This window comes from Anabrus simplex, chromosome 9 (assembly GCF_040414725.1).
Source record: "Anabrus simplex isolate iqAnaSimp1 chromosome 9, ASM4041472v1, whole genome shotgun sequence".
In the NCBI taxonomy this organism is placed as follows: domain Eukaryota; kingdom Metazoa; phylum Arthropoda; class Insecta; order Orthoptera; family Tettigoniidae; genus Anabrus; species Anabrus simplex.
The window spans coordinates 105,706,007-105,994,364 of record NC_090273.1 but is presented as its reverse complement, the minus strand read 5'-3'; the positions used below and the strand labels follow the sequence as shown (position 1 = coordinate 105,994,364).

The window sequence follows — 288,358 nt, the reverse complement described above, 5'->3', positions numbered from 1 at the left end:
AACCATCTACATATACAAAGATGAACTTATTGACATTTCCCTTTGACTGGGGGAAGGGTCCTACATAATCAATATACAGGCGTTCCATGGGGCGCGACGCTTGATGAGAAGACAACAGGCCTACCTTGGTGGACATGGTTGGTTTACTAAGCAAACAGGATTTACAAGCCTTAACTAGTTCACGGATTTCACCGTCCATACCTTTCCAGATGAACCTTTCACGAATCTTTTCACGAGTTTTAAAGATTCCAAGATGCCCCCCTAATGGGTTCTCATGATAGTACTTGAAGATCATAGGTACAAGAACAGCTGGAACGACAACTTTCATCATCTTATCATGCCTCGATGGGCAACATAAAACACCATTCCTCAGTACATAAGGGACGACATGTACCCCAGAAGAAAGGGTTTCCATTATCGGAGCCAGCGTCGGATCTTCACGTTGGTATTTCTCGATATCCCTAAAGAGCATGGGAGCATCTGTTAAGATGGCATTAACATCAAATAGTATGGACTCGGGAGGTGATGAACTGTCGACCGGTTCATGGGTCTCAACGTCGTTGGAAAACATACGGCTGAGTCCATCAGCAACAACATTTTCGGTACCTCTGATATGCCTGACATCGAATTGGAAGGCAGAAATACGGATGGCCCAACGGGCTATACGACCAGTACGACGCGGCCTACCTAAGACCCAGCTTAAGGCTTGATTATTTGTCTCCAGGTTGAATTTGACATGTTCCAGATAGAGACGGAACTTTTCTAAGGCAAATAAGACTGCCAAACCTTCGAGCTCATAGATGGAATACTTGGCTTCTTGAGCCGATAGAGTCCTAGATGCATAGGCGATGGGTCGCCTCCCTAGTTCAGTCTCTTGAAGAAGGACTGCAGCTACCGCCGACGACGACGCGTCGGTTTGGACGATGAATTTCTTTGAGAAATCAGGCATAGCAAGGACAGGGGCATTACAGAGAGCTAATTTAAGGTCTTCAAAAGCGGCTTGTTGAGAAGGTCCCCACTCAAATTTGATGCCTTTCCTACGAAGAAGGTTCAAGGGCGCCGCTCTATTAGCGAAGTTAGGAATAAACTTCCTGAAGAAATTCACCATTCCAATGAACCTGGCGATACCTTTGATGTCCTTAGGAGGTTTAAAATCACGGATGGTCTGTGTTCTAGAATGATCGACTGCAACACCATCAGGTGAGACAATATGCCCTAGGAATGACATGGAGGGCTTAGCAAAGGCAACCTTGGACAACTTAACAGTTAACCCAGCCTTACGAAGGCGATTGAGAACTTCTCGCAGATGATTTAGATGTTCTTCAAAGGTCTCCGAAAATACGACGACATCATCCAGGTAGTGATACAAGTACTCAAATTTGATGTCGGAGAAGACCCTATCTAGCAGTCTAGTGAGTACAGCTGCTCCCGTGGGGAGCCCGAAAGGCACGCGGTTGTATTCGTACAAATTCCAATCCGTGGCAAACGCTGTAAGGTGTTTAGACTCTTCCGCTAGGGGAATTTGATTATAGGCCTGATTCAGGTCCAAGATAGTAAAGAACTTGGCCTTACGAAACCATGAAAAACAAGAATGAAGGTCAGGAAGGGGCACAGATTGCAACACCACCTTCCGATTGAGAGCCCTATAATCAATGGCAGGCCTGAAGCCACCTTGGGCCTTCGGGACTAGAAAAATAGGCGAAGAATACGCCGACTTAGAGGGCCTAAAAATACCATCCTTCAACATATGATCGATGATTTCTTTCAGGGCCTTCATTTTAGGTGGAGATAGCCTATATGGGGGAAAACGGACAGGAATCGAATCCGTGACCTCAATTTTGTATTCAATAAGGTCAGTAACACCAAGAGTATCAGGGAACCTCTGGAAACGACTGACACAGCTTACGAATACTATCAGCCTGCTCCTGAGGTAGATGTCTAAGGTCTAACAACATCTCATCCTGGGTAGGCGAAATAGATGAACATGATGCAGAATTACATTTCAATAATGGAATTTTACAATTAGACGCAAATTTGAAAGTGCACGACCTACTCTGAAGATCGAGCACAAGACCAGTGTGAGAAATGAAGTCAGCTCCCAATATAATGGGGCAAGACAAGTGCTTGGCCACAAACAATTTAATTTTCCATTTAAATTTAAAAATGCGGATTTTGACATTTACAGAACCTAGAATTTCTAATGGAGGTGAATTAGCCGAAAGCCGAAATAATAGAACAAACACTGCCTGAATCTAATAGAGCTGTTATAGGCTCATTATTTAACTCAATTTTGAGAAAAGGCACCGGTGCTGGGGTATCCGTCGCAATCCTCAGACATTCTTTGGGGCATTCAACAGATGAATTTGAGGACTGAATTTTCCCTGAATTTACGACCTGTTTACCAGGGGCTGAGCCTCGGGAAGAGGGACTAATCGACTCAGCCGAAGCCACTAGTCATTTTTTATTATTGGCATTGGTGGAATTTGCACCAGAAGTTGAGCAGGAGGGGGTGCTATTCGAATTTGGGCAATTCTTGGCGATATGTGAGAAAGCCCCACATTTAAAACAGCCTGGTGATGAGCCAGCTCCATTATTTGCCCTACTAGATTTGATCAATGGACACTTATTGCGAAGATGGTCAGGTGACCCGCAAGCATAGCATTTACGAGGTGTGACAGGTCGGCGAGGTGGAGGCCGAGGATTACCAAAAGAAGGAGGAGGTTCTTTCGCGACACGCAAGGAATCGGCGTACCTAACTCCTTCCGCTGAGACAGCCAATGCTTCAAGTTCAGAGAAAGTTTGCGGGCACGCCGCGAAACACAAATATGACCTATAGGATGGTGAGATACCTTCCACAATAGCTTGTACGATCTGATCCTCCGGGAAGTGAAGAGCAAACACCCTAGTATAGAACTTAATATCTTGGATGAAATCTGCCAAGTTTTCATCCAACCGTTGTACACGATAATAGTACTTCTGAATAAGGGAGGACCTTGCCCTAGCCGGGATGAATTTAGCTAACAAGTGGGCGTGGAAGTCCTCAATAGATGATTGCTCGGCAATGGCTCTTACTATTTTGTCTAAGAGAATACCAATTGCATAGGGATAGATGATTTGCAAAATCTGACATGGAGAAAGAGAAAAAACAAGGGCATGATCCTGGAACTCAACTAAAAACCTTAAGAATGAAATAACTTCACTGGTAGTGTTAACAGAAAATTTAGAGATACCTCTAAGCAACATTGCTAATGGGTGAGGCAAGCTGCTGAACCCAGGTGACATAGTAGGTAAAGGTTTAAGTGGCAAGGATGTCAATTCAGAACGTACATTATTCAACGAGGTTCGGCGTTCAGACTCGTTGTCCAATGGGGCAGAGGTTGTTTGAGCTGCAACGGTTTTCCTATTGACGTCTCCCTTAGGAGGCTCTTCCTCGCTACCTACATTCACCGTGACGGGTTGATCAGTTTTGGGAGGAACTTCCCCAGTTAACAATTGGATAACTTTACTGGACAATTCAGAAAGATTTTCGAGAACCATACTAGCTTCCTTCCTCTGAACGTCATTCAACTTCACAGACAACAGATCGTTAACTCTATTTGAAAAATGAAATAGCCTGGCTTGCACACGCTTAATTTGATTAGGAGAAGGATCATTTTCTTCAAAAAAACTAACTACAGGTGCTAGCTCAGTAGTATTGTCAGTGAGCGTGGAAAGAGAGTCGTCAATTTCTTTCTCTCCCAAAGTGGGGATGGAAATGGGCAAATCAAGGGACTCTCTAAGCTTATTTGTGTCTACCGCAACCGTGCCTCCAGATTGCACATTTCTAATAGTTAACTCATAGATCAACTCCTCCTTGCGCGAATAGTTAAGATGGAGAACATCGCGAGGGCCGGGCATGAGGACAGAACAATTTTGAAAAAGGAAAAATCAAAAAATTCCAGCAACTGAGAAAATTGTTAGAGTTCGGATCAAAGCAATGTTTAGCCGTCAAAAGGGGCTAAATTGAGACCCATTCAACCACGCTCTGCTACCACTTGTTCCGAGGTATCTGTGGAACAGCAGAGGTGAAAGAAGGTGCGGGGGTGAACAGGTCTCAGGCTACGAAATTAAAATTAATTTAAAATTTAACAAGGTTATATTTTCTTATCAAAATCAGGAAATAACAAGCATGGCAGGTACAGAGTAGCAAGGCAACAAAAGTACAATTACAGTATTTACCGGATTTGGGCTTCGAGCCCCGAACTCACAATTCTTGGGCAATTAGCCCAACTTTACTCCAAAGTAAGTTTTAACAGAGGGGCAGAAAACCCCATTCATGCCCAGGAGCACTTGCTCCAAATTACACAGAAAAGCCTCCTCGAGGCATACAACACTCAATTTTCAAGAAAGAGCCACTCGCTCTCAAACTTTAAGCCTATCAAAGGCCACACCAAACTCCACCTTCAAGTTGTCCTCTAAGGACATAAACACAGGGGTAAAATACCCAACCTACTGAGGCCTATTAAGTGAGAAAAGGTTAGTTACATGGCCTCTAAAATACCAATTTGAGAGGAGGCGATCTGCACTCCTAATACATTTTGTTTAAAACCTAATCTGGCTCTAGGCCGCTAATGCAAGGGCTAATCCCATACTAAAGAGGTGACTTTAGAAAGAAACAATTTACATTACGTTAAGAAAGAATCGGTTGTGAAAAATAAGTTCACCTCAAAACAATATGAGTGGGAGCTCGAGAGGGTTAAACACTCTCTATCCCAATATGTAGCTTTAAAAGAGAATAGATGCTAAGAGTCTTTACATTTTAGGGAAAAGTTACATGGTGGAAACGCTTCGGACCCGCCCCGAGAGTTAAACTGCTGAGCTAGCAAGAAAAGAAGTTATTAAACGGCCATTACCTTGTTGTTGAACTGCTGCCCGAAGAAAGAGGCGCTTCCCGCCCCCTGCTACGTACTTTACACTTTGAAAGTTGGTACTGAAGTGGCGCAGAGACCCGAAAATCAGCAGTTTATATACTCTCGTGGAAAGTTCGAGGCGTTTCAGAAATGAGAACACCCGCCCACAAAAACTTTATTGGCTAGGGTTAAGCAAGGTATTCAAGTTGGAGAAGATACACCTGATTGGTCAGAAATTAATTAAAGAAATTCGGGATTGGCTAAATTCAAAACCAGGGGAAAGAAATGGTTATACAGCCAACTTAAACAATAACAGAAAGAAATTTAACAAGGAACAAACTTTTGAAATAAAAATTTCTCCAAAAAAACAGTTCTTTCACTTCGCACTAGGGTGCACCATTGTAGTTCTTCAGTAGAGTCCTCTAGAAGAGAAAGTTCACACTTCTTACTACAGGTAAAACAAAAATACATCGAAAACGACCCAGTTCAGAAACTCCAAAATTTCCAAGCAGTGGCATCATCTGAGAAACTTGAAAATTAACACCTTAGATAAAGTTCAGACTTCCTCCAGTAGGGGAGTTTCAACTGGCGCAAAGTTTGAATTAGTGGCACGGAGGTGTACCGCCCGGTACAATTATTATTATTATTATTATTATTATTATTATTATTATTATTATTATTATTATTATTATTATTATTATTATTATTATTATTATTATTATTATTATAATAAGAAGACATGGTATCTATATAGGCTTAGTGTTGACCTAATGATGATAAAATGAATGGCGAAGACATTATTGTTGCGTGCTGGAAAGATGGGTGAATATGTGTGTGTACTTCTTATGTTAAATTCGTAAGTAATTAATGATATGCGTCACTAGAAGTTGAGCTAGAATATTCTTCTAGTACCTGTAGTATTGTTTTACAACTTCATTAAATTATTTCGTTGACTTGTAGACAAATTAATTGTAGATAAGTGTTTCATCATTCAGGATTTAGGTTATAAGTTGCTTTCAAGGAATATACGACATCAAAGAAGGGGTCCTTCGCCGCCGCGGCTCAGTCACGGCCAGTTAGATTCCTTCCTTGCATGATGACGGAGGTAGAAGTTCAGAGAGATTCGGTAGAGCACTCACTTTCGTGTCAGAATAGGAGTGCAAACGTACTTGAATGTGCCAGTATTGAGACACAGGATATCACGCAAGTACCTAATGGGAGAAGTGAGGAAATAATAATGGAGGAACAGCGTAAAGAGGAGGAACAACTTAAGATCGCTAGGGCATTGGTGAAAAGCATTCTAGCTATTCCGCTTAAGAACCATAAGTTGGAAATCCAGAATGGATTGCGAAAATTGGAGGAAGCTCTTGATGCTGGAGCAGCATGCAGGACATCCTGGAAGAGAGCTAGGGAAAATCTAAAATGGGAACAAACAACCGTAGAGATAAATGAATTGCCTACGACACCGTTAGTGACGAACGGGGAGGAGAAAGGTAAGGAGAAATGGGTCGAAGTTTCCTATAAGGAAAAAAAACAAGAAGAAGGAAATGAAGGAGGATAAGGATATCCAACCTTTAACAGATAAGGTAGATTCTGGCAGAATGGAGGTCATTGATAGTGGAGAAAAAACAAGATCCATTTAAAATCAAGGGATCGTTCTGATGCTGTCCTTATCAAACCAACAAACGGCAAGACTTTTGCAGATGTTTTGAAGGGTATTCGGAGTAAAATAAAACCGAAAGACAGCGGTGGGAGTATTCGATCTATTCGTAAAACTCAGACCGGGGCGATTCTTCTCGCTTTTAATAAAGACACACAAAACGAGAACAGGGACAATTTTTATTAATCCTTAAGGGATGTCCTTGGAACGGATGGCGATGTGAAGACTTTAACTCCCCGCACTACCTTGGAAATTCGGGACATGGACAGTATCACCACTGCTTTAGATGTTGAGGAAGCTGTAAGACAGGATCTTCAGAATTTCGAAGGAGAACTGAAAGTCTCAATTAATAATCCGAACAGCAGAGGGCAAAAACTTGCTCTCGTTGAGATAGAAGATAAGGAGGCCCAGAAACTTTTAGATATGGGTAAAATTAAAATAGGATGGTTGGATTGTAGAATTCGAAAAAGGATCGTGGTATCACGCTGCTTTCGATGTCTTTCGTATGGACACCATGCACGAAACTGCAAAGGTGCAGACAGAAGCAAAATTTGTTTTAAGTGCGGAGAAGCCGGGCATAGGGCGGTAGGTTGCAAAGCAAATCCGAGATGCATAATTTGCACAGACATTAACGTCGACGAAGCTAATCGAAATCATGTACTTGGCTCAAAAGCCTGCACATCGTTTCGTGAAGCTCTCGAAAAGGCTAAAACTAGCAGTAAATGATGAAGGTTATTCAGGCAAATATGCACAGGAGTAGAACTGCCAATGATCTTTTGACGCAGATGACCTTTGAGATAGGAGTAGACGTATTTCTTCTCAGTGAACCTTATCAAGACAGAGATCACCCAGGATGGTTCGTGGATAATTGTGCGACAGCTGCATTTTGGATACCAGATTTGGGTAGATGCCCAGTATCACACCAAGGATGCGGAGACGGTTTTGTTTGAGTCCGCATTGGTAGATATACTTTAGTGAGCTGTTACTTTACGCCAAATGAGTCAGTATTTGAATTTCAGGCTAAGCTGGACGGCCTAGAGAACGTATTACAAGGTTTTGACAACGGTTTAATCGTGGCTGGTGAATTCAATGCCCAAGCACTAGAATGGGGTATGCCACAGTATGACTTTAGAGGGCGCCGAACTATGGAGATGGCCGCTAGGCTGGGTTTGATGGTCACTAATATTGGAAATGTGCCAACTTTTCGACGACCGGGCTGTAGAGGAACCATACCGGACGTGACTTTTGTATCTGAGGACATCGTGTCGAATATCAATGACTGGCGGGTGATTGAAGAATACACGGGAAGTGATCACCAGTACATTACTTTTTGTATTCTTCCTGAAACTTCACATATTAATATTACATCGTATGAACCAACGCGGTGGAATATAGAAAAAATGGACAAAGAAAAATTTCTTGCTATCCTAAGAAATGAAATGGATAGTATAACAGAACAAATATGTTGTTATAAAAGAAAAGAAGCCGCTGAGCAATGTGTTGAGCTCACTATGGAGCTTATTCGGAGAGCATGAGATCTTTACATGACTCGTAAAAAATCACAAAACAAGAAGCGTTCAGCGTACTGGTGGACCAAAGATATTGCTGATCAGAGATGACGTTGTCTGCAACTTAGATGGAAGGCACAGAGAGCACGAGTCAGCCAAGAAGACACCTCACTCACAGCTGAATATAAGTCGGCGAAGAAAGAATTGAGAAATGCTATCAAAACGAGTAAAGTCGATAAATGCTGGAAAATGGCTAAAGAAGTGGATGACGATCCATGGGGTTTAGGTTACAAGATCGTTATGAAGAAACTTGGAAGTTTCTCGAAACCGATCATGGACTCAAATGCAATGAAGGATATTGTGGATACATTATTCCCAGATCATCCTGAGAGGTCTGCTGCTGCTGATGATGATGATGACTTCATAGATGATGTGCCACTTTTTACACGAAAAGAATTGACGAGATCGATTAGGTCCCTTAGAAATAAAAAGGCCCCAGGACCATATAATATTCCAGCAGAGATATTAAAGCTGATAGCAGATTTCTGTCAACAACTACTGCTGAAAATGTACAATAGCTGCCTGCTATCGGGGGGTGTTCAGTGTTCGCTGGAAAACAGCTCGGCTAGTTTTAATAAGCAAAGGAAAATCTGGGGGCTGTAGGCCTTTATGTATGCTGGATACTGCTGGTAAAGGATTAGAGAAACTTTTGCAGCCAAGAATACTTTCAGCAGTTAAACTAGCTGGGACCTCTCTGATCGTCAACATGGTTTTCGAGGAGGGCATTCGACAATCGATGCAGTATGGGAAGTGTTGAATACAGCTAAAAGGGCACAAATGGGTAATCATCACTCTCGTAAAGTGACACTCCTTGTGACCCTTGATGTTAAGAACGCTTTCAACTCGATCAGTTAGAATGACATATTGGAAGCGCTTCAAAATACTTTCAAACTACCGGAGTATCTCATGCGTGTAATGAGAAATTATTTGAAAGATCGTACTCTAGTATATTACACAGAAGATGGGCAGAGAGTGAAACGGCTCACAGCAGGTGCTGCACAAGTGTCCATCGTTGGCCCAAATCTGTGTAACTAGTGTATGATGGATTGTTGAGGTTAGAGATGCCGGAAGACACAATGCTAGTGGGCTATGCTGATGATATAGCTATTTGATAATTGCTCGAAATTTGGAGTTGGCTCAATTTAAGCTAAATCAAGTAATGCGACGGGTGAAAGATTGGATGGCGAATCACAGATTACAGCTTGCAGATCATAAAGCAAAGATTGTTCTCTTGACAAGAAAAAGGATCACGACCGTCATTCCAATGTATATTGGACAAACAGAAATCGAAACATCTAGAAGTATAAAGTATCTCGGAGTGACACTTGATACCAAACTTACTTTTTGGGATCATATAAAACGGGTGACAGATAAGGCGGTGAAAACAACGATTGCGCTGAGTAGATGAATGAGCAACGTTAAAGGTCCGAAGTCTAGCAAACAACGACTTCTGATGTCGATAGTTCACTCGACACTTTTATATGGTGCCGAAGTCTGGGCTGAATCTCAGAAGTTTGAAAAATACCGGCGAAGGATAGCTGCGGTACAGCGGAGATCAGTGTTGTATACAAGGAACTTGGTATACAGTGACACAACATAATGTTTATTGTTTCAATGATTTGATACAATATATATAAGAAATAAAACTGAATTCTTCTTGAAACTTGTTTGAATGCACGCAGTTAATGTTGAAATTAAATCTTAAATTGAATGTCTGTTTCATATGTACAATTATACAATACGAGAGTTCTATATACACTTAGTTCTATCTTGAGGAGATAGCCTGTTTCACTAATAAATTGTCCTGATAGTCGAAAACTATCTTCTGTGAAATTACAAGCGTAACTTGTAGAGAGAGGCAGAATGCTGGTACTCGGTTTATACTTGCAAGGAACTTGCATTAATTTATTCAAATAGCAGAATGCTAAGGTGGACGTCGGAGCACTGGTGAGGACTAAAGGGAGTAGCAGAATGCTATACTCGGGGCTCGACGTGGCTACGGGGATCAGGATAATGAGGCAATGTTCAGAGGTGAGACCTCACGGCCAGCAATTTGTCCACCTGTTCAAAACATGTTTTTAAGAGAAATGCCTCCGTGTCTGACTTGCGGTGTGGTCTGGTCGTCGAACATTGGGGTAGTCCTGGAGAGGCTCGGAACGAAGCTCCTTATATATCGCTGGCTGACGTCATCGGTGAGCGTGCCAGGCGCAGTAAAGACACCTCGTAGCTGCTAGAAACTTCGGCGCTGCGGCGGGTTGCGGAGCTTGTAGGCGCAGAGCTTGCGATGCGGAGGACACACACAACAATCAGCTTTGCGTATTACAAGTGCATATCGCACAGTATCCGAACCTGCGGTCCTTACGATAGCAGCGGTAGCACCGATTGATTTACTTGCCTTAGAGAGACAGGAAGTCTGGCGAACTAAAGGAGAGCTCGGAAAGAAGCGCGCTAAGGAGCTAGCTTATAGGCAAAGAATTGAGCGGTGGCAGCAAAGATGGGAGGAAGATCCTCGAGGAAAATGGACTAAGCGGCTGATACCACGCCTAGCTGATTGGGTTGCCCGAGCTCATGGCGAGGTTAACTTTTACATTACGCAACTATTGACGGGTCACGGATACTTCCAGAAATTTCTACATAGAGTAGGTAGAGCGAGCGACTCGGCGTGTATTTATTGCAATGATATAGAAGATGTATTTCACACATTTTTCGTATGCTGTCATTGGTCAACTCAGAGAAGATGCTTATATACTGAGCAAGGAGAGTTGACGCCGGAAACTATTGTGCAGGCGATGCTACGAAACCAAGAATCTTGGTATCAGATAGCAGTATATGTAGAAGGCATCCTGCGCCAGAAAAAGAGAGATATAAATGCTCATGAACGGCAGTAAGGAGAAATAAGGAAAAAGAAACCTAAGAAATTAGCACGACACCGCCCTGAAGTAATGCGAGAACGGATCCGGGGCGGAGATATAAGTCGTGGGAAAAGGGTGGGTGGGTTTTAGTGAGTAGGAATCTCACACGCCTGTGGAGTGCGGACCCTCACAAGTGTCTAATGAAAGATTTCCCACACTTCCCTCGTAATATATATATTATAAGACATGGTATCTATATAGGCTTAGTGTTGACCTAATGATGATAAAATGAATGGCGAAGACATTATAAACACCCAGTTCCCAAGCCAGGGGAATTAAGAGTATGAGGGGATTGATTCTGGAAACTGAACCGGGGCCATCGGACCAAATGCAAACGTTCTATCCATTTAGCCACAAAGCCGGACTTTCATTTGCTAAACTTCTGGCTACCATCTCCACTGATCAGTAGTTGAGCATTGGCAGTAGCAGAGGCCGGTGCAGTAGCCTGTAAAGCAGCCTTGACAACACATTAGGCTTCTCCGTTGGCTACTGGCTGCAGCTCTAAATGCTGAAGGCTTGACGTTCACTAAACCAACCATCGAAAAGATGTAACCTAAGTCTAGTGGTAGCCCATGTCTTAATCCCAGCATACGCCACAGGTCCACCTCCGTAATGTAACGGTCAGTGGTAATAGCTGCTGTCCTCAGAGAAGTAGCGGTGATTGGGATATGGCAGGGAGCAAAAAATGGACAGACAACAAAAAAGTAACCGGGTTTGTGGGATATAGCAGGCTGGGGGTGGAGGGATGGGGTATAAACATCAAAACTGGGGGGGGGGGAAGCTACAAAATGGTACGTTCTTTAATACCATCTGAGCAAATTTCGGCAGAGAAGTAAGGAAGGGTTGACAGTTTACCAACTTAAGTGGGGTAATAATAGTTTTTGAGATTTTGATTCAATACTATACAATCAGATTTTCACCAAAGGAACAATATCATACATGTATTACAATTAAATAGAAGTACGGCAAGGTTATACAATTAAAATCATTTAGTATTTTCTACACATTAAGAAAATGCCAGACTGACGAATGCATGCAACAATCGAATGAATCATACCTCAGTGTCCATGACCTTGGAAAAAAATGTATACCCCTGCTACCCTTCCTCACAGCACAAGAAAAGTCTGCACTACTTGCTTTGGCACTATACAAATCCGTTAACCGCAATGAACAACATTTTGTGCATATTTCCGTTAAAATTTTTGTAATTAAAGAAAATAAAGGAAAAAATTATCCAATAAAACAAAACGGGTTGTAAAAATTGCTTTTTTTTTATAATCACTGTAATTCCTACATTTTGCTGGCTGAAATGGAATAAAAATGTAATGTTTTCTTCACAAAGTGTGTGGGGGGTGGGGTGGGGTGCAGTCGCTACTGCCTCAGAGGCCTGGGTTCAATTGCAAGTATTGCTAGAAATTAAAGAAAGACAGGATAGCTGTTACGGTATGTAGTTAAAAATGGTACACACAGCTTACCTCCATTGAGAATGTGCCTGAAGAGAGCTGCACCATCTCAGGACGAAGACACAAATTTATTTCTATAACTAGGCAAGATAGAAGATAAAGAAAACTACACTCTAAGTCCTGTAAACCTTAAACCATCAGATGCCAGAAAAGAACTTCCTAAGACAACTAATGGGAAGCTAGACGGGCAGCAGATAATGAAATGCAATGTGGTCAGCTTTACAATATTCTCACCCGTATTGTTTTTCATGACCAGGTCCGTTGCCTTTCAAATCAGATAGGCCGTCTAGCCTTCAGTACAGAAATAGAATTCTTGGACTGGCTGAGAGTCAAACCCAAGGCATCTGGGTAAGAGGCAGACATGTTATCCCTACAACATGAGGCTGGCAAAATTGATTAAAAACCAGTAAAATAATTACATGTATTATGGGAGCCCATCATCTACAAGAAGAGAACTGAGTATTAAAATATAATAGCTCAACAGTTGTCTATATAAACTGGGTTGTGTTGTTTTGTTGTTTGAGTTATCAGTACATAAACCAGTTTGAAGCAGATCTCCATGCCACCCTTTCCTGTGCTAACCTTTTCATTTCTACGTAACTACAACATCCTGCATCTGCTCTAATCTGATTTTCATATTCATAGTTTGGTCTACACCTACCATTCTTACTGCCTGCACTTCCCTTTAAAACCAACTGAACAAGTTCTGGGTGTCTTAAGAAGCATGCTATCATTCTATCTCTTTTTCTCATCAAATTAAGCCAAATCAATCTCCTCTCACCAATTCAATTCAGTATCTCTTCATTCGTGATTTGATCTACCCATTTCAGATTCAGCATTCATCTGTAACACCAAATTTCAAAAGCTTCTTTTTTTTCTGAGCTAGTTATTGTCTATCTTTCACTTCCATCCAATGCCATGCTCAGACGAAAGTCTTCAAAAACATTTTTCTAATTCCTTTCTTTTCTTAAGAAAGCCCTTCCTTGCTTGTGCTAGTCTGTATTTTATATCCTCTTTACTTCTGTTATCGTTAGTTATATTACTATCCAATTAACAACATTCATCTACTTCCTTTAAGATTTAATTTCCTAATCTAATATTTCATGCATCACGTGGCTTTGTCTGACTGCACTCCATTAGTTTTGATTTGGACTCATTTATTTTCATCTTTTACTCCTTCCCCAGGACTCTGTCCATACCATTCAGCAATTTCGCCAGATTTTCTGTAGACTCATATAAAATAACAATATAATTTGCAAATCTTGAAGTTTTGATTTCCTCTTCATGCATTGTGATTCCCTTTCCAAATTCCTCTTTGATTTTCTATACTGCCTGTTCTATATAAACACTGAGGGGGAGAGAGACAAACTGCAGCCTTGCCTCACTCCTTTCTGGATTGCTGCTTCTTTTTAAAAGCCTTTGATTCTTATTGTACAGATTGTAATTTAACTTTAAATGTTTCCCCAACCACAACACAAAGGAAATTTCTTCCTGCGATTAAAACACCTGTCCAGAATTTCTAGCCAAATCTTCCAGCATGGTAATGCAACAATAACTTCTTGGAGGCTGCGACTAAAAGTAGCAGATAACTTATGGTGAACTGTAATACTATTTCTGGTTAGAGGGTGGTTGTAGATGGAAAGCCACATACGCTACGACTCCTCGCTTATGGGGATATCTGTGCATAAACCATGACATCATCTGCATGCGTATAGTCTTCCAGATCGTAGCACAAAATACAGTATGCTCCCTACATTTTCAGTCAAAACGAACAGCTATCAGTATAATGGAGCTTCGATATAAGTAGAATGCTTTTGATCGATTGATAAAATCAGGCTGAAAGAAGGGAACAATTTTGAATTACCCATGAATGCGTGAATGCGTGAATATGCATGAGAATAGGGTGTTTTTTTTTTTTTTTTTTTTTTTTTTTTTGCTATTTGCTTTACGTCGCACCGACACAGATAGGTCTTATGGCGACGATGGGAGAGGAGAGGCCTAGGAACGGGAAGGAAGCGGCCGTGGCCTTAATTATGGCACAGCCCCTGCATTTGCCAGGTGTGAAAATGGGAAACCTCGGAAAAGCATATTCAGGGCTGCCGACAGTGGGGTTCGAACCCATTATCTCCCGGATGCGATCTCACAGATGTGCGCCCCTAATCGCCCGGCCACCTCGCCCAGTGAGAATAGGATGTTCACATGCTACTATGCTCTTGGGAACCCACTGCCACTGGATGCACACAACGTCAAAGAACGCGGAGTAGAATTCATTTTTACAGGTCAGTAAGTTTTGTGTGATTATATTGTTACAAGTAGTCTATAAGCCCACTGCCTAATCTACCATCATTTTCTAGTTATAAGTTATAAACTTCTTATTTTTTCTGTATTGTCCACCTTAATAGGCTTGTTAAATAGTCGAAAAGTCCCACCTTTACAATACAAGTTCAAAAATGTTTATTTTAAGCATTACAAATACTGTATATGTTTTGTTCTTTTTTAGAACACCATCAGCTTGAACTCAATCATTGGTAATATTAAAAACAAGGTACCATTGTTGACGAAAATATACAAAGTTAAGATATTCTAAAATTAAACTTATGGTGATAAATTGAATGATTTAAAATACATTCCCATCATGTTAAAATAGCATCTTAAAAATTGAAGATGTTTATTCGTAGGAGAAAATTATGTAAGGTGTGGTGTGAAGAATATGATGTGATACAGTGCACGTCTGACACAATTAGCGACAGAATCACGAGGTCACTTATCATCACAAGATAACATACTTTCAATCCACCAACTGTCTACTTTAACTCTGCAGACAACAGCAACACTATGAAGGATGTTCCCACAAGACTTAACAGCCCCACATGTATACCACAATAAGTGTTAATGTGATCATTTCAAGACCATACAAACTCTAAATGTGAACCATTACAGTTCAGTTTGACTCAACATGTGATACTGCTGCTGCTGTGATACTTCTTCTATGTAAGAAAGTCACCTGTTTCCCGACTCTTCTAAATGTAACTGTCTTTTCTTTATTATATTACTTTATTAATTAATTCCAACGAGCCAAAGGCTCATATACAGGAATTGTACAATACAAATTGTTTAGCGTCTAAAATTAATATGATACATATACATTCGCTGCAAATAAATATATAAATTTGTTATAATGAACGTTACTCTAAATATTTCCTTACCGGGCGAGTTGGCCGTGCGCGTAGAGGCGCGCGGCTGTGAGCTTGCATCCGGGAGATAGTAGGTTCGAATCCCACTATCGGCAGCCCTGAAGATGGTTTTCCGTGGTTTCCCATTTTCACACCAGGCAAATGCTGGGGCTGTCCCTTAATTAAGGCCACGGCCGCTTCCTTCCAACTCCTAGGCCTTTCCTATCCCATCGTCGCCATAAGACCTATCTGTGTCGGTGCGACGTAAAGCCCCTAGCAAAAAATATATTTCCTTTACGTTACCATTACACAAAGTCTTATCAAGAAAGTCATCTACTTACTTAGGTACTGACTCCATAGCACTTTCTTTAATTTAATTTTGAAAGATGACAGTTTGGAAACCGATTTTAAATCTCTTGGAAGATGATTATATGATTGAATGGCTGAGAATTTAAAGCTACAGTTGCCATACTTATATGAGTGTATTTGAAAGAGAGCTATGTCACCTGTTTGTCGTGTGTTATAATTATGATTGTCTGAATTCAGAGTGTAGTTACTATCGTGCAGGACACTGTTTAGTTTAATTTTGTGAATTAATATTGATGATCTAAAAGCAGTGCACATAGATAAGGGCATAAGTTTACTATTAGCATATAGAACTCGAGTGGGTGTGTCAAAAGGAAGATTATAGATATTTTTGATTGCTCTATTTTGTATTAGCATAAGTTCATTAAGGACTGTCTTTCTGCAACGAGACCAAATTACGTTTAGGTATTGTAAGTGACTGTGGATGAGTGAGTAATATATTGCAAGTAGAACTTTCCTACGGACAATATATCTTAATCTTCTCAAAAACCAGATACTGGAGCTATCTTTTTTTGCAATGTAATCAACATGCTCAACCCATCTTAAATGTTTATCTATTATTAGACCCAGATATTTAAGTGACTGACCTCACCTATTTCCGTGTTGTTAATATATATCTTTGAATCATATTTTTTATACTCGGCTTAGTTATAATCATATATTTTTTTTGCTAGGGGCTTTACGTCGCACCGACACAGATAGGTCTTATGGCGACGATGGGATAGGAAAGGCCTAGGAGTTGGAAGAAGCGGCCGTGGCCTTAATTAAGGTACAACCCCAGCATTTGCCTGGTGTGAAAATGGGAAACCACGGAAAACCATCTTCAGGGCTGCCGATAGTGGGATTCGAACCTACTATCTCCCGGATGCAAGCTCACAGCCGCGCGCCTCTACGCGCACAGCCAACTCGCCCGGTAATCATATATTTAGTTTTATTGACGTTCATAGTTAATTTATTGATACCGTGTCCTTTTCAAGGCCTCCGATGCGGTACTCTTCATTCTCGATTGATGCGCCGGCTGCTTCTGTAAACAAATGACATTACATAATACCATAGAGTTAGTATATAATACACTAGAGGTAGCATTGGCGCTGCAGTCGCGTGCGAAGTTGAACGAGCGCGCTGTTTGGCAAAAGCTGGATTGTTTGGCACTGTCACTAATGGAGCTTCCCAATAAATTGAAGTTTATACTTCTTTGAAGGAAAATATCAGTCTCCTGTGCAGCTTATGGCTGCATAGAGAGGTTCATAAAGGGCCATAGCATATCATTTCACAGGTATTTTTCCTTGAAATTCATTTTCGTACGTATAAAATAATACTTTGCATGACACTCATTGTCATGTGAATTGGCCTACTTGGGCTGACTTCACGACTGATTCCCCTGTCGGCGTGAATGAGATTCTTTGGATCTTACCTTGAAGACTGAAATTAATGTTTTACGAAATATAAGGGATGAAATTTTCCTTTCACTGTATGGCCATGTGCATGATACCGAGCGAGTGGCTGCAGGCTTTAGGTCACGTAGCTGTCAGTTTACATTCAGGACATCGTGGGTTTGAACTCCACTGTCGGAAGCTCTGAAGATAGTTTCCAATTCTCACACCAGGTAAATGCTGGAGCTGTACCTTAATTAAGGCCACAGTCGTTTTCTTCCCATTCCTAGTCCTTTCCTGTCCTGTAGTCATCGTAAGACCTATGTGTGTCGGTACGACGTAAAGCAAATTAGTACAAAAAAGAAAATAAGGAAAGATATGCATGATAGCCTGGAATTGTGGTCCGTTTTTCACTTTTTGTGTGTATTTATAGTAGGCCTATTAAAAGCTATTGAATATATTTTCTGTATCATACAGTTTGTTGCTTTCCCTTCATACAATGCGTGTAGGAGTCACCGTTCATAGCTTACCACATTTTACAATGTAGAGACTAGATGTGCCACACCGTGTGAACATCTGAGTCCTTTACTTTCGTCAATATTTGTTATTCCTTTAAATACCATACAGGACTGTATACAAGCATAATGTATAATAGACTGAACGAGTTTGCGGTGCGGTTAGGGCCTCGCAGCTGTAAGCTTGCTTCCGGGAAATAGTGGGTTCAAACCCCACTGTCGGCAGCCCCGAAGATGATTTTTCGTGTTTTCCCATTTTCACACCAGGCAAATGCTGGGGCTGTACCTTAATTAAGCCCACGGGCGCTTCCTTCCCTTTCCCAACCCAGCATCGCCGTAAGGCCTATATGTGTCGGTGCGATGTAAATCAAATTGTAAAAAATATTGTAACTACTTTTTCAATTCTCTTCAATCATATGTTTTACCACTCTCCCTTTCCATTAACGGAAATCATTTTACAAGTTAAAATCTAGCAAATCATACATTTCAGGAAAAGCGAAATAAAAACTCCATAATAGGCTGAAACCACAACCGAATGTCATATTTCCACTTGTAATGATGTTTAGAAAACATCGACAATAATAATAATAATAATAATAATAATAATAATAATAATAATAATAATAGTAGTAATAATAATAAAAAAGTGGCTTTATGTCCCACTACGTACTTGCACGGTTTTTGGAGACGCTGAGGTGTCAGAATTTTTCCCCACGGGAGTTCTTTCATGTGCTAAAAGAGGCTGACTTATTTGAGCACCATCAAGTATCACCGGACTGAGCCAGGCTCGAACCTGCCAACTTGGGCTCAGAAAGCTAGGGTCTAAACCGGCGATGATAATATTTTGTCTACTTTACCCCAAAATCTCGCCAACGTTTTTAGGCCTAAAATCTCGCTCATCCGCTTCGTACGAGAGAGGACTTTTTCGGTCGTTGGGCAGAATTATACCAAATTCATGGTAATTTACACAAAAAATAGCGAAATATACGAGCCCTCCTTCTAAACGTATGTTGTTAGAAGACTTAATATGAACAGTAAATTGATTTTTGTTACTTAACTGCACCTGAACACCGTCCCCTTTTATTACGCATTTAATCCTGTATTCATGCTATTTTGGCTTTCTTTTTTACTGGAGAGAAGCATCACAAGTATACTGTAGTATCTGAGAATATTTACATGTAAGAATTTTAAAACTTATGTATATCCACACAGTTTTAAAAGGCCCCGATTTAACATTGATGAGTACGGCGGAATGAGCTTTTTGCCAAACAGCTGCGATTTCAACATGCTCCGCTCGCTACACTGATTCTCTCGTAGACGGTGGCGCCAATGCTACCTCTAGTGAATCATTTACTAACTCTATGCATAATACTTACCGCTCATGTAGACTCTTATCTTCTCAGGGATGGTTACGTCCTTCAGCTTTCCTCGGGGTTGACAGGCCACACACAATCGGGGTTGAGGAAGTGAAAGACGAGGGGTCACTAAACTACTAAAATGACGGTACCCAGTGACTGAATTAAATTTGAATAATAAAATAGTTTATTGAACAAAGTCGGAAAAATGTGTAGAATAAAATGAAGTTAAATCAAATTAAAATTAATAAGGTTACTGGAACATTATTGCAATACAACATCTCCTCAACGAAATATTAAGACATCTGCCTAAATGAATTCGACTGAAGGTCAATAAATTTTAATAATACTCATCACCATCGAACTGGTGCCTCTTATGTACGAGATACAACCACAACAGACTACAGGTCCATTAATAAGGCACATGAAATGCATTTAAATGATATCTCAAATAGCTGGACTTGCCTGACATTAAAATAATTAATTAATTAAATGATTTCATAATGTGGATGTCCTAGACTTGATGACACTAAGTTCAATTAAGTTGATAACTGCCCAACTGTAAAAGACACTGACTGACAGAGCAAATGCAACACCAAGGAGGAGTGGTTCGAAAGGGATGAAAGTTGGGGAAAAACAGAGACGGCACGGACGAATAATTGATGTTTATTTCAAACCGATATGCAGGTTACACAATGCGCACGGCATCGACTCAGTAGGATGTAGGACCACCGCGAGCGGCGATGCACGCAGAAACACGTCGAGGTACAGAGTCAATAAGAGTGCGGATGGTGTCCTGAGGGATGGTTCTCCATTCTCTGTCAACCATTTGCCACAGTTGGTCGTCCGTACGAGGCTGGGGCAGAGTTTGCAAACGGCGTCCAATGAGATCCCACACGTGTTCGATTGGTGAGAGATCCGGAGAGTACGCTGGCCACGGAAGCATCTGTACACCTCGTAGAGCCTGTTGGGAGATGCGAGCAGTGTGTGGGCGGGCATTATCCTGCTGAAACAGAGCATTGGGCAGCCCCTGAAGGTACGGGAGTGCCACCGGCCGCAGCACATGCTGCACGTAGCGGTGGGCATTTAACGTGCCTTGAATACGCACTAGAGGTGACGTGGAATCATACGCAATAGCGCCCCAAACCATGATGCCGCGTTGTCTAGCGGTAGGGCGCTCCACAGTTACTGCCGGATTTGACCTTTCTCCACGCCGACGCCACACTCGTCTGCGGTGACTATCACTGACAGAACAGAAGCGTGACTCATCGGAGAACACGACGTTCCGCCATTCCCTCATCCAAGTCGCTCTAGCCCGGCACCATGCCAGGCGTGCACGTCTATGCTGTGGAGTCAATGGTAGTCTTCTGAGCGGACGCCGGGAGTGCAGGCCTCCTTCAACCAATCGACGGGAAATTGTTCTGGTCGATATTGGAACAGCCAGGGTGTCTTGCACATGCTGAAGAATGGCGGTTGACGTGGCGTGCGGGGCTGCCACCGCTTGGCGGCGGATGCGCCGATCCTCGCGTGCTGACGTCACTCGGGCTGCGCCTGGACCCCTCGCACGTGCCACATGTCCCTGCGCCAACCATCTTCGCCACAGGCGCTGCACCGTGGACACATCCCTATGGGTATCGGCTGCGATTTGACGAAGCGACCAACCTGCCCTTCTCAGCCCGATCACCATACCCCTCGTAAAGTCGTCTGTCTGCTGGAAATGCCTCCGTTGACGGCGGCCTGGCATTCTTAGCTATACACGTGTCCTGTGGCACACGACAACACGTTCTACAATGACTGTCGGCTGAGAAATCACGGTACGAAGTGGGCCATTCGCCAACGCCGTGTCCCATTTATCGTTCGCTACGTGCGCAGCACAGCGGCGCATTTCACATCATGAGCATACCTCAGTGACGTCAGTCTATCCTGCAATTGGCATAAAGTTCTGACTACTCCTTCTTGGTGTTGCATTTGCTCTGTCAGTCAGTGTATAATTGTGTACAATAGCCCTGGTTAATAAAGGATAATCCATGAACACGGTGTCTCACCACCATTCTGTTTCTTAGCCACAAACTTAACAAACATTGGCTGAACCAAGAAAAGTTATCAAATCAATCGTTGATGACGAACAGTTACTCATTTAGTTAATTTACACATTACCAGCTGTGATAGCCTGGGCACTTTACAAATGAAATAGAACAAGTTAGGCCAAGTGCCTTACTTTTACCTTGTTAAATGAATTCGACCCTTTTACAAATTAATTTATTTTACCTTGCCGCTGTCTGTATTTTCACAGAGAATTATTAAAATTATATGGCATCACCATCGATGGAGGCAGATTCCATCTTGTCTACGTCTTTTACGGCACTTATGACTCAGCTATTATCAAGGGTCGAACCATTTACCTACTTTAACCTTTGTAGTGGGGTTCAAAGTTTTGTGATTTACGATGTCCTAGAGCATAAATGTTTACTTTGACATTGGCTATGAACGATCTGTGCTCTTGCTAACCTAACACACTGAAATTTATATACAAAATGTACATGATAATGGAGTAATCACAGTGCACCAAAAGCAAACAAATAAATTCAAAAATAACCTAACTACTCCTATCTTATTTACATCAATTAAATCATGAACAATCTTTCACGTCCCTTCAGTCACTACATAAAAATATTAAAACACGGTGCTCAAAAATATATCCGCGCAAAGCAAAAAGAAACCGTATAAGGATAATCTCAATATTGAACATGATCACTGCCTATCAGAATTTAAATAAAATACGCACAGATCCAGATACAAAGAAAATATAATCAAACAGATTTAAAGCAACAATAGGGTGAATTTGATGGCAATCTCGTGATATCAGACGTAAATGTCTGGGCATGACCTCTCACAACTTTCAAGGATTCTAACTAGGAATATTACATGTCAATTATGATTGACTTTCAAAATTTCACACAGTGCTTGGTCAGTCCGTTCCATGTTTCAACTCGGTCTTTGATTTGCATATTTCCGAGTGTTCTATTCATCCCTGGAAAAATTATAAATATGTAAGCCTTCTACTTGCAAATGTCACATATATCGTCGAAGATTTAACTATCCTAGTTAAATTGTTTACCTCTCAATTCACATTCATCTCATTATTCATAAAGTGACACTTATTTGCCAATATAGCCTCGCTCATTTGAATACGGGCCAATCATTAATAATACATTGTGTCGTACGCATTCATTTATTACAACACCATAATACAACATGGTCCTCAAGCTTCATATTTTCCATTTTTCAATTGTTATCATCAGGGGTATTATCATCTCATTGTTCATCTATTTCATCTTATTCCACATTCACATGCCATGGATTATCAGATTTGACCTGCAATGATCTCCCTATCTTTATTTATTGACTGTAACAACAAGATTTGCCTGTCAAATACCCATTTAGCGAAAATGTGAATCCACGTACACAAAAAAATAAGTATTTATTTACGAAATAACACAATACCGCAAATAAAGGTAAGATGTCCAACGAAAACGATCATCTAAAAATGTGATAGTGCAAAATGAATAATAAAATTGGATGCGCTATAATTACAGTTGGTTAAAAATCCAAAACAACTCGGCAGCGTCCACAAAATCAAAATATCACCAAAACACCACATTATTATGTTAAAAATCAGAACTTGTACTGGACATAAAATATCTACAGAGCTTTTTAGATTCACGTCCTGGTCTCACATCTAACTCTAACTACAAATAACATCGAAGAATATAATTACACCATCCGGTACGTAAAATTTATAATTATTAAGCCTACATAAATCGCTACCCTAAATTTGACCACTGATTTTTCATAGCCCTCAAAGAAATTGTTACATGATTATAATATGCTCACATTACCTTTGTGCTGGAAGGCGGGTTGGATCCTCACAGTCCCCGCTACATGATTTTATTCCATCTTCTTCATCTTGCGGAGGTTAATCAACACTTTATGCACACGAATTGGATCCATTCTCATGCTTGCGTTGCACACGTAAGATTATTTCACACGCCTTTTAACAATCATATGAAGAAAAACATAAATTACACTGTAATAGCTCTCGATGAGTTGACGTGCACTGGAAGAAAAACGTCTACCTGGCGATCTGCTGCTGGTCGTCTCTGTTCAGCACCCTCCTTCTACCGCTTGTTTACACAAGGGATTTTAGCAGCCATCGACCTCTCTCTGACAAATGAAAGTGGATACCAGTCCTTGTACCGTTAAGCTCCAGTAGTAAACGAAGTCTGACCCTGCAATTAGCCTCCTAATGTTTGCTCCCAAATGTCTCAGATGAAATAACCATTTTATAGACTGCTCATGTTTAATTGTAATGTTCCCATGTAAGATATGGAGAAATGTTTATGAAAATACCGCCCTCCAAAACAATACTTCTCCACTAGAATCGTAACGTGCAAGCTAATTGTGAGCTAAGAAAAGTTGTATAATTACATATTAAGCAAACTCCTATTGTCCGTCTCTGTTGTCCGCCAGCCTCATTACATTAAATGTTCATTTATGAAAAGTTCGTAAAACAACTACCACTGTCATTTTTGCTAGGATAATTGTCTGACTGATTCCTAAGTCTGATATTATTTTAGAGTTCTCCCTAAGTGTTCTTTGCTTGCCTAAGCCTCTACTCACACAAATGTTAAGTCGTTTCTTGGCGCTGCACTCACTGTAGAATCACCTGTCTGCACTGAAATTTCAAGTAGGACTGAGATATCACCACACTGCGGCTACTGCTTTTGTAAATTCTCACACCCCCACTTCAAAATAGTCCGATTGGAGGGGATGCGGCGTAGTAATACGGTACCTTGGATCGTTTTTCCACTTGTCCGTAGGTTACAATGTTCGGAAATGCACTCTAAATACTCCAAAATTTGGTTTGCTTTGAGTGTTGCATTGCGTTATCAGGAATGATCGTAGCTTAATTTTTAAATTGAAAAGCGTCATAGGGCCTATTTACACTGGGAACATGGCGCCTTGCCGCCATGACACTCCGCTCTCTGGGCGCAACCACTCTTCCAAAAAATGTTGAAAACCTATATTAGCGTGAAATATCTGTTAAATATTATTTGCAAGTCAGGACACTGTATTCCACTATTACTTTCGACACCAAATCACGGAAAACTGGATACAGATTCCCGCTAGGACATGACACTTAAATTTCGTTAATTGTGATTGGTTGACATTTTGCCGCTCCTCGTGGCTTGGGTGGAACCACATTCTGCCGAGGGGTGACAAGTATGTTCTTTTTTTTTTTTTTTGTCGCACACTAGGGATGGGCACATTCCATATTGCCGATTTCCCGTGAGAAACCAGATAGACGGTCTGCATTCTGCGGTGTAATAAAACTTTATTAGAGGGAGGCTTTTAGTTAGCTATTTCCTGTTCGTGACTTAAAGCATATTTGACGGATGTACTTCCAGCCAACACGGCTCCTGGGTGTCGCCTTGTGAGACTGCTAGCTTTTCCCTGCCTTTGCAGTGTTCACATATGCGAATTTCAATAATTTAACTATCATTTCCATTAGGCTCATTCGATTATGGGTGCAATACTGAGCGACTTGTTTATTGCGATGATATCTTCTTGCATATTATTGATCACCGAGTCCACTTTGTCACCAGTGTAGAATACATTTGTGTCATCTGCATAAAGCATAGCTTGTTATTCTCCGCCCAGTCTGCCAATTGATCGAAAGAGGTTTGCAGATCCTCTTTCGATGTTGAGGCCATCACAATGTCATCTGCATAGATATATATTTTAACTTTCTCTGAGTGTATTGCTTCTATTACGTCCGCTGTTGCCACTGTATATAAAAGGGGGACTAAGTGGGTCACCTTGTAACACCCCTACCGTTTGCGTTATGGTTCTTGATCGGGAGATTCCATCGTCTATCACTATATAGTTTTTGCTTAGTATGCTTCTTATAATGCAGCATATGGGATTATCTTGGCCAAGTAAATTTTCTAGTTTAGTTAAGATAATGTCTCTACTGATGGTGTCAAAGGCTTTTGAGAAGTCAACGAAGATCGCGTGTAGTTTCCCTTTCGGTTTTGATAACGCATCTTCAATGTCCCTTTGAAGACACTGAACAGCTTGCGTAGTGCTTCTTCCTCTCCGGAAACCAAATTGCTCTTCAGGTATGTAAGTATCAACTAGGTCCGTGAGTCTTCTAGTAAGTAGACGTGTGAATATCTTAAATAGCGAGCATTCAAGTGCTATTCCTCTGTAATAGTTGGGGTTCGTTGAATCACCCTTTCCTTTATACAGCATTTTTATAGTTGATTTTCTCCAGTTATTTGGGATTACTCCCTGGCTGAGGCATCTATTAAATAAGGTTGTGATTTTATCCCAGAAGTCATATCCCAATTCTTAGACGTTTTCATTGAAAATTTCATCTGTTCCACATGCTTTCCTATCCTTAGAGCTTATAATTGCAGCCTTTACCTCTTCTACCGAGAATAAGTAGCTTTCTTCGAGAACTGTATGTGTTTTCTCAGAATGACTGTGGGACATGTGTTTCTTGATTGTAATATTGATGTTACCGAGCTCGATAGCTGCAGTTGCTTAAGTGCGGCCAGTATCCAGTATTTGGGAGGTAGTAGGTTCGAACCCCACTATCGGCAGCCCTGAAGATGGTTTTCTGTGGTTTTCCATTTTCACACCAGGCAAATGCTGGGGCTGTACCTTAATTAAGGCTACGGCCGCTTCCTTCCCACTATTAGCTCCTTCCTGTCCCATCGTCGCCATAAGACCTATCTGTGTCGGTGCGACGCAAAGCAACTAGCAAAAACAATAACAAAACAAAAAATATTGATGTTAGGTGTTCCTCCCAGATAGTCATGGGGATATGCCTAGGGAAGGATGGGTTTATCTGGTTGAAGACTGCGTAAGGGTTTCGTTCAGCGTCTTCAATCAATTTCCTCTCTTCTTTATCTAGGAAATTTCTTTTGGCTTTATTAACCAGCTCTTTATATGTTCTTGCTTCTGCGATGTAGATCTGTCGGTTTTTATCTGTAGGGACGATTTTCATGTTATGAAGAGCATTTAAGGCTACTTTCCGAGCGGCATAACAGTCTTTATTGAACCTCGGTTTGGATTTTCTCCCTGTTAATCGTATAGGAACTGTGGACATGTTTATAACTTGTTCCAATGTCTGTGTTGCTACGTTTATGTCATCCGCATTAAGTGATTTTGATAAGGCCTTAATGTGATCTCCGTCTATTAATGTTTTATTCAATTTCCTTGATGATCTTTTAATTGCTGGAATGGACTGCCTTTGGAGTCCATTTAGAGAAAATGATGTTACAATTGGAAGGTGTTTCCTAGCAATGACATTTAATGTTCGTTGTGAAATTGGGGTTGCATTATTCATATTCGAGAAGACTAAGTCAATGGAGCTAGATCCGTTGAAGCTTATGTATGTTTTCATGTGGTTATTACTTACTAAGGTGAGGCCATCACTCTCCAGATAATCAATGACCAATGTTGACTTTTGGTTTGGGTTGTCATGCAAACAGGTGGAGACAAATTTTCTTACCACATTAAGGACAGAGTCAGCGCAGCATTTAGAAGCGCAAATAGCATAAAACATCTGAGGAAATTATCACTAAAAACAGCAGTAAAATTGTTCAACGACAAGGTTTCACTTGTTATCCCCTACGGAATAGAAAACATCTGGCCATACCTAACTAAAGCTCAACTGTCAAGCATAGAAGAAGTTAAAGCATCATTTCTGAAGAAAGCTTTATGTCTCTCCAAGTACACTCCATCTCGCTTGGTTTACGTTTTGGCAAGGGAAATATTCTACTTAGAGGAAATAAGGCTAACATTTCTACTTCCAGCCACACCCGCATACAAATCTACCATGATGGAACTTGCATCAAAGAGAGAAGAAATCTGGGAAGAGTTCTATGCCACCGACGCCGTGATCATACAAGATTGGAAACAACCAAACTATGACCTTAGACATGTGACGACTCGGTTTGCAGTACATAGTTTTCACCACCTATTATGCCAGAAAGTAGGTTTCCATTCTCCAGGACAAGAATGTGTGTGCAACTGCTGTGGTGGACTATGTGACAGATATCATGCGATGTTTTGCAAGCAAAGTACCGAATCACTGACGTCGTTCTGTGCTAGAGTCAACTAACCATATACTGACTGTACCACTTACGCACATTGTGCGAATTTTCCTCTTATTAATTTGACTCAATATGGCGGTAAACAGTGATTTAGTTTTTTCTCCGAGTGGTGAAATGTTCGGTAATAATGTATGAAGCGCAATGGATCTATTCACGGAAGTAATGCTAGTCTTAATAGTCTTAATGCTTCTTATGAGTGCATATTTAAGAATACGTTTGGTAGCGAAGTGTCGGATCCGGTATAGGGTAGACGATCTCGTTTCCGATAACCTCACTTTGGACTCCTCACATTTGAGGTTTAGAATAAGAGATATGGAACTTGAATTCTCATCCAAAGATGAAATAATTAAAATGTTATCAACGGATCTAGAATATGCTCTGTTGGAACCGAAGAACTTTAAACACAATAATGTTGAAATGCCGAGACAATACGAAAATGATTTTAAAGAGGTTAAGTCGAAGAATGTTAGGCCTAACCGGCAACAAGTTGCATTTAAAGATTCTGTAAATAATAATTTAGTGACACAGTTTCCAAGTGTTAGAATCTAATGATCATTAGGCAAACATAGAACATGACTCAGCTGCAGTGTCGAAAAGACAAAAAAGTCCCGTCGGCGATCGGTACATAAACAAGCCCGTACAGTAATAGTGGGGGACTCGATGATAAGAAATGTTGGACCCGAAGTTGAAGAGAGAATTGCGTACTGCTATCCAGGCATACGAGTGGGTCAACTTACAGAACATGTAAGCAGTGACAGTATTAAAGAAAATCCTCAAGCCCTGATAGTTCATATTGCACAAATGACCTTAATAATTTCTCAACACCTAATGACATAATGGCCGAAACTGAGAGGCTAATTATTGCGATAAAAAAGGAGGTTTCCAGCGGCGAAACTTTGTCTCAGTGGCGTTTTATATCGGCATGACGTTGATTATCGCTATATAGATGATGTAAACTCCACTCTTTCTTTTCTTTCTTTCTTGAGGAGATTGTTTGGGATTGAAGTGTCCTTTTCCCAGTCGCAAGTCATACTTAGTGTTTCACCCACTGATATTATTCAATTTGCTATGCACACGCATCACTATTAAAGTTTATTTGCACACGAATAACCAAGTGTGAATGTTAAATATTAGAAAACATTGCAGGGCTATCAATATGAGATAAGATGCCAACTAAGCACTTAAGGCCTTGTAGGAGTGTCATTTCCATGAACGTAGTGACAAACAAATGAATGTAGTATAATTACAACCGTGTGTGAGTAGAATCAAGAAATTGGTTAATAAGAGTGATTATATGTGGTGATGGTTCAAACAACAGTACTGAAACACGTGTAGGCAAAGGTACGTGGAGACTTATTAATTTCTGAATGAGTAAGCGTTGGTGGTAGTCATATTGGGGACACTGAAAAAATAGGTGATCACTATCGCCATTTATGTGACCACAAGTACAAGATGAATGATTAGAAATATGAATCCTATATTTGTAGGCCGAGATTAAGGAGTGATTAAAACGTAATCGTATGATATTGATAATGCGCCGGCGCGTGTACGTACCTTTGAAAAACCATGGTTGTACTGGGATGTTGGGCTGTAATTGATAAAAATATTTTCCTTTCTTACCTGCAGAAAGTCGCCATAATGTTTGCCAAGCCAGATTAGCGTCTATCTTAATGCTAGAAAAGAGATCAGAAAGCGGAATTTTGATTTGTAGTAGGTTTGAGGTATCATGACTTGCCTCCTTTGCTGCAGAATCGGCTGCAGATCAACTTAATATAGACGCCTGACTTCTCAAGTTGATAAAGCAAGTATTTAACCTCGTATAAATACATATTGTGGGATTGTAAAAAGGACTGTAAAGCCTGGAGAACACTTTGGGAATCTGTAAAGATATTTATCTTTTGGAAACCAAGACGTTGAACATATAATAGCGCTTGATAAATCGCATATAGTTCTGTTGTAAATATAGTTATAATATTTGGTAAAGGATATTTAAAACTTATGTGTGCTCGAGGGTCAAAGAAAGCTGCTCCTACTCCATTAGGGGATTTTGCCCCATCAGGAAATATATTATAGTCTTGTGGGTTTAATGATCCTTTAGATTTTTTGTGAATGAGGTTATTAGATTCTGTTCCGCGAAAAGATTAGGCAGTGGAAGGAAGAAGGTATAATTATTGACGGTTTGAACGTGAGAATATCATAATTGTATGAATACATAATGAAGCGAGGTGTTCGTAGGATCGAGTCTTGAATAACCTGCATGTAAACATATGCCATGTATATCGCTGGGTATCGTCTATTTGTTGGGGGACGCTGCTGGTAATATTCAAACAATAATTTCAGTTTAGGAATTATCATGGAATTCGATCGAGCTAAATGCTTGAGAATATTTTTTTTTGCTAGTTTTAACCTACGAATGTGAAGAGGTGGTTCTTTGGCTTCGACTAACAGAGCATTAGTGGGTGTAGTTTTGAGTGCACCAGTACTTATGCGTAAGGCGGAATATTGTATTCTATCTAATTTTAAGAGAGTTTGTTTAGGTGCTAAGTCAATTATATGTGCACTGTAATCCAATGTAGATCGAATTGTAGCTCGATATGACTGTAAAGCTGAGGAAGGGTCTGCTCCCCAATTACGCCTAGTTACTGTTTTCAGGATGTTAAGATAACCTTCAGACTTTCGATAAAACCGCTGAAGCTGAAAATTCCAATTTAGATTTTGATCCAGACAAATACCTAAATACAGGTGTTGGGGGACAAAGGGGATACTATAGCCATCAAAAGCGATAGGACTTTTATCAAATACGCGCTTGGTAGTGAAAACCATTGCTGCACACTTAGGAAGTGAAAGGTGGAGGCCATGGGAAGTTAGCCACTGAAAAACAAGACCCATGACTTGCGATATTGTGTTCCTACAGTTGTCAAAGTTAGTATGGGCAAAATAAATTACATAATCATCGGCAAAAGCTAATATACGTGCGTAAGGGGTTACAATAGTTTCTAGTTCTTTCATATATAAAGCGAATAATATTCCACTCAATATGGACCCCTGTGGTAAGCTATGTGATGTTTGACGACTGTCGATTTGGTATTGAGCAGACTTTCGTGTTATTGTACGGTTGTGAACAATTGGTGCAAAATAGATATAAAATTAAAGGGAAATCCACGACTAGATAATTTTGCCCATAAAACATGCAGTAAGACTGAATCGTAAGCACCTTTGATGTCCAAGAAAATAGCGATAGTGATTTGCTTCCTCCATCTAGCTAATAAAATATCAAGGATCAATATTATGATAGGATCTTGTGTACTGCGTCCTCGCATAAAAGCAAATTGATACTTAGGAAATATGTTATAATACTCCAACGTCCACGCAAATCTTCGAAGTAAAATTTTGCAAAATGTTTTGCGGATGCATGAACCTAAAACGATTCCTCGAAAATTTTCTGGCTCGTTTGGACGTTTACAGGGTTTTAATATTGGAGTTATAAAAAGTATTCCATTGCGTTGGCACTTGAACGGAATTGAGGATATCATTATAATACTGCATTAATAAAACCTGAGCTTGAGGGGGGAGTAATTTAAGCTTGTTATACATAATGGCATCTGGTCCCGGTTGTAAGCTGTGGTGGGATAGAGAACTGGAACTGGATGTTGTGTGTTGCAAGAAGTTAGAGTTTGGAAATCTGAAGGATTTTATTTTGTTTGTAATATTTTGAGAAATGAAGAAATAAGAACTCTGGACTTTGCTGGAATATTTGTTTATGTAGCTGAAGTATGTGTGTAATAATTTTTCTTTCAGGCAATAGGCAAGAAATGTTGAACTGTATGTACATTGACAGGTGCAAGAAGTATTTCGATTCAAAAATTTAGTAAAATGTAATTTAAGAAAACCTCAAGATTGGATTGTTAACATTGCAAGAGTGTTAAAGTGATCTGTATACCATGATGTAATTTGGTAACATTTAAAAAATGTAAAGTGCTTTAATTTGGAACAGCCTATATCGCACGCGCGGTTAGGGATGTTGAAATAAGTGATGTAATTTATCTAGCGTTTGTAGACAGGAAATGACCATATATGGTCATGCGAATGTATTGGTAAACGAGAATCTAGTGGAAATTGTTTCTTATTGCTTGATTGTAATCGGGCCATATCCGGTCTTCTTGACGGCTTTGGAAAAATGATGCGTGTTATTTCTGTGCTATTTTCTTGTTATTAACTTATCTATGTTTTATGATGTCGTTTGATTTAATTTAATTCCTTTGCGTTTCGGTATTTTCTTGCTTAATGTAATTTTCAAAGTTTAATATTCAACGTGTCTGAGTTTGCCCTAGATTCTCGCTTTCGTAATTTAAAGTCCTTCTCCTGTCTTTTAATCAACTATCTTTTCATTTGTGTTTTGGTATCGTAGTTATTCCATTTGTTAAATGTGTAAAGTATCTGCTGTTCTGTTATGTAACTTTGTCTCTTGTAATTTTTTATTTTCTATTTTAATAGAATTGAGCTAGAGGGTGTTTCATGTAAGTCTTTTCTCCCCATAACATCATACGTTCCATAGACCTCGTAGGGCTTCCAGCAGCTTCCACATCCTGTCTTAGTTGTCATTTTAGGACTGTAAGTGTTCCCTGTATTTGCTTTAATTTTGCGTATTTAAAAGATACTCGTCACGCTTCTATGTTCCGATAAGAAATACTCCGCCACTGCGTTATTTACAATTTCCTTAGTCATGTTATTAAGTATTATATTATTATTACTATCATTATTATTATTATTATTATTATGTGTAACCGTATTTGTCCTGTGTCCCGAAGCGGTTACATTTGTTAGCATCATTGTAAGCCTTAGCTCCTTACATAACCATGCTCTGCTAACAATAATAATAATGATAGTAATAATAACATAATACTTAATAACATGACTAAGGAAATTTATATAACGCAGTGGCGGAGTACTTCTTATCGGAACATAGAAGCGTGACGAGTATCTTTTAAATACGCAAAATTAAAGCAAATACAGGGAACACTTACAGGCCTAAAATGACAACTAAGACAGGATGTGGAAGCTGCTGGAAGCCCTACGAGGTCTATGGAACGTATGACGTTATGGGGGAGAAAAGACGTACATGAAACACCCTCTAGCTCAATTCTATTCAAATAGCAAATAAAAAATTACAAGAGACAAAGTTACATAACAGAACAGCAGATACTTTACACATTTAACAAACGGAATAACTACGAAACCAAAACACAAATGAAAAGATAGTTGATTAAAAGACAGGAGAAAGACTTTAAATTACGAAAGCGAGAATCTAGGGCAAACTCAGACACGTTGAATATTAAACTTTGAAAATTATATTAAGCAAGAAAATACCGAAACGCAAAGGAATTAAATTAAATCAAACGACATCAGAAAACATAGATAAGTTAATAACAAGAAAATAGCACAGAAATAACACTTACCTCGGAAAGGCAGGAGTTCCCGAGGGTATCCCTCGAGCGCAAACGCTCGCTAGGGCGGTCGGATGGAAAATGAGGCCGAGCACACGCATCATTTTTCCAAAGCCGGCAAGAAGACCGGATATGGCCCGATTACAATCAACCAATAAGAAACAATTTCCACTAGATTCTCGTTTACCAATACATTCGCATGACAATATATGGTCATTTCTTTCTACAAACACTAGATAAATTACATCACTTATTTCAACATCCCTAACCGCGCGTGCGGTATAGGCTGTTCCAAATTAAAGCACCTTTACATTTTTTAAATGTTACCAAATTACATCATGATATACAAATCACTTTAACACTCTTGCAATGTTAACAATTCAATCTTGAGGTTTTCTTAAATTACATTTTACTAGTTACATAATTTTTGAATCGAAATACTTCTTGCACCCCTCAATGTACGTACAGTTCAACATTTCTTGCCTATTGCCTGAAAGAAAAATTATTACACGCATACTTCAGCTACATAAACAAATATTCCAGCAAAGTCCAGAGTTCTTATTTCTTCATTTCTCAAAATATTACAAACAAAATAAAATCCTTCAGATATGTTAAATTTAAAAAAAACTTTTACATTTCCAATCTCTAACTTCTTGCAACACACAACATCCAGTTCCAGTTCTCTATCCCACCACAGCTTACGCCGGTGATTAACTATTTACATAGGATATTACTGCTTGAAGTTCATTATAGGTTATTGGTTGTAGCAATGTAGGAAATTGACGAGGGTATAAATGGGGGTATTGCCGAGGCCGGGGTGATCGACTGTAGAAATTCTTCTAATACCGTACGAGGAAAAGAATTTTGGGTTTGATATTGGAACGTTCGTGTAATCATACGAATGGCGTTCCATAATTGTGCAGAAGGTAGGTGAGGGGTTAAAGAGGAGAGAAATGCTTGCCATGCCTTACGTTTCTTGGAATGAAAAATTAGTTTCGTTTTCGCGATATGCTTACGTAATTGCAGATAATTATATTGAGTCATGGACTTACGATATAATTTGAATAACAGTTTGCGCCGAGATATAAGATCGTGACAGTCTTTATCCCACCATTTGATTGCGGTAACTGGGGGAGTTCTAAATGTCTTAATGGGTCTGCAAGGGTGAAAAGTATTTAAATAATGGGTCAAAAAGGCAAATAAGGACGGAAAATTTATGTTGTTACCACGTTCACGTTGCAGGACTTGATTAACGTATTCACGATAAGCCTGGGGACTAAACGTTTTATATGAGCGGACGTTACTTACTGTTTGCAATGCTAATGATGTCGGGCCACATTTACTAAGACCATACGTGATGATGATAGGAAAATGATCGCTAGTGTGAGTATCTGCCAAAGTATGCCATGTGGTAACTGGAACCATGTTCGTACGGCAAAGTGTTAGATCGATCGCGCTAGGTGGGGAACCGGAAGGTGAAAGACGAGTCGGAGAGCCGTCGTTTAGAATGAAAAAATCATGTCTATTGGACATTAATAATAAATTTAACCCTTTTGCTATATCTGTTGCACTTCCCCATTCGGTATGATGACAATTGAAGTCTCCTACAACGAAGATGTGTGGAAATTGTTCAAATTGAGCAAAAAATTGCGCCCATTGTCCTTGGGTGATATATATTTGCGGAGGACAATATAGATTTAGAAAACAAATATTATTATAAATAAGTTCTACTGCATAAGTGTGCGATATCAGATATTGAATAGATAACGTAGTATAACTCAAACAATTTTGAATGCACGTGGCTACCCCGTCATAACCGTTACCATCGTGTCTTATGATCTGATAGCAAATAATCGAAAATGAGAGTGAGGTTTAAACCATGTTTCTTGTAAAAACATAAGATTAGCCTGAGTTTCTTGTATTAGTAATTGTAATTCATGCCGCTTGGAAATGACACTTCTACTGTTCCATTGTAATAGTCTGATCATGAACTGATAGTCATGATATGATCCCTTAATTTATAAATTACATTACCAAGTTGGGGTTCATGACCCAAGAGTTGTATTAACATGACCAGGATGCGTTGTATTTCTTGGTGAATGTATTCCTTCGTTGGAGTATAATTTTGGGCCTGAGAGGCTGAAATATTACTCTGCCCTTGGTGTTGGGGCATAGGTTGAGTGTGCAACACTGATTCAGCTTCCGCTGATGTACTCGGTAGCGGAGTTAGCCACTCTGAAGGTACATTTTCGTTCCGGAGAATGGCTAAATAACCCTGTTTGTCATAACTTGGCTCAGGTGCTGAGAGCTGAGATTGCAAAACAACCTGAGTCAACTTACGCTTCCGTGGATTTTCAATCGGAGGTGACCTATTTTCTTGTGATAATGGGGGAAACTGGTTCGGTTGTTGGGCTGGGTAATTAACTGGACGTGCTACCCGAGCTTTTGCCTCAGGAAATGAAAGGTATTCCGTACTCATGAGTTTTTTAAATTTCAACTTGGTATTTATGCACGGGACAGTCCAGTGATCCCGTGAGATGGTCTTTTTTGCAATAGGCACATTGAATGAATTGTTCAGTACACTCGTTAGTTGCGTGTAACTGTGAACATTTACCACAACAGGAATTTTTTGCTTGACATTGATTTACGGTGTGGCCATATCGTTGACACTTTCTGCAACGAATAGGTGAAAAAATGAAAGGTTCTACATCCATATCTATTTTGTACAGAGCCACCTGTTGAGGAAGCGTTTGTGAACGAAAAATAATCTTAATAGAGCCGGTAGGAAGATAAGCTGTTACACCGTCCTCTGAACGGACTTAACCGGTACTACAGTATCTAGATGGTTGAGGATTTCCTCATGTAAAAATCCTTATCAACACCACGTATTATTCCCACTCGTAATACCTGTGATGAGGGAATATACGCCTTGATTTTTAATGTTTCTAATATAGGGTTACGCAAAAACGCATTAGCTTGCATGGCGGTATGAAAGGTTACTTGGATCCTATTTCTGCCCTTGCGTTGAATTGATTTGACGTTTAAGTCCTGTTCAACGGCGACCGAGGGCCATGGGGTGTAATCTACCGACATTCTTATCTACAGTGGATTCTACGAAAACTATATATGGACCATGGTGGAATTTATTATAATACTCAGGTGCAGTAAGTAACCACTTGCTGTACTGTTGATTGTTGATCGGGCTGGCCTTCAGTAGAACGAAGTTGAGTTCCTATATCTGGACTTCATTGATCACTACTGATTGAATTGTGTAGCGGAGGTTGCTCTGAATCAGAAGTTTTATCAGAGATGCAATCCTCCTCCATTTGAACTTCAATTTCACGCTCTACTAATATCTTATCACCTGTCACTGTCAATGGCCCTCCACTTTAGGCAGCCATGGCCTACCGTCCCCTCTCTACACACACACAAAAAGAAAACTAGACACCAACACCGTACCCTAATAGTTCTTCTTCTTGGTTAGTTGTTGGACATCGTCGCAAGACGCTACGTCCAGTCACTGGTTTGCGGGTATGCTAATAGTTGGCTTTAGAAAAGATGCTCTTCACCTTAATAGAAAAGGAACCTCTAAGTTTGGTAAACTCAATAGAATATCTAGTAGAATGCTCTCGGGAAACTAATTAAGAAAATGAGGGCAGATGCTAATCCTAATGGCAAAACTTAAGTGATACAGAAAATGATTTAGGAAGTATAACTTATATCAGGAATATAATACAAAATGTAGATAGGGAATCATTTCACAGAGGTCAGATACACAATACTAAGAAAGCACCCAAGACATCAATAAAAAAGGTTAGTTGAAAACTTTAGAGGATACTATCAAAATGTAAATAGACTTCGAAGCAAACTAACTGAACTTGAAATTTCTTCATGTTTAGCTAACTATGACTTCATAGTATTAACCGGAACAAACTTAAATGATGAAATTAGTGATGTGGAACTCGGACTCGAAACGTATTCAATTTTCAGATGTGATAAGTCTTCTTTAACGATTATGAAGGCTTCCCATGGGGGATAATGTTCTGTATTAGCAAGAGGTTTAAACCTACTCTGATACCGTGCATTAACACAGTTGAACAGTTGTTTGTGTCCCTGACTTTTAACACCACAAAATTATTCATTGGTGCTGTATACATTCCACCAAAGTCTCCTGTCCAAAACTATTTCGAACATTGCAGTGCTGTTGAAAAAATTATGTCTAATCTCGACAACCATTTATTGCTCATTGTTGGTGACTACAATCTACCACAACTTAATTGGATAGTAAATGAAGAAACATCTTCTGGCCTTATGTCAGTAGGTAACCACACTATGCAGTCCAGTTTAGTTATAGACACTTTTTCTTATCTCTGTTTAAATCAATTTAATGCTATCCCAAATTTTCTGAATCACTTTCTTGATTTGGTTTTCAGTCACTCCAGTTCCATTGAAGTAAAATCTAGTAATGAAAGCATTGTCCCCCTCGATAGACACCACCCAGAATTAGAGATTTTTTTTACCTATAAATGAGCTATACAATGTTTTGCCTGCTGATAGTTTTTATTTTGACTTTTTAAATGGTGACTATAATGGACTAAATTATACAGTATATTATATTTTTGTCCTAGAAGCTGATGTTCTCAAATCTCATCTTTGTAGCCAAATGTAATTAATTGTACTGCACCATTATGAGCCTTGGCTCAGGTGCCTCTTTTGCAATAAATAAATAAATAAATAAATAAATAAATAAATAAATAAATAAATAAATAAATAAATAAATAAATAAATAAATAAATAAATAAATAAATAAATAAATAAATAAATAAATAAATAAATAAATAAATAAATAAATATCTAGGTATTCTGCCTTATGGCAGGTCTTGTCATGGGATGAACCTCTTCCACTGTTGCCTGTCCTGCGCCAAGTTTTTCATGTCCGAATATTTATTTCCTTGGATATTGTCCAACATTTGATATTTTTTCCTTCCTCTTCCTCGTTTGCCTTTCACCATTCCTTCTATTCCTTCTTTCAGTAAACAGTCCCTCCTCAAACAATGTCCGATCCAGTTCATTTTTCTCCTTCTAATGGTTTGTAACATACTTCGTTCTTCTCCAACTCTTCGTAATACCTCCTCATTCCTTACCCGGTCTTCCCATTTCACTCGTTCTATTCTCCTCCATACCCACATCTCTAGTGCCTCCAATCTTCTCTCATCTTTCTTTCTCAATGTCCAAGTCTCTGCGCCATACAGCGCTATGCTCCAAATGTAACACTTAGCAAGTCTTTTCCTCAAATCTTTGTTTAGTGGTCCACAAAATAATTTTGATTTTTTCCTAAAGCCTTCTTTTGCTATGGCAATTCTTTTCTTAATTTCTGTTGTGCAATACATATCATCTCTGATCATACTTCCCGAATACTTGAAGTTACTGACTTGCTCTATTTCTTCTCCTCCTATACTAATATGACAACTTCTACCTTTTCCTCCAATTATCATACTTTTGGTCTTCTTATTAATTCTCATTCCATATTCTTCTAGTTTCATGTTGAGTTTATCTAACATTTGTATCATTTCACGTTCGCTTTCTCCCATCACAACCATATCATCTGCAAATCTTATACATTCTACTCTCCTACCTCCAACACAAACTCCACTATTTCCATTAAAACTTTCATTGATTATTTCTTCGAGATAGATGTTGAACAGTGTCGGTGATAAAGAGCAGCCCTGTCTTACACCTCTTCCTAATTCAATTTCTTCACTCAACTCATCTCCTATTCTCACTCTTGCTCTCTGGTTTATATACAAATTCTTTATTAGCCTTCTATCCCTCCAATCAACTCCATGTTTCTTTAGGATTGTCATCAATTTGTCCCATCTGACACAGTCAAAAGCCTTCTCAAGGTCAATAAATACAGCATAAACCTTCCTGTTTTTCTCTATGTACCTCTCTCCTATCACCCTCAGAAGTCCAATGGCGTCTCTTGTTCCAACTCCTCTCCTGAAACCAAACTGTTCTTCACCTATAAAGTTATTCAGCTTTCCATATATCCTTCTGTTGAGCGTCCGCAGTAAGACTTTGGCTGCATGTGAAATCAGACTCAGTGTTCTATGTTCTTCAAATTTTTTGCTGTTCTTTTTCTTTTCCATAGGAATTAAGATGATTTCACTGAAGTCCCTTGGCCATTTTCCTGTCATGTATATTTGATTACATAATCCAATCAACTCCTTTCTCCCTTCATTATTTAACGCTTTTAACAGTTCAACAGGAATCTCATCTATTCCCATTGCTTTTCTATTTTTCATCTCGTTCAGTGATGCTTCGATCTCTCCTCTCAGTATGGTTTCCCCTTTATCATCCTCTTTAACCATATCTTCCTCCTCTAATTCAAGTTCTTCTTCATTTGGTCGATTGTCCCGATCATATAGCCATTCTATGTATTCTTCCCATCTGTTCATTATTTCTTGGGGTTCATATATCATTGTGCCATCTGTAGCCTCTATTTCCGTATTGCTGTTGTTCCTTCTCTTTTCTCTGAATACTATATTTGTTGCTTCTTTGTACATCAAGTCATATTTCCCTTCTTTCACCAGTTGCTCTATCTCATCACACTTTTCTGTCAACCATTTCTTCTTTGCCTTTTCTGTTTCTCTTCTTAATTCATTATTTAACTTCCTGTAGTTACGCTTTCCTTCTTCTGTATTTACTGTTTTCCATTTCCTGCGTTCCTCCATTTTACTTATCATTTCTGATGTTATCCATTCCTTCTTTGCCCTTTTCCTCTCCTTGACTCCAAGCGTTTTCTTAGCTGCTTCTTTTATCCCATTTTTAAAAGTTTCCCATCTCCTTTCTACATTTTCTGTTTCATTTCCTAATGTATTATTGTTACAATACTCATCCTCTAGTTCTCTACACTTGTCTTTATCTTTCAGTTTCTCAATATTAATTTCTTCTCTCTTCTTTCCTTTCCATACTATTTTCAATTTAATCATTACCTCTGCTACAACTAATATATGGTCAGAATAAATGTCTGCTCCTGGGTAACATTTAGCATTCTTTAGGCAGTTTCTGTACCGTTGTTGTATCATTATATAATCAATTTGATATTTCTTGTCATCTAATCGAGATATCCAAGTATACCTTCTCCTTTTGTGGTTGTCAAACAAAGTGTTCCCAACCACCATGCAATTTTCATTACAGAATTCAATCAACCTTTCTCCCCTCTCATTTCTGTCTCCCAATCCAAATTTACCAATGGTCTTACCATCTGATCCTTCACCAACAACGGCATTCCAATCACTCATTACAACAATACATGCATTCTTTTCCTCTTTCTCAATGAGTTGATCTATCTTCTCATAACACTCTTCTACCTCTTCATCAGAATGATTACAGGTCGGCATATAAACTTGAATGATCACTAAGTCTTTTCTTTTCCCGTTCAGTCTTATCATCATAATCCTTCCATTGATATATTCAACCTTCATAACTTTGTTCTTCAGTCGTTTTTCAATCAGTATTCCCACTCCATGCAATCCATTTTTATCTTCACCCGAATAGAACATTCGGAAGTCACCGCTTTCTAGTTCTCCACATCCACCCCATCTCACTTCACACATTCCAAGTAAATCCAAATTATTTCTCTTCATCTCATATTTAGCGTTTTCTAATTTTCCTTCCTGTAAAAGAGTTAGAACATTCCGTGTCCCTATCCGCAATAATTCTTCTTTCTTCTTCTCCTTCCTTCCATATTTTAAAAACCTCGTTGTACACAACTCCCGTAGATCCGAATGAGGGGAATCTTTACCTCCGGAATCTTTTACAAAGAGGTCCATCTCATGAACGTCTTGGAAGATACTGCCAGTGGTGGTTTCCCGTTGCCTTCCACTGTCCTCCACATCTTGTTGGCTCACTGACCCAGATTCCCGCTGGGGTTGATACCCAACCTTCCGCTGGGTTGCTCAGCTTAACAGGGGCACCACGTGTAGGTAGAATTGTGGAGAATTGGGGTGAGAGAGGCTAAGAGAAATCTAATAAATAAATAAATAAATAAATAAATAAATAAATAAATAAATAAATAAATAAATAAATAAATAAATAAATAAATAAATAAATAAATAATCTGTCACTGTTCAGCTGGAAGGTGATGTTTCAAAATGTATCAATTGATAAAGCAGTAGAAACCTTCTATTCAGTACTACATTATGGCATGGAACTTTACATCCCTATACGGAATTTTAAGACTCCCAAATTCCCAAAGTTGTTTAATCATAAATTGAAGTCACTGATTATTGAAAAGAAGAAAGCACACAAGCGATACAAAATATCAGGTCACAATAGTGATTATCAGCATTTCTCGAAATTAAGAAATGAATGCAAGTCTGAATCTAAATCTTGCTATACAATGTATGTCTCCAGCTGTGAACGAAGTATTACTTCCAATCCATAGAAATTCTGGCAATATCTAAGTTCTAAAAGGTCATGAAATAATATTTCTTCAACAATGTATCTTAATGAAGTTACATCAGATACTGGAGAAAATACTGTCAATCTTTTTGCTAACCACTTTTCATCTGTTTATTCTTCTTATCAGAATAGCAGTAGTATGTCATATGATTATCCTTTCCCTGTCAATCTATCAGTTATAAACATTAGTAAGGCTTAAATTTACAACAAACTGATATCTCTGGAATTAAAGAAAACTGTAGGACCTGGTGTTGTTTCAACTTACCTGCTCAAGTACTGCTCATTTATTTTATGTGAAGCACTCTTTTATCCGTTCAACTTATCATTAAACCAAGGCATTTTTCCAGTGGAATGGAAGAAAGGATTAGTTAGTCCAGTTTTAAAAATGGTGATAAAACTGACATAAAACAATATAGACCAGTTATAATTTCTTCTCATATTTCCAAAAATTTTGACTCAATAATTCTTGACATAATCACACCTCTCTTTAGAAACATCATCATTGATGAGCAACATGGATTCTTTTCAGGACGGTCAACCTGCAGCAATCTTCTTTTATTCTATCAGTTCCTCTTGGATGCAATAGAGAACCACTCCCAAATGGACTGCATTTATACAGATTTCTCAAAAGCTTTTGACACTGCCGACCACGATATATTGCTGCAAAAACTAACGGGCTAGGATATCGTGGCTCCTTTTCTCCTTTCCTCACCAGGGGTGGATAACACGACCGGGCAGTAGTTATGCATAAACCCATCCATGCATTTATTCTCCGAATCGAATGCTCTCTCCTCAGTTGGTGGCTATCCGTGACTGGGAGAGAAGGGTTCATTCATTTATTCATGCATGCATGACAATTCAATTCAGTCATGAAATCATGCATTATCAACTCATTCTGGCAATTATATACCCATATGTATAGTGTCTGTGAATATGGAGGAGAACTCTGTACAAACTTATAATAAATAAATAAATAAATAAATAAATAAATAAATAAATAAATTGTGTATAACTCACCTGATCCCCTAATTGTTTTGAGCAGTGTATATTCACTTACTTTGGATCCCTTTGCCATGGTCATCGGTAGACGAGTTACCACACGAAATGTACAAAGCTAGCGTAATCTCTTCTCTACATTCTGGAACAAACTGTGATCTCGGTGTCGTCAGTCTGGATATTGCTTTGCATGAAGCACAGCTGCTTGACGTACATTGCAATGACACTCTCTGAATAGGAGCAGCATATTCAGAAGTTCACCATACGTATAGCATGGCCGTTCTTTTACTATGTATTTTACTAGATGCAATGTTTATACGGTAGATTTGTTTGTGCCCTGAGCAATGCATTGTGCTCTCACGCGGCATTTCAAGAAACTGAGTTCGCTGTTAGTAAGCAGCCCCTGCAACATTCGGCAACTTGCGTATAGCCGATTCATTCATCAAAATCGAAAGCCCCTATAGTGGACCAGGTAGACTACCGATTGTACTGCGGAGTATGTATCTGAAGTACAAGGCACAAGAAAATAATGGACGACATTAAAACGTCAATCCATGGAGACACTTGACGATGTTACGAGCGGGCTGCGCTCAAGACCTCCACCTCTTAGGATAGCCAGGAATCTAGAACAAAAAGAAAGGAAAAGAATAAATGTCAGTCTGATTCAGGTCTGGAAGTAAGCCTAAGTACGTCTCTCCAGTGCCCCACGAGAATATTACAACCTACCATGTCCTTCCGGATAAACAGAGGATGTTTACCTACTGGACAATCACCAACAGTATTCGAAATCGCGAATAGAAATTCACCGACCTACTGCACAAGTGGCGAAAACTTTCGCCTGCAGAATGGGGTTATGGAGCTCGCAGAAACTGTTCAGCACATTGTGGAACAGCGTCAGCTCACAGCAAGTCTGGGAAACTCCAGAGAGGTTTTGCCAACGGTATCGAGTGTATATATGAATAGTTTAATCTGTGCTTTGTAAATAATGTAAATAGTTCCTTGATAGTACAGCATAATTTTGATGTGTTATTTTAGGATGTAGATAGAATAATGAAATATTACAATAATACCGCAAATAAAATTATTCAGAAGACTAGGACTTTACCATGAAAAGGGCGCCACGCATTTAAACAGTCTTGATTGTCATCCAGCACTACAAGTAGTCTATCCTATGTCACTGCCTTAAACACAGGATGATGTGAGCGCCTAGCCTATGATGCTTCTCTCTTTTCTTTGCTAGTTTTTAAAGTCGTACTAACAAAGCAAAGGTTTTCGGCGACGAAAGGATGGGGGAGTGAGAGGATTGGTATGGTAGCATCCGTGGCCTTAATCAAGGTACAACCCCGGCATTTGCCTGGTGTGAAGATGGGAAACCACGGAGAATCATCTTCAGGGCTGCCACGGTGGAATTCAACCCCACCTTCACGAAAACTACAATCAGCGTGCAGTCGTCCGTCAGTCTTTCATTTCGTGAAATAATTAGTGAAATATATGCAGATGTAAAAATAAATCTAATCAAAAGTAAAATCTTGTAATTTATTCTTTGTTTACAGCAGTCTAAAGTACCTACAAATCGTAATCAGTACCTGTTTAAAAATTAGCAATCGTTTGTGCCTTCATCTACAGGTTCTTTCCGAACTATGTGGTGTTTGTTGGTATCGCGTTCTTTTTTAATCATCAGGTGGTTCGTCCGGCTCCATGGCTGATTAACATGCTGGCCTTTGGTCCAAGGAGTCCCCGGTTCGATTCCCGACCGAGTCGGCTATTTTGACCTTAATTGGCTAATCCATCTGGCTCGGAAGACTGGGATTGTGTGTGGATGCCATTTTCAACATGAAATACCATTCTAGGTAGAGAGAGGCCCATCCTCACATGTGCGCAGGTCGCCCATGAGTGTAAATTCGAAAGATCTGCACCAGGGCTCTCCGGAGGACATACACCATTATTATTCATCAAACAGTTGCGACTTGCCCGCACAAGCTAAAAGGACAGCTCTAAAATTATGTCCATTCATAGTTGTGTTGTGATTATTGGGATTTGATTATTTGGACTCGGAAGACGGCGATGAATTGTGTACGTAAAGTATTTATTCATTTGTTTGTTTTGGTTTCTCCTCGGTATGTGAATTTTGGAATTGTTTGATTTGTTTGAAGTTAATATGATTTTAAGATTATTTGATTGTCATGGTAATTCTGGTGCATACTGCACCACACGCGCCACATCGGCGTGGGATATTTCCGGTTTCGTAAAGTTGCATCAGTTTAGAAATTTCTCAAGGCTTCCTAAATGTTCTTTGTCAGCACTATATTTTTCTGCGCTCCTATTGGAGAAAATAAAAGTAAATGTGATTGGTAGGTGAAGGAAAACATCATACGCTCATTGGCCGTGGTAAGATTTCATAATTTCCGGAGAGAAGCGTTGTCGCTGGAACCTTGCTCTGCGAGGGCGTCTTTTCTGTTTGACCACTGAAGGGAACGGTCACCTTCCAAGCTACGGGTCTTCTTGGCCCCGCCATCCGGTAAGCACTTGATTATTTTTTAACTTTTCAGGTATTCAGTTTCAGATGTAGTGTTTCATTTAATTTATCTTGCCGGAGCGTACCCGTGTTTCCTTCTGCTTCCAAATGTTATCATTATGACTTAGCCGTTTCGGTAAGTCACCTCACTTTGTTAAGAGATAGTTCCCGTTTGTTGTTTTGTAAATTAAATGTTATACGCCTTTCGAAATAATCTTTATAAGTAATATTTTCCTCGGGACTGTCTCGTTCATTCTGCTTTATCGTGGAATATTCATCTTTGGGTCGGGTACCCTTTCTCAGAAGTGTTTTTGAGGGGGCGACCCACTGAAGATGCTCTGCTCCATGATTAGACGTAAATGTTTTTCTCCTTAGATGTACATCTTCACTTTAGTATGACGTTACCTTCTTTTTACTTATTTCTAACTGTTTTGGGTTTTTAAAGGTAACGCCACGACAGTGGAACGTCATGTGTGATGTTCCGGTGTAAAAGAAATTTAATAACTAAATGCTACCCTCATGGTAAACTGTAAATTGTAATGGTTGTTGAAATAATGCCGTCAAAATTTTAATGGTATATTTGCTATTGCTTTATATATGAAATTGCATCTAAATGGTTAAGTAAAGTTTAGGATTACATTGACTTCGCTTCTTCAGTATTACCAATACCTTCCACCGCCTGGATATGGTTCTCAGCCGCTTCCCGGTTATCCTTTCGTAACAGTCATGTTGGTTAACCTGTTTGTTTTATTTTCTGTGATTTATGTGCTTGCAAATTTAGTTTCGTACATGTTGACATGCCTAGTGTAGAGTGCTTTTGGTGAATGCACAACGGTAGCAAACATTTTCTCTTCATTAAACCTATTAATTGTAACCTTACCCTTTGGAGAGGTTACAGTATGTTAGCAGAGCTTTGGGTTGCTGGAGAAGCAAAGTTGACGATAATTCGGTGATTATAACCTAAAATTTAATTCAAGTATTATCTCGTAGTGTTTCCTTTTTTATCAACATGTCTCGTGCTATCCCAGGCCCGTTCCATTTGAGGAAGGAGGAATTAGCTTACGAACTTCGTATTCGTAAGTTGAATTCGACAGGAAAGGTTAAGGATGACACGAGCTTGTTGAAACAATCGCTAAATGAACCTGTTTTCGTCCCAGGGTTATCAACAGATGAAGTGTGCGCATCTTTGTCGATTGTTAGAGATAAAATTGTAGAATATAAAGCCATTATTATGTCATTTTGTTCTTCTAAACCGTCTGATGCACAGTTAACACGTGCGAAAGGCCAAGTGCAGCATTACGTGGACAGGATTCGCGACCTGTTGGCGCATAATTTATCTGAAGATGAGCGATGCGAGTGCGAATCGTTGTTATTGCAGTTTTGTGATATTTTTGATAAAATTGTTGAATTGCGGGAAGGTAATTCTTTGCCTAGCTCAAGTTCAATAGTTAATGTGCCCGTTCAATCTGAAACGTGTGACAGTGACACTGTATCTGTATCTACTGCTTCACAAGTTAGTACAGTGGTCACTTGTAATGATATTCCCGTGCAATCTTCTCCTGCGGTATTTACCAGTGCTTCTCTGCCCGTGAATAATTATAGTGGTGCTTCTTGTACGCAAGTTGCTATGTCAACCGTTCCTATGGGAACTGTTAATTCTACTGTGTCTTTATCTCGTCCTCCGGTGGCGACCCAAGTTGTTTCTTTTCCTATTGTACGAAGATATCCCTATGTCCAAGTGTCACCTGTAGTAAATTCTTCAGGGGTGTCACAAACGTGTGAAAATGTTTCGCAAATGCGAATATCTGTGCCGGTTTCGATGCAATCTAACCACAGTCCTAACCTCACTTTTAGTACACCTACCATATCCCAGGAGAGTTCAAATCAAGATTTCTTTACTACTGTGATGCCTTCTTGTAACCAATCCAGTGCTGTTCAGGTACCTACTACTCCTGCTGCTTCTCAAATTTTTTCAAACTTGCCTCACCCAGTAACTTCTATATTTAAGGGTGTATCTAAGTTCACCGCTAATTCGATTGACGAAGTCATAGTGTTTCTACGTTTTTGGTTGAATTTAAAGATCAGGGGATGGTTTATTCCTTAAGTCGTGACAATTTCTTCCAAGTATTATATCCACATGTATCTGGAGCTCTTTCTGAGCATGTCATAAGAGCCATTTCAGAAAAGTGGACAGTTGACCAATTTCATGCACGTGTGCTTGAGTTTTTTATTCCTTCCCGTGCTTTGTCTTCTTTGGTGCAAAAGCATTATTTTCGTGTACAGCATTTGAATGAAACATTGTCTGAATACATCCAGGACATTAAGTTCAATGCTCGGATATTTATGCTAAACTATTCTGAGTCTCAAATGGTTGCTAGCATTATTGAGGGTCTTGCACCAAATTACCGGTCGTATCTTGCTCTGTCACCACGACCCGCTACGTTCGCTCAGTTGTAAGCTATTACTGTTTCTGCTGAAGTCATTAGGTATGCCGACCAGTTACGAGTCGCGTTAGCTCCTCCTCTTGTGAGCATGTCTTCTGAGGTCACTAGTACCGTTTCTACTTCTTCCAAGCCACGTAATTCACGTGCATGTTATAGTTGTGGTTCTACGGATCACTTCCAGCGGAATTGTCCTAAGATTGGGCCCTTAGGCAATTCAAAAGCTGTCATGGGTGGTCAACTTCAAAATTTCCAAAGGAATTGTCCTAAGTTTGAGCCCTTAGGCAATTCAAAACCGAATGAGAATAGAGTTTCTCCCTCCACTAGTTCTTGCAGATATTGTGGGTCAAATAGACACTTTTCTAGGCAGTGTCCTCGCAATTCTTCCGGTTCTGGGCGTTCTGGTAATAGCAATTCCAGATGACTAGCCGCCGATTCTTGTGCCAAAACTTATAGTGTATCTTCATGTTTCGTCTGTTATGGCTGTTAATTAGATGATGATTTACCCGACCCTATAGTCGATTATAAGCCTCAGTCTGACCCTAGTGTCAATTTTCCAAAATCTTGAGGTATTTCTGCTATTCCTCCATGTAAATTACCTTACATATGTCTAGAAGTGAACAATGAACCTGTTTGTGCTCTAGCTGATTCTGGAAGTAGCCTCACCTTGATGAGTGAAAATTTGTAAAATTCTGTGAAATCTGTTTGTAAGTTCCCTGCTTTAACACCTGTGTCTTTAACCTGCCATACGGCTAATTCTAATTCCTTGAATTTGATTGGAAGTCTGAATCTCAAAATTAGAATACGTAATTTCACATGGAAAATGCCCGTGCTAGTGGTGAAAGATTTATCTTGTCCTTTCATTCTCGGTGCAAATTTTATTGCCAAAACTGGTATGGTTTTGGATCTTCAATACAATGAATTCCAGTTTAAGTTTTCCATGAGGATCTTTAAATTGTGTAACCGTTCTCCTATCCTTCATTATCATGTCAGTGCTGTGTCTGAGGACACAAGTGAAGCAAAAGCTTTTGACTTTAATCATTTGCCTGATGACCAGGCCAACCAGCTTAGGAATCTTTGTGATAAATTTCCTGATGTGTTCACAGACAAGTTAGGTGTGACCAATGTTTTGGAATATAAAATTGAAGTAACTGACAATGTACCTGTTCGTTCTCCTCCGTACCGGTTGTCGTCTCCTAAGATGAAAGCCCTTAAGGCTATCATCGACCAAATGCTTGCTGATGGTGTAATACGTCCTTCTAAATCTGCGTACTCTTCTCCCATATTCCTAGTCCCTAAACCACAGGGTGGTTTTCGGCCTGTAATAGACTATCGAATGTTGAATAAGCGAGTTGTGCTTCAATCTGTTCCGCTTCCTGACTTACACTCTTGTTTCTCTTGGTTTGCTAATGCCAAAATTTTTACCACTTTTGATCTGAATCAGGCGTACTATCAGATACCTCTTGCTGAGGAATCCAAGCATCTCACAGCTTTTGCTACTGACTGGAACCTCTATCAATTTGAGCGCGTGCCGTTCGTGCTGGCAACGGGAGCCGCTGTTTTGACTCGGCTGCTGGATAACGTGTTGTCAGACATTAAATTCAAATTTGTTTATAATTATCTTGATGATTTGGTAATTTTAGCGAAACTTTTGAAGAACACCTTGCTCATATCAATGAAGTCCTTGAAAGACTCCGTAAAGCAGGACTAACCCTTAAGGCTAGCAAAGTTACTTTCGCACAGCCTCAGATGTCCTTCCTAGGCCATATCGTGTCCGAGAACGGCGTTTCGGTTGACCAATCTCGTACTGCAGCTATCCAAAATTTTCCTACTCCTAAAGATGTCAAAGCTGTCGCTAGGTTCGTTGGTATGGTCAATTTATTCCGTAAAATTATCCCCAATTTCGCTGAAAGAGCAGCCCCATTAAATGCCTTGAGGAGAAATTATGCTAAATTTGAGTGGGGTGATGCCCAACTTGAAGCTTTCTATGATCTGAAATCTGCTTTATGTAATGCTCCTGTGCTGGCGAGCCAGATTTTCTAAACGTTTCATTCTCCAAACCGATGCCTCATCTACAGGTATATCTGGTGTTCTCCTTCAGGAATTTGAAGATGGACGTCGTCCTGTCTCTTATGCTTCCCGTAGTCTAAATCCTGCTGAACGCAACTATTCTATATATGAATTGGAAGCCTTAGCTGTTGTTTTCTCCTTGGAGAAATTTAGAATGTATCTTGAACACCTACCTTTTGATCTTGAAACAGACAATCAGGCATTGAGTTGGGTGATGGCCAAGCCAAGAAGAACTGGTCGTCTTGCGCGTTGGGCAGTACGCATCTCAGCTTTTCAATTTGAAGCTCGTCACATTCGTGGAACTCAAAATGTTATCGCTGACACTCTTAGTAGAATGTTCTACCCTGGCAGTTCTGATCTTCAATTAGAGTCTGCTGATCCCTCTCCTGAACAAGTTTCGGCCTTTGTTAATGTGGTTTTGACCAATTTCCCTGTCCTTTTCAAAGATATTTCTAAACATCAGGAAGACGATCCTGAATTGAAGGGTATTATTGACAGGATTAAATCTGGTGAACATGTCAAACCGTATGTCCTCAAAAATGGTGTTCTGTGTTGTCCTGCTCGTGGGCGCAGAGACCCAAAAATTGTTGTACCTTCTAATTTAGTCCCTGCTCTTTTCAAATATTTCCATGAATCCCCTGTTGGCGGACACCTTGGTGTATTTAAAACCAGAGAGAAAATTCGTAAGCATTTCATTTGGAAATCTATGGATGGTGAAATTCGCACAATGGTCAAATCTTGCAAAACCTGTAACATCAGTAAACCCGCTCCTAATACCCGCCTTGGTCTGTTGTCATCTGAGCAAGCTTCTCGCGCAATGGAGAGACTATTTATCGACTACATTGGACCATTCCCGCGTTCACGGACCGGCCATCGTTTCATACTTGTGTGTGTTGATGCGTTCTCGCGTTTTACATGGCTGTTTCCTACTCGCATGGCTAATGCTAGTACTACTATTTCTTGCTTAAAACAGATCTTTGCTTCATTTGGACCCTGTCAATTTTTGGTGAGTGATAATGCTAGAGCTTTTACACCTGTGCAATTCCGTAATTTCTGTTTTGACCTATCTATTTCTCATTTGACTACCACACCTTATTATCCCAGGCCTAATTATGCTGAAAGAGTTAATCGGAACCTAAGATCTGCTCTTATTGCATACCATTCTTCTGACCACTCCAAGTGGGATTCTTCACTTAATTGGCTGTCATTTGCTTTCAATACTGCTGTTCATGAAAGTCACAAGCAAACTCCTGCTTCATTGATGCTAGCGTTCACCCCTAATTCTCCACTTTCTAATCTGTGGTCCATTAACGATCTCCTGCCTGATGTCGCTAATCCAGAAACGATCCGTGCTGCTTGGCATCGTGCGCGTAAAAATTTGAAGGTTTATTACGCTAAAGTTCAACGTAACTATAATCACGGGCGAAGACCGCACAATCTGTCCGTGGGTGACCAGGTCTATGTAAAGACTCATCCCATTAGTAGTGCTGCGGACCATGTAATTAGCAAGTTATCCCCCAGATTTCGAGGTCCCTGCACAATTTTGAAATTTTTAACCCCTGTGTCATTATTAGTCAGTGATCCTGGAAGAAAGAGGATCAGCCATGTGCATTTATCTCAGAAAAAAATTCCCTAGTTATGAGATAATACTTTAGAAACGATTTTGTTTTGGGGTAGTGATAAGGAATTAGTTGTAAGCAAATTTTTAATTAATTGGTGTGCACCATTTTTCGGGCTCTATATTTAATAATTTAGTTATGTCTCCTTAGTTGTAATGGGAAGGGTCAGTTATGATCATGTTAGATATATTTAGTATATATTGTGGGGTAGAATGAAGATCTTCGTAACTAGGAATTTTTGTCAAAATTGTGAAATCAGGGTAAACTCCGGAAGAGTTTTTTGAGTTTCTTTTAACCATTTCCTAAAATTTTCTCTTAAGGTATCCATAGTGCTTGCCTGAATGGGGGGCTAAGATAGTCCCAAACCTGTGGGGAACCTCCTAAATGAAGGTCGAGGAGACACCGGTTAGGTGCCTCCAAGCTCTCGTCCACCAGGGTGGCTTTAGCTTTATATTCCCTGTCTGCTGCGGATAAATTTCTGTTGCAGTGGCCGGAGGGGGATACTATCCCCATTTCTGCTGTAGTGCCTAGTGGAGAGGTGCATGGGCTCTGCCGTTCTGCACTGCAACCCAGTGCCCAGATTTACAGGTGACAATTACTGTTCCTGCCTGACAACTTGACGTCCCTAGTCCAAAGGGGTACCGTCTGCATGGTGGTGACCATCATCCCATGCCAAGATTCTGGATAGTTACCAGACATACACTGACGTGGCCATTAGTGGCACGTGATATCACCTTTGCTTGGACATGTCAATTTACAGCGCTGCAACCAGATATGCCAATGACGCCAGTCGTACTAGGCTGTGCGCAGTCACCCAGTTTGAACTGTAATGTGGAGGCTGAAGACAGTGGCCGCGTCGTCAGTCACATGAACAGCAAGAACTCGTGGTGCTACAGTGTAAATAAAACAGAAAAACCAAGAACTCACTCCAAAAGAGGTCTCTTATTTTGTGCCAAAATTTTTTTCAGGGAACGTTTGAGTTTTTTTAAAGAAAATAATTTCAGTGTGGTGTTTTACGAACATAAGAACAGTAAAAAGAATGTTTTTAAAAATCTCTTTAGTGTATATGTTATGTGCTTTCTGTTTCAATGAACATTGTTATATGTCCTTTGTTTTCAGTGACATTTTTCCTTTGTTTTTCAGTGTTTTTTTGGTGTTTTGTTATTTTCTAAACTATGCAGAAACTGGACTGCTAATATTGTGAATAAAATTTTTATTTTTGGAGCTGTGCTCCAAATTAAAGGGGGGAGAATGTTGTGATTATTGGGATTTGATTATTTGGACTCGGAAGACGGCGATGAATTGTGTATGTAAAGTATTTATTCAATTGTTTGTTTTGGTTTCTCCTCAGTATGTGAATTTTGGAATTGTTTGATTTGTTTGAAGTTAATATGATTTTAAGATTATTTGATTGTCATGGTAATTCTGGTGCATACTGTACCACACGCGCCACATCGGCGTGGGATATTTCCGGTTTCGTAAAGTTGCATCAGTTTAGAAATTTCTCAAGGCTTCCTAAATGTTCTTTGTCAGCACTATTTTTTTCTGCGCTCCTATTGGAGAAAATAAAAGTAAATGTGATTGGTAGGTGCGTTGCCTACGCTATAATACAAGGCCTTGAAATGCACTCGTGGAAACGGGTTGCTTCCTAGTTCACCATTCAGCCGCTAGGATCGCGGTCTTGCCCCCTTGTATTCGCATGGCCGTATATGTCAATAAGTAAAGTATATCCTAAATGAAAAGAACTGAATGTTTTTGCAAGTAATGACAGTACTTTATTTATAGAGCGGTGCTGCATTGGCTTGGATGTGTCATTGAAGTTTCAAAACTTTCCTTCTTTTTTTTTTTTTTTTTTGCTAGTTGCTTTACGTCGCACCGACACAGATAGATCTTATGGCGACGATGGGACAGGAAAGGGCTAGGAGTGGGAAGGAAGCGGCCGTGGTCTTGATTAAGGTACAGCCCCAGCATTTGCCTGGTGTGAAAATGGGAAACCACGGTAAACCATTTTCAGGGCTGCTGACAGTGGGGTTCGAACCTACTATCTCCTGAATACTGGATACTGGCCGCACTTAAGCGACTGCAGCTATCGAGCTCGGTAAACTTTCCTTCTGAGGGGCTTCTTATCAAGTTTCAAAAACTTTATCTTTTCTACTTGTGTGGCTCAAAGCAATGTTGTCTAACAGAGGTCTCAGAAATGTTCATAGTAGAAAAAGAGGTGGTTTGTCGCCTTTACACTTTCCACACTTAATTTCGCTGTTGAACATGTCTTTCGAAAAAATAAACGTACACCTTTTAGTAACTCTCTTCGGGACAAGTACTGCGTAGCGGAAGTGACAAATTCCGTCGTTCACTGCAGAAGTGCCACAGACGATGATTTTCCGTATCTCAGGGCTCCTCGATCTTGAAAACGAATAAGACACAATGTTGGACTTTGAGTAGGTGGAGAACAGATATGTTCTAAACAGCCTTTACAGTCTGTTTTTTCTTTTGCCACACGAACCATAATGTCATTGTATTCCGCTTGGCGTCTTAGGTAGCTGAAGAAGAGCACGATGTCATAGCTCGTTAGGTTCCTCGTCAATGCATAATGCAAATGTATACTTATGAGGTATTTTACGCAAGCCACAGTGAGCTGGGTAGTCAAGATCTATGCCTGATACATTTCTCTCATGATTCTTTTTTACTTTCTCTGAATGCATTTTAAGTTTCTTAATATATGACAGGAAATCATTAATTAACCAACTGAGGAGTTCATCTTCAGTACTAAAAAATGCTTTTTTTTTGCTAGTGACTTTACATCGCACCGACACAGATAGATATTATGGCGACAATGGGATAGGAAAGGCCTAGGAGTTGGAAGGAAGCGGCCATGGCCTTAATTAAGGTACAGCCCCAGCATTTGCCTGGTGTCAAAATGGGAAACCACGGAAAACCATCTTCAGGGCTGCCGACAGTGGGATTCGAACCCACTATCTCCCGGATGCAAGCTCACAGCCGCGCGCCCCTAACCGTATGACAAACTCGCCCGGTTAAAAGATGCTCGTTTGTTCTCGTTCCTGAATATGTCCCATGTGAGGTGTTGCATACGTTATGCACATTAAACAATTTAATAAAATGCTCCATAAAACAAATGGCTTAATTTAAACTGTATTCTATGCTCTCGGGACAAAACCACCTCAATACTTTTCAAACCAGAGATTGTTTCAGGGGAAAATACAATATTTTTAGCTCTTGCTACATTCATTTTCGTGAAATTTGTTGGGAAAATTATTTCCCTCGTTGGTTTCCTAATTTAAGATTTCTGAGTTTGAAGATGCCTCTCAAATGATTGCCGGTCACGGTAGCATAGTTTTAAAATGTCCAGTGACAAATTTTGGGATCGCCCGATTCTTATGACGTAACTCGGATCAAAACCTAGGAACAGAGGCCTACTTCGATCAGCTTGAAGTTGTATCTCATGCGTAATACTTCCTCTGTATAATGTTTCGAACATTGAACATTCATTGGAAACTTGTAAAAGGAAATTCCACTACCTTTAATTTCTCGTGAATAAACCATGCCTGGAACTGCGAATGCATAACATCAGACAAATGCATAATACATTCACAACCAACTCACTTAATGAACACGTTTAAAGGCGCGAGCCTGGTAGACAGGGGGCAAGATAGCGATCCTAGCGGCCCGGCATTGAACTTCAGTGTAACCACTTCCATAGCGTTTTACGGGCTCTATTTTCAGGCCTTGTATTATAACGTAGGCAACGGGTAGGTGAAGGAAAACATCATACGCTCATTGGCCGTGGTAAGATTTCATAATTTCCGGAGAGAAGCTTTGTCGCTGGAGCCTTGCTCTGCGAGGGCGTCTTTTCTGTTTGACCACTGAAGGGAACGGTCACCTTCCAAGCTACGGGTCTTCTTGGCCCCGCCATCCGGTAAGCACTTGATTATTTTTTAACTTTTCAGGTATTCAGTTTCAGATGTAGTGTTTCATTTAATTTATCTTGCCGGAGCGTACCCGTGTTTCCTTCTGCTTCCAAATGTTATCATTATGACTTAGCCGTTTCGGTAAGTCACCTCACTTTGTTAAGAGATAGTTCCCGTTTGTTGTTTTGTAAATTAAATGTTATACGCCTTTCGAAATAATCTTTATAAGTAATATTTTCCTCGGGACTGTCTCGTTCATTCTGCTTTATCGTGGAATATTCATCTTTGGGTCGGGTACCCTTTCTCAGAAGTGTTTTTGAGGGGGCGACCCACTGAAGATGCTCTGCTCCATGATTAGACGTAAATGTTTTTCTCCTTAGATGTACATCTTCACTTTAGTATGACGTTACCTTCTTTTTACTTATTTCTAACTGTTTTGGGTTTTTAAAGGTAACGCCACGACAGTGGAACGTCATGTGTGATGTTCCGGTGTAAAAGAAATTTAATAACTAAATGCTACCCTCATGGTAAACTGTAAATTGTAATGGTTGTTGAAATAATGCCGTCAAAATTTTAATGGTATATTTGCTATTGCTTTATATATGAAATTGCATCTAAATGGTTAAGTAAAGTTTAGGATTACATTGACTTCGCTTCTTCAGTATTACCAATACCTTCCACCGTCTGGATATGGTTCTCAGCCGCTTCCCGGTTATCCTTTCGTAACAGTCATGTTGGTTAACCTGTTTGTTTTATTTTCTGTGATTTATGTGCTTGCAAATTTAGTTTCGTACATGTTGACATGCCTAGTGTAGAGTGCTTTTGGTGAATGCACAACGGTAGCAAACATTTTCTCTTCATTAAACCTATTAATTGTAACCTTACCCTTTGGAGAGGTTACAGTATGTTAGCAGAGCTTTGGGTTGCTGGAGAAGCAAAGTTGACGATAATTCGGTGATTATAACCTAAAATTTAATTCAAGTATTATCTCGTAGTGTTTCCTTTTTTATCAACATGTCTCGTGCTATCCCAGGCCCGTTCCATTTGAGGAAGGAGGAATTAGCTTACGAACTTCGTATTCGTAAGTTGAATTCGACAGGAAAGGTTAAGGATGACACGAGCTTGTTGAAACAATCGCTAAATGAACCTGTTTTCGTCCCAGGGTTATCAACAGATGAAGTGTGCGCATCTTTGTCGATTGTTAGAGATAAAATTGTAGAATATAAAGCCATTATTATGTCATTTTGTTCTTCTAAACCGTCTGATGCACAGTTAACACGTGCGAAAGGCCAAGTGCAGCATTACGTGGACAGGATTCGCGACCTGTTGGCGCATAATTTATCTGAAGATGAGCGATGCGAGTGCGAATCGTTGTTATTGCAGTTTTGTGATATTTTTGATAAAATTGTTGAATTGCGGGAAGGTAATTCTTTGCCTAGCTCAAGTTCAATAGTTAATGTGCCCGTTCAATCTGAAACGTGTGACAGTGACACTGTATCTGTATCTACTGCTTCACAAGTTAGTACAGTGGTCACTTGTAATGATATTCCCGTGCAATCTTCTCCTGCGGTATTTACCAGTGCTTCTCTGCCCGTGAATAATTATAGTGGTGCTTCTTGTACGCAAGTTGCTATGTCAACCGTTCCTATGGGAACTGTTAATTCTACTGTGTCTTTATCTCGTCCTCCGGTGGCGACCCAAGTTGTTTCTTTTCCTATTGTACGAAGATATCCCTATGTCCAAGTGTCACCTGTAGTAAATTCTTCAGGGGTGTCACAAACGTGTGAAAATGTTTCGCAAATGCGAATATCTGTGCCGGTTTCGATGCAATCTAACCACAGTCCTAACCTCACTTTTAGTACACCTACCATATCCCAGGAGAGTTCAAATCAAGATTTCTTTACTACTGTGATGCCTTCTTGTAACCAATCCAGTGCTGTTCAGGTACCTACTACTCCTGCTGCTTCTCAAATTTTTTCAAACTTGCCTCACCCAGTAACTTCTATATTTAAGGGTGTATCTAAGTTCACCGCTAATTCGATTGACGAAGTCATAGTGTTTCTACGTTTTTGGTTGAATTTAAAGATCAGGGGATGGTTTATTCCTTAAGTCGTGACAATTTCTTCCAAGTATTATATCCACATGTATCTGGAGCTCTTTCTGAGCATGTCATAAGAGCCATTTCAGAAAAGTGGACAGTTGACCAATTTCATGCACATGTGCTTGAGTTTTTTATTCCTTCCCGTGCTTTGTCTTCTTTGGTGCAAAAGCATTATTTTCGTGTACAGCATTTGAATGAAACATTGTCTGAATACATCCAGGACATTAAGTTCAATGCTCGGATATTTATGCTAAACTATTCTGAGTCTCAAATGGTTGCTAGCATTATTGAGGGTCTTGCACCAAATTACCGGTCGTATCTTGCTCTGTCACCACGACCCGCTACGTTCGCTCAGTTGTAAGCTATTACTGTTTCTGCTGAAGTCATTAGGTATGCCGACCAGTTACGAGTCGCGTTAGCTCCTCCTCTTGTGAGCATGTCTTCTGAGGTCACTAGTACCGTTTCTACTTCTTCCAAGCCACGTAATTCACGTGCATGTTATAGTTGTGGTTCTACGGATCACTTCCAGCGGAATTGTCCTAAGATTGGGCCCTTAGGCAATTCAAAAGCTGTCATGGGTGGTCAACTTCAAAATTTCCAAAGGAATTGTCCTAAGTTTGAGCCCTTAGGCAATTCAAAACCGAATGAGAATAGAGTTTCTCCCTCCACTAGTTCTTGCAGATATTGTGGGTCAAATAGACACTTTTCTAGGCAGTGTCCTCGCAATTCTTCCGGTTCTGGGCGTTCTGGTAATAGCAATTCCAGATGACTAGCCGCCGATTCTTGTGCCAAAACTTATAGTGTATCTTCATGTTTCGTCTGTTATGGCTGTTAATTAGATGATGATTTACCCGATCCTATAGTCGATTATAAGCCTCAGTCTGACCCTAGTGTCAATTTTCCAAAATCTTGAGGTATTTCTGCTATTCCTCCATGTAAATTACCTTACATATGTCTAGAAGTGAACAATGAACCTGTTTGTGCTCTAGCTGATTCTGGAAGTAGCCTCACCTTGATGAGTGAAAATTTGTAAAATTCTGTGAAATCTGTTTGTAAGTTCCCTGCTTTAACACCTGTGTCTTTAACCTGCCATACGGCTAATTCTAATTCCTTGAATTTGATTGGAAGTCTGAATCTCAAAATTAGAATACGTAATTTCACATGGAAAATGCCCGTGCTAGTGGTGAAAGATTTATCTTGTCCTTTCATTCTCGGTGCAAATTTTATTGCCAAAACTGGTATGGTTTTGGATCTTCAATACAATGAATTCCAGTTTAAGTTTTCCATGAGGATCTTTAAATTGTGTAACCGTTCTCCTATCCTTCATTATCATGTCAGTGCTGTGTCTGAGGACACAAGTGAAGCAAAAGCTTTTGACTTTAATCATTTGCCTGATGACCAGGCCAACCAGCTTAGGAATCTTTGTGATAAATTTCCTGATGTGTTCACAGACAAGTTAGGTGTGACCAATGTTTTGGAATATAAAATTGAAGTAACTGACAATGTACCTGTTCGTTCTCCTCCGTACCGGTTGTCGTCTCCTAAGATGAAAGCCCTTAAGGCTATCATCGACCAAATGCTTGCTGATGGTGTAATACGTCCTTCTAAATCTGCGTACTCTTCTCCCATATTCCTAGTCCCTAAACCACAGGGTGGTTTTCGGCCTGTAATAGACTATCGAATGTTGAATAAGCGAGTTGTGCTTCAATCTGTTCCGCTTCCTGACTTACACTCTTGTTTCTCTTGGTTTGCTAATGCCAAAATTTTTACCACTTTTGATCTGAATCAGGCGTACTATCAGATACCTCTTGCTGAGGAATCCAAGCATCTCACAGCTTTTGCTACTGACTGGAACCTCTATCAATTTGAGCGCGTGCCGTTCGTGCTGGCAACGGGAGCCGCTGTTTTGACTCGGCTGCTGGATAACGTGTTGTCAGACATTAAATTCAAATTTGTTTATAATTATCTTGATGATTTGGTAATTTTAGCGAAACTTTTGAAGAACACCTTGCTCATATCAATGAAGTCCTTGAAAGACTCCGTAAAGCAGGACTAACCCTTAAGGCTAGCAAAGTTACTTTCGCACAGCCTCAGATGTCCTTCCTAGGCCATATCGTGTCCGAGAACGGCGTTTCGGTTGACCAATCTCGTACTGCAGCTATCCAAAATTTTCCTACTCCTAAAGATGTCAAAGCTGTCGCTAGGTTCGTTGGTATGGTCAATTTATTCCGTAAAATTATCCCCAATTTCGCTGAAAGAGCAGCCCCATTAAATGCCTTGAGGAGAAAATATGCTTAATTTGAGTGGGGTGATGCCCAACTTGAAGCTTTCTATGATCTGAAATCTGCTTTATGTAATGCTCCTGTGCTGGCGAGCCAGATTTTCTAAACGTTTCATTCTCCAAACCGATGCCTCATCTACAGGTATATCTGGTGTTCTCCTTCAGGAATTTGAAGATGGACGTCGTCCTGTCTCTTATGCTTCCCGTAGTCTAAATCCTGCTGAACGCAACTATTCTATATATGAATTGGAAGCCTTAGCTGTTGTTTTCTCCTTGGAGAAATTTAGAATGTATCTTGAACACCTACCTTTTGATCTTGAAACAGACAATCAGGCATTGAGTTGGGTGCTGGCCAAGCCAAGAAGAACTGGTCGTCTTGCGCGTTGGGCAGTACGCATCTCAGCTTTTCAATTTGAAGCTCGTCACATTCGTGGAACTCAAAATGTTATCGCTGACACTCTTAGTAGAATGTTCTACCCTGGCAGTTCTGATCTTCAATTAGAGTCTGCTGATCCCTCTCCTGAACAAGTTTCGGCCTTTGTTAATGTGGTTTTGACCAATTTCCCTGTCCTTTTCAAAGATATTTCTAAACATCAGGAAGACGATCCTGAATTGAAGGGTATTATTGACAGGATTAAATCTGGTGAACATGTCAAACCGTATGTCCTCAAAAATGGTGTTCTGTGTTGTCCTGCTCGTGGGCGCAGAGACCCAAAAATTGTTGTACCTTCTAATTTAGTCCCTGCTCTTTTCAAATATTTCCATGAATCCCCTGTTGGCGGACACCTTGGTGTATTTAAAACCAGAGAGAAAATTCGTAAGCATTTCATTTGGAAATCTATGGATGGTGAAATTCGCACAATGGTCAAATCTTGCAAAACCTGTAACATCAGTAAACCCGCTCCTAATACCCGCCTTGGTCTGTTGTCATCTGAGCAAGCTTCTCGCGCAATGGAGAGACTATTTATCGACTACATTGGACCATTCCCGCGTTCACGGACCGGCCATCGTTTCATACTTGTGTGTGTTGATGCGTTCTCGCGTTTTACATGGCTGTTTCCTACTCGCATGGCTAATGCTAGTACTACTATTTCTTGCTTAAAACAGATCTTTGCTTCATTTGGACCCTGTCAATTTTTGGTGAGTGATAATGCTAGAGCTTTTACACCTGTGCAATTCCGTAATTTCTGTTTTGACCTATCTATTTCTCATTTGACTACCACACCTTATTATCCCAGGCCTAATTATGCTGAAAGAGTTAATCGGAACCTAAGATCTGCTCTTATTGCATACCATTCTTCTGACCACTCCAAGTGGGATTCTTCACTTAATTGGCTGTCATTTGCTTTCAATACTGCTGTTCATGAAAGTCACAAGCAAACTCCTGCTTCATTGATGCTAGCGTTCACCCCTAATTCTCCACTTTCTAATCTGTGGTCCATTAACGATCTCCTGCCTGATGTCGCTAATCCAGAAACGATCCGTGCTGCTTGGCATCGTGCGCGTAAAAATTTGAAGGTTTATTACGCTAAAGTTCAACGTAACTATAATCACGGGCGAAGACCGCACAATCTGTCCGTGGGTGACCAGGTCTATGTAAAGACTCATCCCATTAGTAGTGCTGCGGACCATGTAATTAGCAAGTTATCCCCCAGATTTCGAGGTCCCTGCACAATTTTGAAATTTTTAACCCCTGTGTCATTATTAGTCAGTGATCCTGGAAGAAAGAGGATCAGCCATGTGCATTTATCTCAGAAAAAAATTCCCTAGTTATGAGATAATACTTTAGAAACGATTTTGTTTTGGGGTAGTGATAAGGAATTAGTTGTAAGCAAATTTTTAATTAATTGGTGTGCACCATTTTTCGGGCTCTATATTTAATAATTTAGTTATGTCTCCTTAGTTGTAATGGGAAGGGTCAGTTATGATCATGTTAGATATATTTAGTATATATTGTGGGGTAGAATGAAGATCTTCGTAACTAGGAATTTTTGTCAAAATTGTGAAATCAGGGTAAACTCCGGAAGAGTTTTTTGAGTTTCTTTTAACCATTTCCTAAAATTTTCTCTTAAGGTATCCATAGTGCTTGCCTGAATGGGGGGCTAAGATAGTCCCAAACCTGTGGGGAACCTCCTAAATGAAGGTCGAGGAGACACCGGTTAGGTGCCTCCAAGCTCTCGTCCACCAGGGTGGCTTTAGCTTTATATTCCCTGTCTGCTGCGGATAAATTTCTGTTGCAGTGGCCGGAGGGGGATACTATCCCCATTTCTGCTGTAGTGCCTAGTGGAGAGGTGCATGGGCTCTGCCGTTCTGCACTGCAACCCAGTGCCCAGATTTACAGGTGACAATTACTGTTCCTGCCTGACAACTTGACGTCCCTAGTCCAAAGGGGTACCGTCTGCATGGTGGTGACCATCATCCCATGCCAAGATTCTGGATAGTTACCAGACATACACTGACGTGGCCATTAGTGGCACGTGATATCACCTTTGCTTGGACATGTCAATTTACAGCGCTGCAACCAGATATGCCAATGACGCCAGTCGTACTAGGCTGTGCGCAGTCACCCAGTTTGAACTGTAATGTGGAGGCTGAAGACAGTGGCCGCGTCGTCAGTCACATGAACAGCAAGAACTCGTGGTGCTACAGTGTAAATAAAACAGAAAAACCAAGAACTCACTCCAAAAGAGGTCTCTTATTTTGGGCCAAAATTTTTTTTCAGGGAACGTTTGAGTTTTTTTAAAGAAAATAATTTCAGTGTGGTGTTTTACGAACATAAGAACAGTAAAAAGAATGTTTTTAAAAATCTCTTTAGTGTATATGTTATGTGCTTTCTGTTTCAATGAACATTGTTATATGTCCTTTGTTTTCAGTGACATTTTTCCTTTGTTTTTCAGTGTTTTTTTGGTGTTTTGTTATTTTCTAAACTATGCAGAAACTGGACTGCTAATATTGTGAATAAAATTTTTATTTTTGGAGCTGTGCTCCAAATTAAAGGGGGGAGAATGTTGTGATTATTGGGATTTGATTATTTGGACTCGGAAGACGGCGATGAATTGTGTATGTAAAGTATTTATTCAATTGTTTGTTTTGGTTTCTCCTCAGTATGTGAATTTTGGAATTGTTTGATTTGTTTGAAGTTAATATGATTTTAAGATTATTTGATTGTCATGGTAATTCTGGTGCATACTGTACCACACGCGCCACATCGGCGTGGGATATTTCCGGTTTCGTAAAGTTGCATCAGTTTAGAAATTTCTCAAGGCTTCCTAAATGTTCTTTGTCAGCACTATTTTTTTCTGCGCTCCTATTGGAGAAAATAAAAGTAAATGTGATTGGTAGGTGCGTTGCCTACGCTATAATACAAGGCCTTGAAAGGCACTCGTGGAAACGGGTTGCTTCCTAGTTCACCATTCAGCCGCTAGGATCGCGGTCTTGCCCCCTTGTATTCGCATGGCCGTATATGTCAATAAGTAAAGTATATCCTAAATGAAAAGAACTGAATGTTTTTGCAAGTAATGACAGTACTTTATTTATAGAGCGGTGCTGCATTGGCTTGGATGTGTCATTGAAGTTTCAAAACTTTCCTTCTTTTTTTTTTTTTTTTTTTTTGCTAGTTGCTTTACGTCGCACCGACACAGATAGATCTTATGGCGACGATGGGACAGGAAAGGGCTAGGAGTGGGAAGGAAGCGGCCGTGGTCTTGATTAAGGTACAGCCCCAGCATTTGCCTGGTGTGAAAATGGGAAACCACGGTAAACCATTTTCAGGGCTGCTGACAGTGGGGTTCGAACCTACTATCTCCTGAATACTGGATACTGGCCGCACTTAAGCGACTGCAGCTATCGAGCTCGGTAAACTTTCCTTCTGAGGGGCTTCTTATCAAGTTTCAAAAACTTTATCTTTTCTACTTGTGTGGCTCAAAGCAATGTTGTCTAACAGAGGTCTCAGAAATGTTCATAGTAGAAAAAGAGGTGGTTTGTCGCCTTTACACTTTCCACACTTAATTTCGCTGTTGAACATGTCTTTCGAAAAAATAAACGTACACCTTTTAGTAACTCTCTTCGGGACAAGTACTGCGTAGCGGAAGTGACAAATTCCGTCGTTCACTGCAGAAGTGCCACAGACGATGATTTTCCGTATCTCAGGGCTCCTCGATCTTGAAAACGAATAAGACACAATGTTGGACTTTGAGTAGGTGGAGAACAGATATGTTCTAAACAGCCTTTACAGTCTGTTTTTTCTTTTGCCACACGAACCATAATGTCATTGTATTCCGCTTGGCGTCTTAGGTAGCTGAAGAAGAGCACGATGTCATAGCTCGTTAGGTTCCTCGTCAATGCATAATGCAAATGTATACTTATGAGGTATTTTACGCAAGCCACAGTGAGCTGGGTAGTCAAGATCTATGCCTGATACATTTCTCTCATGATTCTTTTTTACTTTCTCTGAATGCATTTTAAGTTTCTTAATATATGACAGGAAATCATTAATTAACCAACTGAGGAGTTCATCTTCAGTACTAAAAAATGCTTTTTTTTTGCTAGTGACTTTACATCGCACCGACACAGATAGATATTATGGCGACAATGGGATAGGAAAGGCCTAGGAGTTGGAAGGAAGCGGCCATGGCCTTAATTAAGGTACAGCCCCAGCATTTGCCTGGTGTCAAAATTGGAAACCACGGAAAACCATCTTCAGGGCTGCCGACAGTGGGATTCGAACCCACTATCTCCCGGATGCAAGCTCACAGCCGCGCGCCCCTAACCGTATGACAAACTCGCCCGGTTAAAAGATGCTCGTTTGTTCTCGTTCCTGAATATGTCCCATGTGAGGTGTTGCATACGTTATGCACATTAAACAATTTAATAAAATGCTCCATAAAACAAATGGCTTAATTTAAACTGTATTCTATGCTCTCGGGACAAAACCACCTCAATACTTTTCAAACCAGAGATTGTTTCAGGGGAAAATACAATATTTTTAGCTCTTGCTACATTCATTTTCGTGAAATTTGTTGGGAAAATTATTTCCCTCGTTGGTTTCCTAATTTAAGATTTCTGAGTTTGAAGATGCCTCTCAAATGATTGCCGGTCACGGTAGCATAGTTTTAAAATGTCCAGTGACAAATTTTGGGATCGCCCGATTCTTATGACGTAACTCGGATCAAAACCTAGGAACAGAGGCCTACTTCGATCAGCTTGAAGTTGTATCTCATGCGTAATACTTCCTCTGTATAATGTTTCGAACATTGAACATTCATTGGAAACTTGTAAAAGGAAATTCCACTACCTTTAATTTCTCGTGAATAAACCATGCCTGGAACTGCGAATGCATAACATCAGACAAATGCATAATACATTCACAACCAACTCACTTAATGAACACGTTTAAAGGCGCGAGCCTGGTAGACAGGGGGCAAGATAGCGATCCTAGCGGCCCGGCATTGAACTTCAGTGTAACCACTTCCATAGCGTTTTACGGGCTCTATTTTCAGGCCTTGTATTATAACGTAGGCAACGGGTAGGTGAAGGAAAACATCATACGCTCATTGGCCGTGGTAAGATTTCATAATTTCCGGAGAGAAGCTTTGTCGCTGGAGCCTTGCTCTGCGAGGGCGTCTTTTCTGTTTGACCACTGAAGGGAACGGTCACCTTCCAAGCTACGGGTCTTCTTGGCCCCGCCATCCGGTAAGCACTTGATTATTTTTTAACTTTTCAGGTATTCAGTTTCAGATGTAGTGTTTCATTTAATTTATCTTGCCGGAGCGTACCCGTGTTTCCTTCTGCTTCCAAATGTTATCATTATGACTTAGCCGTTTCGGTAAGTCACCTCACTTTGTTAAGAGATAGTTCCCGTTTGTTGTTTTGTAAATTAAATGTTATACGCCTTTCGAAATAATCTTTATAAGTAATATTTTCTTCGGGACTGTCTCGTTCATTCTGCTTTATCGTGGAATATTCATCTTTGGGTCGGGTACCCTTTCTCAGAAGTGTTTTTGAGGGGGCGACCCACTGAAGATGCTCTGCTCCATGATTAGACGTAAATGTTTTCTCCTTAGATGTACATCTTCACTTTAGTATGACGTTACCTTCTTTTTACTTATTTCTAACTGTTTTGGGTTTTTAAAGGTAACGCCACGACAGTGGAACGTCATGTGTGATGTTCCGGTGTAAAAGAAATTTAATAACTAAATGCTACCCTCATGGTAAACTGTAAATTGTAATGGTTGTTGAAATAATGCCGTCAAAATATTAATGGTATATTTCCTATTGCTTTATATATGAAATTGCATCTAAATTGTTAAGTAAAGTTTAGGATTACATTGACTTCGCTTCTTCAGTATTACCAATACCTTCCACCGCCTGGATATGGTTCCCAGCCGCTTCCCGGTTATCCTTTCGTAACAGTCATGTTGGTTAACCTGTTTGTTTTATTTTCTGTGATTTATGTGCTTGCAAATTTAGTTTCGTACATGTTGACATGCCTAGTGTAGAGTACTTTTGGTGAATGCACAACGGTAGCAAACATTTTCTCTTCATTAAACCTATTAATTGTAACCTTACCCTTTGGAGAGTTTACAGTTGGGTAGATGATAAAAAACAAGAGGTAATCTAAATTCTAGCCAAGGCCTTGACCCTCATGAAAACTACAAGATATCAGTGTTCAATCATCCGTCAGCCTTTATGTACTATGAAATATTTGGCGTATTAACATTAAACCTCGCGCATTTTCAATGTCGGTATCATGAGCCAAGCCAAACAGCAGATTCTGTCACCTTTCCACATCATTGGGAGTGAGCGGTTCTTACGTAGTTGACCACATGTCGTTGGCTGGCCAAGTCTACTGAAAAGGCTAATGTACATTTCATTACCCATAGCGGGTGTTATGTTTTCTATTTCTTAAATATGTAAAACCGTCCGCCTCTGTGGTGTAGTGGTTAGCGTGATTAGCTGCCACCCCCGGCGGTCCGGGTTCGATTCCCGGCTCTGCCACGTAATTTGAAAAGTGGTACGAGGGCTGGAACGGGGTCCACTCAGCCTCGGGAGGTCAAATGAGTAGAGGTGGGTTCGATTCCCAACTCAGCCAACCTGGAAGTGGTTTTCCGTGGTTTCCCACTTCTCTTCCAGGCAAATGCCGGGATGGTACCTAACTTAAGGCCACGGCCGCTTCCTTCCTTGTCTATCCCTTCGAATCTTCCCATCCTCCCGCAAGGCCCCTGTTCAGCATAGCAGGTGAGGCAGCCTGGGAGAGGTACTGGTCATCCTCCCCAGTTGTATCCCCCGACCCAGAGTCTAAAGCTCCAGGACATTGCCACTGAGGCGGAAAAATGGGATCCCTCACTGAGTCCGAGGGGAAAACCAACCCTGGAGGGTAAACAGATAAAGAAAGACATATGTAAAACCACGTTAATAATGAAACATAATAACTGTACACATTCTATGAGAATAAAGCTCGATAGAAATTAATAAATAGAATCTCAGTACCTTATTCAGTACGTTGGCGATTTGATCAGCGTTCTCAGCTACTGTTTATGAGGGCAGGCATCCTGACTTCGAGTTCATTAGCAGTGCGGTGGTCCATTATTTTTCCTTTCCCTTCTATGCCAATCGTTTAGGAGAAGACACATAAAATATACGTTTAATGTAAACACTCTATTACGAGTACCCGGTGTTAGTAGAGAAAACGTGTTTACTCGCAATGCTTCAACCACTGACTCCGTAAATAAATTTATTCTGCTCACTTCACCTCCTACTCCTCTTGTTAGCAAGGTCACGTACACAATAGAAAGGGAAACCTGTTTTGAATTGCCTGACCTTGAGACTCCGAGGCTAGTAGGATGGTGACTAAGAAAACTATGTATTTATGTACTGTGTGTATGTACACAACGCTTTTATTGAAAATTGAAACTGTGATAAAAGAATGTTCAATATATATTGGTTCAATACATATTGGTCACTTTCTAAGGGTTAAAAATCTCCAGTCTCTATGAACCTAACAAGTCGATGATATAAGATTTTTTCTTATCATAATACCCATGCCAACCTTGAAGAGACTAGCTTTCAGACTGTTACTGTCTGATACGAAAGTTTTTGTCAAGTGTAGACCTACGCCGTGCAAACGTCTCGCAAACCACGACCAGGACAAGTTGATGTTCGGGTGATTACTGTGTTTTTTTGGTCTAGACAGGAACATGTGGTTTGAATACTAGATTAATAACTGTAGAGCGGGACAGATCGAGAACTGACGCGTTGTGCGTGTATCCCGTGTCCTGAAGGTTTAAGCGATCAGAGTGATAGTTCCATTAAAACTATGGCCGTATCATCACTGCGGGTCCAAACTCACCCAGTCTTCGTCGGTGTGTATCGATGGTGAGTTAGATTGAATTTAACCTTGTATTTTTTTATGTGCATTAACGTTACTTTAGTGGGTGATTTATATTACACATTAAGTTCCATGTGAGCCTCCATGGCTCCGACGGCAGGACGTCGACCTCTCACCGCTGGATACCGTGGTTCAAATCCCGGTCACTCCATGTGAGATTTGTGCTGGACAAAGCGGAGGCGGCGCAGGTTTTTCTCCGGGTACTCCGGTTTTCACTGTCATCTTTCATTCCAGCAACACTCTCCATTCTCATTTCATAGCATATATCAGTCATTAATAATTTCCGACAAAAGAGTAGCGTTACAAAAATGTTGGAAAGTTTGGGCTGGGAAGACTTGGGAGAAAGGAGACGAGCTGCTCGACTAAGTGGTATGTTCCGAGCTGTCAGTGGAGAGATGGCATGGGAGGACATCAGTAGAAGAATAACTTTAAGTGGTGTCTTTAAAAGTAGGAAAGATCACAATATGAAGATAAAGTTGGAATTCAAGAGGACAAATTTGGGGCAAATATTCGTTTATAGGAAGGGGAGTTAGGGATTGGAATAACTTAACAAGGGAGATGTTCAATAAATTTCCAATTTCTTTGCAATCATTTAAGAAAAGGCTAAGGAAACAACAGATAGGGAATCTGCCACCTGGGTGACTGCCCTAAATGCAGACCAGTATTGATTGATTGATTGATTGATTGATTGATTGATTGATTGATTGATTGATTGATTGATTGATTGAAAAATCACTTTGGGAGTGGCGACCCCATCGTACTCTTAGCCTATATAATTATTCATTCATAAACATCCCTGACCCGGTCATGACTGGAAAACAGGTTGTAGGTTTTCATTCATAAGTCCCATGTAGTAGAGCGTGTGCATACCTGCCAACCCTTCCGATTTACCCGGAAACTTTCCGGTTTTTAACTCGTCTTCCGATTTTCCGATTAATTTTTACTTCTTCCGATTTTTGACTATTATAACGTCTAGTACGGCCAATACTCTTTCCCTAGGATAAAGGATAAATTCTTACGTGCTTGTGTAATTTACGAATCTTCGTTTTCAAGCGTATTTATTTGATACTGTATTTCGTGAGTGTTTCGTCCGCCATCTTCTTGAATCTTGTTTCCCGCTCACCACAACAGCGCGTGCGCTTGATACAGCAGCTGGGGATTCGGAGCGGCGATCGTCCTTGAAGCAAGAGGCTCGCGCGCGGTAACGACTCCGTTTATCGGGACGAAAGAATGTTATTTTGTTGTTCGCGCGCTGTTACCATCGTTTCTGTGCGTAGTTTCGTCGGAGTTGTAGGCCACGTGTTTTTTCTTGCATTTCTATGCTCCCCCCCCCCCCTATCAAAGTCGTATGTTAATAATGTACGGGACATATTGAATTGTTTTGTATGTGGTAGTTTCGCGTATTTAAGTGCATAATTTTAATGAGTTGAATGTTGTGTCGGTGACAGTTTCTGGCATTTTCTTTTTTTCGTTATTCGTTATGGCCAAAAAATATGACAAACGTTATCTCCAAGCGTTCAGCGATACCTATACATTTCCGTTCATTTTTACCGTATGATAAAGTAATCTACCGTATTTTCTCGCGTAATTAACGCCCTTGCATAATTTACGCATCCCAATATTTTGGGGCCCAATGTGAAGACAAAGAAATGTTCACGTATTTGACGCACCCACAACTTCGAACATCCATCACTCAGCTCCAGATGCGTTTCGAAATAAAGATGTCAACTATTCAAGTAGCAGGCTTCCTATTGCGAAAGCGGGCATTCCAAACACAGCGCAACGTGCTGTTATTAGCAGTCAGGAAATGCCACTGCACTAGTTTTACGAGTGTTTCGGATACGGGACACTCTGTGATCTCAAAATTGTTTGTCAGTCCACAGCATTGGAGTAATACTGCATCAGACAAACTCGCGGTGATCAATTACGCCGAAACATATAGAGCAGCGGGCAGCAAGTATTCAGTGTCCAAATGAAACGTGCGCTACCGCTGTAACAGAAGTGCACTTCAAGCGGCCAACGAGTCTCGCAAAGCATTTCGCGGACCAAAAAGCGGCAAGTTTCCGCAAGTAGAGGATTATGTGCTTAAATATATGATTTTGTTGCGCAATGTTGGATAAGCCGTTTCTCACGAAATGCTGTACTTTAAAGAATGATAGATAGTCGCGCCACATGGAATCAGTGTCTCGGATTTCAAAGTTAGCCGAGGCTTGATTAATTTTACGAAGAGAAATGACGAATGATTTCAACCATTTTCATCGCTTTGTGATTGAGAAGCGTAGAGTGAATGAATATTTGATCTCCCTTATAGGAACCGGAGGTCAGACGCCAATCAGTTTCCATATGCCACAAAGTCGAACAGTCGATAAGAAAGGAACATGCAGTGTTATCGGACGCGCTACTGGAAGCAAAAAAAACAGCAACGATGTACCGGTACTGCAATGCTTTCTGTAACAGCTGATGGCAGAAAGCTTGCACCTTACATTGTTCTAAAACGAAAAACAATGCCTATAGCAAAATTTCCGCGATTGATCCACGTTCGTATTCAAGAAAAAGGGTGGATGGACACGTCACTCGTACAAGATTGGATACGAACGGTTGGGGGTAAAGTAGCAGAGTCCCTCCTTCGATGCCCGGCCCTTCTCGTATTGGACATTTTCTTTTTTTTTGCCGTTATGGTATGACATTCAGGTCGTATTGTCAGCTCGTAATGAGAAGAATATTTTCTTGTGTCGGTACTTCAAACTCACGTGTCTAACTTAGCTGATGTGCCCTATTTGACTTTTCAGAAAAAATCTCGCGCAGGAATTTTACGCCAAATGACGATAATCGCAAATGAGTTGAACCAATTGTGTGTATATTATATTTGTGTAACTTATCTTTTAAATGAAAATGAATTGTAAATAATTTGTAAATATCTGAATTCCTTGAATAATTTACGCATCCGAAGTTTTTGCCTGTATTTTTCGTCAAAAAAGTGCGTTAATTACGCGAGAAAACACGGTATTTTATGCATTTTGTTGTGTGTGTCGGTGTGACATAAATTCGTATGTGTCATAAATGAGAGTGATTAGGTACATTTTCTTATAACCATTTTTATGTTTTTTTAAGTTCTAGATTTTAAATTCAATGGTCAATTCGCATTGTAACTGTAGATATATCTTTTATCCTGACCTTTATTCTCGTAGACTGTGGTGGAATATATGTGATGAAATCCAAGAATTTAGAAAATCTTCCTATTTTTGGTTGCTAAAAGTTGGCAGGTATGCGTGTGCATTTTTATATAACAGGGTAGTATAACAGGGTTACCAAATACCCAGGGGCGTAACCAAGGGGGAGTTACTGCGGGTTAGACCCCCACCCCCCCGGAAATTTTACAGAAGGAAAATAAACTGAAACATTCAGAGACATAATTGTAGAACCAACAGATCTGTTGAATCTATTCTCTAAGAAGCCTCGAAAATTGGATTTTAGATTGTAAGCTGAACACACCATTCGCTGTAAAACTGTTGACCTTGATCGTATTGTTCTTGATATGTATTTTAATGCAAGATTTTGTAGTGCACTGCATTCTAAAAATCTACATAAATCACTTGTATCAGTGTCATATTGACAAGTCTTGCATGCGCGCACCTCACACGATCAAGCACCTTCATTGAATTCTATCGGCTGATCGTGGCTACGCTACCGATTACCTGAAATCAAGTCCGGCTCCATGGTTAAATGGTTAGCGTGCCTGCCTTTGGTCACAAGAGTCCCGGGTTCGATTCCAGGCAGGGTCGGGAATTTTAACCATAATTGGTTAATTTCGCTGGCACAGGGGCTGGGTGTATGTGTCGTCTTGATCATCATTTCATCCTTATCTTGACGCGCAGGTCGCCTACGGGAGTCAAATCAAAAGACCTGCATCTGGCGAGCCGAACTTGTCCTCGGAAACTCCCGGCACTAAAAGCCATACTCCATTTAATTTAACCTGAAATCAAAATACGGGACACGTGCAGTCGAGGAAATCAATGGAACTCGTATTCTACAAGTTGTTTTCATCTTCTTATATTGACATTGTAGTGCAATTTATTAATAATTGTCTCAACATTCATATTTTATTTATTTCTTCTTCTTAATCTGTTTACCCTCCAGGGTTGGCTTTTCCCTCGGACTCAGCGAGGGATCCCACCTCTACCGCCTCAAGGGCAGTATCCTGGAGCGTGAGACATTGGGTCGGGGGATACAACTGAGGAGGATGACCAGTGCCTCGCCCAGGCGTCCTCACCTGCTATGCTGAACAGGGGCCTTGGTGGAGGATGGGAAGAATGGAAGGGATAGACAAGGAAGAGGAGAGAAGCGGCCGTGGCCTTAAGTTAGGTACCATGCCGGCCTTTGCCTGGAGGAGAAGTGGGAAAGCATGGAAAACCACTTCCAGGATGGCTGAGATGGGAATCGTACCCACCTCTACTCAGTTGACCTCCCGAAGCTGAGTGGACTCCATTCCAGCCCTGGTACCACTTTTCAAATTTCGTGGCAGAGCCGGGAATCGAACCCGGACCTCCCGGAGTGGCAGTTAATCACACTAACCACTACACCACAGAGGCGGACTTTGATTTATTTACCTGTATTTATTTAATTATTTATTTATTTATTTATTTATTTATTTATTTATTTATTTATTTATTTATTTATTTATTTATTTATTTATTTATTTATTTCCCTAATGACAGGGTTGCCGGCCCCACGGTGTAGGGGTAGCGTGCTTGCCTCTTACCCGGAGGCCCCGGGTTCAATTCCCGGCGAGGTCAGGGAATTTTTAGCTGGATCTGAGGGCTGGTTCGTGGTCTACACAGCCTACGCAATTACAATTGAGGAGCTATCTGACAGTGAGATAGCGTCCCCGGTCTAGAAAGCCAAGAATAACGGCTGAGAAGATTCGTCGTGCCAACCACAAGCCAGGCCTTCGGGCTGAGCATCCGGTCACTTGGTAGGCCATGGCTGTTCGGCGCTGTTGCACTGTGGCTATTTTTTGTTTAAATTGTAGGGTTGCCACTAGGACAAAGTATACTTCACTCTTCAGCACAACTTACCATCACTGCTTAACAGGTTATAAAAAATACTATCTAATAAATCATATTAGCATGGAGTATGAAAATCTTTCACATACAATACAAAACGGAACTAACAAAGAAGCAAAATATACGCAACACACGATACTATTGACTGTATAAATGGTTTCTCAAAATTCATATTGAACCGCGGATAGCAGTTATCGCTGTTCGTCAACAGATGTTTTTCTATGCCTAGTAAAATCCAAAATCGGGATAAGAATTTAGGAATCGTCCCCCGGGCTCCCACCATCATACCTGTGAATGATATATTTTGCAGCCTGTATTTTTCTTTATAGTACGAGACTTTAGGGTCATAAATAAGTTACTCTTCTTCTTTAAATCCACATATTCCGCCTGACCAGAATGCGATTCAAATAGTACAGTTGGGTCAATGACCATTCCGTTCTTGCTTTCAGATTTAAAGCTTATGATACGGTATCTATTTGCCTGATGCTTCCATTTTGCCGCCAGTACAGACACTTCCTCGGAGACCATAAATAGCCTCGTTCTTTGAGGGCACCGGCCATCATATGTTGAATCTTGTGGTGTCAACTATAGTGACTACACCCCTCTTCAAGGGGGCGCCGTCAGCAGGGGTATCCAGCCGTAAAATAGGGCCAGGACCTCATATGCGACACACATCACACCTGTGACCCCACCGGGGTGTCGGAAACGGAAAAGAAGACGTAAATACCTGTATAAAGTGTGATCATTTCTCTTTCTGTGGAGGAACATCAGTTGACACCTTCTTGTAAGGATCGTGCGGACCACCCATTTTTAATGAAGTTGCGCCTCTAACAAAGAAAACGTGGTAGAAAAAGTGGGCGACAGCAAGGTTTGTAATCTGGTCTGCTCTAAAGGGGCCAATAGACGTGCAACATTATTGCGCAAAATGGATTGTACAATATATTGTTAGCTGCCCAAAGGCATATAATATTTTTGCACAACAATCGGGTTTGTGCAATGAATAGAATCGTGTGGAGATAATATTGCTGGTTGTGCAACATATTGTGCAAAAGCGGTCATACACGCACAATATGCGTGGCAATGTCCGACTCGGTGGCTGAATGGTCAGCGTACTGGCCTTCGGTTCAGAGGGTCCCGGGGATCGATTCCCGGCCGGGTCGGGGATTTTAACCTTAATTGGTTAATTCCAACGGCTCGGGAGCTGGGTGTGTGTGGCGTATTTAGAAATCATCCTAGGTAGGGCCCTCGTCTTCACAGACATGCAGGTCGCCTAATAGGCCATCTACTAGAAAAAGACCTGCACCAGGCCTCTCCGGAGGCCATACGCCCATTATTACTATTATTATCATTGCGTGGTAATATATAGTCAGTCTATACCGGTATTTTGTTTGGTGAACACTCTTTTCTGTATAACGAAGTCGCCTCACATCCTTCCGGAAGTTTGTACGCAGAGCTCTGATTTTTAAAAAAATAACTTCTTGCTTGTCGGCGTTCGGGTATTTTTTGCGATATTTCTCAATAAGCACCTCGTTCTGTTCACCTTTTTCAACGCGATTACTGTAATCTTTGCTCTTAACGTACTATAGAGCCGGAAGGCTTCAATAAACTCCAAAATAAACTTTTTCACCACCTGTTTATCTGCCATCACGATACGTTCTGCCCCACTTGTTGATACCAACTGGCGGGAGGACACGATATTGCACAATATTGCCAACACACGGTACAGTATTTTGCGATTTGCGCAATATATTTCAAGCTTTTTTGATTTCGTACAATATATTGCACAACCCTTCAATATTAAATACACACTATCAATTATATTGCACAAACCCCGATACTGCGCAACAATATTGCACATCTATGAGCCCCTTAATACAACGCTGCTACACAAGCATGCAAACATGGTAATAGTGGAAACAGTAAAATTACTTCGATAATTACAGTATGTGGGGATTCACGCATTACAATCTTCTCCTTCTTCCCGCAAGCCCACCTTAAAGAAAGGTAACGATCTACTGTAAATTAAAGTATCCGCCTTCTCGGCGTGCAAGATACAACAGATTGAAGTTTTTTTAAAATCTGCTTTACGTCACACTGACGCAGCCAGATTTTACGGCGACAATGGAATAGGAAAGGGCTAGGAGTGGAAAGGAAGCATCAGTGGCCTTAATTAAGGTACAGCCCCAGCATTGACCTGGTGTGAAAATGGGAATCCACGGAAAACTATCTTCAGGGCTGCCGACAGTGGGGTTCAAACCCACTATCTCCCGAATGCAAGCTCACAGTTGCGCACCACTAACCACACAGCCAACTCGCTCGGTGAGGTAAGAAATATATGACAAGTGTTTTGAAGAAAACAAATGTTAACCAGCTCCTCTATAATGTTACTTACGATAAGATAATTTCACATACATTATTTTACACACGACTTTCATATTATTTTAAGTCATACGATTTATACGAAATGACACCTCTATTTACTTCATGCTAGCATTTACGCGCGTAGATTTATTTTCAGTTTGATATGAATTTCAACCAGTAGTAGCTCGTGCCACTGCCTTCGTGATATAGGCCTACAGGCCATACTGTAGCTCTGATGACGTCACGCTTTGGGTTAAGGCTCTATACTTTGGGTGGGACTTGGAGGCGATGCGCATCCGTTCCATTTGAATAACACACTCGTTTAAATTACATAAGAATCTGTTAACACCTTATAAAACCAAAAGCTATTAATAAATATTTGTTAGTTCAATTCAATTCAATTCAGTCAATACTGATCTACATTTAGGACAGTCACCCAGATGGCAGATTCCCTATCTGTTCTTATCCTAGCCATTTCTTAAATGATTCCAAAGAAATTGGAAATTTATTGGACATCTCCATTGGTAAGTTATTCCAATTCCTAACTCTCGTTCCTACAAATGAATATTTGCAAGAATTTGTCCTCTTGAATTCCAGCTTTATCTTCATGTTGTGATCTTTCCTACTTTTAAAGACAACACTCAAACTTATTCTTCTACTAATGTCATTCCACGCCAGCTCCCCACTGACAACTCGGAACATACTACTTAGTCGAACAGCTCGTCCCCTTTCTAAGTCTTCCCAGCCCAAACTTTGCAATATTTTTGTAACGCTACTTTTTTGTCGGAAATCACGTAGAAAAATTCGAGCTGTTTTTCTTTGGACTTTTTCCAGTTCTTGAATCAAGTAATCCTGGTGAGAGCCCCATACACTGGAACCATGCTCTAGTTGGGGTCTTACCAGAGACTTACATGCCCTCTCCTTTACATCTTTATTACAACCCCTAACGCCCTCATAAACATATGCAGAGATCTGTGCCCTTTATTTACAATCCCATTTACGCGATTACCCCAATGAGGATCTTTCCTTATAATAACACCTAGGTATTTATAATGATACCCAAAAGAACTTTCACTCCATCAACGCAGTAATTAAAAGTGAGAGGACTTTTCCTATTTGTGAAACTCACAACCTGATTTGTAACCCCGTTTATCATCATACAATTGCCTACTGTCCATCTCACAACATTACCGAGGTCATTTTGCAGTTGCTCACAATCTTGTAACTTATTTATTACTTCGTACAGAATAACATCATCTGCAAAAAGCTTTATCCCTGATTCCACTTCTTTACTCATATCATTTATATACACTGACTGACAGAGCAAATGCAACACCAAGAAGGAGTGGTCAGAACTTTATGCCAATTGCAGGGTAGACTGACGTCACTGAGGTATGCTCATGATGTGAAATGCGCCGCTGTGCTGCGCACGTAGCGAACGATAAATGGGACACGGCGTTGGCGAATGGCCCACTTCGTACCGTGATTTCTCAGCCGACAGTCATTGTAGAACGTGTTGTCGTGTGCCACAGGACACGTGTATAGCTAAGAATGCCAGGCCGCCGTCAACGGAGGCATTTCCAGCAGACAGACGACTTTACGAGGGGTATGGTGATCGGGCTGAGAAGGGCAGGTTGGTCGCTTCGTCAAATCGCAGCCGATACCCATAGGGATGTGTCCACGGTGCAGCGCCTGTGGCGAAGATGGTTGGCGCAGGGACATGTGGCACGTGCGAAGGGTTCAGGCGCAGCCCGAGTGACGTCAGCACGCGAGGATCGGCGCATCCGCCGCCAAGCGGTGGCAGCCCCGCACGCCACGTCAACCGCCATTCTTCAGCATGTGCAAGACACCCTGGCTGTTCCAATATCGACCAGAACAATTTCCCGTCGATTGGTTGAAGGAGGCCTGCACTCCCTGCGTCCGCTCAGAAGACTACCATTGACTCCACAGCATAGACGTGCACGCCTGGCATGGTGCCGGGCTAGAGCGACTTGGATGAGGGAATGGCGGAACGTCGTGTTCTCCGATGAGTCACGCTTCTGTTCTGTCAGTGATAGTCACCGCAGACAAGTGTGGCGTCGGCGTGGAGAAAGGTCAAATCCGGCAGTAACTGTGGAGCGCCCTACCGCTAGACAACGCGGCATCATGGTTTGGGGCGCTATTGCGTATGATTCCACGTCACCTCTAGTGCGTATTCAAGGCACATTAAATGCCCACCGCTACGTGCAGCATGTGCTGTGGCCGGTGGCGCTCCCGTACCTTCAGGGGCTGCCCAATGCTCTGTTTCAGCAGGATAATGCCCGCCCACACACTGCTCGCATCTCCCAACAGGCTCTACGAGGTGTACAGATGCTTCCTTGGCCAGCGTACTCTCCGGATCTCTCACCAATCGAACACGTGTGGGATCTCATTGGACGCCGTTTGCAAACTCTGCCCCAGCCTCGTACGGACGACCAACTGTGGCAAATGGTTGACAGAGAATGGAGAACCATCCCTCAGGACACCATCCGCACTCTTATTGACTCTGTACCTCGACGTGTTTCTGCGTGCATCGCCGCTCGCGGCGGTCCTACATCCTACTGAGTCGATGCCGTGCGCATTGTGTAACCTGCATATCGGTTTGAAATAAACATCAATTATTCTTCCGTGCCGACTCTGTTTTTCCCCAACTTTCATCCCTTTCGAACCACTCCTCCTTGGTGTTGCATTTGCTCTGTCAGTCAGTGTATATAAGAAAAGATGAAGTATCAATAATACTTGCCTTGAGGAATTCTCCTCTTAATTATTACAAAGTCAGATAAAGCTTCGCCTACTCTCATTCTCTGAGATCTGTTTTCAAATATAGCCACCCATTCAGTCACTATTTGTCTAGTCCAATTGCACTCATTTTTGCCAGTAGTCTCTCACGATCTACCCTATCAAATGCCTTAGATACCGTAGGTCAATAGCGATACAATTCATTTGACCTGAATCCAAAAGATCTGCTATATCTTGCTGGAATCCTACAAAGTTGAGCCTCAGTGGAATAGCTTTTCCTAAACCTGAACTCCCTTCTATCGAACCAGTTATTAATTTCGCAAACATGACTAATATAATCAGTAAGAATGCTTTCCCAAAGCTTAAATGCAAGGCATGTCAAACTAACTGGCCTATAATTTTCAGCTTTATGTCTATCATCCTTTCCTTTATACACAGGGGCTGTTATAGCAACTCTCCATTCATTTGGTATAGCTCCTTCATGCAAATAATCACCAAATAAGTACCAGTACTACAGATATGGTACTATATACCAACCCATTGTCCTTAGTACATCACCCGCAATCTTATCAATTCCACCTGCTTTTCTACTTTTCTACTTTTGTATTTTATTGTAAATGTCATTGTTATCATGGGTAAATTTTAATATTTCTTTAGTATTAATTACGTCTCCTATCTGGACATTATCCTTGTAACCAACAATCTTTACATACTGCTGACTGAATACTTCTGCCTTTTGAAGATCCTCACATACACACTCCCCTTGTTCATCAATGATTCCTGCAATGTCCTTGGAACCTGTTTCTGCCTTAAAGTACCTATGCATACCCTTTCATTTTTCACTAAAATTTGTATAACTGCCAATTATGCTTGCCATCATGTTAGCTGCCTTCTTTGCTAGATTCCATTTCCTAGTAAGTTCCTTCAATTTCTGCTTACTTCCACAGCCATTTCAAACTATTTCTTTCCAACCTGCACCTCCTTCTTAGTCTCATTTACTTCTCTGTTATAATATATTGGATCTTTACCATTCCTTACCACCTTTAAAGGTACAAACCTTTTTTTACATTCCTCAACAATTGCTTTAAACCCATCCCAGAGTCTGTTTACATTTTTATTTATCGTTTTCCACCGATCATAGTTACTTTTTAAAAACTCCCTCATGCCCGTTTTATCAGCCTTATGGTACTGCCTAATATTCTAACTTTTAAGACCTTCCTTTCTATCGCATTTATTTTTAACTACGACAAAAGTAGCTTCGTGATCATTAATACCATCTATTACTTCGGTTTCTCTATAGAGCTCATCTGGTTTCACCAGCGCCACGTCCAGAATATTCTTACTTCTAGTTGGTTCATCACTTTCTGAAACAGCTGTCTTTCCCATACTAATTTGCAATTTGTTGGTCAAGCTTTCTGTCATTTGCATTGCCTTCCCAATTGACATTTGGTAAATTGAGATCACCCGCTACCTTCACGTTCCTTTCCATGTCGTTTCCCACATAGCTCATCATCTTATCAAATAATTCCGTCGCTACCTTTTCCCAGTCTGTACATTCCAAAGACATCAAGTTGCCTATTTTCTTTAGAGATAAGCCTTGCACCGATAATTTCATGTTTATCATCTTTAACTTTTGTGTAGCTTACAAATTCTTCTTTCACCACTCCTACCATTCCTATCTTATCTCTACGATACACACTCCAGTTCCGTGAGATAGTTTCTGCATCCATTATATCATTTCTCAGCCATGATTCAACTCCTGTTGCAATATCTGGTAAGTATATATATCATTAAATTACTTTAATTCTAGTCCTTTCTTTACATTACTTCTACAGTTCAACACTAACATTTTTATGTCATCCCTACTTGACTTCCAGATCCCTGCACACTATCACTGCTCCCTAGACCACCCCGTTTCCCTGAATATACCTGAATCCAGCTGTAACACAGGGCCAAAGTCCACATGTGCGACACAGGTCACAACCATGACCCCACCAGAGTGTGGGAAATGCAGCAGAATAATAATAATAATAATAATAATAATAATAATAATAATAATAATAATAATAATAATAATAATAATAATAATATAATCAGAGAAGAAGAGGACGAGTAGTGCACAATTAACAAGAAGCAGCTCCCATTTCAATTCGGTTCAATAATCCATCACAGCATACTAAATATTCTCTGCAGTATCCATCACTAGGAAAATCTACTATAATGACTAATTTGAATCAAGATATAATTATATCATCCACTTGCACAGCAACCTCACTGTAATCTTCTTATTATCTGCAAGAACTTTAATTCTAGATATCCTTTTAATGAGCTGGTGAGGACTGCCAGTTATACACTTCTCTTTAATCTCCTGGAATTATGTGACACAATCATGTTTGTGCGGATACCATTCTTGTAGAATGTTCGCAGCAGCTTGCTTAATTTTAGACAAACTCAGGCTGTTTGAATAATGATACTAACAGTGGTTACTGTTGATGATTTATTTTACTGACAAGGGACAGCTCTGATATCAGATTTGTATGCGTGTGTATACAAGGTGTTCCCAAACTAAGAGGAAGTAATTAGGGGATGGGTAGTGCACCCCAAAAAACACAAGAAGTTCCTACCGTCGATCATTTACGATCATTTCTCTAGGACAGTGATGACCATCTGGGCCGCTCTTACCAACCAGAGTGTGCACTAGTGAGGAATAGAAAGAGCGGATGAGTGAGAAAGGTATTGGAATTCAGTCAGCGTAACATTTAACCAATAGATTTTGTCATGGATTTATTATTTATTTTTTCGTTTTATGACTTTCTAAATACTTATATCTACTTATATCTAAGCGGACACATCATAATACAATTCACTACATAGTCTCACTGATATATTACTAAAAATAAACATATGATAGTAGGTAATAGTACTTCATGAAATGAAAATACCTGTAATAATAATAATAAGGAGAAATATAACAATAATAATTCAAAACGAATGAAAATATGGAGTTACATACAATATTTATTACCTCCTCGGACACTTATGAAAACAAATTCTCTTTCAGCTTTTCCACCTCAACAGCACGGTCAGAATCCCCATAACTCGCATAATCTTTTGCATGATAGGTACAATAATGTCTCTGAATATCAGACTAAACATTTTACCACCGAGCTCGATAGCTGCAGTCGCTTAAGTGCGGCCAGTATCCAGTATTCGGGAGATAGTAGGTTCGAACCCCACTGTCGGCAGCCCTGAAAATGGTTTTCCGTGGTTTCCCATTTTCACACCAGGCAAATGCTGGGACTGTACCTTAATTAAGGCCACGGCCATTTCCTTCCCACTCCTAGCCCTCTCCTGTCCCATCGTCTAGCAACTAGCAAAAAAAAAAAATTACCTTTTCATCATGCTCCGTAAATACAATAGATGTATATATCTCCACCATGATGTGGACATGAAGAACGTCTCTTCAAATGCGTAATGTTTTCCGCCATAATTCCAATAACTATAGCAAAAAAAAAAGTCGTATGGCTTTTAGTGCCGGGATATCCCAGGACGGGTTTGGTTCGCCAAGTGCAGGTCTTTCTATTTGACAACCGTAGGCGACCTGCGCGTCGTGATGATGATGAAATGATGATGAAGACAACACATACACCCAGCCCCCGTGTCATTGGAATTAACCAATTAAGGTTAAAATCCCCGACCCGGCCGGGAATCGAACCCGGGACCCTCTGAACCGAAGGCCAGTACGCTGACCGTTCAGCCAACGAGTCGGACATAACTATAGCAGAATGATCAAAACAAATTAACGTCTTAGTTTTAGAGTACACTATTGTATACGAAACTCCCCGCCTTAGATTATCAACCACCTGACGGACGCTGTTGACCTTGCTGCGGAAGCAAGTGTTCTCTTCTCGCATAGGCTACTGCACAAACGATGAGCGCTCGTTCACGTTCAATCTTCGAGAAAGCCTAATAAGTTCCTGTTGTTCGAAAATACAAATTGTAGCACGCAGAGGCGTATATATAATATTGGCACGTGCCTAGGGACGTCAAATTTTGGCTACTAGACTACTAATAATTTTTTGTTGATTCCTACTATAATATTTTTGTGTGCTTTGACAAATTATATTCAGAAATTATTTGCTTAATTCTTCGCTATTTATTCTTAGAACAACTCCTGTGTGGTATTACAGTCAAGAACACACACATTTAATACCTATCATTCTCAACTTGTTCTCAACACTTCAACACTTTTTCTTGAGATATCGCTACTGGCTAGCTGTATGTGTGTTGCCCTTACCTTGTTAGTCGTAATCTCTGAAGAGGAATGGCTTGCCTCGCATCTACAAACTGTATTTATATTTTCTTGCAAAGTTGGAAGATCTTGGCTGTGACAAAAATATTGTTCTTTCATAAATCATAACTTCTGCATTGTTTGACTGGTGGTCAAAAATGGAAACTTCTATGATTGGTGAGTTTGTCATTAAATTATCAGATTCTGAATAACCTGGTTATATGTAATTTAAAATATTACTTGTAACATATTCTGTAGCTATTTCAAATACAGTATTTGACTATTGTTCTTTTTATCTGGACACACGCACACACACACATGCTAAAAGTGTGCGTAGGGGCGCAGATACAGTGGGTAAAATAAGTCATACACTGTATGTGCGGCTTGCCACATATCTTTAGTAAGAGCACGAGTAGTTCCTATCCCTAGTTCATGAATTATATTTCTTAATGAAGCATTTGTAACATGGAGCTTACAAGGTCTGATGTATTTTCGGCGTCAATTTTTGACCATTCCTTCTTCAGATGATCGACGAAGTCTTCTTTTGACGAGCATGTACGTTTCTTTACTCTCCGTTCCAACAATGCCACAGATTTTGATATGGGATTGATGTCTGGGGACTGTTGAAGCGTTGGAATTTGCTCGGGAACATTATACAGCAGCCATTCTTTTGTTATACGAGCCGTATGCCTGGGATCGTTGTCTTGTTGGAAAACAAACGAGTCGTCAAGATTTAATTTCGCTGCATTGGCAAGCAAATTAACACGAAGTATATTCACATATGCTGAGGCAGTCATATTGTCCTCAAAAAAAAAAAGACCAGTTCTCCCACACCAGCGTGGTTCATGCATCCTCACACCATGACATGACCTCCGCCATGCTTGACATTTGATATAATTTTCTTAGGATCACATTCTTGATTTTGTTTACGCCCATCAGATCCAAAAAGGCTGAACTTGCTCTCATCCGAGAATATAACCTTCTTCCAGTATCCCATGGGTTTGTTAAGATACGCGTGAGCACACTCCAGTCTTTTCACCCTATTGGGCTGGTTAATGACTGGTTCTTTTCTGGTCACTCTGCCTTTTAAGCCAGCTTCGTAAATGTATTTCCTTATGGTTTCAGATGTTACCTCGTTACCTGTTGCTGTTGTGACGTCTTCAGCAAGCATTCGGGCGCTCACGCACGAGTTCTTGCGCGCTTGTACTACATATTGCGACTCTCGGTCCGTTAGAGCTCTAGGACGTCCAGACATTTGCATATTCGTCGTAGATCTTGTTCGTTTGTATTTATTCACAACATACTGGACAGCAACATGCAAGATGTTCAGTTTTTAGCAACGTTTCGGTAACGAAGTCCCTCTAGTCATAAGGAAACTCTTTTTTTCCTACACAACAGTCTTTAAAAAAAATTTAATTGACCTTTGTTGGTACAACATTTGGTCATCCTCCATGTACAAGGAACACTCACAGCAATACAAAAATATAAATTGTCAGTGCAAAGTACATAATAAGAATGAAAACCAAATTGCCACAGTCTTCAAGTAGAGAACACTACACTGAATCTCACTTCCGGGAGAAGAGGGGGAGAACAAACAAAACACAACACAAAACACTACAAAACACAAAACACTGGCAACGATGCGAAGAGCACAAAGTCAAATTCTTATTTCCGCGGTTCTCAAAAAGTCTATCACAGCACTGAGAAGTGAATTGTTTTCACCGTGCAACACCAATGCAGCGCTGGTCGGGAACGGCACTTGTAGATCAGATAGTTCAGATAAAAAGCAGCTTCGAGAAGCTTCATAAAGGCCACACTTTAACAAAATGTGGTTCAGATCTCCATCCGCCGCATACTGACATCGACAGCGCGGTGAAGCCAAAACTCCTATGCGATGGAGATGTGAAAGGAATGGTCCATTATTGAGCCGCATTAGGATTACATAAACCGTTAGACTTCGTGACCGATGAAACTTATAATACCATGGCTTAGGAGGGATTATGGGTTGTATGAGAGCATAAGCTCTACCTTTATGCAGTTGAGATGTTTCCCATTCCTTAGACCATTTATGACGAATTTGTTGTCGAATAGTGGGAATAAAATCCATCCATGGGAGTTGCAGCGCTGTAAATAGCCCTTCCGATGCAGCACGTTTGGCTAGTACGTCAGATTTTTCATTGCCGAAAATTCCACTATGTCCTTTGACCCAAAGAAATGCTATAGGACAACCTGAAGAGTAGATGCTAAAAGCTCGCTCTGCGATGCCATACAAGTAAACATGCGTTTGGAGATTCCACGTGAGATTTTGTAATTTCTTCATAACACTTTGGGAGTCCGTAATGATGAGAGCGGAATCGAATCGCTTGTTTTGACAAAAACGAAGTGCAGCACATATAGCTAAAATTTTCGCTGTATAAATAGAGGTTTCGGACGGCAGTTTGAAGCTACCAAATTCTTCCGTTTGTTGGCAGCAATATGCATATCCCACCGAGTCTGCGAATTTGGAACCATCCGTGAAGAAATAAGTAATATTGGGCCACATGGAGCGAATCAGAGGTGGTGGTGATTATTGTTTTAAGAGGAAGTACAACTAGGCAACCATCCTCTATATAACACTAAGCAGAGAGAAAAAATGGAAGGGGTCCGACACTTCGAAAAATGAAGGTATCGGCCAAAGGAAGACAAGGGCCACGAAGGGCTTGAAAATGAAAAACTCCCTAGGCCTCCATACGTAATACCGCTGGGGTCTGAAAAGAACAAGAGTTGACCAAGGGAGTTCGGATAGGATAGATGAATGTGAGGAGCCTGGCACAAGTAAGTGGAAGCAACGCCAGCACTCAGCTGAGGGCCCCATGGTCGCCAACCTACCCTCCAAAGTTCAAAGCCCGTGAGGAACATTTTAGTCGCCCCCTTAGGACAGGCAGGGGATACCGTGGGTGTTATTCTACCACCCCCACCCACAGGGGGAGAGCGAATCAGAGTCGGAATGTAGTTCTGTGTATGAGCTTCTGTGGTGAGATATCTAGGTACATACAGTAGTATATCGGCAGTCGATGTGAAGAACGCAGAAATCTAGCTTCGAACCCGGGCATGGTTCGTGTTTTGAGAGTTAGTGCGAAAATCGTTTTCAGTTCGATGTAACAGCGTAACAGAAGCTGTGGCTTGTATTGTGAGCATCGTCCATGTCTTTCCTCGATAACGGTCAATCGTTGAAGTGCAATAAGAATGGGATGCTGTGAAATAGCAGAACGTTATACAGAATTTTCTTGCCTATCATTTATCGACGCATTTGCAAAGATAATTCTCCCGCTTCCATTAAGAGAGCATTTGTTGGTGTGGATCTCATAACACCCAAACAGATGCGGATCGCCCGAAATTGTATGGTGTCGAGTTTCTTCGTGACGTATGCAGGAGCATTCCCATACAAAAAGAACCCACCCATAATCAATCATAGAGCGTATCACAGAACGATACAGAGTCAAAAGTATAAGAGGATCAGCTCCCCACCAAGTACGCGTCACAAAGCGGAGAATATTAATCACTCGTTCAATATTTTTGGAAGAATATGAGCAATATAGCAACTCCAAATTAGTCGACTATCAAAGTGCATACCCAATAGGCGTAATGATGATTTCACTGGAAATGTGAATGGTCCTAAATGGATATCACCAAGGTGGGGTAAAGTCCTCTTCCCGGTAAAAGTCACCACAGTAGATTTCAATGGAGACAATTCAAGACCATTATTATGCAACCATTTTGCCAAATCGCAGGCCACATAATGTAAACGAAGAGATGTAACCTCGAAGCTAGAGGAAGTAGTGTAAATGCACACATCGTCAACGTATTGTAAAACGTGAATCGATGGGCTGAACAGATGCTCAAGATCAGCAGAATAAATTGTATACAAAAGCGTGCTGAGCACAGCACCCTGTGGGAGACCTTTACACACGCGACGAGGGCCATGTAAACGACTGTGTCCATCTCGTACGTAGACATATCGTTCTTGTAACAATGCCTGAAGACCATATATAAAAGCTGGAGGGAAATGGAATGTTTGGAGCTTACTGAAGAGAACCGGTATACTGACTTAATCATAAGCTGAGCTGATATCTAGTGAGAGAGCCGTAAGATATCCATTAATCGCAAATGCGTATTCTATTGCAGAAGTGAACATACTGAGATGGTCCAGTGTTCCTCTCCCACGGCGGAATCCATACTGCGACTGAGGAAGCAGCTGCTGGTGTTCTAACTACCACTCAAGTCGTGTTTTCATCATCCTTTCCAGAGTCTTTACCACACACTAGGAAAGAGCAATTGCTCTATGAGAAGAAGGGTCCCTAGGGTCCTTTCCATGCTTCAGAATAGGGATGACAATTTGAGTAATCCAGTCCAAAGGTAATTCTTCCCGTGTCCATATGTTGTTAAAAATGTCTAGTAATAGAACACGCACTGTGCGAGGGAGATGGGATAACATCGAGTACTGGATACAGGGGCAGTGTTGTTGTTATGTTTTAACGACAGCTGGAGTTCCATGTTAGTAAATGGCCGTAACAGAAAATGATTGCGATCCCAGATGGGTGAAAATCGCCAACCGGGCAATTGCGGTACAGTCGGTAGAGCAATATGACTATGAAAAACCTCGACGCAATCAGACGGAAACGAAGAACGTGGGGAGCTACTCCCCACCCCTTTTAAGGATCTGACTTTATTCCAGATTGTAGTAAGCGGGGTTTCTCTGCTAATTTCTTCACAGTATCTTCGCCAACTGGATCGCTTTTTCTGTTTTAAAAATCTTTTACCTGTGTGTTGATAATTAGAATAATTTTCCCAGGAAGAAAGACGTCGATATTGTTTAAAAGCAAGTTTTCTTCTTGCAATCATTCGGGAACATTCTGTGTCCCACCACGGCGTAGGGGTATGTTTCGGGAAACAGAAAGGCTGTTTCACTGGGATACTAACCGAAGCTGGAGCATTTATGATGTATATTAAACAGTCGTATTTTAAGTGGGTCGGTAGGGAGAGTTGCAGTACGAAGTTCGGAGTCTATGTTCTCGCTGAAGGCAATCCAATTTGCTCGTTTGGTGTTCCATTTTGTGGTGGGGTAGAAGGTTGTAGGTAAGGCGTAGCTATTTTGTAAATGAATTCCGATAGGAAGATGATCAGATCCCAGGGAGTATCGTCGTGCTTCCCAGGTCACAACAGTCTTCAACTCACCCGATCGACGTCCAATTCCTGTACACCATTAGTTCCAGGAACTAAAACTCACTGTCATAATGGATACACGATTAATGATTTGTTTTTCAGCCGTTAGTCGGCGACGTTTTATACCATACATGACTACGATCTAATTGTTTTAAACCTTTTTTGTGTGCCGCTAAACAATACTTTGTTATAAATCAAGGGATATAGTGAGTACACCCACTGTACGTCACAATTAATTACGTCAAACAGTAGTGCATTTGTAGTGTTAGTATAAATCGCTTACCGATAATTCCCGTTTGTGTATCGTTTGAAACCTTATATGTATGACTAGTTATTATATGTGTGAATAGTTATTTTACCCACTGTATGTTAAATCCGCCACTGACAGCACATATTATTGATCTTTGTGCTGTTAATTTTGAGAAGATCTTGGTTGTTTCTACAACATTAGTCCTGGCTCTGTGCTGGACGTACGAGTACCCTCGACCCCATGCTCGAAATATTCCTTTAACACGAAAAAACGCAATTTTTTGGCCAAATAGATACTTTCGAAGAAAGCGTTTATGAACATTTGTACAGGAAACTTAATTATAAATCCTGAATGTATCTGTATGTTCTTTTTGTTTGCTAGAATAACACTGCACCCGTTATTTTGGTTTTCATCGCACAAAGCATTTGCAAAGTCGTTGAATTTTTTTTCGAAAAACTGTTAGAGGAAAAGCATGCACATGAAAGATGTTGTGAATTGTGAACACAGCAAACTCCCGATTATCCGGTTTGCGGATTATCCTTAAATAAGTCAGCGATTAAAGAAAGTAAGGAAGGAAGCCTGAAGTACTATATGTTGTTATTATTAGAACGAACGATTTCGTTTCGAATGCACTATTGTGTATGTGACTTATGTTTTTTATGCCGGAAAACGCTACAGGCACCATTCCCACCGTCGGTCGTCCCTGAAATATTTTCCGTTGTTTTCCATTCTATCTTCAGATGAATGCCGTAACTCTAACCTAGTAACATGTCCGCGGCCGATTTCCAGTCTGTCTATATCTTTGTCAAACCATTTCCCTGACGTGGGTATAGTGATCAAAGTGTATTTGGTAGACGGAGAGAGCGAAAACGAGGCGATGCAGAAACCCGTTATCACGCACAGTGAGGCACTGAAATGCGTTGATCTGTTACTAGAGTGCGCAGGACAAAATTCGTTCGACTATACCGATATTTTGACTCTCCAGAAAATTAGGACTGTCGTCGGAAAAATGTGAATGAACAACAGAAACAAAACAGAATCGGACTATTATGTCCCGAAAATGAACTGAAAGAAAGTCATACGAAATGCCGTGTTTTTAAATGTAATTTTGTAAATAATTGTTCAGTTACCGGCCCGTTACCCTAAGTAATACAGTGGGCTTTCAAATGTGATATATAGGATGTTTTGTAAATACAGTAAATGCACAGTTTCCAGTAAGAACGCGTGTATTTTGGATTATCCATGTTTTTCGTTTATCCATGCAGTCTCGGGTCCCCATTAACCCGGTTAAACGAGAGTTTGCTATACATCCGGTAGGCTCAATTCTTTGATAGTATAATTATGAAAAGGTACTTAGCAGAAAGAAACGTGAGTGTAATTATGAAGGATGTCTGAATATTATTGAGAGAGACACAGTCGATTGGAAGAAGTGCGGGAGTAAGTCTGAGAAACTATAAAACGAAGATTTCTCCAGCATGATTGTTTGGGAATTTTTTACTTTTTCTTGTAAATATTTGGAATGTATCTTCAAACACCATATTTATTAACATTAAACTGTTCGATATATGTACCAACACACATATTTACAAGAAAAAGTAAAACAATTCCCAAACAATGATCTTGTGTGATGAAACAGTGGAGGGAACAGTGATAACCCTGACCAATACAATGTTACTGACAGGGATATATTTTCAAGTGATGTTGAAATTTGAAATGTTTGTGACTGCTGTGGATCAGAATAACGATGGGCACTTAAAATGAATGAAAGTTTGTAAAAATCTTAATTATCTAGAAATTACTTCTTCTTGAAATCATTCACAGTGAAAGAAGAATGGGCGTTGAATAGCTGTAATTTTATTTTATTTTAATCGTATGGTGATTATAACTACAAATTTATAAGTCCAGGTCCAAGTGTTTTAGCCACTCTACAGCACTTTTTTAAAGATGAAACAGGTCGCTGGGGCTTCCGGAGTAGGCATGAAGAGGGCAGCGCAGGATGACATGGTCTTCTCCTCTTCACTGCATTCACACATAGGAGAATCCATCCAATCCCACTTATGGCGTAAGAAATTGCAGCGTCCATGCCCAGTTCTCAGTCTGTTGAGGCGACACCATAGTTTTCTTGGGAGATCGAATCCCTTCATTTTCTGGGTTGGATTTAGGTCATGAGCATTTGTTCCAGATGTTGAAATTGACCACTCATCCCGCCAGCTCTCGTTTAGATTAAATTATCCCTCAAGAGCTGGCCGGCCAGTACACTTGCTGGTCTCCTGGATCGAAGTCGTCGTGGCGATGGGTAACAAAATTCCTGGTGGACTGGTAATGAGGGAGATGACAAGATCTTCTTTGCTTCTCTCAGCACGGCTTCCTTTCTCCTCGGGGGGGGGGGGGGATATGACTAAGTACGGGTAACCAGTGGCGGGGTGTTGACTTTACAGTACCAGTTATGCAGCGCATGGTATCATTCAGCTTAGTATCCACTTTATGCACATGTGCACTTTCCAGCCATACCGGGGCACAGTATTCCGCTGCAGAGTAGACAAGACTAATACCCGTTATTCGTAAGCAGTCAGCCGAGGCTCCCCAGGAACTGCCACAAAGCTTGTGGAGGATGTTATTCCTTGTAGCGATTTTGTGAGAGAGCTTGGTGAGATGTTCTTTGTAGCTCACTGGACACTGGATAGCTGTGATTAATGAATAGCCTAAATGTACGAAAGTATATTTGAAAGTAATGCAAGAATTATGTTGTTGATGTTTGAGTCATCACTCCATAGACTGGTTTGATGCAGCCTTCCATGTCACCCTATCCTGTGCTACCCTTTGCATTGCTACGTAACTACTTCATCATACTTCTCTAATCTGCTAATCATATATAGGGTATATCATAATTAATAGTGCAAATTGCAACAGCTGTAAGTACACAATACTAGAAGCAAAAATGTCTTAGTAAATAAGGGTCCACAAACGAGCCTTTTGCGAGATAATTTATAATTTGTTGTTACCAGCCACCGCTGACTAGATTGTGTGTAAACATCATCCTAGGTAAGAAAAGGTACCAATACGACATTAAGACATATCATCAGATACTTTGGTAGACGTGCAGTTGTCTCATATTGAAAAAAATATTTCCTTTCCTTTAATATAAAATCTATTTTCTTTAATTGTATCTCAGAAAGAACATTACGATTCCAACTCAGTAGTTGATGCTGCCGTTATCACCTGATATATTACCCCCTTCACTTGCAACGTATATGCCACTTAAAGGACAGGTTCCTGCAGGCAAGTAATTTCAGCCCTCACACCATGAACTGAATTGATAGTTCTAGGTCTGTTGATATTGGTATCAAATATGCACAAATGATTACCCTTTAAACTGATTTGAATCATATGTACTGTACCGGTTACGACCTGTACATGAGTATTTTTTTATAAATGACATTTAATTATCACGCGTAATGTTCTGAGCACGCCTGGTTTGTTTACCGTCAGCGGGGCAAGCAAGCGAGTGAAGGACAGCTGTGAGCTGTGACGTAGCCACAGGGGCTAGCTAGACCGCCCGCCCGTCACACCACGTGTTCCCAGCCTGGACTCGTATATTCTAGATTCCACGTCACATCTTCCAGAATGTTCGACGGGGAAAATTTTGTAACTCCCGTAATAATTACGCTAGCGGCTTGAGCGATATGTCATATTGTTTGGGATCACCTGAACGTCGCAATGCTCGAGTTTCAAGTAAATCGATCGAGGGATTCAGGAGATATTCAGTCAAGCCGTATTGTGACGTAGACGTCCCGGATCGAATAAAAGGAGGGCCCACTGTAGCCTGTTCACTCAGTTACAGCTGAGTAGTCAGCGTGGACACTCTCGCTGCTACTATCGTCGTGTAGTGACAGTCCCGACGAGGAACTCTGTAATTTTCTAAGTATTCATAAAGTGAACTTGTATTTTTTCGAGTGTGGGAGAACGAATTCTTCCAAGTATTCTCATGTGGACTTGCAATATTTCGAGTGTTAAAGAACATTTTCTAAGTCTTCATAATCGAACTTACAATATTTACGGGTGTTCGAGACTGGAATTTTTCCAATTATTCATGAAATGGACTTGTATTATTTACGTGTGTTAAATTCATAATTGGACTTATATTATTTACGTGTGTTAAAGAACGAATTCTTCATAAATTGAACCTGCAATATTTGCGAGTGTTAAGAGACTCATTCCTCTAATAAACAGTGATTTACAAACTTTGCTAGTGATGATCTCTGAATGTGCTTGTGATTTTGCCGGTGATGAACTCTAACTTCATTCAACGTCTTTAAAACATAAATTTAGGATTTCACCTGTGTTTATTCAAAGACTTGGATACCTTGCCAGTGATAGACTATAAATTTATTCATGTGGATGGACTTGTGTTTTCGTACATGTTCACTCAAAGACTTGTACATTCGCCAGTGCTGATTCAAACTTTATAAATTTCGCCAGTGATGAACTTTAAATCTATTCAGATTTTCATGTGGATTGACTTATGTTTTTCGTCCGTGTTCATTCAAAGACTTGTACCTTCGCCAGTGATGAACTTTAAATTTGGTCATAGTTTCATGAGAAGGGACTTGTGTTTTTTTTGCCAGTATTTATTCAGAGACAAAGACTTTTGCTACTGGTGAACTCTGAAATTATTTTCCTCGTATACAGAGACATATCATTTTACGAGTGTTAAATTTTGAAAGTCTTGACGAATAATAACCAGTGACTTCGCTAATAGGTTAATCACCCAAGGTTTTATAAACTCAGATTTATCAGTACTGCGAGTGACCTTGGAGACATCAACCCTCTCAGTCACATTGGACTGAGGTAGCAAATGGTTATCTGCAACATCACAGGATCATCGAGGTTCAACCTGGGCCTCGAAAGTTCGAGGCATCTCTACCTTCTACCAACCCAGACAGTCCAGCCGCTTCTGTACGGAGTCCCTGGAATCTTCTGGAACGTGTTCCAACCTGCTCGGCTTGGTGAACTGGAAAATCCGAGCCATATTATAGGACTAGGTGGAAGACAACTTATATCTACCTGGAGGTGATGTGCAATTTCATGTCTTATATGAATAAACTCATGTTCAGTCAGAGTCAAAGTTTTCTTGTAGATAGGACCCTACCTCCTGTACCGAGCCCTAGCTACTAGTCACCCAGTTTTAGCCCTGAGAACTATATTCTTGCTTACTTTAAAATATAATCTGAGAGTCGGGCTCTTTTACCGGTAGAGTACAAAGGCACATCTGACTATGCATGTCGTTGAATTCACATATATTTTTACAATCACTTGCAAAACCTACGTCATTCTATGTTTGATTGCATACCTTGTTGTCTCTCTACCCTCCAAACAGCTTCTGGCCACTGTATCAGTGGCTGTGGTCAGTTAGAATGATCGACTCACAATCGCAAGTTTGCGAGTTCAATCCTGATTGAGGTATTCATTTTTGAAAGATTGTCAAAAAATTCCGCACACTATATCATCGTTGTTGGCACGATAAAGATCTTTACTGTGTACTCAGTGTCACCCGACCAAATTAAATTAACTCAGTTCACTTTGCAAGATAGCAACACCATTGGATGTCGAAATTTGTAGACAGACCACTTAAACTTCACCAATTCAGACGACCATTAACTTGGTACCTGAGGCCGTACGGGTGAAAGCCTGGACGGCGAATCACAGATTACAACTGGCAGATCATATAACAGAGATAGTTCTCTTGACAAGAAAAAGGATCACGATCGTTATTCCAATGTATACCGGTATTGGACAAACAGAAATCCAAACATCTACAAAAATAAAGTACCTTGGAGTGACACTTGATGCCATACTTACATTTTGGAATCATTTCAAACAGGTAACAGATAAGGTGGTGAAACAATTGCGCTGAGTAGATTAATGAGCAACGTTAAAGGTTCGAAGTCTAGCAAACGACGACTTCTGATGTCGACAGTTCACTCGACACTTCTAAATGGTGCTGAAGTCTGGGCTGAATCTCTGAAGTTTGAAAAATACCAGCGAAGGATAGCTGCGGTACAGCGGAGATCAGCTTTGCGTATTACAAGCGCATATCGCACAGTATCCGAACCCGTGGTTCTTACGGTAGCAGTGGTAGCACCGATTGATTTACTTGCCTTAGAGACAGGAAATCTGGCGAACTAAAGGGGAGCCCGGAAAGAAGCGTGCTAAGGAGCTAGCTTACGGGAGGCCTAAGATTCACCGCCATCTAGCACCATGCCTGACGTCACGCACAGCCACTGCCTTCGTGATATACAGGCCGTTCTGTAGCTCTGATGACGTCATGCTTTGGGTGGGACTTGGAGGCGATACGCGTCCACTCCGCTTGAATAACACACTCGTTTAAATGACTTAAGAAACTGTTAACGCCTTATAAGACCAAAAACTATTGATATTTGTTAGTTCTGATATACAGGGTCTTTTTTATGGCTTGCTCCGTGTGTCAGGGGAACACGCACGGAAGGCGATAGCCGGGCGACTCATTTGTCGAAAGATATATTGCTCTGAGTGGTGCTGCGGAGCCAGCTAAAAAAAAAAAGACCCTGTACAATGCATATCCTTTCCCGTAACGTTCTATTTCTCGCGTATATCCGTTAGTTTCCTTGAGTACAGGCTAACACTTTGAGACATATTCTTGCGATTTCTATCCATTTTCTAGTCAACTGGAACATTTACATCATACATACTGATAGAAAACAAGCAACCAATTACCAATACAATATACTACAAATGTGCATTATTTCTGTACCACCAATTCAGTACCTACAAGAAAGATTACAAGAAGCTAAAATCCAACAATAACAAAACATTTACTGTCACTGTCATAAAAGTCATTTATTGTTAAAATTACAGCAAATAACGCCCATACAATTATTTTCATATTCATTTTTCATGGAATAACCCTGTTCCATAGCCTATGTTATGAAATTTGATAGGAAAAATCTCAGCAGTGTTATTTCACAATACATTTCTACCTAAAATGGTAAAATGCATAAATTGGACTTGAATTTTCAGATACACAGAATTCAAATAAGCCATAAGTCTGATTATTTAAAAATGCATTTAATGTTATCCATAATAATAAGTTTGGGTGGCGTTTATAAAAGTAGGAAAGATCACAATATGAAGATAAAGTTGGAATTCAAGAGGACAAACTGGGGCAAATATTCATTTATAAAAAGGGGAGTTAGAGATTGGAATAACTTACCGGTACCAAGGGAGATGTTCAATAAATTTCCAATTTCTTTGAAATCATTTAGGAAAAGGCTAGGAAAACAACAGATAGGGAATCTGCCACCTGAGCGACTGCCCTAAATGCAGATTAGTATTGATTGATTGATTGTTTTCGACATAATAAGAAATTTTAACTCACCATCCGGACAAGACACGCGTAGGCCTATATCCCTCAGGATGCAGTCTTCAAGAAATTGGTTGATACACACAACTCTGTGGTGATTAAATATTAATTTCTCCGTAGGAATAGCCTTCTTCCATAACCTAACTCTTTCTTCATCAGAAGGAAACACAAATACTGGAATGCACTCTCCTCGTTTATAATATTGATTTTGCAGCCAGGCACACACCAACTCTTAGCATGGTGATTTATCTCACTGATAACCTTAATTTAATTCAATGTGTATGTACACATCTTGTTTGAGAATAAAACACTGAATGCACTAACTTAATTCATTATACACTATGGATATAACATTACACAAATAAACTACAAAATTAAAACACTGCAGAACGTTATTCTTAATCTACAGCCTCACATTAATACACGCTCACACTAAGTTTGCTTCACCAGTTGAGGACTTTTCACTTAATAATGCAGTCGACAACGGCTCAGTCTGATATAGATATGAGAAAACATGCGGCCAACGTTAACAATTTCATTAAACAGCGAAGAATTCACTTGTAATTCAACTAACTCACGTGCTAAACTTCCCCCCTAAAGATCAGCTGAGTGCTTTCCCGCGCTTGCTACAGTACGACCTTTACTTCACGAAGGCAGTGGCACAGCCAAACATAACCGACTCCGACTTTGCTTACCTACTGGTATAGGCAACGAATGGAACGATGGCAGCAAAGATGGGAGGAAGATCCTCGAGGAAAATGGACTAAACGGCTGATACCATGTTTAGCTGATTGGGTCGCACGAGCTCATGGTGAGGTTAACTTTCATCTTGACGGGTCACAGATACTTCCAGATATTTCTACACAGAGTAGGTAGAGCAAGTGATCCGGCGTGTATTTATTGCAATGATGTTGACGATGAACTTCACACTTTTTTTTTTTTTTGTATGTTAACATTGGTCAACACAGAGATGTTTAGAAACTGAGCAAGGAGAATTGACGCCAGAAACTATTGTACAGGTGATGCTACGAAACCAAGAATCTTGGGATCAGGTAGCAGTACGGTATATGTAGAAGGCATACTGCGTCAGGAAAAGAGGAATTTGAATGCTCGCGAACGGCAGTAACGGAGAAATAAAGGAAGAAGAAACTTGAGAAATTACATGTACGACACCGCCCTGAAGTAATGCGAGAGCAGTTCCGAGGCGGAGATATACGTCGTGCGAAAAGGGTGAGTAGGAATCTCACACATTTGTGGAGTGCGGACCCTCACAAGATTAGTGTCTCATAAAGATTTCCTACACTCCCACGTAAAAAATTATTATTACCGGTATTATTATTATTATTATTATTATTATTATTATCTTTGGTCACTTCATTTAGCTATGGTGTCTTGATTTTTCTGTTCCATTAAGTACAGGCCCCGATTTCAAGTAGTTAGCGCCCTGGGCAAACAATATTTAGCCCCCCCCCCCTGCTCGTTTTCTTGTTCCTCTAAAAATAATTGTTTACAAATTAAATATTACAGTTTACAAGATTATGCGTTTTAAAACAGCACATTATGCAAATACAGTTCATTCTCATAATTAAACTTATCAAGCCAAATAAAGGTAACAGCCAAACAAGAATCAGTTTTATTTTTATTTAAAAACCCATTGGTTCAGCTTGATAGTTTGTATGTAAGTAAATAATTTTAGAAATAAGACACATTTTCTTCATAAAATGTAAATATATAGATTAAATTCAGGTTTTAAAGTTAGAATAGTTTAAAGTGTTTTATATAGGCTAATAAAATAATTGGAACAATTTGTGGAATGTAAAATTAATTTGAGTGTAATGAATTTAAGATGTAATTCACGCAGGCCATATTTACTCGATCCGCCGGCCGCCGCCCCTCAAAAACTGGCGCCCTGGGCAAATGCCCAGAGCGCCCATTTGTAAATCGGGGCCTGATTAAGTAGGTAGGTATAGGTAGGTCGTTGGTTGGTCGGTATTGTTGGATTCATCCTTGAAATATGACCATTGGTGATTAAATATCTCTTCCTGGCCACGTCTGTGATCATTTCACTGTACCTGTACAACTCGTGGTTTGGTATTGAGGGAAAGGCACGTCTTATTGTAAGTGTTCTTGGTTACCTACTAGATATGCTAACTCTACTTTGTTCATCCAGTTTATTAGTGCTGCTCCTTCTCCAAGATACTCAAACTTGTTGACATTATCAATTTTGCCCATTTCCAGTTGTAGTTCACTGGGGACATCACTGATGTTGGTGAGGTATTTTGTTTTATCTAGTGACACTTGTAATCCCACCTTGGGGGCCAATGACCTAGCTGTTAGGCCCATTTAAACAACAAACATCATCATCATCATCAATCCCACCTTGGCAGCCTGGTGCCTAAGTATATTGAGCTGCTTCACTGCTATTTCATTTTAGCTTGCCAGAAGTGCAACATTATCTGCAAACACCAGACAATCCACTCTTAGACCCTCTCGTTTGTGTCCCAAGTAAACCCCACTGGGGACTTTGGGTTTATCTAGCTTCTTCTGCCACTCTCTGATGACCTTCTTCAAAACACAAGAGAGATCATACCCCTATGTAACTCCTGTCCATATCTCAATGCTTACTGAGGGTATTCCTCTGACCTCTACTGATGATGATGATGATGATGATGGTGGTGGTGGTGATTATTACCATTATTATTATTATTATTATTATTATTATTATTATTATTATTATTATTATTATACATTGGCCATACACAACACTGTGCATAATACTAAAATGAACTTGTAAATTAGGTTGTTAAATCATAGTATTGTTCTGTTTTCAAATAGTTTCAAACTTTTTATATTGCATTAGTAAAGCTATGAAAACCTGAATCAATCTCCTCAGGACCAAAAGCATTTATTGTATACTTCACAGGTTCAGCACTCGACCAAGCTACAGGCACACACCTGGCAGAGAACCCTTGTCCTCTTTGACAATAGGGCAACTATTAGAACAAGCATCTAAACTTTGGGATAATCGTGAAGCTATAGTATCACTATACCAAGGACATCGTCTTAGTTTTAAAGATGTGAATGACCAGGTAAGTTAAATGCTGGTACTCTCATTATCACAGTTAGTGTGCTTGCCTAAAAGAATGCAAATTACATGAACAATAAGAAAAAAATTGAACATGATATATTTTGAGTTTATGCTATTTGAAAGATGCAAACTGCAAGTTTCCATGAATATTTCATTGTTGCCTCTGTGGAAACCGCTATGTGAAACATTTCAGCTTAGAACTTTGGTCAGAAAGATTCTGTCGTCTAAGGTTCAATATTGTGCGAGTAATTCCAAAAAGTTCTCGCTCTTAATAATATATATGCTGCGGGTCAGTATTTCTCCCACAACATTTTCACATAGCGGTTTTCATAGGTGCAACAATGATTTGCCTCTTTCACATGACATAAATCCAAAAGATATGTGTGGACCTTGAAAGTATCAATCTACATCTGCGACTTTTATGTTATGTAATTGTAAATAATCTGAAATCTATTCTTGTACTTCTGCAACTCTTACGTTATGTAAATGAAAATACTCTGTAATCTATTCTTGTACCGGTACCTTTGCAACTTTCATGTTATGTAAATGTAAATACAGTCAGAAATAATTCTCTGTAATCCTCATATTGATGATGTATATATTTTATATATTGTATGTGTTTATATGCTCAACCATTTACTAATAATCTTATATACACAAACTATATTTTGATGTGTAAGTGCCCGCCAGTATGTAATGTCTTGTACAATTCCTATGTATGAGCCTGCAGGCTCGTTGGAATTAATTGAAATTAATGAATGAATGAATGAATGAATGAATGAATGAATGAATGAATGAATGAATGAATGAATGAATGAATGAAAATATAAAGGGGAGAAAAATCACATGTGGAAAGATTACATTCTTAGTGTTGTGATTGTAGGGAATAGTAACAGATTGTTTATCAGACTGTCCATTCATATTGTATTTTACAGATTTCATTACAATAGCACAAAGTCATTCTGTTGTGATATATTAAAAATATTTTGGAGTACGGTATTTGAAATACATGTGAAGAATATAGTTTTCTCTTAAATCTATATATAAAATAAGAGTTTTGTCTGTACATTAGTCAGAATTTGAAAATAATGGTATTTCTGTATCGGTCATGTTCACAGTAACAAGGAAATGCACTTTATACTTTTCAGTAATTTCTTTCTGTCTGTCTGTCTGTCTGTCTGTCTGTATGTACACGCATCACGAGAAAACGGCTGAAGAGAATTTAATGAAAATCGGTATGTAAAGTCAGGGAATAAGCCACTACAATCTAGGCTAGAAATCATTTTATTCACGCTGAGTGAAATGATAGTTTAGGGGAAGGCCTGAAATTTAATTCTCAAATATTTATATTATTAGTGGTCCTATCGATAAATACTACATAACTATATATAGAATTAAATTTCCAATCATTTATGACTTATACATTTTTACCATGCTGACTATGATAACACAGATGTTCATGAATTTGTATTTTTGTTGCTAAGCCCTAATCAGCACCGAGCCACGAGAAAATGGGTTAACAGAATTTAATTAAAATTGGTATATAGAGTCAGGGAATAAGAAGCTACAGTCTAATCTATAAACAATTTTATTCACCCTGGATGAAATTGTAGTTTAGGGCAAGGAACCTAAAATTTAATTTTTAAATTCTGGTACTTACTGGATGTTATTGGTCGTATCGAAAAGTACTACATAACAAACGTTATAGAGAATACAATATCCAATCATTTTTGTTTTATTTAGTTTTACTGTACCGACTATGATAAGAATGGTATTTCAGAGTCGGAAGAAAACTTAATGTGAAGGCCTACAATATCGAAAGCGCATAACATTGATGAACAATAACATTATATTGACCGTTGTTTGTTGTGATGTTCTTTGTGTCTTATGCTGCCACTCAACTCCAATAGATGGGATTACTGCTGCATACCAAGTATAACAGCCTGACTGAATATTGGCGGGAAATAGTTGGGGAGTTGGAAATCTTTCTTCTTTAGCATGCCATTCCTCTGGTTCATACATTTCCTGATACTACTGGTATGAAACACACTGGTTCATCATAGTATTCCAGCTATTCAATCCCTACTCTGACACACTGTTTTGAATAAGCAGTGTGCACACTTAAGTCAGAGGCTCACTTAGTAGTATTATATAGTAGTAGTATGACGTGGTCTAGAATTACAACTTAGGGCTATTCCAAATTATAGCACCACAATTCACTAAATAACTGAAAATTCAACCCTGAAAAGAGCCGTTTCTTAAGATAAGCTTCTTCCTCTTCACTTTTATTAAATTCTACATTCATTTTATTCCAAATTAGCAGTGAAGAGGGGGTTTCTCCCCTGGCTTGGAGGAAAAATTTGTCTCCAAGTCAAATAGTTATTTCCGCCACCAGTGTAGTGAATTGAGATTTTCCGACTCCTAGGAAACCGATTAGTAAAAGGGCATAGTTTTCACCCTGGGACTCTCCACTATTCAACCCACCCCCCTCCGAAAAAAGACTAAGAGTGTTCACGGATCATGGCTGTCTGTGGCTTGGTCATTCCAGCTCTGGAACTTTGGACTGTTAGATTGGCAACATAGTAGGCTACTGTTGGTTAAAAGTGAGAAAATGTGTCGTTTTTTTTCATTTGATCGAGTATTTCATATGAAAGCATTGCTTTTAATCGTGCCATTTTATGTAATTCCTACTAAGTTCATTTCAGTTGGGAAAACTACTAAGACAGTCTTTCTGAGGATGTGAAAAAGGCAGGTGGAGAGTGAGTGAGTGCCATTATAATGAAAACTTTCCAACCTGATTGTGACTGATGGTAGGCAAGCGGCCCTACCATTACAATGAATTCCCTAACCCAGTCTTCATGTGAGAAAAGACGTTTGGTGACTTCCACGTCATGTTTCTAGGGTAATGTTAAGAGCTATGCAATTTAATACAATCTTGCTCACAACGTGTACACTACCTAACCTAGAATTCTGTATACAATGTACATCAGCTGTTGTTGTTTGAGTCATCAGTCCATAGACTGGTTTGATGCAGCGCTCCATGCCACCCTATCCTGTGCTAACCTTTTCATTTCTACGTAACTATTGCATCCTACATCTGCTCTAATCTGCTTGTCATATTCATACCTTGGTCTACCCCTACTGTTCTTACCACCTACACTTCCTTCAAAAACCAACTGGACAAGTCCTGGGTGTCTTAAGATGTGTCCTATCATTCTATCTCTTATTCTCGTCAAATTTAGCCAAATCGATCTCGTCTCACCAATTCGATTCAGTATCTCTTAATTCGTGATTCGATCTATCCATCTCACCTTCAGCATTCTTCTGTAATACCACATGTAACATCAGCTAGTAGAACATATTTCAAGAATTACATTTTTCACCCATTGTTGATTCAGCATGGTATGTATTTCTAGGAATAATCCTATGACATTTAGGCCAGCTGGTTTACATTCATACAGTATTTTCAAACATTGCAGACCAAAATCTATACTGTAAGAAAAGAAATAGGTTCCATAGTATATTACTCAAATATCAGCCATTGAGCATTTCCTAATAGTGAATTTCTTTCTTGTTCTCATTTTAGGAAATTTATTTCATTTCAAACCCCTTGTTTGATGTTTGATTTTCCCTACATTGATTATATGTATGTAAAGTTCAGTGACTCTATGCAAGAGATTGGCCCTGTTCATCTTCAGATTCTCACCCCCAGGCTAAAATTTGGTAGGCTGTCTCTTCCAGGTTACCCAGCTTTCTTCTTATTCTATACTTCTCACATCAATATTGATGATCTGTCCGGCTCCATGGCTAAATGGTTAGCGTGCTGGCCTTTGGCCACAGGGGTCCTGGGTTCGATTCCCGGTAGGGTCGGGAATTTTAACCATCATTGGTTATTTTCGCTGGCACAAGGGCTGGGTGTATGTGTCGTCTTCATCATCATTTCATCTTCATCACGACGCACAGGTCGCCTACGGATGTTAAATCAAAAGACCTGCACCTGGCGAGCTGAACATGTCCTTGGACACTCCCGGCACTAAAACCCATACGCCATTTCATTTCATTGATGATCTGACATGATGTCCCCTCAACGAGTGTTGAAGCCCACTATTCTGTTGAAGCTGGGAAGCAAAAACAAGCTTGTCAGGGGCTGAGAAGAAATAGAAGTAGAAGAACTGGAGTTGATGAGGATGGAGCCATCTGTTGGAAGACAACATTATATAAAGGTGAAGATTGTCCTTGTCTCCTCCTCTTCCCCACACTGACCTGACATTGTGTTTAGGCAGTTATAGGCTCCTTTTCATGTGCCTACCTCTTTCTCTTGTAATGAAATGTTGTAATGAAAGTTGTAATGAAATGAAAATATATTATAGAGGTATAACCCTATTATCACATGGGCTAAAAATAATGGAGAAAGTCATAGACAAAAGACTGAGGGATATAATAGAAACACAGTTAGAGGAAGAATAATATGGCTTTGGACCAAATAGATCAACAATAGGATTGATATTTACAGTGAGAACGATAATGGTAAAACATCTAGAAAAGAACAAGGAAATCATCTTCGTATTTTTGGATTTGGAAAAAGCGTATGATACAGATAATAGAAAACATGTATTGGAATGCCTACTGAAAAGGAATGTACCAAAATCATTAATTAACAAGATTAAAATATTGTATCATGAGAGTGAAAGTTCTCAAGCAAGGAAGTGCACTGTCACCATTATTGTTTATTATATTGATGGATGAAATCATAAAACGTGTAAAGTGTAAAACAGAGTATCAGTAGTGATGAAGACAGTGCTTTGAAATTTGCAGAGAATGTGGTGATTTTCGAGAAGGGGAGAAAAGGAAGCACAAAGGAGACTGGACATTTAGAATTAAAATCTGAAGGAGTTTGGAATGGTAATTAGTAAAAAGAAAACTGTAGTCATGCACTGTGGAAAAGAGAAAAAGAGAAGCCAAGTGAACATAGACGGAGAACGGTTAGAGAATGTAGAAATGTTTACATAACAGTTTACATATCTGGGTAGCATTATTGATGGAAGTAATAAAATCAATCCTGAAATTAATAACAGACTAAGTAAAGGTACAACATTTTATCATCAAGTCAGAGAGCTTTTATGGGATGACAAAATACCCAAGAGAATGAAATTAAAATTATATAAACTGTATTTCATACCAATTCTAACATAGGACTAGAAATGCTGGTAACTAATAAGAGACAAAATAGTAAGATCCAAGCAGCAGAAATGAAATTTTTAAGAACATGGTTAAAAAGACAAGAAGAGATAGAATTCAAAATATTAAAATCAGAGAAGAGCTAATTATAGAACCGTTCGTACAGAAGATACAGAAAGCAAGACTGAGATGATTCAGACATGTAAAAAGAATGGGAAAGGAACAGGTAGCAAGAAGGGAATTGGAATGAGAAGGGAAAGAGACAAGTTGGAAGACCGAGAAGAAGGTGGATGGATCAGGTTTGGAAGGACATTAGAGAAGCTGGATTGGATGTGGTGGCAGTAATGGATCAGGAAAAGTGGAAGGACAGAAAGTAGTGGAGGAGGCTTATTAACCACATCCAGACGACTGGAGTAGGACATTGATGATGATGATGATGATGATGAAGAAAAATTGTTTGTATTTTTATTATTCAAGCCGGGCTGAGTGGCTCAGACGGTTAAGGCGCTGGCCTTCTGATCCCAACTTGGCAGGTTCGATCCTGGCTCAGTCCGGTGGTATTTGAAGGTGCTCAAATACGTCAGCCTCGTGTCGGTAGATTTACTGGCACGTAAAAGAACTCCTGCGGGACTAAATTCCGGCACCTCGGCGTCTCCGAAAACCGTAAAAAAAAAGAGTAGTTAGTGGGACGTAAAACAAAATGCATTATTATTATTTATTATTCATGTATGAAATCAATAAAAACTAATACTGCACTCTGTGTTTTGATAGTATTTTGAGGCAGAAATAAAAGTAAATATAATGGTATGCAATGTAACACAGTTAATTGGGTTTCATATTGTTTTGTTCCCAGAGTTGGGAAGTAATTGAGTAAATGTAATTGAATTACTTTTAGTGTTTACTTTTTTAGTAATTTTTACTCGTAATAAAATAAAATTGTAATTGTTACATTTTAGTAATTGTTATACATAGCACCAAAAGCTTGGCAACTCTGGAGCCTCAGTACTTGCAAGGCGTCGTGGCAAGTGTATAATTCCAGGATGCGATTTACACTCTTTCATTTACTCACAGGGTGTTGTGGTTACTGGTTGAGATTTAGATAATCGTATACTATGTCATAGAGATGATGGTGGTGGTGATTATCGTTTTAAGAGGAAGTACCACTGGGCAACCATGCTCTATTATCACTAACCAGAAGGAAAATGGAAGAGGACTGACACTTCAAAAATGAAGGTATCGGCAAATGAAATATTAACTGTGTTACATTGCATACCATTATATTTACTTTTATTTGTGCCTCAAAATACTATCAAAACACAGAGTGCAGTATTGGTTTTTATTGATTTCATACATGAATAATATGAATAACGTGAATAATAAGTCATCAAATAAAATAATAAGTGAGTTATTCAACCTTTTCAATACAACCTACTGAATGGTAACATTATTCCCTACAATAAAACAGTTAAAAATCTCGGCGTAATTATGAATGAAACACTTGATTGGTCTGATCACACAAAAATCATCTGTAAAAAGATTTTTGGAGCGTTACACCCTCTTAAACGGCAAAGGGATGTATTTCCATTTGAGCTTAAGGCCAAACTAATACAGACACTGGTTCTCCCTATTCTTGATTATTGTGACGTTGTTCTAGTTGATATGACAAGAGAAGAAACACTTAAACTTCCACGAGCACTGAATTCCTGCCTGCGATTTATTTACATTATTGGGTACGATGTTCACATTACTCCATACTATAAGGCTCTCTCATGGCTGAAGCCTGATAAACGTCGGCAGCTACACATTTTAACGATGGTATTTAGAGTACTAGCGGAAAGTCAGCCACTGTATATTTCTTCTAAATTCATCTTTCTATCATCATTTCACAACTTAAATACACGTTCCAGATCCACTCTTTCTATTCCAGTGCACCGCACAAATAAAATTAATAGATCGTTTGTAGTGACCGGCGCCAGATTATGGAATTCCTTGCCAGCTCAGGTCAGAGAAACTAGCTCTTTACAAAGGTTTAAGGTCACCTGCCGAGACTACCTGCTGAGGACAGCTAACTGAATGGTTGAAGTATGAATGTGTGCGCGCCTGAGGATATGTCATTATTAAGAGTTCTTACTTTTAATTAGTTTTATTATTAACTTAGTAATGTATTTAAATTTGCTCTCAATTCTATTAATTTTTTGTTTGGTTTTAACTATTTTAAATATCTCATAACTTTATGTATGGTTTTGATTAGTATGTGGTTAAGTGGAAGAGAGGGCCTCGAGCCCTAACTTCGCCACTGAAAAAAAGGCATTAATAAATAAATAAATAAATAAATAAATAAATAAATAAATAAATAAATAAATAAATAAATAAATAAATAAATAAATAAACAAATTAAATAGTTGTTTATTAAATAAACATTTAATGGGACTAGTTTCGACCTATTTAAAGGTCATCTTCAGCCATATCACATGTAGAACAAAGTATTTGAAACACAGTTGTTTTAAAGATGGTCTTAAAACATATAAGTTTGACACTATGAAAAATTGTTTATAGAATTTCCTGAAAAACACATTTTTTGTAAGAAATTAGTTCACTTAGCTGTAGGAATATACAAGAAGAAGTCTTATAATATTCTTTGTAGTATTCAAGAACATAGATACAATTCAAAATTCACAGTCTTGATGAGATGTAGAATTGAGCATATATGCAAACAACTGTGAGCGGGCGAATTGGCTGTGCGGTTAGGAGCGCACAGCTTTGGGCTTGCATCCGGGAGATAGTGGGTTCGAATCCCACTGTCGGCAGGGTTTTCCGTGGCTTCCCATTTTCACACCAGGCAAATGCTGGGGCTGTTCCTTAATTAAGGCCATGGCCGCTTCCTTGCCATTCCTAGGACTTTCCTATCACATCGTCGCCATAAGACCTCTCTGTGTCGGTGCAACGTAAAACAAATAGCAAAAAAAAAAAAATTGTGTTTCAAATACTTTGTTCTACACGCGATATGGCTGAAGATGAACTTCAAATAGGTTGAAACTAGTCCCATTAAATGTTTATATAATAAAACAACTATTTAATTTGTATTGAAAAGGTGAAATAACTCACTTATTACTTAATTTGGTTTAATCAAAGTTCAATACGGACCCATAAAATGAAATTTATTTCTCTAGATAATAAGTCATCAGTCCAGGGGCTGGTTAGATCTGCAAATAGCACAACCAAAGGCTATGCAGTTATAGGAAAAGCACAAAAATCAATGGCAGCACCAAAATTAGGCGTACTAGGCAAGATGAGCAGTGAAGTAGTTTGCCGTTGCTTTCCTCACTGGGTCAGACAGTGCAATTGTAGCATGACTAACCCTATGAGCAACATATTTCATAACAATCAGATGCACTGGTTGTGCTCCTAATGTCATTACTCAGCACCACCCATACTCCAGCAGCTTCCATATCGTCACAGTCATAAATGAGACTGGGACTTCGATGGAAGTTACAATTTGCTCTGGTCTGTGCGAGGGGATGGATGCAAAAGTATTGTATCCATCAAGGAATGACAGCAGGCAAAAATGAGACTCACTAGGCCTCAAAAACCTAATACTGTCGGGTTGGGAAAGAACAAAAGTTGACCAAGATAGGTCAGATAGGAAAGATGAAACCGAGGAGCCTGACAAAAATAAGTGGAAGCAATGTCAGGATAAACATGTGGCGGTGAAGGTGTTTAAGGCATAACCATTCCCCTGTTTGAATACATATTTTGAATTAGTTATGATGAAAGCATGCAAACTTTGCTTGGGAGCAAAAAGTTTGAAAGTTTGTTTAGTCTCACATTGATGGTAGCCACTTTATGTCTCTATGCTAAAACACAGAAAATGAAGTAATGTATTTTTCCTTGCAAACTTTGGTATCATTCCATTTCCCCTGTAAAAAACATGTCAGTTATTCCCTAAAGACTTGCGTTCTGTGAAGTAATTGTAATTGTACTTGTAATTTTACTGATTGCTGATTACATGAAAACGTAATTAGCAATTGTAATTGAGTGAATTATTTCTTATATAACTGTAATTGAGCCCAGTTACTTTTATTTTGTACTTTTCCCCTCACTGTTTGTTACATAGAAACCAAAGTATACACACGTCATGCAGAAACTAATAAAAATTAATGTTTCACAAATATGAGTCGTAATTCTTTCTTCTTTTACAAAGTTGGTAAGTGCTGTTAGGTTAATCCATGTTGAACTTCATAATTGCAGTACAGTGCTGGATTTCAGAAGAAATTTCTTTCTTTCTTTCTTTCATCATCTGTTTACCCTCCAGCGTTGGGTTTTCCCTCAGACTCAGCGAGGGATCCCACCTCTACCGCCTCAAGAACAGTGTCTTGGAGCTTGAGACTTTGGGTTGGGGGATACAACTGGGGAGGACAACCAGTACCTTGCCCAGGCAGCCTTATCTGCTATGCTGAACAGGGGCCTTGTGAGGGGGAATGGGAGATTGGAAGGGATAGACAAGGAAGAGGGAAGGAAGCTGCCATGGCCGTAAATTAGGTACCATCCCAGCATTTGCCTGGAGGAAAAATGGGGAAACCACGGCAAACCACTTCCAGAATGGCTGAGGTGGGAATCGAACCCACCTCTACTCAGTTGACCTCCCAAGGCTGAATGGACCTCGTTTCAGCCCTCGTACCACTTTTCAAATTTCGTGGCAGAGCCAAGAATCGAACCCAGGCCTCCAGGAGTGGCAGGTAATCACTCTAACCACTACACCACAGAGGCGGACTTCAGAACAAATTTCTTATAATCTGAAAATTAGCTTATCCAAACAGGCACTGGTCCCAATTAGTTTGGATTAGCGAGACTTTGGCTTTCATAAAGCTGAGTATATGTTAAGATTACTTAGAACCGTCAACTATGTCTACAGAGATGAAGAGACAAAGATTTGAATGCTAGGGAAACATATTCTCTATATTTAAAATATATTTACACAGGTTGTGTTGATTCTACTTTAGAAGAGTTGTTTTACAAAACTATCTATCTATCCATCCATTCTCATATCTTGCTCTGCTCACACATAGTACTGTATATATTTAAAGGTGCAAACGACATTGAACTCTATAAAATTTATTTGAGCATTATTAGTTTTGTTTTATTGACAAAGGCATTTATTTCAAGAAATAAAGAAAAATTTATTTTTGTATACAGTGTCTAAAATTTTCTCTTTTTCTCATAGGTATACAAACTAGCAGCTGGTTTCTTGGAGCTGGGTCTAAAACGTGGTGATATGCTGGGAATTTGGGGGCCCAACTCATTAGAATGGTACCTTGCAAACTTGGCTGCAACTCGTGCTGGTCTCATTGCTGTGAGTAATATAATGAATGAATAAATTGCTTTGGTAATATTATTGTGGTGAGTTCAGATTGAGGAAAAAAGGAAGTTTTGACACAAATATGTCTTATGGCTGGAGGTCATCTGAAAATTTGGGTTATGGAAGTTAGCGTGATCAAAGTGTAACCCTAGCAAACATGCAAGCTGTGATGTAAGGTATGGATGGACAGCAAGACAATTTTACCTAGTGGTAATCTGAAATTAGCAGCCATTGATGGATGGCTATGATCATTTGATTTACACAAAGGGAAAAGTGGTTTCTTTTATATTTGTTCACTTTCAAAATGCAGCCTGTAACTTATTTTCTTATGTGTGATATGTAGGGAAACAAAGATTATAAACAGACCCATAAAACATTTCTACGTCTGAAAAATAAAAGAAGATTCTCAAGAAAGGTTGCCGAATAGATAAACTACCTACGTATGTGCTACCAGGATATGCATGTCACAAATTCCAGCTGTGTGCATATAGTCAGCAGCCGCTGTTGGCCCATCACTGACCTAGATTATTTCTAGCTGTATTTGTGAGGGGACATGCATTTTATTGCAGTATTTAAATAAAAAATAAACAGTCTGATGTTTACCACATTCATATTTTTTCCATACCTGTCTTGTAGATTAATAACTCATGACATTTTTCTTTTATCATATACATAAGAGTACCTATATATTTATTTTATTAATTAATTCCAAAGAGCCAAGGACTCATATAGGCATGCAGAAATTGTACAATACAATTCGGTAAGCGTCTACAATTAATATAATACATATATATTGACTATTCCCTGCTGTTTTGCCATGAATCACTAATTACTAGATTATGAATATGTTTTCCTCATTATATGACAGATATTACTTTTCATGGTTTAATGGAAAGAACCTCAATTGCTTTATTCATCATTTACATCATTTTGACATCTAGTTTTATCAGTACCTACTTGAGATGGAAAGCATATTTAAGAAGTCAGTCTTTTACACTCAGTCTGGATTACACTTTATACTCCAGCACTTATGGAAATTTAAGGAGTGTATACAGTCTGAGAATGTGAATGTGAGCTGGACAGTCTTACATCTCAGTTTGACACATTTGCAACTCAGTAAATATCAATTCTGTCCCTTCAAAAAATACAGCTAGAAATAATCTAGGTCAGCGATGGGCAGGGTTGCTGTGGATGGGCCAACAGCAGCTGCTGACTATATGCATACAGCCTATTGGCTGGAATTTGTGACATCACAGATCTGCCTGCGATGATAACAACATCGATTGTTTTACAAGGCTTCCTTCTGTGAAACATTCTCTTTCAAACTGTGAACTTGAAGAATATTCTGAAACACTTGTTGGTCTGCAGGGACAGTTCAAATCAGGATTCCAGGAGCTGGACAATCCTACATCTCATTTTAACACATTTGCAATTCAGTAAATAATGATTCTGTCCCTTCACAATTACAGCTAGAAATAATTGATCTCCATGTGACTCGGAGCAAATGGACAACTTTAGAAACAAAAATGCTCTTCAGAGATTGTTACTAAAAGTTCCCTTGTTCAAGATTTCTACATTTACAGTATATATCCATGAGGCTAAACTGTTGTATGTGTCTGGTACAGTTTACTCTTGTGAGCAGTTATTTTCAGTTGTGTACAGCATAGTAAAGTATAGTACAGTGTATTTACTCATCCATTAAACCAAATATTGATACACATAAAAAAAGTTCATTTTGATATTGGAGAGGATACTAGTAAGTAGTCTGGTCGAAAAACAAATTATCCAGTGAAACCCTGGAAGTTGTTCTTAGGCTAAAATGTATGCAGAATATTACTCCAATTATTGAACTTGCCTTTGGGCAAAACAGTAGTCAAACAATAAGATAATAACAGACTTATAAAAACAAACAGATTGTTTTAAGCATAGTGTTAATTTTGTGTAAATGCACAAGAATACTTTAATAATATTTAAAATGATAATAATGCAAATCTGTAAATAGCCTATAATTTAATATTACTCTAAATTTATGAAAATAAAAATGAAAACCTACAACCTGTTTTCCAGTCATTGACAGGGTCAGGGATATAATGAATGAAGCATATATAGGCTGTTAGTACGATGGGGTCACCACTCCCAAAGTGATACGGTATATTAATGACTGATAGATGCTATGAAATGAGAATGGAGAGTGTTGCTGGAATGAAAGATGACTGGGAAAACCGGAGTACCCAGAGAAAAACCTGTCCCGCCTCCGCTTTATCCAGCACAAATCTCACATGGAGTGACCGGGATTTGAACCACGGTATCCAGCGGTGAGAGGCGCCGTGAGTAATTTGGCTAGAAAATTCAGTTTCCTACAGTAAAACTTGTTCAAAGTGGAATCACAAGGCACCAAATTATTTTTGCGAGCTAGACAACAGACAAGTTTCCGCATTACACAAAACATCCGTTTTTTGCCTTAAAATAGTAAACAGTAATTTAAATATTACTTAGAGCTTACCTGTATCTGTCTATGCATTATGCTTGGCTATCCAGATTAATATACCAGTATGTAGTGCTATAGTACACTGATTTGTTAATTGTTATTATTACTGTGCTTTATTACTACAAACAGAATGATACACAGTATATCATTTTGCCCTATCACAATGCAATATTATACTATTTCAGAATACTGGATATATACTCCTTAAACTTATTTCCATCATAAAACTCTATACAGTACTCCACAACAATAAGCTTTCTTCCACAGATCAAACAAAGAAACTTGTTTCCTCTTCTTTCTTATCATATCATTCTGGCTGCAGTCCTGAGCTGAGTATATTAGTTCAAGAAGAGTGGAAGAGTTATATGTAATGGCAAATTGCTTTACATCACAAAATCACTGTGGGCCTGTTTGTGGATTCAGATCTTGTTTTGATCTTCATCTTCTTGCTCGTCTTCTTCCATCACCTCCTCTTTCTCATCCTTTCCCATTGCTAGAAGGGCTGTAGCTGATTCAAAAATGTGGTGTGTCATAAATTGTTCATCACTTTGAATGAAGTTCTATGCTTTTCAGGGAACATTTCTTGCTTGACACAAGTTAGATATTGCTGATGCATTTTTAAGCACTTCCATCGTTCCACCACCCGTATTATCACTCTCTCCAGACACATGCATCATTTTGTCCAAACAATGACATTGATCATACCAGCACCAGAAATGCAGAAATATTGCAGATAGGACTACATCAGTTCCTAATATTTTCTGCATTGTACAAGAATATTTTAAAGAATTACTTCATTTTTTGTTTCTGTTTCCACATTGAGGAGATCCTGCATTATGCAAAAGTAAGAACATTATAAGGCTGTAAGCTTCACTGGGACTAAGAAAATATTCCATAGTGGACAAGATTCTGCTTTATTCAAGTTCCACTTTGAGCATGTTTTACTGTATCTCTCAATTGTGTATCTACCAATGCCACTATTTCCTGAATCAATTGCTTAACTTCAAAGGCCTGACAAAATACAGAATACAATGTATGACACCTGTTTAGAGCTGTTAAGAGATTGTCTGGGGCAGAGTTTCCCTAATTTTCTGACTCATAAAACCCTTTTGCATAGATCTGAATTGAGTCAACCCCTTATTAATATACATAATATTTAACAACCTTAAATTAAATGGTAATTATGGTAAATAGGCCTACCTAAAGATTCCCTCCAAAAATGATGTAGACAGCAGACAAGTTTCCGTATTCTGAAATAGTATAATATTGTGTTGTGACATGGCCAAAATGATGTACTGTATATCATAAGTTTAAAATAATAATTGCCAAGCAGCAGGGAAACCTTTCTCGACAGTAATAAAGAATCTTAGGAAGGGAGGGAAAAAGGAAATGAACAGTGTTTTGAGTAATTCAGGTGAACTCATAATAGATCCCAGGGAATCACTGGAGAGGTGGAGGGAATATTTTGAACATCTCAATGTAAAAGGAAATCATCCTGGTGGTGTTGCAAACAGCCAAGCTCATGGGGAGGAGGAAAATGATGTTGGTGAAATTATGCTTGAGGAAGTGGAAAGGATAGTAAATAAACTCCATTGTTATAAGGCAGCAGGAATAGATGAAATTAGACCTGAAATGGTGAAGTACAGTGGGAAGGCAGGGATGAAATGGCTTCATAGAGTAGTCAAATTAGCGTGGAGTGTTGGTAAGGTACCTTCAGATTGGACAAAAGCAGTAATTTCACCTATCTATAAGCAAGGGAACAGGAAGGATTGCAACAACTATCGAGGTATCTCATTGATTAGTATACCAGGCAAAGTATTCACTGGCATCTTGGAAGGGAGGGTGCGATCAGTCGTTGAGAGGAAGTTGGATGAAAACCAGTGTGGTTTCAGACCACAGAGAGGCTGTCAGGATCAGATTTTCAGTATGCGCCAGGTAATTGAAAAATGCTACGAGAGGAATAGGCAGTTGTGTTTATGTTTCATAGACCCAGAGAAAGCATATGACAGGGTACCGAGGGAAAAGATGTTCGCCATACTGGGGGACAATGGAATTAAAGGTAGATTATTAAAATCAATCAAAGGCATTTATGTTGACAATTGGGCTTCAGTGAGAATTGATGGTAGAATGAGTTCTTGGTTCAGGGTACTTACAGGAGTTAGACAAGGCTGTAATCTTTCACCTTTGCTGTTCGTAGTTTACATGGATCATCTGCTGAAAGGTATAAAATGGCAGGGAGGGATTCAGTTAGGTGGAAATGTAGTAAGCAGTTTGGCCTATGCTGACGACTTGGTCTTAATGGCAGACTGTGCCGAAAGCCTGCAATCTAATATCTTGGAACTTGAAAATAGGTGCAATGAGTATGGTATGAAAATTAGCCTCTCGAAGACTAAATTGATTACATAAAATCAGCTTCATGGTCCGTATCGCACTTCAATAGATTCACAATTAAGTATTTATTTTCCACCTAGTCGATACAATGATTGCTTAAGGCAATTTTTAATGGTCAAAAGTGGTACATGTTTCGTATATTATCAACATCTTCAGCCACATAACACTGTTTAGATGAAAAATGTATAAAATTGACAAAGTAATGCTTTAGAGGAAGTGTCCTTAAAATTAACACTTCCTCTAAAGCATTACTTTGTCAATTTTATACATTTTTCATCTAAACAGTGTTATGTGGCTGAAGATGTTGATAATATACGAAACATGTACCACTTTTGACCATTAAAAATTGCCTTAAGCAATCATTGTATCGACTAGGTGGAAAATAAATACTTAATTGTGAATCGACTAAATTGATGTCAGTAGGTAAGAAATTCAACAGAATTGAATGTCAGACTGGTGATACAAAGCTAGAACAGGTCGATAATTTCAAGTATTTAGGTTGTGTGTTCTCCCAGGATGGTAATATAGTAAGTGAGATTGAATCAAGGTGTAGTAAAGCTAATGCAGTGAGCTCGCAGTTGCGATCAGCAGTTTTCTGTAAGAAGGATGTCAGCTCCCAGACGAAACTATCTTTACATCGGTCTGTTTTCAGACCAACTTTGCTTTACGGGAGCGAAAGCTGGGTGGACTCAGGATATCTTATTCATAAGTTAGAAGTAACAGACATGAAAGTAGCAAGAATGATTGTTGGTACAAACAGGTGGGAACAATGGCAGGAGGGTACTCGGAATGAGGAGATAAAGGCTAATTTAGAAATGAACTCGATGGATGAAGCTGTACGCATAAACCGGCTTCGGTGGTGGGGTCATGTGAGGCGAATGGAGGAGGATAGGTTACCTAGGAGAATAATGGACTCTGTTATGGAGGGTAAGAGAAGTAGAGGGAGACCAAGACGACGATGGTTAGACTCGGTTTCTAACGATTTAAAGATAAGAGGTATAGAACTAAATGAAGCCACAACACTAGTTGCAAATCGAGGATTGTGATGACGTTTAGTAAATTCTCAGAGGCTTGCAGACTGAACGCTGAAAGGCATAACAGTCTATAATGATAATGTATGTATGTATGTATGTATGTTGTATATTTATTTTAATCATCATTGTTGTGTCCGACTCGTTGGCTGAACGGTCAGCATACTGGCCGTCAGTTCAGAGGGTCCTGGGTTCGATTCCCGGCCAGGTCGGGGATTTTAACCTTAATTGGTTAATTCCAATGGCACGGGGGCTGGGTGTATGTGTTGTCTTCATCATAATTTCATCCTTATCACGACGCGCAGGTCGCCTACAGGAGTCAAATAGAAAGACCTGCACCTGGCGAGCCGAACCCTTCCTGGGATATCCCGGCACTAAAAGCCATACGACATTTCATTTCATCATTGTTGTGGAGTACTGTATAGAGTTTTATGATAGAAATAAGCAAAGACTTTAATATTACCTATCTAGACTCATAGAGCGCGCTGATGCTATGAAGAATATTGAACACATTTGCGCATTGCCATGTTGTGGGTACTTCAGATTCGAATGCATGGCTAGCACGTGGTAATGTTTACAGCAATTCCTTCGGTGCTTTCATATTGAATCGTGTAGGTTAGTGGATCTGTTGTAGTATTATATGTGATGGAGTGATAATATATTGCCAAATGTTTTCAGTGAATAAGTGAGAGTTTCTTGCAGTGGTTAAATTGATGAGGAATATTAAAGAAGAGTTAAGTTAGGTCTACGTGAGCAGTGGAAAATTATTCAACGATGGTGAACCTTATGCAGCTTCTAATTGTATAGATCTCTACCACAAGGGATCTGGTATGAAAATCCACAGCCTGTTTCCAATCATTCGACCAGGTCAGGAATGGAATGAATGAAGCCCCCATCTAGCAGCAAGGATAGGAATTGTGCCAGCTGCCGAAGCCTGTCGCACTCCTCTTGGGCAATGATTAATGAATGACAGATGAAATGAAATGATATTGAAGAGTGTTGCTGGAAGGAATTATGACAGGGAAAACTGGAGTATCCAGAGAAAAACCTGTCCCGCCTCCACTTTGTGGATCTGATATGTCTTCTCTTACGTGAGTGGAAATTGAACTGTTATGAAATTGTTTTCAACTACCATAATCGTGAATTAAGCAACTATAGGACGGTAGAATCGGAGAATGTATGGACATGGGATTTTGAATGTGTAGTAGGCTTTTTATTCTTGGTCTTTTTTCAATTTATTGAGGGATAATTCTTAAGAAATAAACAGCTATTCATAAAAAAATGCATATTTTTCTTACAGACGGTGTACCAGTACTATTAATAGGAAAAATCTGGGCCTAGAATCCGGAATGTGTTTGATCAAGTTTGATAAAACCTGTCTAGTTTTAGGGTAATGTATTGCCTCATATGATTAAATATTATCTCAAAATTTCTTTATAAGTACTGTAAGTCTTAATTTCTCCTTGACTGGGCGAGCTGGCCATGCGGTTAGGTCTGCGCAGCTGTGACCTTGTATCCGGGAGCTAGTCGGTTTGAACTCCACTGTTGGCAGCCCAAAAGATAGTTTTCCTTGGTTTCCCACTTTCACACCAAGCAAATGCTGGGCTGTACCTCAATTAAGGCCACAACCGCTTCCTTCCCACTCCTAGCCCTTTCCTATCTCATCGTCGCCATAAGAACTATCTGTGTTCGTATGACGTAAAATGATTTGTAAAAGGAAACCTCGTTTTTCACATCTGTTTTATGGTAAAAGAATGATTAAATATGCTATTCTGAAAATTTGTACTATGCCCAAGTAGCCTATATAAGAAGCTCCTTAAAGCCTGTGACCTACATGGTCTTTTTTAAGGTTATCAATTTCATGTACCGATTTATTATGTTTTTCTGTTTTTGGGGACTGGTCTTTTAATTTAAAACAAGTTAGTAGAGATTGTTCAATAACAATGCAAAATGTGTTCAGTTTTAATTTGTGCACAGTAGTTGGTATAGGCTGTCTCTTTCATTATCAATTACTTGGGAATGGCTAAGTTTCCCTGAGGCCTTGATGAGACATTGTTGGACATTTACCGAGAATCAGTGTGAAAGAACATACATACTTACACTTCACGTCCCACTTTTACTACTTCAGACCTCGGATTACTTCCCTGTGTTCAACTTCTGCTGGGCAAGTGATTTAAAATTATCAATACAGTGTTTTTGGTTTGCAAACTGACGGTCTTCTGTTTCCTATTGCTGTCCCTTTTAAAAATATTTTTTGTGTGCCTATTTAAAATTCATTCTTACCGTGTTAACTCGTGACACAGAAATAATAATAACAACAGGTATTTTAATGTGCTTGTTTATGTAAATTAATGCATATATTCCATACTAAGATCTCCTCGGCGAGTTCAGGAGTGCACTCAACATGGTGATACGCGCATGGACATCTCTCCCCTAGTCACACGCTACTGCACAGCTGGCGGTGTGGGTCCTTGGAAATAAGTTTAAGGAGCGTATATCCAGTATTCTGAAATAGTATAATATTGCATTGTGATAGGACCAAAATGATATACTGTGTATCATAAGTTTAAAATAATGATTGTACATTTATTTTAAACATCATTGTCCATTTCCCTTTTCCAACTACAATCAAGTTGGGATGTAAATGGCACATTTCTATCTTCCTCTATCCAACCTCCATTGATACACCTCAACTATGTGTTCCACTCCAGGATTCTCGTTATTAGTGTATACTGTTCTGGATCAAATCCAACCACCTTAGTCTGGGTCAATCTCTTATTCTCATCCTTCAGTCTTAGCCTCAGTAATATGCTTCAGTATCCTTCCATCTTCCAGCCTCTTACAATGTCCAAAACATCTCAGTTTATTTCTCTCTATTCTGCCTGAAAGCTTTCCTACTTTGATTTTCTTCCTAACACCCAAATTTCTTACTCTATCCTCTTTTGTCCTTCCTGGTAAAATGCATTTCACTGTTGTATCTTTTCACTGCATCATTTTGTTGGTAGTTGAAGCTTTCCATAATTTCAAGATCTTGTCCTCCAGATTTTAGAGTACCTTACCCTTTTCTTTCTCCTCTAGTCAACACGTCTTGCTCTTCTCCATCCTTATTTTCATTCCAAATACACCAATATAATCATCATTATTGTAACCAGGATTCAGTTACACGATACAAGGTAAATAATAATAATAATAATAATAATAATAATAATAATAATAATAATAATAATAATAATAATAAAACTTAAATTACATGGAATTTGGACATCTTTAAGACAAACCAAAACACCAGATAGACTGCATCAAAAAATTAAACAAATAAACATCAGTTTGGGCAATGTGACGACTATAAGGAAGTTGAGAAAAATCAACGGTGATCCCTTGAACTGTTAATATTTTTCCAAAATAAACATTACAAACAAAATTCATCAATTCAAAATTCAAGTTAGCATAGGCCAAAACATACGAGTTCAGGAGTAATTTACCAAGGGCTATTCCCTTAAGTCAAAGAGGCTAACCAAAAGATACTTTACGGAATACAATCCTCAGAATACAATGATTAACCCTGACAGTAACACGTCTATAAATATCGCTTTAGTTACACCACACGTTTCGAAGACGTGTCACTCAAAGCCTATTATTTAAAGTTACATTAAAGTTACCAGATGGAATGAACAAGGAATAGAGGTGGTGGAGGGGATAACTCTTCCCTCCTTATGAGGAATAGATGGCATTCATTTGCACAACGCGTCAGAAAAACGTATGGTGTTACTGTCAGGGTTAAAGGTAATAGGAACCATATGATATTAAAATGATACATAATAGAAACAAGAGGGAAATGAGAAATACCAAAACTTGATAAAGGGGCTACCTGAACTTATTCCCAACAAAAAACACTTCTGGTGTGGGGTAGAGGAACAACTAGCATACATCAAGTGACACAAAGTTACAGGAGGCAACCCTGAGGGAAATGAAATTTATCAATTAATTACACAGTGGTTCATGTTTGTGGGTTACTGTAGTCACGTCCTAGTTCGTGAACCATGGGCAACGGCTGAGTGGCCTAGTAAGTGGTCCTGAGAGTCGGGATACCAGTTGCTATGGAATGGGAGTGGGCATCTCGGACATATTCTGAGTCGTGGCCCTCCTTGTGCTCAGGCGGCCAGGACTACACAATTCACCGGTGGTCCATAACCCGTTAGAGGAGAGATCCTCACTTGGACTATGTGCAAGTAGGGCAGCATCCTGCTTCATGAATTTACCGAGCTCAGAACACTTTAAGCAAGTCTCGGACCTATGGGAGTAATGGAGTCCCACTCCCATTTGACAGGCGAGGGACTCCTTGGAAACAACTTAGCGAACGAAATGGAATTCGATGGGGAGCTATCAATATTAATGGGGCTTATGGAAGAAAGAAGGTAGAACTTGCTGAGTCAGCAAAGAGGATGCATCTGGATGTGCTAGGAGTAAGTGATATTCGGGTAAGGGGAGATAAGGAGGAAGAGATAGGAGATTATAAAGTGTACTTGACGGGTGTTAGAAAGGGAAGGGCAGAGTCTGGGGTAGGGCTCTTTATCAGGAATACCGTTGCACGCAACATAGTTTCTGTTAGGCACGTAAGTGAGCGAATGATGTGGGTAGATTTGTCAGTGGGAGGAATTAGGACAAGAATTGTGTCCATGTATTCACCATGTGAGGGTGCAGATGAGGATGAAGTTGACAAGTTTTATGAAGCATTGAGTGACATCGTGGTTAGGGTCAACAGCAAGGATAGAATAGTGCTAATGGGCGATTTCAATGCGAGAGTTGGGAATAGAACTGAAGGATACGAAAGGGTGATTGGTAAATGTGGGGAAGATATAGAAGCTAATGGGAATGGGAAGCGTTTGCTGGACTTCTGTGCTAGTATGGGTTTAGCTGTTACGAATACATTCTTCAAGCATAAGGCTATTCACCGCTACACATGGGAGGCTAGGGGTACCAGATCCATAATAGACTATATCTTAACAGACTTTGAATTCAGGAAATCTTTTAGGAATGTACGAGTTTTTCGGGGATTTTTCGATGATACAGACCATTATCTGATCTGTAGTGAACTAAGTATCTCTAGGCCTAGGGTAGAGAAAGTGAAATCTGTCTGCAAACGAATAAGGGTAGAAAATCTCCAGGATGAGGAAATTAGACAGAAGTACATGGATATGATTAGTGAGAAGTTTCAAACAGTAGACAGTAAGCAGGTTCAGGATATAGAAAGTGAATGGGTGGCATACAGGGATGCTGTAGTAGAAACAGCAAGGGAATGCCTAGGAACAACTGTGTGTAAAGATGGGAAAAGGCGAACATCTTGGTGGAATGATGAAGTGAGAGCAGCCTGTAAACGTAAAAAGAAGGCTTATCAGAAATGGCTCCAAACAAGGGCCGAGGCAGACAGGGATTTGTACGTAGATGAAAGAAACAGAGCGAAACAAATAGTTGTTGAATCCAAAAAGAAGTCATGGGAAGATTTTGGTAATAACCTGGAAAGGCTAGGTCAAGCAGCAGGGAAACCTTTCTGGACAGTAATAAAGAATCTTAGGAAGGGAGGGAAAAAGGAAATGAACAGTGTTTTGAGTAATTCAGGTGAACTCATAACAGATCCCAGGGAATCACTGGAGAGGTGGAGGGAATATTTTGAACATCTTCTCAATGTAAAAGGAAATCATCATGGTGGTGTTGCAAACAGTCAAGCTCATGGGGAGGAGGAAAATGATGTTGGTGAAATTATGCTTGAGGAAGTGGAAAGGATAGTAAATAAACTCCATTGTCATAAGGCAGCAGGAATAGATGAAATTAGACCTGAAATGGTGAAGTACAGTGGGAAGGCAGGGATGAAATGGCTTCATAGAGTAGTCAAATTAGCGTGGAGTGTTGGTAAGGTACCTTCAGATTGGACAAAAGCAGTAATTGCACCTATCTATAAGCAAGGGAACAGGAAGGATTGCAACAACTATTAAGGTATCTCATTGATTAGTATACCAGGCAAAGTATTCACAGGCATCTTGGAAGGGAGGGTGTGATCAGTCGTTGAGAGGAAGTTGGATGAAAACCAGTGTGGTTTCAGACCACAGAGAGGCTGTCAGGATCAGATTTTCAGTATGCGCCAGGTAATTGAAAAATGCTACGAGAGGAATAGGCAGTTGTGTTTATGTTTCGTAGATCTAGAGAAAGCATATGACAGGGTACCGAGGGAAAAGATGTTCGCTATACTGGGGGACTATGGAATTAAAGGTAGATTATTAAAATCAATCAAAGGCATTTATGTTGACAATTGGGCTTCAGTGAGAATTGATGGTAGAATGAGTTCTTGGTTCAGGGTACTTACAGGAGTTAGACAAGGCTGTAATCTTTCACCTTTGCTGTTTGTAGTTTACATGGATCATATGCTGAAAGGTATAAAATGGCAGGGAGGGATTCAGTTAGGTGGAAATGTAGTAAGCAGTTTGGCCTATGCTGACGACTTGGTCTTAATGGCAGACTGTGCCGAAAGTCTGCAGTCTAACATCTTGGAACTTGAAAATAGGTGCAATGAGTATGGTATGAAAATTAGCCTCTCGAAGACTAAATTGATGTCAGTAGGTAAGAAATCCAACAGAATTGAATGTCAGATTGGTGATACAAAGCTAGAACAGGTCGATAATTTCAAGTATTTAGGTTGTGTGTTTTCCCAGAATGGTAATATAGTAAGTAAGATTGAATCAAGGTGTAGTAAAGCTAATGCAGTGAGCTCGCAGTTGCGATCAGCAGTATTCTGTAAGAAGGAAGTCAGCTCCCAGACAAAACTATCTTTACATCGGTCTGTTTTCAGACCAACTTTGCTTTATGGGAGCGAAAGCTAGGTGGACTCAGGATATCTTATTCATAAGTTAGAAGTAACAGACATGAAAGTAGCAAGAATGATTGCTGGTACAAACAGATGGGAACAATGGCAGGAGGGAACTCGGAATGAGGAGATAAAGGCTAATTTAGGAATGAACTCGATGGATGAAGCTGTACGCATAAACCGGCTTCGGTGGTGGGGTCATGTGAGGCGAATGGAGGAGGATAGGTTACCTAGCCCTTTCAGACCTGAAAGAAAACTGGAGGTGTGAATTTTTGTTTGTACGTCAAGAACTGACTAAAATGCTCCTCAATACACATATTAATAGTTTATTTTACAAAATAAAAACTAACATCCGAAAAACAGGACCCACACAATTGTGCGTATCAAAATTCAAAACCTCGTATCACGTACGATGGTGTAGCTTCAAAATTTACGTTCACTAACCAATGTACACACTTCATTGAATATATTCCGGTATTCAGTAAAGCTTCTAGATTAATATAAACGCAGTAAATAAATACTTACTTTCGGCACTACTGCTTCCTGCCATCTCGCCGATCAACTGTGCTTTTTAAACTCTTCTTCCTTCGCCCTGGCGGTCAAGCGCATACTAAAATCAATTGAAATACACGCCACGTGTCCTGCACAATCACTGCAGTCCGGTGTAGCGCCGAAAAAACATCAAATACGGTCAGGGATAACTAAAATACGAACCCGCACAATTGTGCGTACTCGGTCTGAAAGGGCTAGGAGAATAATGGACTCTGTTATGGAGGGTAAAAGAAGTAGAGGGAGACCAAGACGACGATGGTTAGACTCTGTTTCTAACGATTTAAAGATAAGAGGTATAGAACTAAATGAGGCCACAACACTAGTTGCAAATCGAGGATTGTGGCAACGTTTAGTAAATTCTCAGAGGCTTGCAGACTGAACGCTGAAAGGCATAACAGTCTATAATGATAATGTATGTGTGTATGTATGTATTACACAGTTACCAAAGCAAAGAAGATTGGAATTGTCTCCAAAATCAAACAGTGGGGCCCAGCTGAATAGCTTAGGCATCTTAATAATAGAGTGGTGAGTCAGGGCGGTAGGGGTAAACTCCTATGCGAAAAGAAAAGGAAACAGAGAATTTAAATTAAGATGGAAATGAAACCAACAGCGCTTACCCCAAGGCAGGCCATCCCGGGTGGGAGGATAGCCGAAGTGCGTCTGCTTGCTAGACTGACGAGAACCCGAAAAGACCACAAAATCTTGCCTCGCTCTCTTAAGGTGGCTGAGGCTGGCTCCAGTCCTATCACCAGGTAACCAATCAGGCCACAGAAGCTTACCTCTCGCCACTCAGATCCACCAATCAAAACTCTTGTTATTTTCTCCAACCGTAATATTTATCGAGAACTTTCCATCTTACGAAACTAGTACACTACTAGAACATGCTTCTAGAATTGACAAGGGCAGACACCCCCCGTTCCAAAAGTCCAAGTCACGATGTTTTCACAATGTTCCAGAATATCACCTAACAATAATGATAACCCTTTACAATTTAGCCATAGTTACATGTCCAAATGCAACACATTTTTCTCTTTTCTTTCTCTACTAAACAGTCCAAATACAACATACTTTTCTCCTTTCTTTCTCTACAAAACCTGTCACGATTATGTCCAGTTGACCTTTCGCTTCCTCTCCATTTGTATCCACATCACAGTGTCATCTGAAAACAACACCATTTGGTGTAATTTAACATACTATGTAGGCTGGTACAAACGCTGGTTGACAGTGTAAAACCTCTAAAAGTGAGACCAAATCGTGGTGTAGACCTGTATAAAATGTATTCTTTCTTTCTTTCTTTCTTTCTTTCTTTCTTTCTTTCTTTCTTCTTCTCCCCCCCCCCCCACCTGTAGGGTCGTGGGTGCAAATTGTGTTGTATATGTGGGTTTTGCCCTGTTTTACGGCTGAATGCCCTTCCTGACACCAACACTACATGAAGGTATGTAATCACTATTGCGTGTTTTTGTGGTGGTTGGTAGTGTAGTGTGTTGTCTGAATATGAAGAGGAAAGTGTTGGGACAAACGCAAATACCCAGTCCCCGAGCCAGAAGAATTAATCAGACTCAATTGAAATCACCGACCTGGCCGGGAATTGATATAGATGTTGATTCCCATAGGGATCCTGAAATATTTGTCCCAAATGAGTAAACCTGAGACTCTGAACTGAAGGTCTCAGTGCTGACCATTCAGCCAAGGAGTCGAACACCTGTATAAAGTGTGTTATCGGACAATAAAAGTACACATGCTAAGTGACACGTTCTTCCAGTGAAATCTGAAGGAAAGAAGCTTCAATAGACACTGGGTAAGCAGAAGAACTCAGAGAAGACTGGACTGAAACTTGAACAACTCAGTAAAAGAACTGAGAGGGGAAGGCAAGACATATGCTTTAGTAGCCATTTGAGCACTATATTAGTTGATATAAAGTGTTCGACATTCAGACTTTAAATGTGAAAACTGAAGCAAAAAGACATTCATGGCGACTTATCCTCTAAATTTATGTACTTTCTTTATAGAAGAAAACTCCAAGCCGTTCAGGTTATTGAGGTATTTTTTTTTGTTAAATTGTGTTTTTTTTTAATTCATGAAGTTAAAGAAATCATGTTCATGATCCATGATATTTGTTTTACAATATTGATATAATTGTTCAATTTGCTTATTAATATATCAAATGACAACTCTGAATATCTATTTTAAGTGTCTCAATATACTGTAAGGCAGAGAAGTTATTTTATTTTGATATTTATGCATGAACTCTCACTAATTGGCTATGAGTTATCCTCAATTATTCATTATACCGTATATGGTATGCATGTATCCATATGGACATTATCTGAAAATGTTCTTTATAACACTAGGTCTCTATTTTATTTTATTTCATCCTTTTCTAAAACTTAGGTACATGTTATGGATTCATTAATTATTCTAAAACTATTTGATTGTTGTTAAGTAGATTTTATGTTGGTCTTTGTGAATAAAAATCTGTTTGTAGAGGATTTCTCCGATACAGTGATGTTGTCAAGAGTGCCTCAGATAGTGCCATGGAAGAAGTTCATAGACTCCAGAATGACATCCAGGCAGATGAAGGATGCTATCTGCAATTTACTTCTGTAAGTGATCATAAAGAGAAATGGTTATGATTTGGTACTGTATCTTATAGCATAGCAGACATTATGTTTAATCTGGTCATATCTTCTGATATTTGTTAATGTTTTATTGACCAATATTGAATTTGAATTACTTTGCATGATTGTAAATTCCTATCTATGCTCTCTAAGGAACATTTTATATGTAAATGGGGCCTGCTCTCTTTCTCCAGATCATCTATATTTCCTGTTCAGAATATTGGTAAATAAAATAATGCTATCCATAAGATTTGTACTTAATCTTAGACCCTCCTGTGGGTGGGGATGACAGAATAATGTCAATGGTATCCCCTGTCCGTCGTAAGAGGAGGCGACTAAGTGGGACTAGCACCTCTCAACTTGGGAGTATGGTTTGGCGACCACGGTTCCCCCAGCTGAGTCTGGCGTTGCTTCCACTTACTTGTGTCAGGTTCCTCACTCTTATCTTTCCTGTCTGACCTCCCTTGATCAACTCTTGTCCTGTTCTGAGCCCGACGGTATTAGATTTGGAAGGCCTCGGTAGTCTTTCATTTTCACGCATTCCATGGCCCTTTCCTTTCTTTTGCCGATATCTTTATTTTTCAAAGTGTCGGACCTCTTTCATTTCCCTTCTTATTAGTGTTAATAGGGGATGGTTACCAAGTTATTCTTTCTCTTAAAACAATAATCATCACCAGCACTTAATTTTACGTGGCAAGGATGGGACCTGGCAACCCTCTCCACCATTTGGCTTGTGGAGTTTTCACAAGTGGAGGCACATGCTTCCCCTATTGCACCGTCACTTCATTGTCCTACATGGGAGGCTTGCAGTGGTGTCTCAATGGCTCACTAGCGCTAGCGTCTTGGAAAGGTGTAGCATTCCAACTGATGAGCCCACTGCTACACTGGGATGAAACGCTGTTAATTTCATGATTGAAAAAACCTAAAGACTTATTAGAGAGCTTAAATGTTTTTAAAATTTGCAATCTTCTTCTTCTTCTTTTCCTACCGCTTTTCCCACACCTGTGAGGTCGCAGGTGGGAATTGTTTCGCACATGTGGATTTGGCCCTGTTTTACGGTCGGATGCCCTTCCTGGTTTACTTCCAGGAACTTTTTTTTTTTTTTTTTTTAACCACTTGTACTTATTCTTTAAAGATTTGGTGACTTACTTGTTTACTTGTTTGCTGTGTCTGTTTGTCAGTGTACTTTGACTGTATTGCCAAAACTAGATAGATTTTTTTTCACTGATATATCCACAATGATTCTCTTCTATTCATAGAAACTTTCCATCAACTAGGACTTCTTTTGGGCCACAAACCAACTCTTATTGAAATCCATTCAGGGCCATAAACAACTACATCTAATTTTATAAATTAATTGTCTTGAAGTACTTTCTTCATAAATATATGTAAAATATGGTCTTCTGTTGGCTTTACAGGGTACAACTGGTCAGCCTAAAGCAGCACTTCTTAGTCATCATAATGTAGTCAATAATGGATATTACATCGCCAAGCACCTGGGCCTGAACTCAAAGGTACTGTGTTTATGAAAGAATTCTCTTGAATATTCAAACATTTTTTTTTTCTATATATGATTTGTTTGTTCCTATCCACTACTAATATTATTCTTTCTCTATTCTGAATTATAGCATCATCGGATTTGCGTCCAGGTGCCATTCTTTCATTGTTATGGTAATGTGGCAGGAATTCTTACTGGCTTGCACAGTGGAAGTACATTAGTACTGCCTGCTCCAAGATTTGTTCCTGAAGCTAGCATCGATAGCATCAACCGAGAGAAGTATAGCTTTCCATTTATTGCTATAGGCTATACGTTAAATATCATATAGATTAATAGGTTACTTATCAGTAGAAAAGTGTTAAAGATGAAATTTATGAACAGCAAGCTATTGATTAAAAATTGAATCTGACAAACAGTTTTAGGGGTTTAGTTTTGAGAATTAAATTAAAGGAACAAAATGACAACTTCTGATTGATATTTTACAATAGATTGATGGTAAAGTTAAAATTACAACACTGAGAGAAAAAAAAAGTTTAAGAATGGTACGTCCTTCAAATATCTCACCTGTGCTCTGTTACATTTATTTGTCACAGATCTGCAAATAATGTTCATACACTCTCTCTTATTTCATTAAATAGAGAATTATGGCCTTCAAATAATTATTTTTAAGAAAACCAGAGGACCTGTGGTGCTCCACAGCATTCATTATAAATAGGTCAGATAACTCCTCTTGAAATGCCTGTCACAGTCATATTATTTTGACTGCCCTTTTCAATGGTTTTATGAACATTTAATAAGAAGCACGTTATGGTATGCTGCAGTTCATAGTCAGAATTCATCCATTCTGACGTCAACATGCCGTCGGTTAAGTAAAAATCTATCCATGTCTTTGCATTTTTTATCCTGCAGTTCCTGATGTAAAGCTTGGTATAGTGTCATAGAAGGCAATGGTATTTTTAATCGCAGTTCTTCTATATGGAACGGTTGTCTTGTGAGCTCATAGATTAGTCTCGAAGGAGCGTTTTTTTGCCAGGCACAGATCTTTTTTAAAATACATGGCCTTCACTCTTTCTAGTGTAGCTAGCTTATCCTTCGATAGGTGTTCCCAGATAATGTCTAATGTGTATGTCATGATGGGGTCTGTTTGTACGTAGACCTTTTTCTTTTAGCAGCATGTAAGTTATTAGGAATGCTCTGCCATGTATTGAATATATCTGGAAGCTTGGAAAGGTTAGAAAATCAAAGAGAATCTAACAGGGAATAGTATTCTTCCACGATCAGAGAAAGTGTGTAATCTCTGACTTGACAGGTAGTAATCAATCATGGCTGCATGCAATGACATTACTAAGGGTGAAAATCACATATATAAGAATATTAATGAAAGTGTTAGTCGCTTAGCAACCTGCTAAGTACAGAAGGTATTGCGGGTTAGGGTCAGCCTTTGCCTGGAATTATTGGAGTGGTCATTTAATGATTTGATTTTATGATTACTCAAAGTTGGATGATCGTACAGACCTATCTGTGTCTCATGATTCACCGGTAGGTAATTCCAGAGAGAATAAAATAATAAAACAAATGAAGCAAATTGGTCCAGTAGAACGGATGGATGGATTTGCCAAAGCTGTTTTTAGTAAACTCTTTTAATATATAGATGATACAGAAAATATAGAGGAGCTAACTTCTAACATTGCTGATTGTATGTCTTTTATGTGTTTCTAGTTTTTCAGAACTTTTACCTTATGGCCAATCTCAGTGTCATTGTATGATTATTTCAGATGGACACATGCCAAGATTCTGATGAATCATAGTTGACACTGAGAGTTTAGGAAATATTCAATATTTTTGTATTGCCAATCTTTTTTGCAATATAATTTGTTCCTAAAGCTATCATTTGCTGCACATTTTCATATCTTCCGTTACAGTTTCTAACCCATCTTATAAATCACTGTTCACCTCACAAATATGATGAATGTCCTTGCATTGAAGGAGTATATAACAGAACTTTCTTTGGTGAGAAGCCACTTACTTGTCTTCAACATGTTTAAAGACAAAGAATGATGCATTAGCATTATCTCCTCCTCTCAAAATGGCATGTGTAGTTCACATGATTTGCAGTACTATAGTAACATTATTAGCAACGTAGATATGATTTTCTGGATCACATATTTTGAAGTTTTCCTCTCTTGTCTGCAGATGTTCAGTTGTGTATGGGACTCCTACAATGTATGTGGATGTTATTGCAAAACTTGAAGAAACTAAGACCACTTTACCTTCACTTGAATCTGTGGTTACTGGTGGTGCCATTTGTCCAGAAAATCTGTACAAACAGATTGAAGATGTATTGAAACCAAAACGAGTAACTGTGAGCTTTTATTCTTTTACTCCATACTTCAAATGAAATATTACAATAAAATTTCCAACAAGTGAATCTGAAATGGATAGTGAGAAAATCCATTCAGTATAAGTTACTCATGTTTCTTTGCAGACTATATATGGCATGACAGAAACAAGTCCAGTATCATTTACTCCAGCCCTTGATGACTCTCCAGCTGTATGTTCAACAACAGTTGGTAAAGTCATGGACCATTCTGAGGTACCGTACAGAATATTCAATAATTTACTTACTCATATTTGTTTAATGTACTGTAGTTACTCTTAGTAATTTGCTTCTAGTTACCTAAAATAACTATTTAATAGAAAATTAATATTTTAAAATACAGTTCATGTGTGATAAGCCTGGTTATAATTAGAACAGTAGTTGTATCTTAACCTGTCAGCATGGAGGAAAGTTTCAAAGTATACCACACTAAAAGAGAACATTTTATGTAACTCTTCTAGCTGTCTGGTTTATTAATACAAATGTTTTCTTATGTCAGATGTACAAAACTAAACAATGAATAGAGATCACAAGATTCAATAATTTATTGTACAGTGTGTTGAATTAACTGTAATTTCAGATTATATGAAGACATTTCTGTGAGTCTTAACTTATTCCTAGTAGCAAGTTACCCCAGACATTTATGCCTAATGTAAAGAATAATGTTTGAGAAATTAACGAAAGCGTTTTGCACAAGTTATATCTTGGGTGCTCCTGAAGGATGTCCACTGAGACAGGAGTGTCATTAAAATTATACATCACCATGCGGTTAGGGGTGCGCAGCTATGAGCTTGCATCCGGGAGATAGTGGGTTCGAACCCCACTGTTGGCAGCCCTGAAAATGGTTTTCTGTGGTTTCCCATTTTCAGACCAGGCAAATGCTGGGGCTGCACCTTAATTAAGGCCGTGGCTGCTTCCTTCCCATTCCTAGGCCTTTCCTGTCCCATCGTCGCCATAAGACCTGCCTGTGTTGGTGTGACAAAAAGCAACTAGAAAAAACAAAAACAAAAACAAACAAAAATTATACATCAGAATGCAATGTAACATCACCTGTTAGGTGCATATCAAAATAAGACGTGCAATCTCAGGACAGTCCAGAAGAGTGCACTGTAACTAGAACCCTTCAACACAACATTCACAAATGAATTTTGTCATCTGTTCAATGAGTATACCTACCTCGATCCCTCATTACAGAATTTGATCATATGCATGCTGTTACAATGCAGCAGTAAGGTCTCCTTGTGAGGAAAATTGTCCATCTGGTTGGTGTACACCATAGTGAAGTTGTTAGGACGTAAAACTGCTATCGTGTGATTCAAAATGTTCAAAACGGTTCTTGCAGTGGTTGCCCGCAGTCAACAACAGAAGCTGATGTCCACTACTTGCAAATCTTGGCTTGTGGGAGCCGATAAGACTGTGGAACAAGGCTGTATAATACTTTCCTTATTGCAACTGTGAGGAGTGTATCTACTCAGACAATCCAAAGTTCCTTGACAAGCATCTGCACATACACTCCAACAATGTGGCACCCGGTAGATGGGTAAGGGAAAACTTGAACTGGAACCTTACATCATGGCATCCAAGTCTTCTTCACTGATAAGTGCAGAATTTGTCTGATGGCTGAATGTCATCACAAGAGGGTGTGGAGAGAGTAAAGTAACACCGGTTGAGTCATATAAACCATACCACAAATCCTACAGAGAGGCAGGTCTGTCATATTTTGGGCTGGCATTATGTATGAATGTCGGACACCGCTCATCGTCGTTGAGGGAACTATGAAAAGTGTACAACATTGGGACTGAATCCTCCAGCCCATTGTTCAGCCATACCAACAACGTATTGGGATCAGATACGTTCTCCAGGATGGCAGTGCACATGCACACAGCTTCCATTGTGTTAACATCTTGCTCAGGGAGGTCCAAATCAATTGGATAGAATGATCCATGGTGTCTACTGGCATGAATCCAATTTAACAATCCTGGGACCAGCTGAAACAGGCAGTGTGAAGAAATACAGGTCCACCTCTCACCCTGGAGGACATCCCAAGGGCTGCTCTTGAAGATTGAGACAGAGTAGAACAGGACAGCCTCATCCACTAAGTGGACAGCAGGACAGCATGCCTCAACATATGGGGTGGAGTAACACCATACTAAGACCGTCAGCAGATGCAGAGTAGGTTTCTGCATTCCGTCCGACCAACTGAGTAGAGGAGAGGTGGTTGTGGGCTCTACCATGGCTCTATTCCTCTGTATTCAGGAGATGGAGAGGGGTTGGTCCTCACCGTCAGTTGTCCTGAGAATGGTTTTTCATGCTTTTCCATTCTCCTGCACTAAGGCGAATGCCAGGACATTTCCTAGTACAGGCCACAGCCTCCAACCCCTTCACCTTCTCTGAATATCTCCTTCACCACTACAAATCTCCTGGCCTGAGAGATGGCATTACCATATAGGAGGCTTGCTGTCGCCTCCAGACACAGAATGAAAAATGTGTAGATAGATACTAAGATGCAGATTGTGATTTTCAGGTTTAATAGATGGATACACTTCACAAAATAATAGATTTGAGTGAATTCTTCAAAGCAATCATGTTATTTGTTATAGAAAGTATGTCCTCTCATAATTTATGCTTGGTTGTAGTAGTTGGTTGTAGTGTCCCACTAATCTAAGAGGTCTAACACTTTTTCTGAGGTGAGTATTTTGTAGGATATTTATTTTTGCTTTTTGCTAGCATAGCAAACTGAAGGATTATTAATTATGTCATGTGATTATTGACTAATATGTATAAGGTGCTATCCAGAATATCTAATATGATGAAGATACTGTGTTAAAATCAATTTGGTGCTTAAGGAGAGGGGTGTAGCTTGGCAGCTAATGTGTTCAGGACAAAAAATCTGTATTAAATTTTGCTTCAGGCTCAATAAAACTATAGCTGAGGCTTCTATTTTTTTTTTTTTTTTTTTTAAAGTGTGCCAAGTTTGTAATAACATCAAGTCAATGCTGATAAATTATTTGACGTTGGAGGAACTGGCACAAGAAGTTGGTTCCACCGCATCAGACTGTCAATGGAAAGTTTTACAAAGATGTTTTAAGGCAAACGAAAAAAGATGTGTGGCAAAAATATTCTGGAATGTGGAACAATGGGGACTGGTTACAACATCACGACAATGGAAAAACGTAACCACTGTTCCATCCCCACTACTTGCCTGTTCTGGCCTCCCGTGACTTCTACGTCTTCCTCAAAATTAAATTCAAGCTCTGAGAGGGTGCCATTTTGACTCCAGGAAGGGAACCAAGCAGGTTTGCAGGAGATGCTGAACACACATCGTGTTCTTGTGCTCTTGGGAATTTTGAAATGGCTGTGAGTGCTTCCAAAAATGGGAAAATCAAGCCCATGTTGATTACTTTGAAGGTGATGGTGGAAATTAGGGGTTAACATAAGTAGTCATGCTTTTATGAGAAATTTCTCAGAAATTCTGAGTAGCACCTGATATAAAACCAACAGGAAAGAAAATAACCCAGATATGTCCAAAATGACCATTCACAACAGTTCTTTTTTTTTTTTTTTTTTTTAACAAGTTGCTTTAAATCGCACCAACACAGATAGGTCTCATAATCTATTAACTTCATTTTCCGTATTGATAATTCCAATGATCACAAGTATAAAGACTGGACTTTCCACCTAATCCCGACAATCACACAAATGACAGGCCAAAATAGCAAGTAAGTAACACACATATGCAACATTTTTATAACATGTTCCATAGACATTCTCTAACAGTAAAACTCTTTTCTTTCTTCTACTTAGATAATATGACACAGTCCAACAGATCAGTTATGAAGAAGGGAACATTCTCACTTTAGTTAATGGGACATCAAACAAAGACAACTTGACCCTGAGCAAACCAAAAGAAGATTTTAAATTAATTTACTCAAAACACACGACTCAAACCTGTTTCATTGTACAAGCACATCAAGACATATGATAATTTATTACTAAACTTCCTACTGATGCAAGTTTTACAAAAAACCGTACCTTTTAACTTAGTATTAAGATGTTTTTAAACGTATAATAAGAGTATCAACATCGTAACACTGTAACCAAATGAAAGAGTATGTGAATGAATGTCAAGATCAGTGACATTATAACAAACTGATGAACATTTTAGACTTTTAGATTTCTCTTCTAAATATATTTTAATACTACAACACATCAATGTAATTTAGAGAATAGCATTTAAATTAGAATAAGTAGTGTTTTAATATTGTATCTTATTTTAAATAAGACTAAGGTTCTCCAGCAGCTGAAGATGACCCACACATAGGGTCGAAACCAGTACTGCAATGTAAAAATATTTTAAGTGCCTTATAATAAAGAATACCGTAGCATTGATTAGGTGGAAAGTTCCAATCTTTATTCTTATGAACACAGGTAGGTCTTATGATGATGACAGGACAGGAAAGGACTAGGAGTGGGAAGCAGCCGTGGCCTAAATTAAGGTACAGCCTCAGCATTTTCCTGGTGTAAAAATGGGAAACCATGGAAAACCCTCTTGAGGGCCGCCGACAGTGGGGTTTAAACCCACTATCTCCTGAATACTGGATACTGGCCGCAGTTAAGCGACTGCAGCTATTGGGCTCCGTACAACAGTTCATTGTATAACATTAGAATACTGTAAAATTCCCCCAAAACTTGCATGCTTGTATTCTGATCTTTTCATGCTAACACTGTCACATGAATGACTACAATAAATATAATGACAAAAGCAATAGCATCTTGACCGCTGATATGGAAGTTACTGAAGTGATGCTGTGTAGGTAATTTGCATGAAAGGTCTGACATTCCATTTGGTCTTCAGTAAGTAACCACAGTCAGTGTTCATAATAGTAAAATGGGCAACTTGATGTAAATAACGGATCAGAATGCAGAACAAAGTTTACCAAATGAACATCTTATATGTTCTGTAGCATTCTTTTATATGCCTACGTGGCATGCTATGGATTTTCTCCTCCTAAAATATTCATTAAGTGAATCTGCAACTTAGTTCAAGCTTTCCACCAGATTGATGGCCTGGTGGGGCCATGACTGTTAAGGCATAAAGTTTATTTGGTCTGATACCATGGTTAGCCATTTCGAGTCCCATAGATAGAAAACTTATTTCCCATCAGATGTTTGCCGGCAGGGTAGGAGAGGTGGTGGTATACAATTTCTAACTGCTAGATTGGGTAGAAACTTTATATGAACAGTTGGCAGCTCTGTCCACCACACAGGTAATAAATAATACAGGGAGATGCCTTCGAGCTCTGAGAGTGAAGCCCAATGACAGTGCTCTCTACATAGGGGGCATGGTCGATAGGCGCTAGAACGCATGATTTTTGACAGTCAGACCCATTACAGCTCACTGAAGTGACTATGGTGAATGCAAATTCTAATTGCGGGAAATTTTTAGACATGAACCCTGTATGACACACTAAATTGTAAAAGAGATACTAATATTAAGTTGGTGTTGTGCCTATTATAATGTCATGTTTTGCTTACGGTTGTACGAACCGGAAAACCAAAAATATTCTTGGAATGACATTTCATAGGTAAGATTCTAAGTATGGCTTATAATATGCAGTATAGTAGGCCTATATTGTATTACCTCCATTGTTATTGTGCTAGTATTTCGGAATCCCAGAAGCACCGTCCACATTTTGCAAGAATTTTTAGGTTAGACTTACCACCTCTGAAATATGTTTCCCGTTGTTGGCAAGGACCATAGGAAAAAACCCTTAGTATCCCCTACTTGTCGTAAAAGGCAACTAAAAGGGCCCAACGGGCTCTAAACTTGGGAGTGTGGGATGTCGACCACGGAACCCTTAACTGAGTCCTGCATTGCTTCCACCTGTGATAGGCTCCTCATTTTTACCTATTCTATGCAATCCCCCTTTGGTTAATTATTCTTTTCCAATCCCGAAGGTATTACGTGTGGAGGCCTAGGGAGTCTCATTTCTACACCCTTCATGGCCCTTTCTTTCTTTGGCCCATACCTTTATTTTTCAAAGTGTTGGACCCATTCCATTTTTTCCCTGTGATTTCGTGTTGATAGAAGATGGTTTACTTGATGGTTGTACTTCCTATTAAAACAATAATCACCACCACCACAATGTAGCCAAGCCCAGTCTGGTAATTTATTGCACATTCCCCTCGAGCATTCAGATTGCTGTATGCCCTTATTAATAGCCTACTCCTTGCCTTTACCAATATCTGTTAAAGATTTGCATCCCCTAATTTCAAGATACTCAGTACAGCAAGTAGTGAGAGAGTGGATTTAAGCCTGCAAGTCGTGAGAAACCCTTCTGTAGAGCTTAGTAATAAATCATTAACAGGTCTGTTGGCCTGAGAATTTTGTTACAGTTATTTTGAAAACGACTATACATAATTGTGCGATTCGAAGTTTTCTTACTCCCGAGAAAATGTCTAGTTTGTATATATCCACAACGTAAGATCTGCCATGTTATGCGAACCATGGGGGGCGTGGCCATTGGCTTCAAGTGATAGCCACAGAGAGTAGTGTAGCGGGCAGCTTCCTGTATTCTTTACTCCCTGCCACCGCACGATCATGCCCATCACAAGACGCGAGCGAGAGAGAAACAAATGACAGTGCAATCGCGACTAGATGCATGCGCTGGAAAATGGTAAGTCTTACTGAACTTTTACCCTAGATTGCTTGCCGAAAGCCTAGATTCAATTCCAAACCCCTCTGCAGTATTCATATGGAGTAAGGGCTAATGACGCTGTTACTGGTGTTTGTCCGTCGGATGGCAATGTTACGCCTTGAGCATACCCCTTGGTGTTATCCAACTGGAGTAGGCTATGTGCTGACACCGGGTTTCACCCTCTCCCTACCTTAGTATCATCATCATCATTATTACACATCCAGATGTGCAGGTCATCAATGGGCGTCAAATAGAAAGACCTGCACATGTACTCGGATACTCTCTGCACTAAAACTCATGTAATAAATAAACAAATAAATAAGTATATAAATAAATAATTCAGAGAGTATTGGTTACCTACTGATCTGATGAAACCGTAATCACTAGTGTCTATCCTTAATCTTTTATGTGAAATTTTTACTGTTTTCAGAAGACTACCTTTCATCGTCTCTCTAAATGATGTTGATAATAATAATTCATTCATTCAGTTTCCTGGAAAGAAAGTTTTAAGACATCTACTTATGTTACAGGCAAAGGTAGTTGATGCAAATGGGAAAATGGTACCTATGGGACAGCCTGGAGAGCTTTGGATTCGTGGCTACCTTACTATGCTGGGCTACTGGGGTGATGAGGAGAAAACAAAGGAAGTGTATGGTGAAGGCCGATGGCTTAAAACAGGGTAACACATTATCTGTAGAAATTTATAGATATAGAACATGGGCAGAAACTAACACCTAATGGTTTTATATTAAAAGCTAACAATTGCTACTAGTGCTACTACACCAGATAAAATACAGGGTGGTTACAATTAAACATTCCCTACTTAACCCACTCTGGACTGGAAACTATTTGTAGTACACATACCAAACTCGGTAGGAATAATGTCCATATTACTGGCTACAAGATCTGCATGATTCACCATAGCTGAAAGGCAGGATTTATCAGTGGAATGTTCCCAAATGTGTCGATGTGAAGAGAAGCATATCAAGAGAGATATCAGGCGTATGAATGGACGTGCTTCGTGCAGCTGAGTAGCAAGCTGTCCTGTACTTTCAGACTGTCCTGGACACAGATGAATACCATTTCTAGCAAACTTCGTAATGTGTTGGACACTACGTTCACAAAAACCAGGGACATCGTATGAAATGGCAATGCATTAAAAGTGTTTCATTGGATTGCTTATTCATTGTTTCTGTTCCCTATGCCCTTGGCAATGTTCGTTTTAAGTTGCCTGTTTATGCAGTTGCTCACTTTCCACATAGAGACAGTTAAGTAGGAAAAGTTTAATCGTAACCACCCAATATACAATGATGCAACATTTGTATGGACCATTATATATTTGAGTCATAAATATGATGTGTAAATTCAAACAGTGACAAAAACAGTTACCAGCATAAATGGGTTAATAATAATTTACTGGGCTCCTTGATAGGAAATGATAATCTATTTTATGTTGTCATTTTATCATTGTCATTTATCACCAAGTATGCAGACCTCAGTATCCTCTATGCAACACTCTTGGTAGAGTTTGGTGATATCCCTGTGAGCCAGAACATACACTTTAGAAACCACTGGTCTAAAGAATGATTTAGCTTATAAACTTGATGTTTTAAGAGATAATAATCGGACATTTAAATCAGGGAATCATGGGAACCATTAGTTATTGCTGATAATTTTACTTTTAAAATTTCATGAACTGCCTGCAGTGAATCATTAGTTGTATGAGCAAAGTTCTGCTGTAGAAACAAAGAACTGACGTTTTCTCTCAATTAAATCAGCAAAAAAATAAAGTTACAAGGTGTTTTACACAATTAATTGTTTCCTCTCAAATAAAATTGGGTTTTTGTCACACCTACCTGTGCAACACACTTCTTTTTTCTGATCACGAAGAGATTCCTTATGGAGATTTTTCAGCACTCCAAGTTCAACAGTTTTGCAAATTAACATATCTATGTAAGAGGAACTATGCCTGATCCAAACATACAATGAGATAAAGATCAATTTCTTTGCCATACAGTTGATCCAAAATGCATTCACAACCACGTACAGGTTGTGCACCAAAGTAAATTTATAGGACTTCTACCCACATAACGTTGTAGCCCATCCTACAGAACAATATGAAATTTCTCTTTGCTGAGAAAGATCACCAAGAGATTTGTTGAAGAATTCTCCATGCCAGAGTGCCTTGTGATCAAGACCTTATTCTGTGAGCATTATTCATCATCTTCTTTGCATCTTATCGTGAGCACTTCTCTGTTGTGATATTTATTAACTAATTTATTAATTGCATTTCAACTTAGAGCTAAAACACCTGGCAATTTTTCTGCATATAATCACCTGACAGCACAAGCAGAGTTCTTATGGTCATATAGATCATAAATGAACACTTTGTTGTGGAAAATAAAAATTTGACCTACTATTTGCCTTTTGTGTTTTCAGTAGACTAAATTTTAGGATTAGATATGTCTTGTTTTGTGGGTTTTATCTGCCACATGCTTCAAATCATCATCATCATCATCATCATTATTATTATTATTATTATTATTATTATTATTATTATTATTATTTGGTTAATTTTGTTTTAGTGACCAGTTTGTACTTAGAGAGGATGGTTATGGTCAGATTGTAGGTCGCACCAAGGATATGATAATCCGAGGAGGAGAAAATATTTTCCCAAAGGAGATTGAAGAGTATCTGCAGACTCATCCAGCTATCGCAGAAGTTCAGGTAAGAATAGTTCTTTTTTTACACTTGTTAAATCGAGATGGATAAGAAAGATATGCTGTAGAAGGGAAAGCAACTCACATGAGGAAAGACATGAAAGAGACACACATAAAATATTAGAATCTATACATATTCTACATTTTGCCTTATCCATGACAGTACTGAGTGACAAACAGCAGGTAAGTTAGGAAAAGGCTAGTTGAACAGAATATGTGCAGTTTATTGGCAGAAGACTACCTTGATGAGAAGACCTTGATGACAGTCTGCTGGCGGGAGCATACAACTTCTAGGGTGAAGAAGTGACATTCCATTGTAGGTGTAAGCTGTTGAAATGTATAAAGGTTGTTGAGATGAAACACAGACAAATCTGTCAACACTGCCAGTAGTTGATGTGGCAGCCAAAATGTGGCAGCACTACATGACATGGTGTTTGTTGTAACAGCACAGAATTTGGTCAATCTGAGTCTCATGTCTGCTGGGTGCAAAAGGAGGTGATTCAGCAAGTGAAATCATTTGTCGAATGCACGTCGTATATGGTGTAAAGCACTGAGTTCAAGTTGTGTGCTGGGTTAAAAGGTGGGTGGGAATGCACAAAGGACCTTCCACTACGTGGATGTGTGCCTGTACTGATGCAGGGAAAGATTACTGCTGTTGACATGATATTGAAGGATTACCACTATATCACCACCAAACATGAGAGCTGTCAACGGCTATCAGCCTCAGTGGATTCATACGCAGCATCGTGTGCGGAGAATTGGGGTATCGGAAATTATGGTCCAAATATCTCGGCACCTCACTGATGAACAGAAAGCTGTATAGGTGGGGATCTGGCTGGAACCTCACGGGCGATATCCCATGGACGGACATAATTTATTAGAGCAAATTGTAACACGTCATAAAACCTGGTGCCACCATTTCGAGCCACCAACAAACAAAGAGTTAGGAATGGATACACAGATCTGAGTATCTCCTATGTTTTACCGTGTTCACATAGTAATCATAAATTTACGGATATAGAAAAAAGGACATGAAGGGTCCTTGCACACAGTTCAAAGTTGTAAATATATGGATATTTTAGAAAGGTTGTTGATTTATTTGGTCCAGAAACAAAATAATGAATTGAATCTAAACAAATTATCACATGAGGAGAATTCATTATTTAAACTGACGAGTTCATACATTGGAAAGAAAAGAATAAAGATAATTAAACAATGAAGGAATGTTTCAATCCACATCCCCATTTTTTTAAAGAACTTTTCCAAACTTTTTTCCTCCCATCTTCATGTCCTTGCCAACCAGCAGTGGTTATGTCAGCCCCCTTTTCCCTGCTTTCTTACCCCTTCCCCACCAATACAGGTAGGCAAGGTTGCATTTTTTTTCAAATTACAAGTCAGCTGTTTTTTAAACGATTCTGGTTTGAAACGTAAACAAGAAGCAATGCAGTAAGCCTGTCATTATATTTTTGTTTAGTCTTCTTTTCATTTCTGAAAGTTGTGGAGCTGATTTGGTTTTTGGATTTATTGCAACAAACTGGCTTGCATGTTCTTTGAGACAATATCACGTTGGTTCATGACTCACGGTCGACTGTATGTATTTGATTTATGATTTGTAAACAAGCAGCCACACAGAAAGTGTACTGTATTTGTTAATTTAATTTTAATCTTCAATTTTAACGTCTTCTTTTCATTTAATCCTGCAAATCTGAATTGTATTTTCTGTTTGTTTCATAGTGTACTGGAAAGTTTGACCACAACCTGGCTCGCAAGTTGTTTACTATTTTAGGATGCATTTCAGCACACAAGGAATAAAAATGGAGCAATACTAGAAATTTGAGTCTTAAGTTTCTGAAACACATATGGAATTTTTAAAGACATATAGAATATTCAAAATATTTTAAGGAGAGATCTTCTTATATAAATTTAAAGATTTTATTTACAGTTGGCAATTGAGGTTTTTAAAGTTGTAATCCCATTAATGGGGATGATATGAGTTATCTCATATAATTCCCCATTATCCAGCTGTAGCCGGGTAGGAGCAAATATGGCATTCTTTCATCACTCATTTACTTTATGTGCCGAAACGATCTTAATCTGTTTTTCTCTATTCTATCATTCATTTTTTCCACTCTAATTCCTTCTCATTCGAGATATGAGTTGTAAGATGATGAATTATAACATTTCTTGTATTTTGATTTGTGATATTTGATATTATATTGGTAGGATGTAATTTGATCAAGTCTGTGAAATATTTTGTGAAATCTTTGTTGCTGATCAAGAGAATGTAATGGTGTTCTCGAAATATGTACGACAGATTAATTTATATGTATTAAATAGTTTTTTATTAGTATTGACAAGGTGGACACATAACATCACCTGCTTTCTTCAGTGTTGTGATCATTAGATTAAAGTTAATATGGACCAAAATAGATGATAATGGTCAAAATAATAAAAGCATATGTACCCACTCTCTCATCTTGTAAGCCTAAAAACATATCCATGAGTCTATGGTTTTCTGTGTAGTGGAGAAATTTACATATATTTTTTGTCACATAAAACTCTATGCTTGTTTCCTAATTTCAGGTATTTGGTGTACCTGATAAGCGCATGGGGGAAGAAATATGTGCCTCTATTCGTCTGAGTGAAGGAAATGTGGTAACAGAAGATGATGTAAGAAGATACTGCAAAGGAAAGGTAAGAAACCTCCAGTTAATGAAAATATTCAAAATAGGCTTTTAGCTGTTGGGTCATGTCCAGTACATATCATTCAAAGTTCTTGTATAATTCATGATTTTATGTGGTAAGTCAGCTTCCTCTCTTATCAGATAATTTATGGCTCAGATTAATAAACACATTTACTCTTTCCAGTAATTCAATATTTTGCTTACTATGGTTTCTCTCCCTTTAAAAGCCAGAATGTTAGTTTTTGTTTCAGTATACTCATATTATACTTGGATGCAGTTTTATACAAATTGTGGACTAATCATTGCAGGTCATGTTCTGTAGGGGCAGTTAATGCAACAACAGATGTTCAGTACAGAGAAAAAGTAGCCAAAAGGATACTGGTGGGGAACGAAGTCACAGTCAAGGGAGTAATTTGTATGTGAGGGGGATCGGCCTTGCTTGTGCCAGAGTTCTAACCGCACCTATTGTTATTATACCACAAACATTTGGATAGAGATCACTGTAGATTTGACTGATAATGGAGACAAAGGATCAGAACTTTTCACTTGGAATTTCTGTCTTCAAGAAAAAATTACAAAATAACTTAACATCTGAAATAAACTTTGAATTTCTTTATGAAATAATATATTAAGTGTTACCAGTTACAATTTTTATTAAATGACTCATTTACAACATATTTCAGAGCCAGAGTCTCAGGAAATGCATTGTGAAATAAGTCATTTAATGAAAATTAAGACCGAGCAAGTGGGTGTGAGGTTTAGGTCATATAGCTATCAGCTTGCATTCGGGAGATAATGGGTTTGAACCCCACTGTCAGCAGCCCTAAAGATGGTTTCACACCAGGCAAATGCTGGGGCTGTACTTTAATTAAGGTCATGGTTGCTTCCTTCGCACTCCTAGCCCTTTAATTTCTCATCATCGCCATAAGACCTATCTGTGTTGGTGTGAAGTAGAGCAAATTGTACAAAAGAAAAAAGTTATTACTGGTAACAATTTATATTACAGTATTTCATAAAGAATGAATTCACAGTCATGGACAAGGCCTTCTTAAAAAAAACTGAATAATTGCACTTGGTATCTTTTTATAAACACGTCAATGTATGTTTTTTCCGACATAACTCTGTGACGCACGAGAGAAAACCGTCGCTGTATTACTGCTAGTTTTTGCCATCAAGAGCATACACAGAAGAGGATTTGGGAGGTTTATCCCCCCATGAAATGTCTGATTTATCATCCTTTCCCCTCTATTGGCATTTGTTTTCTTCTCAAACATTTTTTTGCTGCCTTCTTGACTGTTTAAAAACAAGGCAAACGCAGCTGAGCCAACATTAGACATGATCAGTGAGAACAGGACCGCTAAATTTGAGAAGGTCAGGCCGTTCAAGAGGGCAACTATTTAATAAATTTGAACTTCATTGGCAGTTTCCTCTATGTGACACATACATTTTACCTGGCACTTCTTTTCTTCTCAAACATAGTTTCTCAAGTTTTTGCTGCCCTCTTAACTGCTTGTGATGGTGACTCAATGAAGACAGACTGTCATTTTAAATTTCAGCACAGTGAATTCTTCCTCGTTTTTTAACTGTAACCCACTGCACGTTTTAGACTAAGAGGCCCAGAACCTCGCCATAATCACTTATTGTTTTAATTCCATCATGTCTCATTTGTTTTCATTCTTTTCTTCATTATGTTTTAACACATTATTTGGCATCATTTATGTAAAAAAACTTTAACCTTTTTTCACTGAAGATGGCTCAAACGAGTTGAAACATGTATGGCTATTATTATTCCATCTAATGATGGAGATGTGTCTGGATTGAATAAGAGGACATATTAAATTTGCTTTGTAAAGTGAAAACCATCAATACAGAATGATTCTAATATCTTGTAACTGAGCAACTTGAAAAATGTGTCTTACAAGTTGATTCTATCTGTTCCAGATTGCTCATTTTAAGATTCCAAAGTACATTTGGTTTGTAACTGATTTTCCCAAGACAGTTTCTGGAAAAATACAAAAGTTTAAGCTACAGGAGATGTTCCTTAGTAACAAAACTTCAAAAATCAAGAGCTTATGACTTCAGGCAAGTACCATAAATATTATGATAGAAACTCTTTCATTTTTTGAAAGTATCCAGAAAGTATTTTCCACTCACAACTACTGTTGCTGAAGCATTCTGATCATAACTTTGTTCATGTGTGATAAGTTTCTCCCTTAATTAGTTATCCACAGACAATATTTTTGAGACAATGAGTTTAATGGTTTGTGCAGCATGTTTTCTGAGTATTTATCCTGTTCAAATAAATAAAGTTGTCTTCTATCATCAAATGTGCTCTGTTGTCTATTTCTTGAATATGAGGAATATAAAACAAGCAGACATCGAGCATCAACTATGTGAGATGTATGAAGGAAATCTGGATGATTCAACACAAGGTAAAATGGGTTAGAAACTTCTATGAAGAATTTTTAAATTTGTATTCACATTGAGATGAAAAGTGATCAGCAATGATTTGGAGCATAAAGAAGAGGAGAAAACATGGATGACATTGTCTCTATCCCTAAATTTCCCATATGTTTCACAGCTACAACTTTCTATACAGCAGGGATACACAATTTAATGACCTATTTTGAAAAGTATCTTGTTAACTGTGAAAACTATGTAGGAAAGGGGTTCAAGCCAAAAAGAATCTAACACAATAAAATAATTTTATAATATATACTGGTACATCCAATGTACACTCTATGATTGAAATTATCTGGACCAGTAGCGTAGCCAGAATTTTATTTTGATAGGTGTCCAAACGTCCATAGTTTAGGTGGTGTAGAATACCGAAAAAGGAAATGGGTGTCCTTGGATCCAAGTAAGAGTTGTGGATTCGTGCGGATTCCGGAAGCTAATAGTTTCTTCTTCTTCTTCTTCTTCTTCTTCTTCTTCTTCTTCTTCTTCTTCTTCTTCTTCTTCTTCTTCTTCTTCTTCCCCCGCTTTTCCCACATCTGTGGGGTAGCGGGTGCGAACTGTGTCGCACATGTGGATTTGGCCCTGTTTTACGGCCGGATGTCCTTCCCGACGCCAACCCTATATAAAGGGATGTAATCAGTGTTGTGTGTTTCTTTGGTGGTTGGTAGCGTAGTATGTTGTCTGAATATGAATATGTTGGGACAAACACCTAGTCCCCAGCCAGAAGAATTAATCAGACGTGATTAAAATCCCCGACCCAGCCGGGAATCGAACCTGGGACCGTCTTAACCGAAGGCCTCAACACTGATCATTCAGCCAATGAGTCGGACTCCATACGCTAATATTAATGTACATTATATATAAAATGCTCAATAAAAGTACATTCGTTAAAACTCCTGGGGTGTCTGGACTTCTTGGATGACAAACCCCCCCCCCCCCCCTGTCCCCCGGCTACCACTGTTACTCCTATCCCAACATAACTGCAGTATTTCATATATTCCGAGTACAAGTGAAATGAATGCAAGAATAAACAGTTTGAGTAAGGATGCAATATTCTGGTTTAGAATAAATACGGTAAAGTTATTATAATGGTCATGTGATAAGCAATAAAGAAGTGACATTTTATACAAATAATGCGGCAAAAGTACACACACACACGCGTCGCATACAGGCTTCTCGTCCCTCTTGTCCGTGGCTAGATGATGAAGGCAAGAGAATGATGGCCCACCGTGACTCGTTATTTCGACATTATAAACAAACCCTAGATGACATAGACTTTGAATCTAACCGCATCTTAAGAAATCGCACAAAGCAGTTAATCAGAAATTTTTAAAATGTATATCTTTTTGGAATTTAGCTAACAACTTAAATTCTAATCGTGCACGGGACCAGCTTAGAGCTCTGGAAATAGGAAAACATCAATAGAGACAGACAACTGCTGACATTCCACTTGACAAACTGAACGATTACTTTAGTAGAATAAATAATCAACCTACCCAAATTAACTGCACCGACTCACCGCCCTCTCCTCCAGCCAATCCACCATTCACATTTCACAGTGTCACAGAAAATCAGGTTAAAAGGCTTTGTACTCGATTAAATCAAAGACTACAGGTGTGCATGATATTCCTATTACATTTATACATAACATTATGGGTGCTATCTCGCCTATGCTGACACACATACTGAACTACTGTTTACTAAACGGAACTTTCCCTACTGTCTGGAAAACAGCCAATATTGTATCGGTACCTAAGAGTTTAGACCCACAATCACACTTTGACTATCGTCCTATGTCCGTACTCCCTGCGCTTTCTAAAGACTTTGAATGTTTAGTATACGAGCAAGTTCTGGAATACCTAAATAAAAATGCTCTTTTGGACCCTTTACAATCTGGATTTGAGAAGGGTCACAGTACCGCGACAGCACTTTTGAAGGTTACTAAAGACATTAGAAACGCTATGGACAAACGACTGCTCACTATACATATCCTTCTTGACTTCAGTAGCGCCTTTGACACTATAGTAATTCCGACAATTATAAAGAAAATGGAACTGCTAAATTTCGACCTGACTGTGCTTAAGGTTTTTAGTTCTTATTTGAGTAACCGTCAACAGCGTGTAACAGTAAACAACAAGGCCTCTAAATGGAAAATGAAACTTAGTGTTGCCCCACAGGGCAGTATTCTACGGCCCCTAATTTTCTGTATTTTTATCAATGACATACCATCTGTGACAGGAAATAACACACATGACCTCTGTGCTGACGATCTTCATATATTGACACTGCAAGACAAGATATTAACAGGGATCTCCGACGACTCAGTGTACTGTATATGCACAACGAAGCTCTCTTATACTAAACTGGAAAAAAACTCGGACAATTATAATTCGATCACGAAAATTACTGAGCTGCTCGAACAATGTCGCAATCCCGCCTATCCTACTGAATTATTCCCTTCAGTAAAACGGTTTAAAATCCCGGCGTAATGATGAATGAAGCAGTTGATTGGTCTGATCACACGAAACAAATACATACAAAGTTTTTTGGAGTTCTTCACCCTCTTAAACGGCAGAGGGATGTATTTCCATTTGAGCTACAGGTCAAATGAATACAGACACTCATTCTCCCTATTTTTGATTATTGTGATGTTGTTTTACTTGACATGACGAGAGAAGAAATACTTAAACTTCAACGAGCACTGAATTCCTGCCTGCGATTTATTTACAATATTGGGTACGATGTTCATATCATCCCATACTATCAGGCCGTCTCATGGCTAATGTCTAATAACTACACACTTTAACGATGGTGATCAGAGTGGTAGCTGAAAGTCAGCCAATGTATATTTCTTCTAAATTCATCTTTTTATCATCATTTCACAACTTAAATACATGTTCTAGATTCATTCTTTCTATTTCACTGCACCGCACAAATAAAATTAATAGATAATTTGTGGTGACTGTCACCAGATTATGTAATTCCCTGCCAGTTCAGATCAGAGAAACTAGCTTTTTTAAATCGATTTAAGGTCACCTGCCGAGACTACCTGCTGAGGACAGCTGACTGAATGGTTGAAGTATGAATGTGTGCATTCCTGAGGATTAGCCATTTTTAACAGTTTTTAATATTAATTAGTTCTAATATTAATTTAGTAAGTAATATATTTAAATTTATTTTCAATTCTATTAATTTACGTAGTTTTAACTATTTTAAGTATCTCAGTATTTTATATAAGATTCTGATTAGTATGTGGTTAAGTGTACGAGAGGGCCTGGAGCCCTAACTTCGCCACTGTACTGAAAGCACTAATAAGTAAATAAATAAATAAATAAATAAATAAATAAATAAATAAATAATGTAAAGCGTATAGGTAGAGATATTTTGTTAGTTGGTAAAGAAAAATACGCGTTACAACATATGCTATGTAGGGTTTACCTTGTCCTATTAGTTTCCAACGCGGTTACGGCCAGGCAGCTGTGAGCTTGCATCCGGGAGATAGTGGATTCGAACCCCACTGTCGGCAGCCCTGAAAATGTTTTCCTGTGGTTTCCAATTTTCACACCAAGCAAATGCTGGAGCTGTACCTTTATTAAGACCATGGCCACTTCCTTCCCACTCCTAAGCCTTTCCTATCCCACCGTCACCATAAGACCTATCTGTGTCGGTGCGACGTAAAGTAAATTGTTAATTACTTTCCTCGCAAGCCTGGGATATAGAATATAGTAGTATAAAGTTAGAGTTTTGTGACGCTAATATTCGTATGTATAATTTTTATTAACGTGTCAGAAACCAACGACACTGAGCTGTTGCCATTTCAACACCGTTTTAAGGGTTACCGATCCAAGCCGGGATTTGAACCTGCGAACTCGGACTTAGAAGGACAGAGACACAACCGAGCCACATGAAAAGAAGGCGTTTGTGATTATTATAATAAATAGATGCAGTTAGTATTTTTACAAAGGTTTTATAAGGAGCATTTATTAAGTCGTACGCTTTCTTACTGTCCTAAATGCACGAGGCCAACAGAAGAACTAGCTGGAAGCTAAGGAGCCTTGCAGGGGTGTCGCTTCCTTCTCTGTTCACTTTTCCAAACCAAACTCCATGACGTAACAGCCCCGAAGCGCCATCGCCTACCAAGCGACGGCTGTTCAGTCCGGAGGCCTGCAGATTATGAGGTGTCGTGTGGTCAGCACGACGAATCCTTTCCACCGTTATTCTTGGCTTTCTATACCGGGACCGCCATCTCATCGTCAGATATCTCCTCAATTATAAACACATGGGCTGAGTGTACCTCGAACCAGCCCTCAGATCCAGGTAAAAGTCCTTGAGCTGGCCGGGAATCGAACCCGGGGCCTCCGGTAAGAGGCAGACACGCTATCCCTACACCGTGGGGGTGGCTGGTTACTTTTAGGTCTCCTTATTTTCGAATTTGACTTAAGGCATCCTGCATTCGATTCCCGGCATTGACAGAGTTAAGAAAGGCATGGGATGGGGAGGATACAACCTTGTTTTTGGGTGCAGTAGAGTTTTCCTTGAGTCTCCCGTAATCGAAATATGTACGGCCTGGAAGGTAGTCACCTTCACGGAGTGTAGTACCAAAGTGGTTCCTTTTTTAAGAAGACAAATTAAATAAAGATTCTACTTCCTCACAAACGAAGAACGATATCAATTTTACGAACAGTTTCAATAATGCAGCCGGTGTATGTTAAGAGTACAGAAGCTATGATTGTACATGGTAACAATCAAAACCAACAATATCTACTGAAGATCCATCACCGCACTCAGTAGGACCGGCTTTCTTTTTATATCCACCGGGCGAGTTGGCCGTGCGGTTAGGGGTGCACAGCTGTGTGCTTACATCCAGAAGATAGTGGGTTCAAACACCACTGTCGGCAGCCCTAAAGATGGTTTTCTGTGGTTTCCCATTTTCACACCAGGCAAATGCTGGGGCTGTACCTTACTTAAGGCCAAAGCCGCTTCTTCCCACTCTCAGCCCTTTACTTTCCCATCGTCGCCATAAGACCTACGGTGCATCGTAAAGCAAATTCTAAATAAAAAATTTAAAAAATATTTTCACAGCCCCTTCCAAGGAAAAGTATTATCCACACTACTGGCCTGGACTTACCCACTGAAATTATTTTGCATTCATTCACCATTGAAGGTACAAGGTAAGTCCTAAGAATGGTTGGATACTCAAAATACAACACCATAAATGATGCGGTTCTGGCTCAAAAGTGTAAGGAAACGTAAGGGACGGGATCTAGTGTTTTAAGTAGAATCCGTATCAATAGAACGTGACTTCCCATTTTAAAAATGTTTCATGTATCGACTGCGATTCAAGCCTGGGCCGTCCTGATGAAAAGATAGAACCATTGGAACTCAGTTATCACGCCCGCCAATTACAAAATAGTTACCCGCACTTTTGATGGTGCCATTTGAGGTTCCAATCAGTCCCCGGGCATTTGACAAAATATATAGGCCTACCTATCGAACTTAGGCACAACTCCGCGATTGTCTTGCTATTTTAAAAGTAAAAAAACTTTTTCATAACTCACCGAGGATGCACATAGTTTTGGCTTCTCAGTGAAAAAACGGTCCCTCTTCAAAAAAGGTTACTTATATGGCACAAAATGAGGAACTAACGTGCAGCTCACAATCCTGTCACAGTCTTCCCAACGCTGCAACTTAAACACAGCACATCTCTCAAACACGGTACAACCCGAAGATCCCTAGGATATTGTTGTTTCCTGGAACAGATATGCAAAAGCAGACACGATGTTGTAAGCCTGCAACTGTTTCTGGATGTGGCACCCCGTTATCTCGGTGGTCACGTTCCGGTCCCCTACTGAGTAATCCCCTGATAATTGCCCCTTTCTTCATGTCTTGACATTTGTCAACACACGGTTACATTCTCAATACTGAGGCCTCTACAGGGAAATATCCCCGCGCATCAAAATCCTAAGTGTCTTCCTTTCATTCAAGCAGTACAAATATGGAGAATTATGTATGGCCCTATTAAGCCCTGCTAGTAGATTCTTGTCGCTACATCAACTTAACATTTCGGCGTACGTTTTTAAGTTGTTCGTACCGTACGTAAAACAACGGCTGATCTTCACTCTAGTTTCAGGAAATATTTTTGGGGCAGGGCCCCCCTCTTGGCTACGCCAGTTATCTGGACACCTCCTTGAAACTGTCCTCTAAGTATTCCTTGGATATACTGCCCATTAGTGGGTATGAGGTGGCCAACCTTTGGCCTTTATTACACCTCAAACTCTGCAAGGGAGACCATCGGCTAAGTGTCAGAACCTTTCCGAGGGAATGGCAGACTGTAGCAAGTGTAATTAATGATGTGGGTCGTCAGGGTCTGGAACGAAATCACTATTCTAGTTCATTCTAGAAGTGTTCGATAGGAATGAGGCCGGGGCTCTGGGCTGGCTAGTTCATTTCCAGATCTTTATTGTCCCCAAACAGACCCCGCTTTATGGCAGGGAGCATTATCATGCTGAAACACATCTCCGAACTGCTCTTTTACCCTAGACAATACCAAACTGGTCTAAACGACTATATAATTCCATGAGAGGACCAAGTTCCTTCCATGAGAAGTACTCCTCACACCCACCCCACTTCTGCATTGTGGGCATTGTTCAGGTTGGCATGTATTGTCCACCTTGGCATTCGCTACAACCAAATCCTCCCATCTTACTGACACTTGGTATAGCATGATTCATCATTCCAAATCATGCATCTCCAGCTGTCAACAGACCAGTGGCAATGCTCTTTGCACTACTGAACACAGCGTTTGGCGTTCACCAGCGAAAGTGCAGAATATCAGTATTCACATCGTCTGGCACACAGTTAGAGTGCTAACTTTGCGAAGTGGCTTTGTGGAATTCACAGGTGATAGTATCACATATTGTCATGCAATTTTCTCATACCACTGTCTTCAATTCTCAGTCAGTCAACACATGTCACCTACCTGTTCGTGGTTTTGTTGTGGTTGTGTAATCCCTTTTCTACATCATAACCATGCCTCCAATAGGTAGGGGACAATAACCTAGCTGTTAGGCCCCTTTAAACAACAAACATCATCATCATCATCATCATCATCATCATCATCATCATCATCATCATCATCATCATCATCATCATCATCCCCCAATAGGCAATTTGGGTAACTTGAAAAGGGTGGAAATGGCTCTGACTGGTAACCAATAATCATTCCACAATCGGCCTCTAAACTCCCTTGCTCCATCGATTCTGCAAGTGTCTCATAGCACTGAATAACATCAAACCCTCGGCTGTCTTTTATAGCGATTGTAGTGACGTCTAGGCTCTAATTTTCGTATGTAGAGGGATGTCTGGATACTTTCAATGATATAGAGAGTGTGTATTTTTGTTATTTTAACAGCTAATCTTTCTTTATGGATATGCCTTATGTTTAAACTAAATCAGTATGATGAAAACTGAAAATCAATTGAGTGAATGTCTTTATATATATATATATATTATTTTTTTTTTTCAGCAGAACACTTAGAATGGCTCACTTTAAATAGTGCATCTGTATGGTACAAACTGCATGAAAAGAAACTGCCAAGAAAACCAAAGATTCACGTGTACCTACATAAAAAAAAAAAAAAAAAAAAAAAACTGTGAATGACAACATGGCAAATTACAGTAAAATGAAATAGAAAGTATTGCAGTTGTTACAAATGTGTGATGTTATATGTAACCATATATACATTTTGAGAAGCTGGAAGGAGACTGACCTAAGTAATCATTCAGAAATACAGGAACAAATGGTGGTTCTGTAGAATGGCTCAGTCTCTTTGTGTTTGCATCTATGCAACCAAGTATAGTTGAACACCAATAGTCCAAGGTAATGTGGACAAACACTACCATATCTTAGTTAACTGAAAGCTCAGATAATGATCATGATTATTGCTATTTTAGATAAAACTTTTGGGTATCGAAGGATTTTGTCAATTACTACATTACAGTTTTGTTTTTGAGCCTCTTTTCTTTATTGTTGCAAAGAGTGAAGAGAGCTAGATAATTTGTCATTTCTTTTTAAAGCCACTCCAAAAAACATTAGGGTATTATACTAATGTTGTTATCACATAAATGCAAAACTATTTAAGTTCATTAGTACTATCAGCAAAGTATAATATGACCTCAAACTAAAATCTGTTCAATCTCAATAGGGATGGAGACATTTGAGAGTGTTTAAATGTGACAGCTTTATATTGCTGGCTTCCAGCTCATTAAAGAATTCCAGTGGGAGGATATTCAAACACCCAAGCATTTCTCAAAAATCTGTAGCAAAGAAAGGACTGAATCAATCTCTGGTAACAAACTTGACATGAGTCTTACCACACGAAAAGCCATGTCTCTACCTCTGAACGTGTTCTGTTTGTTTCCCTTCACACAAGTTAGCACTTTGCATTGCAGTTTTCAATGGAGAGGGCTCTTGCAAAGTATGATCATGTTCAGAAGTTCCCACTCCTCTTTACAGGTTGCCCATAGGTAGTCTGTAATACAATTTTCTACTGCACAAAATCCATGGGAAGGAATCAAGAGGTTTCACTGGAATGTCACCTAAAAGACCAGCATATATTCGAGTAGAGGCCTTATCTTGATGCATCCAGAGTTGGTTTGTGTCTGAGAACCAGGATCTCAGTGTGATAATCTGGGGTCAGAATTTTCATCTTGATAATATAGGAAAGTGATTTTATTATTTTTAGCTTCAAAACAAATAGTCAGTTTCCCATTGTAACAGCAATCCCTTTGAGAAACAAAACAATCCACCCCTTGCTTAAGCTTCATTTAATGTGACCATAAATTTTCATTTTTCTCATACCAGGTGATTTTCATAGAGTTTATGGCTGTTTATGCAACATTCTGAAATGTGGCAAGGCAATCATATATGAGCTTGACTCTTTTGAAATTTTTCCTTGTTCAAATCCTTGTTTGTAATGGTATGGCTAGTTTTGGGGGATATTCCTAATTTACCAGCAATGACTCTTTGTGTGACCGGGTTACTGTCGGAGACAAGGGCAATGACCTTTCTTATTATATCAGGGGTATGACTAGTAGCAGGTCATGGGTTTACTTGTATGCTTTCACCTTTGGAATGTTTCGCCATGAGCCTCAACACTGACTTAGTTCCTTTCTTCAGTACCACAAAATTTTGCTTCTCGCACATTTCAGTAATATCAGAACAACTATACTTTGTATTGGAAAGGGCAGTGAAGAAGCCTTCCCAAAGTGGTGCAGTTTTCTTAGGCATTATGAGAGCAATACACCACCTGCTACTGCTATGGAGATTAAAAGCAGACTGGTTTGTTCACCTCCAGGAACCCTGAACTTGGCACTCACATGGCAGTGCCACAATCACATTCCAAACTTATTACCAGAGATTGGGAACGACCCTCCCTAGGATGTTACAACAAACAGACAGACAAAAATATTCCTGATCCAACTTTAGACTTTATATTATACTTAATGCAAGATAAATATGAAGTATGAGTCAAATATTTTATGTGGAAATTGTAATTGTACTTCAATAATCTTCTTTGTCAGTGAATCTATATTTATTTGTTCAGAACAACCCAGCATTGATGAGAAAGCTTACAAATTGTAAATATAAAAATATATTATACCTACTTACAGATTCACCTTGGATTATATGGAGTCTCGGTCAATTGGGATTGCACTGTACTGGTACTTGAAATGGTGGCAAGGGAGATTAAAGGCTGGATTGTACAGATTATCATATTGTATCCTTGTTTCAGTAATCTAGCAATTGCTCAGCATCATTTTACAGGTCTGCATTGGGTGATCTGATTACATGTAAAAAAAAAAAAAGTAATATAATTTTTTTTTTTTTTACAAATCTACAGTACTTTTAGGCTCCTCTTTAATATGTCTGAAGATAATAAAAAACAACTAATAACATGTTTTAAAGTGGCAATCCATAAGTTTCATTCTGAACTAATACATTCAGTGGGGCCGATGACCTCGATGTTAGGCCCCTTTAAACAACAAGCATCATCATCATCAATACATTCAGTGCCAAACAAAAAATAGTGAAATTTTCCTCTGTGGACCAAAAATACATTTTTACTCTCTGACATTTCAGTAGCAATATTCCAAAGGTGGTAGTGATTATTGTTTTAAGGGTAAGTATAACTAGACGTCCACCTCAGTTGAGTATACTGAGCGCTACCAAGGCTATCAGTGAAGCCCAAATCTCAATTGAGAATGATGGAAGTCTAAAGCACATTATAATGTAAGCGTCTGAAACATTGTTCCATTTACAAAACTTGAAAGCAGTGAGAAATAACGTCCCACATATTTCTGAGAGCAAGGCATCGGAGACCAATACTGCAGCCTAGACTCTTGCCCCTCTCCGCTCGACTCGCCACACGTGTGTTGCTGGATATCAGATAGGAGCGGGGACCGGCGGAGGATAGGTGTGCTAGGCTTCGGTCCGTCAGATCGCTACTGCTAACTATCAACCATGCATTACTCACCGTATATACTTCCTCACCTCATACTTCTGACTTAATGATATAGATAAGAGAGTGTGGGTATTCCTCAGTCCCGTTTACTTCTACATACTTGTAGGAAGAGACTGTGGGGCTACTGTTAGAGGAGCAATATAGTTTTATTTTTATTGGTAGATTAGCTAAAATGAAATGCCATCTTTCAGGTTTAGTGTTTTCTCTTGTTGGTTGGAATCGAACCCGTGATCATGGGTCAGGCACCACCACTGATCTCGCGAGGAAGCTAATTAACCAGTGAACGATGGGTATGACTGCTGTAAAATAATAATAATAATAATAATAATAATAATAATAATAATAATAATAATAATAATAATAATAATAATAATAATAATAATAATACATGGCGTCTATATAGACTTGGTGTTGGCCTAATGATGATAAAATGAATGGTGAAGTCGTCATAAACACCCAGTTTCCAAGCCAGGGGAATTAACAGTATGAGGGGTTTGATTCTGGACACTGCACTGGGGCCATCGGACCAAAGGCAAACGTTCTATCCATTTAGCCACAAAGCCGGACTTTCATTTGCTAAACCTCTGGCTACCATCTCCACTGATCAGGTTTGAGCATTGGCAGTAGCAGAGGCCGGTACAGTAGCCTGTAAAGCAGCCTTGACAACACAGTAGGCTTCTCCGTTGGCTACTGGCTGCAGCTCTAAATGCTGAAGGCTTGACGTTCACTAAACTAACCATCAAAAAGAGGTAAACTAAGTCTAGTGGTAGCCCATGTTTTAATCCCAGCATACGCCACTGGTCCACCTCCGTAATGTAACGGTCAGTGGTAATAGCTGCTGTCCTCAGAGAAGTAGTGGTGATTGGGATGTGGCAGGGAGCAAAAAATGTACAGACAACAAAACGTAACCGTTACAAGTGATCAGCTTTAACACCTTCATTTCAAGTAATACTAATCCCGTATTGACTATAATTGAGTGGTCCGCCTATGGTGGACCACTCAATTATAATATTTAAGTTTATCTTGAATATTCATTGATTAAAACGTAACCGGGTTTGTGGGATATAGCAGGCTGGGGGTGGGGGGATGGGGTATATACATCAAAACGGAAAAAAAAAAAAAAAAAAAGCTACAAAATGGTAAGTTCTTTGATACCATCTGAGCAAATTTCGGCAGAGAGGTAAGGAAGGGTTGACAGTTTATCAACTTAAGTGAGGTAATAATAGTTTTTGAGATTTTGTTTCAATACTATACAATCAGATTTTCACCAAAGGAACAATATCATACATGTATTACAATTAAATAGAAGTACGGCGAGGTTATACATTTAAAATCATTTAGTATTTTCTAAACATTAAGAAATTGCCAGACTGACGAATGCATGCGACAATCGAATGAATCATACCTCAGTGTCCGTGACCTTGGGAAAAAACGTATACCCCTGCTACCCTTCCTCACAGCACATGCAAAGTCTGCACTACTTGCTTTGGCGCTATACAAATCGGTTAACCGCAATGAACAACATTTTGTGTGTATTTCTGTTAAAATTTTTGTTAATAATTAAAGAAAATAAAGGAAAGAATTATCCAATAAAACAAAACGGCTTGTACAAATTGCTTTTTTTAATAATCACTACAATTCCTACATTTAGCTGGCTGAAATGGAATTAAAATGTAATATTTTCTTCACAAAATGTGTGGGGAGTGGGGTGGGGTGCAATCGCTACTGCCTCAGAGGCCTGGGTTCAATTGCAAGTATTGCCAGAAATTAAAGAAAGCCAGGAGAGATGGTATGTAGTTAAAAATGGTACATACAGCTTACCTCCACTGAGAATGTGCCTGAAAAGAGCTGCACCATCTCAGGACAAAGACACAAATTTATTTTTATAACTAGGCAAGATAGAAGATAAAGAAAACTACACTCTAAGTCCTGTAAACCTTAAACCATCAGATGCCAGAAAAGAACTTGCTAAGACAACTAATGCCAAGCTAGACGGGCAGCAGATAATGAAATGCAATGTGGTCAGCTTTACAATATTCTCACCCGTATTGTATGGCTTTCATGACCAGGTCCGTTGCCTTTCAAATCAGACAGGTCCTCCAGCCCTCGGTACAGAAATAGAATTCTTGGACTGGCTGAGAGTCAAACCCAAGGCATCTGGGTAAGAGGCAGACATGTTACCCCTACAACATGAGGCTGGCAAAATTGATTAAAAACCAGTAAAATAATTACATGTATTATGGGAGCCCATCATCTACAAGAAGAGAACTGAGTATTAAAGTATAATAGCTCAACAGTTGTCTATATAAACTGGATTGTGTTGTTTTGTTGTTTGAGTCATCAGTACATAAACCGGTTTGAAGCAGATTTCCTGTGCTAACCTTTTCATTGCTACGTAACTACAACATCCTGCATCTGCTCTAATCTGATTGTCATATTCATAGTTTGGTCTACCCCTACCATTCTTACTGCCTGCACTTCCCTTAAAAACCAACTGAACAAGTCCTGGGTGTCTTAAGAAGCATGCTATCATTCTATCCCTTTTTCTCATCAAATTAAGCCAAATCAGTCTCCTCTCACCAATTCAATTCAGTATCTCTTCATTCATGATTTGATCTACCCATTTCAGTTTCAGCATTCTTCTGTAACACCAAATTTCAAAAGCTTCCTTTTTTTTTTTTCTGAGCTAGTTATTGTCTATCTTTCACTTCCATCCAATACCATGCTCAGATGAAAGTCTTCAAAAACATTTTTCTAATCCCTGTTTGAAGTGAACAAATTTCTTTTCTTTAGAAAGCCCTTCCTTGCTTGTGCTAGTCTGCATTTTATATCCTCTTTACTTCTGTTATCGTTAGTTATATTACTATCCAATTAATAACATTCATCTACTTCCTTTAAGATTTAATTTCCTAATCTAATATTTCATGCATCACGTGACTTTGTCTGACTGCACTCCATAGTTTTGTTTTGGACTTATTTATTTTCATCTTGTACTCCTTCCCCAGGACTCTGCCCATACCATTCAGCAATTTCTCCAGATTTTCTGTAGACTCATATAAAATAACAATATAATTTGCAAATCTTGAAGTTTTGACTTCCTCTCCTTGCATTGTGATTCACTTTCCAAATTCCTCTTTGATGTTCTTTACTGCCTGTTCTATATAAACATTGAAAAGAAGAGGGGGGAGAGAGACAAACTGAAGCCTTGCCTCACTCCTTTCTGGATTGCTGCTTCTTTTTTTAAAGCCTTTGATTCGTATTGTACAGATTGTAATTTAACTTTAAACATTTCCCCAACCACAACACAAAGGAAATTTCTTCCTGCGTTTAAAACACCTGTCCAGAATTGTAGCATTTGTTTTGAAAGTATACAAACACAAATTAATAATAATAATAATAATAATAATAATAATAATAATAATAATAATAATAATAATAATAATAATAATAATGTGAATAAAACCACAGAATAATAAATAATAATAATGCAAAAATAAAAATAAAATTGAATATTGACATAAAATGTGAATAAAGAAATAGTAACTAATATAGAGATACTTAATAATATGAATAAGGAAATAGTAAAATTACGCAGTGGCGGAGAATTCACATCAGAACATGGAAACGTGGCGAGTATCTTTCAATACGCAATATTAAATTAAATACAAGGGAACACTTATAGGCCTAAAAATGACAACTAAGAGAGGAGAGTGGAAGGTGCTGGAAGCCCTATGAGGTCCATGGGAACGTATGAAGTTACAGGGGAGAAATCTGCATTTTATATCCTCTTTACTTCTGCTATCGTTAGTTGTATTACTATCCAATTAATAACATTCATCTACTTCCTTTAAGATTTAATTTCCTAGTCTAATATTTCATGCATCACATGACTATGTCTGACTGCACTCCATTAGTTTTCTTTTGGACTTAATTATTTTCATCTTGTACTCCTTCCCCAGGACTCTGTCCACACCATTCAGCAATTACTCCAGATTTTCTGTAGACTCTGTAACAGTTCAAATCCCGTTACAAGGTGATATCTGTATTATTATTATTATTATTATTATTATTATTATTATTATTATTATTATTATTATTATTTCCATAGTATTATTATTTTATTTGTGAGATTACTATTATTGTAATATAATTATTATTCAATTCGATTCTGCAGTGCTTGTCGCTTGCGTGATTGTAGTTAACTGTATGCATATATACGTGTGTGTAGATTAACATTAGAAACACAAACAGTAAAGAGTTGCTGTATGTCAGATGTGGATATGACATAGCTACATTGTGCAATACTGCTGGCGTTAATGCAGAGTCATCGCTACATCATTGCTACGTCATTGTGCTCATTTAGCGGTGTGCTCACTGCTGGGAGAGACCTACTGGGAGTCCTAGGCTATTTCACCATTGTATGTAATATCTGTCGCGAGGTGGGAGTAGATTATTGTTATTTCTGGAGGTTATGTAGGTGCGTCAGCCTAACGTCTATATAAGGTGGCTGCATATTGTAGCATCAGTCACTATTCTACTGGAAGGAGAGGCACAGTTGGCCATTAAGTGAACGAAGCTGGAGTGGCCTCAGTCAGTCAACGGGAGTCATTAGTTAAACGGAAGGTGAAGAGAGAAGAAGTGGATGGTGAACTGATGGAGTCATAGAAGGACACACTTACAAAGAAGTCATACCACACAGACTTACAAAGAGGTCATATGATATGGAGAAGAAGCAGTCACATGGATACATCACCAAATTAGGCGTGACACATCTACAGTAAACACCAGATCTAAGGACTGTTTCACAGTGAAGTGAAACAGTGAGGGATATATTTTGTATAAATTGTTAAATGTCTGGTCAAGAAGAATTTAAATTCATGCCTAGTTTCTTTCAGTTGCAATGTCATAAGTTCATATTCTCATCTGTTTTATTGCAAAAAGACTTACTATTTTTTATATACAATTTCAAGAATATATTTTGTTGTATCAAATTAATCTTTCGTTTAATTTAAACAGTAAAATTTCTTAACCTCAAATTTAATGGGGAAACTGAACGCCAATCTCCTTTTCCCAGAACTTATATGGTATGTTGTCAAAAGTAAGTTTATTACCCCACACCCTGTTAGTTTTTAGTATTAAATATCTCAACTCATATAAAATAACAATATAATTTGGAAATCTTGAAATTTTGACTTCCTCTCCTTGCATTGTGATTCCCTTTCCAAATTCCTCTTTGATTTTCTTTACATGTTCTATATAAACATTGAAAAGAAGAGGAGGGGGGGAGAGAGAGAGACAAACTACAGCCTTGCCTCACTCCTTTCTGGAATACTGCTTCTTTTTAAAGCCTTTGAATCTTATTGTACACATTGTAATTTAACTTTAAACATTTCCCCAACCACAACACAAAGGAAATTTCTTCCTACAATTAAAACACCTGTCCAGAATTTCTAGCCAAATCTTCCAGCATGGTAACTCAACAATAACTTCTTGGAGGCTGCGGCTAACAGTAGCAGATCCTCATGGTGAACTGTAATACTATTTCTGGTTAGAGGGTGGTTGTAGACGGAAAGCCACATACGCTACGACTCCTCGCTTATGCATAAACCATGACATCATCTGCAAGCATATAGTCTTCAAGATCATAGCACAAAAAACAGTATGCTCCCTGCATTTTCAGTCAAAACGAACAGCTATCAGTATAATGGAGCTTCGATATTAGTAGAATGCTTTTGATCGATTGATGAAATCAGGCTGAAAGAAGGGAACAATTTTGAATTACCCATGAATGCGTGAATATGCATGAGAATAGGGTGGGGTTTTTTTTTTTTTTTTTTGCTTTACGTCACACCGACACAGATAGGTCTTATGGCGATGATGGGAGAGGAGAGGCCTAGGAATGGGAAGGAAGCGCCGTGGCCTTAATTAAGGTACAGCCCCAGCATTTGCCTGGTGTGAAAATGGGAAGCCACGGAAAACCATCTTCAGGGCTGCCGACAGTGGGATTTGAACCCACTATCTCCCGGATGCGATCTCACAGATGTGCGCCCCTAACCACACAGCCTACTCACCTGGTGAGAATAGGGTGTTCATATGCTACTGTGCTCTTGAGAACCCACTGCTACTGGTTGCACGCAACGTCAAAGAACGCGGTGTAGAATTCATTTTTACAGGTCAGTAAATTTTGTGTGATTATATTGTTAAAAGTAGCCTATAACTCCAGTGCCTAATCTACCATCATTTTCTAGTTATAAGTTATAAACTTCATATTTTTTCTGTATTGTCCACCTTAATGGGCTTGTTAAATAGTAGAAAAGTCCCACCTTTACAATACAAGTTCAAAAATGTTTATTTTAAGCATTACAAATACTGTTTTGTTCCTTTTAAGAACAGCATCAGCTTGAACTCAATCATTGGTAATATTAAAAACAAGGTACCATTGTAGACGAAAATATACAAAGTTAAGATATTCTAAAATTAAACTTACGGTGATAAATTGAATGATTTAAAATACATTCCCATCATGTTAAAAGAACTTTTTAAAAATTGAAGATGTTTATTCATAGGAGCAAATGATGTAAGGTGTGGTGTGAAGAATATGATGTGATACATTGCACGTCTGACACAATTAGCAACAGGATCACAAGGACAAAAAGCAAGGAAACATTCCATTCACATTTAACATCTACATAACAGCTACTTATCATCACAAAATAACATACTTTCAATCCACCAACTGTCTACTTTAACTCTGCAGACAACAGCAACACTATGAAGGATGTTCTCACAAGACTTAACAGCCCCACATGTATACCACAATAAGTGTTAATGTGATAATTTCAAGACCATACAAACTCAAAATGTGAACCATTACAGTTCAATTTGACTAACAGAAAAAAAAAAAAAACCATATATATATATATATATAGCCTATATATATATATATATATATATAGCTCGCCATATTTTTAAAAACATCACATTTTAAAGTATCACCACACATAAGCATTACTCAAATACATTTATGCTAACAGACAAGGCAATAAATAGGTTGTTTTACATCAAAACCAAGCTTTCATGGCATAATTCACATGTCAACCAACAAATCACCATTTATCAAGAATTAAGATTTTTTAACCACAAGACCCACGCATTATTTTAATTTTAATTTGTTCAAATGACTGAACACATAATTTTATAATGTATCTTCCATAACAAGAAGGACAATTCTAATTGTTTCTAAAGATGAAACAATTTTAGTGAAATACCATTACTTTAATTAGTTCATGTGTATTAGTTTGTAAGTGTGTTTGTCAAATGCTGCTTACAATTCATGTATTTTGAGCTGAAGATGCTCCTGAAAGGGCCAAAACTCATACTCAAATATCAAATATTGATATTGTACTATATAGTACTAATTGGTGGAACGTTCTTTGTCATTTTTCTAAATCAGGAAGACCTAAGCAACCATGATGAGGTAGGCTCAAATAAAGCAGTTACACCTTTGTTGAAAAATACTGCAGATGTTAATACTGAACCAATTTATCCAGTAACTAATGTCTTGAATGAAAAACAGTCAGGTGTATCTGAGATCAGTTCCAAAGTATTAGGCTATCTATCTAAAATATTTATTCTATAAGATCCTGCTACTTGGAATATGGATTTGTCTGTTGTTGTTGTTGTTGTTGAGCATATTTTAGAAAATTCTGCCAAACAAGATTTAAATTCATATTTCAGGGTCCAAGCACATTTATAAATGAAGTAAAGCCCACTTTGTCAACTAATTTGTTTAAAGGCATGCTCATAAATGGGAAAACCGTACTTAGGAACTGGCTGCTGTATCCCATTCTACAGGGAAGCTATTTTGTATATCTTGTTGCTTCTTTCAAGAAAACATTAAGAAAACAATTTTACTCTTGGTTGAACAATTGGAAACACACCACTGAGTTGATCAAACAACAAAGTTTATAATTTTCATGTTCCATATTGATTACAATATAATACAATATATACTGATGAACTGCTTTGGAGCCAATTCAGAAATGTATTGCTTTTCTTGGAATGCCATATTTTATTCTGGGATCCAAGTCAGTAGATTTACTGGCATGTTAAGCAGTAAAAAAACAGCATTCCAGCATAACTTATAAACCAACAACACGTATTATTATTCATCATCATCATCAATGTCCCACTCCAGTCACCCGGGTGTGGTTCACAAGCCTCCTCCACTCCTTTCTGTCCTTCCACTTTTCTTGCTCCATTACTTCCACCACATCCAATCCAGCTTCTCTAATATCCTTCCATATCTAATCCATCCTTTTTCTTGGTCTTCCAATTGTTCTCTTTCCCTTAACTTCTCTTTCCAATTCCCTTCTTGCTACCCATTCCTTTCCTATTCTTTTTTACATCTTCAAACCATCTAAATCTTGCTTTCTGTATCTTCTGTACTAATGATTCTATATTTAGCTCTTTTCTGATTTTAATATTTTGAATGCTATCTCTTCGTGTCTTTTTAACCTATGTTCTTAAAAATTCCATTTCTGCTGCTTGGATCTTACTATCTTGTCTCTTATTAGTTAGGTACCAGTGTTTCTAGTCCATATGTTACAGTTGGTATGAAATACTGTTTATATAATGTTAATTTTATTCTCTTGGGTACTTTGTCATCCCATAAAAGCTCTCTGACTTGATGATAAAATGTTGTACCTTTACTTAGTCTATTATCAATTTCAGGGTTGATTTCATTACTTCCATTAACAGTGCTACCTAAATATGTAAATTGTTCCACATTCTCTAAGCCTTCTCCGTCTATGTTCACATGGCTTCTCTTTTTCTCTTTTCCACAGTGCATGGCTACAGTTTTCTTTTTACTAATTACCATTCCAAACTCCTTCAGATTTTCATTCCAAATGTCCAGTCTCCTTTGTACTTCCTTTTCTTCCTTTCCCCAAATCACCACATCATCTACAAATACCAAAGCATTCACTTCATTACTATTGATACTCTGTTTTACGTGCTTTATGATTTCATCCATCAATATAATAAACAATAATGGTGACAGTGCACTTCCTTACTTGAGACATTTTTTTGTATAAAATGTTTCATAGTCACCACTCCCCACTTGTACACTGCTTTAACTCTCATGATACAAAATTTTTATCTTGTTAATTAATGATTTTGGTACATACATTCCTTTTCAGTAAGCATTCCCATATATGTTTTCTCTTAACTGTATCATAAGCTTTCTCTAAATCCAAAAATCCAAAAATACAAAGATAATTTCCTTGTTCCTTTCTAGGTGTTTCTCCATTATTGTTCACACTGTAAATATCAAGTCTATTGTTGATCAATCAATCAATCAATCAATCAATCAATCAATCAATCAATCAATGGCAGTCGCCCAGGTGGCAGATTCCCTATCTGTTGTTTTCCTAGCCTTTTCTTAAATGATCGCAAAGAAATTGGAAAATTATCAAACATTTCCCTTGGTAAGTTATTCCAATCCCTAACTCCCCTTCCTATAAACAACTATTTGCCCCAATTTGTCCTTTTGAATTCCAACTTTATCTTCATATTGTGATCTTTCCTACTTTTAAAGACACCACTCAAAATTATTCGTCTACTGATGTCCTACCCACATGGGTATGGCAACAGAAATGAAGATGGAGAGAAACTATTGGACTTTTGTACCAGAAATAACTTGATAATAAAAAACACATGGTTTATGAAGAGGAATAGTCATAAGATCAGTTGATATAGTTAGGATGGACAGTATGGAACACTCTTCCATTTTGTAATAACAGACCGAGAATGGGGAAGATAAGTCATGAATACGAAGATAATCCCCAGTGAAAGTATGGAAGGTGATCATAGATTATTAATTGTGGAATTAAAACAAGTAAAAAACCCTAAAATTGTACTGAAGAAGAAACCAAAGATCAGGATTTGGGAATTGGAAGTAAAAGCTAAAAGGTATCAGAGGGATGAGAATAAGATAGAAAGGTTATATCATGGTCGGTCGGTCGGTCGGTCGGTCCAAAACATATCCCATTGTATCAGTTTGCACATGGGCATTCAGATCTTCCATTATCATGATCCCATCTCCAACAATATGTGTTTCCAGTTCATTGAGGAAATCTTCTTTTTCTTCCACTCTACATCCTGTATGTAGAGCATACACCTGTACTATCTTCAGTAGTTCCTTGTTTACATGTATGTGCATTATTATAATTCTTTCATTTACATTCTCAACTTCCGCTATTGGCTCAACATTCTGATTCACTATAAATCCCACTCCATTTCTTTTCTCTTTGCTGTTATCCATTCAGTACAAAGTGCACTCCTTTCTTAGTTTCTTCATTCCTTTCCCTTTCCATTTTACTTCACTTAATCCCTGGATGTCCAGTTTTTGTCTCTCCATTAGGTCAGTCAATTCAATTTTCCTTCCCATTCATTGTTAAAATATGTATTGTTCCAAATCGGGTTCTTTTCTCTGATCTTAACACTTGCACAAACATCAGCATTACCGTAATACTGTGCAACTGTAGCCAGAGACTTGTCAATTCCATTTCCATTTTTAAACTTCCATCCAAAGCTTGTATTATAGTTGAACGCAAATACAACGTTACTCATCTGCTGACCTGCTAAGCCTAATGCATCTGAGGATTTTCTTTTGGGGCTTACTCCCTTAGCCTTTGAAGATCCCTCTTCTCTGCAAGGCAGTGGTTTCCTCTTCTGATTTTCCCCAGAGAGGATGGGTTGCCTCATTCAACATCTTTGCCATTTGAAGGTCTCCTTCTCTGCCTTAGATGCTGTTAAGGTCTTCACCCATAACTCTGGGCATGGGTTCCACGTTATACCCCGTGAGACTGGGTCAATGCCGGAACTTAGCTCTCCTTCACACCAGACTACTGATGTGGAGGATACCCATCCCCGCAACATGGATGTGCCAGACAAGAATTACTCAAGTGAAGGACAGGGAAGGTGACCCTATCTCCCTTGAGCTGGATTAATGGTCGTGAATGATGCCACAACCAATTATTAAGATCTAATTTAACATCAAACCATGACGAATATAAGAACCAAGTGTGATGACTCAACTGTTATAGCGTGGTAGTTCGTGGACCCGCCACTGCGAGCACTGCAAACGTCGGTGTCCAACACGTACTTCAATAGACCGACAAACCATGTGTTGGAAAAGTGCGGGAGATGTTATTGTACGAGATATTTCAAGCCAACAAGTTGAATTTCCTTTGCTTTCAGTTCCTAAACTCAGTTCATTGTGTGTTGTGCACTTAAATCACGTGTGTTATGTGGCCTGATTAAATTAATAGTTCAACATGCCGTACGTTTTGTGCCTGGCTGTAAGTCAGGCTATGGTAGAGTAGTTAATGGTATAAAATTATTTTCACCACCGAAGGATAGAAATAAATTTGAAAAATGGGCCAGAGCTTTTCCACGAAAGGATACTGTGTTAACGCGTAATAGTAGAATTTGTCAAGTTCATTTCTCTGATGATTTGAGAGTAAAATCAGATAACTGTATAGTGAATGGTGAAAAAGTGGTTATGCCTCGTAAGAGATGGAAATTACGTCCAGGAGCAGTGCCTCACATTTTCCCTAATTTGCCGAAATACCTTTCAAGTGAGATTAAGTCGCGTGAAACTCCTAACAAGAAAGAAGAATCTAGACACCACTAGGAGGAGAAGAAAGACGGGAGTGTAGCAGCAAATAGAGAATTAAAAGGTCAGTCTAATATTGATCAAAATTTGGGTTATTCTAGTGTGCTTTCTGATGCTGAAAAGACAATATTATCGCTCAAAAGGCGCCTAAAAATGCTAATCGAAATTTAATTTGAGCTAGATCCAGTCCAAACTCAGCAAAATCGAGAATTAATTTATTGGAGAAGCAGGTTAGAAATACAGAGTTCGAAACTCTTCGATTGAGAAGTGCTTAGTGAACCATTTGGCTGGGTACGTTGTTAAGCACTCTTCTAAATTTATTGTGTTCGCCCTGTGCCCATTCTCTACGTGATAATAATCATAGTACATTTTCAGTTCTCTCCGAAATAAAAGACTACGGTTCAAGCCATAATGAAGTGTTTTTAACACGCCCTTCGAAAAGTATATGTGACATTCTTTTCCAGACCGAGAAAGTATTTAGTGAAAAACTGAACTCAAAATCGATGTGGAGCGAAATATTTTTTGATTTTATCGATTCTATAGACAAAATTTCAGTTGATCCTTCAGGTGCTGGCTGTTGTCTTCAACATGTTATGGATATAATCCCCAGACTTGTTTATCATTATCTGAAGTGCCGATTTTTCTTCAGAGTGAAAGAAATCCGGAGAGATTTACAATCTCGAACATCCGGGAAATTTTCACGCAAGCTTTCGAAAGTCCAGTAACCGACAAACTGAGATGGTAAATAGAGTATTACCTTTGAATAGTTCATGGGTGTTTTTTTAATATGCTGGGAGTTTTGTCATTTATGTATATATACACTCGAGTAACTTGTGCTTTTCGCAACATGTGATGAAAGTTGTAGCTCTTATTTCCGTGTATGATATTTTTCCATTGTTCTCTGCCGTGGCATTTTAATTGTAATCTCTCATTTTTAAAAATAAAAGACAGTGTATATACTGATCAGTTACGGAGTAATACGTTTCCTGTGTTACCATTCCTAAGACCAGCTGATAGGTATTGTGGAGCTACCAAACTCTAGCGCTGCCTGGTGGGGCGCGCCTGAACTCGATGAGTCATCTCACTTGGTTCTTATATTCGTCATGATCAAACTATTCTACCATAATGTTTTACCAATTGCAAGTGTTCAACAAATTATTTATAGAACTTCAAGACAGTGGTTTATATTTATTGAAGTATACCAAGAGATCATGAGAATTCTCAAGTGTTGTGTTACATCCTCAAGACAGTGACTTATTTTAGTGGATATTGAATAATAATCAGAACTATCTTCAAGTATTATGCTCTCTATTTTTATTATATATATGGCCAATTAGATTTTTTATGTGTTTTAAGACCTTATGACTGATGATGGCCTAATATCAACAGGCCAAAACTAGCACCATAACTAAAATAAATTGAAATACTCATTTTATATTGTATTGATTAGGTGGATTACCTCATTTATCTACAGTAAGTGATTAAACAACTCGAGCAGTCGCCTGACAGCCGGTGTAATATTCTGACTTCATTAACAATTTGTAGTATCTGAAGCCATCTCTTTTGAGTTTTAACTCAGTTAATTTATCACTATTAGGTTCTTCAGTCTGACAAAACTAATTTTGAGTACTGGTAATACATCAAAATCAAAATCTCTTTATTTGCAAATGAGGTGTCTACCTTGGTGGCAAATGGTACACTAAAATACATTATTGTCAAGCACTAAATTTTAAATTAACAAGAGAAGAAAATTTTTATTTTTTTCTAGAATACAATAATATACAATTTATGCTAACAATTTTTTTCTATTAAACAAACAGATCATCCTTAATAAATTTATATTGTTTACAAAATTCTACTTATAGTATCTTCTATACTTACAAACATAGTCAACTCATATACAGTATGTGGAATTACTTCAAATAATACTATGCAACTGGTATAAGATTAAAATTTACATTACCGTACATTTATTTACTTTCTTTTTTTTACCCATTTTGGAACCTAAGTAGCGTAACGACCTGCTGCGTCTTAACCAGAGCCCCCTTTTGCCTCCACTTTTCAGAGTTCCTGAAGGGCCTTCACAGCTACCGTAGCGGTCCCAGGGCACTCGAAGTCCCCACTGTACTTCACCCCTACTTTGGCTGTCCAAACCCCATGGACCAGGGGATGGAATTAATTTTTTTAACACACATGTTTTATTTACAATAGCCTGCACTGGTCGAATGCCCTCTAACATTTCATATATTTTCCCTGTTGCTGATTATTCTCTTCTTGAATACCTGTACAGATTTTGGAAAAGGATCAAACACTACTCCTGGTAAACTGTTCCACTCCTTCACGCCCTTCCCAATGAATGAAAATTTACCCCAGTCGCTTCTGCTAAAATTCCTTCTAATTTTATACTTGTGGTCAGTTCTGCCAATATAATTATTTTCCAACTGAAGCCTCTCACGGATTTCTCCCCATGCTTCTTCTCCTGTATAGGCTCTATATAATCCTATAAGTCTAGTTTTCTCCCTTCTCTTACTTAAAGTTTCCCACCCAAGTTCCTCTAACATTTCTGATACACTACTGTTTCCCCTGAAATCCCCTGTTAAAAATCTTGCTGCTTTCCTCTGCACACTATCTATTTCTTTTATTAGGTATTCTTGGTGAGGATCCCAAACACTGTTTGCATATTCCAATAATGGATGAACCATACTTAAGTAACTTTTTTCTTTTAATTCTTTGTTGCATCCTTTAAGTAGCCTCATTATGACATGTAACGACCTGTATGCTTTCCCAACAATGTCATCAACATGACCCTTCCAGTGCAAATTACTTTAAAATCTCACACCTAACTATTTGCACTTGCCATCTTTTGGGATAACTACCTCATCCAAAGTATATTCAAATTCAGTTTTAAAGCTCCTGTTTGTAAATGTTGTAACAGTTGATTTGCCTCCATTAACCTTCATATTATTTTCTTCAACCCACTGTTGGATACTTTCAAGGTCCCTTTGTAATTCTGAATAATCCTCAATGTTATTTATTTCCCTATAAACAATTATATCATCTGCATACAATCTTATTTCTGATGTTACATTGTTCCCTAAATCATTTGTGTATATTAAGAAAAGTAACGGACCGATTATACTACCCTGTGCGATTCCCTTCCAAACTTCCTCTTCCTGTGATATATTATTTCCTACTTTGACTTTCTGAACCCTTGAATTTAGAAATGTTCTTATCCAACGTATAACCCTTACGTCCAATCCTATTCCCTCCAATTTCTTTAATAATATTCCATGTTCCAATCTATCAAAGGCTTTGGAAAGATCCATGGCTATGCAATCTAACTGGCCTCCTGAATCCAACTGATCTGATATGTCCTGCTGAAATCCCACCAGTTGTGCCTCACAAGAAAATTTCTTTCTAAATCCATACTGGCTCCTCATGAACCAATTTTTATCATCACATATCCCTCTTATGTACTTTGATATTAAACTCTCCAGTATTTTACAAACTATACTGGTCAGGCTGATTGGTCTGTAGTTCTCTGGTTTCCTTTTATCACCCATTCCTTTATAAATTGGTATTATTATAGATTCCTTCCATTCTTTTGGTATTACACTATTATTTATGACATAGTCAAAGATAAATTTTAAATAAGGCACTATGTACCACCCCATTGTCTTTAATACCTCCCCAGTAATTTGATCACTTCCTGCTGCTTTTCCTTGCTGAAGCAGTTGAATTTCTCAGAAAATATCTTCATTTGTGAATGAGAAGCTTCTTGTTTCCCTATGTGTCTCTCCCTCTATATCTTATGTTACTGTTTCCAACTCCTGACAATCTTTTACAAAATCTCTGAATTCCCTACTAAATAGATTTGCTTTCTCAGTATCTGTTGAATAGTGTTCACCCCCTTCTCCCACCATTGTAGGAATTTGGATTCCTTTTCCTTTTTGATTCCTAATATATGAATACATCTTTTTCCATTTCCCTTGTGGTCATTACCCTCTTGAAGTATGCCATTCATATATTTCTCTTTTGCTTCCTTTTTCACTCTATTCAGTTCCCTAATTAGCTGCTTTCTAGTTTCTCTATTCTCCCTACCCTCTTTGATTTTCCTGTTTACTATTCTACATTTTCTTTTTAATTTCCTTATTTCCCTTGTATAATAAACAGGGCCTGAGGTCATTTTACCCTTCTTAACAGGTATGAATCTCTTCTCTCCTTCCCAAATGATTCCTTTAAATTTAGCCCAAAGTGTATCCACATTACTCCCTTCACTTATCCAACAACTGAATTGTGATTTAAGGTAAGTCCCAAATTCATCAACTTTAGTTGTTCTGTATAATTTCTTGTCTTGTGTGACCCTCTTATTAAGCATTTTTGGTACAAGTCCTACATTCGTTATTACAGCCCTATGGTCACCTATTCCTTCAATTACCTCAGTTTTATCAACAATTTCCCATGGTTTAACCAAGAATACATCTAGCAAGTTGTTGAGACGAGTCGGTTCTTGTACTACTTGTGTAAATCCTCCCTCCCAAATTAACTTATTTGCCAGTTTCTGTTCATGGGCTTCACTTGCAGCTCCATTCCATTCAACTTCAGGCAAGTTTAGATCTCCCCCAATGATTACCATATCATTATTATTGTTTTTATGAGTATAATCTATTATTTTCTCAAATATTTCCATGTCTCTTTCCTCTCTTCCAGGCCTGTATGTTCCTATAATTCCCACCTCCTTCATATTATCACAAACTAATTTTATCCCTAATATTTCATCCCTTTCATCGGTAAACCATTCATGTGAACAATAAGTTCCCTTCACCAGAATAAACACCCCCCCCACCCTTTTTATCTCCTCGGTCTCTACGATAGACTGTATACCCTTCTGGAAATACTTCTCTATTACCCACTCCTTCTCTCAACCATGATTCTACTCCTATCACCACATCAGTCTCATAAGATTCCATCAATGTACTGAATTTTATTTGTTTATTTACTACACTCTGACAGTTTTTTAAGAGCAATCTCAGACCCCCTTCCTCCCTAAAACTTGACTGTTGTAATTGGGTAACATTTGACTCATGAGTTGAAAACGACCCTTGAATCCAGATCTTTGTACATAGATCTTGATTTAAGGATCTGTATATGCCAATTTAGTGGTATGGGTTTTCTTAAGTGCATATTAGTTTGCAAATCTCTGTTGATAATTGTAGCAATTTGTCTACAGAGAGTTGCTTTTCCATTACCATTCAGATGTAACCCATGCCTAGTGAACATTTGCCTGCCAAGACCTAAAGTATCTACTACATAGACATTTCTAAAACTCTTACTTAATCTCTTAATTTTGATATTTACATCATGTACAGCTTTGTTCACACACGAGTCTTCTATAAGATCATACCTGGGTGGCACATTAACTACAATTACTTTTGAATCAGGTAGTTTCGAAATCTTACCTCTGAGGGTCGTAATTAGTTCCTCACCTTCATTTGCAGCAATGTCATTTGTACCACTCACAATCACCACGTAGTTGTCCTTCTCTACCACTACTATACTATAAACTACTATACTACACTACTACACTACACTACACTACTATAAACTACTATAAACTACTATAAACTACCTCAAATAGCTTACCTATCAGGATATTTGTTGAAAGTGGAATTCTCATATGTATTCCTTTCATTCCAATACGGTACATTTAACAATATTGATGATGCTTTAAAAAAATATAAAAATATAAAATATAAAATAATTCACAAACAAACTGAACAGTAAGAAGCAATAAAGAAACAAACAAAAGAGAAAGACTTCTCCAATAATGAGGGTTTGAATACATTACTATTTTCTGTGAAACATAAAGAATTTTGTTTTGTTCTCTTGACACAGGAGAAGTCCAAAATCTTATATCATGTCTACAATTACGGGCTGTGAAAGCATCAACCTAAACTTTTTTTTTTTGCCTACTAGGGACCACGAGACTTGTCTTAACTCTTGGCTATGGTCTTCTGCTTTTTCTTGGCCCAATATGCTTTTGTATTATTATTATTATTATTATTATTATTATTAGCCAGGCTGAGTGGCACAGATGGTTAAGGAGCTGGCTTTCTGAGCCCAAGTTGACAGTTTCGATCCTAGCTCAGTCCGGTGGTATCTGAAAGTGTTCAAATACGTCAGCCCCGTGTCGGTAGATTAAAGAATTCCCACGGGACAAAATTCCGGGACTTTGGCGTCTCCAAAAACCATAAAAGCAGTTAGTGGGATGTAAAACAAATAACATAAAAAATTATTTTATCAGCAAATTGATCTTGTAATTGGCTATCACTTTCTTTTGTAGGTTAAAATAAACTTTTTGTCTCATTTTCGTAAATACACGTAGCTGCAGACGTGATGCTATACTTCGTTTCATATACGCAGGCCTATAACACATGGCATAGCATTACTTTTCTAAAGTAAGGGCTGCATTTTAGCCCCGTATATTGGCCTGCATGCCGAAAACGTGAGGGGTGTATAGAATGTATTTATATTTGCCATATATGGCACAGCTATCAACATCCTGTTCCTGTCCAAAAGGACAAAAGGAAATGTTTTCCGTTTTGCTTTACGTCACACGCGTGCCGATAATTGTTCGTAAACACATTTGTACTCACCTTACACGGGTGATCACCGGACAAACAACCATGACATTAGTGTCTGTTCCTATGACACAGAGGGATTCTTTGTAAACACCAATGTAGGCCTACATAACCAGTTTGTGTGCTTATTGTGATTCATTCTACTACTCTGACCTTCGTCCAGGTGGATTGTGTTAATCATAACAGATCCCTTGCCCTTGCTACTGGAAGGACGCACAGCCCAATATTATAGTCGGTCTTGCACAGCCACTGCCTTCGTGATATACAGGCCGCACTGTAGCGCTAATGACGTCACGCTTTGGGTGGAAGTTGGGGGCGATACGCATCCGCTCCGCTTGAATAACACACTCGTTTAAGTTACTTAAGAAACTGTTAACCCCTTATAAAACCAAAAACTATTCATAAATATTTGTTAGTTCTGACATACAATGCATATCCTTCCCAGTAACGTTCTATTTCGCGGGTATATCCGTTCGTTTCCGTGAGTACCGTATATACAGGCTAACACTTTCAGATATATTTTTGCGATTTCTTTTCATTTTCTAGTCAACTAGAACATTCACACTGATAGAAAATATGCAGAAAATTACCAATACATGCGTAAATAATTTCTGTACCACCAATCCAGTACCTACAAGAAAAATTACAAGCTAACCTCCAACAATAACAAAACATTTACTGTCACTGTCATGAAATTCAGTTATTGTTTTTAAAAGTGGATTTTAAACAGCAAATAATGCCTATACAATTATTTTCAAATTCAATTTTCATGGTATAACCCTGTTCCATTGCCTATGATATGAAGTTTCATAGGAAAAATCTCAGCATTGTTCTTTCACAATACATTTCTACCTAAAATGGTACAATGCATAAATTGGACTTGAAATTTCAGATACACTGAATTCAAATAAGCCGTAGGTCTGATGACAAAAAAATATATCTGATGTTACCCATGTTTTTGACATAATAAGAAATTTTAACTCACCACCTGGACGAGACACTCTTATTTCCCTCAGGGATTAGTCTTCAGAATAGTGGTTGTACATACAACTGTGTGGTGATTAACTATTAATTTTTCCCTAGGAATAGCCTCATTCTGCAACCTCTTTCTTCATCAGAAGGAAACACAAATACTGGAGTGTAGATATTCTTAACCTATAGCCTCACATGAATACACGCTCACCCTAAGTTTTCTTCACTAATTGATGACTTTTCACTTAATTATGCAGTCGATAACGACTAAGTCTGATATATATCTGAGTAAACATGCGGCCAACGTTAAAAATTCCAATAAAACAGCGAAGAATTCACATGTAACTCAACTAACTCACGTGCTAAACTCCCCCCCTAACGATCAGCTGATTGCTTCCCCGCACTTGCTACAGTACGGTCTGTACTTCACGAAGGCAGTGCCTCTTGCTTTAAGCATTCTAGTCACGTGGTGCTGTGTGTCGATTTCTTCTTGACTGTTCTCTAGTGTTTTTCACTAAAGTGCGACAACTCACGTAAAACAGTCTGTGAATTATGGCGACAAAAATTATACGGCAAAACACCGTGAAATGTCTTTTTGAGAGAGGAAACAGGCCGACAGCGTGGGAAGTTCACAACTCGATACTGACTTTCTTGAAGCTGACGCAAGACCAGATGAAGATTATCCAACTAGACAACCTCGAAACTGCAGCTTATATTATGGTAATATCATCTGTACCATACTTTCTGAAAGACTGATTGACAAAATACTAGGGTTCTCACAGGATTACGTTAACTGACGGTCCGGTGGGAAAGGTAGGCATTCATGTAGCAGATACAATACTGAAAAGAGTGCGAGTGTTAAATCAAATTAAATGTACTCCCAGAAGTGCCAACTGATTCCATCAAGACGGCCAACTCGCCCGGTGGATATGAAAAAAAGGCCGGTCCTACCGAGTGCGGTGACGGATCTTCAGTAGATATTTATGGTTTTGATTGTTACCATGTAAAATCATAGCTTCTGTACTCTTAACATAAACCGGCTGCATTATTGAAACTGTTCGTAAAATTGATAATATCGTTCTTCGTTTGTGAGGAAGTAGAATTTTCATTTAATTTGTCTTCTTAAAAAAAAGAAACCACTTTGGTACACTTAAGAAAATGGAAATTGCAACACCATGAAGGTATTGGTCGTTTGTGTTCATTTTCAAGATATGGAACGATGCCATGTAGGTATGTAAACGATCAAAGTTTCAGACCCATTGGATTGTTGCTACAGGTCTCCCCACGTGATTGGTCGCGGAGGAATCAACTCCAGTATACGGACTCTTGTGTAGCGTAGTTGACTTGCAGTTTGTGCAGTGAAGTGTTCCCCGTCAAACATGCCCCGACGACAGTAAAGAGCACGCTATCAACAACTGTCGCCGTTTGAGAGGGCTCGGATAATTGGGCTGTGTGAGGCTGGATTATCGCTAAGGACTGTCGCTGCACGTGTTGGCCGACAGGCTTCTACGGTACAACGTGTATGGCAGCAGTGGTCAAATGAAGGTACCCACACTCGTAGACCTGGCACAGGCCCAGCGCGACAGACAACTGTGAGAGGGGATCGCCGCATCATTCGGATGGCCCGGATGGAACCCCATGCAACAGCAGCGCAAATTCGAGCACGTTTCACAACAAACAGTTGGTAATCGCCTGCGTGCAGCTGGCTTATGAGCCCGTGTCCCTGCAGAAGGTGTTCCATTGACCCCACAACAGCGACGTGTAAGGCTGACCTGGTGTCGAGAGAGATCGACGCGGGTCGACGAATGGCATAGCGTCGTCTTTAGTGATGAATCGCGCTTCTGTCTTGCTCGCAGTGATCGCCGGAATCGTGTGCGCCGACGTACCGGGGAGAGGGGCCGCCCAGATCTTATTGTCGAGAGGCACACAGGGCCAACACCAAGCATTATGGTCTGGGGAGCTATTGGCTTTAATGTGAAATCACAATTAGTGCTTGTTGAGGGCACTATGACTGCTCGACAGTACGTTGATGGGGTACTCAATCCACTGGTTGTCCCTATGATGGCGAACATTGCTAATGGGATATTTCAGCAGGACAATGCCCGGGTTCACACTGCACGCATCTCCAGAGAAGCTCTCCACGACACCACAACCTTAGAATGGCCCGCCAGATCCCCGGACTTCAGTCCTATTGAGCATGTGTGGGACCTGATGGGTCGACAACTGGCCAACCGTCCTCAGCCACCCACAACTCTGCAACAACTGACCCGTGCAGTGCAGCAAGCATGGGCCACAATTCCTCACGAAGTGATCCAGGTCATTATTGACTCCATGCCTCGACGAATTCATCAACGTATTGCAGCTCGTGGTGGGCACATCCTGTATTGATTGTTGTCCGAACTTGCGGTCAGAGGGACCTGAAAGTGTAATAATCGAATCACAACCGAACACTCGTCCTGCATGTTCAATTGCAGCAATGTAGCACCACTCATTCTGGGTGTTGCAATTTCCATTTTCTTCAGGTGACTACCTTCCAAGTCGTAGATATTTCGATTACGGGAGACTCAAGGCCAACTCTAAAGCACCCACAAACAAGGTTGTGTCTTCCCCATCCAATGCCTTTCTCAACTCTGTCAGTGCCAGGAATCGAATGCAGGATGCCTTAAGTCAAATTCTAAAATAAGGTGACCTAAAAGTAACCAGCCGGCCCCGCGGTGTAGAGGTAGCGTGTCTGCCTCTTACCGAAGGCCCCGGGTTCGATTCCCGGGCAGGCCAGGGATTTTTACCTGGATCTGAGGGCTGCTTCGAGGTACACTCACCCACGTATTTATAATTGAGGAGCTATCTGATGGTGATATGGCGGCCCCTGGCTAGAAAGTCAAGAATAACGGGGGAGAGGATTCGTCGTGCTGACCACACGACAACTCGTAATCTGCAGGCCTCCGGGCTGAACAGCGGTCCTTGGTAGGCGATGGCCCTTCGGGGCTGTTACGCCTTGGAGTTTGGTTTGGAAAAGTGAACAGAGAAGGAAGCGACACCCCTGCAAGGCTCTTTAGCTTCCAGCTAGTTCTTCTGTCCGGCCTCGTGCATTTAGGACAGTTGGAAAACGCACGCCATAATAAATGTTCCTCAAAAAACCTTTGTAGAATTACTAACGGCGTCTATTTATAACAGTAATCACAAACGCCTTCTTTTCATGTGGCTTAGTTGGTTGAGTCGCTGCCCTTCTGAGTCTGAGTTCACAGGTTCAAATCCCGGCTTGGGTCGGTGGCCCTTAAAACGGTGTTGAAATGGCAACAGCTCCGTGTCATTGGTTATGGCGCGTTAATAAAAATTATACATACGAATATTAGCGTCACAAAACTGTAACTTTATACTGCTATATGCTGTATCCCAGACTTGCGGGCGTGGCTCAGGGAGGAGTATTGTCGCCACTTTTGTTCTCATTGTACATGAACGACTTATCTGAGACGCTGACCAATTGTAAATATCACCTGTATGCAGATGATATTCAGTTATATATTCACACAAAGCCTAATGACTTAAACAATTCAATCACTAAGTTAAACGAAGACCTAGCAAATGTTAATGACTGGACTTGCAGACATGGCCTGAAAGTGAACCCATCAAAATCACAGGCCATCATAATTGGCACGTATAAATCTCATGCTAAAATACAAAACACGTATATACCCAGTGTTATGCTCAGTGGAATACCAGTAACATTTAGCGATCATGTAAAGAACCTTGGAGTAGTATTCGATAAATATTTAAGTTGGTCGGAACACGTCACAAAAATTTGTCAAAGAGTATTTTACTCATTACATTCTGCAAAAAGGATGAGGGACTTCCTTCCAAGAAACACAAGAAAATTATTAGTACAGAGTCTAATATTTCCAATATTTGACTACGGAGATGTAGTTTATAATAGTATGAGCAGAACACTTTCATGTCGACTACAGCGAGCCTACAATGCTTGTGCTCGATTCGTATTAAATATCCCAGTACAAACTCATATTAGCCCTTTCCTCTCTCAGCTGTCATGGCTAAGATTGACTGAACGACGTAAATACCACGCTGTTTCCCTTCTCCACAGTATTCTGCAAACAAGCAAACCAGACTATCTTAGAACAGACTTTAAATACCTCTCCCCTTCCGATAGAGCTCCCTCAAGGTCATCCACACGTTCATTCTTGTCCATTCCCATTCGCGCAGTAACTCGTACAATAACTCATTCATACCTGCTACCATACGTTCCTGGAACTCAATCCCAGCTGAAATTAGAGGCATAGGCAATCTGAGTCTATTTAAAAGGAAATGTTTAATGTGGTACTCAAATATGTAAAAAAAGTAGATTTCACCAACGTAAAAATTTAATAATTAGCTCTTAATTATCAATAAGGATACAAAATTATAGAGGTTAAGTAAATTACTTTTAGTGATTTTTAGAAATATATGTAAGAATGATTTTATGTACATTATTCTATAAATTGTATAAAGCTGTTGTATAATATGGTTTGGCATAATAGCAGGCTTCATAGCCTGAGCCCCGCCATATAAGAAAGGCAATAAACTAAACTAAAGTAACAAGTTGCTTTACGTCGCACCGACACAGATAGGTCTTATGGCGACGGTGGGATAGGAAAGGCCTAGGAGTGGGAAGGAAGCGGTCGTGGCCTTAATTAAGGAACAACCCTAGCATTTTCTTGGTGTGAAAAGGAGAAACCACGGAGAGCCATTTTCAGGGCTGCCGACAGCGGGGTTCGAATCCACTATCTCCCGTATGCAAACTCACAGCTGCGCGGCCCTAACCGCGAGGGAAACTAATAGGACAAGGTGAACCCTACCTAGCGTATGTTGTGACGTGAAATTTTTCTTTACCAACTAACAAAATATATATATACCCATACGCTTTACATTCTTTATTTATTTATTTATTTATTTATTTATTTATTTATTTATTTATTTATTTATTTATTTATTAGTGCCTTCTGTACAGTGACGAAGTTAGGGCTCTAGGCCCTCTCGTATACTTAACCACATACTAATCAGAATATTAAATAAAATACTGAGATACTTAAAATAGTTAAAACTATATAAATTAATGGAATCGAAAATAAATAGAATTTAACATAAATTTAAATATATTACTAACTAAATTAATATTAAAACTAATTAATATTAAAAGCTCTTAAATCGTCGCCATAAGACCTGTCTGTGTCGGTGCGACGTAAAGCCCATAACAAAAAAAAAAGCTCTTAAAAATGACTAATCCTCAGGCACACACACATTCATATTCAACCATGAAGTCAGTTGTCCTCAGCAGGTAGTCTCGGCAGGTGACCTTAAATCGCGATTTAAAAAAGCTAGTTTTTGTGACCTGAGCTGGCAGGGAATTCCATAATCTGGCGACAGTCGCCACAAATGATCTATTAACTTGATTTGTGGGGCGCAGTGGAATAGAAAGAATGAGTCTAGAACGTGTATTTAAGTTGTGAAATGATGATAAAAAGATGAATTTAGAAGAAATATACAGTGGCTGACTTACAGTTACCATTCTAAACACCATCGTTAAAGTGTGTAGCTGCCGACGTTTATCAGACATCAGCCATGAGACAGCCTGATAGTATGGGGTGATATGAACATCATACACGATATTGTAAATAAATCGCAGGCAGGAATTCAGTGCTCGTAGAAGTTTAAGTGTTTCTTCTTTCGTCAGGTCAACTAAAACAACGTCACAATAATCACCAAGATGGCGGGCAATAAGCAACTAGCTGTGTGTGGTTCGTGCATAAAATCAATTACTGCCGAGGACGACTACATCATCTGTGACGGTAAGTGTCATAGAAAACATCACAGAGCGTGTGTTAAATTAAATAAACGGGAATTCAAGACACTAATTGAGGACAAATCAAAGAAGTGGTATTGCGGCAAGTGTGATAGTGTGAATGGTGATCTGGCTGTAGGGCCGAGTGACCATAAGTTTGGGGATATGGAATCTGTAGTTAGGGACATCCACAAAAGGTTGTGTAAACTAGAAGGAATCGAAGCTGAACAAGCGGAAATTAGAAAGTCGGTGACCTTCTGTGCTGAGAGTTTTGACGATATTAAGCGTCAGCTGCACAAAATAACTGATGACTTTAAAAACGCTATGGCAGAAGTAGCGGCATTGAAGTCTAAGGTTGCTGTCCTCGAAAGGGAAAAGACAATAGCAGACGAAGAAGTCTCTAAGCTTAGAGAGGAAAATCAAGACCTCCAACAGTACGTTCGGAGGAACAACGTAGAAATTCATGGACTGCCTCAGCTTGGTGACGAGAATCCAGTCGCAGTTGTGAAAGCACTTGGCAATGCGCTCGGTGTCGAAGTGACCGACAGTGATATTGATGCGTGTCATCGTCTACCCCAAAAGAAACAGGAACTCCCTCCTCCTCTCCTTGTAAAATTTTGCAGCCGGTTAAAAAAGGATCAGCTGCTCGCAGCAAGGAAGAATAAATCAACTCTAAGCTCAAAAGATTTAGGTATCCAAGCAGCTAACCGAGCTGTATATATCAACGAACATCTGACATCGGGGAATAAATATCTCCACAAGATGGCCAGGGATCTACGGCAACATGGATATAAATATATTTGGACAAGGGACTGCAAAATCTACGTAAGAAGGACTGAAAACCATCGATCAGTGCGAATTAGGAGCATTGATGATATTAGAAAGTTGCAGAGCGAAGACACAAGTGTAACGGCACAGCCAGGATATCATACCAACACTCGTTAATGGCAGTACCTAAGTGTTACAACAAATATTCCATTTTTCCATTAGGCTGTTATGAAATACAATACGTTTCCATAAATAATTTTGTTTTACAGAACATCAGTTCATATACAGTTGCTTCTCACCTGGACGGAAACAGCTCTACTGGCCCGTCAAAATCTTACAGTGCGGTTAGGTGCTTGTACCTAAACAGCAGGAGTATCCGAAACAAACTTGAGGAAATAGAAATTCTGTTGCACATTATAGGCCAGGTAGATATATTGGTTGTGACAGAAACTTGGGTAAAAAGTGAGGAGGCGAAATATTATAATATACCAAATTATAGAAGCATCTTTTCACACAGAGACGGCAAAGCTGGAGGTGGCTTAGGTATTTACATTTCGCACTGTTGGAAAGCAAATGTGAAAATGAATTGTGAACTTGATCATAGCTTGATATGGGTTGAAATTTATAGGGATAAATTTAGTAGTAGTAAATATAAAAGTATTGATTTAATTGCAGGATATAACCCAAATAGGAATAATGCCATACCATTTCTAGCATCACTCGAAAATTTTATAAGTAAAACAACTAACAATTTATGCCTATTTTTGGGTGACACGAATATTGATATCTTAACTAGTGACCAACTAAAAAGAAAATACATGAACCTGCTTTCTTGCTATGATTTCAAGCAATGCAATAATGTATATCCAACACGAATATGTGATACCACAAGCACTTTAATAGATCATGTGTCTATAAATAATTCTGGAATATATTATTATTTATCAAATGTTGGTAGCTATATAAGTGACCATAATGTATTAATATTTGATATTCTTTTGCCAAATTCTAAATCTCCATCACAATCGCTTGAACTGAAAAGGCTGAAAGCAACTAATGTAGACCAAAATAATGATAGACCTGAAAGTATTAATATCACTGAACATAACACAAAAGTCATAAACAACACTACTAGTAGAATTGACATAATGTATAATTCCTTTATTGACCAGCTACCGCTTGGTACACAAAAACAGAAAGCACAAAGTCATCGAACACAAAGAACTGGTAGCTTGCCATGGATATCTCCTGAACTTCTCAGCCTTATTAAGCGACGTGACATTTTACATGCAAAACTTAAAAATCCCACCCTAAAGAATAACATCAATCTCAATCAGGAATATCGCAGGTGTAGAAATAATGTGACAAATCTAAAAAGGAGCTTAAAAAACAAATATTACTCTGAAAAATTTAGAATTAATAACAAGAACCCAAAGGAAACGTGGAAAATAATCAATGAAATCATACATAACAGAAAAACAACAAAAGGCGATAATTGTACATCTCTAGAAATAGATAACAAGATAATTACAGACAGTCAGGAAATATGTGAATCATTAAATTTATATTTTACAAATATTGCTAAAACCCTGGCTTCAGCAATCCCTCCCCAGAGCACTGAAACACTTGCAGTTCCTAGTTACTTGAACTCATTTTACCTATATCCAACTGATGAAACAGAAGTAAGATCTATAATATCAAATCTAAAAAACAAGAGTAGCTGTGGGCAGGATGGTATAACTGCCAACTTTCTAAAAGAATTCCAGGATTCTTTAAGTGGGATGCTAACAGATATCATTAACGAATCCTTGGCATCTGGTACATTACCTAGTGAGCTAAAAGTAGCTAAAGTAGTTCCTGTCTTCAAGGGTGGGGACGGGAGGAATCCTAGTAACTACAGGCCTATCTGTATTCTTTCCATAATCTCCAAAATATTAGAAACTATTGTTAAAAAGAGACTTCTCACTTTTTTGAACAAAAATAATTTCTTTTACAATGCACAATATGGCTTTCGTGAGAACTCTAACACTGAAATAGCAACCGTAGATCTCATAAATATGCTGCAAGAGTCAATAGATTTTAATAGTTTTGCTGGTGGGTTGTTTATAGATCTAAAGAAGGCCTTTGATACAGTAGACCATGAAAGACTGTTAGCTAAATTAGAGAGAGCAGGAGTTCGTGGTGTTGCATTGAAGTGGTTTGATAATTATCTGTCCGATAGAAAACAGTATGTAGTGCTGAATAACTGTAGGAGCTCAGCAATTAGGGTAACCCATGGCGTTCCACAGGGGTCAGTATTAGGGCCGATTCTCTTCCTAGTCTACATCAATGATATTGCAACTTGCCGCTTGAAAGGACGTATCACACTGTATGCCGACGACACAAACTTGTTCTATACTGGTAGTAATATAGACTCCATTGTTAAGGATATGCAGGAAGACCTCAATACGTTGTGCTTTTGGTTTCAAGCAAATAAATTAACTATTAATGTGCAAAAGACTAATTATATGATAATGACAAAACAAGGTCAAAATGAAATCCCACACAGTAAAATATATATGCAAAATACTGAAATAAAACTAGTTAGAACTGTCAAATATCTTGGGTTGGTGATTGATAGGAACTTGAACTGGACAGACCATGTTGAATACATTACTAAAAAGATCACACCTGTTGCAGGAATTTTAAAGAAACTTAGTTATCTTATCCCACAACATCTTCTAAAACACATCTACTACTCTTTAATTAATAGTCACCTACAATATTTGAATGTAATCTGGATGCGCTGTAAGAAGTCCGACTTGAATGAGCTAATGGTAGTACAAAATAGAGCTGTTAGAAATATACTTAATCTTCCCTACTTAACACCAATAAAATATCTATACCTAAGTGCTAAAATACCACCCCTAAGCATGAGTGCAGAATTCAATACAGCTGTACTCATGTATAAAATAAAACATAAATTTATACAACACAACACTACATATACTCTGAATTCTGACAACCATCCATATAGTACTAGGCATGCAAATGACTTTGCCTTATACAATGTTTGCTCTTATAAATATGGTATAAACAGCTTGAAGTTCTCTGCGATCCAGGTATTTAATAACATCCCTGTGGAGATAAAAACAGCACCAACTTTGGCAAAATTCAAACAAAGAGTCAAGCATTATTTTTGGGAAAGGTACAGTGCTGTTTAAATCAAAATATCAGATGTCATTTAAGGCATTCTCCCAAACAATCTTGCAAACTGTCCGGAACTATTCTTGTACCTCTACAACTTTTATGTTATGTAAATGTAAATACTCTGTAATCTGTTCTTGTACCTCTGCAACTCTGTGTTATGTATATATACTGTAAATACTCTGTAATCAATTCCTGTACGTCTGCAACTTTTGTGTTATGTAATTGTAAATAATCTGAAATCTATTCTTGTACTTCAGCAACTCTTAAGTAAATGAAAATACTCCATAATCCATTCTTGTACCTTTGCAACTTTCATGTTACGTAAATATAAATACAGTCAGAAATAATTCTCTGTAATCCTCATATTGATGATGTACATATTTTATATGTTGTATGTGTTTATATGTTCAACCATTTACTAATTATCTGATATACACAAACTATATTTTGATGTGTAAGTGCCCGCCAGTATGTAATGTCCTGTACAATTCCTATGTATGAGCCTGCAGGCTCGTTGGAATTAATTGAAATAAATGAATGAATGAATGAATGAATGAGAATAGGGAGAATGAGTGTCTATATGAGTTTGGCCTGTAGCTCAAATGGAAATACATCCCTCTGCCGTTTAAGAGGGTGAAGCACTCCAAAAATCTTTTTACGTATTTCTTTCGTGTAATCAGACCAATCAACTCTTTCATTCATTATTACGCCGATATTTTAACCGTTTTACTGTAGGGAATAATGTTACCACTCAGTAATATAGGCGGGATTGCGACATTGTTTGTGCAGCGTAGCAATTTTCGTGACCCAAAAATTGCCTCAGATTTTGTGCAGTTTAGTATAAGAGAGTTTCATTGTGCATATATATTGAGTCATCGGAGGTCATTGTTAATACCTTGTCTTGCAGTGTTGATAAATTTGAAGATCGTCAGCATAGAGTTGGTGTGTGTTATTTCCTGTCACAGATAGTGTGTCACTGATATAAATACAGAAAATTAGAGGCCCTGGAATACTGCCCTGTGGGGCAACACTAAGTTTCATTTTCCATTTAGAGCCCTTGTCGTTTACTGTTACACGCTGTTGACGGTTACTCAAATAAGAACTAAAAACCTTAAGCGCAGCCAGGTCGAAATTTAGCACTTTCATTTTCTTTATCATAGTCAGAATTACTATAGTGTCAAAGGCGCTACTGAAGTCAAGAAGGATAAGTATAGTGAGCAGTCGTTTGTCCATAGCGTTTATAATGTCTTCAGTAACCTACAAAAGTGCTGTCGCGGTACTGTGATCAGTCTTAAATCAAGATTGCAAAGGGTGCAAAAGAGCATTTTGATTTAGGTATTCCAGAACTTGCTCGTATACTAAACGTTCAAAGGCTTTAGAAAGCGCAGAGAGTATAGACATAGGACGATAGTCAGAGGGTGATTGTGGGTTTAAACTCTTAGGTACCGATCTAATATTGGCTGTTTTCCAGACAGTAGGGAAATTTCCGTTTAGTAAACAGTAGTTCAGTATGTGCATCAGTAGTATGGGCAGGACAGCACCCATAATGTTATGTATAAAATTTATAGGAATATCATCTACACCTGTAGCCTTTGATTTAATGGAATGCAAAGCCTTTTCAACATGATTTTCTGTGACGCTGTGAAATGTGAATGGTGGATTGGCTGGATGGGAGGGCGGTGAGTCGGTGCAGTTAATTGGGGTAGGTTGAATATTTATTCTACTAAAGTAATCGTTTAGTTCGTCAAGTGGAATGTCAGAAGTCGTCAGTCTCTGTTGATGTTTTCCTATTCCCAGAGCTCTAAGTTGGTCCCATGCGCGATTAGAATTTAAGTTGTTAGCTAAATTCTGGAAATATATACATTTCTTATTAACTGCTTTGTGCGATGTTTTAAGATGCGGTAAGACTCGAAGTCTGTGTCATCTAGGGTTTGTTTATAATATCGAAATAACGAGTCACGGTGGGCCATCATTCTTTTGGCTTCAACATCTAGCCATGCACAAGAAGGGCGAGAAACCTGTATCGACGTGTGCGTGTGTTTGTGTGTGTGTATTTCTTTGCCGCATTATTTGTATAAAATGTCACTTCTTTATTGCTTATCACATGACCATTATTATAATAACATTACCGTATTTATTCTAAACCAGAATATTGCATCTTTACTCACACTGTTTATTCTTGCATTAATTTCAGTTGTACTCGGAGTATATGAAATGCTGCAGTTATGTTGGGATGGGAGTAACAGAGGTAGCCGGGGGGGGGGGTCGGGTTGTCGTCCAAGGAGTCCATCCCAGGAGTTTTAACGAATCTATTTTTATTAAGCATTTTATATATAACGTATATTAATATCAGCTTCCGGAGTCCGACTCATTGGCTGAATGATCAGTGTTGAGGCCTTCGGTTCAGAGGGTCCAGGGTTCGATTCCCGGTCCGGTCGGGGATTTTAATCGCGTCTGATTAATTCTTATGGCTCGGAGGCTAGGTGTTTTTCTCTAAACTTTCCTCTTCATATTCAGACAACATACTAAACTACCAAAGAAACACACAAAAGTAATTACATCCCTCCATATAGGGTTGGCGTCGGGAAGGACATCCGGCCGTAAAACAGGGTCAAATCACATGTGCCGAACAGTTCGCACCCGCGACCCCACAGATGTGGGAAAAGCGGGGGGGGGGGAGAATAAGAAGAGGAAGAAGAAGATTACTATTAGCTTCCGGAATCCGCACGAATCCACCACTTTTACTTGGATCCAAGGACACTAATTTCCTTTTTAGGTATTCTACACCACCTAAACTCTGTAAGTTTGGACACCTATCAAAATGAAATTCTGGATTAATGCCCCCCCCCCCGCCCAAACTGAAATCCCAGCTGCGCTACTGCAAGGAGACGATACCTTCCTGTATTTTCATTGAAGGCTTCCGTGCGCAGATTATTTATGACAGACAAATTAAGGCTTGCTTAGCATGTAATTCCTCCAACCATTTGCGTCCGGACTGTCCATTGCGCCAACAGCGTATATAAGAGAGGCGCACTATATCTGCCCCTGTTAATAAAAACATGGAAGAACTCGATACCAGCGAAACAAAGACACTAGTAAACAAACAGCACCGTGGTCTGCTGTTGTTACTCAGTCCGAGTATGGTGGGGCAGCAAGCAGTAACACAGATAGCAGCCGTAAACAAGCCTCTCAGCTTGACAAACTAGTAGAACCTGTCGGTGCACCTGCCGAAGCGAGTAAGGCCGAAGAACACATGGACGTAGTGATGGGTTGCGACTGGAATCGTGAGAAATCGATTCCACATGCCTGGAGCAGGACGAATAGAAGTTCATTTCTATTCGTTCTGCCTGGAGAATCGTGTACCCAATTCCGGAATCGATTCCGAGGAACTAGTAGCACCATCTGAGATACAGATACGTAAACACGTGCGGCACCAATTTACTGGTGGTGTTGGTTCTGTAAAGTGAGTTCGTTTTGGTTTATAACCAGGTCACTTTACAAGCCATGCCTGCTCTCATTGTAGTGTCCTGGAGTTATATACTCTATTGCGACTGTAATTTGATCAGAAAATATGATTCTCTGTTTGAAACAAATAAAATTGTATGGATTATAAACAAATCAAAACTGACCTAGTGTTTACAGTGCACTATGTCTTCTGGTATGGGCTAGAGTAATTTTGTTACTTTCATTGATCTGTCTCTGTCTTATACTTGGCGTTGACAATATGAAAGCGACTGAGGTATGAGCGATGCTAGTAATGCCATTCCTTCTGCAGCCAGTCCCTGCTTTGAATGGTGTGAAAATGTTGCTCATAGGGTCGGTTGGTGCGATAAGTAATATTAAAGTCTTTGGTTGGTGCATGTAATAGCAACTTCTGGCTCGATGAGGAAAGCAACGGAAAACTACATCACTCCTCATTTCCCTAGTACGCCTCATCAGTGATGCCTAGGCCATCTATGACAGCTGGCGGCGGAGCTGTTGAGGATCCAACCAGCCTTAGGGCTGAAGACTGAGCATACATACATAACACTACTATTTCAACAAACTACAATTGTACTAAGGAGACAACCTTAACTAATATTAAACTGTGATGAAAACAAAAATAGTAATTCTGACAGTTTCTCATAATAATATTTAGCAGTAGTATGAAAGTTCTTCTTCGTTTTCTACCACTTTTCCCACATCTTTGGCGTCGCGGGTGCGAACTGTACCGCACATGTTGATTTGGCCCTGTTTTACAACAGGATGCTCTTCCTGACGCCAACTGTGTATGGAGGGATGTAATCACTGTTGCGTGTTTCTGTGGTGGTTTGTAAAATGTTGTCTGAATATGAAGAGGAAAATGTTGGGAACAAACACAAACACCCGGTCCTCGGGCCAAAAGAAGTAATCAGAGGCGATTAAAATCCCTCACCCGGCCGGGAATCGAACTCAGCACCCTCTGAACCAAAGGCCTCAACACTGATCATTCAGCCAATGAGTCGGACTCCGGAAGCTAATATTAATATACGTTATATATAAAATGCTTAATAAAAATAGCACGAAATGTTCATTGCAAATTAAATGTAACGGAAGAAAAATAGAAATGAACCAAAGGAGCTTCTCATCTGCTTGGTTAAAACACTGGTCTACTGTGACGAACTTGTGCAATCTACTTGATCTTCGGATTGTCCCACCGGATCTGAAGTATCACCGCATTTATTTGCAAGGATGGTGCTATTGACGGAAGCCAAGTTAGTACCAGAAGTACAATTAACACGTCGGATTTATGCTTATTTCTTTCGTCAAACACCTCCACCACTCATACGCTTATTTAAGCAAGTCCCTTCAACCTCTTTGGAAAATATTATTGCTCCTCATTTACCTGCTAAAGTGCGATCTACATGGTAGTCCATGACATTGTACCAACAAAGGAACGGCTATAACGAATACGAATGACTGATTCGGATTCCTGCTCATATTGTGCTCAAGGGGACTCAATACTTCACAGACTGACCATTTGTCTGAGGGTCCGACCAGTGTATATGCAAGCCAAGCACACGCATTTCTTCAACAGATGACTTCAGACTCAACAGACAGCATGGGCGCCCATAGGATAGTTTCGGGGGGGGGGGCGACTAGACCTGGGGGTATGTAGTATTTTTAATATTTTGGAAGATGAATGGCGACTTGTATTCCATGGTAGAGTACCGCACACGGCATCCCCTAACACTTCTACGTAATACCGATTTTAAAATCATTTTCTTGAAAGAAAAACACCTGACTATATTGGATTTTTTTTCCCTTTCCCTGAGAGCTAGGAGGGGGCCGCGTCCCCACCTTGCCCCCGGGCATGGACCCCCATGGTAGACAGCACCAGTTCATAAGACCCGATTACCTCATTACCCCAAAAACAAAACGTAATTCTACACTCTGGTCCGCCTCTGTGGTGTAGTGGTTAGTGTGATTAGCTGCCACCCCCGGAGGCCCGGGTTCGATTCCCGGCTCTGCCACGAAATTTGAAAAGTGGTACGAGGGCTGGAACGGGGTCCACTCAGCCTCGGGAGGTCAACTGAGTAGAGGTGGGTTCGATTCCCACCTCAGCCATCCTGGAAGTGGTTTTCCGTGGTTTCCCACTTCTCCTCCAGGCAAATGCCAGGATGGTACCTAACTTAAGGCCACGGCCGCTTCCTTCCCTCTTCCTTGTCTATCCCTTCCAATATTCCCATCCCCCACCAAGGCCCCTGTTCAGTATAGCAGGTGAGGCCGCCTGGGCGAGGTACTGATCATTCTCCCCAGTTGTATCCCCCGATCCGATGTTTGAAGCTCCAGGACACTGCCCCTGAGGCGGTAGAGGTGGGATCCCTCGCTAAGTCCGAGGGAAAAGCCAACCCTGCACAATAAACAGATTAAGAAAGAAAAAAAAAAGAATTCTGCACTCTGGATAATTGGACACACTGTCCATGTTATAATAACTACTGATGGACAGCTCGACAAGGAACTTAACAGTGCATACCTGAAGAGAACAAGACGGAATTTTGTTGCTCCCCGAGTCAACGAAATGTGTGGACATTATCGAAGTGCTTTGTGAGAATAAGTATTTTGTCGGGGGTGTTTTTTGTTTGGTTTTATTACAGGAGTTGAGAAAGTGCAACAGAAAATTAGAACACATTACAGACTTTAAATTCTCAACAGAGAGAAATTAAAGCACAGAATAATCTGTGAAAATAGTTTGTATCACTTCGTAGGTATTTCTAACAGTTGAATGCAAATCGATAATAAGTAAAATGTATTTAGCATAGGGAAGATAATCCAGTCCGTACTGTACTTACTACATTTCTTTGTAACAGTAAAGAAATTGTAATTGGTCACATTTGATAAATAAATGGTTTTTATAATTTTAAAAAATACCACCGTACTGAGTCAGCATCGAAACCGCCAACTTAACCTCAGAAGGCCAGTGCTCTACAGTCTGAGCTAAGTTGTGATTATTTGGACCAGGAATTATTATAAGTAACTCAGGACATTACATAATTTATTATCCCAACATTTTTCTGAGAAGCTTGTAGAAATATCCGGATGACATTACGCTCAGGATAGCCACAGTGCCACAAGATTCGTACCGGGCGAGTTGGCCGTGCGGCTGCATGTGGGACACTGGCGTAGCCAAGGGGGGGGGCAGTGGGGCCGGGTCCCCCCAAAATATTTCCTGAACCTAGAGCGAAGATCAGCCGTTGTTTTACGTGCGGTACGAACAACTTAAAAACGTACGCCGAAATGTTAAGTTAATGTAGCGACAAGAATCTACTAGCGAGGGCTCAATAGGGTCATACATAATTCTCCATATTTGTACTGCTTGAATGAAAGGAAGACACTTAGGATTGTGATGCGCGGGGATATTTCCCTGTAGAGGCCTCAGTATTGAGAATGTAACCGTGTGTTGACAAATGTCAAGACATGAAGAAAGGGGCAATTAGCAGGGGATTACTCAGTAGGGGGCCGGAACGTGACCACCGAGATAACGGGGGGGGGGGCACGTCCAGAAACAGTTGCAGGCTTACAACATCGTGTCAGCGTTTGCATATCGGTTCCAGGAAACAACAATGTCCTAGGGATCCTCGGGTTGTACCGTGTTTGAGAGATGTGCTGTGTTTAAGTTGCAGTAACCTTTTTTGAAGAGGGACCGTTTTGTCACTGAGAAGCCAACACTATGTGCATCCTCGGTAAGTTATGAAAAAGTTTTTTAACTTTTAAAATAACAAGACAATCGCGGAGTCGTGCCTAAGTTAGATAGGAAGGCCTATACATTTTGTCAAATGTCCGGGGACTGATTGGAACCTCAAATGGCACCATCAAAAGTGCGGGTAACTATTTTGTAACTGGCGGGCGTGATAACTCAGTTCCAATGGTTCTATCTTCTCATCAGGACGGCCCAGGCTTGAATCGCAGTCGATACATGAAACATTTTTAAAATGGGAAGTCACGTTCTATTGATACGGATTCTACTTAAAACACTAGATCCCGTCCCTTACGTTTCCTTACACTTTTGAGCCAGAACCGCATCATTAATGGTGGCGTATTTTGAGTATCCAACCATTCTTCGGACTTACCTTGTACCTTCAATGGTGAGTGAATGCAGTGGCGTACCCACAAAATAATTTCAGTCCAGGCCAGTACTGTGGATAATACTTTTCCTTGGAAGGGGCGTGAAAAGATTTTTTTATTTTTTATTTAGAATTTGCTTTACGGCGCACCGTAGGTCTTATGGCGACGATGGGAAAGGAAAGGACTGAGAGTGGGAAGAAGCGGCCTTGGCCTTAAGTAAGGTACAGCCCCAGCATTTGCCTGGTGTGAAAATGGGAACCCACAGAAAACCATCTTTAGGGCTGCTGATAGTGGTGTTTGAACCCACTATCTTCCGGATGCAAGCACACAGCTGTGCGCCCCTAACCGCACGGCCAACTCGCCCGGTGGATATAAAAAGAAAGCCGGCCGTACCGAGTGCGGTGACGGATCTTCAGTAGATATTGTTGGTTTTGATTGTTACCATGTACAATCATAGCTTCTGTACTCTTAACATACACCGGCTGCATTATTGAAACTGTTCGTAAAATTGATAATATCGTTCTTCGTTTGTGAGGAAGTAGAATCTTTATTTAATTTGTCTTCTTAAAAAAGGAACCACTTTGGTACTACACTCCGTGAAGGTGACTACCTTCCAGGCCGTACATATTTCGATTACGGGAGACTCAAGGAAAACTCTACTGCACCCAAAAACAAGGTTGTATCCTTCCCATCCCATGTCTTTCTTAACTCTGTCAATGCCGGGAATCGAATGCAGGATGCCTTAAGTCAAATTCGAAAATAAAGAGACCTAAAAGTAACCAGCCGGCCCAGGTGTAGGGGTAACGTGCCTGCCTCTTACCGGAGGTCCCGGGTTCGATTCCCGGCCAACTCAAGGACTTTTACTTGGATCTGAGGGCTGGTTCGAGGTACACTCAGCACACACCTCGTAATCTGCAGGCCTCCGGGCTGAACAGCCGTCGCTTGGTAGGCGATGGCGCTTGGGGTCTGTTACGTCATGGAGTTTGGTTTGGAAAAGTGAACAGAGAAGGAAGCGACACCCCTGCAAGGCTCCTTAGCTTCCAGCTAGTTCTTCTGTCCGGCTTCGTGCATTTAGGACAGTAAGAAAACGTAAGACTTAATAAATGCTCCTCATAAAACCTTTGTAAAAATACTAACTGCATCTATTTATGACAATAATCACAAACGCCTTCTTTTCATGTGGCTCAGTTGGTTGTGTCTCTGTCCTTCTGAGTCCGAGTTCGCAGTTTCAAATCCCGGCTTGGATCGGTAACCCTTAAAACGGTGTTGAAATGGCAACAGCTCAGTGTCGTTGGTTTCTGACACGTTAATAAAAATTATACATACGAATATTAGCGTCACAAAACTCTAACCTTATACTACTATATTCTGTATCCCAGGCTTGCGAGGAAAGTAATTAACAATTTGCTTTACGTAGCACCGACACAGATAGGTCTTATGGCGACAGTGGGATAGGAATAGGAGTGGGAAGGAAGCGGCCGTGGCCTTAATAATGGTACAGCTCCAGCATTTGCTTGGTGTGAAAATTGGAAACCACGGGAAAACATTTTCAGGGCTGCCGACAATAGGGTTCGAATCCACTATCTCCCGGATGCAAGCTCACAGCTGCGTGGCCCTAACCGCGTTGGAAACTAATAGGACAAAGTAAACCCTACATAGCATATGCTGTAACGCGTATTTTTCTTTACCAACTAACAAAATATCTATACCCATACGCTTTACATTATTTATTTATTTATTTATTTATTTATTTATTTGTTTGTTTATTTATTTATTAGTGCCTTCAGTACAGTGGCGAAGTTAGGGCTCTAGGCCCTCTCGTGCACTTAACCGCATACTAATCAGAATCTTAAATAAAATACTGAGATACTTAAAATAGTTAAAACTACATAAATTAATAGAATCGAAAATAAATTTAAATAAATTACTTACTAAATTAATATTAGAACTAATTAATATTAAAAACTGTTAAAAATGGCTAATCCTCAGGAACGCACACATTCATACTTCAACCATTCAGTCAGCTGTCCTCAGCAGGTAGTCTCGGCAGGTGACCTTAAATCGTGATTTTAAAAAGCTAGTTTCTCTGGCCTGAACTGGCAGGGAATTACATAATCTGGCGACAGTCACCACAAATTATCTATTAATTTTATTTGTGCGGTGCAGTGAAATAGAAATAATGAATCCATATCGTGTATTTAAGTTGTAAAATGGTGATAAAAAGATGAATTTAGAAGAAATATACATTGGCTGACATTCAGCTACCACTCTGATCACCATCGTTAAAGTGCTGCCGACGTTTATCAGCCATCAGCCATGAGACAGCCTGATAGTATGGGGTGATATGAACATGGTACACGATATTGTAAATAAATCGCAGACAGGAATCCAGTGCTCGTTGAAGTTTAAGTGTTTCTTCTCTCGTCATGTCAACTAAAACAACGTCACAATAACCAAGAATAGGGAGAATGAGTGTCTGTATTCGTTTGGCCTGTAGTGGAAATACATCCCTCTGCCGTTTAAGAGGGTGAAGAACTCCAAAAATCTTTGTACGTATTTGTTTCGTGTGATCAGACCAATCAACTGCTTCATTCATCATTACGCCGGGATTTTAAACCGTTTTACTGTAGGGAATAATTCAGTAGGATAGGCGGGATTGCGACATTGTTCGAGCAGTTCAGTAATTTTCGTGATCGAATTATAATTGTCTGAGTTTTTTTCCAGTTTAGTATATGAGAGCTTCGTTGTGCATATACAGTACACTGAGTCGTCGGAGATCCCTGTTAATATCTTGTCTTGCAGTGTCAATATATGAAGATCGTCAGCACAGAGGTCATGTGTGTTATTTCCTGTCACAGATGGTATGTCATTGATAAAAATACAGAAAATTAGGGGCCGTAGAATACTGCCCTGTGGGGCAACACTAAGTTTCATTTTCCATTTAGAGGCCTTGTTGTTTACTGTTACACGCTGTTGACGGTTACTCAAATAAGAACTAAAAACCTTAAGCACAGTCAGGTCGAAATTTAGCAGTTCCATTTTCTTTATAATTGTCGGAATTACTATAGTGTCAAAGGCGCTACTGAAGTCAAGAAGGATATGTGTAGTGAGCAGTCGTTTGTCCATAGCGTTTCTAATGTCTTCAGTAACCTTCAAAAGTGCTGTCGCGGTACTGTGACCCTTCTCAAATCCAGATTGTAAAGGGTCCAAAAGAGCATTTTTATTTAGGTATTCCAGAACTTGCTCGTATACTAAACGTTCAAAGTCTTTAGAAAGCGCAGGGAGTGCGGACATAGGACGATAGTCAGAGTGAGATTGTGGGTCTAAACTCTTAGGTACCGATACAATATTGGCTGTTTTCCAGACAGTAGGGAAAGTTCCGTTTAGTAAACAGGAGTTCAGTATGTGCGTCAGCATAGGCGAGATAGCACCCATAATGTTATGTATAAAAGTAATAGGAATATCATCTACACCTGTAGTCTTTGATTTAATCGAGTACAAAGCCTTTTAACCTGATTTTGCTGTGACACTGTGAAATGTGAATGGTGGATTGGCTGGAGGAGAGGGCGGTGAGTCGGTGCAGTTAATTTGGGTAGGTTGATTATTTATTCTACTAAAGTAATCGTTCAGTTTGTCAAGTGGAATGTCAAGAGTTGTCTGTCTCTGTTGATGTTTTCCTATTCCCAGAGCTCTAAACTTGTCTCGTGCGCGATTAGAATTTAAGTTGTTAACTAAATTCCGAAAATATATACATTTTTTAAAATTTCTGATTAACTGCTCTGTGCGATTTCTTAAGATGCGGTTAGATTCAAAGTCTGTGTCATCTAGGGTTTGTTTATAATGTCGAAATAACGAGTCACGGTGGGCCATCATTCTCTTGCCTTCATCATCTAGCCACGGACAAGAAGGGCGAGAAACCTGTATTCGACGCGCGTGTGTGTGTGTATATCTTTGCCGCATTATTTTTTATAAAATGTCACTTCTTTATTGCTTATCACATGACCATTATTATAATAACTTTACCGTATTTATTCTAAACCAGAATATTGCATCCTTACTCAAACTGTTTATTCTTGCATTCACTTCACTTGTACTCGGAATATATGAAATGCTGCAGTTATGTTGGGATGGGAGTAACAGAGGTAGCCGGGGGACGGGGAGTTGTCGTCCAAGAAGTCCAGACACCCCAGGAGTTTTAACGAATGTACTTTTATTTATCATTTTATATATAATGTACATTAATATTAGCGTATGGAGTCCGACTCATTGGCTGAATGATCAGTGTTGAGGCCTTCGGTTAAGACGGTCCCGGGTTCGATTCCCGGCCGGGTCGGGGATTTTAATCACGTCTGATTAATTCTTCTGGCTGGGGACTAGGTGTTTGCCCCAACATATTCATATTCAGACAACATACTACGCTACCAACCACCAAAGAAACACACAACACTGATTACATCCCTCTATATAGGGTTGGCGTCGGGAAGGGCATCCGTCCGTAAAACAGGGCCAAATCCACATGTGCGACACAGTTCGCACCCGCGACTCCACTGATGTGGGAAAAGCGGGGGCAGAAGAAGAAGAATAAGAAGATAACTATTAGCTTCCGGAATCCGCACGAATCCACCACTCTTACTTGGATCCAAGGACACCTATTTCCTTTTTCGGTATTCTACACCACCTAAACTATAGAAGTTTGGACACCTATCAAAATAAAATTCTGGATGAATGCCCCCCCCCCCAAACTGAAATCCTGGCTACGCTACTGATGTGGGAGATAGTGGGTTCGAACCCCACTGTCGGCAGCTCTGAAGATTGTTTTCCGTGGTTTCCCATTTTCGCACCAGGCAAATGCTGGGGCTGTACTTTAAGGCCACGGTCGCTTCTTCCCGTTCCTAGGCCTTTCCTATCCCCTGTCGCCATAAGACCTATCTGTGTCGGTGCGACGTAAAACAAGTTGTACAAAAATAAAAGATTCGAACCACTCAACTCTGCCTTCCTGGAGCACACGAGACGCGGTCACTGACAAATATCTGTTTTAGTGCGTTCTCCTAGAAAGATGAGTAGAACATGAGCTATTTCGAACGATTAATTGAAATTTGTCCTTTTCTGTTTATCCGATACAGTACTGAGCAGGAATTGGTTGAGGAACGACCTTCACCAAATAACATCATTGGCTCCTCGCAGGAAGTCAGATAACTGGTGTCATAAACAAACACATGCCCGGAGGACTTTGCCATTTTGATTAAATATGAAACACTTTGGTATGTCATATTTAGCGGCATGAACTTACCGTTCTCAGTTACTATAACTGAAGCTAAATTACGTCGTTGGAAACTCTATTGCTCGTCAAGTACGGATAGGCTGATTAGGTAACTCTTAAGTGAAAGGAATTCGCTGGGAAAGAAGAAAACGTGCTCTATCATCGTAGTTAACATTCATGCATACGTTACTGTGAAGGGAAATAGTGTAGGTCAAGAGTTATCACTTTAGGATAGTGTGTGTGAGTTTCTTCTTATTCTTCTCCTTCAGAAACAGAGTTCGGTTCTGTTTAGTCTGCGTGCGAAGCTACTGTCATGGTTTTTCTACCACGTTTTCTACGAATTCAAGGCAGTCCTGCCCTCAGATCTCTGCTTCACTGGTGTCGGTAAGTAAAACTAAGTTAATTACATTTTATTTCAAAAGTGATCATCATATGCACCGATATATTTGCATGACATACGTATGAACTGGGTTACTACGGGTTACTGTACCGTACGTAAGTTATGCGTCTACAGGAGCGCACTGTAACCAAATAGTGGGGGAGGGGAGGGGATGGGAGTGGAGCGGGCGACGGGGTGGGGATGACAATGAACTATTTTGTTAATACCAAATGGTGGACCATCTTAAGTACTCTATTACCGAGTATCATCATAATTCTTGAGTTCGAATTAAACCCTAATGACTTTTATGGCAAAGTATCATCAGAAAATCGCGTAGCGGCAAGAACGCCATCCAACCATACATCGTTTTCCAAAGCGAACCAAGTAGGAAAATGTGTACGGAGAATCGGTGTACAGGGCAACAATGATGCTAGACCGCTACCGATACCGTACATGGAAAATTTAGGTCTAAGTTATAAAGCCGTATTCAGCTTTAAGGTTGTGATAGTCTCTTTTAAACTTTTGCAGAGTGCATAATAATAATAATAATAATAATAATAATAATAATAATAATAATAATAATAATAATAATAATAATAATAATAATAATAATAATAATATTTTTTTGCGAGGGAGTGTGGAGAATCTTTCATAAGTGTCCGCACTCAGCAAGTGTGTGTGGAGATTCTTACCCACTAAAACCACACTCCCTTTTCCCACAGCGTTTATCTCCGCCCTGGAAACCGCTCTCGCATTACTTCAGGACGGATGTCGTGCTTAATGCATCTTGTTCTTCATCTTCCTTCTTCTGCTTTACTGTCTGTCGTAATCATCCAGATACTTCTTCTTCTGACGCAGAATATATAATAATAATATTAATAATAATAATAATAATAATAATAATAATAATAATCACGTACCGGTATATCTACATTGCTCTTCATTATTAGAAACAAAATAATTATGAATGTTGCACGTTTAGGCCTTCTTACCATATCTTTAATAACAATAGGTTAGCCTACACCTGACAAAGATTTCTATATCCAAGTTTGAATGATATTTCAAGTTCATGCTCCATAATGATTGGAAATGCAGGTGGCGATATTAAGGCATCCGAGGTAGGTCAAAGGAGTCTTCTGTTTGCACCTCTCTTCATGACTCTCATTTCACATCTTATTTTTCTTCGCGTTTTCCTCTTCATTTCGATAGTTATGTCAATTATCTTCTTTCTTCGTGTTCTCTTCATTTCGATAGTTATATTAATTTTTTTTTGCTATTTGCTTTATGTCGCACCGACACAGATAGGTCTTAATGGCGACGATGGGATAGGGAAGGCCTTGGAGTGGAAAGGAAGCGACCTTGGCCTTAATTAAGGTACAGCCCCAGCATTTGCCTGGTGTGAAAATGGGAAACCACGACTATTATAACCATTTAACTCAGTACCATGGCAATTGAACATTATTCCCATGACAGCGATGTTCAGCGCTGATGGACTAAATGCACTAAATATCTAAATTCGTCAATATCTCTGTTATATCCCATTTGGAAAAATTGTATGAAATATAAATGTTCAAAAATTATAGTTTAAGGTGGAGTAAATATTTCCAGAGATATTTGGAAGTTTGTAAAAAAAGGTAATAATCGCGAGTGTCCCTGTTGTTATTACTGGTATTATACATATATTTATACATACATTCGTTTAGCCCCCTAAGGAGCACATGGAAGCATTAAATAGCACTGGTATTCTTCATCTTCTTGTTCTTCTTATCTTCCCAAAACTTCCTCATGCTTTCACTATGGGCCTGCCGTCTTTCTTGTGTCCATGAGTTTTTGAGTTTCAAGCTTTTCTCAGATGAATTCTTGGATGCAAATTTATGGGCGTTGATCTTTTGTCTGTATGTATTCCTTGTGGTTGCCATTGGATCAACGTCGACTTCTGCGAGGTCCTTTTGTGTATCCGCTAGCCAGTGAACATTGGTTTGTCGGTTTATATTGATAATAAGAAATATTTTCTTAGTTGTGGGTCATCCATTTGTGCTAGATGTCCTTAAAATTGCATACACCGATTGCATGCAACTGAAGTGAATCGCTCAGTTAATGCATAGAGTTCTTCCAAGCTTTTTCGCATGCATATACCCTCTTAAAACTTGGGCCTGAATATCTTCCTCAGTATCTGTCGTTCAATTTTCTCAATGTCCTTGATGTTAATGGTGAGTGATGATGTCTCAGTTGTGTAGAGTGCCTCAGGGAGGACAACAGTGTGGTAGTGTCGGAGTTTGGCTTTTGTGGATTATGATTTCTTATTGTAGAAGTTCCAGGTGATTAGGTATGCTTTAATAGTTTTTCTTCGCGTGTTTTGTTGGCTGCTTTTTCATTGCCTGAATTACCAATAATTTCATCCAAGTACTGGAATTGTTTGACTTGTAAAATATTAAGTAAAACACTTTCAAGATTAAAATTATTATGCCCACCTTTTCAATACAAATATATATTTTTAGTGATTAAATTCTACATGAATTAAAAACACCACTTAGGGACATGTTTCGCCCTAGTTATGGGCATCTTCAGCCTAATACTAAATCTTAAGGTCAAGAATTAAAACTATAAACATTGGAACTTAATAGTAAACTTAACTAATACTAAATACAATGGTCTTATGCTTTTTACATAGTTTACAATATGTACAGTATGTATAATATGTACATTAACTTTGCCATAATTTACGAACAATGAATGAATTTATTTTATAATGACTAGACATCCAAACTGTAGACTGGATTGATCACAGTGTGAATTGGGGTTTCTCAAATTGTATTGACTAGAGATCTATCACAGTGTGAGTTGGGGTTTCTTCAATTGCTATGTCGCCTGAGTCGTAAGTATTGTTACAAAACCTTCGTTAAAGTCGTTCATGTTAGGGTATGAATCAGTTTGAATATTCCTTTAGAAAGAAGCAAGGTTATGTATTAAGGTTGAAGTAATATTAAGTTACATTAGGAAATTTGAGATTTGCTTACCCCAAGAGAAGACATAGCTCCCAGACAACAAATCTACTCTACATGATGCCAGAGACAGAATTAAAACCACCCTGCGCCGTGCTTCCTGAAGGTAGCCCACACTGTGTGGTGCAACAGGAAGTAAGCAAAGTCACCTCCGTACAGGCCTTGAAGGCCCTTGGAGGAGTGGAAGGTAAAGGCTTCCACCATTGTTAACCTCGGCACGTGATGGAGTAGAGTGGTTAGCTTTATGCCCGGCCACCTTTGCCCCCAGGAATTAACCTGTTACTCATTTTTGGTGTAGGTTGAGTGAACCTCAGGGCCATATGCACCTCTGGAAGTGGAAATCTCATTTCTTAAATTTTACAACTTCCTGACAGGGATTCGAACACACGTCCTTTCGGGTGAACCGAGCAGGCCTTTACCGCCTCGGCCAGGCAGCCCCTTGCAACAGGAAGTGGCATAGCAAAATTAATGACCAATGACTGCACAGGAGTTACCTTTCGATTAATTTAAACCAAACAAATTTAAATTTTTAATTTGATGTTTGTTGTCTTGTCCTTGGAAACTTCTTGAAGCTTGTATCTTGTGCAAGTCCCAGAAAAATCAACATGTGCAGTACAGAGCATCCCACAAATTTCGACGATAAAATTTAATACAATTTTAAATTATCCAAAATTTACTTGAAGGAGGCCAAATATATAAACTCTTGCAGCACACGTCACAGGATGGACAAATTATCATCAATAGCGTCGTATGCCCTCACTCCATATGAACACTGTGGAGAGGTTAGGAATTGAATCCAGGTTTTTTTACATGCACTCGAGTGATTAGAAATTGTATACCACAACCTCACCCACCTCTCTCACCCTGCCAGCCAACATTCTGATGGAATTTGTTTTTGACCAACAGGACTAAAACTGGCTAACAATGGTATCAGACCATACAGACTTGTACTGATCATGGTGACCAAGTAGGCATAAGTTACTAATCAAATAATATATAGCCCAGTATAATAATGGCGTGTGGACTCGGAGAGACCTTTTGAGTTGACGTCTTATAGGTGAACTGTGTGTCTGAGGATGGCGCCTTACTTGTGATGAATTCTAATGTTGAAGATGGCGCGCACGGATGCACAGACGCACGCACACGCGCACGCACACCCCGCTGGCCCCAAGGGATCGGAATTAACCAATGAGATTAAAATCCCCAACCTCGTCAGGAATCAAACCCAATATCTCTTTGACCAAAGGAGAGCACGCTAACCATTTAGTCATGGAACCAGACTATAGCCTACCATACTCTCCTATTATCCATGAACTTAACCACAGAACGGTTGGGTTGGGTCCATGAAACCCCAGTGTTGTGATAATCTCGAGGTCACAGCACTTGCAGGTTTAGTCCTTTCTGTATCTTCCTGAAACAGTCATAAGAATGTGTTGCAATTCTTATCTCAAAGCTTCATCAGTCATATGTAAATTTGCAGTGGGTCTTTCAGGCCCGGCCCAACTGTTTTGTAATTCTGTCCAATATGCTTACAAGTTTATGTTCTTATGGTTTACACTTCTACAGTGTTCATGTCTTGAAAAAAGAAAGTTCATTTCCATGAAGTTTTGAGAATATCAAGTGAAAAACTCTGAATATGTACATAAATAGTGAAAGTTTATTTGGCAAATTAAGCTCAAAAGGGTTTTCTAACCCCAGAAATTCAAATTCGGCCAGCAAGACTTTCAGCAGTAACAAGTGAACCATAAGAAGACCTGGAATTTGTAAAAAGAGGAAGATACTATAAGCGCAAGGAACTTCTGCACACTGTGTATATGCTTGAAACGTGTGAAATTATCTTTAAATTAAAATATTTGGCCTCTCTGAAACTCCTTTGGGTGTTATTTGCACATTAATTTCTGTTTAGAATCTTTAGACCCATTTTATTTATTCTTGGAAGATGATGTTATCAACAGTATGTGTTTTAAAAACCTAAATTTTATGATTGTTTTCAATTTCATTTTTGAATTTGTCATTAGATGTACCTAGGTTTCTATGTTATTGATTTCATTCTTTAATTTGTTATTAGATGTGGGATTCTGTAAATATCCTCAGGGTATTGATATAATGCCATTCTGTTATATAATATGTCATGCAGTGTAAATGAATTGCTGAAAACAGGCTTAGAGGATGTCTTTATTTTGGGCCTGCCAGGCCCAGCCTGAATGTTCACAATGATTTTCCTATCCGACCATCCTAAGGTTAAATACCGAGTTTCAAAAAATTCTATCAAGCTCTTTTCATTGTTCATCAACAGCGAGCATAATTGACATGGAAATATCAGTTTCCACACTCTGACCCATTTGACCGTTCTCCAATATTCATAAACATTGTGAGACTCCGTCTATCATTGCGTGTGCCATACTACCATTTCTTAATATTACGTACTGTTTTCTTTCAAGTGACTCACAATTTCTACCCTCATCGTTAATTTATGTTTCATCTTATACCGATCCAGAGTTCACTTAATCTTTTTCTTTTTCTTTTTCATATGCATTGTTTTACATGTTTTTACGGCTGACGATGACCTGGACTAGGGTCGAAACCGGTCCCATTTATGGTTACTATTAAATAAGAATGTAATCACTACATTTCTTTCTTTTATGTATTGAATAGGTTGAACCTCTTTTTCAATTATTTAATTTTTAACGTTAATACTTTCAATATGGAACAATGAAATTTTTATCTTTAAATTCTCTGTATGTCGCACCAACACAGAGAAGTCTTATGGCAATGATGGAATTGGAGAATGTTAGGAAAGGACTAAGAGTGGGAAGGAAATTACATGACTTTAATCAAGGTACAGTCCAGCACTTACCTGGTGTGAAAATACAAAACCATGGAAAACCATCTTCAGGGGTTCTGACAGTTCAGTTCAAACCCACTATCTCCTGAATACAAGCTGACAGCTACAGTACATGACCCAAAACGTGTAGCTACTTGCTTAGTGTTTGAACTGAGAAAATTTATTTCCTTAAGGAAAGCATCCCTTACTTGGGCTAATCCTACTTACTTCTGCCATTGTTGATTATGCCGCTACCAAAATAAAATTATTCATCTCCAGTAGAGGCAATTTGTGAAGAAAGCATGACATTTTTATTCCATTTTATCTGGCTGAAATTAGGAATTATTGAAACAAGCAATTTGTACAAGCCCTGTTGTCTTATCAGCTATTTATTTCCTTTACTTTCTTTAATTAATAACAAAATGATTAGTGGAAATACGCACAAAATATCAATATCGTGGCTAATCGATTTGTACAGTGCCACAGCAAGTAGTGGACACTTTGCATGTGCTGTGAGATAGGGTATCAGGGGGTATATATTTTTTGCCGAGGTTGTGGACACTGAGGGATGATTCACTTGCTTGCCATGAATGTTCATCAGTCTGGCAGTCTCTTTATTGTCTGTTAGTTTCTATGTGTGTAGTCGAATGCTAAATAATTTTTAATTGTATAATTATGCTGTACTTCTATCTGATTCCAATACATGTGTAATATTGTTCCTTAGGTGAAAGTGTTATTGTATGGTATTGAATCAAAACCTAAAAAAAACTATTATTACCCCACTGAAGTTGGTAAACTGTCAACCTTTACCTCCCTGTTGGAATTCACTCAGAGAGTATAGCATTTTTGTATTTTTGATATATCCACCCTCACCCTCCTCGCACCCACTATATCCCAAATATCCGGGTCCATTTTGTTGGCTGTATATTTTTTGCCCCCCCCTCTAATTCCCAGTCACCACTACTGTTCATATCAGTTAGTCATTTCATTTCCTAATCTAATATTTCCTGCATCACCTGACTTTATTTGACTGCACAATGTTGGCTGGCTCAAGCGTTTTGAAAATTTGAAAGTACAGGGAAAAGAAGTTGAATACAATTTATACAAAAATAAGAAGCAGGGAATATAGTAGAATCAAAATAGCCAAGAAGATGTTGCAGTTTGACCTCTTTTCCTTTTAATGTTTATATACAGGAGAACAGGTGTAAAAGAAATCAAAGTGGAATTTAGAAAATGAATTGCATTCCACAGAGAGGAAATTAAGACTGAGACTGTCATAATTTTTATCTTGGTTTACACAGGATCTGGAGAAGTTAATGAATGGGTATAGTCTTGGAGAAGGATACCAAGATTAAAGTATGGTAAATTTAAAACAAAAGAAATGGAGTCATATGCAATCAGTTGATACAGGAGTTATTATATTAAGAAATTTGTTGTTGGGTTGTAAAAACCAATGATGTAAGTAAACCCTTTATTAGGAATAGAGATTTGTTGACCTCAAACATAGGTGTTCATATCACAAAAGGATTTCTGAAGATGTTCATGTAGAAGAAGGTGGAGGGAGGCATTGTATGAAAGTACCAACAAGGAATTTAATAGGTGCAAAAGCAAGAAAATAGAAGCCTTTGAAATATTATGTTGCAGTCAGAAGAATTTTAAAGATGAAACGGGTAGTTCAGATCAGTGATGGTGGTGTGTTGAAACCTTCTCAAGTAACTGGTAATTAGCTCAGAATTTCCAAGTACTATATACACACATACAAACAGTATGCAATACAGAAAACCTTCCAGGATGACAAATGAAATACAGTGCATGAATTCTGAAATAAGTGTAATAATATGCATACCTCGGTGTTGTGTTGTCTGTAATAACACACCAATGTCATTGAGAACTACTTGTGTGAGCACTGTACATTTTCATCTTTGCTTCTATCTTGAACATTCCCTTTTACCAAAATTTGTTAACTAATTTATGAATTGGAATGAACTTTGAGCTTAATCATCAGCAATTTTTTCTTGAAATAATCTCCTGACAGCACAAACCGATGCTGAACACACACAAGAATTGTAAATGAATACTCATTATGAAATACTGTATAAGTAAAGGAAATGAATAAACAACTTGTTGTGGAATAGAATACTTAGGCCTAATATCAGCCACAGCTTTCTTAGCACACTACTGTATACGTGTGGTTTCAGCACCAGTTTTGCTCAGATAATGCACTCTCAGTTCACACAACAAGGAGTTAATTGGCCAACTACCTTTTTCAGACTTCTTTTTGGTTTCCCATTTTCACACCCGGCAATTGCTGGGGCTGTACCTTAATTGAGGCCACAGCCGCTCCCTTCCCATTCCTAGGCCTTTTCCCTCCCATCGTCCCCATAAGACCTATCTGTGTCGGTGCGACGTAAAACAAATAGCAAAAAAACCTTTTCTGACTTCGATACACTAATAATTTAACATCCAATTCTCCATTAGAAAATATCTTCTCCATCATAAAATGCTATATGCTAATATTAACAATGCTAGAAAATGCTAAATTCCATTTTTAAAATTCTAAACTCTTAGTATCAAAATGTTAAAATCTACCCTCTACATATCATGTCTAAATTCTGATCCAGCATTGAAACCAATCTAGAAATTATAATTGTGTCTTTACAGTTTCAGTACTCAGCCGAGCTACTGGCACACTCCAGGCAATGAACCACTGTCTCCTCTAACAATAGGGCAGCTGTTGGAACAAACAGCTAAAAGGTGGCCAGATCGTAAAGCTATAATATCAGTGCATCAAGGCTATCATCTTACCTTCAAGGAGGTCAATGAACTGGTAAGACAAATTTTATTGGTTAGGGATTATAGCTACATAAATAATTACATCTGTATTGTTGGTATTTGTTTGATTCACATCATAAATAGGCTGTAAGTGAGAAAACCACTTATGTGAAACATTATTGTATATTATACATGTAGCTTGTACAAAATAGTGTGTAGTCTATGAAAGAATGCAAAGGTTGGAATTTTAACAGTCGCAACACTGCTGTAGAGACGCCATGCAAAGGAACCTAATAATGTTGCTGATAACACATGTTAGTTACATACCTACCTTACCTCAGAGCACATGGACTCTCCTTTTCAACATCACGTGCATGTGAAATGGCGAGAGGAACAGAACCTTGTGTTAGCAGGCAGTCTAAGGTAGTGTTGTCACAATGTTTTTGAAACAGGAACAATGGAGTTGGATAAAGATTGAATGTGCCAGAGGTCATGTGTCATCCAGGTCTTCAAGAAGCTTGTGGAGAATCTGCATTACCTTGCAGAACAGTAGCACGGTGGGTAAAAGCCTTCAATGAGGGACACCAAACTGTGGCAGACATGCGTCGGCCAGGTCATCCTAGTCTCAGTGAAGAAGAAGTGCATGCTCTTGCCATGTTACTGGACACTGACTGATGCCATGTGATTCGTTAGGTGGTCCGAGATACCGGATTAGCACATACAACTGTGCTTCAAATTCTGAAGGCATGCCTGGGCATGAGAAAAATTGCTTCACAATGGGTTCCGTGTGATTTGACAGAGATGCAGCTGCACGTAACCACTTGGAGCACTATGAGCATGAAGGAGAGGCTTTCTTATACTGTATCATTATGCTCTATGAGATATGGGCCAAATCGTATGAGCCATAACTGAAACATCAATCAAATGAATGGCATCATTATGGGTCACCACGAAGATGAAAAGTTCATCAGAACCCCAGCAGTGTGGAAGTTATGGTTCTTCTTGTGTATAACTGTGATGGTGTTATCCTAACACATTATGTTTTTCCACAGCAGACCGTCAATGTGCGGGTATTACTGTTCATTTTTGGAACACAACTGCGATCAGCTTTGAGAAAGAAGGAGAGGACTGATTACAATAGCAGACGCCCTCCTTCTGACAGTCACTATCGATTTGCGAAGTATTAAATAACAATGGTAGAAAAACCCTTTCTGTATCACTACAAATTGACTTCAATGAATGAATATAGATCGTCAACGGAAGTATATGGATGTTTACCTTCATTTCCAGAATAACTGCTGCTAAACGGTACATCATATCGAAAAACGGATTGTACGATAAGACACCTCTGGCCACATTTAGCAATCTAAATGGCTGGTCCTATGATATGGTCAAGTATCTCATCTATTTAAAGGCAAGATTGTTTTAGAAAAGTTGAATAGGGTGAAATTGGTGTAAGCTTTTCACATATTGAATTATTTCTCATGTACTTATGTGACAGCTTAAAACATAGAACTTGGCACACATATGGCTCCTGGGTGGGCCAATATTCAAGTAGAATTCGATGATCCGATATTTCCTATAATTGATTCAAACCATCAATTATAAGTGTACAATGTGCAAAATTTAGGTACAATCCAGAAAGAGAGCCCAATTTAACATATAAGGGAGAGACATACAACAAAAAGTCATAGGACCAAAGTTGTAGCTCACTCCAAATTGAACTGAGATTATGCCATCCATTTTGTGATACGACTTACCATTTAACCAACAAATACCTCAAAAGGAATGTCTGCACAGTCATTAAAATTGCCTCCATACTTCAATATCTTTGGGGGTAAAACGTGAAAAATTTGAACATCTTGGAATTTCTCCTTCAGTTAGGGACTAAAAGCTATAATTTCTCCAAATTTCAATTTTCTACCTTGTCTGGCAGGTTGTGTCGCCATCTTGATTTGGGGGGACGGGGGATGAAAATTAGGAAATCATTGAAAATTTTTAAGCCCACGAAATCTATAGGTTGTCATTTTAGATAAATTATACAACTGCACTCTTATGCTGAGCCCAAAATTTGAGGCTCCCAGCATCCCCCCTTCAGAGAATTTTGAGAATTTTTGATTTTTCTAGGGATCCTGGGGTCATCAGCTTCTCCCGTACCAAGTTTCAAATTTCTGAGATTTCTGGAAGTGCCTCATTAATTTACGTCTATTTTAATTTTTAAATATTTATATATACATCGCTCCAGACCAATTTGCTTTTATATATATAACGGATAAGCATGAGCACGTTTAAAAGTGCACACCTCCACTTTGAGATTCATAACTCCTAAACGGTGCATGATATTAACAAACGGTTTGCGCCATCAGACGTCTCTTTTATTGCTCTACATGTTTGTTTCTAAACCATTTCCTCATATCTCCCACATTTAGGGGGTAAATTGAGTTCAAAAGTTTGAATAGCGTGAAATTTTGGTACATTTTTAACGCTTTACATTACTTTTTGCATACTTATGTATAAGCTAGAATCATGAAATTTGGTCCACATATGGTCTTTGATCATGCCAATGTGCACACCTAACTTGATGAACCTATCATTCCTATAAGTGAGTCAAACAATGATATATACTTGTAAAAATCATCAAATTTACGAACGATCCAGAAATACGGCAAAATCTAACATATAAGGGAGAGAGATACGACAAAAAAGTCATAGGACCAAAGTTGTTGATCACTCCAAATTGAATAGAGATTGTGCCATCCGTTTTGTGATATGACTTACTGTTTAGCCTCAAAAGGAATGTCTGCACAGTCGTTAAAATTGCCTCCATATTTTGATGTCTTTGGGGGTAAAACGGGAAAAGTTTGAAATTCTTGAAATTTTTCCATCGGTTAGGGACTAAAAGCTATAATTATCCAAATTTCAATTTTCTACCTTGCCTGGCAGATTGTGCCGCCATCTTGATTTGGGGGAACGGGTGATAAAAATGAGGAAATTCGTGAAAATTTTTAAGCCCACGAGGTTGTCGCTTTGGATAAATTATATGACTGCGTTCTTATGCTGAGCCCAAAACTGGAGGCCGCCCAGTGTGCCCCCTTCAGGGAATTGTGAGAATTTTTGATTTTTCTAGGGATCTTGGGGTCATCAGCTTGTCCTGTACCAAGTTTCAAATTTCTGAGATTTCTGGAAGGGCCTCATTAATTCGCGTCTATTTTCATTTTTAAATATTTATATATACATCGCTCCAGACCGACTTCCTTTTATATCTATAGATTATGCTTCATACAACTAGGTTGTTTCAATGTTTTTTCAATTATGTTTTTCCTAACTAATATTTGTACATTAAAATATATCATAAAGTTTTCCCTAGCAAATATTCAAGTGGTGAAGGAAACATAATGTAAATAACTCATGGCCGTGCAGTTAGGGGCGTGCAGCTGTGAGCTTGCATTCAAGAGATAGTGGGTTCGAAACTCAATGTCGGCACCCCTGAGGATGGTTTTCCGTGGTTTCCCATTTTCACACCAGACAAATGCTGAGGGTGTACCTTAATTAAGGCCACAGCCATTTTCTTCCCACTCCTAGCCCTTTCACATCTCAATATCACCATGAGACCTATCTGTGTTGTGTGATGTAAAGCCAATTGTAAAAAATAAAAAACCCATGACTGAATGGATGCCATATTTTTACTTCTCATTCATAAGAAACCCCTTTTCAGCCATTTGTTATATAAATTACTGCTGTATTTTATGGTACCGATGTTACCATGATTTACACACACAAGCTTGCTTATGTGGGATTCACTGAAATGTTTGTGGTTTCTTAGACTATTATACTGTAAAGAATGTGAAATAAGTAAGAAATAATGTTACCAGGAACCCTACTTCAATTTACAAGGTAATTCCAATAAACATTCATAATCTATCTAGGGTCTGCTTTAAATCTATGACAAAGTCATTCACCTTCAGTTTTTTCAAATGATGGGAATATGTCCAAAAGCTACTGATCTCTATCCAGCATTTTCAGTTCATTTTCAAGCACCTCATACATAGCAGGATTAAAATGTGGCTTCACTGAATGTTTATGGCTTGAAACTGTCACAAGTAGCCACCATTCCATATTATTTGCAATACTTGTAAGTAGCTACTGGTGATTAATGGAAACTATCTTTGGATTGTCAGTCACTGGAAAGGTGCAAAATATTGTCCTTGATTGCCACTTCAGCTTCAATCACTTTAGTTCTGGTTTATCTATGAGGGATTCAATAAATCAAATGCTTTGTTGAATGAGTTTATTTACATACATAAATGCTGTGTTTCTGTTCTTTACTGTTTCAGAAATCATCAAATCTGCTAACACTCTGTATAAGATTGCTAGGTCAAAACTAAACTATTGAGAAGAGAGGCTCTTCAATAGTCCACAGACATGAGACATTGAAAGTTATAAAAAATAGAGCTTGCATATAAATTGCATGCTTTAAAGTGGTCTGGCTGCACAGTATCACTGGATGCAATGCACTTTTTCCAATCAGATACAAGTGTATTCACACCTATTTTGTACAAGTCAAACTGTCTGGCTGTAAGAAATTCCTCGAAAACATCTCTGATTTGTTGAACTGTTTCCCCACCAATAAATGATCCAAATGTTTTAGACAAATGGTGAGATCAAATGGTGAGATCAGTAGCGGCGATTGGGAATTAGAATTAGGGGGAAGGGAGGGGGAAATATGTACGGACAACAAAATGTACCCAGGTTTGTGGAATATAGCAGTGGGGTGGGGGTGGGGGGTATATTCATCAAAACTGAAAAACAAAAAGCTATAAATAGATTAAAATATATGGCAAGTTTTTGATGCTCTCTGAGTGAATTTTGACAGAGAAGTAAAGGTTGACAGTTTGCCAATTTAAGTGTGATAATAATAGTTTTTGAGATTTTGATTCAATAAAACTTCCATCAAAGGAACAATATTACACATGAATTAGGCTACAATTAAATAGAAGAATGGCATGATTTTACGATTAAAAGTCATTTAGTATTTGACTACACACTAAGAAACTAACATACACTAAAAGGACTGTCAGACTGATGAATGCTTGCGGCAAGTGGGTGGGTCAAACTTGTGTCTGTGACCTTGGCAAAAAAATATACCCCTGCTATCCTTCCTCACAGCACATGCAAAGTGTCCACTACTTACTGTGGTGCTATACAAATCGATTAGCTGCGACGAACAATATTTTTTTGCGTATTTCTGCTAATAATTTTGTTAATAATAAAGGAAATAATTAGCTCCTATGACAACAGAGCTTGTACAAATAGCTTGTTTTAATAATTCCTAGTTTCATCCAGCTAAAATGGAATAAAAGGTCATGTTTTCTCCACAAAGTGGGGGGGCAAGCACCCTTCTCGCCCCCTCCCCCTAATTGCTGCTACTGGGCGAGATGCTTGATGAGTTGGTGGATAAGGAAGAGTCTCATAGTGCAAATTATGTTGTATGTTTTCATGAAGTGATCTGTATGAAGATGGCAGTATACAAAAATGTGGAGATTGTCCTTGATTGTGTTTCCATGTTTGTACTGGTCTCTTCTTTCCACTTTTCACACTGATGTATGATTGTGTTTATTCAGATATATGCTTCTATCCAAGTTCCTTTCTTTCCTTATATTATTATATTCGGTTCTCTTCTACATAATGTTGCAAAAACGTAAAGTCACATAACAAACAGGGATTTGGTTCTTTTCCAGATTATGTTACAAAACTGTAAAGTCCCATAACATACAGAATGTCTGAAAATAGGTTACAGAAAATTTATGGGCATAATACACCCACAAATGTTATCTAATTTTTCCTAAACCATTTCATTAATCACTAATGGCAACTGATCCATAACTGCTATGTTCTGTGATGTAGTGCACTGAATTTGCAACAAAACGTGGTCAGTGAAGAGTGTTAATATTAGCATTCAAAATTCCCAATGAAAATACATCGGTTATGCAGAAACGATCACACTCTTTACTAGTGTACAGATATGAGTGTGCGACTGATGACCGCATGGTATTGGCTCTTTACATGTGCTATGCGGTTGGCAAGCAATACAGTAGAGTGATTGCATGACTCAACACATGTTGCAGAGGCAAGTGGACAAGTGGGGCATTGGGAGAGAGAAATTCAAAGCAGCATTTCCTATAAGAGTTTGCAGTTGTGAGTGAAACTTAATATAAAAATGAAATAAATATTAATATTCACAATATGTACAATACATAAACAATTAACCCTCCGTTACACGCGCCGCGGAGTGAGAGTCCGCACTTTATTATTCTTTGGTATCACAGGCCGAAAATGCAAGGCAGAACGGGCTGCCTTCTTGTAGCTTCTTTCCTCAACAATACAAATGCCGTGACGGCGTGAGAATGTCGGAGTAATCGCCGAGCTGTTGATTACAGAAGTTCATATTGTCAACTGCAGACTTGCGGAGTCTGAGTCCGCAGGCGTGTATTGGTGAGTTGTTAATCTTACTCACTCTCTTGGAAAGTCATCCATTCTTCCGTTCCTATTTATTATAAAATTATATACTTTTATTACCTACAAGTGTAGTAGTGGGCTCATTTTGATATATTTTCTTCTTATGATTATTTTTAGTAGGATAAACACGATATTACGAAATGAGGTATGAATAATTATTTTGCATCCTCTTTCCAAAGAGTTGGTGCGATTTATTCCGAGAGTTATGGATGAAATCGAGCAGTCGTTGGACGACGATGAAGTTGGTGCAAGTGATGATAGTGATCAGGACGTCGTAAACGATAGTGATCATAATTCTGAGAGCGAACAGTCCACGTGTGAAGGGGACGTGGCTGAAAGTGAGCAGCATGAAATGTATGGAGGAAAGGACGGGACCGAGTGGAATCATCGGCCTGTAATGAACCGTAATGGAAGGGTCAGACAACTTGAACATAATATTATAAAACACTTGCCTGGAGTAGTAGGAGTTGCCAAGAATACTGAGGCGCAATTGTTCTTTACCGACGAAATACTACAAGAAATCGTAACATGCACAAATCGCTATATATACCCTTATGTCATACAAGTCAAGAAAAGACAAAGTTGTTTTGGTTCTATCTACTTTCCATGAAGACCATTCTGTTGATGACGATTCAGATGGGTCAAAACCCTCATTAATTACCTTCTATATTGACACGAATTCGGGCGTTGATAAGGTTGATGAAATGAAATGCACTTACTCCATGTCAAGATCATCACGACGTCGTGACTTCTTCCGTGCGATATACATCAATTAATAGAATGTAACGATTGCAGTTTTATTCCAAGAAGTAAATTAATAACCAATTATTGTTAATTTACAATTAGTTTTGTTAAGTGCTCTGATTTGCAGTTGATAACTTCTGATTTATCCTAAAGGACTGAAATGTTCTTGTAAATATAGATTATGGTATATAAATGTATCAATATAAATAAAATCAAGATAAAGTAATTACGATGTAAGACGGATTGACAAAAGAGGGAAATAAAGAATTCTTGGAAAAAGAATTCAAATTAAAGGAATGGGAACTTACAAACAATCGCGGACTGTCAGTCCGCGCGCGTGTAGTGGTGTTACAACAGAGGGCGCGTGTAACGGAGGGTTAACAGAAATCAGTTCCATGGGTAAGTCATTCCAGTCATTATTTTGTTGATGTTTCTAAGTTGCAAACTTCGATGTGCACGAAATATACTGTATTTATCGTTATGCTTCATAAAACAACTGTATTGTGCTCACCCAAACCCAGTAGGAGTTTTACTACTAGGATGTAAATTTTGCACGCCATCGGTTCAAAATACCTCAGCACATGATAATCAGAATGAAGACAAGACATTATCCAGGCATAATGATCAGATGCTGTTCTGTAATATATTGCTATTACCAGCAAGGTTGTATACGAGCGAGCAACATGTCAGTGTGCTAAGGCAGCATATCACCCAACATTATCAAGCAAAACAGCTCAGCTGGCCAGATGCTGCACAGGATGACACACAAGTTGCTCATGATTTAACTTACATTTCTTTGTCGATTTTCTGGTGAACTTTTGCTCAAAGGAAGAAAAAAATGCTGGAGATCGATTTCTTTTGTTCAGAACAGTATGTCCTCTTAAAATGTCTATAATTTATTTTCAGGTACCCTGTATAAGATGAAGCAGAATGTACAGATATTAGTACTGAATTATTGATCTCTTTGGCTGATTAGTTTGGTCTTTAGGCCTCAGGGTCCAAGTTTAATTCATGGTGAGGTGATGGGGTTTTAATTATGAATGATCAATTCCCTTGGCTCAGGGATGGGTGTTTATGCTGTCCATATCATTCCTTCGACTCACACACACCCATATTCTTGACCACACTAATATGCAGTTTCGTATGCAAGGCAGAATAAGAAGTTATTACATTAATAAAAACCACTTTTCCAATACATAACAATCCTTTATATTTAGGATAAAACCATTAATAGATATTATAATTAGGACATGTTTTGCTCATGCTTAGTGAGCATCATCAGCTAGAAGTAACTTATTCCAAGGTAGGTCAGGGCCCTTCTAGCTGATGATACTCACTAAGCATGAGTGAAACATGTCCTAATTATAATCTATTAATGGTTTTATCCTAAATATAAAGGATTGTCATGTATTGGAAAGGTGGTTTTTATTAATATAATAACTTCTTATTCTGAAATCCAATATGGTTTTATAATGAGATTCATAATTTGCAATGCAAGTCAGAAGCCGCCCACCCTAACTGGAATGTCTGTCTTTCAAGTATTGCAATTAAACAACTGTCAAATGCAGATGGTTGTTTATTCTATGAGAATAATTTGTTGAACCAGAGAAACAAGGAAATGCCATTTGATCCTTGTTTCAATGACGGTGAAATCCTGACATTCACCTCCCCGCGGTAGAGAGGGGGCAACGACTGCATATAAAAATAATATTTTATATGCAGGCGGCTAACGAATGAAGGGACCGATTATCTCCCGGTATAAGGAGATCCCCTATACCAAGTGCCAACAGTCTCTTTGAGAGTGGATGAGCGGGTATGGGTAAGGGCACTCTATTGTCCTGGGGACAAGAAATTGTTCCCAAAGGCGGAGGAACCAGTTTGGTCAACGGCATTAGGATGCAGAAGGCAACGGGAAACCACTGCATTAAAGATCCTGAAAGATATTCCAATAAATCCACATGGCATGGCTGCAATGTCAAGATTGGAGCTGGCCGTGTGGATCGTCTACCTCCGTTTGGAGATGACGACTTAAGAAGAAGAAGAAGTTAAATATTCTTTACTATTATCCAGTACTGTATACAATGTAACAGGAATATTAATGATTGCCCTGCAGAAGTTATTTTAATATAATACTGAATTTTATTACCCTCAGGTATACAAACTTGCTGCTGGTTTCTTAGAGCTGGGCCTAAAGCCTGGTGACATGTTGGGACTCTGGGGACCCAATACTATTGAATGGTATCTTACGAACTTTGCTGCAGTGCGTGCTGGCCTTATTGCGGTAAGTAAGATACATAAAGGACGATGTATGATTGCGTGCACTGTAGAAGTAGAGCAGAAATTAAAATTTATAACAGAAATAAACATTTTGACCCCTCCAACTAAGAACATCATATCTGCATAAAGTAAACTGTTGAGGAGAGGAATTTAAAGTTTCAAAAATTTGAAACAAATCAGACAGTTTTTTTATATTTTATTGTTCTACTTTAACTGAATTTCAATACGGAAAAATGAGGATAATATCATGCAATGTAATGGCCAACCAGGCTAAGGTAAACATTAAAAACAGATTTATAAATCTCAAGGTTAAAATAGGTAAGATCTCGAAAGATATATGGTTTTTGAAGAAATGTTTAAAAGACAAACTTATACCAAAATTTTTAAAGCCTGCATAAAGACGTAATTTGTCAACACAAAACTTAGCACACTCACAAAACAAGGTGAATGAAATATGGCTGAAGAACAAAATCAAAATGCATTATAGAAAAAAGTCATTTTTGAACCTACAACTTTACCGCACACATTTAGAAATTTCTCAACAGTTATCCCCTTTAGAATGGGGTTCAATCCAACTGTATGCTAACGTAAAGCTTGTTGACATACTAGAAAAGAAACAAAAGACTTTAGAAAACAAACTTTTCCAATTGAAAGAGAGTAAATTAAATTTGAGGGATCAGCCAACAAGAATAAATAAACCCACTCCAGCTTTAAAAGATGTACCCACTACGATAAATTTGTCTAGTACTACTTTCACTGAGAATGAAATAGATTTACTCAATAAAGGATCAAAATTCAACTGGCCTAACCCAAACATAATAGACGACTTGATAACTACAATAACAGAAGTAGAGGCGAATGTAAGACAAGTACCAGTAGATTCACAAAATGATACTAGATATGATATCAAAAAGAAATTTCCTACCTTAGTTGAAGAATTAATTAACAACTCAGATTCTACTCAATCTAAACAAATAAATAGCTTAAGAACCAAAATTAATAATAATAATGTTAGAGTAACTAAAGCAGACAAAGGTGAAACTACAGTTCTTTTAAACAAACATGATTACATTAGCAAAACAGAAGAGTTTTTTTCGGAAAATAATTATGTAATAACTAACAAAGACCTTATAAATAAAATACAGAAGAATCTAAAGAACGTACTTAAAAATTCTACTTTTTTAATAAACGAACAAGAGTATCAAAAAATGATTAATATGAATCCCAAATTACCAACAGCTAAAGCTCTACCCAAAATCCACAAAGCAAATATGCCTGTTAGACTGATAATCAATAGTAGAGGGAGTCCTACTTATAAAATCTCAAACTTTTTACACCAATTTTTGAAGAAACATTACAAATTTAACAGCGATTCAATAATAAACAATTCAATTGAATTTTGCGAAAAATTAAATAGTTTTAGCTTGCAACCGCATCACAGAATATGTTCCTATGATATAACCAATATGTATCCAAGCATACCTATTAAAGAAACCGTTGAAATCATCAAATCTAATCTAATTAAACAGGGCAAATTAAGCACGTACAAAATAGAAGAGTTTATAAATCAATTAAATTTTGTTTTAAACAACAGTTATTTCACATTCAATGATAAAATTTACAAACAAATGTGTTTGGGGATGGGTGACCCCACGTCAGGAATTTTAGCAAATATTTACATGGATCATCTAGAGCACAGCAAAATAAAATCAAACATAAAAGGACTATGTTTGTGGTTGAGATACGTAGACGATGCCTTTGTTATAATAGATAGCAAACTTAATGACAGTGATAATATATTAAACTTTTTAAATAATCTTGACCAAAGAGTAAAATTCACTAAGGGGGAAGAAAATAATCATTCGTTAAACTTTTCAGATATTACAGTAACACGAACAGAAAACAAATTTAACTTTCAGATTTATAGAAAGCCATCTTATGTCCCAATAACTATTAAAAAAGATTCTCTACACCCAAAATCACAGAAACAAGCCGCTTTTTTTAGTCTGGTATACAGAGCCTTCAAAATGCCACTTTCTGATAATAGTCTAAAGAAAGAAATTCAATTTATAAAAGACTTCGCTTCAGTCAACGGTTATAAAATAGATGTCGTCAACAAAATCATTAACAGAGTGAAATCGAAACTAGCTACTAACCTTATTCAGATCAAAAATGAAAAACCAAAATTTGCAACATTTACATTCACCAACCCAGCAGTATACCAAATCACGAATCCGATCAAAAAACGGCAAATCAATATTGCATTTAGAACACAAAATACAAATAGAAATATATTTTTCAACCGCAATAGTGTAAATTCACGCAACAGCAAATACCAAAGTTCAGGAATCTATAAACTAATTTGCTCAGAATGTGGTTTCTCTTATGTTGGCCAAACTGGCAGAAGTTTTATAACTAGATATTTGGAACATGTAAACGCAGCTAAACATAACAAATTTTCCGCGATGAGTAATCGTATGCAAGAAAAAAGACACCATTTTACCACAATAGAAAAGGATTTAAAAATAATCAGAAAGGTCGATAAAGGAAAATTAATGAATGAGCTGGAGAACATACATATTTACCTAGACAAATACTTCAATAAAGATAAAAATCTGAACGGCGATAGAAATAAAAAACCCATTAATAAAACAAATTCCAAAGTTAATACAAACATTCAAACTCAGTAATACAAAACTGACAAACAATTTTATCCTGAATAACAATAACAGTCAATCTACGAATATACAAACACCCCTCCACACAAATTCTGAACATTCCCCTCCAAGAATCACGTCATTCGCTAGAACGCCGCCCTCTGATACCTCCCCTCCCAATACCCCGCAGATACTGAGACACACATACAACACAAGGAGCACAAGTAGTCGTCAAACAGTTCAGTGCACAAAAGTAAATACAGGCAGAAGTAAAAAGGGTAAGTGCTGATCCTTCAACATTAGCTTCTTCAACTTTTAATACCATCTAACATTAGTTAACAAAATGATTTTCCTGTTACAGAGATGTCAACAAACTTACTTTCGTAAAATTCGAGTAAGTTACTAATTACTTATCATCATGACTGTCACCATTTGACAGAGTTCATGATAAAGTTTTGAAGAATTACTCCACACCGGTAAAGTTTAAAAGCAAGTCGTGAATTTGAACAATCGGATGTTGAAGATTTGAAATACGACAAATTAATAAATAAAAATCAACAGTGTGCTTCACTTTGTTAATTTATGGATGAAAAGATTATTAGTCACAACCAAACTGAAATGTTTTGAGAGAGCACCAAGATTTTGTATTCATAAAGTACAAGATGTAGTAATGCTCACACCAGTTAGCAAAAAGATTTTAATGTGTATCCAACTGATAGTTTTAAGATAATCAACAACTTCAACAGATTGTAAATGTATTTATATCTGACTAACTTATGACATTGTATTCAAATTTAGAACAAGATTTTTAAAATATCAAACACTACAAATAGTAATATTGTTTTAACAATGATGACGTAATATATAATGTTTTATATTCAAAAGTATTTTAATAGTTATTATGATTAAATCTGTTAGCAGTAAACAACAGTTGCAGGTTATTAGAATAGTATTACCGATTTTGACCGGGCGAGTTGGCCGTGCGCGTAGAGGCGCGCGGCTGTGAGCTTGCATCCGGGAGATAGTAGGTTCGAATCCCGCTATCGGCAGCCCTGAAGATGGTTTTCCGTGATTTCCCATTTTCACACCAGGCAAATGCTGGGGCTGTACCTTAATTAAGGCCACGGCCGCTTCCTTCCAACTCCTAGGCCTTTCCTATCCCATCGTCGCCATAAGACCTATCTGTGTCGGTGCGACGTAAAGCCCCTAGCAAAAAAAAAAAAAAAAGTATGTAGCTGAAAATGTTCAATAATTGAACGAAACATGTCCTATGTTTTTAATAATTTAGCAATAAAATAAGGATGAGATCCTAATTTTATAATTGCTTGTAAAGTATTGAATAGGTGGAAATCAAACTTTTATTGTTCTACTTTAGTCTACTTTTGTCGTTCAATTTTACAGAGCAGCTCAACCCTGTCTTCAGCCTCGTGATAAAAAATGCAGGGGCTTCATCATGGCGTCAATTCTTATTTATAGAAACTACCCCCTCTCTCCGGGCGTCTCCCTTTGCCACCAAGAAAATTTCTGTAACTTTTCTGCCTTAACTAAACTGTAATTACAAGAGTTTTGAAGGTGACTACATACTTGCTACATTTCCGGTGGTAGTGTTCATGGACATTTGAAATTTCTACATATTCAATTAGCTGGATAAATGACCTCGTTTGATAGGCACTATATTTTGTCGACTTGGCTTGGGCACGCCATACACGCGCGCTCTTCTGAAATAATCCATAAAATGACTTAAGATTTTTCCGCCGTCGACACGTGCAGATGACGTCACGTATCCCAGAGCGTGGGACAGAAGGCAGCCACCCCCTCACCACGTGTCACTCCGTGCTATCAAGAATCGAACTTCTTATTCCAATTGACAATTTAATACATAATATTCTTAGGGCACAAAGGTCATGGGTCCAATACATATAAAGAGAGAGAGGAACAACAAAAGGAACACATAATAGGACAACTACAATGACAGGTGAGTGTGGGAAGAGGGAGCACAGAAAAAGGAGACAAGGACAAATATAAAAACACTAAAGTACAAGGATAATCTTGACATCTTCACAAATTTCTGTCTTTGAATAGTTAGGCTCTCTCCTCATCAATCCCAGTTCTTCTAGATCCATTTCTTCTCAGCTCCTGACGAGCTCGTTCAATCAATCAATACTGATCTGCATTTAGGGCAATCGCCCAGGTGGCAGATTCCCTATCTGTTGTTTCCTAGCTTTTTCTTAAATGAATTCAAAGAAATTGGAAATTTATTGAACATCTCCCTTGGTAAGTTATTCCAGTACCTAACTCCCCTTCCTATAAATGAATGTTTGCCCCAATTTGTCCTCTTGAATTCCAACTTTATCTTCATATTATGATCATTCCTACTTTTAAACACACCACTCAAACTTATTCGTCTAATAATGTCATTCCACGCCATCTCTCTGCTGTAAGCTCGGAACATACCACTTAGTCAACCAGCTCGTCTTCTTTTTCCCAAGTCTTCCCAGCCAAAATTTGGAACATTTTTGTAATGCTACTCTTTTGTTGGAAATCACTCAGAACAAATTGAGCTGCTTTTCTTTGGATTTTTCCAGTTCATGAATCAAGTAAACCTGGTGAGGGTCCCCTACACTGGAACCCTACTCTAGTTGGGGTCTTACCAAAGACTTATATGCCCTCTCTGTTACATCCTTACTACAACCCCTAAACACCAATCAATCAATCAATCAATCAATCAATCAATCAATCAATCAATCAATCAATCAATCAATCAATCAATCAATCAATCAATCAATCAATCAATCAATCCTGATCTGCATTTACGGCAGTCGCCCAGGTGGAAGATTCCCTATCTGTTGCTTTCCTAGCCTTTTCCTAAATAATTTCAAAGAAATTGGAAATTTATTGAACGTCTCCCTTGGTAAGTTATTCCAATCCCTAACTCCCCTTCCTATAAATGAATATTTGCCCTAGTTTGTCCTCTTGAATTCCAACTTTATCTTCATATTGTGATCTTTCCTACTTTTATAAATGCCACTCAAACTTATTTGTCTACTAATGTCATTCCACGCCATCTCTTCGCTGACAGCTCGGAACATACCACTTAGTCGAGCAGCTCTTCTTCTTTCTCTCAATTCTTCCCAACCCAAACTTTGCAACATTTTTGTAACGCTACTCTTTTGTCAGAAATCACCCAGAACAAATCGAGCTGCTTTTCTTTGGATTTTTTCCAGTTCTTGAATCAGGTAATCCTCACCCTCATAACCATGTGCAGAGATCTATACCCTTTATTTACAATCCCATTTATGTGATTACCCTAGTGAATATCTTTCCTTATATTAACACCTAGATACTTACAATGATCCCCCAAAAGAACTTTCACTCCATCAATGCAGTAATTAAGACAGAGAGGATTTTTCCTATTTTTGAAACTCACAACCTGACTTTTAACCCCGTTTATCATCATACCATTGCCTGCTGTCCATCTCACAACATTATCGAGGTCATTTTGCAGTTGCTCACATTCTTGTAACTTATTTATTACTCTATACAGAATAACATCATCCGCAAAAAGCCTTACCTCTGATTCCCCTTGTTTACTCATATCATTTATATATATAAGAAAACATAAAGGTCCAATAATACTGCCTTGAGGAAATCCTGTCTTAATTATTACAGGGTCAGATAAAGCCTCGCCTATTCTAATTCTCTGAGATCTGTTTTCTAGAAATATAGCAACCCATTCAGTCACTCTTTTGTTTAGTCCAGTTGCACTCATTTTTGCCAGTAGTCTCCCATGATCCAGTCCATTTGACCTCCTGATCCAAGATACGTATCTGCTATATCTTGCTGGAATCCTACAAGTTGAGCTTCAGTGGAATAACCTTTCTTAAATCCGAACTGCCTTCTATTGAACCAGTTGTTAATTTTGCAAACATGTCTAATATAATCAGAAAGAATGCCTTCCCAAAGCCTACATGCAATGCATATCCAACTTACTGGCCTGTCATTTTCAGATTTATGTCTATCACCCTTTCCTTTATACACAGGGGCTACTATAACAACTCTCCATTTATTTGGTATAGCTCCTTCATGCAAACAATAATCAAATAAGTGCTTCAGATATGGTACTATATCCCAACCCATTGTCTTTAGTATATCTCCAGAAATCCTATCAATTCCAGCCGATTTCCTAGTTTTCAACTTTTGTATCTTATTGTAAATGTCACTGTTATCATAGATAAATTTTAATACTTCTTTAGTGTTAGTCACTTCCTCTATCTGGACATTATCCTTGTAACCAACAATCTTTACATACTGCTGACTGAATACTTCAGCCTTTTGAAAGTCCTCACATACACACTCCCCTTGTTCATTAATTATTCCTGGAATGTCCTTCTTGGAACCTGTTTCTGCCTCAAAGTACCTTACATACCCTTCCATTTTTCACTAAAATTTGTATGACTGCCAATTATGCTTGCCATCATGTTATCCTTAGCTGACTTCTTTGCTAGATTCAATCTCTTGGTATGTTCCTTCAATTTCTCCTTACTTCCACAGCCATTTCTAACTCTATTTCTTTCCAAGCTGCACCTCCTTCTTAGCCTCTTTATTTCTCTATTATAATAAGGTTTCTGCTTCCCAGCTTCATCAGGAGGATGGACATCAACACTCATTGAGAGGCCATCTTGTCAGATCTTCAATCTTGATAAAGGATGTGTAGGATAAGAAGAAAGCCAGATAAATACCAGAAAAGGGAGGATACATAAGATAATACAGGTGGTAAAAGATTAGCACACAGAACAAACACAAAAGGAGAAATGGATCCCAATGGGATAATATCAGTATTGGAAAGGAACAAACGAGTGTCAAATGAAATCAATTAAGAGAAACGGAGTAACTATCCTACTCTACTTCCTTCATACCATAATACAGTCCTCAAGTGCTGCTCTGAGTTCTTAGGCTATTCTATAATAAAACCCCATGGCGCAACAGCCCCAGAGGGCCATGGACATCAACTACTGCTCAGCCTGAAGGCCTGCAGATTAAGAGGTGTCATGTGGTCAGGATAACAAATCCTCTCAGCCATTATTCTTGGATTTCTCGACTGGGGCACCATCTCACCATCAGATAGCGCCTCAATTATAATCACTAGGGCTCAGAAGTTGAGGAGAAGTCCTTTTTCTCTAGCGTGTCGAAGATGAGACTGACCATAATGTATGTTCATTCTGGGTCATGGTAGGCCTGAAAATGGTGGGTTTTATTTGTCATTTTTTCCCTTTTTCTGTATCTTTTGGTTTATAGGTCCTTTTTATAGCCTTTTTAAAGTCTTAATGGCTTTCTCTTTGTAACTTCACCTTCTTTTGACTGCATTTGTACTGCTCATTCTCAATTCAAATCGTTAGTTTATCCATCACCTCTTAAACATCTTTTCTGTAGTAAGAAATAAAATGAAATGAAATAATGGAACTAATGCTTAAACAAAACCAGGGGTATCAAATTCAATATGAGTGAAATATTGCGAGGAGAAAATTTTCATGTGTTTTTGAAGAGGATGATCTCACATGCTTCAAGTATGAACCCTTAATATCTGTTGAGGTGAAGTGTTCTTGATGTTTCATAACGTGCTGTCTGGACATCAATGATCCTTTACACCTAAAAACCTGGATATGACTATTATGGTACTGTATACTGCAAAGCCAACCGAGGTAAAATTTCTGAATTCCAGTTTCTGTAACCCTAGTGTGGTTAAGCCAAATGTGATTCCAGTTATAATAATATCAATTTTGTTATCCAGAATGTCCATTGCAGGTTCACTGAATTCATTCTAGGTCGAAGAAGCATTTCATTCTAAATTTTGCAAGTTTTTCTTATCAAACGTGGAATTCATTTTTTTTAAAATTATGTCGCTCTAAAAATATATAATGTCTGAAAGACGAAGGAAGTATTTCACTCATATATTTTTGCATTATATGTTGCATACACAAGAATTTTGCATTTTAAAACTGTACATTCCTTCATTAAATATGTAATTAAAACTAAAATTATGAATGAATTTGAATCTCATTTTTAAGTCCTTTTTGCCAGTTCTTAGGTCCTTTTTTGATATTTTTTTAGGTATTTCTATAGGTCTTTTTTAGACATTTTGTACGTATTCAACTTCTGAGCCCTTGTAAGCACATAGGCTGAAAGGACCTTGAACCAGCCCCCAGATCCAGGTAAAAATCCCTGACCTGGCCAGGAGTAGAACTCGGGGCCTCCAGGTAAGAGGCAGGCACACTACCCCTACACTGCAAGGCTGGCTATTCTGTAACCACATAACTTATAATATTATATGTTGAGGATATAAAATGCATTTGGACTATGAAGTTACAGTGACATGCCTGAAATGCACAACTATCTATGGGGACAGTGATGGCATTGATGATGATTATTATTGTATTTTATTTCCAGGTTAGTATCAATCCAGCTTATCAGATTCCAGAACTGAAGTATTGCCTTACTAAGGTTGGAATCAAGGCCCTGGTGACTGCTGAAAAATTCCTGACTCAGAATTACACTGAAATGGTGAAGAGCCTTGCACCAGAAATAGAATCCTGTCCTCCTGGTAAACTGAAGAGCAAGATACTGCCCAATCTAACTTCAGTCATAGTAATGAGTCAACAGCAGGTGCCGTGAGTAAAGAGTATTAGTAAATGCTGAAGAGAAAATGCACCTTATAAAAAGCACAGATCATAAAATGCATAGTTCATCAAATAACTCTCTATAAATGTGAATAAATTGTGCTGCTAATTTTACAGAAATATTAATGGCAAGTCCTTGAATAAAGTAGTGTAGAAATTAAATTAACTGCAAATTATTCTGCCCATCCCATCAAGTCTTTTTAGAATGGTAGGAAACTATAATTATATAAGTTCAATATTACTGTATTTAGCTTCATAAAGGCCTTCATTTTGTACATTTTAAATCATTCATTAAGTAATTAACAAACATACTATTTCTTGAACAGTTATCAGCCTTTGTTTGGGTCTGTCGATTCTGCAGCAAAGTTTTATGACCGCATGCCTTTGCTGATACCAACCCTCCATGGGATCGAAAGGGTCGCTTCTAATCTGGAGGATAGATGCCCTTGTAGCCACCCCTAACCTGGAGTACAAGTGCTACTAGATAGGATTTAGAGGTAGTTCTGCCTCTGAGTGACCATCACCCTCGCAGAGGGGCTGCTCTGCCTGAAGCCGTTGGCCCTCTCAGGGTCTCAGGTTATAAATATTTTAATACACTGACTGACAGTGACAATGCAACACCAAGGAGGAGTGGTTCGAAAGGGATGAAAGTTGGGGAAATAACAGAGACGGCACGGACGAATAATTGATGTTTATTTCAAACCGATATGCAGGTTACACAATGCGCACGGCATCGACTCAGTAGGATGTAGGACCACCACAAGCGGCGATGCACGCAGAAACACGTCGAGGTACAGAGTCAATAAGAGTGCGGATGGTGTCCTGAGGGATGGTTCTCCATTCTCTGTCAACCATTTGCCACAGTTGGTCGTCCATACGAGGCTGGGGCAGAGTTTGCAAACGGCGTCCAATGAGATCCCACACGTGTTCGATTGGTGAGAGATCCGGAGAGTACGCTGGCCACAGAAGCATCTGTACACCTCGTAGAGCCTGTTGGGAGATGCGAGCAGTGTGTGGGCGGGCATTATCCTGCTGAAACAGAGCATTGGGCAGCCCCTGAAGGTACGGGAGTGCCACTGGCCGCAGCACATGCTGCACGTAGCGGTGGGCATTTAACGTGCCTTGAATATGCACTAGAGGTGACGTGGAATCATACGCAATAGCGCCCCAAACCATGATGCCGCTTTGTCTAGCAGTAGGGCGCTCCACAGTTACTGCCGGATTTGACCTTTCTCCACGCCGACGCCACACTCGTCTGCGGTGACTATCACTGACAGAACAGAAGCGTGACTCATCAGAGAACACGACGTTCCGCCATTCCCTCATCCAAGTCGCTCTAGCCCGGCACCATGCCAGGCGTGCACGTCTATGCTGTGGAGTCAATGGTAGTCTTCTGAGCGGACGCTGGGAGTGCAGGCCTCCTTCAACCAATCGACGGGAAATTGTTCTGGTCGATATTGGAACAGCCAGGGTGTCTTGCACATGCTGAAGAATGGCGGTTGACGTGGCGTGCGGGGCTGCCACCGCTTGGCGGCGGATGCGCCGATCCTCGCGTGCTGACGTCACTCGGGCTGCGCCTGGACCCCTCGCACGTGCCACATGTCCCTGCGCCAACCATCTTCGCCACAGGCGCTGCACCGTGGACACATCCCTATGGGTATCGGCTGCGATTTGACGAAGCGACCAACCTGCCCTTCTCAGCCCGATCACCATACCCCTCGTAAAGTCGTCTGTCTGCTGGAAATGCCTCCGTTGACGGCGGCCTGGCATTCTTAGCTATACACGTGTCCTGTGGCACACGACAACACGTTCTACAATGACTGTCGGCTGAGAAATCACGGTACGAAGTGGGCCATTCGCCAACGCCGTGTCCCATTTATCGTTCGCTACGTGTGCAGCACAGCGGCGCATTTCACATCATGAGCATACCTCAGTGACGTCAGTCTACCCTGCAATTGGCATAAAGTTCTGACCACTCCTTCTTGGTGTTGCATTTGCTCTGTCAGTCAGTGTATGTTAGTTAAGGATGACTCCCCTGCGAATCATGTGAACTTGCCATGGTGGGGAGGCTTGGGCGTCCCTGTGAAGCTGATAGCCGAGCCGTAGGTGCAACCATATTGGATGGGTATCTGTCGAGAGACCAGACTAACGAATGGTTCATCGAAAGGGGGGTAGCAGCCTTTTGGAAGTTGCAAGGGCATCAATCTAGATGATTGATTGATATGGCCTTGTAATAATACTCAACAAGGCTTAGCTGTGTTGATACTGCTACACAGCTGAAAGCAACGGGAAACTACAGCCGTAACTAACTCCCGGGGACATGCAGCTCTCTCTGTATGAATGATGTACTGATGATGGTTTCCTCCCGGGTAAAATATTCCGGAGGTAAACTAGTCCCCCATTTGGATTTCCGGGTGGGGACTACATGCGAGGGGCGATCATCGGGAAGATGGATACTGACATTCTGTGAGTCAGAGCATGGAATGTTAGAAGTTTGGATCGTTGTGGTAGGTTAGAGAATCTGAAAAGGGAGATGGATAGACTAAAGTTAGATGTAGTTGGTATAAGTGAAGTACGTTGGCAGGAAGAGCAGGAATTTTAGTCAGGCGACTACAGGATTATCAACACAAAATCAAACAGGGGAAATGCAGGAGTTGGTTTAATAATGAATAAGAAAATAGGGCAGCAGGTAAGTTACTATGACCAGCATAGTGAAAGAATTATTGTTGTCAAGATAGACACCAAACTAAAGAGCACCACAATAGTGCAGGTCTGTATGTCTAGTTCAGCGGATGATGAGGAAAATGAAAGAATATATGAAGAGATAGCAGATTTGTTTCAATATGTAAGAGGTGACAAGAATCTAATTGTGATGGGAGACTGGAATGCAGTGGTAGGCCAAGGAGGAGAAGGTAGGAGAATTCAGATTGGAACAAAGAAATGAAAGAGGAAGTCGGCTGGTTGAATTCTGCACCAATCACAATTTAGTCCTTGCTAATACTTGGTTCAAACACCACAAATGATGGCTGTATACATAGATGAGACCTGGAGACACTGGAAGGTATCAAATAGACTTCATTATGATTAGGCAGAGATTCAGAAATCAGGTGTTGGATTGCAAACCTTTCCCAGGAGCAGACGTGGACTCTGATCACAACTTGTTGGTCATGAAATGCCATCTGAAGTTGAAGAAATTGAAGAAGGGAAGGAATCCAAGGAGATGGGATCTAGACAGGTTGAAAGAAAAGAGTGTGTGGGATTGTTTCAAGGAACATGTTACACAAAGAGTAAATGAAAAGGCTGGAGGAAACACAGTAGAGGAAGAATGGAAAGTCATGAAGAATGAGGTCAGTAGGGCTGCTGAAGAAATGTTAGGAAGAAAGGAAAGGTCAGCTAAGAATCAATGGATAACTCAGGAGATACTAGACCTGATCGATGATTGACAAAAATTCAAGAATGCAAAAAATGAAGAGGACAGAAAAGAATACAGGAAATTAAAGAATGAAGTGGATAGAAAGTGCAGGACAACTAGGGAAGAATGGCTGAAGGGTAAGTGCAAGGATGTTGAAGGATGTATGGTTCTAGGAAAGGTAGATGCAACATACAGGAAAATCAAGGAAACATTTGGCGAAAGGAAAACTAGGTGTATGAATATTAAGAGCTCAGATGGAAAACCACTTCTAGGAAAAGAAGACAAGGCAGAAAGATGTACTTCAAAATATGTTGTGACCTTTTTTCTTATAGGTTAATATCCTGTCTTATTAATCTGGTATCCTAGAGTATTCGAGTAATTCACTTGATTGAAAATGTGTGGCAATATCTGAAATGGGAAATCAGTAATCACAGATAATCATGAAACTGCCCAAACTGTAAGAAACAGGTTACATGATGCCAGCCTGTGTCCTTGATAAGACCCAGTTCTTACACATTAAAATCGGGTATATTACAGATAAGCACATCATGCAGGATGGACTGTCCTTCCTTCATGAGCACAAGATACTGTTATATTGCCTAGTAAGGCTTTCATGGCCACAGATCAAATAATCATAGCACCGAGCTAGATAGCTGCAGTCGCTTAGGTGTGGCCAGTATCCAGTATTCGGAAGATAGTGGGTTCGAGACCCACTTTCGGCAGCCCTGAAGATGGTTTTCCGTGGTTTCCCATTTTCACACCAAGCACACCTGAAATTAAAGCCACAGCCGCTTCCTTCCTTCCCACTTCTAGCCCTTTCCTGTCCCATCGTTGCCATAAGACCTATCCGTGTCGGTGCGACGTAAAGTAACTTGCAAAAAAAAAAATCATAGCATTAGAACCTATTTGGTTATAGACTGGGTGTGTGTGAGATTGGGCAAAAATCACCCCCCCCCCCCACCCCCCTCCCCTAATAACCAAAAAAGTTTCATGGAGAATCATTTCTCCTCTAGCATGTTAGCAATCTCCATTTGCAGAAAGTTGTGGAAAGTTTACACCAAGCAAATTGCTATGGTGTAACTCTGGATTTGGGAGGTGAGTGGATTCAGACCCCACCATTGGTTTTCTATGGTTTTCTATTATCACCTCCAAGTCCAACTCGCTGGCTGAACGGTCAGCGTACTGGCCTTCGGTTCAGAGAGTTCCGGGTTCGATTCCCGGCCGGGTCGGGGATTTTAACCTTAATTGGTTAATTCCAATGGCATGGGGACTGGGTGTATGTGTTGTCTTCATAATCATTTCATCCTCATCACGACACGCAGGTCGCCTACGGGTGTCGAATAGAAAGACCTGCACCTGGCGAGTCGAACCCATCCTGGGATATCCCGGCACTAAAAGCCATACGACATTTCATTTCATTTCATCACCTGCAACCAAATGCTGGAGCAGTTCCTTTTATAGGCCAAAGCCGCTTCCTTCCCATCCTTCACTGCACCTCAAACTGCGCAACACATCTCCTGGCATGAGAGAAGGCATTACCCTCTAGGAGACCCACCATACCCCATCAGGGTACGGAATAAATTTTTGAAAAACATTGCCGCTGCTAGGCAGAGTCTCAGATAAGTGTGCCCATCTAACTGATAAGCCCAATGGCATTCTGTGAGCGAAATTATGAATCCTGCTAGTGTCTTGTAGCAAGTGATTTTCTGGGTGGTGTCACATAAGGTCACTGTACACCTTTCCAGGCCATTCAGTACAACCTTAAGCTGCCTCAGTACCAGGATAATATCCTACAAACTCATGGAACGAACAGTTCATTTTCGTAGACGACAGCTATTGTACCTATCATGCAAGGATTGTAAATTCTTTCTGCTCACTGGGCGAGTTGGCTATGGGGTGTGGGTCATGCAGCTCTGAGCTTGCATTCAGGAGATGGTGGGTTCAACGCCCTCTGCTGGCAGCCCTGAAGATGGTTGTCTGTGATTTCCTATTTTCATACCAGGCAATTGTTTGGGCTGTACCTTAATTAAGGCCATGGACGCTTCCTTCCTGGTCCTAGCCCTTTCCTGTCCTATCATCGCTATATGACCTATCTATGTTGATACAACATAAAACAAATTGTTTTCTGTACAATTGCAATACCTCTCAATAAGAGTGGCTTCAGTGCTCTCAGACATGAAACTTATTGAATATGCTTGGGATCACTTATTAAAATAAACTAACTTCGGATGTCATGACAGACCGTGCAGGATATCCTGCAGTGTTCAATAATAATTTCAGTATGAAGATTTACAAACTAATGTACAAGTATTTGATGGCATATCTTAAACAAAGTCCACAGAATTGGAGGAGAAAATAAGGTAAAATAAATGTATTGCTATGTATAAATCTCCACATAGCAACACATTTACTCTCTCCCATGTTTAACAATATGTAACTTAAAAATAACACGGTTATTTCTCTTCACTTTTATATTACAAACTAGTCTTTCTGTTCTTATGTACAAAATTGGCACTCTGTTAAAGTAAAGTAAACTCGTGTCCTCATCCCAAAGTGGTGCAGCTCTTTTCAGGCACACCCCCAATGGACGTGTGAGCTGCATGTACCATTTTAACTGCATACCAGCACTCCTGCCATTCTTAAATTTCTAGCAGTATCAGGAATTGAATTCGGGCCTCTGAGGACGGCAGCAAATAGTGATAACCATTATCCTACAGAGGTGGGAAGCACTGTATTAAACTACTGTAAATGTAACTTCCAAAAAAAAATAATAATAATAATAATTATACTACTCAGTAGTCAGTTCTGAATATATCAAATGTTTGCAAGTTGACACTGTGCTGCTTAGTATAAAGGATTGAAAGACCATACTTATACATTTTTTGTTCTCTCACTCCTTGAGTGCTTAAGATATCATTTCTAAAATGTATCAGAATAGCTGATGCTTTGGTACAAAGCATTTATGAAAAAATGGAACTATTAATTTTTATGGAATAAAATATCTTTTCTTTGTTTTCAGGGGATTCTTCCGATACAGTGATGTGATGGAGATAGCCTCCGATAATTCCCTGAAGGAAGTTCATCGACTTCAGGATGACATTCAGCCTGACGAAGGATGTTATCTACAGTTCACATCTGTAAGTTGGAAACAGTGAAGAAATGCATGTTATCTGCCTACCTAATGATCAACCTATCTAAGTAGATGTGTATGCACTATTATATCTTAAAGTCTGGTTCATTACTTTATCTCCTTCTTGCATCATCAATCCTAAGATTGGTTTGCAGCAGTGAAAGCAGCTCTCCTCTGTTCTTTGTCGTGGGCAGGTCTCCTCAGAGATTTTTAGGAGAGACAGCTGGTATCCCTGATGACATGATGGATCCTTGGTCTGCCTCTAGAATTTCTTCCCTCCATAGCACCTTCAATATTGTCTTCAGCATTCCTTTATGACTTAGAATGTGGCCAATCCACACATCCCTTCTCTTGTAAATTAGGTTCCACAAGTACGGCTTAGTCAATTCAATCCTTTGAAGAACCTCTTCATTCGTAACTTTTTCCAGCCAGGAAATTCTGAACATCCTCCAGTAACATCACATTTCAAAGGCCACACTCCTTTTCCTCCCAGCTTCCTCTAGTGTCCAGGCTTCACTTCCATTTAACAGCACAGTCCAGACCAAGGTCTTCAACAGATTTATTTGGAGGTTTTCGTCAATGCTGTTTGAGTTGAAGAAATGAAATGAAATGGCATATGGCTTTTAGTGCCGAGAGTGTCTGAGGACAAGTTCGGCTCGCCAGATGCAGGTTTTTTGATTTGACGCCCGTAGACGACCTGTGCGTCATGATGAGGATGAAATGGTGATGAAGCCGGCACATACACCCAGCCCCCGTGCCAGCGAAATTAACCAATGATGGTTAAAATTCCCGACCCTGCCGGGAATCGAACCCGGGACCCCTGTGACCAAAGGCCAGCACGCTAATCATTTAGCCATGGAGCCGGACTGAGTTGAAGAGATTACATCTCTTATTAAAGGTGTTCTTAGCTTGGTTTATTTGGCTTAAAAATTTCATTCTTTGACCCCTCCCCCCAATCTTATGTTATCCAAGGTATGTGGAAGCCTTGAACATTCTCTAGCCACTCTTTGCACAGTGTGCAGAGAGAGAGAGAGAGAGAGAGAGAGAGAGAGAGAGAGAGTATGTGTGTGCGCATGCGCGCGCGCGCATGTGTGTGCGTCCTATTTCATTGTTCCGTATTTATATACTTGCATCACTACTTCAAATTGTTGGTGTAATTACCTTATTTCATTATGTTAAGATGGAGCTTATATAACGAATAGAGTTGAATATTTTCTAAACTTAGAGCTATGAAATCCTTCATATCCAAAGTTAAAGTGATGTCAGTTGGAAGAAACTTATGATGACTGACTGCCAGGCAGGTAATATGAAACTGGACTAGGTGGACCATTTGAAATATTGGTGATGACTATTCTGCCAGAGTGGTAGCAAATGGTGAGAAACAAGATCAAACAGAGTTTAATATAGTGATTTCACAGCTGTGATCAAAGGTATTTTGAAAGAAGGATATGAGTTTGGAGACTGAATTATTTTTGTATCACTCTGATCTCAGTCCAACTTTGGTATATGAGAGGGAAAACTAAGTGGACTCAGGATATTGTATACATAATATGTAGGAAAAAGATATGAAACCTGTAAGAATAATTGCCAGAACAAGAAAATAGAAATAGTGGCAGGTGGGTGTTAATTATTAAGATACTTTATAAGGCTAAATTTATAAGGAAGAATAATGGCAAGGAACAAACAAGTGTCAAAAGAGGTCATATATACCAAGATAGGAACATGAATAGTAGGACACAGTAGGATAAACACAATGAAAGTCAGCATCTAAAGAGGAAGCAATAGAAAAGGAGACTAGGACAAACATGAAAACACAAAAGGACAAGGACCATCTCCACTTCTTCATACACTGCTACCTTATTTATATGTCTTGATCTCCTTTCGTATTGCTCCCTCTTTGAGTGCTAGCCTTTCACTGTATTTATCCTACTGTGTGTACCTATCCTCATTCCTACCTTTATATAGATTACTTGTTGTAAGAAACAGGTTAGACAAAATACTCAAATGGACCAGCTTCATTGGTAGGTCCAAGTTAGATGAACAAAGTTTGGTTATTTACTTACAAAACCAATGGACATTGCCATTCAGGGTAAGAGATGCAGAGAGATAGTAAGGGATAGATGATTAAAATCAGTTTTGGTGTTTTCAAACTAAGAGGTGTAGAAACAGGCCTCAGTGCTAAGGTTATGGAAGTAAGTTACAGTACTACGTTTATTTGCAGAGACTTTTAGACTAATACTGCAGCCTATAATGAAAATATACACATGCAGAATTACAAAAACACTTTCATTATGTCTTTCATTTAAATTTGATATTAATAATGTTATTGGCTTTATGTCTGACTAACTACTTTTACGGTTTTTGGAGACACCAAATTTTATATTACATTAACTACTAAACGAAGTGACCCTGCATAATGCACTACAGCCGTGGAGTCAAGTTCTGGATTCAGGAGATGTGTAGATTGGAACCCCACCATCAGCTGTCTTGAGAATGGTTTTCTGTGGCTTCGCATTTTCACTTCCAGGCAAATGTTGGGAGAGTTCTTTTTCATTGGCCACAGCCGATTCCTGGAACATGACCCTACATGGGCATGAAACATGGATAAAAACTGCTGCATAAAGAAAGTGAATAGAGGTCTTCAAATGTGGTGTTAGTTTTCCATCAACCACCATTGATTTGCATTTAGTGCTGTTCACCCAGGTACCAGATAATCTATCCATTGTTTACCTAGCCTTTTCTTAAATGATGCAAAACAGTCTTCCTTGGCAAATTATTCCAATTAAATCTTCCTCTTCCTATAAAAGAATATTTGTCCCAATTTGTCCCCTTGAATAACAATTTTATCTTCATTTTATAACTTTTCCTACTTTTAAAAATTTCGCTCAAGCTTATTCATTTGTTAATGTCGTCCGGCTCCATGGCTAAATGGTTAGCGTGCTGGCCTTTGGTCACGGGGGTCCTGGGTTAATTTTTCTGGCACTGGGGCTGGGTGTATGTGCAGTCTTCATCATCATTTCATCCTCATTACGACGCGCAGTTCACCTACGGGTGTCAAATCAAAAGACCTGCACCTGGCGAGCCGAACATGTCCTCGGACACTCCCGGCACTAAAAGCCATATGCCATTTTATCTGTTAATGTCATTCCATGCCAACTCTCCGCTGACAGTTCAGAACATACCACTTCTTTTGGATTTCTTTTATTTCTTGAATCAAGTAATCCTGATGATGGTCCCGTATACTGATTGGGGTCTTACTGGTGACTTTTATTCCTTCTCCTGTACAGCCTTACTATGTCTACCTCTTAGTCCTGTTTCTTGATACAGGGACGGGGAACAGGTGAGATGAAATTATACAGTGATGGAGATGAAATTATACATCTTTATTACAACCCATAAAAACCCTCATAACCATAAGAACCTTCATTTACAACTTCATTAATGTGATTACCCCAATGAAGATCTCTCCTTAAATTAACACGTAAGTATGCAGTAATAATAATAATAATTTCGTGTGGCTATTTCTAGCCGAGTGCAGCCCATGTAAGGCAGACACTTCGATGAGGATGGGCGGCATCTGCCATGTGTAAGTAGCTGAGTACTATTATGGTGGAGGATAGTGTTATGTGTGGTGTGTGATTTGCAGGATGTTGCGGACAGCACAAACACCCACCACCCGGGCCATTGGAATTAACCAATGAAGGTTAAAATTCCCAACCCGGCCGGGAATCGAACCCGGGGCCCTCTGAACCGAAGGCCAGTACGCTGACCATTCGGCCAACAAGTTGGACTAAGTATGCAGTGATCTCCATGAAATAATCTTTGATTTTGTGTCACAAAGTGATCAGTTTAAAACCCTCCATAGTCAGTGTAACAATTTAAGATGAGAAGGCAAGATCCTCTATGGTTTTTCAATGTTATTTTTGACTTTTATATCTTCTTCTTCTTCTTCTTCTTTTATGATCACATAGGATCACTTTAGTCAGTCCACCGTTCAGGTCTCTTTGAAGGGATTGTTCGGGCTTTGCGGTCCTCCCAGTACTTCTTCAGACGCTCCGATCTTCGTGCCCTTTCCTCGGTTGAAAATATGCGTGTTGTTGGTTTGTTTCATGTAAGGGTAACATGGAGGTTTGTATTCTTGAGTTTTGTATTCAGTTTTATCTTATTTGTGTTGTCTTTTGTTGTAAGGCCTATTTCCTTCAGATCCTCTCTTACTTCTCTGATCCATTTACATCCTGTTGTGACTTTTATATATTCACATAAATTATTAAAAATAATTCATCATTTTACAAGAGAGACTTTATCTCACTAATGAAAAGGTTAATGAAACTTAGAGAATCAAATTATTATAGTCAGTTTGATGCTCTCTTCATCTTATCTAGTTCCTCTGTTTCAGATGGACTGAGGACTTCTTCTGTTTTTATAAAATCTTCTTCCCTTTGAATGCTTAAACCTGAAGAATAAGAATTGTTAATATTGTTTTGCAGGGAACAACTGGTCAGCCTAAAGGAGCACTTCTCAGTCACCACAATGTTGTCAATAATTCTTACTACCTTGCAAAGCATCTGCATCTTCCATCAAAGGTAATATTAAGTCTATGAAATCTAAGCTTTGATATCAGATCTTTTGTTCTATCACATATTCATACTTAATACTACTAAAATGCTTAAACACATGATTATATCACTATTTGGGGGCACCATCTTGAAGAATATACTGTATTGTGGAGCTCAATCAAGCCTAGATCCTATCCACCTCAGGCTTGCATTTTTCAGTCCCACTCAGAGGATCTTTGCCGATGCCCTGTAATCTTATTAATAAGAAACACTCAAAGAAATAAGCAGATTATGCATATAGATTTTACCATTTATGTCAGTTGCTTTATAATTATTACACACTGCACCACTGCAGGATTATGTTGGTGTGAGAAAGTATGGATTTGTTTGCTCATAAATAAAATTTAGTTTACATTTTTACAACAGAAGTTGACTTTCATATCTGTGCCCTCGAAATGAAGTCATTAGCTACAGAAACCACATCCTTACAATAAACACTCAGGATTGCAATGTTGACCTCAGGAAGGTTTTTCAGTCTTCTCAGATATGAAAATGACTTTTCTGCTGAGAAAATTGATATATCAATCAATCAGTACTGATCTGCATTTAGGGCAGTCACCCTAGCCTTTTCTTACATGATTTCAAAGAAATTGGGAATTTATTGAACATCTCCCTTGGTAAGTTATTCCAATCCCTAACTCCCCTTCCTATAAATGAATATTTGCCCCAGTTTGTCCTCTTGAATTCCAACTTTATCTTCATATTGTGATCTTTCCTACTTTTAAATACGCCACTCAAATTTATTCATCTACTAATGTCATTACATGCCATCTCTCTGCTGACAGCTCGGAACATAGCACTTATTGCAGGTTATAAATTTCATTCTTTGTCCATATTGAAGATCTACTTCTGATACAAATTCTTATAATTTGGTTAAATACCACCTTGTTGTTGTTTGAGTCATCAGTCCATAGACTGTTTTGATGCAGCCCTCCATGCCACCCTATCCTGTGCTAACCTTTTCATTTCTACGTAACTATTGCATCCTACATCTGCTCTAATCTGTTTGTCATATTCATACCTTGGTCTACCCCTACCGTTCTTGCCACCTACACTTCCTTCAAAAACCAACTGAACAAGTCCTGGGTGTCTTAAGATGTGTCCTATCATTCTATCTCTTCTTCTCGTCAAATTTAGCCAAATCGATCTCCTCTCACCAATTCGATTCAGTATCTCTTCATTCGTGATTCGATCTATCCATCTCACCTTCAGCATTCTTCTATAACACCACATTTCAAAAGCTTCTATTCTCTTTCTTTCTGAGCTAGTTATCGTCCATGTTTCACTTCCATACAATGCCACGCTCCACACAAAAGTCTTCAAAAACATCTTTCTAATTCCAATATCAATGTTTGAAGTGAGCAAATTTATTTTCTTAAGAAAGCTCTTCCTTGCTTGTGCTAGTCTGCATTTTATGTCCTCCTTACTTCTGCCATCGTTGGTTATTTTACTACCCAAGTAACAATATTCATCTACTTCCTTTAAGACTTTGTTTCCTAATCTAATATTTCCTATATCACCTGCCTTCGTTCGACTGCACTCCATTACTTTTGTTTTGGACTTATTTATTTTCATCTCGTACTCCTTACCTAAGACTTCATCCATACCATTCAGCAACTTCTCGAGATCTTCTGCAGTCTCAGATAAAATAACAATATCATCGGCAAATCTCAAGGTTTTGATTTCCTCTCCTTGGACTGTGATTCCCTTTCCAAATTTCTCTTTGATTTCCTTTACTGCCTATTCTATGTAAACATTGAAAAGGAGAGGGGACAAACTGCAGCCTTGCCTCACTCCTTTCTGGATTGCTGCTTCTTTTTCAAAGCCCTCGATTCTTATCACTGCAGACTGATTTTTATACAGGTTGTAGATAATTCTTCGTTCTCGGTATCTGATCCCTATCATCTTCAGAATCATAAATAGCCTGGTCCAATCAACATTATCGAATGCCTTTTCTAGATCTACGAATGCCATGTACGTGGGCTTGTCCTTCTTGATTCGATCCTCTAAGATCAGACGTAAAGTCAGGATTGCTTCACGTGTTCCTACATTTCTTCTGAAGCCAAATTGATCTTCCCCCAACTCAGCTTCAACTTGTTTTTCCATTCTTCTGTAAATAATACGTGTTAAAATTTTGCAGGCATGAGATACTAAACTAATAGTGCGGTAGTTTTCACACCTGTCAGCACCGGCTTTCTTGGGAATAGGTATAACAACATTCTGCCGAAAATCGGATGGGACTTCTCCTGTCTCATACATCTTGCACACTAAATGAAATAACCTTACCATGCTGGTTTCTCCTAAGGCAGTCAGTAATTCAGAGGGAATATCATCAATTCCAGGTGCCTTGTTCCTATTTAGGTCACTCACAGCTCTGTCAAACTCTGACCTCAAAATTGGGTCTCCCATTTCATCAGCATCAACAGCCTCTTCATATTCCAGAACGAAATTATCTACATCGTTACCTTCATACAACTGTTGGATATGCTCCTGCCATCTTTCTGCTTTGTCTTCTTTCCCTAGAAGTGGCTTTCCATCTGAGCTCTTAATATTCATGCACCTAGATTTCCTTTCTCCAAAGGTTTCCTTGATTTTCCTGTATGCAGCATCTACCTTTCCCAGGACCATACAGCCTTCGACATCCTTGCACTTCTCCTTCAGCCATTCTTCCTTAGCTACCTTGCACTTTCTATCCACTTGATTCTTTAATCGCCTGTATTCTTTTCTGCCCTCTTCATTTCTAGCATCCTTGTATTTTCGTCGTTCATCAATCAGGTCTAGTATCTCCTGAGTTATCCACTGATTCTTAGTTGATCTTTTCTTCCTTCCTAACATTTCTTCAGCAGCCCTACTGACTTCATTTTTCATGACTCTCCACTCTTCCTCTACTGTGTTTCTTTCGGCCTTTTCATTTAGTCCTTGTGCAACATGTTCCTTGAAACGATCCATCACACTCTTTTCTTTCAACTTGTCTAGATCCCATCTTTTTGCATTCTTTCCTTTCTTCAATTTCTTCAACTTCAGATGGCATTTCATGACCAACAAGTTGTGGTCAGAGTCCACGTCTGCTCCTGGGAAAGTTTTGCAATCCAACACCTGGTTTCTGAATCTCTGCCTAATCATAATGAAGTCTATTTGATACCTTCCAGTGTCTCCAGGTCTCGTCCACGTATACAGCCGTTGTTTGTGGTGTTTGAACCAAGTATTGGCGAGGACTAAATTATGGTCAGTGCAGAATTCAACCAGCCGACTTCCTCTTTCGTTCCTTTGTCCCAATCCAAATTCTCCTACTGTGCTACCTTCTCTTCCTTGGCCTACCACTGCGTTCCAGTCTCCCATCACAATTAGATTCTCGTCACCTTTGACATATTGTATTAAATCTTCTATCTCCTCATATATTCTTTCAATTTCTTCATCATCCGCTGAACTAGTAGGCATATAGACCTGCACTATTGTGGTGGGCATTGGTTTGGTGTCTATCTTGGCGACAATAATTCTTTCACTATGCTGGTCGTAGTAGCTTATCCGCTGCCCTATTTTCTTATTCATTATTAAACCATCTCCTGCATTACCCCTGTTTGATTTCGTGTTGATAATTCGGTAGTCGCCTGACCAAAAATCCTGTTCTTTCTGCCAACGTACTTCACTTATACCAACTACATCTAACTTTAGCCTATCCATCTCCCTTTTCAGATTCTCTAACCTACCACAACGATTCAAACTCCTAACATTCCACGCTCCGACTCGCAGAATGTCAGTATCCATCTTCCTGATGATCGCCCCCTCTCGTGTAGTCCCCACCCGGAGATCCGAATGGGGGACTAGTTTACCTCCGGAATATTTTACCCGGGAGGAAGCCATCATCAGTACACCTTTCATACAGAGAGAGCTGCATGTCCTCGGGAGGTGGTTACGGCTGTAGTTTCCCGTTGCTTTCAGCCGTGTAGCAGTATCAACACAGCTAAGCCATGTTGAGTATTATTACAAGGCCGTATCAGTCAATCATGTAGACTGCCGCCCTTGCAACAACCGAAAGGCTGCTACCCTTCTTTCGATGAACCATTCGTTAGTCTGGTCTCTCAACAGATACCCATCCGATATGGTTGCACCTGCGGCTCGGCTATCTGCATCATTGGGACACGCAAGCCTCCCCACCGCGGCAAGGTCACATGGTTCGCAGAGGAGGATACCACCTTATCAATACAATAATAACATAATAAAAACTTACATATTTATTAAGTTGTTAATATGGTATATGTTTCGCTCCTTTTTCGTGAGCATCATCAGCCAATTATCATGAACTTAAGGTTATATAAGATCATGAATCTATTCTATTGGATTAAATTATGCTTGTATTCCTGATTGACAAATCTTATAATATTTTACAAGTCATATAACAATCAAATTATGTCTTTAAGTTATAACATTTTATTGATGAAAGTCATCTGGTGAACATCCTTTTAAATTATTTTAAAAACCTTTTGAGATCTGGCTAATTGTGTTGATTCAATGTTGCTTGAATTGTATGACTGTCATTGAAACTTCGTTAACTGTATTAACAATTTTCTACAGTTGATAATTGCCTATGTTATAAACATTTAACTTGTTCTCGATGTTTGCTGGAGTAACATTTGTACCAAATGTATTGGCATTAATCTTATGTTGTCAATACGAGAGTATTGTTTATGAACAAACTTGTTGGTGAATAAAAACTTTCAAATGTGAGGTAGAATTTGAATGCTTCTCGTATGTTCCAAATTGGGCTTGTTAGTATATCTGTATTGAAAGATAAAAAAATATATGTTTATGGTTTTGATTATAATTCTGTATAAACTTCTTATTGAAAAAAGTGTAGCACGTCCAAAGGCTTTACGTTGCACCGACACAGATAGGTCTTATGGCAACAATGGGATAGGAAAGGGCTAGCAGTTGGAAGGAAGCGGCCAGCCCCAGCATTTGCCTGTTGTAAAAATGGGAGACCACAGAAAAACATCTTCAGTGGGGTTTGAACCCACTATCTCCCGAATGCAAGCTCACATCTGTGCACCCCTAACTGCATGGCCAACTCGCTTGGTGGACCACATAGAGTTGGTGCCCCTGTCATTAGTACTGCTCTTGATAAGGAAATAAAATAACAAGATTTATAAAACTAAAAATTAGATACTGGTTGTGATAAGAGTCCTATGGTGTAGAGGTAACTTGCCTGCCTCTTACCCAGAGGCCCTGGGTTCACTTCCTGGCCAGGTCATGGATTTTTACTTGTATCTGAGGGCTGGTTTGGGGTACACCCAGCCTGCATGATTACAATTAAGGAGCGATTTAATGGTGAAATAGTGGATGCGACCGAAAAAACCAAAAATAGTGTTTCACTTTTTTTTTTTTCTTTGTTGGGTACTATCTGCCATTCTCTGTCTTTCTGGTATCTTTGTTGATGCAGGTTATTCTAATTCTTCTTTCAGTCTTCTGGAGTCTGATGGTTTTTGATTGTTCATTCAAGTAGAAGAGTGTTTCTGCTGCATAAGTGACTTCTCGTTTTAGAACTGTATTATAGCGTTTTAGTTTTGCATTTATTGATAGGCATTTTTTCTTGTAAATGTCTCAGGTTAATTTTTTATGCTCTAACTAGCTTTTGTTCTCATTTGGATAGAGGTTTTATCATTTAGGTTGTTTGTTATTACTTCCCTGAAATATTTGGATTTTGTGACAATTTTAACCTAATTACCATTTATGTTTATTTCTTTTAATGATGTTGGTTTTTGTGGCATCATTTCTGCATTTTCAAATTATAATTCCTGGCCACTTTTAGTTGCAATGTTTTAAAGTTCTGATATCGGTGTTTTAGCTTTGTTTAAGTCAGTTGCTAGTAATGCCAAGTAATTGGCAAAACCTAAGCAGATTGTTTTGATATTTCTGCCTACGTTTAGTTTGGCAGGGGGAGGGGTGGGAATTTTGAAACCATTTCCTCATCATCTCATGACCATTAAGTGATATCACAGTATATTGGGAATATAAGGTTATGTTATAATTGCACACAGTGATTCAAACGAATACCAAAAGCACTTAGTATGTTGTAAGGGACGGCAAACTAATCATTTTTTTTATAGAGGACTCATGTCAGGAAATGTGTAATTTGGGTGCTGTGGGGCGTCAAAGTTTGATAATGCTTTAGATATAGTGATAGGTGTGCATTCCATATTTTATGAAAAACTCCACCAATCCAATTAAAATACAAAAAGTTTTTGAATTATCTATCTCTAACTTGATTAGAGCCTACACTGACAGGGCAGAGATTGGCACTCATAGTCAAAGACGTGTGGTTGTGTGCTCAGTATTGCAGGCTCTGTGTGGACACATGGGATGAAGTCCTCCTTTGATGAAACAGGAGTCTTGTCCAATTTTGACATCCCATAGCACCCAATTGGCAATTGTCACTCCATAGCAACTAGACTAAAAGAGTCAAAGAGAAAGATGGTGAATACCTAACTATGTTGGTCAGGCATGTTCTACTCAGTATGTAGCCATCACCTTTGTTAAGATTATTTGAATGCAAAGTAATTTCTATTGCCTTATGAATGATTCAAGATCTAAAATGTTTCTCAACAGAAGTTTTATCAAAAAGAATTTGATGGTCATTGATAAGTTTCATTGTTGTTGCTCACTTGTCAGAAAACAATCTTCGTTGCAGGATCAAAACACATTAGCTTATATATAATTATAACATGACCTAAACCGGGCGAGTTGGCCATGTGGTTAGGGGCGCGCAGCTGTGAACTCGCATCCGGGAGATAGTGGGTTTGAATCCCACAACCCTGAAGATGGTTTTCTGTGGTTTCCCATTTTCACACAAGGCAAATGCTGGGGCTGTACCTTAATTAAGGCCACGCCCCAGCATTTGCCTGGTGTGAAAATGGGAAACAACGGAAAACCATCTTCAGGGCGGCCGACAGTGAGGTTCGAACCCACTATCTCCTGGATGCGAGCTCACAGCTGTGCGCTCCTAACCGCACAGCCAACTCGCCCGGTAATAAATAATTACCAATATCTCAAATGTTGTTAATGTTTGTTTTTGCTTTTATTTTAATTACAGCATCATCATATCTGCCTACAAGTTCCTCTTTTTCATGCATTCGGTAATGTGATAGGACTGCTCTGTGCTCTGCATTTTGGAAGTACCATTGTACTCCCTGCTCTAAGATTTGACCCCGAGGCTACAATTCGGAGCATTAACCAAGAGAAGTATGGCTGAATATTTTACACTGTTCATATTTAAAAAAAAAGGATCTTTATAATTTTCCTCTTAACTCTTTATTTGGGTATTTGTAATGATCAAACTAGTTTTTCAAATAACTTTAGGAATCAACATCCATTTCCTTAAAAATCTACTTCTATGTAGCAAAGAGTATGTTACTTGAGAGCTACTACTGATAAAATGTTTTCATTCTGTCTCTGAAGTAGACGGTAGGCCTCATAGAGAGTAATGCCATCTCTCAGGCCTAGGAGGGTGATACGGTGAAGGAGAATTTCAGGGATGTGGGCGTGGCTTATACTAGGAACTGTCCTTGGTGCAGGAGAATAGAAAACCACAGAAAACCATTCTCAGGACATCCAATGGTAGGGACCAACCCCAAATGCAGAGGCGTAGAGCCATGGCAGAACCGTGGTTACCCCTCCTCTGCTCGGTTGGTCGATGGGAGTGCAGAGTTGTTGAACCATGAACCACCTGTGGCCACTTATAGGCTTTGCAACAGCTGACCTTGAGAGCCACATAATCAACAGAGATATATAGAGAGCAAAATGCTTTCATATATGAGTTCAGTAGAACCTCATTGATCTGGACCAATTGGGACTTTAGGTGTCTGTATTAATGAAAGTCTGGACTAAACAAAATAACTTATGAAATGAGCCAAGGTAGATATTTAAACATTCTATTCAGTAAAAAGAACGAGTACAGTACAGTATTTTAAATTTAATAAATACTGTACAAATGTTATTTAGCATACAAGGTATAATGCAATACAGTATCAGGCCTTGCAAAATACAGAGTAACTAGTGCAGAACAGAATTAAAATATGGCAATCAAGGCACACCTTCATTGGCCACACTTGACACACTTACTGGTTTGAAGAAACGGATCATATTTTTTGACATTAATTTCTTCAATAATTAACTCGTGCAGATGCCTGAAATATTCATAATATGCAGATATGTTTTCATCATTGTTATCTTCAACATATTTAATGACAATGTTTAGATGGTCATTAATTTTTGGCTTAGGGTTAATAACATCACCTGTTTCTTCATCATCATCATCCATCATTTCCCAACTCCAGTTTCTCGGGTGTGGTGTACAAGTGCTTGCCATCTCCTTCTGTCTTCATGCATTGTCTGTTTCAGTATATCCTCCCATTTGTGTCCTCTCCCCTCCACATCTGATCTTACAGTCTCTATCCAGCATTTTCTTGGAAAATACCTGTGGTCTTCTGCCTATGAGATTAAGGTCAAAGTATTTTCTGACAGATCTTACCCTGTTCATTCTCATTATGTACCCATCACACTGAAGTCTGCATTTCTTTAGGACTCTGGTAATAGGAACCTCGATGCCAGCTACTTTCCTATTCACTTCATTTCTGAAATTGTCCTTTCTGTTAATTTGGTTCATGGTTCTAATGAATCTCATTTCAGTTCCTTGGATTCTGTTGAAGTCTTTGTTTAGTAGGGTACATGTCTCTAAACCGTACATGAGGATTGAAATGAAGTAAGTGTGGTACATGATTGTTTTCACTTTTTTTTTTTGGTGGTTTGCATTACCAGAGAAGATTTCTGACTTGACTGTAGAAGTTTGATGTTTTCCGTGTCCTCCTGAGTATTTCCTGCCTAACAATGTAGTCTTTCGAGATTGTGCTTCCGAGATACTTGAAGTGGGAAGCCCATATAAGCACATTATCAGCAAATACCAGGGCGTTTGGTTCACTGTCCATTTTCTTGATAGATTTTATGACCTTGTCCATTACTATTATGAACAGGAGTGGTGATAGGGCACTTCCTTGTTGGACACCTCTCTTTGTTTCAAACCATTTTGATCATCCGTTGCTTATCTGGGCAAAGCTGTAGCACTTCTGGTATAGCATCTTGACTTTTTTAATTAAGTACTTGGCATCTTTAGGTCTTTCAGACATTCCCATATCTTGTTTTGAGGTACACTATCATATGCTTTTCAATGTCCACAAATGCAATCACAAGATTTTTTTCCATATTCCCAGTACTTTTCTGTCAGCATTTTTACTGCAAACATAAGATCCATAGTACTTCGACCTTTCCTAAACCTGTGTTGTTCTTCTTCGAGCAAAGGTTCCACTATCTTCCTAAGTCTTATATCTGTGATCTTTTCCAGCAGCTTCAGTGTGTATGACAACAGCGTGATGCCTCTGTAATTTCCACATTTTCGTCGGTTGCCCTTTATTCCAATCTTCTGGGATTTTGTTTCCTTCCCAAATCACTCATAACATTCTATATAGCCAATTTAAGCCTGGTATTCTGGCTGCCTTTATCATGTCTGAGCTGGGATCATCAAAGCCTGGGGACTTCCCATTTTCCTTGCTCTTTAGTGCTGTTTCTACCTCAAGCCATATTAATGGGTATTTGTTGTTTTAGCTTCATCTATACTACAGTCATTAGTGGTGGTGTTGCCCCCATCTCCATTTAACAACATGTTGAAGTACTTCTTCATTTCGTCCCTGATCCCTTCCTCTGTTCGTACTACCATCATCTGCTTCCAGTGCAAGGATATTTATATATTCATTTCTTTTACAGTTTACTATTTTGTATAGTAGTTTCATCCTGGTCATATTCATCCATTTCAGAGCTTTCTGCAGCGATCACACTTTCAACGATCTCCTCCTCTGCGTACTTTACAACATTGCACTCGTAACTCAGCTTTATACTGTATTTACATTTATGTATTGCTAGCTGATGTACCCGTGCTTCGCTACGGAATTCTACATTGAATACAGAATTCTACGTTAGGTAGTGTATATGTTGTGAGCCAAGATTGTATTAAATTACATAGCACTTAATGTTACCCTAGAAACACGACGGGTCAGTCACCAAACATCTATTCTCATATGAAAACTGGGTTATGGAATTTTAATTGTAATGGTAGGCCCTCTTGCCTACCATCAGTCACAATCAGGTTGGAGAGTTTTCATTATAACAGCAGACATTCACTCTCCACCTGCCTCTTTACATCCTCAGAAAGACCGTCTTAATAGTTTGCCAATTGAAATGAACATAGGTCATTACAATGACGTCAGTAGGAATGGTGCGATTAAAAGCAATGCTTTCATACAAAATACTCGATCAATTGAAAAACCACACATTTTCTTACTTTTAACGAACAGTACTACGCTGCCGATATAACAGTCCAAAGTTCCAGAGCTGGAATGACCAGCCCAGACAGCCGTGATCAGTGAACGCACTTCGTCTTATTTCAGCGGGGTGGGGATGTCGAATAGTGGAGACTCCCAGGGCAAAAACTATACCCTTTTACTAATATGTTTCCTAGGAGTACCCGGTGAGTCAGAAAATCTCAGTTCACTACACTATGATGAACCAGTTTGTTACGTACCGGCAGTATCAGAAAATGTATGAACCAGAGGAATGGCATGCTAAAGAAGAAAGTTTTGCAACTCCCCAGCTATTTCCCGCCAATATTCAGTCAGGCTGTTATACTCGGTACGCAGCAATAATCCTATCTGAATTGAGCTGCAGCATAAGAGACAAAGAACAACACAACAAACAATGGTCAATGTAATGTTATTGTTGATAACAATGTTATGCGCTTTTAGTTTTCTTCCGACTCTGAAATACCACTCTTATCATCGTCGCTACGGTAGAACTGAATAAAACATAAATGGTAGGAAATTATATTCTCTATAACTTTTGCTATGTAGTACTTTTCGATAGGACCAATAACATAGGTATTTAAAAATTAAATTTTAGCCCCCTTCCCCTGAACTACAATTTCATCCAGGGTGAATAAAATTGTTTACAACTTAGACTGTATTTTCTTATTCTCCAACTCTATATACCGACTTTCATTAAATTCTGTTAACCCATTTTCTCGTGGCTCGGCGTTGATATGGACTTAGCAACAAAAATACAAATTCATGAATATCTGTGTTATCCAAGCCGGTATGGTAACGATGTATGGCATAAATGATCAGAAATTTAATTCTATATAACTTTCATATGCAGTATTTATCGATAGGACCACTAATAATATAAATATTTGAGAATAAAATTTTAGGCCTTCCCCTAAACTACCATTTCACTCAGCGTGAATAAAATTATTTATAGCCTAGATTTTAGAGGCTCATCCCTCGACTTCACATACCGATTTTCATTAAATTCTCTTCAGCCGTTTTCTCGTGATGCGTGTAGATACAGACAGACAGACAGACAGACAGACAGAAAAGTAAAAAATGCATTTTCTTGTTACTGTGGACATGACCAATACAGAAATACCATTATTTTCAAATTCTGAGCAATGTACAGACAAAACTCTTATTTTATATATATAGATTATCATCATTATTATTAAATGGCTGTCTGAAATAAGTGAAGCCCGGATTAATGAGGGTCTACTGTATTTAAAATGAATCTAGTGAAAACAACAATATTCTCATCTACACTACTATTTCTTCTTCTTCTTCTTCTCCTTCTCCTTCTTTTCTTTCTTTCAGTCCCTTTACTTTAACAAGAGTATTCTTTGATGGCATGCACTGTCACTTTACCACATTATTCAAATAATTGCCATTGATCTGCACTTAGGGCTGTCACTCAGGTGGCAGATTTCACCTTGTGTTATGTGGATGGCTTTGTACATTCTGAGTCCAATGAGTTGCAGAGTTTACTTTGATCTTTGAGGCTCCTATTTATTCCAGAGAAGGTACGAAACATGAAGAATTGAATCAATTTTTTAACACAGTTTTTGAATTTGCGCTGTAATCTGTTATCAGTTGTGATCATGCATAAGATACTGGAAGTGATATGTTATTTTCAGATTTTTCTGTTCTTCTAAAAATAAACATATTTTTATGGCATGAATGAATCATGGCTGATATCTATATATATACAATAACTTGTCCTGACTGACTGACTGACTGATTCATCATCGCCGAGCCAAAACTACTGGACATAAAGAAATGAAATTTTGGGGATATATTCATATTAAGATGTAGGTGCTCGCTAAGAGAGGATTTTTTGATATTCCGTCGCTAAGGGGGTGAAAAGGGGGGTGAAATTTTAAAAAGAGTGTATCTATATCTCAAAACTTTAAAAGTTTACAGATGTAAAAATTGGTATTTAGAATCTTCTTTTAAAATAAGGATACACGTATTTTTTTGCTTTCTGAAAACCCCAATAGGATGAAAAAGGGTGAAAATGGGGAAAAATGGGTTGAATGCCTTCAATCAGGATACGGTACTTATATCTCAGAAACTGAAGATATTACAGACCTGAAAATTGGTACTTTTGATCTCTTTTAAAAATAAAGAAACACGTATTTTTTTGTTTTTGGAAAATCCAGTTAATGGGAGGGTGAAAAGGGGGTGAATTTTTAAAATGAGTGAATCTCTATCTCCAAACTTTTAAAGTTTGCAGATGTAAAAACTGGTATTTAGAATCTTCATTAAAAATAAAGAAACACGTATTTTTTTGTTTTCGGAAAATCGCAATAGGAGGAATGAAAAGGGGTGGAAAAAGGGTTGAATGCCTTTAATGATGCTACTTATATCTCAAAAAGTGAAGATATTACAGACCTGAAAATCGGTGTTTGGGATCTCCTTTAAAAATAAAGAAACACGTATTTTTTTGTTTCTGGAAAATCCAATTAAGGGAGGGGGTGAAAGGGGGGTAATATTTTAAAATGAGTGTATCTATATCTCAAAACTTTTAAAGGTTATAGATGTGAAAATTGGTATTGAGAATCTCCTTTAAAAATAAAGAAACACGTATATTTTGTTTTCGGAAAATCCAATTAATGGCGGTTAAACAGGAGTGACAAATTGGGGTGAATTTTTGAAAGACTATATCTACAGAATATCTTGGAAACGTAAAATGTTACAGACGTAAAAAGTGGGTGTTTGGAATCTCCTGTAAATGTAAAGAAACATAGGTGATTAGTTTTTGGAAACTCCACTTAAGGGGAACTCAAAAGGGGTGAAATTTTGAAATGAGAATTTTTACAGTATATCTAAAAAACTTAACATGTTACAGAAGTGAAAAATGGTATTTTTTATCTCTATTAAACATAAAGAAACGTGTATTTTTAGTTTTTGGAAATATCACCTGGGTGGAGGGGGGGGGGGGTAAAAGTGACTGAAAATGGTGTTGAATTCTTTTAATTAGGCTACTGATATATCAAAAATGAAGATTTTACAGACGTGAAATTTGATATTTTCAATCTGCTTTAAAAGTAAAAATACACGTATTCTCTTAAAATCCAATGAAGCGGGGGGGGGGGGGGGAGAATTGAAAAATTAATTGGCTTAATTGTATGAGAATACATACATCTAATAAAAACTAAAGTTATTACAGATGTGAAAATTCGTATTTGGATCTCCTTTAAAAACAAAGAAAAACGCGTTTTGGGCGGGAAACCATCTTGGAGGGCGGGAGTGTTAAGGAGTTGAATTCCTTTCATGAGGACACATAAATCAAAAACTGAAGAAGTTAGAGTCGTGATAATTGGTATTTAGAAGATCCTTTACTATTAAAGAAACAAGTATTTTTTCGGGAATGTTCACTTAGGGGGGGGGGAGTAGTGTGAAATGAAGTGAAAAAAGTAAATTACTTTTATGGGGATACTTATATCTCAAAACTGAAGATAATAGACGTGAACATTGGTGTTTGGAATCTCCCTTAAACATAAAGAAACAAGCCTTCTTTTAATTTTTTTGCGGGGTGGGGGGGTGGCGGTAAATAAACTTAACGGCGGTGGGGTGTAGAAGGAGGTGAGACCAATTGATTTTACTGTTATTAATGTACTTATAAGGATCCTCCGTTGCTCAGGCGGCACCGCGCCGGCCTCTCAAAGCTGGGTTCCGTGATTCAAATCCCGGTCACTCCATGTGACATTCGTGCTGGACAAAATGGAGGCAGGACAGGTTTTTCTCCGGATACTCCGGTTTTCCCTGTCATCAGCCATTCCAGCAACACAGAATAATAATAATAATGTTCCGGACCGTCGTCAAATGTGCGGACCGCGCTGGCAACGGCTCCTGGACGGGTAATGACTTAGAATGCAGTCCGGCCGCGGGTTCAGTGCCGCCAAATCACCCAATATGACACCACGCCGGATCTCCTGAAGGATTTTATCGATATTAAAAATGATTAAAGGAAAAGATGGCAAAGATTTACGGACCCAACTGACCAGGAGGAATACCTGAGCCTAGCCCGGGAAGTACGAAATCGATTGCTGGAAAGGAATATTGAAAAATGGGAGGAAACGTGCTGTAAAATAATAGAAAACGAGTCAGATCGGGAATTTTGGAGGATTCTCGCAAAAAACGAGTCAGATCGCGAATTTCGGCGGATTATATATCTAAAACAATAAGCATTCAATTATAAATTTCAGTATAATACCGTAGCGAAGCACGGGTATCTTGCTAGTTTAATATATATATATAATATATATATTGTACCAGGCAATGATTGTGGGGCCAGAGCATGGGAAGGATCTCAGGTAGTGTTCGGTTTCTTATTGGAGCAGGTACAGAGATGGATAGTATCGCAGGGCGAATAATCGAATAATAGATGGTAAAAATCTTTTTGATAGAATTTGTTAAAAATAAGCATAAGAAATCATCCTGCAGTTGAAATTTCAAACCAAAATTTCCAGCCAATATTTTCCAAAAAGTGTAAAATAAAAGATTGACGTTATTATCTTCTGAGGCGTCTACTTGTTTAGGAATGTCCAAAATAAATATCACTCTTCTATAGACCATATACATCCTACAGTTCATCTAATATGAATTCAAATACAAAAACATCACTTTGCACCTTGAATTTCATCAAGTCCATCACTTATGGTGCTGACCTACAGTCTTTCTAATATTTTGAACATAAAATGAACACACACTGTCATGAATAAGGTGGTAGTTTAAATGAAAATGTTTTATCACTTGCTGTTTGTCTCTACAGTTCATTTAAGTTGAAAAAGAAAATAAAGTAATGAATTTGCAAATCCTAAAGTTCATCTATGTGAAATTAATTCAGGAATTTACAGTTTAAAAGCAAAATATGAACCTTTCTTGAGTGATTATAAATTACGAGCTGATATTCACACAAAGCAGTTGTTGGAGCACTGTAATAAACTGAGTGCTTTGTCAAAAGTTAGTCAGTTGGATTACTCACTCAGAATATGAGAAGATCACCTGGAATCTGCTTACAAGTGTTGGTATTGTGCTGTACGGCGACTTGGGGCCTGGAACATTCCACAGCGTGCAGCCAGGACTCGAACTTAGCACCGGCGGCATGACAAGTCTGTTCAGTGAAGATACCATGTTAATCTCCCTCGTCAACGTCCCTCGATGGGTACCATAACTGAAGAAACGACGTAAATCCCATGTTGGGAGTGACGTTCGATGCAGCAGAATTTCACAGCACTTTGCCAAGATATCCGTTGTTCTTTGAGGTAATGTCGGAACACGGAAAGTTCATTTGGCACTATAAAGCTCACAAATACCACTAGAATTGATATTATACACCGACACAAGTTGTAATGCACAGTTCTATTTTCATATTAGTTTTACGGTGTTGAATTAGAATTCACAGTCCATGCTACCATATGGTTTGTAAGTCATGTTAATGGAGTAAGGACTTACGATCATTTTCACTATGGAAAACACAGTTTTTATATACACACAGTTTATGGAATTAAGATTTAACACCTTCACAGTTCATAATTGTCACTAATTATGTCTGAGGTTCGACCATAGAATAATAATCACAGTCCATAAGGACTTGAAAAAATGTTATTAATAACAGTCTCTACCACAATCTCTGAAATAATATTGTTCATGGATTAAGACAATTTTATGGCTGAATTTACAACACACAAGTCTGTACTACTTAATATTGTCATAAAAAGTTCTTAATGTTCACTGAGTTTCTAGTATTAGCGATCGAAAGATCGACAAAATGCACATAAAAGATAGTCAATTCTAGTTCTGTTATTGGACGAACGTCTAATGAAATAATGTCTCATACAGTTGACAATAGTGCTATTGTAGGAAAAATACGTCTCAGAATGACTGAAATGGTCTCAAATTAGGATTTTAGTTCACCACACGCAATGACTTAGAATATTATTACAGTCTAATGATACGGTTCAGAATCACGTGAAATTGGCAAAGTTCACAGTGTCGTATAATGATAAATAAAATACTTGACACTTCAATTCACTATTTCTATTATAACTTTCACTCAGTTAATACAATTCTAAGTATTATATTACGACAATTTAGTCGGAGAAACTTTTAGAATATTTCCTTCGTCGCGGCGCACAGAAACTTTACTACCGATGTCTTCGCACTGTTTTAAAGTGTTCGGGTTTGACCACGATGTCCTCGCAAATCAAGATGGAACATACTGTCCTTCATAATTGCAGAACACACACTTTTTTCTTTTTTCGGGGCCCCCTAACCCCCCCTGCGTGACCATCGACTCAATCTACATGGCCTCCGACATGCTATTAGTTCTAAGAAGAGAAAGATGGCAGGGAGGAGTGGAAACATGATACTACAGGAGTATCTGCCTGTCCCCATGCTCAGCATGCTACCAGGCCAGATGTGGTGGTGGGTATCAATAGTGGTGTAATCGGGTAATAAGGGTCAGGACAAAACCACATAGGCGGAAATAGAAAGATGCCTACATTTAAAACTTGACATTTTGTAGATAGCACATGCAAGGATGGGGTTCTGGAAAGGTCCAGGCAATTGCGTTAGTTGGGAATAGGTATCCTGCTCAAGTCATAAGCCTATTCCACGCCAGTCCAGTTATTCAGAGGATCAGTTCTTCTGGGCACTGCTGTGGCTAGCGCGGGCCTTGCCGGCTGCGGAGCCATGCGTCGAGTACCACTAGGGCTTGCCACACAGCGCCACCTCCTTGGGGTCCCTCGTACCCAGTCTCTGATCCCGGAGAATGAGGCGAAGCCCTCCTGGAAGGGGTGGTTCATGATGCCGGGCCTCCTTCCTCTCTGCCCACGCCATGGCCCGGTATACAGGGCAACTGCGATGGGAGGCCGGGTGGCCCCCTATGCAGTTGGCGCAAACCGGTGCCTCCATAAGTGTAGCGCAGGCCGTGTAGTGATAATTACCACCACAGCGGTTGCACCTCACTTGGAGCCCACAGCTGACCTGACGATGGCCCCACCTCAGATAGTGGAAACACTGCAAAAGCCGTTGAGGGGGACGTTTCAATCTCACCTGATTGCCACTACCCGCAGAGGTCCTCTCCTGATTGGCTCCTCGGTCGACTGCTGTCCTGGGAGCTGTCCTGGGTTGCGGCTGGTGGGCCTTCCCCTGGTGGGCCGTCGTCTTCTTCTTCCTCCTGGTCCTGGGGTGGCGTCTCTTTCCCGGGAGTCTCTTCTCAGCAGGGGAAGAGGCCTCGTCCTGGTGGCCCTCCTCCCGGCCTGGGGACCTCGGGATAGTGGGTGGCCCCACTGAGTCGCCGTCTTCTCCCTCCTCCTGGGTGGCGGCGGCATCGCTCGTTGCTGGCATCTCTGTGTGATCCCTGTCCTGTAGGGCGCATAAGGATGTCTGCATCATGAACGAGATGCAAGCAGGCCGGGCCTGTGCAGCTGCCTCTGAATGCCCGGGGGCATCCACGTCCATGCCGCATTCCGCCATCTGGGTCGCCTTCCTGGTCTGCACCCGGGTGGTGGGCCTTCCCTGGGTGGCCCAGGCAGATGGTGGATGATCCTGATTGGCGGCCCTGTTGGTCTGTGTGTACTTCGTGAAGTACAGCAAATCAACCTAGGTCGCACCATCGCAGCACTCGGGAGCGCCGCCGTCGTCCTCGGTCCTCGGCTCCAGGGGAGCCAAGAAGCGTGGGTCCGTTCCCACCTGCTTGTGCCTCTGCCTGCTAGCTGTCTGCGTCCTGACTGTAGATGTCCCCTGTGACGTCTGTGTGGCTGCCTCCTGGCTGCCGATGCCGGTAGGGCAGTTCCTCTTGCCTGGTATTCGGGTGATCTGAAAGTAAGCTCCTCTCGTAGCGGCTGATCTGGCCTGGGTCCATGGGGCATATAATTATCACCCAGTTCTCGATGTTCTCGATGTTCTCGATGTTCTCGATGTTCTCGACGGCGTCGGGGGAGAGCTCCTTCCCTGTGGCCCCCTTGAGCCTTGTGAAGAGCTTGATGATGAGGTAGGCCTCCCTGTAGGTGTCCTCCCCAGGTCGGTACTGAACCAGCAGAGCAGGGAAGGCGTGGTTCAGTGGGACGGTCCTGTGGTCGACCCAGAGAACAATCTCCCCTACTGCTTCCTTGAAGTTTTCTGGTAGGTCGTCTCGAAGTTCCATCATCCCTATCGCTTCCTGAAATAAAAACCTGAAAGAGAATAGCACTAAAAAGTGCTTCCTGACAATGCTTGGATAGACAGTGCTCTTTCGGAGATGTACTAACAAGTACAGCTGCCTGACTAGTACTGCAAAAGTACAGAGAGCCTGGCGAGGAGAGAGAGAGCGAGTGAGAGGAACACGTCCTTCCACTACGGCAGTCGAGCTCATCCTCTCAACACACACACTTACGGCACACTGGTTATAACCTTGGTTCACTGACCTATTTATACCTGTCTGCGAGCAGCGCTCGGAATCAGGTGATGAAGGGGTGATAATTCCTTCCAAACATTAACTTATGATATCTCGAAAACCACTGGACGGATTGGTCTCAAATTTGCAGGGTTTCACTTCCAGAATATTGGCTACAATTCAACGCTGGTCTCATGTTAATTGGTCCAGGCATTAAAAAGTTTATAAAATAATTTTCGAGAGAATTCTGGAGGGGAGGGAAGCTACAGGCAGTGGTGACGTCACTTGACCTTGCTCGACTTGTGCTCTCCCCCACACAGCACAGTGAGACGAGAACATTCTCTCACACAGCTGTTCATGCATCGGAACTTAGCTGTACACTCACAAATAAAATTTATAACTCGTATGTGCCAGGGCCTATGCCTTCCTGGTACAATATATATATATATATATAGAGAGAGAGAGAGAGAGAGAGAGAGAGAGAGAGAGAGAGAAAATACAGAACACAAAAGTGGACACGAAATAGGATAAAGCAATGACAGGTAATTGTGGAAAGAGCGAGCAATAGGGAGAGAAGGAAAGAGCAAACATGAAAACACAAAAGGATATACACTGTCATCTTCAAATAGATGGGCTCTCTCCTCACCAATTGTAGTTCTTCTACATTAATTTCTTCTCAACCCCTGACAAGCTCATTTCTCCTTGCCACCTTCATCAGGGGGGCTCTCTTAACAGATCTTCATTCTTGATGCAAAGAGTTTTGGATAATAAAAAGAAAACAGGTAAACACAGGAAGAGTGAAATGAAATGGCATATGGCTTTTAGTGCCGGGAGTGTCTGAGGACCATGTTCGGCTCGCCAGGTGCAGGTCTTTTGATTTGACACCCGTAGGTGACCTGCGCGTCGTGATGAGGATGAAATGATGATGAAGACGACACATACACCCAGTCCCCGTGCCAGCAAAATTAACTAATGATGGTTAAAATTCCCGACCTTGCCGGGAATCGAACCCAGGACCCTTGCGACCAAAGGCCTGCATGCTAACCATTTAGCCATGGAGCCAGACACAGGAAAAGTGAAGGGACATGATAGATGAATATCATCATCATCATCATCATCATCATCATCATCATCATCTAAAGGCTTCGCCTTGTCGCTGCAACCATTGATCTCTTCTCTCTGCGATCCTTTTCATCTCTCCATAACCTTGGCATCCCATCATCTCAACTACCTCTTCAATGATCTTCTTCCGTGGTTTCCCTCTGCCTTTCTTTCCCATCACCTTGCCTTCGAACAAGTTCTTTATGAAGTTATTATGCCGGAGAATGTGACCGAAAACTGATGCTTTTCTCCTTTTTATCGTCGTTATTAAATGTCTCTGGGTGTTTATTTCTCTAAGCACTGCTTCATTAGTTTTCTTCTCAATCCAGCTAGTTCTTATCATCTTCCTACATAGCCACATTTCCACTGCCTCTAGTCATTTCTCGTCCTCCTTCAAGAGAGTCCATCCTTCACAGCCGTATAGCAGCACACTCCAAATGAACGTTTTGATAAATAATTTCTTTTGTTCAGTATTTAAGGATTTATTAGTTAAGAGCTGCTTCTTCTCCTCAAAGGCTTTCTTACACAGGGAAATCCTTCTTTTTATTTCCACAGTGCATCCGTTGTCATCGGTAATAACTGATCCTAAGTAGCAGAACTTGTGCACCTGTTTTATTAAAATATTTCCAATTCTGAGCTGTGCCTCTGGCTTCATTTTAGATTTGCTTACAACCATAACATTAGTTTTATTTACATTAATGTTAAGTTGGAAATCTTTTAAGATGGATGTTAATTTGTTGAGCATGATCTGCATGTTCTTCTCATTGTCAGCCAGAAGTGCAATATCGTCGGCAAATCTAATACAGTGTACAGTTGTTCTATTTATTTTAATGCCAGGTGTTTTGGATTTAAAAATTTTCATGGCCTCTTCAATGTACAGATTAAATAGAAATGGTGATAAGGAACACCCCTGTCTTACTCCTTTCCTGATTCTCACCTTGCATACTTTATCATTACTTTCGATGTTTATTCTTTGATTGATGTAGAGGTTAAGTATTGCTTTTCTGTCTTTCCAGTCCAAATGAATGTCCTTCATAATTTCGAACAGCCTTTTCCAATGAACATTGTCAAAAGCTTTTTCCAGGTCTACAAAAGCTATATATGTATTTCTGTTAAGCTCCAGTCTTCTCTCCAAGATGGTTTTAAGTGCTATAATAGCTTCTCTTGTTCCTACTCCTTTCCTGAACCCAAACTGATCATCATCTAGATTCTGCTCAATTTTTCATTTTGATTCTGTTTTTTAATATGCATGTGAATATTTTTGCTGCATGTGAAACAAGACTTAGTACTCTGTAATTGGAGCATTCTGTTGAATCTTCTTTTTTGTGCAGAAGTACTGCTTTGCTTTCAACAAAATCCTCTGGCATATCTCCGTTTTCATAGCAGTACTGGATGATTTTGAAGAGTTCATCCTTCAGCTTTTTTCCAGAGTTTTTCCACAGTTCAGCAGGCAGTTTGTCTGGTCCAGGAGCCTTGTTCTTTTTCAGCTGTTGCAGTGCTGTTTCGAATTCACTTCTCACTATGGGAGGACCTAGTTCATCTTGTGAAACCTGGTCTTGTTTTATGATGTACTCATCTACATTGTCAATTTCTTCTCCATTATATAGATCCTCCAAATACTCTTTCCATCTCTTCATTACCTCCTCATCTTCTATTAACAGACTTCCTTCCGTATCTTTTATTACACTGGATTTCATTTTAGCCTTGAATTGTGTTCTTTTTACTTGATTGTATGCTCTGTCAACATTTCTGATTTTCATATCATGTTCTATGCTTTTACAAATGTCATTCATCCATCTTTCTTTCACCTCTCGGCACTTCTGTGTAACTAAGTTTTTTAGTTTCTTATAGTTTATCATTCCTTCTGGGGTATTTTTCCGGTGTTCTTTGTTTCTTTCCTGAATGAGATTTAGTATTTCTTCAGTCATCCAGTTCTTCCTGGGTTCAAGCGTCTTTTTTCCTAGCACTTCATCTGCTGCCGTTGTAAGTGAAGCTTTGACAGCGTCCCAATCTGTTTCGTTGCAGTTGTTGTACATGATCGTATCTGTCTTTTCTTCGAATGCTACTTGTGTTAATGGATCATTTAACTTTTCTAGATTCCATTTCTTGCTTCTTGGTTTCCTAAACTTCTTCATCCTAATTCGACATTTTGCTAATACTGGGACATGGTCGCTGTCGATGTCTAAGCCAGGATAGCTATGGCATGAAGTTACCTGATTTCTATACCTTCTCTTAACTAGAATGTAGTCAATTTGGTATCTGTTATTATCTCCGAAATCCTTACATGTGTAACGTCTTCTATTAGGCATGTCAAATACAGTGTTCATTATGATCATGTCCTGTTCTTCACAGAAGTCCATCATACGTTCTCCTCTATCATTTGTTCGTCCTAGACCGAATCTGCCAGCAACTTTTCTAGTAATATTGCTGCCAACCACAGCAATGAAGTCTCCCATTATGATTATATTATCTTTGTCTTTGTTTAGTTTATTTATATCTTCTATTTTATGATACATTTCCTCAACTTCATCGTCGTCATGTTCAGTAGTAGGGAAGTATACCTGTATTATTACCATATCTGTTGGTTTGGCAGCTATTTTCACCATCATTATTCTATCATCAACATGATATGTATTTAGCACGTTGTTTGCCCACTTCTTTCCTAATATTACAGCTACTCCATATTGTCCACCATTTTCATTTCCACTGTACACAATTCTGAATGGGTCACTGTGGAAATCACCTTTGCCAGGCCATCTAGTTTCACATAATCCCATGATATCTATTTTGTTTTCATCCATAATTCGTTTGAGTTCTTCTAGTCTTCCTGTTTTTAGCATTGTTCTTGTATTCCATGTCCCTATTTTAATCCCTTCTCCAAACTTCTGAGGTTTTCGCTTGCTGACGACCTGGGATACCTCAGTTACTCCCCTGCCGGATCTTGGTGTCCGAGTACCATGATCAGTAGTATCTAAGTTACAATTCGTACTATCCATGGTTGCTATACTAGGAAAAATAATGTGGTGGTTTTCCGTTGCCTTCCACATCGCAGTTTTACTGCCATTCAAGTCTTCTTGACCATGCCAGTAAATTTTCAGCGATAGTCCAGTAGACACCTCAGTCCTGCACTGTGCTGATACTGATAGCGCTGCTTCCACTACCAGGAAGAGAGACTCCTCCGCCTTTCCAGCTGTTGGGACATATCCTCATCCACCCTTCAAGCCGTTGGTCCTCTTCACCTGTAACCCTAGGTAGGGGCCCTATAACAGGGTGCTACCACCCGGAGCCAGATGGACCCTGGTTTTTTAACGAGGTTTATACTCCTCCTGTTCCTCCTTCCTCATCACTTGCGAGATGAGGTCCCGGGCTTGCAACCGGCATGGCGGAGTTGATAGATGAATACAGGTGGTAAAAACTAGAACGTGGGTTAAATACAGAAGGGGAAAGGCATGCCAACAGGTCAATATAAGTATTGGAAAGGAACTAACAAGTGTTAAATCATGTCATATATAGGCAAAGACGAACATGAAAATGAACATATAATTGACTTTTTGTGTTTTTATGTTTACATAGTGTACAAGAAGAAACCAGTGACACACCATTGTGGGCATGCCCTCACTCCATATGAACACTGCAGAGAGGTTTGGAATTAAATCTAGGCTTTTGGCATGCAATCTAGTGATTAGAAAATATATACCACCTCCTCTCTTAGCCTGCTGGGAAATATTCTGGTGGTGAAATTCTTTTTAAACCAATGGGACTCGAACTGGCTAACAAAGGTGCCAGACCATATAGACTTCAATACCTTAATAACAATCATGGCTACCAGGTGGGCTAGTCTTTAGTTATTTCTAATGTGTGTTTTTAAACATCTTCTCATATTTGAACAATTTTGTTTCTTTTAGCACTTGATTGAGTGGTTTACTGTAGGCCTACTTAGTTTGTGTAATTTGGCATGTTTTTGAAATTTTCTACTGGTCAGACCAAAATAATAAATGTGATATCACTTAGTTCTGTTTAATGTGTATATGTGTTTTTTGTACTATTTCTTTATATTTTGCAATGGCAGTGTTGATAACAGACACCAAATGGCAAATATTTCTGTGCTGGAATCATTTGCTGAGGATGACTATTCCAGAATAGTTTAAGGTGCTCTAATGAGGAAATGTACTGAGTGTTAAGGAAATAATTATTGTAAAGTTTGTGTAATCATTTATAATTTTTATTATCCCATGTTGTAAATATTTAACAAGATGTATGGGGATTTCACTATCTCCTTTTCTTCTTCTTTTCAGGTGTTCAGTCTTGTATGGAACTCCAACAATGTATGTGGATGTTATTTCCAAAGTTGAAGAATTAAATTCATCACTTTCATCATTGGAAGTAGTGCTTACTGCTGGTGCCATTTGTCCAGAAGACCTATTTAAACGAATGGAAAACATCTTGAAACCCAAAAGAGTAATTGTAAGTAATAAATTTCTATACGTTGTATCTTTTTTTTAAAATCTCCTCCTCCTTCTTCCTGGTCTTTATCTGCACTTTTTATGGATTACCCCACTTTTACAACTGGATGCCTTTCCTGACACCAGCCTCAAGCATAGGGGTTTATTCACTGTTGTCTGTTTCTTGGTGATTTGTAGGGTGATGTGCTGTATGTAAATGAAGATTTGTATTAAGACAAACAGCCTCCGAGCTAGAGGAATTAACAAGACAAAGTTATTAAAATCCCCAACCTGGTTTGGTTTGAACCTGGGGCCCTCTGAACTGAAAGCCAGTCGACTGACCCTTCAGCCAAGGAGCCAGATATGCCTTGAAAATAATAATAGAGAAATTAAAAATGATTTAACTAGAAACCCTGTCCATTTCTTCAAGTTGCATTAGATGTTCCAACCTATTAGGCTGACCTTCTACTCTCCATTGCCTCTGTTGACTGAGGTACTGTACTTGCATAATTTACACTATAATCAGCAGAGTTGTGCCCAGCTTTCAATAGGTGAAGATTCAGGTTCGTAGCAACAGCAATATGAATTTTCACCTCTTGATGGTGAGTTAAATATTTACTTATTATACTGCCAAGGTACTTGATAGCTTTCACTTGGCTTGTCTTGATGTACTTATCCCTGTTACTTTATATTTTTTTTTCATTAACCTCTCAGGCCAGTTCTACATATGCGTGTGTGCTCGTGCTTAATAGCCGCTGTGGCGGTGCACCATATATGTGTACGGTATGTTCTGCACAGTAATACATGAAAACAGCATATGTACAGTATCTATGAAGTGTTCTTGGAAATTGTGTTTACCAATGTTATCTAGAAGCTTTGATTATCTTTCTGACAACTAATATTTTTACAATGAATATTTCATAAACTTTTTGCCAGTATTCAGAAGATAGTGGGTTTGAACCCCACTATCGGCAGCTCTGAAGATGGTTTTCCATGGTTTTCCATTTTCACACCAGTCAAATACTGGGGCCGTACCTTAATTGAGGCCTTGGCCACATCCTTCCCACTCCCAGCCCTTTCCTGTCCCATCATTGCCATGAGACCTATCTGTGTCGGTGCGATGTAAAAAAAAAAAAATAAAAAAAAAATGTTTGTTGCTTTATGTGTCATTGCACTGAGGAATAATTTGCCTTGTTCTCTGTGTTGAGACAAGATAGAAATTATCAAATCCTAGGTGCCTTGATCTGCCATCTGTGCTACGAATTTAAAATCTTCTTATAGTCAAAAGAGGAAGGTGAATATTGTCATGGAAGTTCTGGTGGGCTTTTGCTTAGTCTTTAGGGTTCTGAAATTGAAAGTGCTCTGTTAGGAGAGAACAAAGTAGTGTAAGCTATTTTGCTAGTAATCCCATTTGCACAGAAAATGTTGTAGGTTATATTCAAGAAGAATTTATTCCTCTTGAAGAAAAAGATGTGGAACATGTCAGTGTAACATCTGCTTGTAGTGACATTCATTGGACATGGCACGAGTTCCATACTGTATATGGTGAGTGAAAATTCCTTTCACTGGACAATTAGAGCCACAGAAGGATTTCGATAATGTTTTTAGATGTGTATTTACTCTCCTTTGAGGAGGGGATTATAAATATAATAGTAGGCAAGACGAATGGATATGCTGAGCAATACTTATGAGTGAGCATGTGGAAGCTAAGGTCAAGGTCACGTGTTAGGACCTGGGTACTCAAGAGAGCCAATGGAATTTATGTCGTGCTTGGTCTCAATATGTTGCTGGGTATAGTGCAGAACCGCACTCTGGAACGTCATTTCAGTAGGGATGCTTTTCTGGAGATCCCTGTCTTTGTGCAAATTATGAAACAGGACCAGTTTGAACTCTTATGCAATTCCTTCGTTTAATTGACAATAGAACAGCTGATAATTATACAGGCCTTCTATCATTATTCAACATTCAAAACATCTCCAAATAATGAACACAGCATTTCAGTCCATCTACCTTCTATCACAAAACATCAGACCTGATTAATTTTTGACCTTGTGAAAAGGTCAGTTTGGCCTGAAACATTATAGGTTCTTTCCAACACAGTCCCTGTACCAGTACATGGTCTCCTTGCACATGCGCAATACGAAAAATCCTTTCCAACACAGTCAAAATTGTGTTCATATATTCGTCCGTGTACTGCAGTCAGGCGTTCCAACTAACTCTTCGCATCGATCCCTGGCGGTCGGAACTAGTCCGCAGTCTAAAGCATGTACTGAGCCGTACATTTCTGTGACATGCGCAGAAACACTGTATCATTGCCTCCTGCTGTATGCTGATTTCTTTGGAGTTCCTTAATCAGCTGTTTTTATGCACATTGCGCGCTCTTCTCCCATTAATAAATTAATCAGCTGTTTGGTTACTGAGGTTAGGATGGATAGTGACGACGTTTTTTTACACTCTTCATCCAGTGAAGAAAAGGAGATACTATTTTTCGCAAAAAGAAATGAAAATTATTTAGGTGATGGTAATTAAAAATCTTTATTTAGTTATTTATGTATTGTGTTACGTTAGGCCTATAATTTATGAAGGCACAAAAGCTACCAGGTGAAATAAAATATAATTGAAATACGATGTATTTTCCAGAAGAAATTGTTCCTCATTATAATGAAAATGAGTTTTTTGAGTATTTACGCATTAGCCGAGGAGTTGCTCAAGATATTACAAATCGATATGAAAGAAGTGAGCATCATAAAAGACATTACGGGCAATATGGGAAAATATCGGCATTACGCCAGGTTTGTACAGTAATTGCCGTTACTCCTATTCCTTGGAGTTCATGAATGAGAATTCATTCCAACACAACCCAATCGTGTATAAATTCCAGAACTGATACGAAGTCAGCGCATGTGTATAGAGCGGTATATGGATGCGTCCATGTACTGACAGCAAACTGCGTGTTGGAAAGAACCTTATATCCCACCAAAAGCTGTGAATTTCAGAATTCGGTTTCAACAGCTATTAATTATTCATACCCAAAGACATTCAAGACACCATTGATAAGTCAGCCTGAAAATTTTGTGTTATTAACTGCTATAGTTTCTGAAATATGCAACATTTTATGAACTGCTACAAAATCTCGCTCTGTTAGCCAATTTTAAATAGCAACTAGAGTGCAGAGAGTACCTGAGAGATTAATCTTCATCCATACTCTCCATACATTTCTGTCAGATCTTCTAGCATTCTATTCAGAGTTCGTTACCTTACTGCTAGTAATGCCATGTTGTCAGCAAATCTGATGTACTCTGTTCTCTTTCCTTTGATTATACTCCTCTTTTATCATTTAAACCCTTGCCAATTATTTATTCCAGAGAAGTTAAATAAGAAAGGATAGAGGCAACAACCCTGCCTGAAACCTTTCCACCGGGCGAGTTGGCCGTGCGGTTAGGGTCGTGCAGCTGTGAGCTTGCATCCGGGGGATAGTGGGTTCGAACCCCACTGTCGGCAGCCCTGAAGATGGTTTTCTGTGGTTTCCCATTTTCACACCAGGCAAATGCTGGGGCTCCTAGGCATTTCCTGTCCCATTGTCACCATAAGACCTATCTGTGTCGGTGCGACGTAAAGCAAAACAAAAAAAAAAAACAACCTCTCTTTCCAGGCGTAGTTTCTCCCATCCTCCATTATGAGTTCTTACTCTCACCTTCTGTTGTTTTATTATTACTGTACTTCTTCTTATTTACAAAAAAGAAGTTGCTGCAAAGACAAACAGTACCAGTACAATAAGCATGAGTGCACATTTGGCTATATTACTGTACCTAAATCCTGTATGATCCAGAGTCTAAGATTTGAGGCCAAAATTAGTTTTAACATGCCAAAGCATGGTTCCCGCAAATGCCACGTGAGCCCCTTATTACTGACAGATTCTGTATCAGTTTTATCTCCTTCCATTCTCCTCCTTTCCTGTCTAGAAAGTCCATCAATTTGTTCCAGACCTTTTCTTTTTTTTTCAAGTCCATAAAAACTATACATTTGTCTCTACCTTTATTATATACTAGCTGTTACCCACAGCTTCGCTCATGAGGATTTCATAATTTGATAAAAATTACTTGTTCCTTGGCACGGCAATAAGACATTATCTGTAAATCCCTGAAGTATAAAAAATTACCAAAAAATTGCATTTCATTTACCCCAGAATCTCTTTGTAAACCACATTTTTGGCATTGCCTTTTGGGGCTAAGATGACCAGGCTACTGGCAGACCTAAATCTGGAACATGGGACATGGAACTCTATGTGTGAGAAACAGTCCTCTTTTATGTTGGAAAAAAAAAAATGTCTTTATTTCTAATGGAGATTCCAAATACCAAATTTCACATCTGTAACATCTTAATATTTGAGAAATAAGTATCCTCATAAAGAAAGTTTAACTCCTTCTTCTCATATTTTCGATCTCCAGCTTAAGTTCATTTTCCGAAAAGAAAAAAAGTACTTACGTGTTTCTTTCTTTTTAAAGGAGACTACAAATACCAATTTTCACATCTGTAACATGTTACGTTTATGAGATATAATGTAGATATACTCATTATAAAAACTGCCCCACTCCTTGGCTGAGTGGTGAGCATTGAGGTCTTCGGTTCACAGGATTCCAGCTTTGATTCTGGGCTAGGTTTTTTTTTTTTTTTTAATCGTGTGTGATTAATTCTTCTGGTTCAGGGACAGGTTGTTTGTGTTTGTCCCAACATTATCCTCTTCATATTCACTCAACACACCACATTACCAACCACAACAGGAACACACAATAGTTATTACATTCCTACACATACGGTTGCCGTCAGGAAAGGCATCCAGCCATAAAACAGTTTCATATCCACATGTGCGACAGTTCACACCTGCAACCCCACAGATGTGGGTAAAGTGGTAGAAGAATATGATACTCATTTTAAAAATTCCAAGTTCCAATTTTAACGTCTGTAACATATTAGGTTTTTTGATATATTGTAGATAATTTTGCTGCTGTAGAATCCTGGAGCTGACATTGCCATGGTTACGGCAGTTCATTACTTTATCCGATTCCTAGAGCAGGAGTAGTGTGGTGCCAATATCTCCATAACGATTGGTTTTAGGGCCTTAAAACATGGTTTTCGAGCCCATAGGGCTTACTGAGTTTTGTTCTTTGCGTCAAGGGGGTTAAATTGAGCTTTGTCTCGTCCTTGCATGACAAATTCGATATTTTGCCTATATTAGCCTATTTATATCTCACCCCGCCCCCCTTGTGCCCCCCACCTAGAATTGTTTTGAAAATAAAATACAGCCGATGTTACTCACTGGCAATGTATCCTTCTACAGGTAAAGAAATTTTTAAAATTGGTTCAGTAGTTTGTGAGTTTATCTGTTACAAATATACAAATTTTTCCTCTTTATAATATTAGTATAGATACCAGTATATATACCATCCCTTGTTTCTCTGCCTCTTCTAAATCCAAACTGTTCCTCAGAAAATCACCTGTAGAGCTTTCTATTCATCACTCTCAATAATGGCTGCATGCAAAAATTGAACTGATAGTCCTGAATTCTTCATCCTGTTTAGTGTTCTTCTTGATTGGTAAATCAACAACATTGTATGCATTGTGGTGATTCATTTCCTTCAGTTCCTTTTCTAATTTCATTTTCATAATGCAGTATCAGTTCTCATCCTACCGAGCTGGATAGCTGCAGTCGCTTAAGTGTGGCCAGTATCCAGTATTCGGGAGATAGTAGATTCGAACCCCACCAGGCAAATACTGGGGCTGTACCTTAATTAAGGCCACGGCCACTTCCTTCCCACTCCTAGCCCTATCCTGTCCCATTGTCGCCATAAGACCTATCTGTGTCGGAGCGACATAGAGCAACTAACTAGCAAAAATTTCTCATCCTCTAGACATTTGTATCCTTTTCAATCTCTATTATACTTAGTCTTTGATATCCTTCAGAAAGGCACTCTGATATCTTGCCATCTATTCAGCATCTCTCAAGGTTTGTTTCCTAATGTGCCATCCTTTCTTTCTATTTCAGTATTATTCTTTCTCTTCTTTTATCTGAAAAAAATTGCAAAATTCTATTTTGTTTTTTGACCTAATGTGAACCAATAAATTGGAAATACATACATATTAATAAGCAATATGATCACTCCAAATATTTTTTTAATTTTTTAATTTATTTATTTCAAAAGAGGCACCTGAGCCAAGGCTCATAATGGTGCAGTACAATTAATTACATTTGGCAACAAAGAGGAGACTTGAGAACATCAGCTTCTGGGACAAAAATATAATATACTGTACAATGAATAATAATAATAATAATAATAATAATAATAATAATAATAATAATAATAATAATAATAATAATAATAATAATAATAATAATAATAATAATAATAATAATAATAATAATAATAATAATAATAATAACATCGGCTTCTAGGACAAAAATATAATATACTGTACAATTTGGCATTGATTATCTTACTAACCAGTAAATCTGTTGTCAGTATTCTGTTTACTTTCTGATTATGTTCCATATACATGTGGACATATTTTGGATGAGATATTTTAGTAATCTACTGGCCTTGATTTAAATGCATCATAATATGCAAGTGACCACTAATCACTAATAAGGCAAAGATTGATGAGAGACTATGGCTAAAATGTAATTGTATTTCTTTTCAGTGTCTATATGGAATGACGGAAACAAGTCCCGGTTCATTTATTCCAATGCTTGATGACAGTCGTGACATATGTTCGACAACTGTTGGCAAGGTTATGGAACACACTGAGGTATATAATATTTAGTCTTCATATTTTACATACATTTTTATTTAATGATGCACATTATGCTGTAAAATCTTGTATATTAATTATTTAATGAAATACTGGTAGAGTATTACTTAAATAATTCATTTACAATTCCTCTACTATGACACCAACCACTTGTGACCAAACCCTGCCAAGATGCAAATCGGTGCCTTTCATCTGAATAAAAGGGAAGCATGGTGAGTGCTGGGCATTACTCAGCGAGGTGACAGACTGCCCACTCCCCAGTGCCATAAAACCTTGGTGTCATATTAGGTCGCAGTCAGACCTTCAATCAGCACTGTGTCCACACTACAGGAAAAGTGTGTAGTTGAAATAACATCATCAAAAAGCTGACAATAAAGACATTGCCCTGGTATTGTGCTTATCTGCCTCAGAGAATGCCTTACCAGTATACCAGTATGGAGTGCCTCTGTTCATACAAATCAACTGGTTACAGTTGTTAATGATTGTGACTGGATGTTTGAAACTAGCTCCAGTGCTGAACTGTACCTGCTCATCGAAATAGCTCCCTTGTATCCAAAGAGACATTGCTGTAGATGTAGAGAGAACAAAGCTAGTACCGGTAACAGATCCTCTCACCCATTACATGAAAACCAGTCCGCAGCACAACAGCTCAGGTCCAGGAAGACTTTTAATGGAAAACACGGGTCCTGGAAAAATTTTCAGAAGCAAATCATATCGCTAGGTGCAAAGCAAACTGGAGAGCCCAGTTATACAAGCAACGGAACAACTGGCTTCTGCCAGTGACTTATGCTATGCAGTATGGAAGACATTAAACCTTTTGAGGGTGAGAGTGCCTCCGTGCAAGACCAATTTGCAGAAGAGAGGCTTTCTTTCCAGCCAATGCCAACTGTAGTGATTGTTTAGAATTGAAGCACCAGGGAATTTTATATCGTGTATTTATTTATTGTTTGCTGGGTTGGTTTATATTTTCAGTGTGTGAAGTTTGGAATTAGTTGGTTTTAATATGGTTTTAAGATTGTTTGATAATCGTGGGTAAAATTGAAGTAAAATGTAATAATTCTGGCACATACTGTAGTACACGCGCCAGATTGGCGTAGGATGTTTCCAGTTTCATAATATTGCATCAATTTTGATGTTTCTGGATGCTACTCGATGTTCCTTATCAGATTGGGTTCCTGGGCCCCTATTGGTCATTATAAAATTAATTGTGATTGGTGGGTGAAGGAAAAAGAACGGACGCTCATTGGTTGTTTTTCGATTTCCTAATTTCCGGAGAGAAGCGCTTCGCTAGAGCCTAGCTCTTCCGAGGCATCTTTGAATCGTGACCATTGAAGGGAGAAGTTGCCTTTCGCAGGTGATGGGTCTTCTTGGCCCCTCCAACAGGTAAGCACTTAGTTGTTTTTCATTTTTCAGGTTATCTTCAAATGTAGTATCCCGTTTAATTTCTTTTGCCGGAGCTTACCCGTTTTTTCCTTCAATTGCCAACATTTCAGTAAAATGACTTAGCCTACCGGCAAGTCATATCAGAGTAATGTTAAGAGACAGTTCCCATGTCTTTTGTTGATTTTGTAAATTAGATATTCAACGGCTTTTGATGTAATCATAATACGTAAATTTCACCTTGGGGCTGTCTTGTTTATCCCGCTTCATCTTGGAGTATTCACCTTTAGGACGGGCACCCTTTCTCAGAAGTGTTTTTGAGGGGGATGCCTCCTAAAAGTGCCCTGCACTAGGATATTTATTTTATATGTTGTTCTCTTTCTTACATGTACATCTTCATAATAGTGTAACGTTACCTTCCTTTTCTTTCTTTCCGACAGTTTCAGGTGTTTCAAAAGTGTCGGCATGAACAGCGGAACGTTGTGTGCGATGTTCCGGTATAAGATTATATAACTAAATGCTACCCTCGGGGTAAATTGTAATTACTGCTGGATTTCTGTTTTCAAATTTTAATGGTGTATTTTGATTGTTTATTTATGTTTTAATGTTCATCTAAATTTGTTAAGTAAAGTTTAGGATTACATTTGACTTCGCTTCTTCAGCATTGCCAATATGTAGGTGGTTTGAAAAGTAATAATAATAATAATAATCGTATGGCCTAAGCTACCGTGTGCAGACATTTCAATTTGAAAAGTTCTCGGAATGTACCAGAATTAAGTATCTTACCTTGGTGGAACTGCTTTTATTTTTCAACATAGTCTCCCTGTAGACTAATGCATTTGGTCCAGCGATGTTCCAATGCCTTGATCCCATCTCGAAAATGAGATTCCTCCAGGCCTGCAAAATACCTCTCCAATTCGGCTGTCAGTTCTTCCCTTGTAGAAAATCTCCGTCCACCGAGGAAAATTTTCAGCTTGGGGAAAGTCTAATGGTGCCAAATCAGGTGAATAAGGTGGATGTGGCAACAATTCGTACCCCAGTTCATGATTTTTTGCCATGGCAATAACACTTGTGTGCGGCGGAGCGTTGTCTTGATGAAAGATGACCTTTTTCCTTGCCAAACCAGGCCTTGTTTCGTGTATATTTTCCTGTAGTTGGTCTAGGAGGTTTGCATAGTATTGCCCCGTAATTGTTTGGCCAGTAGGAAGATAATCTATCAGCAGATTGCCTTTTGCATCCCAGAAAACTGAGGCCATGACCTTTCCGGCCGAACGCACTGCCTTTACTTTCTTTGGTGGTGGTGAATCAGCATGTTTCCACTGCTTTGACTGCTGTTTTGTCTCTGGGGTATAGTAGTGGACCCAAGTTTTATCTGTAGTCACAAACCGGCACAACAAATCTTGTTGGTTGCACTGAAAACGGGCCAGACTTTGTTCGGACATTTCCAATCTGGTGCGTTTATTGTCCAATGTCAAGAGCCGCGGCACTCATCTTGCAGATAATTTTTTCATACCCAATTCTTCGGTTAAAATATAATGTACCCATTCAGAAGACATCCCTACAGCTTCAGCAATCTCCCACACTTTCAGTCGACGATCCTCCATGACCATTTTATGCACTTTTGCGATAAATTCTGGGGTCGTAACACTTTTTAGCCGTCCACTACATGGATCATCATCCAAGCTCTCCCGACCAAATTTAAACTCGCTGGTCCACTTGGCAACAGTTGAAAATGAAGGAGCAGAGTCCCCCAGTGTGTTCTGAAAGTTGGCATGAATTTCCTATGCTTTCATACCTTTCTTTACAAAGTATTTAATCACTGCTCGAATCTCAGTTTTTTCCATTGTCACAAATCACTACGCGGGAACAAAAACAAAGAGTCATCACTACCACACTCCTGCAGCTAGAGCACTGATGCACCACGTGTTCACTCACAAAGGATGTGTGATTATTGCGCGGGAACCTCGTTGCTCTAGCACTGACATCTAGCGGTGATTCCGAGAACTTTTCAAACCGTCCTCGTACCTTCCACCTCCTGGATATAGTTCTCAGTCACTTCCCTGTTATCCTTTCTTAGTCGTCATGTTGGTTATCCTGTTGTTATTATTTTCTGTGCTTAATGTGCTTATAGTTTTAATTTCGTACATATTATCATGTCTCGTGTTAGTGTGTAACTATGTGAATGCACAATGGTAGCAAACATTAATATTATTTTTATTATTCCTATTACTTGTAACCTTACTTATCACAGAGGTTACACCAACATTCAATGTGAGTGCAGCGGTGTTCAGGATCTGGTTCATTTTCTGAATTGTGCTCAGCTTTGTCAACCAAATATAATGGAAGACATACTTTAAGCAAATGTCATAGCCATCTTAGCTACTCATTTCTGGAAATGTAAAGTGTGATTGGACACAGAATATAAAAAGAAAGATATACTGTAATTCATTTTTATTTCATTTTCATTGATTACTTCCTTTATCCAGTGATTGTACGAAACCTTCTTAGCTATGATCAGGAGAGAAAAAGGAAGAAGTTAACAATTTGAAGACTGAAGGTATCAGCCAAAGAAAGGGAACAAGGCACCAAAACACTTATTGGTCCAAGGATTACAATGATTCAATATCACATAGTTTGCTCATGATGGCTGCACTTCATATTGAAATATATACCCAATGTCAACAAATGTGGTGACTTTGTCCATATCTCTTATATTTCATAAACTTCTTCCAATATCATTTGGGTGTATTTTCACCAGTGTGCATAGGAAAGATGAATCCCTTTCTTAAAAATTATATCCTCCATCTCTAACTAGTTATCTTTTAAGCAATCTGACATTTTAATTGAGTTATCCTGGTGTGATAAAGGAATTAAATAGATTTAAAACTTTCTTGAAATTACAGGTAAAAGTAGTTGATGCTAGTGGAAAAATGGTACCAATGGGACAACCTGGAGAGCTATGGGTTCGTGGCTACCTCACCATGCTGGGCTACTGGGGTGATGACGAGAAAACTAAAGAGATCTATGCTCCAGGTCGATGGCTTAAAACAGGGTAAAATATTCTGGTGATGTCAGATTTTGATATTAGAGTATGAATTGCAGGTTCATCAACCAAGAAGTTATCTAAGAATTTGATACTCTTCACCATTCAAAGTCAGTCACAAGCAGTGACATAAAAACTATATAATCTAACATCTTCAAATAGATAGGCTCTCTCCTCATCAATCCCTGTCCTTCCACATCTCTTCTCAGTCCCCGACGGGTTTGTTTCTGCATGCCAGCTTCATCAAGAGGGTGGGTATCAATACTCACTGAGAGGTCATCTTGACAGATTGTCCATCTTCATGTGGGAAGTGTAGGATGACAAGAAAGCCAGATATAAAACTAGAAGAAATATAAGACAATGATAAATACGGATGGTAAAAGATTAGGAACACATATTTATTTTCCTATCTTTCTAATAATGTTATTGTCTTTATGTCACACTAATTACTTTTATGGTTTTCAGTGATGCCGAGGTGCCAGAATTTAGTCCAGCAGGAGTTCTTTTATGTGGCAGTAAATCTACCGACACGACGCTGATGTATGTGAATACCTTCAAATACCACTGGACTGATCCAGAATCGAACCTGCTAAGTTGGGGTCAGAAGGCCAGCACCTCAGTCGTCTGAGCCACTCAGTTCAGCATACCTTTATATATAAAACTTGATTTGTCAGTTACATTATTTGACCCTTTCCAGTACTTACACTGTTTCACTGGGATCCATTCTCATTTAGTGTTTGCCCTGTGTTCCTAAACTTTTACCACCTGTATTTAGTTTATTTATGTTTCTCCCCTTTTCTGGTATTTATCTGGCTTTCTTCTTATCCTACACTGCCCGCTGCAAGACTGAAGATAACTTCTCAATGAGTGTTTATGTCCATCCTCCTGATGCTGCTGGGAAGCAGAAACGAGCTCGTCGGGGGTCGATAACAGGTGTATGTGGAAGGAATGGGATGGATGAGGAAAAAGCCTATCTATTTGAAGATGTGGAGATTGTCCTTGTCCTTTGATATTTCCCTTTATGTCATTGCCTCATCTCATATTAGTTAGAATTAAGTGATATGATATGGCAGGTAGGTAATGTAATTCAATTTTCAGATGTTATTCTGTTCACCAATTGACATGAGAACTTGTTATTCTAAATCCCTCTTTATAACAATATCTCCCTCTACAATGTCCAGCTCCATGACTGGAGGCCTTTGGTCACTGGGGTCGCGGGTTCGATTCCCAGCAGGGTCGGAAAATTTAACCATCATTGGTTAATTTCGCTGGCATGGAGGCTGGGTGTATGTGTGGCAGTAAATAAAATTGGCAGTCTTATAAAATTGGGACTAGTTTCAACCCCATACATATTGGGTCATCTTCATCCTCATCATGACGTGCAGGTCACCTATGGGCCTGCACCTGGCGAGCCGAACATGTCGTCGGACACTCCTGACACCAAAAGCCATACACCATTTCATTTTTTCCCTCTACAATAATATTTTCTCTCTGTCCATTCAGTATCATTGTACTGAAATTTCACTCTACTAAAAGTATAACTTATCTCCCTCTATATTTTCCAGGGATCAGTTCATCCTTAGAGAGGATGGCTATGGTCAGATTGTGGGCCGAATTAAAGAAATGATCATTCGAGGAGGAGAAAATATTTTTCCAAAGGAGATTGAAGAGAACTTGCAGACTCATCCAGATGTACTAGAAGCACATGTAAGATGATAATGAATGTTTTTGGTTTTTACATCCCACTAACTACTTTTACAGTTTCTGGAGACACCAAGGTGCCAGAATTTAGTCCTGCAGGAGATCTTTTATGTGCCAGTAAATCTACCAACATGAGGCTGATGTATTTGAGCACCTTCAAATACCATTGGACTGAGCCAGGATCGAACCTGCCAAGTTGGAGTCAGAAGGCCAGCGCCTCAACCGTCTGAACCACTCAACCCGGCCATGTAAGATGAAATTGGCACTACATATGCGATGCAGTTCAGGTGACCATAAAAATCGTTCAGTGTAGTGGAACAGTAATTCAGGATTTAATAGAAAGATGTATTCTCCAGGTTAATTAGAGTATTATAAATATCAGATAAAAAATATACTTTAAGGTATGATTTTATAGATTTTTCCTACTAAACTTTGACAAGTAGCCTTGGCTAATAAGTACACCCAGGGGCTCTCAACTTGGGAGCGTGGGTTGGCCACCACAGGGCCCTTAGCTGAGTTCTGGCATTGCTTCTACTTACTGTGCCAGGCTTCTCACTTTCATTTATCCTATCTGACCTCCCTTGGTCAACTCTTGTTCATTTTCGACCCCGATGGTATTAGAGCACTATCAAAGGGTAGGAAGGGTCCACGTATTCAATACTATTATTTTGTATATTGTCTTATAAAATTGGGACTAGTTTCAACCCCATATATATTGGGTCATCTTCAGCCATGCTCCAATTGGAAGACATAAGCACACATATAACCAATAATGATATAAACACTGATATGACACAATTTATAATCTTAATTTAAACCATTGATGAAGTCTGAATAACATATCTACACTTTAAACTAAATAACACATCAAAAATGTTGTGGTTGATGGCGAACTATTTTGTCGTTTCTACAGCAGCTATTGTTTTAGAGTTGATCTGGGAGTTGGTATCCTTTTCTGTGTAGACGAGCAACTTGATTGATATTCATGTTTTTTCAATAGTAATATGGGTCAAGTCTTATGTAGCTTTAAGAGGAACATTCGTACTTTGAATAGGTTTTCCTTATTATCAATGTAGTGATCTATTGTTTAATTTATTTGTAGGTGAATGTCTGAAAAGAAAATAATTTGAAGTAAATAACTGATAATATGAGGAAAGCAAGAATATCAAGATAAGTATGTATAGCTATATGAGACTCACCCCTATGTTGTTCATAATTTGTGTGCACTTGGTATGGAAACCAACACCTGATTGATTATTGAGAGGGAGCAGGAGTATAGCTTATGATGGCAGGGATTGGAGGAGGGATGTGTGAGGAGGGGCGGGTGGGGGGTGAGTAGGTAGATTTGAACTGATTGGTGGACTTAACATGTCTTTCCCTTCCTACCCTTTGATAGTGATCAATTGTCAATACGGACCATAATGAAATTCATAACTTATGGTATTAGAGCACTTGAGGCCTAGGGAGTATTTCATTTTCACACCCTTCGTATCCCTTGTCTTCCTTTGGCCGATATCTTCATTTTTCAAAGTGTCAGATCCCTTCCATCTTTTTCTCTCTGATTAATGTTATATAGAGGATGGTTGCATAGTTGTACTTCCTCTTAAAACAATAATCACTGCCACCACCACCACCACTAATAAATACAAGCAGGTTTTAGTGACTAAAAGATGAAATCCTAGATGAATATTACTTTAAGGTATTGTGGAGAAGGTAATCTTGTACACTGTGAGAGATAATTTATAGTTGCTTTTGATTTTAACTAGATTTATATTTTATCTAATGTTACATTAGAAAAGATGCAATGACAATAAAGTTTCTATGTCAAACATAGTGAATCCTTAATGGGGTAATCATTGTCTCTTTGTACTCCATCTCAGCCATAACATCAAGAAATGATGCCATGACATATTCCTTCGCCAGTAACAATGGAGAGATGCTTTGATGGAAAGTGAACAGTTCATCCAGAATGAGTTTGCTTCTCTGTAGTGACATAGGTGGTGGCATAGCGCTCTTCAGAGTAACTTGATGGGAGCTCTGTTCGGTAGCAGGAGAATATTCATGATCTTCATGCAGCAGGAAAGCGTATTTCAGCCTATCAACTGATACAGTCTGCTGACTATGAATTGTTCTGACCATAAAATGCTTTGCAGAACTTGAAATAACTTTGAATGGCCCATCATAGACAGGATTAAACTGCATCATGCCAATGAACATGCAGGAAGAATGCACGAGTTCAGAGTGCACAAATACCAGGCGAGTTGGCTGTGCGGTTAGGAGGGCGCAGCTGTGAGCTTGCATCCGGGAGATAGTGGGTTCAAATCCCACTATCGGCAGCTCTGAAGATGGATTTCCGTGGTTTTTCCATTATCACACCAAGCAAATGCTGGGGCTGCACCTTAATTGAGGCCACGGCCGCTTCCTTCCAACTCCTAGGCCTTTCCTATCCCATCGCCGCCATAAGACCTACCTGTGTCAGTGTGACGTAAAGCCACTAGCAAAAAAAAAAAAAAAAAAAAAAAAAAGGAAAAAAACAGAGTGCACAAATGGGTGGATGGAACAGGATTTAAGGATTGGACATGTTTCTTGAGTTTTCTCAAAATATCTGGTGGAAAGCTGAAAGGTTCTCAGTAAATTAGCTCAGCTGGTGATGAATCTAAGTGAGGTATTAGGAGGGATATGAGACCAAATTGAATTATTGAAAGCTGAGATACCCAATTGAACTGTCTACCTCTATCTGTGGTTATAATGGATGGCACTTCATACCAAGCTATCTAAGAATGATACCTTTGCTGGCAGAACCTAGTGTTTACAGTGGACTGTGTCTTCTGGTATGGGCTAGAGCAATTTTGTTATTTTCATTGATCTGACTCTGTCTTATCCTTAGCTTTGACAATATGAAAGTGACTGAGGTATGAGCGAAGCTAGTAATGCCATTCCTTATGCAGCCAGTCCCTGCAATGAATGGTGTGAAAACGTTGCCCATAGGGTCGGTTGATGCATGCATTTTCAGTGGGCTTGGCAGACTGATATGTAATAGCAACTTCTGGCTCGGTGAGGAAAGCAACGGGAAACTACCTCACTTCTCATTTCCCTAGTACGCCTCTTCAGTGATGCCTAGGCCATCTATGACAGCTGATGGCAGAGCTGTTGAGGATCCAACCAGCCTTAGGGCTGAAGACTGAACATACACATATATCTAAGAATGTAGGAGAGCATATGCTATTGTCTCAGCAGCTATGTCGTTTAATGGGATTGCTTCTAGTCAGCTAGTAAAGTGGTTGATTATAGTAAGCAAGAAGCTGTATCCATATAATGTTATTTGCTTTACGTCCCACTAACTACTTTTATGGTTTTTGGAGACTATATCCTTCACATGGCAGAAGTGGACCAACAACATACATACTGATGTGGGAAAAATGGTGATCCACTGGTTCCTAACTCCCTGTGGTACTGGTGGTGTGTTTGGTAACCTACAGTCATTGGCAGACCATACAAGTTTTTCTGTTTTTAATCAACATTTGTGTATTGACCAAGGTGGACTTCTGATTTATGAAGATAATTAATTAATAAGCTTAAAATTCACTTCTACTGTATTTACATAAAATTATCTGTGGTCTTTCCTATGTGTTGTGTGTTGGGTATTAAGTCCGAAGGCTGGTTTGATCCTTCACAGCTCCACCAACAGCTGTCATAGATAGCCTAGGTATCACTGAAGAGGCATACTAGGGAAATGAGGAGTGAGGTAGTTTCCTGTCGCTTTCCCATGATGTCCATAATTTGAACATTTGCACATTCAGAATAAATCTGTAAAGTTACTGTAATGTTTAGAGGCAATGACACAGAAAACAAAACAAACAGATTAAAAACATAGGTCTATATGGAGAAAGTGTAAGTCTTTAGGCAAGTCCCGCTTTTAGTCAATTAATTCCTTATGCTTTTCATGAAGGTTACACTCACAGCAAACATAAACAGCTTCTTCTGTGTGCTCTTTACGTAGGCCTGGAGCAACTGTTTCAGTGATTTGGGTGAACCTATTTTTGGGTGGGGGGGACAGTAAACGAATTTAGTTTTTCTGTAGGTACATTTGTGGGTAGCTTGTCTACTCCGGTGACATTATTTATTTTCTCCCTGAGATCAAGAGAAGGATTTGGAATTGACATGCTCTGATCAATTCTGGTCTTACCGTAACTGTGTTTTGGCATTCCTCTGTGGCAACAAGTATTTGTATTTGCCTTGCAAACAGTTTGTGCATTTGGTGCTCCAATATTCATAAGGCTGAAGAAGATATAGGCCAGTGATTATGTATTCTTGAAACGGAATACGCTGATGTTGAGCAATTCACAACATCGACACCATGTTATGTGAGGTTATAAAATGTAAATCCCTCAGGCTTTCTTGACTCAGCTGAGTCAGGATCAATGGCATCACCATGGTGCATTGTAAAGAACATCAACATGTTCTTCCCCATTTTAGGTACGTGTAACATTACTATCTCTTTTGCAGCTAAATACTGGATGCAGTTAGTGGTGAGGTACTGTACAAGAGTGTACTGGCTGCTGGCAGGGACTGTTGCACACCTCTGAGATGAAAGGAATGAGAAATGAAAGATTATGAAGCTATGTTGGAATGAATGTGGCATAGAAAATTGGAGTTCCCAGAAAAAAAACCTGTCTTGCCTTCACTTTTTTAAGCACAAATTTGGTCCACATTTTCAGTTTATCGAGTACCGGTATTTTCTTTGCCTATTGTTCTTGTGTGTTTTCCTAACCCTCTTCCTAACTTCCTATCTTAAACTAATGCTTCATAAAAGGAAAGAAAAATTCCACCTAATCAATACATTTATTTTCTTGTAAAGTATTACAATCTAGGACCGGTTTCGACCCTTCATAGGTCATCCTCAGCTATATCAGAATCACATTTGCATTTCTATCTTATACCTCTGAAAGACCTTCATGATATATTGTTTCATAATTTTCAGTGAAAACTTATCTTAAAAACTTACAAATTTCTAAGCGTTGTGTTGAAATTAAAAATTAAAATTACAAAACTTTGTCTATTATATACATGCCCTTGGGCTGACAGAATGCATCCTTGGGTTGATTAAGCATCTATCTTAGGTATTGTTGCTTATTCTGTTGAATCGAATCCCTTTTATACTTATGTACAATCGTGAATAGACTATCAGTAAAATTTGATAAATAAAGCTTGCGTGATAATTATAATATCATGTTACATCTTTATACCTTATTGCTGGAGTGATATTATTTTATTTTATTTTATTTTAGGCAAAATAATATCACTCCAGCAATAAGGTATAAAGATGTAACATGATATTATAATTATCACGCAAGCTTTATTTATCAAATTTTACTGATAGTCTATTCACGATTGTACATAAGTATAAAAGGGATTCGATTCAACAGAATAAGCAACAATACCTAAGATAGATGCTTAATCAACCCAAGGATGCATTCTGTCAGCCCAAGGGCATGTATATAATAGACAAAGTTTTGTAATTTTAATTTTTAATTTCAACACAACGCTTAGAAATTTGTAAGTTTTTAAGATAAGTTTTCACTGAAAATTATGAAACAATATATCATGAAGGTCTTTCAGAGGTATAAGATAGAAATGCAAATGTGATTCTGATATAGCTGAGGATGACCTATGAAGGGTCGAAACCGGTCCTAGATTGTAATACTTTACAAGAAAATAAATGTATTGATTAGGTGGAATTTTTCTTTCCTTTTATGAAGATTGGTAAATGTCAATACAGAAAATGAAATTCATAAATCAAGATTAGACTAATGCTCAAGTGCTAAGGAGCGTTCAACACATACACACGCACACATTGGCGCAACAGCCCGAAAGAGCCTTAGCCTATCAAACGACTGCTGCTCAGCCCAATGACGAATCGTCTCAGCCGTTATTCTTGGCTTTCTAGACCATGGCCACTATCTCACCATTAGATAGGTCCTCAACTGTGGATCTTGAACCAGCCCTCAGATCCAGGTAAGAATCCCAGACCTGGCTGGGAATCAAACCTGGGACCTTCAGGTAAGAGGCAGGAATGCTACCCATACACCAAGGGAGCATTCATCATCCTATTAAAACATTGTACTTGTTCTGATGGCTAGCAAGGAAAACAGCAATGACACACTAGTGTGTGTAGAGGAAGCAATGGAAAGGAGAGACAAGGACAAAAATGAAAAGGCCAAAGGACAAACTCCAAATCTTCACAAATTCATAAACTGACTTTATTATAGATGGGCTTTCCTCTCATGTTCCAGTTTTTCTAGATTTCTTCTCAGCCTTTGATGAACCTGTTTCTACTGAATATCCCAGCTTAAATGACCGTTTTGAAAGAACATCTCTATATGCTGTATGACTGAATTTGATACTTGTTTTTCCTTTCCATTACTTATATCCAATAAATACAATAATAATATGCAGTGAATACTTCATTATCACCCTGTAGATGAAAGAAAACTAAAATGTATACAAATAATTCCAGGTGATTGGTGTACCAGATGAACGTATGGGAGAAGAAATGTGTGCCTTCATTCGCTTAAGTCCAGGAAGTACTGTCACCTCTGATGACATTAAAAGATTCTGTAAAGGAAAGGTAAGAAAATACAAATTCATGAAGTTAAAAGGTAATTTACTGGTTCTGAACAAAGTCAGCTGGTGGGGAAAGGAACTAAGTTACTTTTCCTCACTTTTCAGGAAATGTCTTGCTACGGAGATACTGTCCCTGTTTCTCTAATTTTTTGTTACATAAACTATCTTTCTCTTTAAATACAATGGTTAGTTTTAAATGAAACATTGTAGAAAATTCTGCAAAATAACAGTTTTAACCTCTTCAATCCAGTGAAGTGAGAGCAGATGGGTGGCTACAGCAGCTGGCCATGTCCACTGTACTATCTGCTCTCCACTATCTTGCTCACATTTGTTCACGTTGTTAAGACACTGCAGGTAGACTGTTTTTTTAAATGTACATTTTTCAGTTAATATTTGTGCATGTAAGTATTCATCATTTTCATCCATGCAAAGATTTTTTACCCTTGTTTTAGATCTGTGGGCTTGGACAGAGCATTTATGGGGTTAAATCTTTCCCAGCTTCATTTTCTGCAAAATAATTTCCTGCTATGAGAGTAAGAGTTTCATCTGTGGTATACAATTTCTCATGCACTGTGAAATACAGTACCACAATGCATTGAAGCTTCCTTTAAAAGTGCTAATATATTGACAGGGAACAGCAGTTATTAAACAGCAAATGAAGAGCATGAAGGTCACTCGAACTCTTACCTTCTAAGTGATTGCCCCTAACATTTGGTGACTCTATGAGTAACTATAGACTTGCAATAAACCTGCTAGATATGGAGGTTGAACTATTCCAACCACTTGTTATAGTGAAGCACAGAAAAGCCAAACAATACACGACTGCTACAGCAGTCCACAGAGTTAAAAGGTTAAGAACGCAGACTTAGTTCCATTTTTTATGTGCTTGGTGATGTTAATATGTGATTCTACACCTCTAAATCCATATTCTTTGAGAAAACATTAAAATTATTGATATGAAAGCAGGTTTTACTAATTCACATGCTTTACTAAAAAAAGAACCATATTTATTATAAACAGTTACCGTATTTACATCAGCAGTTTTATTAAACATAGGGCTATTGAGGAGCCAAGCAATTAATGCATCAGAGTCAATAGGCTGTAAACCTTTCTTCAAAATGAATGATGTTTCATCATGCTCAAAGGGCATAGTATAAACAAACAGCAGTATTCAAACTGGGACAAATGATTGGCCTGTGTGAAGGTGGATTTTCATACTGCAACATTGCTATTCATATGAGACATACTGCCATAACAGTGATGCAAGAGTAGAAGCAGTGGACCTATTGAACACGCTGAAAATCCAGTCGTGGATCAGGAACTATGACGACACAGTAGGACAACAAATGTCTCATCCACATGGTGGTGACAGATAGTACAGCTTCATCACAAGTATTAACATAATACTCATAGTGGAGCACTGTAACAGGAGTGACACTGTCTGTTTCAATTGTCTGATGACTTACGATTCAGAAAGGAACAATTTCACATACTCCTTTGGGATAAATTCCCTTGACCCTCGACCACTGACATCTTAGGCTACAATGGGTTCGTAAACTTACATAGTGGCTTGCAGACAGGCATCATCAACATGTCATGTTTGTGGATGATTCCCTCCTTCAACTTGGATGGCATTAATATGCATTAGACAATATTGTGGTGAGTGGCATCATCCAGCATACATTTTCCAGCAGCATGATGCATGAATACCAAGAAAATATGAAAGGACATTTCCCACACTTCAATATACTGCTGTCTTATAAAGCACCTCCCTTATCAATTTTAGTTATTTCAGAACTATTAATTCTCAGTCCTTGACAAGCTCAATTCTGCTTCCTGGCTTCATTGAGATCATGGGCATTCACCCTCATTGAGGAGCCCCTTCTTAAGAATCCTTCTTTCTTGATTTGGAAAATGTACAAACCCTGACAAACTCAATGTTTCAAAAACATCGTGACTGTGGTGTGGGTCACACTTAGACTTGTGAGCATGATGCTGTGATTAGCTGCTACTGCTTTCTTAACTGCTAGTCTGCTAAATGCCACTGGCTGCTACTGTTGGCCTTGGCTATGCATTTCACGCTGGTTGATCACGTTAGTTTATTGATTTATCACAGCTCAGCGATGCCGGTACTGATTAGATTATCTGCTACTGCTTTCTTAACTGCTAGTCTGGTAATTGCTACTGGCTGCTACTATTGGCCTTGGCTGTGCATTTCACACTGATTGATCACATTAGTTTAACGTTTTCTCGCAGCGCAGTGCTGCCACCTGCAAAACATCACAATCACAGTTAAGACCTGTTAGTCTGGCCAACCCGCTAGCAGGTTGAACTTAGATTTCACACTAGCAGTGATTTGGTAACAGGTTTGCAAATTGCTTCCCATCACTAACCGGAAGACAAATTGAACAGTCGGGCGCTTTCGGGTGCTAAGGGCGGGAAAGGGTTTAATTATCTTGTTACTCTAGCAGGAATTGTGAGAGGCAATTTTACATCTTCAATGATTTAATTTAATCAAAAAAGTGCTGTTCAGTGCTATGATATGCTGTTTGTTGTGGAGCAGGCAACCTTAACATATTACTTGTAATGTAACTCACATCATTGTAATTTTCTTTGTTTTTCTGTTTCCATGAGAATAAGGCTACCCTACTCAACTAAAGGAATCTTCAGTTCCAAAATACGTTTACAATTGGTTGATCATATTTTTAGAATCCCCTTCATGTCCATTAGCTAAGTTGTGTTTTCTAATTTGCCACAGTTTAACCTTTGTTTCTAAAATGTTAAATTCCTTTGATATCACTTTTAAACCTGACAGCATTTATTTGGTGCATGGAACATCCACCTGGTTCTGAGGGTAGGACCACAAACCAAGTGCCTGTGTGCACTCCCACAGTGAAATAGTTCATTTAAGAATTTTGTATGTCATGAATTTGTGTGTTTTAACAGTAGATCTTTCCATCATCAACTGTGCCCATTGATGTCTTAGGGCTATCTCCTTTCTAATCTATTTCAAAAGTTAAGTTGATTATATTTAATAAACAGTACTGGCATTTTAAGAAACCTGACAGTCTTATTTGAGAATTCAAGCACTACCAAGTTATGATTCGTAGTAGGGTTGCCGAGCATCTTCCACATCCTGTTCTCCGTCTGTTTTTATTACCTTTAGTTGACCATAATAAGTCTATATCATACCCCCAGAAGAATATCATTGTTTGGTTATGACATGCACCATATGCAAAAATAATCACTCTTTTGATCTAGAAAACTGTCATAAGTGTAAATCCTTTCTTTCTTGTGAAAAATCACAAATGCCATTATACCACTACAGTATACTAATCATCGTCAGTCAAGAATATTGACTCTTCTTATGTTTATATTTCCTTTGCTTTTTTATTATTTTTATTGTTCTTATGTTTATAATGTTACCACATGCTATATAAAGAAAAATAATAAGTGCTTGCTTGTTTCTTCTTATTCTGTTATAGATTGCTCACTTCAAGATTCCTAAGTACATCTGGTTCGTATCAGAGTTTCCAAAGACAGTTTCAGGGAAGATACAAAAGTTTAACCTACAAGAAATGTTTCTAAAAGACAACAGGTCTAATGTCCAGAACTGATGACAGTGAAACATAGAGAAATGAAGAATCCATAAACTCAGTGAGGTAGCATCATGCTTGCCCATGCATTGTTCATACAATATATATGTACATAATGGAATCATTCAGTCCTAGTACCATTATAGGAAAGGGTAATATCAGAAAAATTATCCTATTTACGTTAATTCCAATTAGCCTGGAAGCTTCCAAGAAGATCTAGAGAAAGGAAGGATAGATACCAAACAGATTCAGGACATATAGCCTGCAACGAAGATTCAGAAACAAATCTGCGAAATAGAAATCCATGGCATTTTACCTTCCCATGATAAATAAATTAGTTAATTAATTAATTAATTAAAACGACTGAGTGATAAAATAAAATGTAAGGATATTACTGTTCACATTCTTACCTGGTACATTGCTGATGTCTGTTTCTTGAACTTGTTCTATTTCTTTTGAAATCATGAAGATTGGTTGTACCGTTATAGTGATATAACAAATATTAATTAATCAATTAGGTCTATATCACATTCCCGGAAGAATGTCGTTTTATTATGAAATGCACCATATGCAAAAAAAAATCACTTTTGATCTAGAAAACTGTCATAAGTGTAAATTCTTTCTTGTGGAAAAATCACGAATGCCACTATACCGGTACTGAACATCGTCAGTCAAGAATATTGACTCTTATTAGTTGTGATTTATTTCATTGAAACTCTGTGAAAATGTGCTGTAATATATGCTAAATTTTATCACGTGGAAATAGTCTGATAAAATATTATCCTTGATTTGATATGGTGTTTTAAACTTCTATATTTGTTTTCTTGAAAATGTTCATTTTTGAGTTGAGCAATATCTTTAAAAGTGAAAGATTTCCTTGTAATATTGTTTGTAACAGGATTAACAGTAATGTTGTTAAACCCTTGTATTAAAAACAATGTACACTCAACCGTACAAAAATTGGCTGGCAAAGAAATATTTAACTTCATACATTCTCGAAATGCAGGGATATTCATAAGATGTGGATAGCTGGTGATTGTGGAGATGATAGATGACATGCAAAGTATGTTCATCCTATTTCAAACAAGAGAATTTTAGAAGAAAGTTGTCTTCTGTGATGGCCAATCTTTGTGCAGTTGAGTTTGGAAGGTACCAAAATGGCATTAAAATATAATTTTATTATGAAGGTTTCCTGTGAGTAAGGGTTTTATCCTGATGTCCATCCCCACCTAAAGGAATGATCTGGCAGCACCCTAGTCAATACTTTAGTCTCAGACAAAACCTGGTTAAAACTGGAATGTTGTTGTATATCAAAAGAAAGAACTAAAATGTGGGAAAGGAAAGGGAAATTCTCCTGCAATATATACTTTTGAAATTCGCCCAGGAAAACCATTATCTAGGTAGAAAATAATGTTTTAACTTTAAAGTCATGTTAATATCATTGCAGCTAATCAAGTTTAACAAAAGTATATTTTGTATTCAAAGAGACTCTTGATTCTTAATGATATAGAAGTACCATAGACGAGGAGAGTGCAGTGCACGAGGCAGCACTGTAAGAAGATGTAGAAATCGTCCTTGTTTTTCTGTGTTTTATATTTGTCCTCATCTCTTCTTTAATTTTGTTGTTCCTCCTTTCCATACTGACCTGTCATTGTTTCATTTTTCTTTATATTACAATTTAATTAGAGGTGCAAAGAGCTTAGAAAGAATAAAATTTTCTCTATTGTCCATATTCTCAACTGACAAAAGTAATACGATGGTGATAATGTGTATTGCCCAGGGGCGGTTCTAGAAGGGAGTATCAAATAAACACTGTCCCAAAGTTTTGTGAGTGACAACTATAAATGATAAACCAAATTATTTTTACTATATCTACCAAACTTATTAATAAATCTCCTCATTATTTGCAGAGGACTTATATGTCCATTTGTATCAGTCTTGTTATTATGGGGCCGGCCAGAGTAGAGTTCTGACACTTCCAGAGTGCGTCGACCTATAGAGTTCTTTTGCCCCTACTTGTACAATATATGAACCTACATGTAATTGGAATTGCGGAAGTGTTGAGTGTTTAATGTGAGAAACGTTAAGGACGGCACAAACATGCAGTCCCCAGGCCAGGGTATAATCATTTACAATTAAAACCCCCTGACCCGGCCGGGAATCAAACCTGGGGCGGCCGGACGCGTTGCCCCGTACACCGCGGGGCCGTACAAGTAGGTAACCTAATGCTGCACTTCAATACATCCGCCACTGTGCCCATTTCGATCACAACAAAGTCTTGTAGCGGGCTGTCTGCATGCAGTCCATGCAGCAATGCGTTAAGCGAGAAGGTGAGTCATTGTGCTACCCCTTCACTCCCTTCCCCCATGTTTTGTACTGGATTGGCCTTTAACACTAACCCTTCACTCTCTCCCCTTCTTTTCAGTACTGGAGTGGGGCAGTGTTGATTGTTTATGTTGGGACACCATTAATGTGCACTACTATATTTCCCTTTATTTCATATGCTGCACTCTGGAATCATAGAAGGGAACTATTGATTGAAAACGATTATAACTTCCCTTACAAGCTTAAGAATTGGTTTAACATCTGCAAGTGCCATCTATTGGTCCACTGTCATCTACTGGTCCTTTTACCTTATTGTTCTTATGTTAACATAGATATTGAAGAAAAAAGTAATTTGTACTGCCAGGTTTCATTCTTTGATGTTTACATGGTTCATGTTACCTAATAAATATATACTGAGATCTTGCTGTGTCAAAGTAAACAAAGATAATTTTTTATACATTTCGCTGAGACTTTGTTCTACGTCGTCAGAAGAGAAACACGTCTGTCCATGACTAAAACTTCTCTAACAATGACGGTTTGAACTAGTGATGGGTGGCTCACTCATGAACTGGATCTATAGAGTGGTTTTTTTTGACGACTGAATGAGCCATAACACAGTAAAAGTGAACCATGGTTATTCAGGATTGGGAATGTTCGGAAGTTGTTGGTAGTATCCAAAAGCGGAGTGAACGAAGGAAGATTTGAGGAAATGATCCGGTTCTTTCACTCTCTCATGTGTTATGTTTTGGAGATACACTCAGCTTGCTATGTTGAGCTGTTGAACCAGAATGAGTGTTCTCACCTACTTGCTCTTCTACTGTCGCCATGTGCTGTGCAACTGACTTAACCCCTTGATGTTCACATTTCTTCATGCCCTTTTGTATGTGGGTGTTTCGAGGCTACATACAGTATATGGGAACCTTGTCTACATATTTAACCAGCTTTCACATACAGTATTACACTAACACAATATCTTGCAGAAAAGAGAGAAAAATTAATTTGTCGTCGCCATAAGACCTACCTGTGCTGGTGCAACGTAAAGCCACTAGCAAAAAAAATAAATAAATAATAATTTGAGCATATGAGAAAACAAAAAACCAGTGGCTACATATATAGCCACTAGCCCATTTAGGGTTAAAGTTATGTGTAAAAACCATTGACTTAAATGCATGTCAAGGCAGGGAGGCAGAAAATCTTCCTCTTTAAAGAACAAACTAAAAATGTACTATAACAGTCAGCACAGATGTGTTCTATATAATACGAAACATGATGCAATATGTGTTGTCATATATTTCCTCCTCTAAAAGGCCACACCTTTTCATAATAGCTTCATATTCCCCATGAATTTAGTCAGTTGTAAAAAAAAGAAGAAGATAGATTTAATGAGCCACCAAGTCGTTCAATGGTGCTGGTTCTTTTCAGTTAGTGAATTGTTGATCAGTGGTTAGAACCTGAAAATACTTGACTGTTGGTCTATTCTAAGTGATACTATTGTTTGTCATCAGATGACTCACTGTGCACTAGCTTTCAAAGTGGGAAACGACGATGCCTTCTTAATTCAAAGTAAGATGTTTTCAGTTTGATATATCTTTGTGTTGAAAAACACACAGCAAGCTCATCATCAGACTGATCAAAGATGATGGGGGAGGAATGTAGTAAAAGGAATAAATAAAATAAACCAAACCAAACCAAATCCCATAGTACAACAGTCCCGAAGGGCCATGGCCTACCAAGTGACCGCTGCTCAGCCTGAAGGCCTGCAGATTACGAGGTGTTGTGTGGTCAGCACAACGGATCCTTTTGGCCATTATTCTTGGCTTTCTAGACCGGGGCCGCCATCTCACCATCAGATAGCTCCTCAATTGTAATCACATAGGCTGAGTGGACATCGAACCAGCCCTCAGATCCAGGTAAAAATCCCTGACCTGGCCGCGAATCGAACTTGGGGCCTCCGAGTAAGAGGCAGGCACGCTACCCCTACACCATGGGGCTGGTTGAATAAAATAAAATACAACAAAAAAGACAAAAGAGACAGTAGAAAAACATTCAGGCCAGTGTAATGAAATTTTTAAGAAGTAAGATAGGGAAGACAAGAAAGGACAGGGAAAAATATAAGAACATCAAGAAGGTAACTGGAGTTCGTTGATGCACAGTGAGTCTCGGTCCACAAGTGGCCACGGCTGGTCTGTGATCCAACAGCTCGGCACTCTGACCGCCAATCGAGCAGAAAAGGGGTGGCCACAGCTCTACCGTGGCTCTACGCCTCTGCATTCAGGAGACGGGACAGGGCTGGACCTCAAGAATGGTTTTCCATGGTTTTCCATTCTCCTGCACTAAGGCGAATGCTGGGACAGTTCCTAGTAAAGGCCACAGCCGCCAACCCCCTCACCTTTTCTGAGCATCTCCTACATCATAACAAATCTCCTGACCTGAGAGACAGCATTACCATCTAAGAGGCCTACCTTCCCCTTCAGGGAACTGAAGGTAACTGGAGTGGAAAAGCTTTACAACAGAATGGAGAGCGGTATTTGGCTGTCTGGCCAGTTATGCCGCTACAGTAATGAGTAAACCGTACTATCAGCATCATAATGTCGAGTGTCAGGTGGCAGTAAATAACCTGATCCCCTAAGGTGATCAACGGCTTTGGGCAGATGAGTTTCCTTAGGTGATGTGGTTCTCCTAGTGTAGGAAATGACACTGAAGCCCATTGAGTAGTGTGTGAGTCCAGGTTAGGGCTGCCAACAGTGGGGTTCGAATCCACTATCTCCCGAATAATCAATACTGGCTGCACTTAAGCGAGTGCAGCTACTGAGCTTGGTCTTTATAGTATCTGACCTCCCTTGGACAACTTTTGTTCTTATCCAACCCGAACTGTATTATGTTCGCGAAGCCTAGGGAGTTTTTCGTATTCACGGCCTTCGTGGACCTTGTCTTTCTTTGGCCGATACCTTCATTTTTCGATGTGTTGTATCCGTTCCATTTTCTCCCTGTGATTAGTATTAATAGAGGATAGTTGCATAGTTGTTCTTCCTCTTAAAACAATAATCACAGCCACCACCTGTCCAGAGAAATCCTAATGTAGGCTATATAGTACCATACCGGTATTGAATAAAATTCATTGAAATCAGTACGGTACCTGCATTGTACTGAAAAATGTCTATGTAGGTTATGTGTACAGTATTTAATAACACTAATTGGAATCACCACACTGTACAGGAAATTGTTGTCAAAATAAAATGGCGTACCGGTATGGCTTTTCATGCCGGGAGTGTTCGAGGACCCAGGCTCCCAAGTTAGGAGTCACTGGTGCCAATTAGTGGCCTCTTACGACAGGCAGGAGGTACCGTGGGTGTTAATTTTTTTTTTTCTAGGGGCTTTACGTCGCACCGACACAGATAGGTCTTATGGCGACGATGGGATGGGAAAGGCCTAGGAGTTGGAAGGAAGCGGCCGTGGCCTTAATTAAGGTACAGCCCCAGCATTTGCCTGGTGTGAAAATGGGAAACCACGGAAAACCATTTTCAGGGCTGCCGATAGTGGGATTCGAACCTACTATCTCCCAGATGCAAGCTCACAGCCGCGCGCCTCTACGCGCACGGCCAACTCGCCCGGTGGGTGTTAATTCTACCGCCTTCATCCACAGGGGATTATTTCAACGAATGTTATTAAACACCGTACCGGTACATCTAGCTTAAATTGACGTGTTTCTGTGCAGTGTGCTGATTTCAACGAATGTCCGGCCCAATGGTTAAATGGTTAGCGTGCTGGCCTTCGGTCCACGGGGTATCGGGGATTTTAACCTTCATTGGTTAATTTCGATGGTCGGGTTTGTCTTTAAAATTTAATACACATACCCACAGTAAAAGGTTAGACACCATATTGCCATGGTCACCCATTTTGGGAAAGGTCATATACAGTTCCCAAACCATAATAGTAGCAGATTCATCTGCAGGGTCAATGTTAAACCAATGTATGTGTGTGTGTCGTCTTGAGCATTAGAATTCATGATAGGTATGGCACCAGGTCGCCTATCAGGTGTCAAATCGAAAGACTTGCTCCAGG

General features: G+C 39.1%; 1 protein-coding gene across 1 annotated transcript; it reads left to right on the top strand.

The window, feature by feature from the left end:
• Positions 1-86,513: 86,513 nt before the first annotated feature.
• Positions 86,514-283,161, top strand: LOC136880889 (medium-chain acyl-CoA ligase ACSF2, mitochondrial). Its single transcript, XM_068229164.1, has 24 exons — positions 86,514-86,572; positions 97,952-98,117; positions 108,516-108,644; positions 126,005-126,100; positions 126,215-126,363; positions 128,278-128,446; positions 128,570-128,677; positions 135,690-135,838; positions 137,745-137,886; positions 140,463-140,573; positions 142,505-142,634; positions 164,352-164,526; positions 204,334-204,499; positions 213,857-213,985; positions 223,083-223,303; positions 229,744-229,861; positions 234,342-234,437; positions 241,558-241,706; positions 258,674-258,842; positions 265,517-265,624; positions 269,911-270,059; positions 271,616-271,757; positions 278,269-278,379; positions 281,861-283,161. Exons 1-24 carry the CDS (start codon positions 86,529-86,531, stop codon positions 281,990-281,992), a joined length of 3,258 nt encoding a protein of 1,085 aa, XP_068085265.1. The 5' UTR covers positions 86,514-86,528; the 3' UTR covers positions 281,993-283,161.
• Positions 283,162-288,358: the final 5,197 nt, after the last annotated feature.

Coding starts and splice junctions, on each gene's coding strand:
- LOC136880889 (XM_068229164.1), top strand. CDS start 86,529: ATGCTTCAGAATAGGGATGACAATTTGAGTAATCCAGTCCAAAG. Junction 213,986..223,082: donor TGCGTGCTGGCCTTATTGCG/GTAAGTAAGATA, acceptor TTTTATTTCCAG/GTTAGTATCAATCCAGCTTA. Junction 241,707..258,673: donor CGGAGCATTAACCAAGAGAA/GTATGGCTGAAT, acceptor TCTTCTTTTCAG/GTGTTCAGTCTTGTATGGAA.